Source organism: Melanerpes formicivorus, unplaced genomic scaffold, assembly GCF_026170545.1.
Source record: "Melanerpes formicivorus ecotype bairdi unplaced genomic scaffold, bMelFor1.0.p_v2 SCAF_353, whole genome shotgun sequence".
Lineage (NCBI taxonomy): Eukaryota > Metazoa > Chordata > Aves > Piciformes > Picidae > Melanerpes > Melanerpes formicivorus.
Window position 1 is genome coordinate 1 of NW_027142705.1, and position 207,426 is coordinate 207,426.

A 207,426-nucleotide genomic window follows, 5' to 3' on the forward strand; every position below is an offset into this window, starting at 1 on the left:
GGAGAAACGGCAGCCCCGGGGCTCGGCCGTGGGCCGAGGGACAGGCACAGACCCACCCCCGTGTTGGGAATGGCACAGGGAACGGTTCCCATACACCCCCCCCCACCCCGGTACCGGCACCGGGAACCGGAATCGGGAATGGGTAGCTGGCAATGGGGAAAACAACAACCCCGGGGCTCAGCCATGGTCCGGGGAATAGGCACCAGCCCCCCCCCCAATGCCCCCTCCCTTTGGGAATGGTACAGGGAATGGTTCTCATCCTCCCCCCCCGTTGCCGGGAGCTGTTCCCATTCCCCCGGTACCGGCGCCGTTTATGGGCGATGGGCGGTGAGAGAAGCCACAGCCCCGGGGCTCAGCGATGAGGCAGGGAATAGGCAGCCCCCGCTACTGGGAACGGTACAGGGCATCCTTCCCACCCCCACCCCCCCGGTACCGGGAACGGTTTGCATTCCTTCGGTACCGGGAATCGGGAATGGGCAATTGGAGAAATAACAGCGCCGGGGCTCGGTAGTGGCCCAGGGGCTAGTGGCGACCCCCCCCCCCCCCCAACACACCTTACTGCCGGGAATGGTACAGGGAATGATCCCAACCCCCCCGCCCCCGGCACCGGGAATGGCACAGGCGCCAGGAACCGGCAACGGCAACCGGGAGTGGGCAACGGGGAGAAACGACAGCCCCGGGGCTCAGCGGTGGGCCGGGGAATAGACCCCCCCCAACAGCATCCCGCTGCCGGGAATGCTGCCGGAATGGCTGCCCCGGGACCGGGAATGGCACCGGGATGGATACTGTTAGCGGGAATGGTGTTGGGAATGGCTCCCCCGGTACCGGGAATGGCACCGGAATGACCCCAGCGGCACCAGGAGTGGCACCAGGGGTAGCCCCCGGGGCTGGGAATAGCCCCCTGGGAATGGGAATGGCACTGGCGACAGCCCCCGGGGCCAGGAGCGGCACCGGGAATGACAGCTGGTGGCTGGAATGGCCCCGGGAATGGCAACAGAAATGGCTCCCTGGTACCGGGAATGGCACCGGAATGCCCCCCCCCCCGTACCGGGAATGCCCCCGGGAATGGTGCCTCGCAATGGGAATGGCACCGGGCAGAGTAGTGGGAAAGGCGCTGGAATAGCCCCCGGTAACGGGAACGGCGCTGGGAACAGCCCCCGGGACCAGGAATAGTCCCTGGTAGTGGGAATGGCACCGAGAACGGTACCGGGAATGGCAACAGGAGCTGCTCCCGGTACCGGGAATGGCACTGGAGTGTGTCCGCTCCCCCCCACCCCCACCCCCCCGCCGTAAGCCGTAACGGGAATGGCCTCGGGTAGTGAGAACAGCTCCCGGGAGAAAGAATGGCACCGGGAATGGCACCGGGAATAGCACCCGGAATGGCACCGGGAATGGCACCGGGAATGGCGCCGGGAATGGCGGCGGGAATGGCGGCGGGAATGGCTCCCCGGTACCGGGAACAGCTCCCGGGAGAAAGAATGCACCGGGAATGGGAATGGCCCCGGGAAGAACACCGGGAACAGCCCCGTACAAAACCCCCCAGACACCCCCCGAGACACCCCCCCAGAGAGCTCCATGTGCCCCCCCCGGACCCCTCTGTATCGCAGCCCCACTGCAGGAGTTGTGTGGCCAGGGGTGCGGGGGGGGGAAGGCTGGGGGCGGTGTGGGGGTGCTGGGGGGGTGCCGTGGGTTGATTTGGGGGTGCTGGGGGGGTGCGGGGAGTGCTGGGGGGGTGCCGTGGGGTGTTTTGGGGGTGATGCCCAGCCGTGGGGGGGGTCCTCAGCGGCTGTGCCCACGCAGGGGGCAGTGTGTGGGGGAGGTGTTTGCAGCACTGGGTGGGAGCTGGGGATGTGACACCCTGGGGGGGTGGATTTGGGACCCCGAAATGCTTGACACCCCCCCCCCCAAATTACCTGACACTTATAGCCCCCCCACATCAGCTATGCCCTGGGCCAGGCCCGAGGCTGGGGGGCTGGGCGCCAGCACAGTCAAACTGGGGGGGCCCCGGGGTGTACTGGGTGCGTAGAATCCCCCGGGGTGAAGAGGGGGGGACACGAGGTGGGGGGGCACCGACCCCCCTTCACACCCCCCCCCCCCCCCATCCCTCCGTGCCTGGATCTGGCGGGTTGGGGGCCACAGCCTGTGGGGGGGGTGGTCTGGGGGTGTAGGGTTCTGGGGGGTGTTCCCTACATTCCCCCCCCCTCCAAATGCCATTTTGCCCCCCCCCAGGATGTGCTTTCCTGACCTACTGTGCCCGGGAGTCGGCCCTGAAGGCTCAGAGTGCCCTGCACGAGCAGAAAACCCTCCCGGGGGGTGAGTGGGGGGCACAGGGACCATCCCCCAAGGACACCTCCCCATTTAGGACCCCCCCCCGACCCCCCCAGACTGAGATTTTCCCCTCCCCGCCCCACCAGAATCCCCCACGCTGGGATTCCCCCCCCCTGCCCCCAGGCCGTCCCCAAGGCTTGGTTGGATCCAGGACGACACATTTTGGGGGGGCTGGGTTTCATCGGGGGGGGCACCCCCTTAATATTCTGCCCGGGGGGGTTATCACCACGGGCGCTAACTGGGGGGGCGGGGGGGGGGCACTAAGGAAGCGTTGCCAGCATCGGGCAGCAACCAAAGCCCAGGCTGGGGGGGGGGGGATATAGAAAATAAGGGGGGGGGGGGCGGAGTCTGAGTGCCCCCCCCCTTCAACTGGGGTGCTCAGGGGGGTCCCAGAAGCCAAATTTCCGCCCCCCCCCCCATCCTTGGGTTTTGTGGGATTGGGGGGGTGGGGTGGTGAAGCCTCGTGGGTTTGGGTTGGGGGGGTTGCAGGGTTGGGGGGGTAGGTTGGGGGTGGGGAGTGTTGCTGCTCCCCCCCCGCCCCGGGGCTGAGCGTGTCCGGCCCCCCCCCGTGCAGGGGGGGATTTGGCTTCGCCAGGATAATCCTGGGATTTGGGGACCGTAAATCCCGGGGGGGGATTTGCTGGGGGGGGGCAAGCACGGGAGGCGGGGGGGGGATTATGGGCGGCACCACCCCCACATCTGCCCCCCCGTCCCTCCCCCGTCCCTCCCGAGGGATCGCCTGGGATGGGGATGGGGTAAAGCAAGGGGGGAGAACAGTCGAGGGTATGGGGGGTGATGCAGGGGGGGTCCAGGGGTAATTTGGGGGGGGGAGGCTTGGGTGTTTTGTGTGACAACCCCCCCCACCCCCGTTGTGCCACTCCTCCCCCCCAGGCGGCGGCCGGGCTGATCCCAGGCCCGGGGGGGGGATTAGGGGGGGATTAGTGACCCCGGGGGGGGCATTTGCAGCACCATCTGGGGCTGGTGGTTGGGGAGCGGGGGGGCGGGGGGGGACACCTTCGCTTTCGCCGGGGGAAAGGAAGGGCCTGAGGTCACCTGGGGCTGAGCCCCCCCCGTTAAAATGACACCCCCCCCATTCTGACGCCCCCTCCCCGTCCCGGCGAGGTGGGGGAAGGGCTGGACCGTGGCAGACCGGGGGGGGGGGAACGCCCTCTTTCCCCCCCCTCCCCCATGCCTCTCTGCCCCCCGCCCCCAACCTTGGCCCAGCCTCACCCCAAGGGGAAGTGCTAAGGAAGGGTGTCGGGGGGGGGTTCTCTCTTTCCCTCCTTCCCCCCCCCGATTTCCATCACCCCAAGGAGGGAAAGCTGGGGGGGGGAAGGGCCTGGATCACTTCAGACCGGGGGGGGGGGGGGGGGGCAGAGGTGTCCTCTCTTTCCTCTTTCCTCTTTCCAAATCACCGCCCCCCCCCGATTTTCACGCCCCCTCCTCCCCCCCGCCCCCCCCATTGCCCCCTTCCCCCCCTTGGAATGAACGGGGGGGGGGCACGGGGGGGGAGGGGTGGATCAGACCTAGCAGGGGTGGGAGGGAGGGAGGGGGGTGGGGGGGGTCCCTCTTTTTTTACTGCCCCTCCCCAAAATCATCGCCGCCCCCCCCCATTTCCATCCACCCCTTTGAGCCCCCCCCCCCCCCATCCCCGTCATTGTTTATCGCGATCGCTGGTGACGTCAGCAGCGTTGCCTAGCAACGGGGCCGGTAAATTGGGGCTGAAGAGGCGTTGCCATGGAGCATCCTCTGCCGTTGCCATGGTTACGGGGGGCATCTGCGCCCTTCCCAGCCCCCCCCAGTGCTCTCTGGGGGTTCCTGGGATGGGGGGGGGGAGGCAGGGCTGGGTCCACCGCCCCCCCCTTCCCCCCCCATCTTAATTAATGCTGGTGGGGGGGGTGCAGGGCTCATTAAGAGCATCCTCGGGGGTCCCCTCCGGGCTGCGGCGCTGCGGTTGCCATGGGGACCGGGAGCATCTTTGGCGAGGGGGGAAGGCTGGGAGGGAGGGGGCTGTGTCCCCATGACCCCCTCCCTCCCTCCCTCCTTTTTGTCACCTCCCCCCCAGATGAACCGACCCATCCAGGTGAAGCCAGCGGACAGTGAGAGCCGAGGAGGTAGCAGCACCCAAAACTGTCCCCAGCCTGTCCCCCAGGGCCACCCCATGGCTGTCCCCACCCTCCCCCTTGCCCCCCCAAGGGTAGGGTGTCCCCAAGTCTGTCTCCATGTCCCCTCCCCTTGGCCCTATATTACAGGGGGGCAGGGGGTGTCCCAGCCCATCGTGATCTCCATATCCCACTCTGGGGGGTCCCAGCCCATCACAGTGTCCCCATGTCCCCCCACCCCGGTTCCCACTCACCCTGGTGCCCCCATGTCCCACTCTGGGCGATCTCAATCCATCAGTGTCCCCATGTCCCCATCCTGGTGGCTTCCTGGTGGCCTGGACACCATGTGGTCCCCATCCCTGGCTCCCAGCCCATCAGGGTCCCCATATCAGGAGGTCCCAACCCATCACAGTGTCCCCATGTCCCCACCCCTGGGTTTCCCACTCACCATGGTGCCTCCATGTCCTAGTGTGGGAGATCCCAACCCATCAGTGTCCCCATGTCCCCATCCTGGTGGCTTCCAGCCCATCCTGCTGTCCCTGTCTCTGTGTCCCAGCTCATCACACTGTCCCTGTCTCCCCATCCTGGTGGCTTCCAGCCCCTCATGGTGTCCCCACCCCACGCCGGCGCCCCTGGGTGGGGGCTTGGCCCCCAGCTGAGGTGTGTGGGGGTGTCCCCAGCGCAGTGTCCCCCTCTGTGCCCCCCAGAGGACCGCAAGCTCTTCGTGGGGATGCTGAGCAAGCAGCAGGCGGACGAGGACGTGCGCAAGATGTTTGAGCCCTTCGGGACCATCGATGAGTGCACCGTGCTGAGGGGGCCTGATGGCACCAGCAAAGGTTGGAGGGACACCAAGGGGTGGCCCAGAAGGGTCCCTGAGGGTCTCAGGGCAGGGTTCTGTGGGGCAGGAATGGGAATTGAGCGCCGGGGTGGTACCGAGAGAGGCTGCGGTGGGGCTGGAGAAGGTTCAAGGAGAACCACCATGGGCTGGGGAGGTGCTGCAGGGGTCAAGGAGGGGGTCAGGATGTTGTGGATGGGGAAGGTTGGGGTCGAGGTCCCCATGGGAGGGTCCCCTCCCATCCCCACCCTGACCCTGCTGTCCCCAGGCTGTGCCTTCGTCAAGTTCCAGAGCCACGCCGAGGCCCAGGCTGCCATCGCCGCCCTGCACGGGAGCCGCACGCTGCCGGTGAGCGCCGCGAGCGCCAGCACCCTCCTCACCGCCAGCCCCATCTTCCTCCTCACCATCACCAGCATCTACCCCACACCCTCCCACTACCCCCATGAGCACCTCCTCCATCATCATCTTCATTACCACCCCACAGCCCAACCATCATCTCCACCACCATCCCCATCCCAACCATCCCCATCCCAACCATCCTCATCCCCATCTCAACCATCCCCATCCCAACCATCCCCATCCCAACCCTCCCCATCCCAACCATCCTCATCCCCATCTCAACCATCCCCATCCCAACCATCCCCATCCCAACCATCCCCATCCCAACCCTCCCCATCCCCATCCCAACCATCCCCATCCCAACCATCCCCATCCCAACCATCCCCATCCCCATCCCAACCATCCCCATCCCAACCATCCTCATCCCAACCATCCCCATCCCCATCCCAACCATCCCCATCCCAACCATCCTCATCCCAACCATCCCCATCCCCATCCCAACCATCCCCATCCCAACCATCCCCATCCCAACCATCCTCATCCCCATCCCACCATCCCCATCCCAACCCTCCCCATCCAAACCATCCCCATCCCCATCCCAACCCTCCCCATCCCCATCCCAACCATCTCCATCCCAACCATCCCCATCCCCATCCCAACCATCCTCATCCCCATCCCAACCATCCTCATCCCCATCCCAACCATCCCCATCCCCATCCCCATCCCAACCATCCCCATCCCCATCCCAACCATCCTCATCCCCATCTCAACCATCCCCATCCCAACCATCCCCATCCCCATCCCACCATCCCCATCCCCATCCCAACCATCCCCATCCCCATCCCCCCCCTCCCCATCCCCATCCCCACCATCCCCATCCCAACCATCCCCATCCCCATCCCCATCCCCCCCTCCCCATCCCCATCCCCATCCCCATCCCCCCCCCCCCTCCCTCCCACCATCTCCACCCCTGCCCCGCCCCTCGCTCCCAGCCCATCTCCCTGTGCCGCTGCCCTGCAGGGAGCCTCCTCCAGCCTGGTGGTGAAGTTTGCCGACACGGAGAAGGAGCGAGGGCTGCGCCGCATGCAGCAGGTCGCCAGCCAGCTGGGCATGTTCAGCCCCATCCTGCAGTTCGGGGCCTACAGCGCCTACACCCAGGCGGTACGGGGGGCACGGGGGGCACCGGGGGCACCGTCAGGGGCCTGGCGGGGAGGGGTGAACCTCCCCTGGGGCAGCAGGAGGTTGGGAACCAGCTTGGCTTAGATGACAGGGGGGTGGGCACCAGCTTGGATGGTGGGCACTGGCAGATGACAGACCCCAGGAGATGTGGTCCAGGATGGGGATCTTGGGGTGCCAGGTGGTGGGAGGGTGCTGCACCCCCAGAGTCCCACTTGGTGCTGGGCAAAGGGAGAGGATGGAGCACCCCTGGCGCAGCACAGGGTCAGTGGGTGCAGGGTGGGATGCTCGGGGTGGCACTGGGAGGTGATGGGCACTGGGCTGCCAGTCCTGGGTCGATGGTGGCTCTCCGTGGCCCTGGGGCACCACGCAGGGGGTGGGAGCTGCCCTGGGAGGGGATGCTGGTGCCCGGTGCCCGGTGCCAGCCGCTGTCCCCACAGCTGATGCAGCAGCAGGCGGCCCTGGTGGCTGCCCACTCGGCCTACCTCAGCCCCATGGCCACCATGGCCGTCCAGATGCAGCACATGGGCACCGTCAACCCCAACGGCCTCATTGCCACCCCCCTGCCCCCCTCCTCAGGTAGGTGGCACCTGGCATGGGGACAATGAGGATGGGCACGGGAGGCTACCTGGGACTGGAGGACAGCAGGGATGGAGATGTGGTGGCACCGGGGATGGTGGCACCAGAGACAGGGTCACCCAGGGATGGGGATCTGCTGGCACCAGGGATAGTGGCATCATGGATGGGGACACCCAGGGGTGGGGTGACATCCTGGGTGGGGATATGGTGGCACCACAGATGGTGGCACCAGGGAGAGGAATATGCTGGTCCCAGGGCCGGGGATGTGGTGGTCCAAGGGGTGGTGGCATCAAGCATGCAGGGGTGGTGACACCAGGGGTGGTGACACCAGGGATGGTGGCACCACAGCTGGGGCAGTGCCATGGGGTGATGGTGGCTGAAGCCACAGAGCTGGCACCACCATTTCAACCCCCTGCAGCTGGTGCCAGGGCAGGGTGGCAGCACCTCGGGCGGGGGCTGTGACGCTGCTGGGTGGTGACAGGTCTGGAGGGCACACCCAGGGCTGGTGCCATCTGCTGAGGAGGTGCCACCACCTCGGGTTGTCTTCCTCAGGAACCAGCACTCCACCGGCCATGGCTGCCACCCCTGTGCCCACCATGGCTGCCCCCCTGAGCGTCAACGGCTACAGCCCGGTGCCAGCGCAGGCCGCGGGCCCCCCCGCCCCCCGACACCGTCTACACCGGGGGAGTCCCGCCGGTGCCCCCCTTCCCAGGTGCCCCCCCCGAATGCCACCTCCTTGATGCCCCTTGTGTCCCCCTTAATGCCCCTGGCACGCTTTAACCTCACCTCTGCCCCCAGCCCAGAGCCCTGCTGCCCCTGCGGACCCCCTGCAGCAAGCCTACGCCGGCATGCAGCACTACACAGGTGGGCACCGGGGGGAGGCACCGGGGGACATTGCTTGGTACTTGTGGGTACTAGGAGGGCACTGGTGGGCACTGGGAGTCACTAAAGAGAAGCTGGGGGAATTGTGTGGCACTGGGAGGGCAGCTGGTTGGCACTGCATGACACTGGTGGGTGCTGGGGGGACGCCGGATTGGCATTGGAGGGTGCTGGTGCATAGTGGCTGAGCAGCACTGGGTGCTGGGAGGGCAACCACTGGGCACTGCCTGTGGGTATGGGGAGGCGCTAGAGGGGCACTGAAGGGCACTGGTGGGTACTGGGCAGGCACTGGGTGAGGTGGGGGGGGTACCTGTGCCCACCCTGGTGCCAGGCTGACCCCATGGCCTCCTCCCCAGCCGCCTACCCGGCAGCCTACGGGCTGGTGAGCCCAGCCTTTGCCCCCCCGGGGCCTCTGCTCGCCCCCCCGCCCCCTCCACAGCAGCAGCAGCGTGAAGGTGAGACCCCCCCCCCCGGGGACTCCCCCTTCACCACCCCCCGGAATCCCCCCACCCCGGGACACCCCCTACCAAGAAGTCGTCTCCCCCCCTCCCCAGGACCCACTGCTCCCTTGGCTAAGGGACCCCCCCCCTGCCCCTCAGACAGCCCCACACGACCCTGGGGACACTCCTGGGACTTGCCCCCACCCAGGGACATCCTCCCACCTCGAGGAACCCCCCACCCTGAAACGTCCCCACCCAGGGGATCCCCCCCAGCACCTCCCCCCCCCCCCCATGCCCACAGACCCCCCTGCCCCCCCAGCCCTTGGTGCCGCCGCCCCGGCCGTGGCCGCGCTGACGCCGCTCCCTCCGCAGGCCCCGAGGGCTGTAACATCTTCATCTACCACCTGCCCCAGGAGTTCGCCGACACCGAGATCCTGCAGATGTTCCTCCCCTTCGGCAACGTCATCTCCGCCAAGGTCTTCGTGGACAGAGCCACGAACCAGAGCAAGTGCTTCGGTAGGGCCGGCTCGGGCAGCCCGGGCACGCCTGGGCACGCCTGGGCACAGCTGGGCACGCCTGGGCACACCTGGGCACACCTGGGCATGCCTGGGCACACCTGGGCACACCTGGGCACAGCTGGGCACGCCTGGGCACACCTGGGCACACCTGGGCATGCCTCAGGCACGCCTGGGCACGCCTGGGCACAGCTGGGCACAGCTGGGCACGCCTGGGCACACCTGGGCACAGCTGGGCACGCCTCAGGCACACCTGGGCACACCTGGGCACACCTGGGCACAGCTGGGCACGCCTGGGCACGCCTGGGCACGCCTCAGGCATGCCTGGGCACACCTGGGCACGCCTGGGCACGCCTGGGCACAGCTGGGCACACCTGGGCACACCTGGGCATGCCTGGGCACACCTGGGCACGCCTCAGGCACACCTGGGCACGCCTGGGCACACCTGGGCACGCCTGGGCATGCCTGGGCACGCCTGGGCACGCCTGGGCACGCCTGGGCACAGCTGGGCACGCCTGGGCATGCCTGGGCACACCTGGGCACGCCTGGGCAGCGGCCATGCTGGGGGCAGGGGGTGAGGAACGTGGCCATCCTGGGGACATCCTGGCTGGGGACACCGCGGGCAGGGCATGAGGCCAGCAGGGGCTCGATGGCTTCAGGAGAGCTCTTTGACCTCCCCAAAGCAGTTAAAGGCTGAAGCAGCCCCAAGGGGCCAGGGAGGAGCACAGGAGGGGTCAGCAGTGGCCGCAGGGGACAGAGGGCAGCAGTGCAGGACTCCTCCTGCAGCCCAAGAGGAGCCTCCTCCCCAGCCCCTTGGGCTCAGTGCTCTCTGCCCCCCAAGCCCTCTGCATGAGGCCAAAGCTGTGCAGGCAAAAGCACCCAGGGGCAGCTCAGGGCCCCAGCCCCAGCCCCTCCCTGGGGCTCTGAGCCAGGAGCTGCCAGGGCAGAAGGACAGAAAAGTTCTGCCCTTCCGAGGAGGGAAATGCAAAATGCTGCAGCCTGGGTTGGAAGTTTGAATTCTATTTACAGCTAGACACAGAAGGCCTTCAGGTGAGAGGAATCCACCTGGGCCTGCTGTGCCCAAACCTCCCAGAGCCTTCCAGAAACCTCCCCCTGCCTCAGCAGGTCCAAGGGCAGCCACACTGCTCCCCCCCCGCGCCCAGCCCAGGCCGGGGGAAGCCTCTGCCCTGCACTGCAGACACCAACCTGCAGGTCCCAGATGGAGCAGAGAGCTTGGGCTGTGGCCTTCTTAAATAGAGAGGGAGGGAAATGGGACAGGAGAAGAGCTGACAGCGTCCTGGGACAGCTGCTCGGCCTCCTGGGGCTCCTGAGCCTCTGAGGAACTCCTCACTGTGGCTGCACCAATTGACTCCTGGCTCCCCTGCACCTGCAACCCTCCCCCGGGGCAGATCAGAGCTCCCAGGAGGAGAGGGGAGAGAAGAGCAAGAGCTGGGCCTGCAGCCTGCTCATGGAGAGCAGAGTTATGGGATGGAAGAACACTTCCCAGTCCATCCCTGGACCTTCCTGGTCCTCCTCAGCTCTGTGGTTCTTAAAGGCATCCAGCCTCAAACCTTAACAGTACAGGCTGAGGGCACCATAGTGAGGGGTTGGAGACCCTGTGGGTAAAGGTTGAGGACACCATGGGTGGAAGCTGAGGTCAACATCATCATGGCCAGGAGATCTTGACCAGAAAGATCTTGGCCAGGGAAACTGTTGGTTAGAAGGTGAGGACACCTCATGGTCAAGCTGTGGTAGTCAAGGCCATCCTGACCATGGGGACATCCTGGCCAGTGACACCGTGGCTGGGGACAACATGGCCAGAGAAAGAGTACCCCATGGTCAAGGCCACTGTGGCCAGGGCATGGGGACATCGTGGACAGCAACAGCACAGCTGGGGACACCCTGATCGGGGACAGCATGGGCAGGGCATGGGGACACTGTCCAAGTCCTGGGGACATCCTGGCCAGGGACACCACAGTTAAGGCACAGGGATGTCATGGCGAGGGACTCCGTGACCAAGGACACCATGGCCAGAGACATCCCAAAAGAGGACATCGTGGACAGGTCACCTCAACCAGGGACACAGTGATCAGGAGCTGGGGACACCACAGGCAGGGCACCAAGAGTCAGGGGATGGGGAGCTCACGAGCAGGAGCACCGCAGCCAGGGCAAGAAGCCACCCAAGCCAAGTGCTGCGTGGCCGCCCTGCTCCACGGCAGCTCCCCCCTGGGGTCGAGGCCATCCCTGCCCCACTGCTGCCCCCATGGCCCTGAGGTCCCCTGGTGTCCCTCCAGGCTTCGTGAGCTTTGACAACCCGGCCAGCGCCCAGGCTGCCATCCAGGCCATGAACGGCTTCCAGATCGGGATGAAGAGGCTCAAGGTGCAGCTCAAGAGGCCCAAAGATGCCAACCGGCCCTACTGAGCCAGGTGAGACCCCCACGGGCCCCCACTTCTCCCCCCCTGCTCCCCCCAAGTGTTTCTCCACTTTCCTCCCATTTCCTCTCATTTCTCTCCCCTTTTTCCCCCTTTTCCCCCCAACTTATCCTCATTTCTCTCCTCCTGCCCAGGTCCAGAGGCTCTGGAGCAGCACCCATGGGTGCCCCTCACCCTGAAGAGCAACCCCCCCCCCCCAGCACTGCCCACAGAAGGGGGCTTGCTCTTGCTGGGGATGGGGGACACAGCCCCCCACATGCTCAGGAAGGATGGACACCCCCCCACCCCCCCCCAGCCCCAGGACTGATCTGGACCCCTCCCAGTCCATCCCAGTCCACACAGGGCTGGGTGGACACTGGGTGCCAGCAACACCCCCACCCCCCCAGCATGCGGGTCCAATCTGCCCTGGGGGGGTGGCACAATTACCCTCCCCCTCCAATCCCCCCAAAACTCCCCACAGGACCTGGACCCTGCCCCGCCCCCCCCCTCCCCCTGGAGCTTTTTTCTCACCAAACAGGACCAAAACCAGCTCCAAGCGGGGGGGGACACGCCGGGGCAGGACACGCTGGGGGGGGCGGGGCCCACACCTGTGGTTTGGGGCGGTCCCCATCCCCGCCCCCTCCCCTCCCCCCAATCCCCCCGGGTGGCCGCACCAGGGCGCAGCGGGACCCCTCCCACACTCACACTGCCACCCCGCTTCGCCCCCCCCGCCCTGCCCAGTGTCCCCCCACCCTCACCCACCGATACTGGCACCGGCACCGAGACCCCTCCCCCAACAGAGGAGCGGCTGGGACTGGGATGCTCCAGCACCGGGATGCTCCGGGACTGCGATGATCCAACCCTGGGAGGCTCCCACACGGGGATGCTCCAGCACTGGGAGGAGCTGGAACTGGGACGCTCCGGGACTGGGACGCCCCGGGACTGCTCCAGCAGGGGGATGCCCTGGCACCAGGACTGCTCCAGCAGGGGGATGCCCTGGCACCGGGATGCCCTGGCACCGGAATTTTCTGGCTACAGAATGCTTTGGCATTGGGATACTCTGGCACTGGGATCTTCTGGTTCCAGGATGATCCAGCACGGGCAGGCATCAATACTGGGATGCTCCAACACCAGGCTGCCCTGGCACTGGGATGCTCCAACACCAGGCTGCTCTGGCACTGGGATGCTCCAACACCACCAGGCTGCTCTGGCACTGGGATGTCCCAGGACTGGGATGCTCTGGCACCAGGACGCTCTGGCACTGAGATGTGCCAGTACCAGGATGCTCCAACACTGGGATCTTCTGGCTCCAGGATGCCCCAATGCTGGGATGCCCTGGCACTGGGATGCCCTGGCCATGGTGATGCTGGGTGCCAGGTGGACACAGAGTGGCCAAACCCAGGATCCAGCGGGCACCAACCAGCCAAACCTGGGAGATGGGCACAGCTGGCACCAGGAGCTGCCAGGATGGACACAGGGATGGAGATGGGAAGAGACCCACAGCTGCCAAACCTGGGGTGTGCCAGGCACCCACCAGCCAAAATGGTGCCCAGGCCGCTGCCATCCAGCCCCTCAGCCACCCCCAAACTGGGACTGCCCCCCCCCAGGGACCATGCCCCCCAGCACCCTGTAAATGGGGACTGTGCCCCTCAGCACCCCTTGGGACCCCCCCAGACAGGGCCAGTCCCCTCTCCTCCTCCAGCACCCCCCTGACTGGGCCCAGTGCCTCCCCCCGGTGCCCTCCCCCTGCCCCACGTTTACACCACCGCTCCCCGCTGTAAATAAAGGAGGTTGGGGGGCTGGGGGGGGTGGGGGGTGTCCCTCTTTCTTTTCTCCCCCTTTGGTGGGGGGGGGAGGGGGGAGTTTGGTACCTGCTGAGTTGATTTAAGGGGGTGGGATGGGGTGGGGGGCACAGGGCCGCTGGCGGGGGGGGGGCAGAGGCAGCCCCCCCGAGGCGCCGCTGCTTTATTTATTTGCTATTTATTGCAGTTCTTTTGGGGCAGTTTGGGGCTTTTTGGGGCTTTTTTGGGGCTTTCCTTTGGTTTTGGGATTTTTGTTGTTTTCTTTTTTTTTCTCTCTCTCAATAAAAGGTGAAAAAAAAAAAACCAGGCCCCAAACCAAGCCAAAGGGCAGCAGGGCCAGGGGGGGCCAGGGGGGGGCCAGGGGACGCCATGGGGACACCATGGGGAGGGGCAGCACAGCCAGGGACCCTGCTGTGGGCAAGGGCACCATGGACAGAGGGTTAGGACACCATGGCCAAGGCCACCATGGGCAGGGGGATGTCAGCCTGGGCAGGGGACACCACAGGCAGAGGGTCAAGGCCACTGTGGGGGACACCCCAGCTGGGGACACCATGGGCAAGGCTATCGTGGCCAGGGGAGGAGGACATCCTGGCCAGTGACACCATGGTCAACACCACCATGAGCAGGGCATGGGGACACCTCAGGCAGTGACACCATGGGTCAGGAACACCATGGCCAGGGGATGGAGAAGCCTCCAGGGCGACCTCAGAGCAACCTTCCAGGATCTGAAGGTGGTTCCAGGAGAGCTGGGCAGGGACTTGGGACAAAGCCTGGAGTGACAGGACAAGGGCTGATGGCTCCTGCCTGGGAGCAGCTGGACTGAGATGAGAGATGAGGAGAAGACTCTTCTCCAGGAGGGGGAGGAGGCTCTGGAACAGGTCTGGAGACACCCTGGAAGCTCCAAGCCAGGTTGGATGGGACCTGGAGCAGGCTGGAGCTGTCCCTTCCAGGTGGAACTGCCTGATCTTGAAGGTCCCTTCCAGCCTACCCAAGCCAAGCCAACTCAACCACTCCAAGCCACCTCAACCCAGCCCCATTCCATCACTCTGTGCTGGGGCAAACTGGTGATGAACCCAGACCCAACTGGGCAAGGGCCCAAGTGGCTGTGAGAAGACACCCATGGGTGGTCAGCACAGCAAAGCCAGGGGGCTGGCAGCTGGAGTTGTTAATTAATAACCTTTAGTTAAGGGCTTTAATTACAACAGAATTTAAAGTGTTAATTAAGGGGGTGAGGAGGGGGGGAGGGGAGGTGATGGCAGGAGATGACCAAGGGCTAAGTGGCTGCATCCCTCTGCTGTGACCTGACCATCTGGAAGATGTTCTGGAAGAGAAGAAGGGAGTTAGAGATTGTGGAGGTACCAGCTGGGGTTCATGGTGGCACCAGCTGGGGCTCAAAGGTGGCATCACCTGAGGTTTGTGGTGGCAGCAGCTGGGGTTCGTGGCAGGACCAGCTGCAGTTTATGGTTGCAGCAGTTGGGGTTCGTGGTGGCACCAGGGATGAGTTGGGGTCCACCTTGCTCCCAAACTGCACCAGCAGCCCTGACAGGGCCTAAGAAGGGGTCTTGGGATTTGGGGGTCCTGCCTGGCCCCCAGCCCCAGGGATGGTTCCTGGCCCCAGTCTGGACCTCACCAAGCTCCCAGCAAACCACCCCTGAGCCCACCAGTAACCAACACCAGGGTGGCTTGGGGGGGTGGCAGGGTGAGAAGCCAAGAAGGTGGCATCCAAACCACATCCTGTACCTCCTGGAGAGCTCCACCCAGGGCCTTCTGGCACTGATCCATGTCATATCCCAGCTCTGGTGTGTCCCAGCTCACTGGAATGAGCAGGAGAACCAGGGAGGATCTCCCAGTCTAGCTCCAAGGATTCCCAGTGCCACCTTCACCCAACTTGGCTGAAGAGGCCAAAGGTGCTCTGCAGGCTGAGCCCAGGGACTGGAGCTGGAGCTGAAAGCAGGGCAGGAAGGAGGCCAGGAGCAGCCCTGGCAGCTGCCTGGGTCCCTCAGGAGGCCCCAACCTCTGCCAGCTCCATCAGCACCTTCCCCTCCCTCCAGGAAAGGCCCAGAGACTGCAGGTGACCCAAATTAGGCTGCCAAGAGCCAGGGCAGGCTGAGCAGCAAAGGAGGACAAAACTACCTCCTCCTGTCCCCCCAGCTCTGGTGACTGTTCCCCCACTCTGGGACTCCTCCATCTCCCACTTCACCTACAAGGTTCAAGCCACCCTGATGTCCCTGAAGGGAGCTACAGCAATCCAGCCTCACCCTCTGAAGAGCCACATGCAGCTCAGGCTCTCCTGAGAGGGCACACAACAGGGCCACCATGTCCCCTTGATGCCAGTGCCAGGATCCCAAGGGTCCCCACAAAGACCTGGGCTTTGATTTCGTGGTGGACAGGAGATCAGCAGAACCTCAGAGCTGCTCTTCCTGTGCACATCTAGCACCAGCAGCCCTGCTTTGGGAGCTGCTCAGCAGCTTCCCAGCAAAGGGGAAAGCAGCAGCAAGAGGGGGACCAGCCAGAGAGCCTGGATCTGGTTTATGCTGGCCAGTCACATCCACCACCTACAGCCCAGCTCCTAGAGTCCAACCCTTTGGAATTCCATCAGGAGCTTGGCCCCCTGCTCCCAGCACCCCAGCATCCCTCAGCCAAGCTGCTGTTGAGCTCCAGCAGCCACCCTGGCTGCCAGAAGGCTCCAGTCCAGACCCACGGAGGTGCCTCCTGCAAGGCTCCAGCTCTTACCTCCTTCCTCCACTTGAGCTCGCAGAAGACCCGTTCGAAGCACTCGTGCATGTAGTTGAACTGCAACGAGAAGGTCACAACCTCGCTGCCGGCCACCGCCCCGCGGCTTCCCCGCGCCGCGAGCGCCACCTGGCGGCCACCAGGCGCAACCACACGGAGCGTCAGAGCTCCGTCAGGGCTCCCGAGGGGGAGCGGCTCGGGAAGCTCCTGCTGGGACACTTACGTAGGGGGTGAAGATTTTGACCCATCTTGGTTTCTTTTCCCCCCGCGTGTACTCGAAGCAGAAGGCCATGCCCTCCTCATCTGTGTCCCACCGCTGCATCTCCTCCCACTCGAAGGCGATCACCTGGTTCTGGAGGACAGGAGAAGTCAGGGATGGGCCCAGGAGAAGCCTGGGGAAGGTGGGAAGGAGGGAAAGGAGAAGCCACAGAAAAGGGGAATGGGGCTTGAGACAGGGATGGGTGTGCCTTGGAATGGGGATGGCACTGGGATGGGAGTGCCTGGGACGGGGATGTCACTGAGACCCCTTGGTATCGGGATGCCCCCGAAGGGTGGGTGCTCTGGAACGAGGCACACGACCTCCAGCCGCCTCCAGGGCCCCCAGCAAATCCCCTCGACCTTCAGCTACCCCCAGCAGACCTCCATCACCTCCAGCTGTCCCCAGGCCGCCCAGGCCCTCACCTCCAGCTGCCCCTCCTCGGTGCAGGCGTGGAGTTTAAAGTGCTTGATGCTGATGGCGGTGACGACGTGGCCCTTGCGCCGCGAGTCGCAGGAGCAGTGGGGGAAGATGATCTCGTTGTAGCCCTCGCACGTCCGCAGCATGTTCAGGTACTGCCACGGCAGAAGCAGGGGGGTAGGCCAAAGAGAAGACCACCCCCAGCACATCCCCCCCTCCCTCCCACAGCCAAGGGAGCCCCCATGGCTTCCTGCTGCCCACATCCCGCGCCCACAGCCCCTGGTGCTCAGCAGCCTCCCAGAGGGCTCTCAGGTGACCCCCGTGGGGTTCAGCCCGAGGCAGAGAAAGCAGCTTGGAGGACGACACCCCCCAAGAGATGTCGAGGTGAAGCAAGGAGGCCTTAAATTGCTGATCTTCAAGAGCAGTTGAGGTAGAGAAGATCTGAAGATTGCTGCTCTTCAGGAGCAACCAGCCCAGAAGAGAGGACCCCAAGGCTGCTGCTCTTCAAGGGCAGCCAAGAGGGAGAGGAGGACCCCAGGCTGCTACTCTTCTCTCCAGGATGAAGGTCCCTGAGCCAACAGCAAGCTCTGAGGGGGACCTGCATCCCTGGAAGTCCTCTGCTGGGAAGACAACCCCAAGAACTAAGAGCTCAAGGGGCAGAAGCTCCCATAAAGAGCAGGCCAGGACCTCCCTCCCTTGGCTAACCCAGCACCACCATCTTGGAGGTTGGAGAAGACCTTTGTCTCTCCATGACCAAAGGTGATGGGGACATGAGAAGGTTCCCCAAAGGGCTGGAGATGGCCACAGAACCTCAACTTTTCAACACCAGCAATACCCTAAAAGGTCTTGTGGTCAAGGGGTGTGAAGCCAAGGTCACACTGGTTCCAGCATGCCCGAGACAATGGAGAGGCCTTTGAAAAGGGACCTCTGAAGACCATCTAAGTCCAACCCCACTGCCATCAGCAGGGGCATCTTCAACTAGATGAGGTTGCTCAGAGCCCTATTCTGACTCTTTATAGCCCATAGGGTTGGAAGGGACCTCCCAGGACCATAGTACAGTAGAATTGGTTGGGTTGGAGGAGACCTCTAAGACCACTGAGCAAAGGGGACAGGGTGGACAACTCACCATGACCATCTTCCTCTGCTCACACAGCTTCTGTAGCTGGTAGGACTTCTCCTCTGCTTTGATGTAGCCTTTCTTGACATCATCAACAGCCTGAAGAAGGAAGGGAAAGGAACCCCAGGAGGTCAGACTGGAGAAGTCCTCCCCAAGTCCAAATGCTTTGTTGGCCCTGAGGTTGCTCTGAACAACCACCCAGAAGGTGGCCGAGGTCCAAACCCACAGCCCCAAATGCTGGCCAAGGTCCCCAGAGGGGCAGAAGGATGGAGAGGCTCAAATTGGTGGCTCTTCAAAGTCACCAGCTCCTGCTACCAGCCCCTGACTGCCCTGGGGAGCACCCAGATGCTTGGAGCATCCACATGGGACTTTGGCTGAATGCCCTCTGGCAGAAGAGGACAGATCTGGTCCCTTAAGGCCTGCTTTTGCCTCTGGGGACAGACAAGGACAGGGTGGCAGAAGCCACACTCCAGAGACACAGGCAGGGCCACCACCTTGGGGTGGGGCAGGAGAAGTCCATTCCCCATCTCCACTGGCAGCTGAGGGAAGCAAACCCAAGCCAAGTTCCCAAGAAGGGAACTTCCCACAGCAGTCATGGAATCAGAGAGCTGGCTGGCTTGGATCACCGAGTCCAACCTTCAACACAGCACCACCAGGGCCACCAAGCCACGTCCCCGAGAGCCACGTCCAGCACCTCCGAGACCACCCAGTCCAACCTTCAGCCCCAAACCACCATGGCCACCACACCATGGCCCACAGTCTCCACATCTCTTGAACACCTCTCTTGCTTCCCCACCACACCACACCACCACCAAGGCGTCCACCAGGGACTCGTGCTCCCAGAAGCCAGCCGAGCAGGTCTGCCGGCAGGCTGGGGGCCAGCAGAGCTCGGGGCCGGCCTGGGCAGGCCTGGCCCTGGGCAGGCCTGGCCCTGGGCAGCTGTGCCGCTCTGGGGGCAGGGAGAGCCGGGGCACACCTGGTGGAAGAAGTAGGCGACGGCCAGGTCGTTGTCGTTGAGCAGCACCTCCTCCTCGGTGGTGAAGAGCCACTTGCGCAGCGTCAGGCAGGTGCCCGGCACGGCCGAGGTGTAGTTCTGGACGTAGAGCTTGTGGGGGAACTCGTTGGGAGCCAGCTTGCGGACTGGGCAGGGCACAGGGGTGGGGCTGAGCCAGCGGCACCTGGCCCTGGGCACAGCCTGGGCTCTGCTCCGAGGCTGCCTCTAGCCCTGGGGCCTCCCTCCCTGTGCCCTCTGCTGTCACCTGGGACCCCTCCAGCGGTGGCCATGGAGCAGAGGTGGCTCCAGGTGGCTTTGGAATGACTCCAGAGATGGAGGCTCCACCACCTCTCTGGGCAGCCTGCTCCAGGCCTCCACCACCCTGCACTTCCAGAAGTTCCTCCTCACCTTCAGGTGGAGCTTCTGATGGTCCAGGTTGTGCCCATGGCCCTTGGCCTGGCACTGGGCACCACTGGTCCCATCCTCCTGCCCCTCACCCTTGCAGTATTGATCAGATCCCCCTCAGGCTGCTCCTCTCCAGGCTCCAAAGCCCCAAGCCCCTCAGCCTGGCCTCATCTCAGAGCAGCTCCAGGCCCTTCAGCACCTTCCAGCCCTTTGCTGTGCCCTCTCCAGCAGTTCCCTGCCCCTCCTGAACTGGGGAGCCCAGCACTGGCCCCAGCACTCCAGCTGGGGCCTCCTCACCAGTGCTGAGCAGAGGGGCAGCAGAGCCTCCCCTGCCTTGCTGGCCATACTCTTCTGAATGCCCCCAGGCTGCTGGTGGCATACTTGGCCCCCTGGGCCCTCCCTGGCTCATCTCCAGCTCTTGTCACCAACCCCTCCAGGTCTTTTCCCACGAGGCAGTTTCCAGTCCCTGCCCCAAGCCTGGGGCCTCCTTGGGGTTGTTGGGACCCAAGTGCAGGACCCAGCCCTTGGCCTGGTTGATCCTCATCTCAGTGACCTTGGTCCATGCATCCAGCTTGACCAGATCCCTCTGCAGAGCCTCCTGCCCTCCAGCAGACCAAGGTCCCACCAAATCTGGTGTCATCTGCAAAGTGCCTGAGGTTGCCCTCATCCAGACCACTACTGAAGCCCCCTCAGCCCAGGTGGCCCCCGGACTCACCAAAGGAGTGGTTCATCACCTCAAACAAGGCAAAGTAGTTGGCAGTGATGCTGTCCATCCCCACCTTGGCAGCCACAGCCTGAAGGACAACAGGAAAGCCTGCTGAGGAACCAGAGGCCAGCAGCATCCATCCCATCCTGAGGTGGGGTTGGCTTCAGACCTGGCATTCCCAAGTATTCCCTGAGCCCAGGGGATGGTCCCCATGGACAGCTTGTGGTTTCCTCTCTAGGTGCTGTCTTAAGCTCTGGATTTTAGGTGCCACCGTGGTTGGCACTTGGGTCACCTCTGCTTGGCAGGTCTCCAGTCCTAGCAGATGAGGGGAGCACACCTTCCCAGCAGTTTTCTCCAGCCCACCTCACCTCCCTCAGGAGGGGTGAGGGACACTCAATGGGCTGTGTCCCCACCATGGATCCCAGGGACCCACAGGATCCTGGTCTGAGGATTGGGACCTCCTGGGGCCAGCTCTTTCCAACCTTCTGCTTGCAGCAGCCACTGGAGTTCCCCTTCCAGTGGTGTTCCCCCACATCTCCTGACTCATTTCTCCACCTTCCTCCTGCACTGCTGGTTGAAATCCACTCTCTTTAGGCGTCCACCTGAAGCAATGAGCTTCTGGGAGAAGCCAAAGGTCACCTGGCTAGAGGACACCCCAAGAAGGCCACTGCCCACTGTCCAGCCACAGACTCCCGCAGTGGCTGCTGGCGGCTCCTGGATCCAGCAGCTTCACCACAGCCAGCCCAGGTGGTGCTCAGGGCCACCCACCAACCTCAAGATGCCACCAGGGACAGCCCAGTGATGACAGTGGAACAGGTCAGTGATGGCTGGAACAGGTTGCCCAGGGAAGCTGTGGATACCTCCTCCCTGGAGGTGTTCAAGGCCAGGCTGGCCTTGAGCAACCTGGGCTGGTAGAGATGTCCCTGCCCAAGGCAGGGGGCTGGAACTGGATGAGCTTCAAGGTCCCTTCCAACCCAACCCATTCTATGAATCTATGACACAAGGACATGGAGATCTCTGAACCCATGCCAGCCTGCAGCCAAACCTGCCAGAGGACCATGGCAGGTGGTGAGGGCAGAGATCTCCATGACCCTCATCTCCTAGCTACAGTGCTGTGGCCAGTCCTTGCCTGCACTTCAGAGGAGCAAGCTGGTGGCCACAGGGTCTTGGTTGACATCTTGAGTTGTGCTTCTCCTCCAGGCAAGGCCAAGGAACCCAGCAGCTCACCTGGTAGACCTGGTCTGTGGTGCTGTTCTTCTTGACCCTGACGGTCACGGTGCTGCTGTCCGGCAGCGCCACTCGGAGCTCCACGTCCGAGACGCCGTTGTAGTTCTGCAGGACAGGAGACAGAGGTCAGCAGTGTCCAGCTCACCTCTGAGGGTCTTCACTGTCTCACACCACTGGTCCAGAGGGCCGCTTTGAGGGACCAGTTGGCTCTGTAGGCTTCAAGGATCCCATTCTGGTCTCCACCAGAGAGGACTTAGAAGAGCAACCAAGCTGGAGAAGGAGCTCAACCACAAGACTTAGGAGGAACCTCTTCAGAAGAGGAGGTTGAGGTGAGACCTTCTGGTTCTCTACAACTCCATCACAGGAGGTTGGAGCAAGTTGGGGTTGGTCTCTTCTCACATGCAAGAAGAGGCCAAGAGGAAACAGCCTCAAGTTACACCAAGAGAGCTTCAGGCTGGGCATGAGGAACAATGGGATCAGAGAAAGGGCTCTCCAGGCCCTGGGACAGGCTGTCCATGGAGGTGGTGGAGCCACCACCCCTGGAGGTGTGGATCTGGTGCTGAGGGTTTAGTGGTGGTGCCTTAGCAGCAGCAGTAGGATTGTGAGCTCCAGGCAATCACAGTCCCACCACTGATGCCAAGGTCTTGAGGACCTCAAAGGTCTTGATGAGCTCCAACCTCAGACCAGGATGGGGCTGGGTTTTCCAGCAAGGAGTGAAAGCTCCAGGACATGACAACTTCAATCATCACTGGAGAAGAGGCAGCACTTGGAGGCCAAGCAAGACCCTGGGAGGAGCAGGTCACACAGATGAGAACCTTTCTGACCAGAAGGTCTCACACAGAGCTGCCACCAGCTCAGAGACCATCAGGAAAGGAAGCAGAAGGAGAGGGGTTGGTTGTTTGGTCTTTCTTGGCTTGGGCAAGGGTTGGAAAAGACCTCTGAGATCATCAAGTTCATGACTTGGTGGTGCTGTGGTGGACTTGGAAAGCAGGACAGGAGGCACTTTGGGACACAGTTTGGTGGCCATGGTGGGGTAGGGTTGGTGGTTGGCCTCAATGGTCTCAGAGTGATTTTCCAACTGAACCAGCTCTATGGTCCTACCAACCCACCACCAAACCACGGCCACACGTTGTTTGAACACCTCCACCACCTCCCTGTTCCAGTGCCTGACCACTCTCCCAGTGTCCACTCAACCTAAACCTCTCCTGGTGCAACTTGAGGCCATTTCCTCTCATCCATGAGGCCTCCACCAGCGAAGGTCCCAGCAGAACATCAGTCCCATCCCCACCTACCTCATCTGACTCCGACAGGAACTCCTGCATGATGTCACTCTCCCCAATGACACGGATGGAGCACACTGTGGGCACGGGGACAGCAGGTTAGGGGGTACAGGGCAAGGAGAAGACCTTCCATGCTCAGGTGGGACCCACAGGAGATGTGGAAACAATGAAGTGGCTCTTCTGGAGTGGTGGGAGACAAAGGGTGGGATCTCCAGCCTGGAGACACCTCCTCCACCAAGAGCTCTCCAGGTTATGTCCTGGCATGAGGACTGGCCCAGCCTGAATCCTCTGAGTCATCTCCTCAGTGTCCCACCAAGATATTCCCTGGCCCCAACAGATATTCAGGCCCCAACAGCAGGCTCATGCTAGGCTGTAAGTGGTCAAGAACTTCCCAAGCAGCACCTCCTCCTCCAAAGAGTCATCCCAGAGGACCTGAAACTGCCTGGGAGTTTAGGACAAGCTCAACAAATCATCTGGGCCCAAACTGCCTCAGGCTGCCTCTCAGGTTCTGGGACACCTGCAAGCTTCTGGGCCACCTTTGGAGTTCCAGGCTGCCCTTGGACCTCCAGGCTACCCACACTGCTCTGAGCCACCACTGGAGCCCTGAGTCATCTGCAAAGCTCTGAGCTACCCTTGGAGCTCTGGACCAGTGGTGGAGCTCTGGGCCCCCCCCCGCAGCTCTGGGCCCCCCCCCCTCCCCCGTCCCTACCTTTCTCCAGGTACTCCTCCAGGCCGCGGCGCCGCGAGTCCAGCTGCTGCTCGGAGAGGGAGAAGGGCCACTTGCCGGGCAGCCGCGGGAAGGTGAAGTTGGAGAACTCCCTCTTGAGGTTCTGGTGCAGGATGGAGAACTCGCGGTACCGCTTGGCGCACAGCTGCCGCCCGGCCATGTACACGTTGTACACCTGCGGGCAGCCCACAGCCTCACCGCCTGCCCGGCGCAGCCCTGCGCTGCCCCCCGAGCCCTGCACAGCCCCCCGAGCCCTGTGCCGCCCCCGAGCCCTGCACAGCCCCCCCCCAGCCCTGCACAGCCCCCCAGCCCTGCGCTGCCCCCCGAGCCCTGCACAGCCCCCCAGCCCTGCGCTGCCCCCCGAGCCCTGCTCTGCCCCCCCGAGCCCTGCACAGCACCCCCCAGCCCTGCGCCGCCCCCTGAGCCCTGCGCCGCCCCCCGAGCCCTGCGCCGCCCCCCCGAGCCCTGCACAGCCCCCCCCCAGCCCTGCACAGCCCCCCCCAGCCCTGCGCCGCCCCCCGAGCCCTGCGCCGCCCCCCGAGCCCTGCGCTGCCACCCCCAGCCCTGCGCTGCCCCCCCCCAGCCCTGCACAGCCCCCCGAGCCCTGCGCCCCCCCCCCCCAGCCCTGCACAGCCCCCCGAGCCCTGCACAGCCCCCCCCGAGCCCTGCGCTGCCTCCCCGAGCCCTGCGCTGCCCCCCCGAGCCCTGCGCTGCCCCCCGAGCCCTGCGCTGCCTCCCCGAGCCCTGCACAGCCCCCCGAGCCCTGCACAGCCCCCCCCCAGCCCTGCGCCGCCCCCCCCAGCCCTGCACAGCCCCCCAGCCCTGCGCCGCTCCCCCGAGCCCTGCGCCGCCCCCCCCCAGCCCTGCACAGCCCCCCAGCCCTGCGCTGCCTCCCCGAGCCCTGCGCTGCCCCCCGAGCCCTGCGCTGCCCCCCGAGCCCTGCGCTGCCTCCCCGAGCCCTGCACAGCCCCCCGAGCCCTGCGCCGCCCCCCCGAGCCCTGCACAGCCCCCCCGAGCCCTGCGCCGCCCCCCGAGCCCTGCGCCGCCCCCCCCAGCCCTGCACAGCCCCCCCGAGCCCTGCGCCGCCCCCCCCCAGCCCTGCACAGCCCCCCCCCGAGCCCTGCACAGCCCCCCCCGAGCCCTGCACAGCCCCCCCCAGCCCTGCACAGCCCCCCCCGAGCCCTGCGCTGCCCCCCGAGCCCTGCGCCGCCCCCCGAGCCCTGCGCCGCTCCCCCCGAGCCCTGCGCCGCCCCCCCCCAGCCCTGCACAGCCCCCCCCGAGCCCTGCACCGCCCCCCGAGCCCTGCGACCCCCGAGCCCTGCACAGCACCCCCCAAGCCCTGCACAGCCCCCCCGAGCCCTGTGCCGCCCCCCGAGCCCTGCGCTGCCCCCTGAGCCCTGCACAGCCTCCCCGAGCCCTGTGCCCCCCTGAGCCCTGCACAGCCCCCCCGAGCCCTGCGCTGCTCCCCCCGAGCCCTGCACCGCCCCCCCGAGCCCTGCACCGCCCCCCCCCCAGCCCTGCACAGCCCCCCCCGAGCCCTGCGCCGCCCTGAGCCCTGCACAGCCCCCCCGAGCCCTGTGCCCCCCTCAGCCCTGCACAGCCCCCCAGCCCTGCACAGCCCCCCCGGAGCCCTGCGCCGCCCCCCGAGCCCTGTGCCCCCCTGAGCCCTGCGCTGCCTCCCCGAGCCCTGCGCTGCCCCCCAGCCCTGCGCTGCCTCCTGCAGCCTGCAGCAGCAGGGTCAGCAGGAGCTGAAGGCAGCTTTCTGCTCCAAAAGGTGAGGCCAAAGGTCCCTTGGGGTGCAGCAGGGAGCGTGGTCAGAAGGGCAAGGGAGGTGCAGAGGAATGACCAGGCCCAGCAAGAGTAAAGGTGGACAGCACCAAAGCATGTCCACAGCCGGGGGGATCCATGCTGAGCACAAACCAAGCCCACCTCTCATCTACCCGGGCTCGTGTCCAGGTGGACTCTGACCCAGTCCCACACAACATCCTCCCCTCTAAGGTGGAGAGATGTGGGTGGGGTGGGTGGGTGGAGGGAGAATTGGTTGGATGGCAGCATCCAAAGGGTCAACAGCTTGATGTCCAGGTGGAGATGGGGGACGAGTGGTGGCCCTCAGGGGTCTGTTCAAACCGGCAGCGCACCCTGGGACACCCACAGCCACCCTCCCAGCTTGATACCAACCACAAACTTCTCTCCGTTCTGCTCCACGTGCTTGTAGGTGGGGATGGAGATGGGCACTGCCTGCTTCTCTGTGTAGTCGTAGAAGGACTGGCCCAGGGAGTCGTCACTGGGGTCCAGGTTGTCAGCCTCGTGAGGAGGCACCGACAGCACCGTCAGGATCAGCTCCTTCTCCCCAGCACGGATCAGATCCACCACCTGCTTGTGCGTTGCTCCTTCCACATTCACCCCATTCCTGTGGGACACAGAGGACAGGAGCCATCAGCAAGGTGGAGATGACTCCACAGAACCTTCATGCCAGGAGCCAGCCCAGAGGGCCCCCAGGAGCCCCTCCTCCAGCTTCAGCCTGCTCCCTGGAGGTGTTCCAGGCCAGGCTGGATGAGGCCTTGAGTGGCCTGCGCTGGTGGGAGGGGTCCCTGCCCGTGGCAGGGGGTTGGAGCTGAAAGATCTTTGAGGTCCTTTCTAACCCAAACCAGTCTAGGATGCTGGGAAAGGGCTTGGTGATGGGCACAGGGCTCTCAATCCCTACAGACAACACCCAACACCCCCCTGGTTTGGGGGAGGGTGGGAAGCAGGTTGGGCTCCACCTCACATGGAAAACCAGGCTCCCATCGATGAGGCCATAGACTCATGGAATTGGGTGGGGTGGAGAAGATCTCCAGGATCATCCAGTCCAACACCAACCCAACCCAACCCAACCATGGCCACCAAACCCTGGCCCCAGGTGCCATGGCCACAGGGTTCTACAACACCTCCAGAGATGGTGACTCCACCACCTCCCAGGGCAGCCTGGGCCAGGCCCTGACCACTCCTGCAGGACATAAATTGTTCCTCATGGCCGAGCTGAACCTCCCCTGGGGCAGCCTGAGGTCATCTCCTCTGCTCTTGTCCCTGCCCAACCCCCACCCTGGTTCCAGCCTCCTCTCAGGAGCTGTAGAGAACAAGGAGGTCTCCCTCAGCCTCCTCTCCTCCAGCCTCACCACCCCCAGCTCCTTCAGCTGCTCCTCCCCAGCCCTCTCCCCCAGACCCTTCCCCAGCTCTGTTGCCCTTCCTTGGCCCTGCTCCAGCCCTCAAAGTCCTTCTGGCCCTGAGGAGTCCAACCCTGACCCTGGGATTGCAGCTGTGGCCTCCCCAGTGCCCAGCCCAGGGGCACAATCCCTGCCCTGCTCTTGCTGCCCACACCACTGCTGCTCCAGGCCAGGCTGCTGGTGGCCTCCTTGACCACCTGGGCACCCCCTGGCTCATGTTTAGGTCATGCAGGGACAAGAGGTTATTTGGCTTTCCAGCACATCCAGAGCCAGCTGATGGAGAGAGGAGGGGACAAGAGACCCCACGGACCAGCTACCAGGTGGCTCCAAGTGACAGCCTCAGCAACCCCCTGAGGCCCCAGAGTGGACAGGACTCATCTCCCAGGCTCCTGCTCCAAGCTCCTCTGCCCCAGAGCAATTTGCTGGGACTTGGGATGCAAAGTGGACACCACCCTGGGAGACCCAGCCCTGGGCACTCGACACCACCCGAGCTCTGCAAAGCCCCTGAGCAGCCACCGATGCTCCTCCAGCCCAGACCCAGCCCAGGGAGCTCACCACAGCTCCAGAGCCTCCAGGGGCAGAGGAAGTGGGCAGCAGGGCTGGGAGGGTGGCAGCAGGGCCCCCTGTGCTCCTGGAGGACCTCCCCAGCACTGTGCTCTGGGTGGTGGAAGAGAAAACAGAACTATTGTAGGAGCTGGTGGGGTTGAGAAGCCTTGGGGCTACCCAGTGTCCTCCTGTGGAGATTTCAAGTCCAGAGCATTTCTGGGGCCTGATTTCTGCAGGGAGGTGAAGAAAAGCCACAAGAAGTCGATGGTGGAAGCAGGGTGAGAGCCAAGTTGGCAGCAGGACAAGAGGAGAGCTGAGCAAATTAAAAGCAGCCTCTCCCAGGAGATGAGAGGTGGCAGCCAGAGCAGGGGGAAGTCCTCATCCTTCCACCCAGAGAGAAGGAAGCTGAAGGTCCAGAGAGCCTCCAAGTGTTACCTGCAGGCCCTCCCCAGGGTTGTTTGGTGACAGAGTAAAGGTCAGGCTGGTTCAAACACCAGGGGCTGAACCCTGACCCTGCAGCCAGCCTTGGAATCACACAATGGGGCAGGGTTGGAAGGCACCTTCTGAGGTCACCATGCCCAAGCCCCCTGCTGCAGCAGGGCACCCAGGGCAGGTTGCCCAGGATGGCCTCCAGGTGGCTTTGGAATGACTCCAGAGATGGAGGCTCCACCACCTCTCTGGGCAGCCTGCTCCAGGCCTCCACCACCCTGCACTTCCAGAAGTTCCTCCTCACCTTCAGGTGGAGCTTCTGATGGTCCAGGTTGTGCCCATGGCCCTTGGCCTGGCACTGGGCACCACTGGTCCCATCCTCCTGCCCCTCACCCTTGCAGTATTGATCAGCATTGATCAGATCCCCCTCAGGCTGCTCCTCTCCAGGCTCCAAAGCCCCAAGCCCCTCAGCCTGGCCTCATCTCAGAGCAGCTCCAGGCCCTTCAGCACTTTCCAGCCCTTTGCTGTGCCCTCTCCAGCAGTTCCCTGCCCCTCCTGAACTGGGGAGCCCAGCACTGGCTGCAGCTCTCCAGCTGGGGCCTCACCACTGGACAACAGACTGAGCCCTACCTCTGAGCTCAAGCACAGCACTTAACAGATGTTCCCTCCCTGGAGGTGTTCAAGGCCAGGGTGGATGAGACCTGGAGCAGCCTAGGCTGGCAGAGATATCCCAGCCCATGGCAGAGGGCTTGGAACTGGATGATCTCCAAGGTCCTTTCCAAACCAACCCCACAGCAGACACCTTGCCCTGGGTCACCACGGGCTGCTCCCCTCCAGAGAGCTTCCAGGGGCAGAACTCACCTCCACCCCCAGAAAGGGCTCTTCTGCACAGAAGGGAAAATCAAAGCAGCAAGAATTTGGGTCAGGCAGAAACAAAGCCCAGAGCAGCTTCTCCTGCAGGGACACAGCTGGAGCTCCAGCCATGGGCTAGGCAGCAAAGATCTTCTCTGCTGGGCCAGGACAGATCTTCTCTGGTGGGTCCAGACACATGGATGATGTCCCTCAGAAGGCCTCCAACAAAGCATTCCTGCTGCTGCCAGCTGGCATTAAGGAGGAGCTGAACTGAACCAACTCAGCATGAAGAGCAAATCCCTAAGGAGCCAACCCCAAGATCCATCAGGAAAAGGAGGCTCCCAGAAAGCCTTCGAAGACTGAACTGATGTCCCCAGGCTCCATCAGAAGAGGAACATGCTAAGGAAATCAGAGCTGGATGGGCTGAGGCTCCAGGAAGCCCTCAGAGTTTCAAGAGCTGTCCCCAAGGTCCATGAGGAGAAGGGGAACAGACTACAAAAATCCCAGCTGGACAAACTGAGGCTGCAGAGAGCCCTCAGAGAGGTTCAACCCTCAGAGAGGTTCAACCCTCAGAGAGGTTCAACCCTCAGAGAGGTTCTACTGCTATGCCCAAAATCCATCAGGAGCAGGAGGAGGCTCCAGAAAGCCCTCAGAGATTCAGCTGATGTCCCCAGGATCCACCAGGAAAGGTGGAACAGGCTAAAAGAATCCCACCTGGGCTGAGGCCCAGGAAGCCCTCAAAGAAATTCCCCTGATGCCAGCCCCCAGAGGTTTAAAGGAGTTTTGGGGGGCAGAAGAGCTTCACCACAGCCAAAGTGTCCTCCTGGGAAGATGTTTTCAGGCTCCCATCACAACTCCTGAAGTCAAGAAACAGCTACAGCATAGCCCTGGACCACCCAGGGGAGAAGTCCAAGCCCCCAGTGCCATTCCCAGCTCTGCTGCCTCCTGCACCAGGCCACCAGCTGCAGAGTGCCCTCTCCTCACCCAACAAGGCAATGCCAGGCCAGCTCTCCTCCCTCCTCCAGCATCCCCTTGGCCTCCTCAGCAAGGTCTCAGCCCTCACACCTGGCCCTGGCCCACTCAAGAGTCAGTCTCCACATCTCCAAGCCTCCTTCTCCTCCTCACCAGGGGCCTCTCCAGGGGCCTCCTCCCTGTGGCCATCCCCTTCCACCAGTCCCATTCCAGACCCACGGATGTGGCTCCTACAGATCTGCTGCTGACAGACTCCAGCCCTGCACACACCACCCCCCAGCCCAGAGCCCTCAGGGAGGAAGGTGATGGCCCAAAAAGGGACCTTCAAGAGGAGAATGGAGACAGCCTACACCCTCCCTGCACAGAGGTCCCCAGGGATGAGAGACCCTTCAGAAGGGTCCCAACCCCCTCCACCATGAGGCCCCTAAAGGGCTCCCAGGGAGAGCAGCCTGACCCATTCCAGCCCAGGAAGGGCTGCCCCAAGCCCCCAGGGAGAGCAGGGCCAGGCCAGGCCCCCCCCCACTGGGGGTCCCCAAAGCACCTAAGCAGCTCCTCAAGGGGAGCCTGCCTGCTGGGGGGCAGCCACCCCCATGCAGCCCCCCAGCCCCCAGCTAGGGGATGCTGGCCAAGGCCCCCATTAGAGGCTCCAGGCAAGCCCCCATCTGGCCCCTCAGCCCCCAGAGAGGCTCAGGACTCCCCCACATAAGGGCAGCACAAACCCCTCTGGGGCTCAGCCCCACCAGGGCCCCCCCAGATCCCCACCAAGAGGCAGCTCCCCCCACGTCACCCCCTCAGGGCTCTGCTTGCTCAGGACCCCCCCAGAGTCCCCCCCCACCCCCACCCGGGAGCTCAGTCCCCTCAGGGCTCCCCTAAACCCCTCCACAGCCCCCCCTAGGGCTCCCCCAAATCCCTAGCAAGGGGCAGCAAACCCAAATCCCCTCCCCGGGGTACAGCCCCCTCAAGACCTCTAAAATCCTCCTGGGGGGCTCAGCGCCCTCAGATCTTCCCTAGCTTCCTCTTCAGCCCCCTCAGGTCTCCTCCAAACCCCACCACAGACCCCCCCAGGGCTCCCCAAATCCTCAGCAAGAGGTAGCAAATCCACATCCCCACCCCAGGGCATGCCCCCCCCCAAGACTTCCCCAAATCACCTCCAGATCTTCTACCCGGGGGCTCAGCCCCCTCAGGGCTCCTCCAAACCCCTCCACAACCCCCTCAAGGCTCTCCCGAACCCCCCAGCAAAAGGCAGCCTCCACCCCCCCGTTCTCGGAGCTCAACCCCCTCAAAAATCTCCACACTCTCCTTCCCGGCGGCTCGCCCCCCCCCAGCTCCCCCAGACCCCTTCCCGGGGCTCGGCCCCGCCGGGGCTGAGAGGAAGGCAGCCTGGGGGCGGGCTGCAGGCAGCCCCCCGAGAGCGGGCGGGGCGGGGCGGCGGCCCCCCCCGTACTCACACCTCCAAGATGCGATCCCCTTTGCGCACCCCGGCGCGGTCGGCGGCCCCGCCGCCCAGCACGGCGCTGACATGCTGCAGCGGGGCGTACAGCTCGCCGTTGATGCTCCGCAGCTGGCCACCTTCGCTCACTTGACCGCGGACGTTGAAGCCGTAACCGGACTCCGACTTGACGATACGAACGACGCGGGGCCCGCCCGGTCCAGCCGGGGCCCCCTCGCTCCCGCCGCCGCCGCTCCCGCCGCCGTTCCGCTGCGGCCCCGCCACCAGCGAGCGCGGCAGCGCTTCGCCCTCCTCGTCCGCCATCTTGGCGAGCAGCGCCCGGCCGCCCGTCACGCGACCGCCGCCTTCCAGGCCACCGTACGGCCTCCCCGCGCGCGGGGAACGACGGGAAGTGAAGTCCCGGCCCCGCGGCCGCCTCCGCCCCCTGGGCCATGCCGGGCAACGGAGTCCCGCGCTAGGCATGCTGGGAGGCGCGGCTGCTGCTGCCATAGCAACGCGAAGGGTGGGGGGGGGACACAGGGCTGTGCCTGGCGGTGCCTTGCGGTGACGTCACTGCGGAGACGTCATCAGGCACTGCAAGGCCGCAGGGGGCTGGGGGCTGCCACCGCTAGAGCTGGGGGGGGGGGGGGGGGGGCAGGCGGTCCCGAGGCCTCCCAGCCCTCAGGCCCAGGTGCTGTGCAGGCCTCCCAGCCGTGCCTGGGGCCCCACAGGGTCCAGAGCCCTCCCAGCCAGGCTCAAGGGGCTACAAGGCCTCTCCCTGAGGCTACAGCCCTCAGTGCCAGGCTCAGGGGGGTCACAGGCCTCATCCTAGTGTTCAGAGGGGCCACAGGCCCAACACACATCAGGCCCAGGGGGTCTTCAGGCTTCACAGCCCTGCCAGGGGCATCCACAACAGTCACAAACCGGACCCCAGGAGGTTCCACCTCAAGAGGAGGGAAAACTTCCTTGGTGTGAGGCTGCTGAAGCCCTGGAGCAGGCTGCCCAGAGGGGTTGTAGTCTCCTTCTCTAGGGACTTCCAAGACCTCGATGTGTTCCTGTGGGACCTGCCCTGGGTGACCCTGATATAGCCAGGGGGGTGGGGGGGAGATGATCTCCAGGGGTCCCTTCCACCTCCCCCCTTCTGTGCTCTCTGGCTGACACAAACAGCAAGGACCTCACCCAGGCACAGGACAGGCAAGAACCACTGAGCCCAGAGCAAGCTGGTTGGTATTTCCCAGTCCGAAGGTGGGACAGGCAGTCCTTCAGCTGCTCACCTGGGGAGGTGGCCAGCAGCACTCATGCCTTGTCACCACCTGCTTGGAAGACACCAATAATTTATTGCAATAAATAGGGGGTAACAAAACCAAACAGCCTCAGGGTCTGCAGGCTGCGAGTACCTTGGGTTCTCTTGGGACAAACACGGTGAGAACGTTGAGGTTTTGGGGCCACCTTGAGTCTTGGCCAAGTCTGGAGCAGCCAGGTAGGGGCTGGAGGTGGAGGCTCCCACCCTGGCAGTTTGGGGTCTGTGGCAGGAAGGGGGCTGCTTGCAGGAGGATTTCTTGCATTGGAGCCAGAGAGTGGAATCTTCGCTTGTTTCTGCAGGGCTTTTTGGGACCCAAACCCAAGCTTAAAGCCCAAGTCCGCGTTGGCAAAGTGCAAGGTGGAGGGGTGGGGGTGTGGGGCTCTGTTTGGCCTTCAAGAAGCAAAAGCTGCTCCTGCAGAGCAGCCCTGGCAAAACCAGGACCGAGCAGGCAAAAGCCAGCCTGGCCCTGCAGCCAGCCAGCCAACCACGGCGCCCACGCTGCTGCTGCCAGCCAGTGCCCACCTCCAAACTGGCATCCCTGGGAGGATCCACTGGGGGGACAGCAAGGTTGATGCTCTGCAAACCTCCTTCCTCTGCCAGGACAGCCCTGGCTCCGCCTGCTCCTCGGCTGCTGAGGTTCTTCAGGGCACAGCCTCTGCCGCTGGCTCCGGGGAGCAGAGAGGCCAGAGGATGGCAGCCAAGCAGGGAAATCCAGTCGAGGAGAGCAAGGGGAAGAGTCTTCAGCTGGGACCAGCGCTCACAGCTCAGGTTTCCACCACTCGGATGAGAGGCAGTGGCTTGGGTCCCAGAAGCCTCTTGCTGCGGGAGACAAAGGCTTTGCTCAGCCAAACTGGAGGGGGTCTGGGGGCAAATCGTGGGGGCAGTGCTGCTCCAGCCCCCCAGCAGCGATGGATCTTCCCCAAAAGCACCCCCAGGAGGGCCCTTGCTCCCCACTGCAGGAGCAGGGCACGGATTGTGCCCCTAGGCACTGGGGGGACCACAACTGGAATCCCGGGGCCAGGGTTGGGCTCCTCAGTGCCAGAAGTACACTGAGGGTTGTAGCAGGGCCAGAGAAGGGAAAGAGGGCTGGGGAAGGGTCTGGAAAAGAGGGCTGGGGAGGAGCAGCTGGGGGTGGGGAGGCTGGGGGAGAGGAGGCTGAGGAAGACCTCCTTGCTCTCTGCAGCTCCTGAGAGGAGGCTGGAGCCAGGGAGGGGCTGAGCTCTTCTGCCAGGGAAGAAGGGACAGGACAAGAGATGACCTCAGGCTGCCCCAGGATAGGTTCAGGTTGGCCATGAGCAACAATTTGTGTCCTGCAAGTGGTCAGGGCCTGGCCCAGGCTGCCCAGGGAGGTGGTGGAGTCCCCAGCCCTGGAGGTGCTCCAGAAAGCTGTGGCCATGGTCGGGTTGATGTTGGACTGGATGACCTTGGAGGTCTTCTCCAACCCAATCAATTCTATCATTCTCTGGTTGCTGGCCTGCACCCCACAGTGTCCCTGCTGAGCTGTGGGCCTGCAGAAGCAGGCCTGGGGGAGAGAGGCAGACTGGGGCTGTGCTCCCCACCTACCTGCTGACGTATTCCGACTTGGAGCGCGGCCGGGAGCTGAGGGCCCCGCGGCTGACCTGCTGCTCGATCAGGTGCTCGATGCGGTCGTGCATCTCCAGGTTCTGCAAGAGAGGCAGCCAGGGTTAGCAGCCAGGGACAGCAGCAGGAGCTGGGCCCAAGGAGCCCTCCAGGGGGAACTCTTTCATGGGGCTGCTCTTTCCTGAGGGAAATGAAATCCAGCCCCACAGAGACTCATGGAATCGCTTGGGTTGGAGAAGACCTCTAGGAGCATCCAGTCCAACATCAACCCAAGCCCACCATGGCCACAGGGTTCTTCAACACCTCCAGGGATGGGGACACTCCACCACCTCCCTGGGCAGCCTGGGCCAGTGCTTGACCACTTCTGCAGGACATAAATTGTTCCTCATGGCCAACCTGAACCTCCCCTGGGGCAGCCTGAGGCCATTTCCTCCTCTCCTGTCATAGATCACAGAGAAGGTGTTTGGAGACTGCTCACCAAAGGAGAGCTGGGATGGTGGGGTAAGACCCATGGGATGCCCACCCCAGAAACCCACCAGCATGTCCCACTGGATGTTCTTAAATTGCCCCAGGGGGGAGGTTCAGGTTGGCCATGAGGAACAATTCCTGCCCTGCAAGAGTGGTCAGGACTGGCCCAGGCTGCCCAGGCAGGCAGTCGAGTCCCCATCCCTGGAGGTGTTTCAGAGTCATTTGGATGAGGAGCTGTGGGCTGTGGTCTAACAGCTGTGTCCAGGGAGATGTTCCCTTCTGCTTGGACTTAATGACCTTAAGGACTTCTCCAACCAGGTGATTCTGTGCCTGGGCTCAGGGGGAGCTGTGCTCATAGACCCCATCCCCACAGAGTCAAGAGCAAAAGAGGTCCCTGAGGAAGGCAGACACCACTCCAAGGGCAGCTGCAGGCTCAGTTATTCTCCCAGAAAGAAGGTTTGAGACTGGTTCTCATCCCAGAAGCTGGAATGCAGAAAAAGACCTGGGGGTCTTGTTCAACAACATCTGGAGAGGAGCCAGGGGGTGCCCAGGTGGCCAAGGAGGGCAGCAGCAGCCTGGCCTGGAGCAGCCACAGAGTGGGCAGCAGGAGCAGGGCAGGGATTGTGCCCCTGGGCTGGGCACTGGGGAGGCCACAGCTGCAAGCCTGGGGCCAGGGTTGGGCTCCTCAGTGCCAGAAGGACCTTGAGGGCTGGAGCAGAGCCAGAAGAGGGCAATGAAGCTAGGGAAGGGTCTGGAGAAGAGGGCAGGGGAGGAGCAGCTGAGGGAGCTGGGGGTGGTGAGGCTGGAGGAGACCTCATTGGCCTCTGCAACTCTCTGAGAGGAAGCTGGAGCCAGGTGGGGGTTGGGCTCTTGTGCCAAGGAACAAGACAGGAGATGACCTCAAGCTGCCCCAGGGGAGGTTCAGGTTGGACACAGAAGAAACTTCATTGGAAAGGTTCTCAAAGCCTGGCCCAGGCTGCCCAGGGGGGTGGTGGAGTCCTCATCCCTGGAGGTGTGTCAGGGATGCAGAGATGTGCTGCTGAGGGCATGGCTTAGCCCCAGCCTTGGCTGAGGATGGGCTGGATGATCCCCAAGGTCTCCCTCAGCCAAAGCACTTCCATGGCTCCCCCAGGGCTCTGCTGCTCTCTGCCACCCACATGCTCAGCTCTGCCTTTGTAGGCCACAGGGGGTTGCTGCCAGAGGACTGCTCTTGCTGAGGTGATCTGGGACTCAGCTGGAGACCCAACCCCACCAAAAAGCCACCACAGCAGATCAGGGACCCAACAGAGTCCTTGGGGCTGCCCAGGGCACCTTCCCCTCTACTGAGGGGGTGGCACTGCCAGGGGAGAGCTCTGCTGGTGGCAGCTAGAGCAAAGCTCATTGCTGTGAGGGGATCAGCCATGACCTTCAGTCCTACACCAAGCCACCCACACCAGGAGGTCTCGAGGACAGGCTCAGAGCTTGGAGAAGACCCTGTGGCCATCCTGAGAGGACCCCACCTCAGCCTCCAGGTAGGCCACTCGCTCCTTGAGCTCCTGGATCATGGCATCCTTGGCCTGAATCACAGCTTTGGAGTTCTGGAGCTGGAAGAGAAAATTCAGAGAAGTTGAGGAGCTCCTTTCTGGCTCCTCCTGGACCGGCCAAGTGTCCGGGAAGGACAGCATCTTCTGCCTGGAACACCCAGAGCATGAGCTCCAACACCCCAATCAGGTGAAGCCTGCTCATTAAGCCTTAGGAGAAGGAGCCTCAGCTGCCAAAGTTGGAGACTGAACCCTTTCAGCCCACTCCTCCCCTGCTGCTTCCTTCTCCTGCTCAGCCCAAGGGCAGCTCACAGCAGAGCCCCTCAGGCTGTCACCTCAGGGTCACTGCTGGCTGCAGGACAGGGCCTGGGGCTGCCCTCAACAACTCCATCCCCAAACCTAACCCCCAAACCCAACCATTCCTCAGTGCCATGCAGCTGAGATGGCTTCTTTGTGGCCCTTGTCTCGTCCCTGCTCTCAGCATCCTCTTCCCAGCCCTGCCCTGCTCACCTGCTCGATCATCTGGCGGACCTTGCGCTGCTGGCTCTTCAGCATGTCATCCAGGTGGTGGATCTTCTCTCTCAGCATTGTCACCTCCTTCTCCAGCTGGGCTGACCTGGCAAAAGGACAGGAGAAGAATCCAGGAGTGTCCCAGAAAGGAAGCACCCAGCCAGCTCTGCCCAGAGCTCCATCAGTCAAGGTCTCCTCTGCAGGAGGTCTCCTGAGATGTTTTGACTAGACAAGGTAAGGAGAGGCAGAGACAAAACCTACTCAAAGACTGGCAACCACAGACTCCAGGGCCACAGGAACATCAGGAAGAATCAGGCCACAAACAAGGCCTTCCAGAAATGAGGCTAAGCCAGTTAGCCCCTGGAGCAGGAGACCTGCTGGGTGGAACCAGCCGAGAAGCGGAGCCTGCCCAGGAGCTGCCCCCAGCTCCCAGCCAGCAGTGGAGCCGAGAGAGCTGCCCAGCAGAAAAGGACCTGGGGGTGCTGGGTGCCAGCAGCTGAAGATGAGCCAGGGGGTGCCCAGATGGCCAAGAAGGCCACCAGCAGCCTGGCCTGGAGCAGCAGTGGTGTGGGCAGCAGGAACAGGGCAGGGATTGTGCCCCTGGGCTGGGCACTGGGGAGGCCACAGCTGCAATCCTGGGGCCAGGGTTGGGCTCCTCAGGGCCAGAAGGACCTTGAGGGCTGGAGCAGAGCCAGAGGAGGGCAAGGAAACTGGGGAAGTGTCTGGAGAAGAGGGCTGGGGAGTGGTCTGGGACTGCCACAGACTGCCCAGGAAGGTGGTGCAGTTCCCATTCCTGGAGCTGTGGTGGGGCCATGGTGCTGCTGGGTTGACGTTGGACTGGATGACCTTGGAGGTCTCTTCCAGGATGGTCTGATGCAGGGCAGCCCAGCTGTGGCTCTCTGGGAGCAGAGCAGCACTGCAGGAGCTGCCTGGGGATGAGTCAGCTGCTGGGAGCTGTTTTGCAAGGCAGAGCTGGAGCACACCCATGGCAGGAATGTTCCTGCCCCAGCCAGCTGCCAGCGGCGTGGGCTTGCTCCAGGACTTGGCAACCTCAGCTGTGGTGGCCCAAGAGCCTCACCTGTCCTGTTGGGCCAGCTTGTCACCTTCCACACTCCTCAGCCTCACCAGCTCTGCCTCTCCTTCTTTCATCTTCAGCAGCAGGCTCCTGTGCTCCTTGGCGTGGGGTGAAGAGGCTGAGTTACCACCAGCAGGACAAGTCACCACCCCTGGACCGTGGCCTCCACAGCCCAACCAACACCTCAGCAGCCTCCCCAGCAGCAGGATGGACATGGGAGAGGTGGATGGAGGAGGGCAGCTCCTGACACACAGTAGTGGCCACCCACTCCCTCACCCTCAGGATATATCCCTAGGATCAGGTGATGGGATGAGAGGAAATGGCCTCGAGCTGCCCCAGGGGAGGTTCTGGTTGGCCATGAGCAACAATTTGTGTCCTGCAAGAGTGGTCAGGGCCTGGCACAGGCTGCCCAGGGAGGTGGTGGAGTCATCAGCCCTGGAGGTGCTCAAGGAACCTGTGGCCATGGTGCTTGGGGCCAGGGTGGTGTTGGGTTGATGTTGGACTCAGATCTCCATCCCAAACAATTCTCTGATTCCACTCCCATGGACCCAGGCAGACACTGACAAGAGCAAGGCCAAGCCCTGCTCAAGGGAGGTTGGGGCTTACCTTGGAGGCTCCAGGTCCCACCTCAGGGGAAATTTGGGTCCCACCTGGGTGGGGATTGGGTCCCATCTCAGAGAGGTTTGAGCTCCACCTCGAAGTGGTTCAGTCCCACCTCAGAGGGGGCTTGGGTCCCACCTCAGAGGGGGCTTGGGTCCCACCTCAGAGGGGGCTTGGGTCCCACCTCAGAGGGGGCTTGGGTCCCACCTCAGAGGGGGCTTGGGTCCCACCTCAGAGGGGGCTTGGGTCCCACCTCAGAGGGGTTCTCTGATTATCTGACATGGGCAAGGCACCAACCCCCACCTCCTTCCCTGCTGCAGGAGCACAGCCCCACAGCTCCAGAGGGAATGTGCTGCAGGCTGGAGGCTGTGTGCATGCCCCCACGGGCAGCCAGCTGCCTGTCTAGACTGTCTGTTGGTCTGCAGGAGACCTGGAAGATCAAGCACGGCCCAACCAGCTCTGCTAGACCTGAGCCATGCAAGCCTGAAACCAGCAAAGGCCCCAGCAGCTGCAGGTTAAACCTGGTCAAGAGCTCAACCCCTCCCTGTGCTGGGTACCCAGCAGCTGGTCCAAGATTCACTGTGGGGTCCATGCAGAGCCCCCCCCAGACTCATCACCCCCACAGCAGAGCTGGCACCACGCTGCTGGGGTCAGCCCCACCAGGACTTCAGGGCTGGTACCTTCTCCATCCCTGCCAGGAGCCTCTGCAGCTCTTCCACCTGCACCTCCTTCTCCAGGATGTTCTTCTCTGCTCTCCTCAGGGCACAGCTCCTCTGCTCTGCTTCCTCCTGGTACTGGGCCACCGTCCTCTGCCAACGAGATGGAGATGCTGCAACCCCTGGCCCTCACCAGGACCCCCAAGCCATGGTGGTGCTGGAAGCCTCAGCAGGCTCCAAGCCCCCTGCTGCAGGCCAGGGGGGTCTCAGCCCAATGCACTTCAGACAGGAGCTGCCTGAGGAAGCTTCCCAGCTTCAAAGCACTTCAAAGGAGCCAGCAGCCATCAAAGCTGCTCCAGACACCTTTGCCGTGGGGCTTCTCTCAGGCCCCTTGCCCAGGGAGCTGTGGGAGCTGAGAGGACAAGGTGCCCATGTGGGTGCCCAGGGCAGCTGGGAGCAGGCTCAGGCACTGAGAATGTCTGGGCAGTGCCAACAGACCAACAGCTGCCCAGCACCCATCCCTGTCCTCTCCATCCAGGCTTCAAGCCCACACTTGGCACCAGGGCTGACCAGAGACCCCAGCATGCCCCCAAGCCACACTGACCCTCCCCAGCAGGACAGATGTCCTCAGGGCAGGCAGACATCTCCATGCTGCAGGAAGCTCAAACCCACTTCCCCAGTGGATGTCCCCCCCTGCCCCACCACGGGGAAGCCCTTGGGCTGGCAAGGACCTGTTTGGTCTGTGGGGCAGGATGTGAGCAGGATGTCACCAGTGCCACCAACACTGGGAGCTGTGGGTGACACAGGCAGGCTCAGCCCATCCAGGAGGTGAGCAGTCACTCCAGACACACCAAAGGGGACAGTGAATCAGCAGAGCCCAGGAAGGGAGGGGACTGAAGGTGGTGGTGGCTTCAGCAGCACCATTTGACAGCTCAGGAGACCACACAGTGGGTCCTGGGGCCTCCCTGTCCCTAGCAAACAGCCCCACAGAGGAGCTCTGAGGGACACCTCTGCCACCAAGCATGGCCACAGCAGCCAGCACTGGGCCTGGGACCATAGCCTTGGTCCCTGCTTGACTTGCTGGGAAATCTTGGGGTGGTCTGTGATGTCTGGAGGACACCTGTGAAGGTGGGGAGACACTGGAAGGGGTTGCCCAGAGAATTTGTGGCCACCTCAACTCTTTAAGACCAGGCTGGATGAGGCCTTGAGCAGCCTGGGCTGATGGGAGGTGTCCCTGCCCATGGCAGGGGGCTGGAACTGGATGAGTTTGAAGGTCCCTTCCAACCCAGCCCATTCCATGAATCTATGGTCCTGGGGGTGTCTCTGTGCCCCCTCCCAAACACCTCTGAGGTCAGAGAGGCCTAGCAGGGTCTGGGGTCACTGCCTTCCAACCCAGGTGGTTCACAGGGGTTTGAGCTGGGGGAGCCTGGGTGTCTTCAGACTCAACTGGGCACCAGCTGGCAGGGGGCTAGGTAGCTCTGGAATCCCTCAGAGCATTTTGATGCACACCAAGCTGGCTGCTCTGCCAGGAGAGGCCAAACAGCCCTGGGAACACAAACCATGGATTGACAGAGCCATGGGATGGGTTGGGTTGGAAGCTCAGCCAGCTCCAAGCCCCTGCCACAGGCAGGGACACCTCCCCCCAGCCCAGGTTGCTCAAGGCCTCATCCAGCCTGACCCTGAACACCTCCAGGGAGGAGGCAGCCACAGCCACCCTGGGCAGCCTGTGCCAGAGTCTCCTCACCCTCACTCTCAACAATTTCTTCCTCATCTCCAGGCTCAGTTTCCCCTCTCCCAGCTCAAAACCATTGTCCCTCAGCCTGGCACTCCCAGCCCTTGTCCAAAGTCCTTCCCCAGCTCTCCTGGAGCCCCTTCAGGCACTGGAAGCTGCTCTGAGGTGTCCCTGCAGCCTTCTCTCCAGCCTGAACAGCCCCAACCCTCCCAGCCTGTCTCCACAGGGGAGGTTCTGCAGCCACTGCTCATCTCAGTGGCCTCCTCTGGCCCCTGTCCAGCAGCTCCAGGTCCTTGCTGTGCTGAGGGCTCCAGAAGTGGCTGCAGTGCTGCAGGTGAGGTGTGAGCAGAGCAGAGGGGCAGAATCCCCTCCCTGCTCTCTCTGCAGCCCAGCTCAGGGCTGGCTCTGGGCTGCTGCTTGCTGTTGCTGCCTCCTGCTCAGTTTGTCACCAACCCTTGCAGCTTCCCAGGCTTCCAAAAAACCATCTAAACCCCAGCCAGATGCACCAACCCCAAGGCTCTCCCTGCAGCACTAGGGGCAGTGGGGTCACCTCAAAGGCTTTCTTCTCCAGCTGGTGCCTCTGCTCAGCCTCCTGCAGCCTGCTGAAGAGCCTCCTGGCCGTCCGGCGGATCTTCTCCACGTCCTCCCCCGAGCACTCTGCCTCCTCCTGCCCAGACACCACAGCAAGAGGGCAGGGTGAGCAGTCAGGAGGCTTCAAAGGAGCCTTCCAACCCCAACCCGGGCACCTCTGCTGACAACAGCCTTGGTAAGCACTGCTCAGCTGTCCGGAGCCACAGCTGCTGTCCCCACCCCCACGCCTGGCTGCGGCTCCCAGCCCTCCAGGCTCCTGCTGCCTTCTGAGCCCTGTCTGCAGGGTGCCTGCTTGGACAGCCTGAGACCCTGCAACCTCAGCCAGGCCCCCAGCCCAAAAGGCCAGCCCTGAGCCTCTGCCCCAGCAAGGGCAAAAAGCAAAGAGCTCCCAGTGGAAGTTTCCTGCCCCAAGCCTGCCATGTGCCAGGTGCAGATCCCAAGGCTCCCATTTGCACTGCCCCCACCCTGCCCACAGCCTGGGGGCTGAGCTGGAGCAGCCAGTGGGTGCCCAGCAGGTTGGATGTCAGCAGCTGGCATGAAGATGTCCAGCTGGAGCTGGTTGTTTTTCTCTCATGGCACCAACCCCTCTCTTCAGCTCCCTACCTGCTCCTCCCAGCAGTCCTCAGGCTGCCTCTCATGGTGCAGCCAGGTCCCATTCTGCCTCTCCAGTGTGCTCTGCATCAGGACAGAGGGACAGGGATGTGACACCAGCCAGCCCAGCCACATGCACCACTGTGGCCCCATGTAGAGAGCTGGCTCTGGGGTTCCACAGCAACTCAACCCCCACTGGAAGGAGCAAACAGCAGCATGTTTGGGCAGCCAGAGCCTTCCCTCCCTACCTCCTTGGGATGTGGGGCTTGGGGGCTCCACCTGCCAGGGGAGCTGAGGTGGCTTTTGGTCCCCACAAACACCTCCAGGATCATAGAATGCATCAGGTTGGAAGGGACCCTCCAAGGTCATCTTGTCCCCTAAGGACACCTCCAACTAGAGCAGGTTGGAGGCCACATCCAGTCTGGCCTTGGATGCCTCCAGGGGTGAGGCCTCCACCACAGCCCTGGGCAACCTGTTCCAGTGTCTCCCCTGCCTCATGGTGCAGAGCTGCTCCTGATGTCCAACCTAACTCTGCCCTGCTCCAGTTCCAAACCATTGCCTTTGTCCATCACCCCAAGCCCTTCTGAACAGCCCCTGTCCAGATTTCTTGAAGGCCCTTTCAGGCCCTTGTAGGCTTTCTGTAGCCCCCTTCAGGTCCTGGAAGGCTGCTCCAAGGTGTCTGCAGCCTGAATAGCCCCAACTCTCCCAGCCTGTCTCCACAGGGGAGGTTCTTCAGCCTCTGACCATCTTGGTGGCCTCCTCTAGACCTGCTCCAGCAGCTCCAGGTCCTCCTTCTGCCAGGGGTCACAGCACTGCAGGTGAGGTCTCACCAGGGCACAGGGGCAGAGTCCCCTCTGTCACCTCCTGGCCACACTGCTGTGGATGCAGCCCAGGATTTGCCTTCTGGGCTGCCAGTGCCCATTGCTGGCTCCTGCCCAGCTCCACCTAAGGCCTCTTCTAGCAGTGGCTGACCCTGAAGGTGACACCCCCTGAGCTGATGTCACCAAAGGCCCCAGCAAGGTTCCTGTTACCTGTGGCTGCTCTTCAGCTCCTTGCCTGTTCTCAAGTTCACCACTTAGGTCTTCTCTCAGCTTCTTCAGAGAACTTCTGGCCTGGCAAAGGGAGGCAATAGAGCTTCATCCCCATGGGCACTGCCCCTCAACCTCACCAGAAACCAAATGCTGCCAGGGTGCCAACTGTGGTGCCCTGCCAGCCTGAGCCTTGGGGTCATAGAACCATGGAATGGGTTGGAAGGGACTTCAAACATCATCCAGCTCCAACCCCCTGCCATGGGCAGGGACACCTCCCACCAGCCCAGGCTGTTCAGGGCTTCATCCAGCCTGCCCTGGAGCACCTCCAGGGACAAAGTGCCCTCAGCTTCTCTGGACAACCATTCCAAGGGTGCTCTTCCCTCACAGTGAAGATGTTCACAGATATTTGATTTCCAAACCATCTCAGCTACCCTATCCTCCAGCACCCTGCATCCTGCCCCTGCCCACTGCTCTGGGCACCTCCTGGTGTCTCACCAGAGCCTGCAGCCAAGCCCCAGCTGGTTCCCAGTTTAAAGCAGTGACTGGCAGAGACAGCAGATGCCACAAGGGCACCATTCTGAGCCCCCCCGACAGCTGCTCATTGTTTGCTGCAGGTCCTGCCCATGGCCAGCCCAGGATTGTCTCCTGCTCCCTGTGCTGGCTCAGTCTTCCCAGAGCCAGGGGCAGGTGGACAGTGAGGTGGAGGCCCCTGGGATGTGGTGGTGAGTGTGGGGCAGTGCAGTTGTCACAGTCCCCACATGCCAGCAGGGTGTGGTTGGAAGGCACCTTCTGAGGTCACCATGCCCCAGCCCCCTGCTGCAGCAGGGCACCCAGGGCAGGTTGCCCAGGATGGCCTCCAGGTGGCTTTGGAATGACTCCAGAGATGGAGGCTCCACCACCTCTCTGGGCAGCCTGCTCCAGGCCTCCACCACCCTTGGGGAGGGTGGACAATGAGGTGGAGAGGGCAACCTGGCCTCAAACACCTCCAGGGATGGTTCAAGATGGGGGAGAGGCTCTACCACAGGTCTGCCTGCCAGCAGCTCCATCCTCACCAGGCAGCTTCTCCCACACCATGGTGGAGAGGGAGAAGACCAGGAGGGACAAATGAACAAACCCCAAAAGTCAAGAACCTGGAGTGATCCCTGAGTGGGATCCAGCTGGATCCAGTCCTTCCTCAGGGCTTTCACACCAGGATGAGGACAGTCTGGTACCACCACCATGGCTTCCACATGCAGGATTAAATTGAGCTGCCTGGCTGGGTGCTGCTTCAGCTCCTCTGGCAGGGCCAATCCAGGGCCAAGCTGTGCTCAGCTCTGGCCACAAAAGCCCCTTTGGAACCAGGCTCCTGCTCCCTTCTGGGCTGGGGGAAGCTCTGGGAAAGCTCAGAGCAGAAGAGCTGAAGCCCCAGGATGGGGAAGGACCCCACAAGACCTGCAGCACTTTCTCCAGCTCTGGGTGAGCAGCACCCCTGGAGCTGCAGCCACGGCCACGCGGACAGGCTGGCTGTTTTGGGGTGAAAACCACTCAGTTTGGCACAACCCAAAGGGTGAGGTCAAAGATCTGGACCTGCCCTACCACATCTGCCCTTACTCCTCCCTAGGCCAGCACCCAGCATGGGAGCAAACCTAAACCCCAGGCTGGGTGAGGCCTTGAGCAAGCAAGTCTAGCTGAGAGGTTTCCCTGCCCATGGCAGGCAGCAGATGACCTCTAAGGTCCCTTCTGGCCTAGACCCTGATGGAACTCTTTTAGTTTTCCACTTTTGCCTCTCATTTTCCAAGGCCAGGCTGCCCAAGACCCCAACACCCACCCAGTGCCACACCATGCAGGCAGCTCTCCAGAGGATCATGCCCCCAGGAGCAGGGGGAAGGGTTAACCCAGTCGACTCTGGGAGGTGAGCCATGCCCAGGGAGCTGCCTCTGGAGAGGCTGTGGCAGGGCCTCACCCAGGCAGGCAGGGGACAGCCTTGGGGGAAAAGGCCCTCTGCACCTCCCTTCAAATTCAGCCAAGGGAGCAGAGCAATTAGTCAGGCTGAATTAATTGATGGCTCTTGATTAGACAACTGCCCTGGAAGGGCAAGTCAACAAACTGGAGAGTTTGGCTCTGCTGAGGCTGTCCCGGAGCAGAATCCCAGAATTCCCCAATCCCAGCAGGGTTGGGTGGGAAGGGAGCTCTGGAGCCCACCCAGTCCAAGCCCTGCTCCAGCAGAGCTCCCCCAGCAGCCTGCCCGGGGGGGGATTGGAAGCTCTCCGCACCAGGAGACTCCACAACCTCTCTGGGCAGCTGCCTCCAGCAACCTCACACCAAACAGCTTTCTCCTCCTGCTCAGCCGAAACCTCCTGGGGTCCACTCTGTGCCCCCCAGACCCACAGCGCCCCCCGCAGGCTGACCTACCTCCTGGATGTAGCGAACTTCACTCTTCAGCTGGCTGATGTGCTCCTCGTGGCTGATGCTGCCCTCAGCTCGAGCCTTCAGGTAAACCTGCCCAGGAGGGATGGTGGCAGCTCGTTAGGACCCCCCCTGCTTCCCCCAGCCCAGGAACACCAGGAGCGAACCAGCCCCACAGGGATCAGGACACCAAGCCCAACGCTTCCCACGGCACAAGCTCCCTTTGTGCTTAACCTGCCCAGGGCAGCCCCGGAGCCCAGGGCACCCAGGGCAGCCCCCTGCTCCCAGCTGGATTCTAACTGCTTCCCAAGACACAAACTCCCCCTTTGGGATTGCTTCCCTCATGTGACCCCCACCCCACAGAGCTACCACAGGGGTGGCTTCTTGCTGCATCCCTCCAGCACCAGGGCAGCCACCACAACCAGGAGCTCCATGGTGGTGCCACCTCTCCCCACCCTTTTTGCCATCCCCAGCACCACAGCAGATGGCTTTGACCAACACCACAGAGCCAGGAACCCAACCTTGATGATCTCCTCGTCACCATCGTTGGACTTGATGCACTCAGAGGCCAGGGAGTGACCATTGCTGGATCTGTTGGCCACCATGGCAAAGGCTTTTCCCACTGGCTGCAGGAGACAGAGACAGCAGAGCCCTCAGAGGTGGCAATGGGTGGCACTGGCCAGAATGGTTTGCCTGGCACCAGGCAACTTTGGCAGGGCAGGGTGGCACTGAGCGCGGCCTGTGAGCAGCAGCTGAGACTCCCTTCATGGAGCACAGTGCCCACCCCTGCTCCCAGTGCCCTGCTCCCTGTTAACCCAAACTCTTCTGTTTTCAGCCCAGAGTGGGGACCTCACCTTCTGCTTTGCCTGCTGGCACTGCTCCCCAGGCAGCTGGTTGGGCAGAGTCAGCCTCAGCACCTTCACGTTGTCCTACAACAGGAGATGGCTTTGAGCTGCAAGTTTAGGCTCCAGGAGAAGTCTCTTTACCTCTAGCCCTGGCATGAACCCAGAGCCAGGTTGGCACCAGGGAGAGGCCTGGGACAAGCCACCCTGCCCCCATGGGCTGGAGCTGCTGCCCACAAAGTGGGGCTGCAGTTACCAGCGGGTAGCAAAGTCTTCCTCAGCCCCACCAGGGCCTGCAGGAGCTGTGGCTGAGCCAGGGCTGGGGCAGACCAGGCTGGATTCCACACATGCCAACCTCTGCCAGGCCTCACAGCCCTCACTGGCTGTGGCAGGGCTGGGCACAGACGTGGTAGCAGCCCTAGAGAAGGGTGAAAGCAGCCACCCCCAGCTCACCCACCAGGGCCTGGCTGGATTCAGCCTTCTCCATGCCCTACTGTGACATCCACACACCCGACCCTGTTCTGCTCATCCTCAGTGGGCACAGCCCTGGCCAAGCCTTGCCCATTTGGGCAGCTCCCAGCATGACTGGCATTAGAGCTCACAGCCACAACCATTCATGGAGCTCCTCACCACTTAACTCTTCATCCAAAGCCTCCCTGCCAGAGCCACCCACCAGAGAGGTGCCAGATTTAGCCTTCTCCATGCCCTGCTGTGACATCCACACCCCAGCCCAGCTCTGCCCACCCTCTGTGGGCACAGCCCCAGTGCCACACACCAAAGAACCATTTCAGCCACATCCACCACCCTGCAGAATTCAACGAGCTTTGGAGATGCCCAGAAGGTACTGAGACCCCCAGAGCAGCATGTGGGCACCCAGAACACTCTGTGGGGTTGGCACTCTCCACCCACAGCTCCACACTGGCACCACGTGTACCCATGGCACAGCATAACCCCCCACACACACCCAGACAGACCTCACTGATGCCCAGGCAGCTGGCACTCATGGCTGCTCTTAAAGGTGACCCTGAAGGGGGGATGCACAGTATGCCACAGGGGCTGCTTGGCATGCCACAGCCACAGGGCAGCTCAGTGTGCCATAGGCCCTGCTGGGTGTGCCACGGCCACAGGGACTGCTTGGCATGCCACAGGAGCTGCTCAGCATGCCATGGGAGCTGTTCACTGTGCCACAGGAGCTGCTTGGCATGCCATGGACAGGGGTGCTGCCCACTGTGCCACAGGAGCTGCTTGGCATGCCATGGACAGGGGTGCTGCTCAGCATGCCACAGGAGCTGCTTGGCATGCCATGGACAGGGGTGCTGCTCAGTGTGCCACAGGAGCTGCTTGGCATGCCATGGACAGGGGTGCTGCTCAGTGTGCCACAGGAGCTGCTTGGCATGCCATGGACAGGGGTGCTGCTCAGTGTGCCACAGGAGCTGCTTGGCATGCCATGGACAGGGGTGCTGCTCAGTGTGCCACAGGAGCTGCTTGGCATGCCATGGACAGGGGTGCTGCTCAGTGTGCCACAGGAGCTGCTTGGCATGCCATGGACAGGGGTGCTGCTCACTGTGCCACAGGAGCTGCTTGGCATGCCATGGACAGGGGTGCTGCTCACTGTGCCACAGGAGCTGCTTGGCATGCCATGGACAGGGGTGCTGCTCACTGTGCCACAGGAGCTGCTTGGCATGCCATGGACAGGGGTGCTGCCCACTGTGCCACAGGAGCTGCTTGGCATGCCATGGACAGGGGTGCTGCTCAGTGTGCCACAGGAGCTGCTTGGCATGCCATGGACAGGGGTGCTGCTCAGCATGCCACAGGAGCTGCTTGGCATGCCATGGACAGGGGTGCTGCTCACTGTGCCACAGGAGCTGCTTGGCATGCCATGGACAGGGGTGCTGCTCAGCGTGCCACAGGAGCTGCTCACTGTGCCATGGGAGCCACTCGGTGTGCCACAGCCACAGGAGCTGCTCAGCGTGCCACAGGAGCTGCTTGGCATGCCATGGGAACTGCTCAGTGTGCCAGGGCCACAGGAGCTGCTCGCTGGGCCAGGGCCATGCTCAGGGCAGCAGCCCTCAGCTGGCAGCGCCGCGGAGCCAGGCTGGGTGCCTGCGCAGCGCCGGATGCCTGCCTTCCACCACACCCCAGCCACGTCAGCTTCCCAAAGCACTGCCAAGGCATTGCTGGCTCCCTTGGCACTTCCAGGTGCCCTCCTTGCCAGCCAAGCCCCAACAAGCCATCTGCTTGTTTCCAAAACACTGGCTGTGTGCTGCTCCACCGACTCCAGCTGCAGGGGAAACCGGGAGCCCTCCCCCAGCGCCGGGACGCCTGGCCCTGGCCCTTCTCTCCCCCACTCCGTGCCAGAAGAAACCTGGTCTGGGCATGGCTGGCACTCAGCAGTGCCAGATCTTTGCCTGCAGCTTCTCCTCCAGGGAAAGCTTTGCTTGGCCAGACCCAAGGAGTTAGGAAGTTCAGGGAGAAAAATGGGAGAAGGAGCAGCGTGGGGCACAAGAAGCACTCAGAGGGTGGTTGGGGTTGGAAGGGACCCCTGGAGGTCAGCCAGGCCAAGCCTGCTGCCAAGCAGGGGCACCCAGGGCAGGGCACCCAGGAACACATCTCGGGGGGTGGTTAGAAGCTCTCCACACCAGGAGACTCCACAACCTCCTGCCTGCTCCAGGCCTCCAGCACCCTCACACCAAACAAGTTTCTCCTCCTGCTGAGGTGGAACTTCCTGGGGTCCAGTTTGTGCCCCTTGCCCCTTAGCTTGGCCCTGGGGACCACTGAGCACAGCCTGGCCAGGGGGTAGAGGCCTTCTTGCCCCCTACCCCTCAGATATTTGCAAACACTGACCAGATCCCCTCTGGGGCTGCTCCTCTCCAGGCCAAACAGCCCCAGGGCTCTCAGCCCCAGGAAGGTGTCCACACGAAGCATGGCTCAGCACCATCCTGCTGCCCAAGCCAAAGGGGCCACAGAGCAAGGCCAGAGCTGGCAGCAGGGAGACAACATTGCAGCAGCAGGGCAGAAGCCTTGGCACCAGCTGGGTCCCTCCATGGGTCCATACTTGCAGCTTTGTTTACAAGCACCAGGATCAGAGAATCATGAAATGGGCTGGAAGGCAGCCTAAAGCTCACCCAGCCCCAACCCCCTGCCCTGGGCAGGGACCCCTCCCACCAGCCCAGGCTGCTCAAGGCCTCATCCAGCCTGGCCCTGAACACCTCCAGGGAGGGGGCAGCCACAGCCTCCCTGGGCAGCCTGTGCCAGGCTCTCCTCACCCTCACTCTAAAGAATTTCTTCTTCATCTCCAGTCTAAGGATCCCAGGATCTCACCATGGCCATCCCTGTCCCACCAAGCCTGGGTGAGGGTGGAAGGCAGCCAAGGAAAGCTCTCACCTAGGTTAGCTCCACAGTGGGGAGAGCCAAGAGCCAGCTCCTTCCCATCCCTGCCACCAAAACCAGCTGCAGCTGGCATGCAGGAGCTCTCACCCCAGGGACTGAAGATGGAAGAGGGGAGATGAGGAAGAAATTCTTTCCAATGAGGATGGGGGGAGCCTGGCACAGGCTGCCCAGGGAGGCTGTGGCTGCCATCTCCCTGGAGGTGTTGAAGGCCAGGCTAGATAAGGCCTTGAGCAACCTGGGCTGGTGGGAGGTGTCTGCCCATGGCAGGGGGTTAGGGCTGGCTGAGTTTTGAGGTCCCTTCCAACCCAACCCCTTCCTTGAATCTCCAAACCCCAGCAGACCCCACTCACAGCAGCTCCTGGCTCAAGCTGCTGCAGAGCCACCGGTGCCAACCGGCTGTGGCAGGAAGCAGGCAGCAGCCGGCGCCTCCCCCAGCCGGCATCAGCGCTACCAAACCTCAGGTCAAACCACCAGGAAACCACCCATGCAAATGGGAAAGCTCCACCATCGCCATCCTCTGTGCTGGGGAGGCAGAAGGATGGTGAGACACGAAGTGGACACTGGAGTGAGGTTCCCTGGACCACCATGGCTGAGAACCACAGTTTTGGGTGCAGCAAATCCTTCCTGGAGGCCGTGGCAGAAGCCAGGGGTGGGTGACAGTGAACCCCTCCCTGCCCAGATTGTCTGCAGCAGCCTCTGCAGCCAGTAGCTGGAGCAGAGGGGAGGACACCTTCAGCTCAGCTCCCAAGCCATGGGAGCTCTGCTGCTGCCAAAGTTTCATCACCGTCTGGTTTCCAGCTGAAGCAGCTCCCCAAACATAAAGCTGGAGCGATCCCAAGGCTGGCACATGCCAACCTCTTGCTCCATGGTGCCAAACTGGGCTGGGGCAGGAGTGAACTCACGAGGACCCCCCAACCCTGCTCCTTTCCCCCCTGACTGGTATTAAATCCATTCTGCTGATGCTCAGCTGCAGTTGGCAGCACCAAAGCAGAGGGGACAGTGGGTTTGGGGCCCCCTCTGTAGTTTTCCAGAGCAGGCAGAAGGGTTTGGCACTATGGGCAGAGCTCTGAAGATGATGAAACACCTGAAATTTGTCTCCTGCTTGGAAAAACCCACCTGGGGAGACACTGCTTCTGTAAGGCCCCAACCCTGCATCCCAAGGGCTGCTCCAGCCTGGTTTTCCTCGGCAATTAGCTGCATGGGGCAGGCTCAGCCGGGTTGTGCGCTGGCTGCAGCGTGGCACCAGCAGCTGGAGGCTTTTCGGCAGGGCAGCCATGCTCCCATCCAGTGCCCTGCGAAAAGGAGCTCCCAAAATCCCAGCAGCCCCTTTGGTCCAACCATTCAGCAAGAGCCAAGTCCTCAGGTGCCGCCCAGGATGAGCCTTTAGGGACACCAAGGCTGGTTTGAAATCTTTTGTTCTGTTTTGCATCTTCCAAGCCCAAAACCTCCACTGGGGACAGCGTGGCCGGAAGGGAAGATACCAACCCCGCTCCTGGGGAGCCGTGAAAATCCCAACCACATCCTGGGAGGAGGAGAGGTGGCACCAAGGACCCACAGCCGGCGATGCCAACACCGGCGTTGGGCAAGCACGGGGAGGGTGTCCCGTCTGTCCATCCGTCTCTGTCCCATCAGGACAGGCCCTGACCTGACCTAGAGGGTATCAGCGAGGATCAGCAGCAAACAGCTCTGGTGTCTGGGGCTCGCCGAGGCGCCTTATCGCCCTAAGAAGCTATTAGCCAAACCAGCCCAGCTCTGCCAGCGCTCCTTATAAGGCCGGGAAAGCCACAGGGAATTAGGAGTCTCTCAGAGGAGACTCAGAGCTGAGTCACCCAGTACGGCACCGGCCGGGCACAGAGGGGAAAGCAGCCGGGCACCGGCGCGGTTCTCCTGCCGCCGTTGGTGCCTTTGGGGGATCGCTTTGGTCACCAAGTTCTGAGCAGAGTTGAACCGGCGGCGCCGCCGCCGGCTGCTCCCCCTCGGCGGCGCGCAGGGCGCCCTGCCGGCAGGGCAGGGTCTGGGCTGCTGCCAGCCCCACCCAGGGCCTGTCCTCCCGGCGGTAGCCTGGCTGCTGTCGGCGGTGGGGAAAAGCCAAGGAGAAGGAAAGGAAGGACGCGAAGCCAAGGGAGGGAAGCGCCAAAAGAGATTCGTGCCAGCGGCTCCTGCCGCCGTAGCCCGGGGGCGCCACTCAAGGGGTGCAGACCCCCCAAAATCAGCCTATTTGGGGTGGCTCCACACGTGTGTGTGACCCTGTGCCCCCCGTAAGCACGATGGGTGATGGTGGGACCCCAGTGCCGATGCTGCGGCGTCCCTTCCTGTGCTCCACCATGCTTGCCCACATCAGGGGGGTTCACCAAGTCCCCACGCATCGGCCCAGCAAGAGTGGCAATGACGGGACAGCCACAGAACCAGCAATGGAGGGACCCCCAGGGCAGCCCCTCCCCATTCCCCTGAACCACTCCATGGCTGCCGGGCAAGCCTGGACCCAGTGGGGAAAATTTATGGCAGCGATCCCGGACAGGCACAGCCTCGCTCCACCCACGGGACCCCCCGCACCAAGTCCCACGGGGGACAACACCGGCAGAACGGGAAGCAGGGAAGGGGCGGCCCCGAGGGCCTAGTGTGCCCAGGGGGTTCGGGGACTCACCGGGCTCTCGCCGTGGGGCCGCACATCCAGAACCGCGCACCAGCCCTGCACACCGTTCATGGCCCCGCCGCGATTTACGGGGCCCTCCGCCGGCGCCGCCGACTTTATAGAGCCCCGCCCCCAGGCTCAAGCCACGCCTCCGGCATGCGAGCCACGCCCCTGGATCGCACCCCTACGCACAAAGCATGCCCCCCGCCCGCGGCCAGCCAATCAAGCCACGCCCCCAAACGGTCCGGTTACGCCCCCAGACACGCCTCCCGCTCCCGGATAGGCCCCGCCCGACTAACCACACGCCCAACCACGCAGCCACGCCCCTACCATTTTAACCACGCCCTCATGCTTTAACCACGCCCCGACCCCGTGGCCCTCGGCGCTCCGTGCCCGGGCAGTGTGAGCCGTGCCAGGGCCGTGCCAAGCCACAACAAGCCCTGCCGAGCCTCACCCCTACCTCTGCCAAACCAAGCCAGGGCCTGCCCAGCAGTGCTGAGCCCTGCCAAGCTGTGTCAAGCTGTGCCAAGCCGTGTCGTGGTGTCCCAAACCATGCCATGGTGTCCCAAACTGGAACATGATTTCCCAAACTAGGCCATGGTACCCCAAACCAAGCCAGGGCCTGCCCAGTAGTGCTGAGCTCTCCCAAGCTGTGCCAAACTGTGACATGGTGTCCCAAACTTGGCTGTGGTGCTCCCACCTTTGCCCTGTTGCCCTAAACCATGCTGTGGTGTCCCAAACCGTGCCATGGTGTTCCAAACTGGACCACAGTGCCCCTAATTGGGCTGCCGTGCCCCTAAACCATGCCATGGTGCTCCAGACTGGGCCATGATGCCACAAGCCATGCCTCGTCCTATCTTCCCCCATGTCTGGAGAATATTTGGCACCAGGGTGGGTGACAGGGCTGCCCTCTCCCAAAGCCATGGGGTCACTAGCTGCAAAGGTACAGCTGTGGCAGGTGCCACAACCCCTTCACCCCATGCCAGGGCATGGGGGCATTGCCAGGGTGAGTATCCCTGTGCTCCACTGGGTGGCTTGGGTGTGCCAACAGCCTCCTCGCTCCTGGGCAGGTGCTAATTGCCACATACCTGTGTGATGAGCTCAGCTGGCCTCAGCTCCACTACCAGCCCCAGCCCTGCCGGTGGGGCCACACTCCAGCCCTGTGCGGTCACCAGCGCCACACTCCAGCCCCAGGGTGGGGAGAGACAAGGCACGTTCCTGTCCTGGGGGGGGCTTGGGGAGCTTTGGCAGGCTGGAGAATGCTGCTCCCTCAGGGACTGGCAAATTTTGGTCATGCTCAACCAGCACCTTGGGCAGCCTATGGCCACTGAGCCCCCTACCAACCCGCGGGGGGTTGCTGTCACCTCACTGGGGACACTGAGGCAGAGGGTGGAGACTGTGGTTGACCTCAGCTCCGACACGCGTGGCCGGGAGGGTGAGGGCAGAACCGGTTCCACCAGCCTGGCTGAGCTGCAGCGAAGACACTGTGGGTGCAGGGCCAGGAGCTGGGCACGCTGAGCCTGGCACAGCCCTGGGTGGGGGTGACACAAAGATGTGGCCAGTACTGACCAGAGAGGGGACAGTGGTGTCCCTGGTGTCATCACCATGTCCATCCCCTCGTAGTGACCAGAGAGGGGACACTGTGTCCACTCCCGCTGGCTCCACCTGCTTAAACCTCACTGGGCAGCAGGACTTGGGCTGGCAGGGTCGCTGGGCACCATGCCAGCCCAGCTCTGGCTTGGCAGTGGAACCAACTCGGCCCCGCGGGAGGCCACAGAGGGGAACTGCCATCACCAGCTGCCAATCAGCACACCGGCACTAATTAGCACTTGGCAAGGCTCCCACCCTTGTTAATTAGTGATAACGAGGATTTATCTGCAGGCCAGATCCAGTGGAGCACGGCAGGAGCTGTGTTTTCCCATGCGTGGTGTCACCAAGCCAAACACACCACAGTCTGTGCCAGGCTGTGCCCAGGGCCACATGGTGAGGCACTGGTGTTAAAATGCTGGGGTTTATTGAAAACACCACTTGGGGACGGGGGCATAGAAAAATAAACCAGGCCCAGATGTCTGCACGAGAACCTGGTCCTCCAGGGATTGCAAGATCTCAGAGCCCAGGCTTGGGAGCCAGTCACTGATAGGGGCACTAGCAGCGGCCAGTGGCTACCCCCAGCAAACAGCCACGGTGCCAAGGCACCCTGAGACCCGTAAGGAAGAGAAGAGCTGAGAGGGTGCCCAGCTGGAGGTCCTCATCCCGCCGCTCCTGCAGCAGTTTCCTGCAGCTCGGTGCTGGGAGAAGAGTTTTTGCCTTCAGCCGCTGCGGTGGCTGCCGCCGGTCCCCTCTCGGCCGGCTCCGGGAATGCAGCTGGGCTCCGGGGTCGGGTGGGCAGGGGTCAGCAGGAACTGGTCTGCAGGTTGGCCTCGTTGAGCAGCGAGGTGATGGAGGAAGGGCCATAGGCACTGTCGAACTCTTCATCGTCCGAGCTGAGGGGGTCGTCCTGCAGCGAGGAATCGGTGGCCGAGCGTGTAGCTTTGCGCCTGGTGGGGGGCACAAGGGACAGGGCTGAGACCCTCCTCATCCAGCCTGGGCAGGGGCTGAAACACCACCTCCAGATCCAGCTTGGAGATCAGAGAGTCACAGAATGCATCAGGCTGGAAGGGAGCCCCCAGGGACATCCTGCCCAAACCCCCTGCAGGCAGCAGGGACACCTCCAGCCAGAGCAGGCTGCCCAGGGACACTGCAGGTCTGGCCTTGGATGTCTGCAGGGGTGAGGACTCCACCACAGCCCTGGGCAATCTGTTCCAGTGTCTCCCCTGCCTCATGGTGCAGAACTTCTCCTGATGATCAACCTAAATCTGCCCTGCTCCAGTTCCAAACCTTTGCCCCTTGTCCACCACCCCAAGCCCTTCTGAACAGTCCCTCCCCAGCTCTCCTGGAGCTCCTTCAGCTACTGGAGGGCTGCCCTAAGGTCAGCCTGGAGCCTTCTCTTCTCCAGCCTGAGCAGCCCCAACTCTCTCAGCCTGTCCCCACAGCAGAGGTTCTCCAGCCCTCTGCTCATCTTGGTGGCCTCCTCTGGACCCTCTCCATCAGGTCCAGGTCTCTCTTGTGTTGGTGGCTGGACCCAGTCCTGCAGGTGAGGTGCCCCCAGAGCAGAGGGGCAGGATCCCCCTCTCCATCTCTGGCCACACTGCTTTGGATGCAGCCCAGGCTGCCCTTGGCCTTCTGTGCTGCCAGTGCCCATTGTTGGCTCCTGTCAGCTTCTCACCCCCCAGCACCCCCAAGTCCTCCTCTGCAGGGCTGCTCTCAATCTCATCACCTCCAGCCTGGTTGTCCTGGGCCTTGTACCTCCTGAGATTCTCCTCAGCCTGTCCAGATCCCTCTGGGTGGATCCCACCCCTCACTTTTCTCAGCCTCACCATGCAGCTTGGTGCCACCTGCAAACCTGCTGAGAGTGCCTTAGTCTTGCTATGTCATTGCTGAAGATGTCGAACCAGCATGGACTCCCTGAGGGGCTGAGAACCTCCCCTGCAGCCCTGTGACCCCTACCAAGCCTCCTTCTCCAGCGCCTTGATGCGGTTCTGCAGCTGCTCGTTGAGTTCATGCTGCTCCTCCAGCTCCCTCTGTGCCTTCTTGCGGGCACCTTCCAGCCGCTCGATCTCCTCCTCTGCCTCATCCACTTGGCGCTTGAGGGCCTTCACCCGCAGGCTCAGCTGCAGGGACATGGAGCTGCTTCGGCTGCAGCCGACCTCCAAGGCCACCCAGTCCAACCAGCAACCCAGCACCACCACAGCCACCCAACCATGGCCCCACTATGGCCACAGGTTTCTTCAACACCTCCAGGCATGGGGACTCCACCAGCTCCCTGGGCAGCCTGTGCCAGTGCCCATGGGATTCGTTGAGCCACGCACCCTCAGGTGTGTCCCAATGCTGCTTGGGACCAAGGGCTGCCATCCACCACCTACCTGGTCCTTCTGGTCGCTGACATGCTGTCTCTCATCATCAATCTGGATGGTCAACTCTTTCACCTTCCTCTCCAGCTTGCGGTTGGAGGACAGCAGGACACTCTTCTCCCTAGGGTTAAGCAACAGGGTGGGGCTGGTATCCAGTGAGGGCAAAGGTCCCCCCTGAGGTGAGGGTCTCCATGGCTGGTACCTCTCCTCTGCCTGCAGCTTGTCCTGCAGCTCCTCCAGCCGTGCCTCCAGCTGGGGGATGTTGCTGCTGGGTTTGTGTAGCCCCTCAGAGCTGGCCAGGCGGTTCTTCAGCTCCTTATTCTATGGGGAGAGGACAGCCCAAAATCATGGGACCAGAGAAGGTCAGGGGTTGGAAGGAACATCTCCAACCCTCCAGAGCAGGGGCACCCAGGAACACATCCAGAGGAGATGGAAGCTCTCCACACCAGGAGACTCCACAACCTCTCTGGGCAGCCTGCTCCAGCACCCTCACAGCACAGAATTGTCTCCTCCTGCTCGGATGGAACCTCCTGGGGTGCAGTTTGTGCTCCTTGCCCCCTGTCCTATCACAGGGGACACCACTGAGCAGAGCCTGGCTGCTTCCTTCTTGCCCCCTACCCTTCAGCTATTTGCAGACATTGATCAGATCCCCTCTGGGGCTGCTTCTCTCCCAGACAAAGTCCCCCCAAGGTGTTTCCCCATCAGATGTTCCAGTCCCTCCAGCATCCTCATGGCCTCAGCTGGACACTCTCCAGCATGTCACTGTCCCATTTCAACTGGGACTGTCACTAGAATGGGGAAGGCTCCAAGCCTGGCTTATGTAAATGGCAGTAGTGAGTCAGGGCCCAGGAGGCCTTTCCCAAGGAGAAGACCTAACAAGCAGCTTCGTTATGTAACGGCAATTAACCATTCTGGCACTCAAGAGTCCAGGATGTGCCAGAGATCACTGGGTGCAGGAACTTCCACCAGCTACAGGACACCCAGCACCCTGAGACCTGTTCCAGTATCTCTCCAAAGTACCACCAAAGCCAGCTCCCTTCCCCACCCAAGCCCTGGCATCACCACCAGGCAGCAGGAGCCATGGTGGCCACCACGTCAGCAGTGGGAGCTCCGTGTTGTTCTTGGCAGCAGCACTTCCACCCAGGGAACAAGAACAGCTCCAGGAGCTCGGTTCCCATTGATCCATCTGGGAGTTGGCTAACACAGATTTGGAGCACAGGCCCGGACAGGGAGCTGTGGGGAAAGGGGGCATTCCCCGGGAATTCTGCCCCAGGGAGATGCCTGCTGGCTCCATGGGAGCAGGGGTGTGGCTTTGGGAGGATGGGCTGGACCACATCCAGAGCTGGGAGGAGGAGGAATGGGTTGGGTTGGAAGGGACCTTCAAGACCATCCAGTTCCAAGCCCCTGCCATAGGCAGGGACACCTCCCACCAGCCCAGGTTGCTCAAGGCCTCATCCAGCCTGGCCTTGAACACCTCCAGGGAGGGGACAGCCACAGCCTCCCTGGGCAACCTGTTCCTCAGAAGCTCCTGAAGGACCTGGTCCCTCTCTCCCAGGGATGGTCTAGAGAGGAGCAGAGCCACCCTGGGGGCACTTAGCCCCATACCCACACAGGATGAGGGCTGCAGCTGGACCCAGCCCCACCACAGCTGAGCCTCACCTGGCGCTCCAAGGAGGCTTTGTCACACTCCAGGTCCTGCCTGCTGGAGCGTTCCTGCAGCAGCTCTGCCCGCAGCTGGTCAATCTGGGGAGAAGGACGTGCTCCACCTTGGTTTACTGCTCAGAAACCAAGGCCACCACTGTGCCAGTGGCCCAGATTTCCTCCTGTGACAGGTGGGATGTGGTGCACCCCCCAGCCACACACACTGGTGCCACCAAACCCCCCCCACCAAGAGGGTTTTGGTTCCTCCCCAAACCGATTCCTGCTGCTCTGGTGAGCAGCCTGGAAACCAGGGGCTGCCGTTTTCCACTGGAGGGTTCAAACTGGACTGGGAGCTGTGGAGCCAGGAATGGGTTTGACCACCAAGGGAGCTAAACCAAAAGGGCCATGATTGGGTTGGCCAAGATAGCTGTATCACAAGGGGCCACACCTCCAGTGTGGGCACATCCCACACGAGGTCAGGGGGCATGTGTCCCATGAAGGGGCACAGCTGAGGTGGGGATGTCTCTCATGGAGACATCTCATGAGGGGACATATCTTAGGCAGGGACACATCCCACAAGGGGTCACATCTCAGGATGGGGCACAAGGGAGCGTGTCTCACGTGGGGATATGTCTCAGGAACAGACACATCTCAGGTGGGAGTGTCTCACATGGGGACATATCATAGGTGAGGACACATCTCAGGTGGGGCCACACCTCACCTTGGGACACCTTTCCCCGGTGGCTCTGCCCAGCGAGCGGCAGCAGTGCCAGTCCCGCCCGCGTGCCATGCTCCGGCTCCGCAGGTAATAAGCAGGTGGGTGCCATGGAAGCCCAAGGTGGTGCCCAAAGCCAACCTCACCCTCTCATTTGTTGGATCCTTGGGTTCATGCCCAGCTTCTTCAGCCATGGCTGGTGCCCCAACCAGCTTGGTCACCTTCAGTGTCAGGGGCTTCAACTCCATGACCTGAGAACTTCAGCTCTCCACCACCAACCACTCACCCTACCTGATCTCTGCTCCTGTTGACCCTCTCTGTCAGCAGCTCCACCGTGGTCCTCTCCTCATCCAGTTCCACCTCCAGGCGCTTGGCCTTGTCCTGTGAGGAGGTAGGAGCAGAGGGCTCAGCATGGAGCCTAGGGCTCACCGTGGGCAGGAGGTCACCAGCCAGCTGGGACCAGTGAGATGGGTACTGGGAGAAAGGGGAGGTTGAGCTTCACCAGGGCTTCCAGGCCAGCAAAGCCCAACCGGCCCAGGGGGCTCCAGCATGGCCCAGGAGGCAGCGGCTGGGGGAAGGCAGCGGCTGGGGGGAGGCAGCGGCTGGGGGGGAAGCAGCGGCTGGGGGGGAAGCAGGGGCTGGGGGGGAAGCAGGGCCTGGGGGGGAAGCAGCGGCTGGGGGGAGGCAGCGGCTGGGGGGAGGCAGCGGCTGGGGGGAGGCAGCGGCTGGGGGGGAAGCAGCGGCTGGGGGGAGGCAGGCAGTGGCTGGGGGGAGGCAGCGGCTGGGGGAAGGCAGCGGCTGGGGGAAGGCAGCGGCTGGGGGAAGGCAGGCAGCGGCTGGGGGGAGGCAGGCAGCGGCTGGGGGGAGGCAGGCAGCGGCTGGGGGGAGGCAGGCAGCGGCTGGGAGCGAGAAGGTAGCGGCTGGGCCAGCTCTGCCCCTTGCTGTCAGCACCCAGCACTGCAGGGATAGAAGGAGAGGCTGTTGGGCTCCTCACCTCCATGGCCTTGAGGTGCCGTGAGCGATCGTCCTGGGAGCGCCTCTTGGTGTCCATCTCCTGCTGCAGGTTTTGCAGGCGCTGCAGCAGCAGCTCCTTGTCCAGCCGCATGCTCTCCTGCTCCTCCTGGCTCTCCTGCAGCACCTGCTTCAGCCTTGTCACCTGAGGCCACCAGGGAAGGTGTCCCCATGTCAGCTCTGCCTCATCATCAGAGGTGTCCCCGCCCCAGATGTGTCCCCCCCCGAGAAGTGTCCCTTCATGTGTCCCCTCATGTGTCCCCCCGAGATTTGTCTCCAGCCTCCCCATGGAAGCACAGAGGGGATGGCATTGGTCTCAACCCTGGGGACCAAACCTTTGTCCCCACCTCGTCCTGCAGCCGGACCATGCTGAACTGCATCTTCTCCACCTCTGCCCCTCGGTCCTTGGCTTGCTTCTGGGAGTCTGTTATCTCCTTCCGGGACTTCTCCTTAAACTCCTCCAGCTGTGCCTTCAGCTCTGCCAGCGAGCTGTGGGACTCCTCTGTCATCTGCTCCAGCTACAGCACCGAGGGGACAGCTCAGGAGCGAGGCACCCACCTGTACACCCTGTCCTGAGCACCCTGATGGGACTGGAAGTGGCAGAAGGTGCCCACAGAGGGGACGTTTCTGCTCTGTGGGTTCAGGAGCACCACAGTGAGGGGTGAGAGCTCTGCCAGAGCTCCCTGGGTGATCCCAGGAGCATCTTCCAGGAGCTGCTTAGGGAAGAGTAGAGCACAACATGGCCTGGGACACTGGGGGACATCCCCTGGAGACATGGTGTGGAGCCTCCTAGGACATCAGGAAGGATTGATCCCAAACAGCCCCTCAGGGAAACCAGATCCATGACCAAAGCCCCAGATGCCACCATAAACACAGTGAGGACATCTCAGAGTCCCCCATCACATGGCATGGAGAGCAGTTGCCATGGCACCTGGTGCCCATGGAAGCACAGCCACAGCTTCACAGACTGGGCTGGAGAGGACCCTCCAAGGCCATCTTCACCTCTAACTACATCAGGGCTGCCCAGGGCCCCATGGAGTCTGAACTGAAACATCTTCAGGGATGGGACCTTGATCACACTCCTGGGCAATGTGGGGGCACCCCAAGCTGAGCCTGGAGGCAGCCAAGGAGCCCAACCTCTTTGTTCAGCTTCTCGGTGGTGCGGTCCAGCAGCCGCTTCTGCTCCTCCAGCTCGCTCTTGGTGCGCCTCAGCTGCTCCTTCTGCCGCTGCTCCTCCTGGAAGGCTTCGCTCAGCTCCTGGTGGGCCTGGGTCAGCCGTGCCAGGCCCCGCTGGGCATCCTCCAGACGAGTCTCCAGGGACCTCTTGGCCATCAGCAGCTCCTGCTCCCGCTCTGAGGCTTCACCCAGGGACTCCTCCATCTGCCTGCGCTCTGTCTGCAGAGGTCACAGAGGCATAGACTTGTTTGGGTTGGAGAAGACCTCCAAGATCCTCAACCCAACCCCACCATGGCCACCAAACCAGGGCCCCATGTGCCATGGCCACAGGTTTCTTCAACACTTCCAGGGATGGGGACTCCACCACCTCCCTGGGCAGCCTGGGGCAGGCCCTGACCACTCCTGCAGGACATAAACTGTTCCTTATGGACAACCTGAACCTCCCCTGGGGGAACTTCAGACCACCTCTTCCTGTCCTGGCCCTTGTTCCTTGGCAGAAGAGCCCAACCCTCACCTGGCTCCAGCCTCCTCTCAGGGAGCTGTAGAGAACAAGGAGGTCTCCCTCAGCCTTCTGCAGACCAAACCCTCCCAGGTCCTTCAGCCGCTCCTCCCCAGCCCTCTTCTCCAGACCCTTCCCCAGCTTCGTTGCCCTTCTCTGCCCCTGCTCCAGCTCTCAAGGTCCTCCTGGCAGTGAGGAGCCCAATCCTGACTCCAGGAATCCAGCTGTGGCTTCCTCAGTGCCCAGGCCAGTGGGACAACCCCTGCCCTGCTCCTGCTGCCCACACTGTGCCTTTCCTGGCCACCTGGGCACCCCCTGGCTCAGTTCTGGCTGCTGGCACCCAGCACCCTCAGGGCCTTTGCCAGAGGGCAGTTCCCAGCCATTGCCCCCAGCCTGGAGCCTCCCTGGGGTTGTTGTGACTTAGGAGCAGGACCCAGCCCCTGGCCTTGTTGAAGCTCATCCCACTGACATCAAACATAGATCCAGCCTGGCCAGAGCCCTCTGCAGCAGCTCCACATCCCACCCAGTTTGGTGTCACCTGCAAACTGCCTGAGGGTGCCCCAATACCCTCACCCAGCCCATTGCTGAAGACATTGAAGATACCAGAGAGCTGGGCCTCTCCAGGCTCCATCCAGGGCGGGGGAACAGCTCAGGACCAAGCACAGCCCCAGTACCTCCAGTTTGGTGACCTTCTCCTTGAGCCGTGCCTGGGAGCCCTCCCAGTTCTCGCCCAGGCGCTCATACTCCTTCAGGTGGTTCTCCATGCTCAGGACCTTCCTCCTCAGGTCATCATTGTGCTCTTGCAGCTCCCTCAGGCTGGCCTCCAGCGTCCTCCTCGCCTGCTCCGCCGCCTCCCGCGTGCTCTCCAGGGAGGCCTTTGCCTGCAACGCAGCCACAGCATGGAGCGGACGCAGGCTCAGCTGCTGAGCCACGTGGGGACAACTTGGGCTTGCATCCCTTGGGATGACCCCATGGGAAGTGGATCCAGGACGTGGCTTTGCCACATCACCCCATGGCTGTGAGAGCTGGGGGTGATTGGGAAGGTGGAGCCCACAGCAGCCATTGCTCAGGGCTCAGGGCTGGCTGGGCACAAACCCACCCTGGGGCACCTACCTTGTTGGCCTCATCGCGCTCCTCCTGGAGCTGCTGCAGGTCCCTGCGGTACCGCTCCAGCTCCCCGTGCCTGCTGGAGGTCTCCTCCTCCATGGAGCCCTTCAGTGCCACCAGCTCCTGCTCCCGCCGCTGCAGCAGCTCCTCCTGCCTCTGCTTCTGCGCCGCCAGCTCCCCCTGCGCCTCCCGTGCCTGCTGCAGCTCCTGGGGTGGAGGAAATGAGGTTGCCTGGGACCCTCAGTGCGGGACGTGGTCTGCAGCACTGTGTGCACCTTGTCCCTTGTCACCACACCTTCCTGAGGGCCTCCAGCTCGCCAGGGTCCACGGTGCTGCTCCGGGCCTGCTCCACCTCCTCCCGGGCGGCTGCGAAACGTTCCCGCAGCTCCCGCAGCTCCTCCTCGAACTCCTCCCGCTCCAGCTTCACCTGCAGCAACCTGGAGATGGAGCAGGAAGGATGAGGCCACCCAAGCCCATCCCTGGTGTCCTTGGGTTCTGCATGCCCATTGCCAGCACAGCAGGAGAGCAGCACCCCCTTCACCATCACCTTCCTCTCCTCCTCGTGGCCAGGACAGGAGGAGGAGGACCAGCCCCATCCCATGAGTAGATGTGGAGCTTTGGGACGTGGTCATGGAGGTATTGGGTAAAAGGCTGGACTTATTCATAGCTTCTCCTGGCACTGGGCACCACTGGTCCCATCCTCCTGCCCCTCACCCTTGCAGTATTGATCAGCATTGATCAGATCCCACTCAGGCTGCTCCTCTCCAGGTTCCAAAGCACCAAGTCCCTCAGCCTGGCCTCATCTCAGAGCAGCTCCAGGCCCTTCAGCACCTTCCCAGCCCTTTGCTGTGCCCTCTCCAGCAAGTCCCTGTCCTTAAAACTGTCCCTCAAAACCAACCAAACCACACAAACCTCCCTAAAATAGCCTGCTCTGGACTGGGCAGACAGCTCTTCTGAGTCCCAAGACAAGATGTCCCAAGGAGGAAACTTCAGCTGGGTCTCCATCAGATGTCAACTGACTGCTGAGAAACTCTATCAGGATGCGCTTCACAGAATGGGTTGGGGTGGAAGGGACCTGAAAGCTCATCTACCTCCAACCCCCTGCCGTGGACATTGACACCTCCCACCAGCCCAGGTTGCTCTAGGCCTCATCCAGCCTGGCCTTGAACACCTCCAGGGAGGGGCAGTCACAACCTCCCTGGCAGCCTGTCCTCAGCCATGGCCCCAGCTCTTACTCCTGCTTGGTGCTGCGGAGCTCATCCTTGTTCTTCTGGAACATCTCCCTCCAGTGCCCGGTCTCCTCTGTGCTCTCCTCCAGCTCTCGCTGCAGGTTCCTCACCACGCTGCTGATCTTCTGCTTCTCTGACTCCAGGTTGGCCTGATCCTAGGTCAAAGTGTCGAGTGCTCAGCCACAGAGCATCCTTCTGGGATGTTCTCATGATGTTGAGCTCCTGCCTTGCTTCATGCCTCACCCTGAACCAACCCCAGGGAACCCATGCAGGGATCTGGGGAACCCCTAAACCTATGTGAACCAGCTCCACTCCCACCCCAGAATCCCCACCTTGGGCAGAGGGATGCTCCAGTGGGGCATCCTGTCCCTGGTAGGGCCCTGGAACATCTCTCTTATGAGTCAAGATTGAGGGACTTGGGTCTCTTTAGCCTGAGAAGATAAGAAGTCTAAGGATACTAAGAAGTCTTATGAGAAGAGTGAGGGGCACCTCATCAATGCTGATCAGTAATTCATGGGTAGGTGCCAGCAGGATAGGACCAGGCTGTGTTCAGTGGTGCCCAGTGACAGGACAAAGGGCAGTGGGCACAAATAGGATTATCAGAAACTCCACCTGAACATGATAAGGAACTTCTGGAACTGAAGGGTGGTGGAGTCTCTGGGGTCATTTCAAACACACCTGGATGTCTTCCTGTGTGACCTGCTCTAGGTGAGCCTGCCTTGGCAGAGGAGTTGGACTGGATGACCTCAGAAGGTCCCTTCCAACCCCTCCCATTCTGTGTGCCAAGTTTGGGGCAGGACATGAACCCCATTCCCAGCTCTGGAGGAACTCAAGGACACCAGCTGCAAGCCAAGATCCTTCCCACCCTCCAGCAGCCCTGTCCTTGGCCAGACCTGTGAGATGTCCTCCATGCTGCGCCGCAGCTGCTCCATGTCACTCTGGTACTGCTGCCTGACACGGTCCAGCTCCTTGTCATGGTTGGCCACCTCCTCCTTGAGGGCTCCCTTCAGCGCCGTCAGCTCCCGCTCCCGCAGCCGCAGCTGCTCCTCCTGACGCTGTTTGGAGCTCAGGGTCTCCTCCAGCTCCTCCCTGGTCTCCAGAAGCTCCTAGGTGAAGGGACAGCCTGGTTTGGTGGCGGTGGTGAAGTGACACCACGTGGGTGCTCACACCCTTGGTGTGACCATCACCAGACCTTGTAGAGGGCTTCATTGTCTGGGGCTGTGCTGGAGCCACGGCGCAGGCGGTTGAGCTCCTGGTGGGTGGCCAGCAGCTGCTCCTCGCAGTCACCCAGCCTGATCTCCACCTTCTCCTTGGATGTTCTCACCTCACTCAGCCTGGTGGGGAACACCCAAGACCCTGGACACCTCTGCAACACCCACTCATGAGCATCGGCGCTGGCGGGTGGCTTATCCACGCATGGCCAAGGGGATGGGGATAGTGGGGAGGGGGTGTGTGTGTGACAGCTTCCCCAGTCCTATTTGCATCTCCAAATGCCTCCCACCACTCTCCAGAAGCATGCCCACAGCAGGACAGGCAGATGTCCCCAGGCCTGGCAGGGACATGTTCCCTCTGATCAGCTCTTACTCCTGCAGGCTCCTCTGCAGCTCCTGGGTTTTCTTCTCCAGGGCCCCCCGCAGTCTCTGGCTCTCCTCTTCGGCTGCCCTCAGCTTCCTCGCCGACTCCCTGGGCAGCTCCAGCTTCTGGCGGAGCTGTGGGATAGGGGACACCAGTTATGTCCCCTCCTGGGGTCCCATCCCACCTCCAGAATCTCACCAGGAAGGACACCCACATCCCCAGCATCCCTGGACACCTCAGCAGGGTGTCAATAAGACCAGAAGATTTGGTCCCTCCAGGGCATCAAAGGGGCTCAGAGCAGGGACCCATCATGCTTCCTCCCCACCCCAGGATGTAAACTGTGACCTCCTGTGCCCCCAAGCCCCCCAACCTTATGCTTGGCTTCACCTTATTCTCCTCATCAAGCTTCTCCTGCAGCTCCTCCACCTTCCGGGCCAGGTCCCTGTGCTGGGGCTGGGAACAGGCTGTGTCCTTGGCAGGTGCCTGGAGAGACACTCCCCCCATCAGGGTTCACTTGATGAGTCTGGGGAGGTGCAACCCCCACTCCCCCCGGGGCCACAGCTTGGCCCCCAGACACCACCCAGCAGCCACCTTTGGCACACGGGGATGTGGAGCTGGGAAAGAGCCTCTGGGAAGGAGGCCCTGGGTGGAGGGGAGGTCGGGGAGGGGCTTCCCTCACGCAGGCAGGGAGCAGCAGCTCCCAACTTACCACCAGCTCCTGCAGCTTCTCCAGCAGACTGGCAGCCTTCCTCCGCAGGGAGAGTTCACTCTCACTGCTCCTGTGGGTGTTAGAGGTGGTGGTGGAGCACATTTGGGGACAAGGTGATGGCCAAACCTAAGCAGCAGGCACACCCCCAGCACTTCACTGCTCCCCAAATCCCAAGCACCAGCTGCCTATGAGGGTGGCCCCACTCCCAAGACACCCCACAGCATTCCAACCACAGCCACTGGGGCTTTGGGAAGAGGGCAGAAAGCCTTGGGGGCAGTCATGGGGCTTTGGAGGGCACTCTGGGGCAGTTGGGAGGGCTCACCCTTCCTTCAGGATGCTGTAGATGAGCTCCTTGGGATGCTCGGTGTTGCCGGGCTGGGTGACCTCCTGCTGGTCCTGCAGCAGGTCCGGGGTGGATTTGAGCTGTGTGAGGAACCAAAAAGCTCAGCTCCAGCAGGACATGGAGCCCTCCCCCCTGCTCCAGGGCACATCAGTGCCCACCATGGTGACCCCGGCAGGATCTGTCCCTGCTGGGTACCTGCAGCTCTGCCCTGGCTTTGCTCTGCACCTGCTTGGCCACAGGCTCCTCCACATGCTGACTCCTCGCCCCCACCTCAACCATCCCTCCAGTCCTGCTCGGCCGGCTCAGGCTACCAGTAGGCAGCGAGGGCTTGGTGCCAACACTGGTGGGCCCCAAGGGCTGGGGGCGAACGGTGCCACGCTGGTGCTGGGCAGCAGGCAGGTCGTGGTGGGAGACGCGGCCGTCCAGGCTCTGCGAGCGTTTCCTCTCCTCCGAGGGGATCCGGCCCCTCCTGGCCGCCCGCCCCCGCTGCTGGACCCTGCCGTCGAACTTGCTGATGAGAGAATCCACCGAGGACAGGGGTTTGGTGTCCACATCGCTGCCGCCACCGCCAGCACCCACCATGGTCTCAGTGTCCGAGGAGGGGTCCTTGGCCGTGGTCCTCAGGCCTGGCTGCGAGGCGATGTTCACCATGCTGCTGCTCTTGCTGCCGGCCAGGGACCGCTGCGGCCGGCCGCCGCCGACCCGGTGAGCGCCGCTGGCAAAGGGCAGGTCCGCGGCAGCGCCGAGCAGGTCCCCGTGGGACTGCGTCCTCCGCAGCTCCTCGCCCACCAGGACTTTGGGTTCATGGTGGGATGCTGGCAAGGCACCCCCGGCCTCCTCGTCCGAGGTGCTGTGGGCCGAGCCGTGCCGCGGCTGCCGGCCCGCGTAGGGGTTCTCCGGCAGGTCCGAGTCAGAGCTGACGGAGCCGGAGGGCCGGGATCCGGCGATGGGGGTCTGATAGGAACCCTCGCCCTTGATCTGCACCCCGAAGGACTCCCCACCCTTCTCGCCGCTGTTGAGGACCACGAATGGCTGCCCAGCGATGCCCTGCACCCTCACGGCCACCCCGTAGGAGCCGGGTTTGGTGCGCGCCTTGGGGGGCTTGCGGGGCTCCTGCAGGTCGTTGATGAAGCGGATCTGGACGCCGTAGTCCACCGGGTTCTGCTTCTCCGCCATCGCCGGCCACTCCATCCCCGGGGCTCCTGAGCGAACACAGAGGGGACAGAGTCATGCTGAGAGCAGAGGCAGAGCTCAGCGAGGGTCCGTCAGCCAGGACGGTGCCAGAGGACGCTCGGTGCCAGCGCTGCAGCGTCCCCAGGACAGGATGGGGACAAACTGGCTGTGCCGGCACCGGCTGCTCCTAAAGGGACACTGGGGAGGGCAGGGAGAGGGAACCCCCCCACCTCTATCCCCCCACTGCCACGAAGCATTGACCCCCTGACTCTCACCGTGTCTCCAGTCACTCGCCCTTGGTGGCAGGACCCCGGTGATGCCAGGGATGGGGGGGATGCAGAGATCCCTGCTGGGCACCGCTCCCGCTGCCTGCGGAACGCCGCAGCCTCGCTGCAGCCTCAGCTCCCGCTGTCCCCTCAGCATCAACCCCAGCGCCCGCTGTCCCCGCAGCCAGGGGCAGCCACCCGGGTCCCGTGGGGAGGGGACAGAAATGAGCAGTGACATATTGGGAACAGCGTGATGGAGCCCTCCCCCCTCGGTCCCGGGGCCAACCAGGGCGATGCCGGCCGGCGGAGATCGGTAGGATGCAAGAAGGGAGGGGAGGGGAGCTCCTCTATTGGCAGCCAGGGGGTTCAGCGATGAACACTCCCCAATCCCCAAGCACCCCCTGAGTCCCAGAACATCGCGTGTGTCCCCCACCCTGAGTACCGGGAGCTGCAGCAGCTCCTCTGCTGGAAATAAAAGGGATACCCGGAGCGACCCACCCACGTCCCTGGGAGGGGGCCCCAGAGGGTCCCCGGGATGCAGGGGGGTGGGGGTGGGGATGACTGCTCACAAAGGAAATCAAAAGCAACCCCCAAACCCCAGTTTTTCAGCTCGGGTCCAGACATTGCCCACCCCCAAAAGCTGCTCCAGCATGGAGTAGGGAGTGGGCAGGGATGGGGCATGGAGCAGAAGGATGCCCAGAGTGAAGGGTGTCCAGAGCAGGGGGCTCCCCTATGTCCTCATATCAACACCAAGATCCCATCTGCTCCCATGCCCACCCTGTGGAAGAAGCCAGAGCAGAACTCCCACTGCCGCAGGACCCAGGGAGAAGGAAGATGCCAGGTCAGGAGGTGGGAGCAGGTGCCACACAGATGCCACCAGGCAGTGCCCGGAAGGACGAGCAATTGGCTTGTCCTGGCTCTGCCAGCTCACCACCACCACCTGCTCCTGTTCCCTGGCCAAATCAGCAGGGACGGCTCTTGAGACTCCTCCACTTTGTCAGAGTCACCATGAAGCCTTTGGGTCCCCTGTGTCCCCCTCCCCAGAGCCAGCAGCCACAGGCAGGGGACCAATCTGGTGAAATCACCAGAGGAGCCCAGGAGAAGAGTCCACATCCCCTAAGCTCCTTCTCCCCACGCCACGTCCCACTAACGAGATCAGCAACAGACAGCAGCCTCCAGAGCAGCCCCCAGAGCAAATCCCATCAGTTCTGTTCCCCCAGGCACCCCAATGCCTCCCTGCCCCCCCACTCCGAGCCAGGGGGACAAGGGATCTGGGAGAAGCAGGATGGCCACCAACCTGCAGTGACCACCCGAGGAGAGGCCACCAGCTCCACCAGAGTGTGCCAGGGTGTCCAAAGTGCAGCTGCTGAGGAGACGGCGACTGGGTGGGGAGAGGGTTTGGTCCCTGCTGCTATCAGGGTGGGAACAATGAGCCCTGGGTGTGGCACCTGCCTTGGCAGCACCTTTAGAATGACAGAGGTGCCACAAGCATCCTCCCATGGTACTACCAGAGGGGCTGAGGCTTGCAGAGTGGAACACCAGCAAAAGACTCAGCGCTGCCTTGCCACCCACCCTGGCACGAGCAGGAAGCAGGTGGTGGAAAACCACAGGGGTTGGGAATGTCACTGGGTTCAAGCTCAGTTGGCACAGGAAAGGACTGGGAAGAAGAGGATTTGCCCCTTCCACGGCCTTCACTCCTGGATTTGGGGAGTTCTGGTGGCCTGAGCTGGGTCTTTGGGGATCTGGGGGGAAGGGGGAGGTGGTAAACCACAGGAATTGGGAATGTCTCTGGGTTCAAGCTCAGCTGGCATAGGAAGCAACTGGGAAGAGGAGGATTTGCTCCTTCACTCCAGTGGCCTGAGCTGGGTGTTTGGAGAGCTGGGAGGAAGCAGGTGAGCCAGGTCTGCTGGTCATGTCCCAGGAATGCTCCCTGCTCCTGGAAAGGCTCCAGCCTGGAGCCGGGTCACATTCCTGTGCGTGGGAGCAACACCCAGCCCCAGGCTGGAAACACAGCCCCGGGAGGGGATTTCACTGGAAACCACAGGGAAGGAGGCTAGAAGCAGGAGGGACGGAGGAGCTGGGCTAAAAATAGGCTGGATCCTGTGCCCAGGGTGTGCCTCAGCCTCCAGCACACCTTCACCCAGCCCCGGGCTGGGCTGGCAGTGCCACAGGCACTGAGCAGCAGGGGTCCTGTGCGCTGCCAAGGTGAGGGCAGAGCGGGCAGGAGCTGGCAGGTGGCAGAGTAGCAGGAGAAAGCTCTTGCTGGTGCCCACAGACCTCCGGCACCACGCTGCCGGCCATGGGCTGTGGCGGGCAGCCAGCTCCGCTCGGCCGCACCGCGGCACAATGAGACCTTTGTGCCGCCGACCGTAACCCAGAAAGCTGTTTTGCAACGTGCGGGTGGTGCTGGGAGAGGCTCTGATGCCACGCAGGGCTCGGAGTGCCCCAACTTGCCCTGGCATCCTGCTCCCACCAAAAACACCCCGGTGGATGCCAGGGTGGGCTGGCTCTGCTCCATTGTGGTCAGCTTGGGTCATCCGACCACAGGCAGCCACACGCTGGGACCCCCACGGAGGAGCTGGCACCTTTCTGCCAAACCCAGAGCCCATCTCTGAGCCACCCCGGCCGAATCAGATCACAGGGACCAAAAGCTGCCAGATTATCCCCAAACTCTTAATGGCCAGCAGGGATGCATAGACCTCAAATGTATCAATTTTTCGGGCTCCTCGCAGGGGTTTTGGGCTCTTCCCACCACGGGTTTCCCCAAAGTTCTGCCCCACCTGCTTGCTCAACCCCGCTGGGGGGCACAGTGCGGGGATGACTCTGGGCGCAGGCAGCACACGCCGTGCCCGTGCCCCGGCACCACCGCCGACCGGCTATTCCGGCTCTCCCGCAAACACCGGAACCTGAAACCGGGATGGATCGGCGGCCGAAAACGTGAGCCGCCCTCTGCCCGCCCCGTCGGAGCAACCCGAAACCGGGGCACCTGCGTCACGCACCGGGAACGGGCACCGGCACCGCGCCAGGGGCTGCTAGGGGCATGTCCGTGCCCCGCTCTGGCGGCGGCGATGGAGTCGATGATCTTCAAAGCGGCCTTCCCACCCCGACCATTCTGGGTTTCCTGGTCGGGGATGAGGGTCACCCACCCCCACAGGTGATGTTCCCTAGGGCTCCTCTGGCAGCAGATAAGGACCAAATTCCACATCGCAGCCCAGAGCCCTCCAGTTAATCATCAACTAGGGACTGGAAAATCTTGTTCTCTGCCTCGCCCAGGGCTGGGTTCGGAAACCAAAACCTCGTTGTCCTCTCCTGCGTGTCCCTGTGCCCCCTGTCCTGTGTCCCTGTGCCCCCTGTCCTGTGTCCCTGGGCACCCTGTTCGGTGGTGCCACTGAACTGCCACCACGGTGCCCTGAGACCAGCAGCATGGCACAGGCCATGCTGTGAGGTGTTTACCACAGCACCAACCAGATCAGTTACTGGTTTCCAGCCATGTCACACCCCTAGAACCAGACGGGTTTGAATGCACATGCCCCCAGGGATGGATTTTTCCTGGGGGACACCAGCAGGGAGTGAGGAGAAACCCCAGGGGCATAATGTGCATCTGTGGGAGCCAACAGGTCTCCAGTGCCACAGGGTTGGGATGGTTTCACTCCCAACTGGGGGCCCTGTCAGCCCCTCACCGTCATTGCCATCCCCAGGGCAGCCTGGGCAGCACCAACACAAGAATCATCACATTAACCCCCTGAGGACCACAAAACCTCTGCCCCTGGGGCAGGGAGGTGATGCCACAACAGCTCTCACCCCCCAGAAAAGATGCTGAGAAGGGAATGCTGCAAGTGCCATGGCCATGGCCTGGAGGACGAGGGGTTTTGGTGGCAAATGAGGGGCTCTGCCAATAACCAAGGGGCTCCCTTGGCACATGAGGGGCTCCTAGGACCAGCATGGAAACCCAACTCGACTCCAAACCAGCTCAACTGGTCAGAGTGGTGGGAGAGCAAAGCCAGCCCAAAGCAAGTGAAAGAAAAGCTGCCAGCAGTGGAGAGAGGACAGGACAGCACAGGGCAACTGGAGCCAGTGCTGGCTGAGCTGGAGGAGACCACCAAGACTCAGGACAGGGGCTGGGGGGCTGACACCCAAGCACTAGATTTTTTTCTTTCTTATTTAAACAGGCAGCTAAAAATACAGCCCTGGAGCCCAGCAAAGTAGGGCAGCTCCTCACATTAAAGTTTCAGGAGGTGCTGCGTTACAGAGCAGCCTGGCCTGGCCCAGCACAGCCTGAGAGTCACCGGATCACCCAGGGTGGAGAACAGACCTTCAGGAGATCCTCAAGTCCAACCCTAAAGCCAGCATTCCTTCTCTCTCTTGAGGCTGGAACTTGCCCTGCTGCAGCTCCTGGCTCCAGGGATGTGGGCAGGGGTTGATTAGCTCCACACTAATGAGGAGAAGTGGAGCTGTGCCTACAGGAGACCCTACAGAGGCATGCTGGAGGGTCCTTGTATGGGAACGTTCCTCACAGGACAAAAGCACCAGCAAAGACAACTTCCCGAGGGAACAGCAGATCCCCTGTAGAAGGGACAGTTCCCACACAGGGTGGGTAAAGGCAGCTCCTGTAGGGGCTACAGGGGCTAGGACAGCTCCTGTAGGGGCTACAGGGGATGGCAGGTCCTTGCTGCAGGAGAGCTGGTAGACAATCCAGGTCCCTCACTGGAAAAGCAGCCTGGAGGTCCCCTTGATCAGGTCACATGTGTGGAAAAGACTCCCTGTGAGGGCTGGCCAAGAACAATAATCCCCATGGAGTCAGCCCCTATAGGATCTTCTACAGGGTAATGAAATGAGAGTCCCTGCAGGCCCAGCACCTATAGGTTGCACCACAGGACCCTGTCACAGCCCAGGAAGGACAGACCCTATGGCCCCAGCTCCTATAGGCTCTGCCACAGGGCAGGGCACGCTCCAGGAAGGACACCACCTATAGACCCTGCCCCTGTGGGCTTGGCCATGGGGAAGGACACATGCCAAGGACAGCACCATGGCACCAGCCCCTATATGTGCTGCTATAGGGCAGGACACCCCCATGGTACAGCAGCCCCCTTGCTCCCTATCCTTATAGGCACTGCTATAGGGCAAGACGCCCCCCTGAGACAGCAGCCCCCTTGCTCCCTGTCCTTATAGGCACTGCTATAGGGCAAGACGCCCCCCTGAGACAGCAGCCCCCTTGCTCCCTGTCCTTATAGGCACTGCTATAGGGCAAGACGCCCCCCTGAGACAGCAGCCCCCTTGCTCCCTGTCCTTATAGGCACTGCTATAGGGCAAGACGCCCCCCTGAGACAGCAGCCCCCTTTTTGCCGGTCCCTGTAGGCACTCACCACCGCTGTCGCCGCCGGCTCCGCTCCCGCCGCTGCCCACCGCAACCTGTTACCTTCGCTCAGGCGCCGGCCCCCGGTGCTGCCCATTGGGCATCGCCGCACCGAGCCCCGCCTAAAGGCGGAGACAGAGCAGCTCTTCCCCGCCCCCTCGCCGCGCCCCGGCGTAGCGGCTCTGCTAATCACGTGACGCACTTGGTGCCGCCCGCAGCGCGCCGCCATGTTGGGGAGGGAGATGCGTTCTCCTCTCCGGAACCTCCACGGCTCAGGCCCTGCCATCTAGTCGGTGGGCCGCTTCGGCCCTTGATCCTTCAGGGACAGAGAGGGCGAGGGCTCTGGCCCTGGGGGCTGATCTGTAGCTCACGCAGGAGAATTTCGCCACACACGAGATGGCGTCCAAACCCCCCCTCCTACTCTGCGCTGGGCACGCCCAAGATAGCGCCGTCGGCTACGGTGGCCGAGAGCGGCCGTGCTTCCTTTGCGCCTGCGCAGCGCGGGCTACACCGTGACTAAGATGGAGGTTGAAGGAACGCGGGCGCCGCCGCCGTTCTGGGCCGGGGGCCCGGCCCCGGGGCAAACGTACATCCCTAGAGGGCCTGGCCCTGCCGCCGGCCACCTGCCCTTCACCCGAACGCTGTGAGTGCGGCAGGGGCTGAGGGGAGCGGGTAGGGGGCCTGGGGATGGCGGTAACCCTGGGAGTGGGGGGTCGCTGGGGATGGGAGGCTGGGGGAGGGGGAAGGGGGGAGGCTGGGGGAGGGGGGGAGGGGGGCGGCTGATTCCTACTGGGATTAGGAAGGGGATGGAGCACCGGGAGCGAGGGGCGCTCGGAATGGTAACGGTGGGGATGGGGCACGGGGGTTGGTGGCACTGGGAGGAAGAAGGGATGGGGATGGGGGACTGGAAGGGGAGGGCTTGGGGTAGAAGAGAGCAGAGGGGTCCTGGGCTGGGGATCAGTGGAAGATGAATGTGTGGAGCTGGGGCTGGGGGAAGAGCAGGGGGCGTCTGGGGACTGAGGAGCTGCGGGAGGCTGATGTTTGGGTCTGCAGGAGCCCGATGGTGACTGGCACCTCGGTGCTGGGGGTGAAGTTCAGCGGGGGGGTGATGATCGCCGCGGACATGATGGGCTCCTACGGCTCCCTCGCCCGCTTCCGAGGCATCTCCAGGCTGCTGAAGGTCAACGACACCACCATGCTGGGGGCCTCTGGGGACTATGCTGACTTCCAGTACCTGAAGCAGATCATTGATCAGATGGTGTAAGTTCTGCTGGCCCCTGGGCTGCCAGGGCCACAGCCAGAAGCAGCTTGGGCAAGCCCGGCCCCTGCCCCGTGGGCTGCTGCCAGTCCTCGGAGAGCTGAAGTGTGGTGAACCAGGGCTGCTGAGCAGGGCAGGGTGGGGCTGGAGACCCCCTTGGCCTCTGGCAGGTCCTTTAGAGAGTCAGGGAATTGGTTGGGGTGGAGAAGACTTTCAAGGGCATCAAGTCCAACGTCAACCCAGCACCACTGTGGCTACCACCTCCCTGGGCAGCCTGGGGCAGGCCTTGACCACTCTTGCAGGAAAGAAATTGTTCCTTATGGCCAACCTGAACCTTGCTGGGGCAACTTAAGGTCATCTCCTCTTGTCTTGTACCTACCCAACCCCGCCTTGGCTCCAGCCTCCTCTCAGGGAGCTGTAGAGAACAAGGAGGTCTCCCTCAGCCTTCTCCAGACCAAACCCTCCCAGCTCCCTCAGCTGCTCCTCCCCAGCCCTCTTCTCCAGACCCTTCCCCAGCTTCGTTGCCCTTCTCTGCCCCTGCTCCAGCTCTCAAGGTCCTCCTGGCAGTGAGGAGCCCAATCCTGACTCCAGGAATCCAGCTGTGGCTTCCTCAGTGCCCAGGCCAGTGGGACAACCCCTGCCCTGCTCCTGCTGCCCACACTGTGCCTTCTTGGCCACCTGGGCACCCCCTGGCTCAGCTCTGGCTGCTGGCACCCAGCACCCCCAGGGCCTTTGCCAGAGGGCAGTTCCCAGCCATTGCCCCCAGCCTGGAGCCTCCCTGGGGTTGCTGTGACCCAAAGGCAGGACCCAGCCCTTGGCCTTGTTGAAGCTCATCCCATTGACCTCAGCCAGGGATCCAGGTGGGCCAGGTCCTTCTGCAGAGCCTCCAGCAGATCACCATCCCACCCAGCTTGGTGTCATCTGCAACCTGCCTGATGGAAGCCAGTTTGCAGTCTGCTCCCAGTGTCCTTTCCACCATCTCAGTTCTGGTTCCTCTCTGTGACTTCCCCTCAGGATGTCCTCTCCTGGGCTCCTCTTTGAGAGCAGCCCCTGGGGACTTGCTGGGGGGGGGCAGCTCCTGCTCCTTGCTCCAGCTGCTTCCCAACTTGGTCTTGGGTGAAATTTCTTCCTCTGTCAGGATCGATGAGGAGCTGCTGGGTGATGGCCACAGCTACAGCCCCAAAGCCATCCACTCCTGGCTGACCAGGGTCATGTACAACAGGAGGTCCAAGATCAACCCTCTGTGGAACACTGTGGTCATCGCTGGCTGCTACGGCGGCGAGAGGTGAGGCAGGAGCAGCCACTTGGTGCTTCTGATGTGGCCTGGTGGGCTTCAGAGGGCTGGCAGGGGGCTTCTCCAAGCCATGTCCCTCTTGGCCATGCAGCCACCACACTCACAGCTGTGTCCCATCAGCTTCCTAGGCTACGTGGACATGCTCGGAGTGGCCTATGAAGCCCCAACGCTGGCGACAGGCTACGGCGCCTACCTGGCTCAGGTGGGCACCTTCAGCAGCTGCAAGAGCTCCAGGGGTGGGCACTGGGCTGTGGAGCAATTAGACTTCATTGTGTGGCTTTTCTTCTCCCCCTCACCAGCCAATGATGAGAGAAGTCTTGGAAAAGAAACCCAACCTGAGCAAGGAGGAGGCTCGGGACTTGATAGAGCGCTGCATGAGGATCCTGTACTACAGAGACGCTCGCTCCTTCAACAGGGTGAGAGGGGCACCTGGGCTGGCACCTGGGCTGGCACCTGGGCTCAGTGGTGGGGCCACTTCTGCTTAACATTCTCCTCAATGTTCTGGGTGAGGGCATTGAAAGCACCCTTAGGCAGGTTGCAGGTGGCACCAAACTGGGTGGGATGTGGAGCTGCTGGAGGCTCTGCAGAGGGCCCTGGCCAGGCTGAAACCATGGCAGAGGGCTGGGTCCTGCCCTTGGGTCACAACAACCCCGGGGAGGCTCCAGGCTGTGGGCAGTGGCTGGAAACTGCTCATTAGGAAAAGACCTGAGGATGCTGGGTGCCAGCAGCCAGAGCTGAGCCAGGGGGTGCCAAGGTGGCCACCAGCAGCCTGGTGTGGGCAGCAGGAGCAGGGCAGGGATTGTGCCCCTGGGCTGGGCACTGGGGAGGCCACAGCTGCAAGCCTGGGCTCAGGGTTGGGCTCCTCAGGGCCAGAAGGACCTTGAGGGCTGGAGCAGAGCCAGGGAAGAGCAACAGAGTTGGGGAAGGGTCTGAAGAGGGCTGGGGAGAAGCAGCTGAGGGACCTCTCAACTTGCCCAGCAAGGACAAATTGAGGTGGTGCTGAAGGCCAAAACCTGCTTTGAGGACATTTGTCCTTCCTGGAGCTTCCAGAGGGCTTAGTTCATCTCTGGGTATGAAGGTGCTGAACATCTCCTTGGAGACCTTGAGCAACCTGGGCTGGTGGGAGGTGTCCCTGCCCATGGCACAGGGCAGAACTGGGTGATCTTGAAGGTCTCTTCCAACCCAGCCCATTCCATGACTCCCAGCCCTGTCCCTTACTGGAGCTCTTCCAACCTTCTCCCCTCAGTATGAGGTTGCCATCGCCACGGAGAAGGGTGTGGAGGTGGAAGGACCCCTGACCTTGGAAGCCAACTGGGACATTGCTCACCTTGTCAGGTACCACCACAGGGTCCTCAGGCTTTGGGCTGGGAGCTGCTACCCTGGAGATGTCTCCATGGCACACAGTGAAGGGGTGACCAAGGCTGGGTGGTGTCCCTGCCACCTGCTTCAGCAGGAGCCTCCTTGACCTCAGACTGTCCCTGCGCCAGGACCTGCTCCACCGTCACAGGTCTGGAGGTGGTGGTGCAAGGTCCTCCAAGAAGGGGACAGTGTTTGGGGAGGGGTCCCAAAGAAGGGGGCAGGGTTTGGTGTTGACCATGTCCTGGTTGTGGTCCTCCTGACCTTGTCCCATCCCTTCTTGCAGTGGCTTTGAGTGACCTCCAAGAGCTGCTCCAGGCTGCTGTGTCCATGTCCCTTTTGCTCCTGATGCTCCCCACCTTCTTTTGGGGTACACATTAAAGCTGTTCCCCCAGCTCTGTCTTTGTCCTGTGCTTGGGGTGGGGTCTGGGGCATGCTCTGGGAGCCCTGACTTCAGGTCTTCTGCTGGAGGTCACCACCAGCCAGGACCCCCAGGTTGTGGCAGCAGGAAAGGCAGCAAAAATACCCCCAGGAAGAGATCCAGTGGGGGTCTGAGGCCATGCTGAAGGACCCCAAGAGGAAACCTGTGGGGTTCTCAGGCCAAGCTGAGGGCCTCCAAGAAGACATCTGTGTAGGGTTGACCCCAAGAGGGGACATGGGATGTTCTCAGGACATGGTAAAGGACCCCAAAAGTGGGCACCTATGGAGTTCTCAGACCGTGCTGAGGCAGCCCAAGAAGGAAGGTGTAGGGCTGACCCCAGGAGATCCATGGGGGTAAAAAACCCCAAGAAGGGACTCCAAGAAGGGACCCATGGGGCTGACCCCAAGAGGTCAGCCCCAGGATTCCCAGGCCCAGCTGAAGCCCCTCAAGAGGTCCCCCCCAGGGTTCCCAGGCCAAGCTGAAGCACCATAAGGCCCCTGGTGGCCGCAGCGCCCCCCGCAGGCAGCAGCAGGGAGGCCCCATGGGGAGCTGGAGCTGCAGAAGAAAAAGAGCCCAGGTTTTACAAATCCATTTCCCTGGCTTTATTCAACTTTTCACATCTGTACATTTGCAAATGAACCATTTACAGGGCTGCACAGGCTGCCTCCTGCTCTCCTTGGCTCACCCACCAGGAGAAGGTTGGACCACAAGAACCTTTTGATGGCCACCAGAAAGGTGCAGGTGCCTCTGGGGCCATTCCCAGCAGAGCTACAATTAAAGCAAGCCCTCAAAACATGCAAATTGGTAGGAAAATCAGAAAACAAATCCAAGCTGGCAGTGAAAAAGAAAACCCCAAAGGTCTTGGGTTTGGTGCATGTCACAGTTTTGTCTCCTTCCAGCTGGTGGCTGACTCTAAGCAAAGCAGTGGCTGATACCCCCAGCAGGGGTTCCTGGTCAAACCAGATCTTGATCAAGCCAGGCTTGACCTCCCTCTTCCACCACAGCCCCTCTCTCTCAGGAGCTCTTTGGAGCAAGGCAGGTGCCCAGCAGAGGAGGCACCACCACCCACGGTGACACCAAGAGGTTCAGGTTGCCACCGAGGCTGAGGTAACCACCCTGCTGTGGTGACCCTGAGAGCCTCAGGGACCCACCAAGAGGCTGAGGTCACCACTGCACCCCAGCTACCTGGGGGAAGATCGAGCCAGGCCTGAACCTCCCTCTTCCACTCTCAGTAACTCTTTGGAGCAAGGTGGGTGCCCAACAGAGGAGGAACCACCCAGCTGTGGTGACACCGAGAGGTTCAGGTCACCACCGCACCTTGGTGACACCAAAAGGTTCAGGTCACCACCACCCCCAACTCCCTGACCACGGAACTCAGATCCAACTCCCAAGTTCAGGGTTGTGGCTCCCAAAAAAATGATGCTGGCATGGAACAGGCAAAAGGTTTTTATGTTTTCTGCTTGTTTTCACCCCAAATTCACAAGCAAAACAGTAATTCTGCTCTAAAAGAACAAACCAAAAACCTGAACCAAAAAAAGCCCAAACCAAACCCCAACCAAAACCAAACCCCAAACAAAACCAAACCCCAACCAAAACCAAACCCCAAACAACCCCTCCCCAAAAAAAACAGGGGAGAAAAAGCCCCCAAACGTGACCCCAATCAAACCCAACCAAAACCCCAACCTGCCCCCAAACCCCCACCCTGCCCATGAAAAAAAACAAGAAACAAAAAAGACCCCAAACACAACAAACAAAAACCCAACCCCACCCAGCCCAGCCCCAACCCAACCCCAGCCCAGCCCCAACCCCAACTCAGCCCAGCCCCAACCCCAATCCTAAAGGCCCCAACCCCAAAATCTCCAAACCTAAAACCCCTAAGCCAAAGAAACACCAAACAAAAACCAAACCAGAACCCCCAACCCAACCCTAAATCAAACCAACCCTGACCAAAACAAAACCCCAAACCCCCAACCCCAAGCACCTGGCTCAGCCACAGCCATCCAAGCACTAACCCCACATCCATCAGCCCCTGAGCCTCCAACCTCTGTCTGCAAACACCGAAAAACCCAACCCCTGCCAAAACAACTCCCCCCCGACCCCCCTCCTCCACCTTCAGCCCCCCCCCAGAGGTTCCAAATTGGTTCATTCTCTACTTTCCTGCCTTTTCCTTTTTGCCTCTCTCCCCCAGCCCTCCCCTGGACAAACGGAGAATTCCCGACAGTTCCGCACGATACAAACAGGACCCCCCCGGAGCCTCCCCCGGAGCCTCCCCCCTGTCTATGATACAAGTGAGGGAAAGAAAAACAAAACAACCCAAAACTCAAAAAAAAAAAAACTTTCACCCACGGAATAGCTTCAGCAAAATACCAACCACAGGGAGGAGCTTTTGTCTTTTTCCCCTCCTTTGAAACCCCAAATGAAAAGCACAATAACCGAGGGGGGGAGGGGGGGGGGAGGTTGGTTGGTTTTGAGTTGACTTTTTTCTTGTCTACAGGTTTTGCCTAAAACCCACAAAAATCCACAGGGAGCTCAGGAGGGGTTTGGCAGGGGGAGGGGGCCCAGGATGGGTTGGTTAAAAACAAATGAACCTTTTGTTTTTGGGTTGGATCTTGGCTTGGTCACATTTCCATCAGATCCAAGTCGGCGTCTTCGAAGCCGTAGAAGGATTCGGTTTCACTCTCCCCCTCGAAGAGCTGTTGGAGGACCTCAGGGTCTGTAGATTCTTCAGCTTGGGTCCTCCTCTCCTGGCCTTCCAGCAGCTCTTGTGGTGGTTCCTTGTTGAGTTTGAGCTGTTCCTCCAAGGAGGAGATGAGCTCCTCCTGCATGTCGGCGTTGCGGGTGGGGGAGTTGGCAGTGCCATCCGGGCCGGGCAGCACGCTGGCTACCAAGAAGGATTGTTGGACCAGTTCAGGAGAGTCCCTGATGATCTCCAGAACCTCTGCCAACCAGCACAAAACCAGCTGGAGGAGGATGTCCGAGTCGTAGGCAGAGTCCACCATCATCTCCTTGGCTTGCTCCTTCCACTTTTTGTGCAGGAAGTTCTTCACAGTCCTTTTGATGCAGACATCCAGGGGCTGGATCTTGGAGCTGCAGCCCGCGGGCACCACGGCTGGCAGGGTGCTGGAGGAGCTCAGCAGGGCCAGGACCTCCTCAGAGAGGTGGGACCTGTGGCAGTCCAGCACCAGCATGGCCTTGCTGTTGTGGCACCGAGTGTGCTTCCTCCACACCCTCGACGCCCACATCTCCATCACGTCGTCGTCACCGTAGCTGCCCTCCTTGGCTTCCAAGATGATGGACTCGGGCACGCTGGAGGGCTGCTGGAGCTGCCCCCTGTAGACCACCAGGGCTGGCAGGACGCTGCCATCAGCCAGGATGGTGAGGAGCACTTCGCACCAGGGCTCCCCGGTGCCCACCGTCTGCAGGGCGTTCTCCTTGCGGTCGTCGCTGCTCAGCACCTCCATGTCCAGGAAGAAGGAGACCTCGTCCATGGCGGCGATCATGGCCAGGGGGAGGTCCTGGGTGTGGATCTGGCGCTGGACGAACTCCAGGAAGCAGCTGGCACTGTCCTCCATCTCCTTGGGCAGGGGGTGAGCCACTGCCCGCCGCGTGTGCGTGCTCAGGTGGTGCCGCAGCATGAACCTCACTGCCCACTCGTAGGAGATCTTGAAGCCACCTTCCAGGGACCTCCCCAGCTTGGTGGCCTTCTGGAAGAGAGTCTCCTCATTGACTGGCAGCTGCTGCTCCCTCTGAGTCAGGACCCACTCTGCCAGCTTCTCCTCAGCCTCCAAGCTCAGGTACTTGCCCTCTGACAGGGAGGCCAAGTTGTCCTCTTGGAAGGCCTGGAAGCGTCGCAGCCAACGCCTGATCCTCCTCTGAGGGTTCCTGAAGTGCTCCGCAGCCTGCTCCGTGCTGCAGCAGAGGGCAAAGAGGACAACTCGTAGCTTCTTGACTGACAGCTGCTCCTTCCTGCTGCCAGCCTCTGGCAGCTCCTTGCTGGGCTGCTCCTCCTCTTGAGCCTCGATGTTCAAACACTCCTCTTCTTCTTCTTCCTCCTCCTCTTCCTCCTCCTCTTCTTCTTCCTCCTCTTCCTGGCAGACCAGGGGTCTGCTGTAGGCTTCTGGTGCCAGCTGGGGCTCCAGCTCCTCTTGTGTGGGTGGCACAGGCTTGCATTTCACAGTAGCAGCTTTACTTGGGGAGTAGGTGGGACAAGGGGTCCTCAAGCTTTTGTCCTGGGGCTGAAGGTGCCTGGATGGGAGAGAAGATAGCAATGCTTTAACCCCAGAGACACCAAACTTGCTGAGGGAGGGCAAAGGAGACCGAGACAAGCTCAGCCCCACCCAAAGGGACAGGCGATGGCAGGTAGGAGTTTAGCGAAGGTTTACCTGGAATGTGACATCCAAGAAGGCCCTGGTGAGGAAAACAAAACACATCTGAGGCTCAGCAAGCAAAGACTGAGGGCAAACAAACACAGCTCCTCATCATGGAGAGGAGCAGAAGTGGCCCTCTGCCACGCCACAGCATCTCCACGTGCTGCAGGAGCAGCAGAGACCAGGCTGGATGAGGCTTTGAGTAACCTGGGCTGGTGGGAGGTGTCCCTGTCCATGGCAGGGCGTTGGAACTGGATGTCTTCAAGATCACTTCCAATCCAACCCGTTCCATTAATCCACTCCAGCCCCAGGCTCCTCCCAGCACCAAGCACCACCACTGCCAGGCACAGACTCCTGCACAGGGCAGAGCCAGGCTCATCAGCCATCCTTACATGGCAGAGCTCCACTTGGAAGAGCACAAGGACTTCAGGGAGGAGAGCTCAAAGCATCCCAGCATGGGGAGATGAGAAGAGACCTCTGGAGCTCATCTCCTGCACCCCTGTGCTCCAGCAGGGCACCCACAGCTGTGCCCAGCAGCACAGTGCCCGGGGGGCGTGGAAGCTCTCCACACCAGGAGACTCCACAGCCTCTCTGGGCAGCCTGCTCCAGGCCTCCAGCAGCCTCACACCAAACAACTTTCTCCTCCTGCTCAGATGGAACCTCCTGGGCTCTACTTTGTACCCCTTGCCCTGGCCCTGGGCATCACTCAGTAGATGCCAGCTTCTTGCCCCTCATAGCCCCCACAGCTCTTGCTGAGCATTCAGCAGATGCCCTCTGGGGCTGCCCTCCTCCAGCCTCAGGCCTCTTAGCCTTTGCTCCTCACAGAACGGCTCTAGGCTGCTCAGCAGCTTCCCAGCCTCCACTGGACTCCCTCCCTCCAGTAGCTCCCAGGCCCTCTCCAACTGGGGAGCCCAGCCCTGGCCCCAGCACTCCAGAGGTGTCCTCAGCAGGGCAGAGCAGAGGGGCAGCAGAACTTCCCTTGCCCTGCTGCCCACACTGCTGACTGCCCCCAGCAGAGCCGTGGGGCCTTCTAGGGCACCTTGCTGGCTCTTGGTGAACCTGCTGTCCCCAAGCTCTCACTACTGTGCTAATTCAGCTCCTTTCAGGCTCTATTCAAAGCCCAGCAGCAGCTGCTGGGGGCCTCCCGGTGTCACCAAGGCACAAAGATGTCTCCTGGGAACACAGGAGCTGGCTGAAGCCTTCGGCGGCTTTGTCTCTCCGCGGGAAGATCTCCTGAGGGTTTCCAGCCACACAGCTGAGCTCAGAGCTTAGCTCCAAATTTCCATAACAATGAAGACTCGTTCAAGGCCTTTCAGAAGGTTCCTGAGGCTACAACTCAGGCCTCAGCCCCAAGCTGAACAAAGCCCTGCTTGCCCCTGCAGCCTAGGAACTGCTCTGTGAAGTCCTAAAGGAGGTCAGTGCAGCTCTGCTGCTCCACCTCCAGCTCTCACCTCGGAAAATGATGTTGCTGAACTCGTGGGATGGGTTGAAGACCAAATGTTCAGCCATGGAGTCACCCTCAGACGTGACAAAGAGACAAGAGGAACAGGAGAGCTTCACACCACTGCAAGGTGGAGAGGAGAAGAGGTGAGTTGAGGAGCAGTGGCAAGTATGAGAAGATCCACAAGAGATAAAACCTGACCCCTCCGGTGCTATGGGCAGTGTCCCCAGCTCCTAAGGTTCTCTCCCACTGGGAGGCAAACGGAGGCTCAGCACATTGCCCTTAGTTTGACAAACTGCCCTTAATTAACCCATTTCCCACATTCAAGATCATGGAATCCTGGAATGGGTTGGGTTGGAGGGGACCTTGAAGATCATTCAGTTCCAACCCCCAGCCATGGGTGGGGACACATCCCACCAGCCCAGGCTGCTCAAGGCCTCATCCAGCCTGGCCATGAACACCTCCCTGGGCAACCTGTTCCAGTATCTCCCCACCCTCACTCTCAATCTCCCCTCTCCCAGCTCAAAGCCATACCCCCTTGTCCCATCACTCCAAGCCCTTGTCTCAGGTCCCTCCCCAGGTCTCTTGGAGCCCCTTCAGGCTGCTCTAAGGTCTCCCTGGTGCCTTCTCTTCTCCAGCCTGACCAATCTTATCTCCCTCAGCCTCCCAGCAGAGCTCCTATCACTACAAGTGATTAAAAGTTCCAAATCAACAGAGATCTTCAGCAGCTCCTGAAGGAGCAGAGCTGGAAGACCAGAGAGTGGCTGCTCTTCGGGTTCCCTGAGGACTGCAGGGAGCTGAGAAGTTTCCCCTTACCAGGCAGTGTAGTTTTTAAACAGAGCCAAGTACTTGGGACTCTTCCGAGGGACGTGGTTGCTGCAAGGCACAGGAAGTTGGTTACAACAAACAAACACAATCACTGGTTTGCACATTTCAAGAGGAATACAACTCAGAAAACCCAGACAGGCCCCAGCTGGGTATTTTCTCTGCCAGGGCATGAAATCTGTCTCTAAACAACTCCCCCAACCCCTGTGCCTCCTCTGCCCCCCGGGCTGTGCCTCCTCTGCCCCCCTGGGCTGTGCCTCCTCTGCCCCCCGGGCTGTGCCTCCTCTGCCCCCCGGGCTGTGCCTCCTCTGCCCCCCTGGGCTGTGCCTCTCCATGGAGCTCCACAGACCACAATCATAATTTTTTATTTTTTTATCTTCCTCTTAATGGTTTTTAAGTTATTCAAACTTCAGATTTTTGCATTAAATGCTTGGAGCAGTGAAAACAAACATCAGAGCTGGCTGCAGCAGTTGGCAGGGCAGGGGGCATCTTTGGAAGGCCACCACCCTGTCTGTGGTGCTCACAGAACTGCTCAGGTTGGAAGGGACCTCTGGAGATCATCTGCACAACCCTCTCAACCAGCCCAGGTTGCTCAAGGCCTCATCCAGCCTGGCCTTGAACACCTCCAGGGAGGAGGCAGCCACAGCCTCCCTGGGCAGCCTGTGCCAGGGTCTCCCCAGGCTGGTACTGAAGAACTTCTTCCTCAGCTCCACTCTAACCCTGCCCTCCCCCAGCTCCAAACCATTCATCCTTGTCCTGTCTCAGACACCCTCATGAGAAGTCCCTCTGCAGCCTTCCTGAAGGAGTCCTTCAGCTACTGTAGGCAGCTCTAAGGTACTTTTGCAGCCTTTGGTGATGAGGAAGACATCCAACATCTTTGCAGACCCCTGGAACGATCTGGGACCCCCTGAGAGCCCTTTTGTACAGCACTGGAGAACACTGACATTGATGGGCACAGAGTCATAGAGTGGTTGGGGTTGGAAAGGACCTCTGGAGATCATCCAGCCCAACCTACAGGATCACCCAGGGGAGGTCATACAGGAACACATCCAGATGGATTTTGAAGGTCTCCAGAAAAGGAGACTCCACAACCTCTCTGGGCAGCCTGGTCCAGGCCTCCAACAGCCTCACACCAAGCAACTTTCTCCTCAAGCTGAGGTGGAACCTCCTGGGCTTCAGCTTTTACCTGTTGTTCCTTGTCCTACCACTGGGCACCACTGAACAGAACCTGGCCCCTTCCTCTTGCCTCCCCACCCCTTAGATATTTACAGACATTGATCAGGTCCCCTCTCAGCCCTCTCTTCTCCAGCCATGTTCCAGTCCCTTCGTCACCCTTGTAGCCTCTACTGGACTCTTTCCAGCAGTTCCTCATCCCTCTGGAGCTGGGGACCCCAACACTGACCCCAGCACTCCAGCTGTGGCCTCACTAGGGCAGAGAGAGGAAAAAGAACCTCCCTTGCCCTGCTGACCACACTTTTCCTGATGCCCCCTGGGACAACATTGTTCCTCTTGACCATGAGGTCACCCTGCTGTCCCATGATCCTCCATGGCTGAAGAAGACAGCCAGCACCTCCAAGACCCACTGGGGTGAGCTGGGACTCCCTGGCACCCCTTTTCAGAGCACTGAAGGCCACTGGTGGTGGTGTGAGCGTGGAGAGGACACCTACTTGATCATGTGGTTGGCGTAGGCCCGGGAGCAGCAGGTGCTGTAGCGACACAGCGAGCAGTGCACGTAGGTGGGGAAGTGGTTGGGGAAGTCTGGGATCTCGAAGCTGCACTCCAGGCAGGTCTGTCTGCCCAAGGCGCTCCTGCAGGCAGGGGACAGGCTCTGGTTAGGGGCTGAGGAGCAAACAGCAGGACAGGGGAGGATGGGATGGGATGGAAAGTCTGAAAATCAAAGAGCTTGACCAGGTTGGAAAAGATGCTGAAGGCCATCGGGTCCTAGCAGCAGCCCAACGCTGCCAAGGCCTTGACTAACCCATGGCCCCCAGCACCACGTCTGCAGAACTCCTCAACACCTCCACCCCCACCCTGAGCAGCCTGGGCCATTGCCTGACCACCCTTGCAGGGTACAAATTGTTCCTCATGGCCAACCTGAACCTCCCTTGGGGCAATTTCAGGCTATTTCCTCTCCTTTAATCACCTGAGCCTAGAGAGAAGAGGCCAACCCCCACCTGGCTCCAGCCTCCTCTCAGGGAGCTGCAGACAGCAATGAGGTCTCCCTCAGCCTCCTCTTCTCCAGACCAAACACCCCCAGCTCCCTCAGCTGGCCCCTCCCCAGCCCTCTTCTCCAGACCCTTCCCCAGCTCTGTTGCCCTGCTCTAGCTCTTAAAGTCCTTCTGGCCCTGAGGAGCCCAACCCTGAGCCCAGGATTGCAGCTGTGGGCTCCCCACTGCCCAGCTCAGGGGCACAATCCCTGCCCGGCTCCTGCTGCCCACACTGTGGCTGCTCCAGGCCAGGCTGCTGTGCTCAAACCAGTCTCATAGAATTGGTTTGGTTGGAGAAGACCTCCAGGGTCATCGAGTCCACCATGGCCACCAAACCATGGCCCCAGGTTTCTGGAACACCTCCAGGGGTGGGAACTCCACCACCAACCTGGGCAGCCTGGGCCAGTGCCTGACCACTCTTGCAGGACACAAATTGTTCCTCATGGACAACCTGAACCTCCCCTGGGGCAGCCTGAGGCTGCCTCTTATCTTGCGCCTTGGCTCCCTTTGGCGTCTCCATGCCAGGCTCAGCACTCCCCAGCTGTGCACTCAGGAAGATGCAGTTGAAAAGTGGAAGAATCAGTCAAATAAAACACAAACCCCTCAAGTTTGGGGCCCAGGGAGCAGACAAGGGGTGGGCAGAAAGCTCTTGGGCTGCTGCTGTTCCGCTGCTTGCAAAGCTCCTCTGTCAGTCTATCTCACAGGGCTTTCCCAGAATGCCTTAATCTGGGACTTATGGGAACAAGGCTCTCCTGGCATAAAGTTTACTTGGCATCTGGTAGACAAGAGGTGCCCAGTGCCCAGGATGGGTTCCCCAACCCTGTGCCACCCCCCCAAAATGTGAGATTCAGCCAAAGGTTCTGACATTTTCTTGACAGCTCTCTTCTGGATGTTCCTCTGCATAGGAGGGTACATGAAGATGGGCTGAGGGTCAGCAGAAGATGCCAGCAGGTTGGAGTCATGCCCAGCACCCTGTGGCATGTCATTTGAAGATATTGGCACTGTCCTGGGTTGTCCTCTGGATGCCCTGATTGTAACCTGCAGGGAACAGACACACAGAGGGCAGAAGGGACCCAGCCACACTTGGGCTCTTCTCAGACTCTGAGAGGAGAACCAACAGGACACAATTTGTCCCACCCAGGGCAGCAGCAACATAGAGGACACCTGAGCTGAGCCCCAGAGGTGCCTGTTTGGGACCTCTGAAGATCAAGTCCATCCCCTCTGCCAAAGCAGGACCACCTAAAGCAGGTCACACAGGGACACGTCCAGGTGGGCCTTGGAAGCCTCCAGAGGTGAAGACTCCACAACCTCTCTGGGCAGCCTGCTCCAGGGCCCTGCCACCCTTAAAGTCCTGATGTTCCTCCTCATGTTTAGATGGAACTTCCAACGTTCAAGCTGATGCCCATCACCCCTTGTCCTGTCCCAGGGGACCACTGAGAAGAGCCTGGCCCCTTTCACCTGCTCTTGTGACCTCTGAGGTGACAACCAAGCACCCATGGACAGAAGCCAGCCTGGTTCCTGTGATGCAGATGGATCACAGCATGGTTTGGGTCAGAAGGGACCTTTCAAGGTCATCCAGGGCAACCCCCTGTGGGGCTTTTTATATCTTTTTCAGGCTAATATTGGGATTTTAAGAACTCTCCCAGGAGAAGGGGGTCAAGCAGCTCCATGGCCAGGAGCAGGCAGGCTTTGGATGTGCTTCCTTGAATGAGCCTGCAACCAGGCTTGGGGAGCTGCTAACCAAACTTGCAGGGCCCACTTGTGGGCAACAAAGCAGAAGCTGCAAGGCAGTGGGGCTGTGTCTGGAGCAGATGAGATGCAGCCAGGTGCTGGTTTGGGATGGAAAGTCAGGATCTGCAGTTTCAGAGATTGCATCAGGTTGGAAGAGACCCTCCAAGGGCATCTTGTGCAACACCTCTGCACTCAGCAGGGACATCTCCAATTAGATCAAGCTGGCCAGGGCTGTATCAGGTCTGACCTTGAAAGTCTCCAGGGGTGGGGCCTCAACCACATCCCTGAGCAACCTCTCCCAGTGTCTCCCCACCCTCACTGTGCAGAGCTTCTCCTGATGTCCACCCTGATCCAGCTTCAAACCACTGCCCCTCATCCTCACACATCACTTGACAGGCACAGGCCACCTGCTGAGGAGCTGGGGCTGGTGGCACTGCCGTGTCCCTGGGGCTCCTCACCTTGGTGCCAGGTTTCAGCCCTTCCAGCTGTTTGGGCTTGCGGAAGGTTTTGTGGTGCTGCAGCTTGTGCTCGATTTTGTCCTTGGCAAAGAGGAACTGCAGCCTGCACTTGTTGCAGTGGTAGACACTCTTCTTCTAAAGCAAGGGCAGATGGCATGGGAGAGGAACAAAAGTCACAACACAGCAAGGGCTTGGGGGTGAGAGGTCCCCAATAAAAGTGCAAACCTCCCTTCTGCCCTCTGCCAGCAAAGGGCAGCTCCACTTCCTTCCTCCCTGAGCCCCTCCTCCCCAGGAACCCCAGAATGGTTTGGGCTGGCAGGGAGCTCCAAGTCCCTGCAGCTCCACCCCCCAGTACCTGGTGCCTCATGAAGTGCTGCTGGAAGGCATTGCCGTTCTTGAAGACCTTGAGGCAGTAGGGGCAGAGCAGGTGCCGAGTGTCCTCGTGGATCAGCCGGAAGTGGTTGTCCACCTCGGCGTAGAGCGAGGAGCGGTACTGGCAGACCTGCAGCAGGCAACAGCAGGCAGGGGAATGACACAGAAGGCCACTTCACTGCAACCCTGAGGTCTCAACAGCAACACCCAGGCGTCCAAATTACTTCTCAGTGTAGTTGAAGAACCTCAGAATCATGGAATTGGTTGGATGAGAGAAAACCTCCAAGGTCATCCAGTCCAGCATCAGCCCAACACCACCAGGGCCCCAGGTGCCATGGCCACAGGGTTCTTCAACACCTCCAGGGATGGGAACTCCACCACCTCCCTGGGCAGCCTGGGCCAGGCCCTGACCACTCCTGCAGGATGCAAATTGTTCCTCATGGCCAACCTGAACCTCCTGTGGGGCAACTTGAGGTCATCTCCTCTGCTCCTGTCCCTTGTTCCTTGGCAGAAGAGCCCAACCCCCACCTGGCTCCAGCCTCCTCTCAGAGAGTTGTAGAGGCCAATAAGGTCTCCCCTTGGCCTCCTCTTCTCCAGCCTCACCACCCCTAGCTCCCTCAGCTGCTCCTCCCCAGCCCTGTTCTCCAGACCCTTCCTCAGTTGTCCACAGGCCCTGTGAGGACATTAAAAGCTGGGCTCTGAAGGCCACTGGGACCAAGTCAATGTCCTGAGCCAGCTTCAGAGTGCTGAGAAGCCATAGCAAACATCCAAGAGCTGCTGGAATTCTCCAGGTCTACACCTGGAACAGAACTGGCATGGGCTCCACAGCCCCACTGCCTGGGCCAGGTGTGGTTTGGATCACTACAAGTCAGAGGCTTTGGTGGCAAGTTCCAGAGCTCCTCCTCTTCTCCAGAACTTGTTGATCATTCTGGGTACCTGGCACACGTAGGGCATCTCCCCAGGCTTGTGGGTGTCCTTCATGTGCTGCAGGAACATGGGCTCGCTCTCAAAGGCCCACTCACAGATCTTGCACTTTGCTGCAGGAGAGAAGGACAGCAGGTGACAGCTGGGGGACCAAAGCCCTCCGAGACAACTTCCACTGCTAACATCTGTCACAGAGTCACAGAATGGGAGATGTTGGAAGGGACCTTCTGAGGTCATCCATTCCAAGCCCCTGGCCAAGGCAGGGTCACACAGGAACACATCCAGGTGGCTTTGGAATGACTCCAGAGATGGAGGCTCCACCACCTCTCTGGGCAGCCTGCTCCAGGCCTCCACCACCCTGCACTTCCAGAAGTTCCTCCTCACCTTCAGGTGGAGCTTCTGATGGTCCAGGTTGTGCCCATGGCCCTTGGCCTGGCACTGGGCACCACTGGTCCCATCCTCCTGCCCCTCACCCTTGCAGTATTGATCAGCATTGATCAGATCCCCCTCAGGCTGCTCCTCTCCAGGCTCCAAAGCCCCAAGCCCCTCAGCCTGGCCTCATCTCAGAGCAGCTCCAGGCCCTTCAGCACCTTCCCAGCCCTTTGCTGTGCCCTCTCCAGCAAATCCCTGCCCTTAAAACTGTCCCTCAAAACCAACCAAACCTCCCTAAAATAGCCTGCTCTGGACTGGGCAGACAGCAAAATATCTTTTGAGTGGCTACAAGAGTCCCAAAGAGGAAACTTCAGCTGGGTCTCCATCAGATGTCAACTGGCTGCTGAGAAACTCTATCAGGATGCTCTTCACAGAATGGGTTGGGGTGGAAGGGATTTTCAAGATCAGTTCCAACCCCCTGCCATGGACAGGGACACCTCCCACCAGCCCAGGTTGCTCTAGGCCTCATCCAACCTGGCCTTGAGCACCTCCAGAGAAGAGGCTGCAGCCACAATCTCCCTGGGCAGCCTGTTCCAATGTCTCAGCACCCTCATTCCGGAGCGCTGCTTCTAAGATCCAGTCCAGCCCCAGATGCACTCCTAGAGGAGCAAACCCAACTCACTGGTGGACTCGTAGGGACTGTGGACATTCTCCAGGTGGCACTGGAGCTGGAAGGGAGTGGAGAACTGTCTGTAGCAGTGCTGGCAGATGGTGTGGACATCCACCTCTCCATTCTGCTGATCCAGCTCAACGTGGTGCTTCATGTGGTTCATGAATCTTGGGGGGGGTGAGGAGAAAGGGTACAAGAAGAAATCCAAACATCGTCAGAGGTGGGTTGGGTTGGAAGAGACCTTCAAGATCATTCAGCTCCAACCTCCCTGTCCTGGCCAGGAACACTTCCCAGCAGCCCAGGCTGCTCAAAGCCAAGGGACACTCAATCAATCCACCAACACCACACTCCTCAACTGCCTGCCAAGGGGCAAATATCCTCCTTTTCTGCTTCACTTCTGGTCCTCAGCTACACCATGGGAAAGCTTCAGGACCAAGGATGCTGGCTACAGCTCATTTTCCCTTCTGCAGATGACAACATTTCACAGACTGACATCATGGCTCAGGTTGGAAGCGCCTCAGAGATCATCTCCTCCAACCTCCCTGTCATGGGCAGAGACACCTCCCACCAGCCCAGGTGGCTCAAGGCCTCATCCAGCCTGGCCTGGAACACCTCCAGGGAGGAGGCAGCCACAGCCTCCCTGGGCAGCCTGTGCCAGAGTTTCCCTATCCTGATACTGAAGAACTTCTTCCTCAGCTCCACTCTAACCCTGCTCTGCTTCAGCTCCAAACCATTCATCCTTGCCCTGTCTCCAGACCCCCTGATGAAAAGTCCTTCTGCAGCCTTCCTGTAGGATCCCTTCAGGTACTGGCAGGCAGCTCTAAGGCCCCCCTGGAATCTTCTCTTCTCCAGGCTGGACACCCCCAGCTCTCTCAGGCTGTCCTTCCTCACAGCAGAGGTCTTCCAGCCCTTGGATCATCTTTGTGGCACCTGGCCTCATTCCACCAGCTCTGTGTCCTTCTGCCACGTTCCAGAGTCTCACCACCCTCACTCTCAAGAATTTCTTCCTCCTCTCCAGCCTCAACCTCCCCTCTTCCAGCTCAAAGCCACTGCCCCTTGTTCTGGCACTCCCAGCCCTTGCTGACCACTCCCATGACTCAGAGCATCCATTCCCTTACCTGATGTTGTTCTTTAGCCTCTTGGTGCAGTGTGGACACCTGAAGGATGTTGGGACCTTGGGGAAGTTGAGGAGCTGGTTGACTTTGCCACCATCTCTGCCATAGTAGAAGTCATCCACCAACATGATGAGCTTGCTTTGGGTTGAGTCAACCACATTCTCACTTGGCTCTGGAGCTTTAGCAGGTGGGGACAGGGCAGGCATAGGGGTGGAAGAAGGTGGAGAAGCCACAGATGAAGTTTTTTCTGGAGATGGAGGCTTGGCAGCTTGAAGACTCGTTTCAGATTCAGGAGATTTTCTTTTCCTGAGGAATTTCACCATCTCGGGGCAGCAGTACTGCAAGGGAAGCAAACCAGGACCCACCCCACCCATCAGAGAGCAGCCAGGAGCTTCTGCTCTTCAACACACCAAGAGCCACCACCACTACAGCTGAGGGACTCTAGGAGGCCTTGAGGAAGGAAGAACCCAGTCAATGTCCCTTGGGTTCCTGCTATCTAAGACTGGGAAATGAATTCATCCCCTGGCACCAACAGATTGTGAAGCTGAGGCCCTGCCACCTTCCTTGTTGTGGCCTTTCCTGGTCATGGGTCTTCCTTTCCACTCTTCTCTGCACTCCACAATCTGGAGATACTGTCTTCTGATCATCTGCTCTGCTGAGATGTCACATGTAGCACTGTGTCCTGCTCTGGGGCTCCCAGCACAAGGAGGACATGGAACTGCTCAAGGGGGTCCAGAAGAGGCCACCAAGATGAGCAGAGGGCTGGAGAACCTCTGCTGTGGGGACAGGCTGAGAGAGTTGGGGCTGCTCAGGCTGGAGAAGAGAAGGCTCCAGGCTGACCTTAGGGCAGCCCTCCAGTAGCTGAAGGAGCTCCAGGAGAGCTGGGGAGGGACTGTTCAGAAGGGCTTGGGGTGATGGACAAGGGGCAATGATTTGGAACTGGAGCAGGGCAGATTTAAGTTGGTCATCAGGAGAAGTTCTGCACCATGAGGCAGGGGAGACACTGGAACAGATTGCCCAGGGCTGTGGTGGAGGCCTCACCCCTACAGGCATCCAAGGCCAGACCTGCAGTGTCCCTGGGCAGCCTGCTCTGGCTGGAGGTGTCCCTGCTGCCTGCAGGGGGTTTGGGCAGGATGTCCCTGGGGCCCCCTTCTAACCCAATGCCATCTGTGAATCTCAGAAGGTTACCTGCACACCCTAGCAGGCTGCTGCTACACCTAGAGGGTTCCTTGCACACTGCAGGAGGTTACTTACACACATGTGTCCTCTTAAAGCTTCAGTGACTCGGAACTGAGCGTCGCACCTGGGGCAGACCTTCCTGCCCCCGTCCTGCAGCTCGAAGGTGGGGATAGGAGAGGAGCTGACTGCAAAGGAGAGAAGAGCAACAGGAGAAGCTTCCACCTCAGCTGCAAGCCTTCTGGACACCCTGAAATGCTTTAGATTCAGCAAATGCAGGGAATTTAGCTGCTAACTAGACTGGGAGAGGCAGAAGGATGCCAAGGGCTGCCAGGCTGTCTGGCCAAATGAACACCTCAGAGCCAGCAGAGGAATGGGAGTGTCTCATAATTAATAAGAAAAGGAAGCAAGGAATGGAAGGGAAGCAAGACATAGGAAAGGAAACAAGAGATGGAAAAGGAAGTAAGAATTGGGAAAGGAAATAAATAGAGAAGGAAATAAGAGAAAGAAAACGAAATAAGCAAAAGAGTTAGTCCCAGGCTTGGGAGAGAGAGAGAATGGCTGGCTGGATGATCCTCAAGGGCTTCTCCAACCAAAAGGATTCCATTTGCTTCCAGTGCCTGAAGGGGCTCCAGGAGAGCTGGGGAGGGACTTTGGGCAAGGACTGGGAGTGTCAGGCTGAGGGACAATGGCTTTGAGCTGGGAGAGGGGAGATTGAGACTGGAGATGAGGAAGAAATTCTGTACAGTGAGGGTGGGGAGAGACTGGAACAGGTTACCCAGGGAGGCTGTGGATGTCTCCTCCCTGCAGGTGTTCAAGGCCAGGCTGGATAAGGCCTTGAGCAAGCTGGGCTGGTGGGAGGGGTCCCTGCCCATGGCAGGGGCTTGGAGGTAGATGAGCTTTCAGGTCCCTTCCAACCCAACCCATTCCATGATCCCAGTAGTTCCATTCTGGAAAGTTTTACTCCAGAAACTCAACTTGGATCCTGCTCAGTAGCAATGCAGGAGGGGCTCTGCTGTCCTCACCTTTCAGCGATGACGACTCGGAGACACTGGACCTCTGGGCACCATGCACAGGGCTGTTGTTGGAGACCACCAGCGGGCCAGGGCTCTGTCCTAACGAAGGAAAGGTGTTGAGGGCATTCACCAGCCTAGAAACCTCCTTGCCAGCCTAGAAACCTCCTTGCCAGGCTGTGTCCTCACCAAGGAGTGGTGCTGAGGGCACTCACCAGCCTGGTAACCTCCCTGCCAGGCTCTGTCCTCACCAAGGAGTGGTGCTGAGGGCCTCCACCAGCCTGGTAACCTCCCTGCCAGGCTCTGTCCTCACCAAGGAATAGTGCTGAGGGCATTCACCATCTTGGGAACCTCCCTGCTGCTCTCTCCAGTCCCTCCAGGCCTCTTTCCAGTCCCCAAGTTCTCAACACCCACTGCCAAGGGCAGGGTTGACACAACAAGACTGAGAAGGAGCCACTCAAGAGCTGATCTGCTGCCTGAAGTCCACCCCCAGACAGATGGGCCTCATCTCCTGCTCTTCTGACCTTGAGGCTTCACCAAAGGTGGCTCAGCCATGGGTTGAGCATGTCTCTGATGATGAAAGGCTGAGAGACCTGAGGCTGTTTGGCCTGGAGAAGAGAAGGTTGAGAGGGAACCTTTACAAAGATCTGAGGCTGGCTGTCAGGAGGATGGAGCCAGGCTCTGTTCAGTGATAGGACAAGGGGCAAGGGACACAGACTGTAACCCAGGAGCTTCTACCTCAACATGAGAAGAAACTTCTTAGGTGTGAGGGTGCTGGAGTCCTGGAGCAGGCTGCCCAGAGAGGCTGTGGAGTCTCTTGCTCTGGAGAGCTTCAAAACCCCGCCTGGATGTGTTCCTGTGTGACTTGCCCTGGGTGATTCTACTCTGGCAGGGGGGTTGGGCTGAATGACCTCTGGAGGAGGTCCCTTCCAACCCCACCATTGTGTGGTTCTATCCCCCCCAGGCACACAAGGGCTGGCCAGACTGGGAAAATGAATTCCCCAAACCTTCCAAGGGAGGAGCTGAGCCCAGGGTGAGCTCAGCAGGACACTGATGGTCACAACAAGTGTTTGTGTTTCTCTATGCTCATGACCACTTCATGATAGAAGTAACCTGGCTCCTTGCTGTGGATGAAGAAATTTGGAGGGTTTGTTTCCCTTTTTTGTGTTCAGGAGGAATTTATTTTTCCCTCCTGAATTCAGCCACCACTCAACCCAACCAAAGGGAAGCACCAGGGTTAGTTTCTGCTTGGCTTCCCCAGCTGCTCATCTTGCAAAGAGAACAGAACCCAAAGGGTTAAGAAAAAGTCATCTTTGCAAGTTTGGAGGTGGGGAAGGCTTCTCATTGATGAATACTGATCTAATTGATGGCAGAGCCCCACATCTGAACTGCTTCCCAAAGCCAACTGGAGAGGATGCCAGGATCAGCCTGGAGGGGGTGCCAGAATCATCTTGATTTTTCCAGGTTGGGAAGGGAGATGAACAGCAAGTCAGTGAGAAGCAGCAAAACCCAAGAGCCCAGGAGCTGTGACTCAACCTCTCTGCCTGTAAGCAGCTCAGATCCAACCATTGACACCCTTGACCCCCTTCACTTCTCCATGGCAGGTCTCAGGTCTTACCTAATTTGGGGTTAGTAGCTTGAGTGGACTGCCCTGGCTGCTGCCCAGTTAAGTGTCCCAGCGCTGGTGGCTGCGTTGCAGTAGGAGTTGTGGAGGTGCTGGGAGTGGACTTACTCTGCTGTGGAGCCTGGGACTGTGGCACAGTGCTCCTGATGGTGAGCGTGGCCGGAATGACCGTGGTGAAAGTGTTGGCGGCAGGGCGGACAGGCACAGTGCTGCCTGCTCTCACCTGGGCCATGGGAGAGAAGACCTGGGGCACGCCGACGGCCGGCTTCACAAACTGGGTACCTGGGGCTTCAAAGACACAAAGGCACAGAGGTGAGGAGCCTGAGCCTCCTTAGGAAACAGCCTGCTGCTGAGCTCCCCACGCTGCCAGCAGCTTCAGAGAATGGCTTGGGATGGAAGGGACCCTGAAGACCACCCAGCTCCAACCCCCTGCCACGGGCAGGGACCCCTCCCACCAGCCCAGCTTGCTCAAGGCCTCATCCAGCCTGGCCCTGAACACCTCCAGGGAAGGGGCAGCCACAGCCTCCCTGGGCAACCTGTGCCAGGGTCTCCTCACCCTCACTCTGAAGAGTTTCTTCCTCATCTCCAGCCTCTATCTCCCCTCCCCCATCTCAAAGCCATTGTCCCTCAGCCTGGGACTCCCAGTCCTTGCCCAAAGTCCCTCCCCAGCTCTCCTGGAGCCCTTCAGGCACTGGAAGGAAATGGAATCCTTTTGGTTAGAGAAGCTCTTGAGGATCATCCAGTCCATCCATTCTCTCTCTCTGCCAAGCCTGGGACTAACTAACTATTCACAAATAGTTGATGAAGTTTAAAGATGAGACTTGCACCTCCCAAAGGCCTAGGGCACACACTAAATGGCTCCCCAGAAGCTTCCACAGCTCCTTCACCACCCTGCCCATGGCAGGGGGGTTGAAACTGCATGACTCCTAGATTCATAGAATGGGCTGGGTTGGAATGGACCTCAATGATCATCCAGTTCCAACCCCCCTGCCATGGGCAGGGACACCTCACACTAGGCACCTCCTGGAGCTCCTTCAGCTACTGGAGGGCTGCTCTAAGGTCTGCCTGAAGCCTTCTCTTCTCCAGCCTGCACAGCCCCAACTCTATCCCCATAGGGGAGGTTCTCCAGCCTCTGATCATCTTGGTGGCATCCTCTAGACCCTCTTCAACAGCTCCATGCCCTTCTTATGTGGGGGGGAAGGTTCCACCACCTTCATTTCATGTCTCAGACTAAGATTGATCATGGATGCAGAGTTCAGTGACTGCTGCCAGGTCGTGGAACTACAGTCACAACCATGGACAGAAGTCACCTCCTACAGCACTAACCCCCCTGCAGAGCTGCTGTGCTCTACACAGGGACTCAGGAGCACTTTTGCCCTGTTTCAGGCCTTACCTGGGACGAGGGTGATGGGTCTGACAGTTTGCCCCTGCTGCACGTTGAGAACAATCCCAACTTGGTTCATGGTGTTCTGCACCGGCCGCACGTTCCTCACAGGGAAGCCCTGCAGGCAAAGTCCCAGCACTGGTGACAGGCTGAGCAACTCCCCCATGGACCCCTCACACTGCCAGAGGATCCCTGAGGTTGGAAAAGACCTCTAAGAGCATCCAGTCCAACATCAACCCAACACCACCATGGCCACCAAACCATGGCCACAGGGTTCTTTGACACCTCCAGGGATGGGAACTCCACCACCTCCCTGGGCAGCCTGGGCCAGGCCCTGACCACTCCTGCAGGACACAAATTGCTCCTCATGGCCAACCTGAACTTCCTCTGGGGCAGCCTGAGGTCATCTCCTCTGCTCCTGTCCCTTGTTCCTTGGAAGAAGAGCCCAACCCCACATCTGGCTCCAACCTCCTCTCAGGGAGCTGCAGAGAGCAAGGAGGTTTCCCTCAGCCTCCTCTTCTCCAGCCTCACCACCCCCAGCTCCCTCAGCTGCTCCTCCCCTGCCCTCTTCTCCAGACCCTTCCCCAGCCCTTCTCTGGCCCCCCTCCAGCCCTCAAAGTCCTTCTGGCAGTGAGGAGCCCAACCCTGAGCCCAGGCTTGCAGCTGTGGCCTCCCCAGTGCCCAGTCCAGAGGCACAATCCCTGCCCTGCTCCTGCTGCCCACACAGAAATCTTCTCCCAGGGCTCTGCAAATGCTCAAAGCCAGAAGGCACTAAGAACATCCATCCCAGGAAGGCAGAGCACAGCAGTGGATCATCCAGCAGGTGGAATTCCCACAGGGAGCTGGATCCAGCTAAGCTGGGAGTGAAGCTCCACTGGTGAGGCCTCCAGTGAGACCCAGCATGAAGTCTCAGCAGAGCTGTGCTGGCTCTGGGGGTCTGGAATGCTGCCAACCTTCCCAAGGAAAATTCCACTGCTAGGGGACTGGGAACAGCCTCTGCTGCCAAATAAACTTCTGCTGAAGCCACACACATCCAAACTCCAACCCAAACAGGGTCCGGCTCAAGTCTAACAGCCCTGGAGCTATTCAAAACAGGAGGAGATGTGGAGCTCTGGGACATGTTCTGGTGGTGATGGAGGCATTGGGAAGAAGGTTGGATTTATTCATGGATTCATGGAATGGGTTGGGCTGGAAGGGATCATAATGATCATCCAGTTCCAACCCCCTGCTATGGGCAGGGACACCTCCCACTAGCTTAAGTTGCTCAAGGCCTCATCCAGCCTGGCCCTGCACACCTCCAGGGAGGGGGCAGCCACAGCCTCCCTGGGCAGCCTGTGCCAGGCTCTCCCCACCCCTGCTGCAGACTCGGTGGTCTCAGAGATCTTTTCCAATCTTCATGATTGAATTCACTCCACCACAGGACTCACTAAAGCAGAGGAGGGGAACTGGAGCACTCTCTGAGGTCTGCCCTGGGCTCACCTGGGTGGTGATGAAGATGGGCTGGCTGGCCACTGGCGAGCTGGTGACGTGGTTGGCGTTCTGCATGATCTGCACCGGGCGCAGCACTGGCTGGGTCACCATGGTGCCCAGCCCCGAGCTGGGGCTCTGGGTCAGGATCAGAGGCTGCCCACTCTGCTGAACCAGGGGGTTGCCAGCTGGAAGGGAAAGAGAAACACAGCCAAGAGTCACACTGGTGGGGTGGAAAGAGCTGCTGCTCCTCACAGCACCCTCAGCTGGCAGATCCAGGCTTCAGGAGCTGAAGGACTTCTCCAAAGTGAACTTGCAGAGACCTTGAGGCCTTCTGCATGTCCTGGCCAGGATTTTCCAAGCTGCCTAGGAAGCAGGCACTCAAATCCCTCAGCCTTGAGCCACCTCACAGAGGGCTCCTCCTGCTTTCTGAACAAAGCCAAGCATTCAAGGTGAGGCTCAACAGGGCTCTGGGCAGCCTGATCTGGTTGCCTGCTGACTGCAGAGGGGGTTGGCCTGGATGAGCTTAGGAGTTCCCTTCCAACCCAGTCCATTCACCTGCTGGAAGAACTTACACTGGACCCCCACCCCCCCTGATGCAAGGAGGTGACCAGAAGCTTGGAGGACCACCACCACCACTCCTGGCAGAAGGAGATTACCAGAAACAGAGCAACATTGACAGCATCCCAAGAGCACCCACAGAGCACCAGGAACATCAGAGTCTGCTGAGGGCTTTGACAGACCAGGAGCAGGAGATGAGAAGGATTTGGAGGTAACCTCAAGGTACCTTCAGCACCCTGGGACAGAAAGAGAGCTATGGGGACCAAACCTTCACAATGTGCCAGACAAACTTCAACAAAAGAAAGACAAAAGGAGACTGAGAGCACCCAGACCACACCAAAATCCTGACCTGGGGAAGACTAAAGCTAAGAAGGATCCTCCAGGGCTGGCTGCTGCAGTTTGCCCTCACTCCATGAGAGCATCAACAGCCAGATGCTGTCTCCTCCCCCTCAGATGGTCAGGGAAGAAGGCAGGAGACCAAAAACCCCTTGTCAGGAGTCAAGGCAATACCTGCACACCCCTGACTCTTCCACTCTGGGTGGTGGGAACATGATGGGAGCAAGCACCCAGGAGAGGGGTGGTCTGGCTCTTGAGGTTACTGCCTAGCACCTGGCAACCCCCTGAGCCCAGGAAGGGGTCCAAAAAAGGACTTCTTCCTCTGGTGACCACCACACCTTCATCTCCCCAGTGCCCACCACAGCTGCCTGTGATGTGGGGAATTGACAATGGCTGGAGGCCCTCAGCAGGGCAGTGGGGAGGACATGAGATAGGCAAAACCCCACGAGGGTTGAAGCTCAAGACAGTTTCATACACAGGAGGAGGCCAAGGCTGGATGAGGGCATCCTGGGCTAGTGGGAGCTGTCCCTGCCTATGGCAGGGTGCTGCAACTGGATGACCTTGAAAGCCTCCCCTCCAACCCCACCCATTCCATGCTTCTCTGATGAGGATTCCTAGGAAGCAGAGCTTCAGTGCAAGCAGTGGTTGGTCCAGAAGACAAGGTCCCAATAACAAACATCCCCCCCATGCCTCTGAGGTGGTTTGGGATTCTCCCTTTGGACAGCTGGGGCTGCCTCCAGGCCTGGTCCTATCTCAGGATCTTCCCACTCACAGCTGCCTCTGAGGCAGGGAGGGTGGTTTGGAAGCCTTGGTGCTGGGGAGCTCTGCTCAGCAGCAGCAAAACATGGGCTGGGATCAACACCTTCTGGTGTCTCCAGGCAGCACTGGGGGGGCCACTGGGGGCTTAACTGCAGTTGGGCTTCAGCTGCTTCCTCCCCTGGCCCATTCCTCCACACCAAGCTCAGCTCACCCCTGCCTGACTTTGTGCACTGCTGAACCCCTCCTGCAGTTCATGTCTCGAGGGCTTCCCCACTGGCAAAGGGAGGTGTGACACAGAACCCCCAACCCAGCATGGTGCGGGGGAAGGGAGCTCTGGAGCTCATCTCCTGCAACTTCCCTGCCCCAGCAGGGCTGCCCCCAGCTGTGCCCAGCAGCAGCACAGTGCCCAGGGGGGGTTGGAAGCTCTCCAGAGTCTCTCTGGGCTCAGCCTGCTCCAGGCCTCCAGCAGCCTCCCCCCAAGCAACTTCCTCCTCCTGCCCAGCTCCAACCTCCTGCCCTCCACTCTCTGCCCCTTGCACCCCTTTGCACTACTGAGCAGCTGCCAGCCCCAGCCCCTTGCCCCCCCCAGCCCCTGCAGCTCTTGCTCAGCACTCAGCAGCTGCCCTCTGGGGCTGCTCTCCTCCAGCCTCTCAGCCCCAGGCCTCTCAGCCTTTGCTCCTCCCAAAGGTGCTCCAGGCCCCTCAGCAGCTCCCAGCCCCCCCTGGACCCTCCCTAGCAGCTCCCAGGCCCTCTGCAACTGGGGGGAGCCCAGCCCTGGCCCCAGCCCTCCAGAGGTGTCCTCAGCAGGGCAGAGCAGAGGGGCAGCAGAACCTCCCCTGCCCTGCTGCCCACACTGCTGAATGCAGCCCAAAACAACAAGAGGAGACAGAGAACACTCAGGTGATTTCAGGGTTACCAAATGGTCCAACCTGAAGCTCCTGGTGCTGGAGGGTCTGGTTGTTGTACCCCACAGCAGACGTTTCCTCTGGAACTGAGAACATCCAGGAACGGAGCTGCTGGGTGCCAAACCCTTCTGACCCACTGCCAGCACAACTTCTTCCCGTGGAAGCTGCTGCTAGGTTGGCTGCTGCCTGCCTGGCACTCCTCAGAGGACAACATCCAAGTGCTCTCCTGAGGCTGACACCAGGCAGAAGGCCTTGGAAGATTCAGATCCAAGCCACACAACTGCTGGAAAAAAAGCCACCAGCTCCCAAAGAGCATCAATCATAGAGCTGGCTTCAAACTGAGGCAGAGGATGGAGGGGCTGAGATGTGAAGGTTGGCAGCCCACCTTGGATGTGTTACTTCTGGAGGTCCCATCCATTTCTTCTCATTCTATGATGCTCCAGAGATCATCAAACCAACACCCTGCCAGAGCAGGGTCACCCAGGGAAGGTCTCACAGGAACACATCCAGAGGGGTTTTGAAGGTCTCCAGAGAAGGAGACTCCACAACCTCCCTGGGCAGCCTGCTCCAAGCCTCCAGCACCCTCACACCAAGCAAGTTTCTCCTCAGGTTGAGGTGGAACCTTCTGGCTTCCAGGGACCAGGCTGTGTTCAGTGGTACCCAGTGCCAGGCCAAGGGGTGATGAGCACAAGCTGAAGTCCAGGAGGTTCCACAGGAACATGAGGAGGATTTTTTCACTGTGAGGGTGCTGGAGGCCTGGAGCAGGCTACCCAGAGAGGTTGTGGAGTCTTCTCTGGAGACTTTCAAAACCCATCTGGATGTGTTCCTGGGTGACATCCCATGGGTGCCCCTGCTCTGCAGGGGGCTTGGACTGGATAATCTCTGGAGGTCCTTTCCAATCCCAATCAATGAATGGGAAAAGCACCCAAAACTTCCCAGAGAGGGGAAACAACCCCCAAACCAGAGCCACCAAAAGCTTCCCCAGGAGAAGGGAGGCTCTGCTGGGCCTCTTTCAGCCCTGGTTCCTTAAGGGTTTTTGTTAATGGAAACCAAAAGGCAAGCTGCCAGCCCCAGCCTGCTGTGGGCTGCCTCCAGCCATGCCTCACCTCCCAACGCCACAGCTTCAACTGGGGCCTCAGCTACTGGGCCAGCAGGGACTGCAGGAGGTGACAGATGTCCTGGTGGCACTCTGCCACTCCAAACCCTTACTGGCATCAAGCCAAGAAGGATTCCCCTGCAAGTCCAAGTTGTGTCACAGGAGCTGGCAGGGACCTGCCAAGCGCTCAGGGCTGTGCTGTGGGCTGAAGGATTTTGGGTTGCTCCCAAACAAATCCTCTGCTGCAGCAGTGCCACCAAGAGGAGAACTGACTCCATCAGACACCCCAAAGTGCTCCAGAACTGTGCAAACCCACCAATGTTTCCATTTCCAATGCTAAACACTTCCTGGTTCCTCTTCCTCCCCATCCTGCTGGATCCAGAGCTTTGTTCCCTGCAGGTTTGGTTTTCATGTCTCAGGCTGCTGAGACCAGAAGGGAGGAGGCCCTGAGCAGCCTGGGCTGGTGGGAGGTGTCCCTGCCCATGGCAGGAGGGTTGGAACTGGGTGATCTTGAAGGTCCCTTCCAACGCAACCCATTCTATGATTCCAACATCCAGCTGCAGAGCTGGTTGGCAGCACACCTAAACTCCAGGAGGACTTCAAGAAGGTGTAGGAAGAGCCCTGGGGCTCACAGAGGTCACTGTGTGCAGCACTGAATGGGCTGGTTGGGAGACCTGGCTCCATCAAGTCTTCATCTCAAGGAGCTGATGGAGCCATTTCCAACAAGCTACTGCGAGACAGGAGGAAGAGAGAGAGTCACAGAACTAGGAACAAGGAGCACAAGCTGGAAGCCAGGAGTTTCCACCTCAACATGAGAAAACTCTTTGGTGTGAGGGTGCTGGAGCCCTGGAACAGGCTGCCCAGAGAAGCTGTGGAGTCTCCTTCCCTGGAGACCTCCCAAACCCATCTGGATGCATTCCTGTGTGTCCTGCCCTGGGTGACCTTGCTCTGGCATGGGGGTTGGACTGATCTCCAAGGGTTCCTTCCAACCCTACCATTCTGTGCTTCTATGATCCTTCAGAAGTCAGACATCCAAGGTGGGCTTCAACCCCTCCATCCTCTGCCTTAGTTTGAGGCCAGTTTTGCTGATGGATGCTCTTTGGGGGGCCTGGCATCCATGAGTTTTTTCCCCTGCCAGCACAAAGCATGAAGAGTCGGACCCCTCAAGCAAGAAGAAAGGCCACATGCTGGTGACCAGAGCACAGAGTCTGCTCCTCACACCCAGGGCTGAGGTCATTTTGCAACCCCAGCAGATAAGCAAACCACAAACCCAACCCACTCCCACTCTAAGGGAATTACCTGGAGCAGTTTTATCCACTGAGTTGTAATCCTCCACCACAGAATCCTCAATCACATCACTGATCTTCTGCCATGGTTCCAGCTCCTCCTCCTCACATTCCATGAAGAGGTCTGTGTCTGCCATCCTGCAGTGAGAAGAGAGGAGAATCCTTCAGTAGGGAAAAGCCACCTACAAACCTGGGGACTGGTTTGGTCTAACTCCATGGCAGTCAGTTCCTCCAGCCACAACCCCAGCAGCTGCTTTTATTTCCCACTATGCCAAAGCCAAAAGGAATGGAGTTGGATGATCCATGGCTTTTATTCCCCCTCCTTTACCAAGCTCTGCTTCCCTGGCAGATAAATCTGGGAAGCTGGTGCTGAAAAGCTTTGTTTTGGGCTCAAAATTGCAGTGATTTTTGTTTCTCCTGCAGCGAAGTGCTCAGCTCCCAACCAGAAGTCCCCAGCCCAAACTCCGAGCAAGGCTGGGACTGAGGGAAGGAGGAGCCCTGGGTTGGCTCTGCTGGGGGTTGTGACCATTCCAGGCTTGCTGCCAACACACAACAGATATGGAAGAGCAGGGGGTTAAAAAAGGGCCACCAAGGTGCCAGCAGCCTTGGGCCAGCCTCAGACAACCCCTGCAAGCAACCCCATGTGTGCCCAGAGCTCCTGCTGCTCCCCCTCACAGCAGGGAACCACCAGGCAGTTCTGAGCTAGCTCCAAGAGGAGCTGAGGGAAGGAAATTCCTGCAGCTGGATCTCTACTTCTTGTCTTTCAACTCAACCCAATGTTCCCAGGGTCTCCAGAGCACAGCATCCCAGAGCTCCCTTCCCACACAACCCATTACTGGCATAGCCACGAGCAAATTCACTGGAGAGAACCCAGGGGGTGCCCAGGTAGCCAAGATGACCACCAGCAGCCTGGCCTGGAGCAGCCACAGCATGGCCAGCAGGAGCAGGGCAGGGATTGGGCCCCTGGACTGGGCACTGGGAAGGCCATAGCTGGAATCCAGGGCTCAGGGTTGGGCTCCTCACTGCCAGAAGGATCTTGAGGGTTGGAGCAAGACCAGAGAAGGGCAATGAAGGGGAGGAGGGGTCTGAAGAAGAGGGCTGGGGAAGAGCAGCTGAGGGACCTGGGGGTGGTGAGGCTGGAGAAGGCTCCAGGGAGACCTTAGAGCAGCCTTGCAGTACCTGAAGAGGCTCCAGGAGAGCTGGGGAGGGACTTTGGACAAGGGCTGGGAGTGCCAGGACAAGAGACAATGGCTTTGAGCTGGGAGAGGGCAGATTGAGACTGGAGATGAGGAGGAAATTCTTTAGAGTGAGGGTGAGCAGAGCCTGGCACAGGCTGCCCAGGGAGGTTGTGGCTTCCCCTTCCCTGGAGGTGTTCAAGGCCAGGCTGGATGAGGCCTTGAGCAAGCTGGGCTGGTAGGAGGGGTCCCTGCCCGTGGCAGGGGGTTGGAACTGGATGAGCTTTAAGGTCCCTTCCACCTCAACCTGTTCCAGGATTCTCTGAGTCTTCCCCAACCTGATCCATCCTACAAGCTCACCTCCATTTCTGAGGGCAGTCAGGGTTATTATGGGAAACAAGGCAGCACAGCCCCTGGATTCACAGGATCTTAGGGGTTGGAAGGGACCTCTGGAAATCTTTTGAGTCCAAGCCTCCTGCCAGAGCAGGATCATATAATCAGGGTAGAGCAGCAAACTCCAGCCCTGGGAGGTGGTGGAGTCAGCACCCCTGGGAACTGCCAAGGGAAGCAGAAGGAATCCTGTCCCTCTGTACTGGAGACTGCCTTTTCTCACTGCTTCAAGTCCTCCTCAGCAGACTTTGACCCTGCAAAGCACTCTTGCAGAAACTCCAAGTGACCTTGTCTCCTACAGCTGTCCCCTGGGCACTCTTCTCTCGGCTGTTTAAACACAAGCACATTTCCACAGCTGTTTTCTGCTCACTCTCCAGTGATAAGAGCAGCCCAGGATGGGCTCAGGCTGGATCCACTGTAATTATCAGCAAAGGGCTATCTCAAGGCTCCTCACACAAGAGGGAGGCTGCCAGCTGGAGAAAACCTAAGAGCTAGGTCTGAAGAAGCTGGAGAGGTTAGAGCCAGCTGGGACATGAGAGCCCAGAGCAGGGCTGGAGGGAGGAAGACTTCATCCAACCCAAATCATTCCTTGCATTTATGAATCTGGGAAGCTTCAGATGGGTCAAAGGAAGCTGTGAGTGGCACCAGAAATCTTTGTATGGAAGAGCCCTTCAAGAGCAGCCAGGTTCAACCTTTGAATGAAGGCTTGAGCTTGAAGAACAAAGTATTCAAACTCAGAGACAACAAAAGAGAATCCCAGAGTGGGGCTGAAAGGGACCCTCCTGAGGTCAAGGAGTGGTGTGCCAGGCTGCCCAGGGCACCCATGACATGTCCAGGACAGCCCTGAGAGCGAGCAGATCTGCAAGGTGAGATGTGAAGGAACTGGGAGGGAGGTGAGGTGGATTCTAAGTCCTCCTAGGGACATTTGAGGCTCCATCTTCCCATGGTAGCTCCTAATAGAGGAACTAAACACATCCTACCAGGGACTTCTTCCAAGAGGGCCAATGGCATGATGGGGGGCATCAAGAAGTGTGGCCAAAGGGGCAAGGGAGGGTCTTCTCCTTCTCTACTCTGCCCTGGTGAGACCACAGTTGGAGTAACTGGGGACAGTTCTGAGCTCCCCACTTCAAGAGGGACAGGGAACTGCTGGAGAGAGTCTGACAGAGGCTGTGAGGATGCAGCACGTGATGGGGGAAAGCTGAGAGCCCGTGGGCTGTTTGGTCTGGAGAGGAGAAGGCTGAGAGGGAACCTGATCAATGGCTGCAAATACCTGGGGGTGCCAGGCTCTCAGTGGTGGTGCTGGGTGACAGGGGGAGGGGCAGTGAGCACAAACTGGAACCCAGGAGCTTCCACCTCAACGTGATGACAAACTTGTTTGGTGTGAGGGTGCTGGAGCAGCCTGCCCAGAGAGGTTGTGCAGTCTCCTTATTGCTGTCTACCTGAGGGGAGGTTGGAGCCAGGTGGGGGTTGGCCTCTCCTCCCAGGCACCCAGCACCAGAACAAGAGGACACAGTCTCAAGTTGTGCCAGGGGAGGTTTAGGCTGGAGGTTAGGAAGAAGTTCTTCACAGAAAGAGAGATTGGCCATTGGGATGTGCTGCCCAGGGAGGTGGTGGAGAGGAGCCTGGATGAGGCACTTGGTGGACAGCCCTGAGGTGTTTAAGGAGCCTGGATGAGGCACTTGGTGGACAGCCCTGAGGTGTTTAAGGAGCCTGGATGAGGCACTTGGTGGACAGCCCTGAGGTGTTTAAGGAGCCTGGATGAGGCACTTGGTGCCATGGTTGAGTTGCTTTGATCGTGTTGGGTGAGAGGTTGGACTTGATCACACCTGGTTAATTCTATTCTACTCTATTCCTTCTCTGGAGGCTTTCAAGGCCCATCTGGGTGTGCTCCTGTGTGGCCAGGCCAGGGTGCCCCTGCCCTGGCAGGGGGTTGGCCTGGGGATTTCTAGCTGATTTATGATGTCCCAGCACTCAGCCTCCACAGAAACATCCAGAAACAATAATAATAAAGAATAAAAATCAACAATAAAGCCCAAGGCTGGGAGGGTGGCAGGAGAAAGCTGCTCCTCCTGGGCAGTGCTGCCTGGACCCTTGTCACCCACCCTGGGCAACCAAAGCCTGCGGGGGGGGGGGGGGGGCAGAGAGAGGCGGGGGGGGGACACGAAGGGGGGGGGACACGAAAGGGGGGGGGACACGGGACACGGGGGGGGGTGACACGAGGGGGGGGTGACACGGGGGGGGGGGTGACACGGGGGGGGGGGGAAGGGGGAAGCAGGGGAGGGGTCTGTGTGTGCTCTAATTAACAACAGGGCTTGGAGATGTCTGCCCAGGGAGTCTCGAACACATCAGCAGGTGGTGAGGGGACAAGGCCACAACCCCTCCCCAGTCAATTATTCATCAGTTGCTAATTACTCCAAAGCTGCCCAGGCCTCTGCTGCCGAGGCTGCAGCTCCAGCCTGCTCCTGACACCAGCACCGGCAGAGCTCAGCTGCTGGCAGCCAGCGCAGAAAATGTCTGCTCTGCTCTCTCATCTCCCAGCTTGGTTTTGCCAGGCTTTGATCTGCAATATTTGGGTATCTGAGCAGCCTCTTTGCTCAATAAAGTGATTAAACTCTACTGCTAAACGAGCCACGGAGAGGGGAGAAGGGCAGGCAGAGGGGAGAAGGGCAGGCGGAGGGGAGAAGGGCAGGCGGAGGGGAGAAGGGCAGGCGGAGGGGACAAGGGCAGGCGGAGGGGACAAGGGCAGGCGGAGGGGACAAGGGCAGGCGGAGGGGACAAGGGGAGCCTGGCCCTGAACAGCTCCAGGTAGCCTCCCTGGGCAGCCTGCTCAGTGCTTCCCCACCCACACTGGAAACCACTCAGTGGCCACAGACCATGTCCCCAGAGTGCCACAGCCCCTTGTTCCCTCAGCACCTCCAGGGGTGGGACTCCACACCTCCATGCTCCTTGGAGATTCACCTCACATCAAACCCGGCACAACCCCAGCTCCAGCCCCTGCCCTGCTCACCAGACGATGTGGTTCACTCTTTACTGCCACAGCAGCCTGCTGATGCCTGCTGCTGGTCACACCTCTGAAAGAGGTGACCACCACAACCAGGGGACATCCCACCCTGCAGAGGTTTGAGAGGCTCCCCTGGCAGAAGAAGAGGAGAAACCTTTCTCTTTTCCAAAAGAACCTCAAACTCCTTTGGGATTTTGGCCAAAGCTTTGGCTCCCCACTCCCAAAGGGCTTCTTCAGCAGTGAACCACTGAGACCTCCTTAGGAAGAGGTCAATCCAAATCCTGCAGGCTGGTGCTGTGTCCTCAGGGGTGACCAAAGAGGGCAGAATGATAGAATTGTTTGCATTGGAGATGACCTCCAAGGTCATCCAGTCCAACACCAACCCAACCCCACCATGGCCACAGGGTTCTACAACACCTCCAGGGATGGTGACTCCACCACCTCCCTGGGCAGCCTGGGCCAGGCCCTGACCACTCCTGCAGGACACAAATTGTTCCTCGTGGCCAACCTGAACCTCCCCTGGGGCAATTGAGGTCATCTCCTCTGCTCTTGTCCCTTGTTCCTTGGCAGAAGAGCCCAACCCCCACCTGGCTCCAGCCTCCTCTCAGGGGCTGCAGAGGGCAAGGAGGTCTCACTCAGCCTCTTCTTCTCCAGCCTCACCACCCCCAGCTCCCTCAAATCCTCCTCCCCAGCCCTCTTCTCCAGACTCTTCCCCAACTCTGTGGCCCTTCTCTGGCTCTGCTCCAGCCCTCAAGATCCTTCTGGCAGTGAGGAGCCCAACTGTGACCCCAGGATTCCAGCTGTAGCCTGCCCAGCACAGGACAATCCCTGCCCTGCTCCTGCTGCCCACACTGTGGCTGCTCCAGGCCAGGCTGCTGGTGGTCATCTTGGCCACCTGGGCACCCCCTGGCTCCTCTCCAGCTGTTGTCAAGCAGGAATTTGGTCATGGCTATAGCAGCTTGGTTGCCCTTCTGAAGATCCCTGGCACACCTCAACAAACACAATCAGCACTCAGTCCAGCGCCTCCCTCCCAACTGAGGTGCAAACAAGATCTCAGCTGCCACACTGCAGGGTTCTGAGTCTGGATTTTCATGATCCAAGCAGAAGCAGCCTGGCAGTGCCTGAAGGGGCTCCAGGAGAGCTCGGGAGGGATTTGGACAAGGGCTGGGAGTGCCAGGACAAGGGACAAAGGCTTTGAGCTGGGAGAGGGCAGATTGAGACTGGAGGTGAGGAGGAAATTCTTTAGTGAGGGTGAGGAGAGCCTGGCACAGGCTGCCCAGGGAGGTTGTGGCTTCCCCTCCCTGGAGATGTTCAAGGCCAGGCTGGATGAGGCCTGGAGCAAGCTGGGCTGGTGGGAGGGGTCCCTGCCCAGGACAGGGGGTTGGAGCTGGGTGGTCTTGAATCACACAAGGGCAGGGGTTGGAAGGGACCTCCAGAGGTCATTCAGTCCAACCCCCCTGCCAGAGCAGGTCACATCCAGGTGGGGCCTGAAAGTCTCCAAAGAAGGAGACTCCACAACCTCTCTGGGCAACCTGTTTCAGGCCTCCAGTACCCACACCAAACAGGTCTCTCCTCATGTTGAGGTGGAAGCTCCTGGGTTCCAGCTTGTGCCCGCTGACACTTGTCCTGTCCCTGGCATCACTGAGCAGAGCCTGGCTCCATCCTCCCGACAGCCACCCTCACAGTTTTGTAGACATTGATCAAGTCTCAACCTTCTCTTCTCCAGACTAACCAAAGCCAGGTCTCTGTGTCTTGGAAGGTCCCTTCCAACTCAACACATTCCACAACTCTCTGCAAAGCAGGTCCTGAGACTTTTCTCCTCCCCCAGCCGTTGTGGACAGCAGGGTGAGGCGACAGCTGCAGGCTCACAGCAGCTGCAGGCTCACTGAAGGCATCTTTCAGAGATCTCTGCTTGAACATTCCCAGCTCTCCTCCCAGCCTGATGCTGTTCAGCATCCAGCAGACACCACAGAAGGTGTCTCCACACCCTCTTGACTCTAGAAAGGACTTGAAATAAACAACTCCTTCAGAGTCTCCCTCAAAACCCACTCGATGGGTTGTGCCTCCCTGCAGCTCCAGCAGCTTCCCTCCTTAAGGGCTTGTCATTCATTAATGAGTATCAATAGATTGGTGTTTGACAGGCCACTGCTGCTGGCCCAACTCTGCCTGCCAGGTGGACTCCTCAGCCTGGAGGCCACACTGGTAGGGCAGGGCTGAAGACCACAGGTGATGTGGTGAACTGTTGAGTTTGGGTTGGGGTTGTATGGAGGTGGAACAAAAAGAGGGCCACAAACTGTCAGCCCAGGACTTCCTCCTCCCTCCAACATGATGTAGAGGGATGAACGTGGCCCCCACCACCACCAGCCTGGGCTGGTGGGAGGTGTTCCTGCCCATGGTGGTTGGAGCTGGATGATCTTGATGGTCCCTTGCAACCTAAACCATTCCCTGAACCTGCTGCCCTTCAGCTGGAAAATGGGAGAAGACCCTCAGAAGAGCCCAGAGAAAATCAGAGAATCATGAAGGTTGGGAAAGACCTCTGAGGTCACCCAGCTCACCTCTGAGGTCACCCAGCCCACCTCTGAGGTCACCCAGCTCACCTCTGAGGTCACCCAGCCCACCTCTGAGGTCACCCAGCCCACCTCTGAGGTCACCCAGCCCACACTCCAATGTGCTACGTCTACTTGGGTTTTGAACATCTCCAGGGCTGGTGACTCCAGCACCTCCCTGGGCAACCTGCTCCTAGGTTTGTAGGATGGTTTGGGTGGAAGGGACCAGTTCCAACCTCCCTGCCATGGCAGAAGAAGTGCAGGAGGAAACCTTCAGCCTTGCTTGGGTCAAGTGAGGGAAGCTCTTAGAGCAGAGGACCCAGGAGCCTCCATTCCTGCCTCTCACTCCCAGTGCAGACCTGAGCTCCTTTCTCTGGAGGCCTCCAGATGAAGGTAACATCTACAGGGTGGGCACCACAGGACAGTCAGGTCACTGTGAATGCCAGCTCCCTAAGCCTGAGAGATGCCACCAAGCCTTCACAAAGCAAAAGCTAAAGCTTTATGCACATCTTCCAAAACCAATTTGCACCTTCACCTGGTTTTCCAACCCAAGAACCCAAGTGAAGGTGCACTGAGGACCCACCCAGGAGTCAACAGGTCCCATGGATCTCCTGTGAAGCCCTCATGGCCATGCTGACCATCAGTGCTGAAGGACAGAAGGAAAGCTGAGGACACAGAATCCTGGAATGGGTTGGGTTGCAAGGGACCTTCAAGATCATCCAGCTCCAACCCCCTGCCATGGGCAGGGACGCCTCCCACCAGCACAGGCTGCTCAAGGCCTCATCCAACTCAGCCTGGAACACCTCCAAGGAGGAGGCAGCCACAACCTCCCTGGGCAACCTGTTCCAGTGTCTCCCCAAGAATATATTGCTGATGTCCAGTGCACCCCTCAGGACAGAGGTTGATGGAGCAACCAACTCCTGCCTGAGCTGTTCCCCTGCATGGCCACTTCCCTCCACCACGTCCCCTCCAGGGACCACACAGCCTCCTCACAGCTGTTCTCTTGTTGTCTCCCTTTCTTCCCATGCCTGAACAGAAAGAAACCAAACTGTGAGAGCCCAGAACCACAGAATAGTAGGGTGGGAAGTGACCTCTGGAGGTCATCTCCTGCAACTTCCTTGCTCCAGCAGGGCACCCCAAGCAGCTTGCCCACCAGCACAATGGCCAGGAGAGGCTGGAAGCTCTCCACACAAGAAGACTCCACAACCTCCCTGGGCAGCCTGCTCCAGGCCTCCAGCACCCTCACAGTGAGGAAGCTATCCCTCATGCTCCTGTGGAACCTCCTCTGCTCCAGCCTGCACCCATGGCCCCTTGTCCTATCCTGGACATCACTGAAACCCAAGAAGGTTCCACTCCATGCCAATGATTTCTACCACAAAGGCTCCTGAGGCAGGGACCGGCTGCAATCATAGAATGGTGTGGGTTGGAAGGGACCTCCAAAGGTCATCCAGATCCAGTCCAAGCCCCCTGCAGTTAGCAGGGACTCAACTAGATCAAGTTGCCCAGAGCCTTGAGTATCTCCAGAGATGGAACTTTCTTGCAGGCTCCTGTTGCAGTGTCCTTACTCCCTCCATGATGCAGAACTGCCCTGAGACAGGGGAAGGCTTCTTAGCAGTTTTTCATGCCCAGCATCACAGCAAGGAAGTCATCCAATGCTGGGTGATGTCTTCATCACCACCACCTCCAGGAGCAGCAGGGAGGTGGAAGGCAGGAGGTGAGCAGCTCCATCCTGCAGGCCAAGAGAAATCCTCCTGGGTGCTGGCTGATGTGGTTGTCTTGATTTGGTTGCCTTGTAAAGCCCTTCCAAAGGCACCTTTCCAAGGTTTTCTGGGAGGGCCACCACCAGCCACAGTCCTGGCTGTTTTCTTCAAGGCTTTGATGTGTGTGAGGCTCCCTAATTAAAATGTTACCATTAAACACCTGAGTGATTCTTATCTCCCTCAGAAGTCTGAGTGATGAAAACAAACCACTGCAGCTTGACTTTCAGGGCAGATTTTGGACTACCTTGAAGCTTCTAGAGGCCAAGAGTTTGTCTGGAGCTCAGGTTCTGCCTCAGGTCTTCAGCAAGGAAGCAGCACAGAGATTTCTGCTCGCCCCAGTATGAATAGTGGGACACTGGGACAGGAGGCCCAGGGATGTGGTTGGGACTCTGACCCTGCAGATGGTCAAAATTAGACTTGATGTGGCCCTGGGTAGTCTGATCTTTATGGCCAGTTCTGGTGTCCCCAGCAGGAGGAGGACACAGAGCTGGTGCAGTGAGGCCAGATGCCACAATGATAGAATAGAACAGAACAGACCAGGTTGGAAGAGACCTTCAAGATCATCGAGTCCAACCTATCAACCAATAAACCACCACCTAAACAACTAACCCATGGCACCAAGCACCCCATCAAGTCTCCTCCTGAACACCTCCAGTGATGGTGACTCCACCACCTCCCCAGGCAGCCCATTCCAATGGGCAATCACTCTCTGTGTAGAACTTCTTCCTCACCTCCAGCCTAAACCTCCCCTGGTGCAGCTTGAGACTGTGTCCTCTTGTTCTGGTGCTGGCTGCCTGGGAGAAGAGACCAACCTCTGTCTGGCTACAACCTCCCTTCAGGTAGTTGTAGGTCACCCCTGAGCCTCCTCTTCTCCAGGCTAAGCAACCCCAGCTCCCTCAGCCTCTCCTCACAGGGCTGTGCTCCAGACCCCTCACCAACTTCATTGCCCTTCTCTGGACTCGCTCCAGCAACTCAACCTCCTTCCTAAACTGAGTGGCCCAGAACTGGACACAGGACTCGAGGTGTGGCCTAACCAGTGCAGTGCACAGGGGCAGAATGACCTCCCTGCTCCTGCTGGCCACAGGTTGGCCAAGAGCTGGAGCAGCTCTGCCGTGAGCACAGGCTGAGGGAGCTGGGGGTGTCCAGCCTGGAGAAGAGAAGATTCCAGGGGGGCCTTATTGCTGCCTGCCAGTACCTGAAGGGATCCTACAGGAAGGCTGCAGAAGGACTTTTCATCAGGGGGTCTGGAGACAGGGCAAGGATGAATGGTTTGGAGCTGAAGCAGAGCAGGGTTAGAGTGGAGCTGAGGAAGAAGTTCTTCAGTACCAGGATAGGGAAACTCTGGCACAGGCTGCCCAGGGAGGCTGTGGCTGCCTCCTCCCTGGAGGTGTTCCAGGCCAGGCTGGATGAGGCCTTGAGCCACCTGGGCTGGTGGGAGGTGTCCTTGCCCATGACAGGGAGGTTGGAGGAGATGATCTCTGAGGCGCTTCCAACCTGAGCCATGATGTGAGTCTGTGATCTAGTCAGAAGTGTGCTGGTTGGACAAGTTGACCTGAGGGTCCCTTCTAACCTGATGCAAGCTCTGGTCTACTGACATCAAGAGAGACAGCTGGAGGTTCTCTGACACAGCCTGCAAGCAGCTGTGGGATTGTGCACATCCCAATATGAGACAAGGAGCAAGGGGCACAAACTGGAACTCGGGAGGCTCCAGCTGAGCAGGAGGAGAAAGTTGTTTGGTGTAAGGGTGCTGGAGGCCTGGAGCAGGCTGCCCAGAGAGGTTATGGAGTCTCCTTATCTGGAGACCAAAACCCACCTGGATGTGTTCCTGTGTGACCTGCACTGGCTGGTTCTGCTTTGGCTGGGGGGTGGGTTGGACTGGATGATCTCTGGAGGTCCCTTTCAGCCCCACCACTCTCTGCTTCTCTGAATATCCACAATACCAAATCCCCACCAAGACTCCCACAGCCAGCCAGAGCCTAAAGCAGCAACAGAGAGCAAGGATCCCAGAGCAGGCAGCCCCATGGGGTAGCCTTGGGGACACTACCCAAGTGTGAGATGTGCTTGCTGGAAGCCTGCAAGACAAAAATGGACAACTGCAGCAAGCTGAAGCTCTGAGGCAGCAGGGAGCAGCAGGGTGAGGATGATGTAAAATACTGCCTGAAAGAAGCAACAGATCCTGCCCCCAAATCCTCTACCCCCATCTCCTGTCCCAGCTGGTGTCCCAGTGACAGCTACACCTTGGGGGCAGCAAACATCTCCAGTTTAAGATCTGCAGGCAGAAAAATCAGCCTTGAGGGCACTCTGCACGGAGGCTTTCAGTGCTCCTTGCCTAGGAGAAACTCTCAAAGCCAGCTCCTAACCCACTGATGGGACAGGAGGGCAACCAAGGGGTCCCAGATGATGTCCTGTCCCTGTGAAGGGACCAACCAAGGGACTGCAGGTGACGTCCTGCCAGCGTGGGGGGACTGCCCAAGGCACCCCAGAGGATGTCCTGTCCCTCTGAGGGGCCTGGGCAGGCTCCGGGCCGGGGTCTGCGGGCCCGGCTGGATCCTCTGCTCCGAGGTGCCGGCGCTGCGGCCGCTCCTGTCACCGGGGATGCCACGGCAGGGAGAAGCAGGCAGCAGCCCCCAGCCCCTCAGCAGAGGGGGGGAGGCTGCCGAGCCCGGCTCCCCACGGCCGCAGGCGAGGCAATGGAGGCGGTGGGGGAGCCACGGGCTGTGGGGGGGAGGCTGTGGTGTGTCGCACCCCTCCGAAAGGCTGAGTCGAGATCCCCCCCCGCGTTACCCAGCGGCAGCCAGGCTGCTGCCCCGGCACAGCCCCGGCAGGACGCAGCCCGCGCTGCATTGTGGCGGCTAAGAAAGGCAGAGAAAAATAATCCCCGAGCCCAACATGGCCGCCCACCCAGCACCAGCCACGGCTAGGAGGAGGAGGGGGAGGTAAAGACGGCGAGGCTGCGGCCGCCCCCTCCCCGGGGATGATGGCGGCTGGGGGGGGGGCGCTGAGCGCCGGGGGGGGTTCTACAGAGCGAGATGGGGGGAGGCGGCGAGAAGCGGAGGGAGCCGGCGGAGCCGCTTCACCACCCCCCTCTGCCGTCCCCTCCCCACACACACACAGACGGCGGCCGCGGATCCCTCCGCTCCCCTCGCAGCGCAGCGGGGCCAGCATTCGGCCGCCCAGCGGGACCCGCCGCCGCGGCTCCTCCCCGGCCCCCGCCTCGGCAGCCCGGAGCCCTCCCTCCTTCTCACTCTCTCCCTCCTCCTCCTCCTCCTCCTCTTCCCCCCGCCGTCGCCGCCGCCACCGCTTTGTGTACGGAGCGCTCCGGCCTGGCCACCCTCCCACCCCCCTTTCCACAACCACCACCTCCCCTCCTCCTCTTTTCTTCTTCTTCTCCCCCAGACCCCGGCGGTTCGAACCGGTTCCAGCGGTCACCTACCGCCACCCGCACACGGCGGAGACTCCCCCACATCCCACCGCGGGTTTCCCCTACCCCCCCCTCCATCCCGATCCCCCATCCCCACATAACGGGTTCGCAGCGCCTCACCTTCCTCACCGCCGCCGCTTCTCCCGCTGCCTCAGCCGCGGCTGCTCGTCCTTAAAGGGGCCCCCACGCTCCGCCGCTCTCTGGGTGAGGCGACAGGCAGGGGAGGAGAAGGGCAGGTGGCATGAGCCCCCCCGGGACCCCCGAGCGTGATGCTGTGAGGAGAAGGAGGAGGAATGGTCTCTGTTTCTGCGAGCTCTCCGCACGTTCTCACGGGGGGCGGCTCCGTGCTTGGCGTGTGTCTTTTTTTCACCCCCCCCTTCTTCTCCTTCCCCCCCCCTCCCACCCCCCCTCTTCCCTCCCTCCCACCCCCCTCTTCCCTCCCTCCCCTCGACGTCCCCCTCACAGCAGAGGGGAGGAAAAAGAGCGCGCCTGGCGGGCTGATACACGCGCGGCGCCCGCCGGCGCAGGCACACCGCACATACATATACACACACACACACAAAAACGCGACCTGAGGCCGGCGGAGGGATACGGTGACGTCATTTCCTCCTGGGCCGCAGGGAAGCGCGGTGATAGGTGCGTGGCGCGGTGACGTCACTCGCAGGCCGGTGCTGCCGTGGCCCAGGCGCTGCCCGACTTCGGCTCCGCTACAAACGGCGCCGGGGCTTGGTCGGGGGCAGCTCTGCGGATCCTCGCCTGTCGCCCGTCCAGCGGTGGTTGCGCACCCCCCGGAGGAGATGCGGGGCCTCTGGGCTGCTCTCAGCCTTTAGGGGAAGCGGTGGGAGCTTGGAGGGGGTGTGGGGGGGAGCTGTGGCGGGGCCTGCTCGGGGCCTAGCGCTGCTTGAAAGCCCTGCAGCGCCTGCAGGCCCGGGCGCCATCTCCTCAGGTGGGGTCTGGGGGTGCAGCAGATCTCCAGGCAAGGTTGTGCCATCTCTTCTCAGGGCTGTCACACCTGCCTTCATGGCTGCTGGAGGGGAATGGAGCCTTCCTCACCGTGGCCAAGAGAGGAGGTGGCTAGCCAGAGCGTTGCCAGCCAAAAAATCACCCACCTGCAGCCTGCCTTCCCTTTGGCTTCAGTTGTATCTTGGGCATTTGCCACCTTTGGCAGCGTTGATTGCATCTTGCAGTCCCCAGGCACCATAGGTTGGCAGCGTGGTGAGGGCTCAATGCTACCATCTATAGGTGCAGTGATAATTAACCTCCTTGTTGTCATTGGGTCTTGGTGTCTCAGTGCGAGGTGGTTTAGGGGGTTCGCAGTGTTGACAAGAGTCAAGCCTGCAGCCTCTGCCCTGTAGCCTTTAGTTTTGGGGGAAGGTGAAGAGAAAGCTGCTGTGGTTAGAACCTGAATCCCATCAGCCACGAAACACAATGTGTCAGAGCCAGGGATGCTCAAATGCATCTTGCTGTCAATGTCTCAATCAGAAGATGATTTCAGTGAGGAAAGATACTTTGGAGGTCCAAATACTTTTAAAAGCATTTTTGATTCCTTATCTCTCTGCTTTATGTCTCTTCTGTGAGGCTTATCTCAAAAGCTGCTACAGGTTTCACCCCTCAGAGATGGCTCCAAAGGGAGAGAGGTGAACAATTAAAACTGCTCTAAAATTCCCCCTCCCAGCGTCCCTGGAGGTTTTCTGGCAGCCAGGACAGAGGTGGGTGGACATGGCCAGATTAGGAGGTGTCCCCTAAAGTGTGAGGGCTTTGCTTTAGGGGACACTTGAGCCTGGGAGATTGGACGTGGCACTTGGTGCCATGGTCTAGTCATGGGGTCTGTGTTGATAGGTTGGACTCGATGATCCCCGAGGTCCTTTCCAACCTAAGTGATACTGTGATACTGTGGATGCAACTTGAGGGATTTCAACAAAGTGTGACCAGCAGGATGAGGGAGGGGATTTTTCCATCTGCTCTTCTCTGCTCTGCTCAGACACCTGCAGCACTGCATCTAGTTCTGGGGCCTTCAGCACAAGAAGGACCTGGAGCTGCTGGAGGGGGTCCAGAGTAGGCCACCAAGATCATCAGAGGCGTTTGGGGACAGCCTGAGGAAGTTTGGGCTGTTCAGCTGGAGAAGAGAAGGCTCTAGGGAGACCTTAGAGCAGCCTTCCAGTACCTGAAGAGAAGACTCCAGGAGACCTGGGGAGGGCTTTTGACAAGGGCTAGGAGTGCCAGGCTGAGGGACAATGGCTTTGAGCTGGGAGAGGGGAGACAGCCTGGACACGAGGAAGAAATTGTTGAGAGTGAGGGTGAGGAGACCCTGGAACAGGTTGCCCAGGGAGGTTGTGGCTTCCCTCTCCCTGGAGGGAGGTTAAAGGCCAGACTGGATGAGGCCTTGAGCAAGCTGGGCTGGTAGGAGGTGTTTCTGCCCATGGCAGGGGGCTGGAGCTGGGCAATTCATAGATTCATAGAATGGGTTGGATTGGAAGGGACCTTGAAGATCATCCATTTGTAACTCCCTTACCGTGGGCAGTGAGGCACCCTCGGGCAGTTTGCAGATGACACCAAGCTGGGTGGGATGTGGAGCTGCTGCAGGGGGTTCTGCCAGGCTGGATCCATGACTGAAGTCAATGGGATGAGGTTCAACAAGGCCAAGGGCTGGGTGCTGCCCTGGAGGTTTCAGGCTGGAGCAATGTCTGGAAACTGTCTGGTGGGAAAAGACCTGGGGGTGGAGATGAGAACAGCTGGAGAGGAGCCAGGGGATGCCCAGGTGGTCGAGATGACCACCAGCAGCCTGGCCTGGAGCAGCCACAGTGTGGGCAGCAGGAGCAGGGCAGGGATTGTCCTGTGCTGGGCAGGCCACAGCTGGAATCCTGGGGTCACGGTTGGGCTCCTCACTGCCAAAAAGACTTTGAGGGCTGGAGCAGAGCCAGAGAAGGGCAATGAATCTGGGGAAGGGTCTGGAGAAGAGGGCTGGGGAGGAACAGCTGAGGGAGCTGGTGTGGAGAAGAGGCTGAGGGGGACCTCATTGTTCTCTTCAGCTCCCTGAGAGGAGGCTGGAGCCAAGTGGGGGTTGGGTAGGCACAGGACAAGAGATGACCTCGAGTTGCCCCTGGGGAGGTTCAGGTTGTTCATGAGGAACAATTTATGTCCTGCAGGAGTGATCAGGGCCTGCCCCAGGCTGCCCAAGGAGGTCGTAGAATTCCCATTCCTGGAGGTGTTGAAGAAACCTGTGGCCATGGCACATGGGGCCCTGGTTTGGTGGCCATGGTGGTGTTGGGTTGCTGGTTGGAGGCCTTCTCCTTCCCAACCAGTTCTATCATTCCATGCTCACTACAAACTCTGAATGCTGGTTGGGGTCACAGGGTCATGTTTAGGTAAAGCAACCTTAAACATCTGCTTTTGGAGGATACCAAACATTCAAGAGGACGCTGAAGCTCCTCCTGGTCCATCTCAGCTCCTGCAGGTGTTTCCTTTGTTCAGAAGAGCACAGCATGGAGCAGGAGCAGGGCTTCTGGCCTTAAAAAAAACCCTCACAACAAAACCACAAACCCACTAAACCCCGGCAAATTTGTCCTAATGGCTGCTGACAAGTCCTGAAGGGGTGACAGAGATGATCAGCAGCACGTGAGCTCATTGCTGTGAGGCTGCTGCTGAGGAAACCTCCCCAGGGGGAGGCCTTGCTAAAAATAGCACCAGAGGCCTCCAGGACTCTGGGATTTGGCCCAGGATCAAGATGCTGCTCTGCAGGAAGCTGTTGTGGCTGTAAGAATGTCTCTCTTTTAATCACTGTCTTTGTTTGCCTTGTCAACTCTCAGCCGAGGTTTCCCTTCCCAACATCTGGTTGTTGGCATTTGGTTGCTACCAGCCCTTCTGAGAAGGGTTTGTAGAACTAGGAGGGGAGGGGAGCGGAGGGGAGGGGAAGGGCTTTGAGCTGGGAGAGGGGAGATGGAGACTGGAGATGAGGAAGAAATTCTTAAGCATGAGGAGAGCCTGGCACAGGTTGCCCAGGGAGGTTGTGGCTGCCCCCTCCCTGGAAGTGTTCAAGGCCAGGCTGGATGAGGCCTTGAGCAAGCTGGGCTGGTGGGAGGTGTCCCTGCCCACGGACAGGGGATTGGAACTGGCTGAGCTTTGAGATCTCTTCCAACCCAACCCGTTCCATGAGGTACAGGTTTGGGCTCTCCTGGCTTGTCCAATTGCTGCAAACCTGAGAAAGTTACTTCAAAAACAACCAAATGTGTGTGGGGTGTCCAGAAGCTCTCCAGAAAGTTCAGGCTGCAACCTCACAGCAGAGAAGGGAATCCACTCAGGGTCAGAAGGGTCCTTACAATTCCCGAGGGGTTCCTATGGGGGCATCAGGGTTCTGGGGGGCTCGGGGGAGGACTAAATGGGATTGTGTGCCAAAAGGGAGGAGCTGGGAACTGGATTGGGAGGGTGGGCATGGATTTGGGGGACTCTGGGGAGCTCTGGTGGGGTACAGGCAGGGCAAAAATAGTTTGAGGGTGTCCAGAAGGGTCCTTACAATTCTGGAGGGGTTTGTATGGGGGTGTCAGGGGTTTTGGGGGGGGGAGGGGGGTCGTGAATGGAATTGTAGTGTGCCAAAAGGGATGAGCTGGGAACTGAGCAGGAGGGGGGGCATGGATTTGGGGGGCTCTGTAGGGCTCTGTGGGGGTCCAGGCAGACTAAAAAAGAATTTGGGGCATGCAGAAGGGCCCTTACAATTCCTTAGGGGTCCATATGGGGGTGTCAGGGTTTTGGGGGGGGCTACTGGAGGGGACTGAAACGGACTGAAGTGAGGAAAAAAGAATAGGCTGGGAACTGGGCTGGGGAGGGTGTCATGGATTTGGGGGGCTCTGGGGTGCAATGGGGGGGTCCAGGCAGGGTCAAAAGCATTTGAAGGTGTTCAGAAGGATCCTTACAATTCCCTAGGAGTTTGTATGGGTGTGTCAGGGTTTTGGGGGTCCATGGGGGGTTGTGAATGGGATTCTAACAGGGTGAAAGGGACAAGCTTGGAAGTGGACTGGGGGGGTGATGGATTTGGGGCGCTCTGGGGGGTGATTAGAATAGAATAGACCGGGTTGGAAGAAACCTTCAAGATCATCGAGTCCAACCTATCATCCAACACCACCTAATCAACTAACCCATGGCACCAAGCACCCCATCAAGTCTCCTGAACACCTCCAGTGATGGTGACTCCACCACTTCCCCAGGCAGCCCATTCCAATGGGCAATCACTCTCTGTGTAGAACTTCTTCCTAACATCCAACCTAAACCTCCCCTGGTGCAGCCTGAGACTGTGTCCTCTTGTTCTGGTGCTGGCTGCCTGGGAGAAGAGACCAACCTCTGTCTGTCTACAACCTCCCTTAAGGTAGTTGTAGAGAGCAGTAAGGTCACCCCTGAGCTTCCTCCTCTCCAGGCTAAGCAACCCCAGCTCCCTCAGCCTTTCCTCATAGGGCTGTGTTCTAAACCCCTCCCCAGCTTTGTTGCCCTTCTCTGGACACCTTCCAGCAACTCAACCTCCTTCCTAAACTGAGGGGCCCAGAACTGGACACAGGACTCGAGGTGTGGCCTAACCAGTGCAGTGTACAGGGGCAGAATGACCTCCCTGCTCCTGCTGGCCACACTGTTCCTGATGCAGGCCAGGATGCCATTGGCCCTCCTGGCTGCCTGGGCGCACTGCAGGCTCATGTTCAGCCTGCCATCGACCAGCACCCCCAGGTCCCTCTCTGCCTGGCTGCTCTCCAGCCGCTCTTACCCCAGCCTGTAGCACTGCATGGGGTTGTTGTGGCCGATGTGCAGCACCTGGCACTTGGATGTGTTCAATCTCATGCCCTTGGATTCTGCCCACCTGCCCAGCCTGTCCGGGTCCCTCTGCAGAACCTCTCTACCCTCCAGCAGATCAACTCTTGCCCCCAGCTTGGTGTCGTCTGCAAATTTACTGATGATGGACTCAATGCCCTCATCCAGATCATCAATAAAGATGTTAAAGAGGATGGGGCCCAGCACTGATCCCTGTGGGACTCCACTACTGACTGGCCACCAGCTGGATGTGGCACCATTCACCACCACTCTCTGGGCTCGGCCCTCCAGCCAGTTCCTAACCCAGCTCAGAGTGCTGCTGTCCAAGCCAGGGGCTGCCAGCTTGGCCAGGAGTTTGCTGCGGGGGACAGTGTCAAAGGCCTTGCTGAAGTCCAGGCAGACCACATCCACAGCCTGCCCCACATCCACCAGGCAGTCACCTGAACATAGAAGGAGATCAGGTTGGTCAGGCAGGACCTACCCTTCCTAAATCCATGCTGGCTAGGCCTGATCCCTTGGCCATCCTGTAAGTGCTGTGTGATTGCACTCAAGATGACTGTTCCATGATCTTGCCTGGCACTGAGGTCAGGCTGACAGGCCTAGAATTCCCTGGCTCATCCAACCGGCCCTTCATGTGGATGGGCACCACGTTGGCCAGCTTCCAGTTTTCTGGACCTCTCCAGTGAGCCAGGACTGCTAAAAAATGATGGATAGCAGCCCAGCCAGCTCCTCTGCCAGCTCTCTCAGCACCCTAGGATGGATCCCATCTGGTCCCATGGACTTGTGGGGATCCAAGCAACTGAGCAGATCACCAACTACCCCCTTCTGGAACAGAGGAAAGCTATGCTGCTCCCTGGCTCCTTCTGCCAGCTCTGCAGGCCAGCTGTCTGGAAGACATTCTGTCCTGCTAGTAAAAACTGTGGCAAAGAAGGTGTTAAGCACCTCTGCCTTTTCCTCATCCTTTGTTACAATGTTCCACTCTGTGTCCACCAAGGAGTGGAGGTTGTCCTTGCCCTTCCTCTTGCTATTAATGTATTTATAGAAGGTCTTTTTGTTGTCCTTCACAGCAGAGGCCAGGCTAAGCTCCAAATGTGCTTCTGCCACCCTAATTTTCTTCCTACACGACCTAGTAATATCCTTAAACATTCCGTGGGTTGCCTCCCCTTTCTTCCAAAGATGATACACCCCCTTTTCTCCCCTTAGTTCTTTTAGAAGTTCATTGCCCATCCAGGCTGTCTGCCCTGGCGGCTCATCTTCCGGCACATTGGCACAGCCTGTTCCTGCGCCTTCAACAGTTCCTCCTTGAAGCAGGTCCAGCTCTCCTGGATCCATTTGTTTTTAAGAGCTGTTTCCCAAGGAACCTTCTGAGTTAGTTCCTTGAGTAACCTGAAATCCACCCTCCGGAAATCCAGAGTGGAGGTCTTCTTGCTGCCCCTCTTATCTTGACCAAATACTGAAAATTCAATTACCTCGTGGTCATGGCCCCTAAACACCCTCCGACCACCACATCCCCACCAGCCCTTCCCTGTTGGTGAAGAGGAGGTCAAGCATAGCCTTGCCCCTGGTAGGCTCAGCAGCATCTCGGATAAGAAGCTGTCCTTCATGCATTCTAAGAACCTCCTAGACTGTCTCCTCTCTGCTGTGTTGAAATCCCAGCCGATGTCAGGCAGGTTGAAGTCGCCCGTGAGAACAAGGTCAGGCGATCTTGAGACAGCCTTAAGCTGCCTATTGAGGGACTCATCAACATCTTCTTCCAGGTTGGGTGGTCTATAACAGACTCCAACCAGGGTGTCTGCCCTGCTGATCTTCCCTCTAATTCTTACCCACAAGCACTCAGCCCGATCGTCCCTGATCTCCAGCTCAATGGCATCTAGTGCCTCCCTGATGTACAGGGCCACCCCTCCACCCCTTCTTCCTTGCCTGTCTCTCCTGAAGAGCCTGTAGCCGTCAATTGCAGCGCTCCAGTCATGTGAGTCGTCCCACCAGGTCTCTGTGATGGCAACTACATCATAACTTTCCTGCTGCAGCAAGGCTTCCAGCTCCTCTTGTTTGTTACCCATGCTTCGTGCATTAGTGTCCATGCCCTGCAGCCGGACTGCTGGTTTCACCTCGGACTCTAGCTCATCGCCCCCAGACTCTTGCCTGGGGGGACTGGTTTCAACCCCTTCCCCCTTCGATTGTGGGGTCCTGGCAGCATTAAAAGGTTTTGAGGGTGTGCAGAAGGATCCTTAGTACTCTGTAGGGTTTTTATGGGGGTGTCAGGATTTTGGGGGTAGTGATGGGGAGGCCTGAAGTGGATCATAGCTGGCCTGAAAGGAAAAGCTGGGAACTGGGCTGGGGGGTGTGTGTGGCATGGATTTGGGGGGCTCTGGGTGGGGATTGTGGGGTCCAGGCAGGGGTCTAAAGCATTTGAGGATGTCTGGAAGGGGCCTCACGATTTCTTAGGGGTTTGGATGGGGGTGTCAGGGTTTTGGGAGGGTCTCTGGGGGGGCCTGAATATGATCATAGAGGGGTAAAAAGGACGAGCTTGGAACTGGGCTCTGTGGGGTGATTTGGGGTTCCAGACAGGGTCAAAAGGGTTTGAGGGTGTGCGGAAGGGTCCTTACAATTCCTTCGGGATTCGTATGGGGGTGTCAGGGTTTTTGGGGGGCGATGGGGAGGAGTAATTTGGATCATAGTGTGCCAAGAGGGGATGAGCTGGGAAGTGGGTGGGGGTATGGGGGTGGGCATGGATGTGGGGGGGCTCTGGGGGTTCCAGGCAGGCTAAAAAGGGTTTGAGGGTGTCCAGAAGGGTCCTTACTATTCCTTAGGGGTTCGTATGGGGGTGTCAGGATTTTGGGGGGCGCCATGGGGGGTCGTGATACAAATTGTAATGTGCCAAAAGGGACGAACAGGGTACTGGGTAGGAGGGGAGTGGCATAGATTTGGGGGGCTCTGGGGTGTGATTTGGGGGCCAACTCAGGGCCAAAAGGGTTTGAGGGTGTGCAGAAGGGGCTCTACCATTTCAGAGGGCTTTGTATGGGGGGTGTCAGGGTTTTGGGGGGGGATGGGGTCCTGGGGGGTCCTGAAATGGATCAAAGCTGGCCTAAGAGGACGAGCTGGGAACTGGATAGGAGGGGAGGTATGGATTTGGGGGGCTCTGAGGGGTGATTGGGGGATCCAGGCAGGTTCAAAAATGATTTGAAGGTGTCAGGAAGAGTCCCTACGATTTTGGAGAGGTTCGTATGGGGGTGTCAGGATTTTGGGGGGGGGCATGGGGAGGCCTGAATGTGATCGTGGTGGGGTAAAGAGGATGGGCTGGGAACTGGGCTATGTATGGTGGAAGGAAGATTTTGGGGGCTCTGGGTGGGGATTGTTGGATGTAGGCAGGGTGAAAAGGGTTTGAGGGGTTCAGGAAGTGTCCTTAGTAGTCCATAGGGGTTCGTATGGGGGTGTCAGGATTTTGGGGGGAGTCTGGGGGAGCCCCCCCCTCCCCCCCCCCGCCCAGTTCCAATCCCATGTCTTTTAATCCGCTACGATCACATTCAGGCCCCCCCCCCCCAGGCTCCCCCCAAACCCCTGACACCCCCATATGAACCCCAAAGGAATTATAAGGACCCTTCCCGACACCCTCAAACCCTTTTGACCCTGCCTGAACCTCCCCAGAGCCCCCCCCAAGCCCCCAAATCCATGCCCCCCCCAGTTCCCAGCTCATCCTTTCAGGCCAGCTATGATCCACTTCAGGACCCCCCATAGCCCCCCCAAAACCCTGACACCCCCATACAAACCCCAAAGGAATTGTAAGGTCCCTTCTGCATACCCTCAAAGCCCTGTGACCCTGCAAGAACCCCCCAAGAACCCCCCAGATGCCCCCAAATTCATGCTCCCCCCCCGCCCCATTCCAATCCTGTCTCTTTTAATCTTCTATGATCTCACTCAGGCCCCCCCCAGAGATACCCCCCAAAACCTTGACACCCCCATAAAATGTCCTCCAAAATGCTAGAGACCCTTATGCAAACCCTCAAACCCTGTTGACACTGAGTGGACCCCGAAATCACACCCCAGAGGCCCCCAAAGCCATACCCAGCCCCCTGCCCATTTCCCAGCCTATTCTTTTTTACTCACTTCAATCAGTTTCAGGCCCCCACAGAATCCCCCCAAAACCCTGACACCCCCATACAAACCCCTATGGAATTGTAGGGACCCTTCTTCACGCCCTAAATCCCTTTAGAGCCTGCCTGGACCCCCCACAGTCCCCACCCAGAGCCCCCCAAATCTATGCAACCCCTCCCAGCCCAGTTCCCAGCTCATCCTTTTAGGCCATCTCTGATCCACTTCAGGACCCCCCAGGAACATCCCCAAAACCCAGACACCCCCATACGAACGCCTGTGGAATTGCAAGGACCCTTCTGCACACCCTCAAACCCTTTTCACCCTGCATGGACCCTCAAATCACCCCACAGTGCCCCTCAAAACTTTGCACCCCTCCCAGCCCAGTTCCCAGTCCTTTTTATTCCGCTACAATCTCATTCAGACCCCCCTAGAGACACCCCCAAAACCCTGACAGCCCCATACAAACCCCTAAGAAATTGTAAGTACCCTTCTGCACACCCTCAAACCCTATTGACGCTGCATGGACCCCCCAATCCCACCCAACATCCCTCCTGACCATTTCCCAGCTTGTCCTTTTAGACAAGCTATGCTCCACTTCAGGACCCCCCAGGACCCTCCCCCAAACCCTGACACCCCCATTTTAAAGCACATTTTAGAGCAACTTGTGTAAGTATCTTGAGCATTGCTGAGAGGTTGGTGCTTGTTACTGCAGAGAAAGAAGTGCTGGGTGTGTTGTGTTGCATCCTCTGTCCAGCTATACTCTAAACTCTCCCTGGACACTTGGAGACTCACGTTCCTGGAGAGAAAACTCAGCTGTCTTTCTGCTCTTTAAAAATCTAGAAAGTAGCTTTTGGGGTAGACTGTAGGGCACTGGAGCACCACGGTAGGCTTCATCGCTTCAAGAGGATCAAAGGGTGCACATGTCTGAGCGGCAGAGACAGCAGCATGGAACCTGCCCGCAACGTGCGGGGGGGTCCAACCAAAACAGGGTGTGAGACATGTGGCGCTGACCTCTGGCAGGTTCCCCACCGTGGGGCAGCCACCAGCTGGTGGCACAGGGGCCGGGGTAGCTGCAGCTGTTTGTGGGGAACCCTTCCCCTCCGCCCTCTGCTCTCCCCCCCCCCCCCCCCCACCCCGTTATTTCTCCAGCATATATCCCCTTTTGGGGGAGGGGGGATTTGTACACATTTAACTGTGAAAGGGATGAGCTGCTGCCTGTGCAGTTTCCTTTATTTTCTGCCTTTTTTAGGTGAATCAAAAGGAGTGGGGGGGATTCTGGGTGGTCTGGTTATGCCATGTGGTGCAGGGGGATGATGCAGCAGAGGAGCAGGTGAGCGAGGGAGGGGGGCACATCCTCAAAATGCTAAAATTCTCAGAGGGGATCACAAAATATTTACACATGGAAGTAGTGGTGTGAGGCAATACGGAGGAAATAATGACCCCCCCTGTATCTCCTCTCTTTTATAAAGACTTTAATAATAATAATCATCATCATCATCATCATCATCATCATCCTGCCTGACCAACCTGGTGGTCTTCTATGAGCAGGTGACAAAATTAATAGATGAGGGGCGAGCAACTGATGTGGTTTACCTGGACCTGAGCAAAGCCTTCGACACTGTCCCGCACCACATCCTGGTCTCCAAACTGGTGACACATGGGTGTGATGGGTGGACCACTAGATGGATAAGGAACTGGCTTGAAGGCCACACCCAAAGAGTGGCTGTCAATGGGTCCATGTCCCAGTGGAGGTCAGTGACAAGTGGAGTCCCTCAGGGATCAGTCCTGGGACCAGGCTTGTTCAACATCTTTGTGGGTGCCATGGACAGTGGCATTCAGTGCATCCTCAGCAAGTTTGCTGATGACACCAAGCTGTGTGGTGCAGCAGACAGGCTGGAGGGAAGGGAGGCCATCCAGAGGGACCTTGACAGGCTGGAGAGCTGGGCACAAGCCAACCTCAGGAGGTTCAACAAGAGCAAGTGCAGGGTCCTGCATCTGCGTTGAGGCAATCCCAGGCACAAATACAGGCTGGGCAGGGACTGGCTGGAAAGCAGCCCTGAGGAGAGAGACTTGGGGGTGCTGGGGGAGGAGAAGCTCACCAGGAGCTCTCAGTGTGCACTTGCAGCCCACAAAGCCAATCAGCTCCTGGGCTGCATCAGGAGAAGTGTGGCCAGCAGGGCAAGGGAGGTGATTCTCTCCCTCTACTCAGCTCTGGTGAGACCCCACCTGGAGTACTGTGTCCAGTTCTGGAGCCCCTATTACAAGAGGGATGTGGAGGTGCTGGAATGTGTCCAGAGAAGGGCCACGAGGATGATCAGAGGGCTGGAGCACCTCTCCTATGAGGACAGACTGAAGGAGTTGGGGCTGTTCAGTCTGGAGAAGAGAAGGCTCAGAGGTGACCTAATTGTGGCCTTCCAGTATCTGAAGGGGGCCTACAGGAAGGCTGGGGAGGGACTTCTCAGGCTCTCAGGCAGTGATAGGACTAGGGGGAATGGAATGAAGCTGGAGGTGGGGAGATTCAGGCTGGATGAGAGGAGAGCATTCTTCACCATGAGAGTGGTGAAGCCCTGGAATTGGTCGTCCAGGGAGGTGGTTGGGGCCCTGTCCCTGGAGGTGTTTAAGACCAGGCTGGATGAGGCTCTGGCCAGCCTGATCTAATGTGGGGTGTCCCTGCCCATGGCAGGGGGGTTGGAACTAGATGACCTTTGTGGTCCCTTCCAACCCTGACTGATACTATGATACCATGATACTATAAAATGTCCATGCGGAGTCTTCACTTTCTCTTTCTTCCCTCGCTGGTGCCTAGGTAAAATGGCTTGAGCTGCCTCCCTTGGGCCTGCCCAGTCCCAAGGCTGGATTAGGGGGGGGGAGAAGGAGCCCTGGGGGCGTTTGGGTGTATCCCCAGGTGGGGATGGGACGTTCGTGGGTATGTTCTAGGATCTCTCTCTCTTTGTAACGGTGCTTGTGGTTCTCTGTAGAACATTCATTGTTGTTTTTTATTGTTTTCCTATTTAAACTTTCCATCACTTCTGCAATCTGTTTGTCTGAGTTGTTATATCCGCCTGTGGTGGGGAGGGGATCTGCCCCAACCCATTACAAATGGAGTCACAGTGCCAGAGAGTCACAATGCCAGGGTGTCAAAGTGCCAGTGTCACAGTGCCAGTGTCACAGTGCAGTGTGTCACAGAACCAGAGTATCACAATGCCATAGTGTCACAGTGCCAGAGAGTCACAGTGACAGAGTGTCACAGACCCAGAGTGTCTCAGTTCCATGGAGTCACAGTGTCAGAGTGACAAAGGCAGAATGTCACAGTGCCAGAGTGTCACAGACCAGAGTATCTCATTGCAGTGTCAAAGTGCAAGAGTGTCACAGTGCCAGAGAGTCACAGTGCCAGAGAGTGACCAAGCCAGAGTGTCACAGTGCCACAGTTACAGTGTTAGAATGTCACAGTGACAGTGTCACAGTGCCAGAGAGTCACAGTGCCAGAGAGTGACAAAGCCAGAGTGTCACAGTGCCACAGTTACAGTGTCAGAATGTCACAGTGACAGTGTCACAGTGCCAGAGAGTCACAATGCCAGAGTGTCACAGTGCCAAATTGTCACAGTGTCAGGGTGTCACAATGCCAGAGTGTCTCAGTGCCAGAGTGTCACAATGCCAGAGTGTCACAGTGCCAGAGAGTCACAATGCCAGAGTGTAACAGAAGCAGAGTGTGTCATTGCAGAGTGTCACAGTGCCAGAGTGTCTCTCTCTTTTCCCTCTCTATTCTCTCTCTCTCACCTTCTGATCCATCCACTTTATTTATGTAATAAATAGTCTAGCTATTGATATTTTGGCCTCATTTGTGTCTCTAATTTCACAACATGGGAATATTCAAAAGAATTTGGCTCTCTTTCCCTCTCTGGACTGAGACATAGGTTTTACCCCAACAATGTTGCATGTAGTTTTGATTAATCTCGAAATCAAGAATTTTGCATCAGTATTGAAAAGCATGTATCTCAGCACAGGAAAGAGGTAGGCCAGAATTCAAATGCTCAGTTTCACTGCCTCCAGAAGTGAGATGATATGGAAAGTGAAATTTGGTGGTAGTTTTTCCCTTTAGGTTTTACCCCAACAATGTTTTCATTAGTTTCGATTAATCTTGAAATCAAGTATTTTGCATTCACTATTGAACACTGTGTATCTCAGCACAGGAAAGAGGTAGGGCAGAATTCAAATGCTCATTTTGACTGCCTCCATAAGCTAGATGATATGGAAAGTGAAATTTGGTGGTAGTCTTTTCCCTTTAGGTTTTACCCCAACAATGTTTTGCTTCTATTCGAATTGTCTCAGAAAAGTGCTGTTTGCAACTGCAGAGTACAGCTTGTATCTCAGCACAGGAGAGAGGTAGGGCAGAATTCAAATGCTCAGTTTGACTGCCTCCAGAAGTGAGATAATATGGAAAGTGAAGTTTGGTGGTAGTCTTTTCCCTTTAGGTTTTACCCCAACAATGTTTTCATTAGTTTGGATTAATCTCGAAATCAAGCATTTTGCATCTATATTGAACAGCATGTAACTCAGCATAGGAAAGAGGTAGGCCAGAATTCTAATGATCATTTTGACTGCCTCCAGAAGTTAGATCAGATGGAAAGTGAAATTTACTGGTAGTCTTTTCCTTTTAGGTTTTACCCCAACAAGGTTTTCATTAGTTTCAATTAATCTCGAAATCAAGCATTTTGCATCTCTATGGAACACCATGTATCTCAGCACAGGAAATATGTAGGGCAGAATTCTGATGATCATTTTGACTGTCTCTAGAAGTTAGATGATATGGAAAATGCAATTTGGGGCCAGACTTTTCCCTTTAGGTTTTACCCCAACAATGTTTTGTTTATATTCAAATTGTGTCAGAAACATGCTGTGTGCAACTGCAGAGTACAGCATGTATCTCAGCACAGGAAAGAAGTAGGCCAGAATTCAAATGCTCATTTTGACTGCCTCCAGAAGTGAGATGATATAGAAAGTGAAATTTGGTGGTAGTCTTTTCCCTTTAGGTTTTACCCAAATAATGTTTTCATTTTGGTCATTTTGGTTCGATAGCCGATCGGGACTGCTGCTTCAGGACCGCTACGCTTGAACTGTGAGTTTCTGCTCAGTATTTTTGCCTTTCTTTTGGGGTTTTGTTGATTGGGAGGACTCCTGGTAGGAGGGAGCCGGCAGGATCGTGCTCTCGCGAGCCTGCAAGGGAACAGCAGCCTGACATCAGCCTCGGAGGTTTAAATCCCACCCAGGCTGTGCGCATGGTGCCATTTTGGTTTGATAGCCGATCGGGACCGCTGCTTTGCGACCGCTACGCTTGAACTGTGAGTTTTCGTTCAAACGTTGCCCCATAGTTGTCACTCGGATGAAGTGTAGAAAAACAGCATCTACCCAGACAGAGTTGTTTCACCAGCATGCTGGAGTCCAGACTGCCAGCTGCAGAGAGTGCTTCAGCCTGGCACTTGGAATAGAGGGGGAGGGAGAGGACACCGGTGTCAGTTGTGACCAGGTGAACTTTCTCCTCAGCCTGGTGGCAGATCTGAAGGACAAAGTGGCCGAGCTGAAGGAGGAGGTATCTCGACTAAGGACAATAAGGGAAAGTGAAAGGGAGTTAGATTTGTGGGACAAGGCTCTGCAGATCTCCCCTGCTGAGGGAAGGGTCCCTGGAAACAGAGAGGGATGGATACAGGTCCCTGCCAGGGGTGGCAAGAGAAATCTACCCTGGCCCTCTCCTCCTCCTCCACTGCCCTTGTATAATAAGTATGAGGCCCTGCAGGCCAAGGATAGTGGGGATGAGAGGGCTGAGGAGCAGCCATCCAGAGGGGAGCCTAAGGCCAAGCGGTCCCCACCAGCTATAACGACCAGCTCCACAAAGAAAAGGAGAAGGTTTATAGTTGTTGGGGACTCTCTCCTGGGGGGTACTGAGGGACCCATATGTTGTCCCGACCCATCCCACAGGGAGGTCTGCTCCCTACCCGGGGCGTGGGTAAGGGACATTGCAGGGAGAATCCCTAAATTAATCCAGCCCACTGACTATTACCCTCTGCTGGTAATACAGGCTGGGAGTGATGAGATTGACAAGAAGGGCACCAGGGCGATTAAGAAGGAGTTCAGGGCCCTTGGACAATTGATTGATGGGGCAGGAGCTCAAGTGGTGTTCTGCTCAGTTCCATCAGTGGCAGGGGAGTACACTGAGAGGAATGGGAGAACCCACACCATCAACAATTGGCTCAGGGAATGGTGCCAGTGGCAGAACTTTGGTTTCTTCGATCATAATACAACTTTTACTGCACCCAACCTGATGGGTCCTGATGGGGTGCATTTATCTAGAAGGGGTAAGAGAGTTCTAGCACTAGAGTTGGCAGGGCTCACTAGGAGGGCTTTAAACTAGGTCTGAAAGGGGTGGGTGAGGATCTTGGTCCCTCTGCAGAGGAAAAAGTAGGCTACAAGGGAGGGTCAATTGAGAAGTTGGGAGCCCAGCTACAGTGCATGTACACCAATGCACGCAGCCTGGGCAATAAGCAGGAGGAGCTGGAGGTCCTGGTCCACCAGGGTGACTGATATAGTTGTCATCTCAGAAACTTGGTGGGACAACACGCATGTTTGGAGTGCTACACTGGGGGGATACAGGCTCGTTAGGAGAGACAGGCGAGGGAGAAGAGGAGGAGGAGTGGCTCTGTATACCAGGGAGTCACTTTCTGCCACAGAACTTAAGATGGAAGGTGAGGGACTTGAGAGCCTGTGGGTTAAAGGGAAAGGCCTAGCACCAAATTGCATTTGCCATCAGATCTAACTTCTGTAGGTGTCAAAATGAGTATTTGAATTCAACCATAACACTTTCCTCTGCTGAGATACATGCATTCATCTACAGCTGTACACAGCACTTCTGAGAAAATTCAAATAGAAGCAAAACATTCTTGGGGTAAAACCTAAAGGGAAAAGCCTAGCACCAAATTGCATTTGCCATCTGATCTAACTTCTGGAGACAGTCAAAATGATCCTGAGAATTCTTCCCTATCTCTTTCCTCTGGTGAGATACAGGGTGGTCCACCCTGCTGTAAAATGCTTGATTTCGAGAGTGATTGAAACTAAGGAAAACATTGTTGGGGTAAATCCTAAAGGGAAAGGCCTAGCACCAAATTGCATTTGCCATCTGATCTAACTTCTGGAGGCAGTCAAAATGAGTGTTTGAATTCAGCCCGAACACTTTCCTCTGCCGAGAAACATGCATTAATCTACAGCTGCATAGAGCACATCTGAGACAATTTGAATAGAAGCAAAACATTCTTGGGGTAAAACCTAAAGGCAAAAGCCTAGCACCAAATTGCATTTGCCATCTGATCTAACTTCTGGAGACAGTCAAAATGATCCTTCGAATTCTTCCCTAACTCTGTCCTGTGCTGAGATACAGGGTGGTCCACCCTGCTGTAAAATGCTTGATTTTGAGAGTGATTCAAAGAAAACATTGTTGGGGTAAAACCTAAAGGTAAAGGCCTAGAACCAAATTGCATTTGCCATCTTATCTAACTTCTGGAGGCAGTCAAAATGAGTATTTGAATTCAGCGCTAACACTTTCCTCTGCTGATATACATGCATTAATCTACAGCTGCATACAGCACTTCTGAGACAATTCAAATAGAAACAAAACATTATTGGGGTAAAATCTAAAGGGAAAAGCCTAGCACCAAATTGCATTTGCCATCTGATCTAACTTCTGGAGGCAGTCAAAATGATCCTTATAATTCTTCCCTACCTCTTTCCTCTGCTGAGATACTGTGTGCTCCACACTGCTGTAAAATGCTTGATTTCGAGAGTGAGCGAAACTAAGGAAAACATTGTTGGGGTAAAACGTAAAGGGAAAGGCCTAGCACCAAATTGCATTGGCCATCTGATCTAACTTCTGGAGGCAGTCAAAATGAGTATTTGAATTCTTCCCTAACACTTTCCTCTGATGAGATACAGGGTGGTCCACAATGCTGTAAAATGCTTGATTTCGAGAGTGAGTGAAACTAATGAAAACATTGTTGGGGTAAAACCTAAAGGGAAAGGCCTAGCACCAAATTCCATTGGCCATCTGATCTAACGTCTGGAGGCAGTCAAAATGAGTATTTGAATTCAGCCCTAACACTTTTCTCTGCTGAGGTACATGCATTAATCTACAGCTGCATACAGCACTTCTGAGACAATTTGAATAGAAGCAAAACATTCTAGGGGTAAAACCTAAAGGGAAAGGCCTAGCACCAAATTGCATTGGCCATCTGATCTAACTTCTGGAGGCAGTCAAAATGAGTATTTGAATTCTTCCCTACCTTATTCCTCTGCTGAGATACAGGGTGGTCCAAAATGCTGTAAAATGCTTGATTTCGAGAGTGATCAAAACTAATGAAAACATTCAATCACTCTCGAAATTAAGCATTTTAGAGAAGGGTGGACCACCCTGTATCTCAGCAGACTAATAAGGTAGCGCTGAATGCAAATAATCATTTTGACTGCCTCCAGAACTTAGATCAGATGACAAATGAAATTTTGTGCTAGGTCTTTCCCTTTAGGTTTTACCCCAACAATGTTTTCATTAGTTTCGATCACTCTCGAAATCATACATTTTACAGCAGGGTGGACCACCCTGTATCTCAGCAGAGGAAAGAGGTAGGGAATAATTCTCAGGATCATTTTGACTGTCTCCAGAAGTTAGATCAGATGGCCAATGCAATTTGGTGCTAGGCCTTTCCCTTTAGGTTTTACCACAACAATGTTTTGCTTCTGTTCAAAATCTCTCAGAAGTGCTGTATGCAGCTGTATATTAAAGCATGCATCTCAGCAGAGGAACGTGTTAGGGCTGAATTCAAATACACATTTTGACTGCCTCCAGAAGTTAGATCAGATGGCAAATGCAATTTGGTGCTAGGCCTTTCCCTTTAGGTTTTACCCCAACAATGTTTTCATTAGTTTTGATCACTCTCGAAATCGAGAATTTACAGCAGGGTGGACCACCCTGTATCTCATCAGAGGAAAGTGTTAGGGAAGAATTCTAAGGACCATTTTCACTGCCTCCAGAAGTTAGATCAGATGGCCAATGCAATTTGGTGCTAGGCCTTTCCCTTTAGGTTTTACCCCAAGAATGTTTTGGTTGTATGCAAATTCTCTAAGATGTGTTGTATGCAGCTGTAGATTAAAGCATGTATCTCAGCAGAGGAAAGTGTTAGGGCTGAATTCAAATACTCATTTTGACTGCCTCCAGAAGTTAGACCAGATGGCCAATGCAATTTGGTGCTAGGCCTTTCCCTTTAGGTTTTACCCCAACAATGTTTCCATTAGTTTCGATCACTCTCGAAATGAAGCATTTTACAACAGTGTGGACCACCCTGTATCTCAGCATGGGAAAGAGGTAGGGAAGAATTCAAATACTCATTTTGACTGTCTCCAGAAGTTAGATCAGATGGCCAATGCAATTTGGTGCTAGGCCTTTGCCATTAGGTTTTACCCAAAGAATGTTTTCATTGGTTTCAATCACTCTCGAAATCAAGCACTTTACAGCAGGGTGGTCCACCCTGTATCTCAGCAGAGGAATAAGGTAGGGAAGAATTCAAATACTCATTTTGACTGCCTCCAGAAGTTAGATCAGATGGCAAATGGTATTTGGTGCTAGGTCTTTCCCTTTAGGTTTTACCCCAACAATGTTTTCATTAGTTTCGGTGAATCTCAAAATCATGCATTTTACAGCATTGTGGACCACCCTGTATCTCAGCATGGGAAAGAGGTAGGGAAGAATTCAAATACTCATTTTGACTGCCTCCAGAAGTTAGATCAGATGGCCAATGCAATTTGGTGCTAGGCCTTTCCCTTTAGGTTTTACCCCAACAATGTTTTCATTAGTTTCGCTCACTCTCGAAATCAAGCATTTTACCGCAGGTTGGAGCAGCCTGTATCTCAGCACAGGAATAAGGTAGGGAAGAATTCAAATACTCATTTTGACTGCCTCCAGAAGTTAGATCAGATGGCAAATTGTATTTGGTGCTAGGTCTTTCCCTTTAGGTTTTACCCCAACAATGTTTTCATTAGTTTCGCTCACTCTCGAAATCAGGCATTTTACAGCAGGTTGGAGCAGCCTGTATCTCAGCACAGGAATAAGGTAGGGAAGAATTCTAAGGATCATTTTGACTGCCTCCAGAAGTTAGATCAGATGGCCAATGCAATTTGGTGCTAGGCCTTTCCCTTTAGGTTTTTCGCCAACAATGTTTTCTTTAGTTTCGCTCACTCTCGAAATCAAGCATTTTACAGCAGGTTGGAGCAGCCTGTATCTCAGCACAGGAATAAGGTAGGGAAGAATTCAAATACTCATTTTGACTGCCTCCAGAAGTTAGATCAGATGGCAAATTGGATTTGGTGCTAGGTCTTTCCCTTTAGGTTTTACCCCAACAATGTTTTCATTAGTTTCGCTCACTCTCGAAATCAAGCATTTTACAGCAGGTTGGAGCAGCCTGTATCTCAGCACAGGAATAAGGTAGGGAAGAATTCTAAGGATCATTTTGACTGCCTCCAGAAGTTAGATCAGATGGCCAATGCAATTTGGTGCTAGGCCTTTCCCTTTAGGTTTTACCCCAACAATGTTTTCATTAGTTTCGCTCACTCTCGAAATCAAGCATTTTACAGCAGGTTGGAGCAGCCTGTATCTCAGCACAGGAATAAGGTAGGGAAGAATTCAAATACTCATTTTGACTGCCTCCAGAAGTTAGATCAGATGGCCAATGCAATTTGGTGCTAGGCCTTTCCCTTTAGGTTTTACCCCAACAATGTTTTCATTAGTTTCGCTCACTCTCGAAATCAAGCATTTTACAGCAGGTTGGAGCAGCCTGTATCTCAGCATAGGAATAAGGTAGGGAAGAATTCAAATACTCATTTTGACTGCCTCCAGAAGTTAGATCAGATGGCAAATTGTATTTGGTGCTAGGTCTTTCCCTTTAGGTTTTACCCCAACAATGTTTTCATTAGTTTCGCTCACTCTCGAAATCAAGCATTTTACAGCAGGTTGGAGCAGCCTGTATCTCAGCACAGGAATAAGGTAGGGAAGAATTCTAAGGATCATTTTGACTGCCTCCAGAAGTTAGATCAGATGGCAAATTGTATTTGGTGCTAGACCTTTCCCTTTAGGTTTTACCCCAACAATGTTTTCATTAGTTTCGATCACCCTCGAAATCAAGCATTTTACAGCAGGTTGGAGCAGCCTGTATCTCAGCACAGGAATAAGGTAGGGAAGAATTCTAAGGATCATTTTGACTGCCTCCAGAAGTTAGATCAGATGGCAAATTGTATTTGGTGCTAGGTCTTTCCCTTTAGGTTTTACCCCAACAATGTTTTCATTAGTTTCGCTCACTCTCGAAATCAAGCATTTTACAGCAGGTTGGAGCAGCCTGTATCTCAGCACAGGAATAAGGTAGGGAAGAATTCAAATACTCATTTTGACTGCCTCCAGAAGTTAGATCAGATGGCAAATTGGATTTGGTGCTAGGTCTTTCCCTTTAGGTTTTACCCCAACAATGTTTTCATTAGTTTCGCTCACTCTCGAAATCAAGCATTTTACAGCAGGTTGGAGCAGCCTGTATCTCAGCACAGGAATAAGGTAGGGAAGAATTCAAATACTCATTTTGACTGCCTCCAGAAGTTAGATCAGATGGCAAATTGTATTTGGTGCTAGGTCTTTCCCTTTAGGTTTTACCCCAACAATGTTTTCATTAGTTTCGATCACCCTCGAAATCAAGCATTTTACAGCAGGTTGGAGCAGCCTGTATCTCAGCACAGGAATAAGGTAGGGAAGAATTCTAAGGATCATTTTGACTGCCTCCAGAAGTTAGATCAGATGGCAAATTGTATTTGGTGCTAGGTCTTTCCCTTTAGGTTTTACCCCAACAATGTTTTCATTAGTTTCGCTCACTCTCGAAATCAAGCATTTTACAGCAGGTTGGAGCAGCCTGTATCTCAGCACAGGAATAAGGTAGGGAAGAATTCAAATACTCATTTTGACTGCCTCCAGAAGTTAGATCAGATGGCAAATTGGATTTGGTGCTAGGTCTTTCCCTTTAGGTTTTACCCCAACAATGTTTTCATTAGTTTCGCTCACTCTCGAAATCAAGCATTTTACAGCAGGTTGGAGCAGCCTGTATCTCAGCACAGGAATAAGGTAGGGAAGAATTCTAAGGATCATTTTGACTGCCTCCAGAAGTTAGATCAGATGGCAAATTGTATTTGGTGCTAGACCTTTCCCTTTAGGTTTTACCTTAAGAATGTTTTGGTTGTATGCAAATTCTCTAAGATGTGTTGTATGCAGCTGTAGATTAAAGCATGTATCTCAGCAGAGGAAAGTGTTAGGGCTGAATTCAAATACTCATTTTGACTGCCTCCAGAAGTTAGACCAGATGGCCAATGCAATTTGGTGCTAGGCCTTTCCCTTTAGGTTTTACCCCAACAATGTTTCCATTAGTTTCGATCACTCTCGAAATGAAGCATTTTACAACAGTGTGGACCACCCTGTATCTCAGCATGGGAAAGAGGTAGGGAAGAATTCAAATACTCATTTTGACTGCCTCCAGAAGTTAGATCAGATGGCAAATGGTATTTGGTGCTAGGTCTTTCCCTTTAGGTTTTACCCCAATAATGTTTTCATTAGTTTCGGTGAATCTCAAAATCATGCATTTTACAGCATTGTGGACCACCCTGTATGTCAGCATGGGAAAGAGGTAGGGAAGAATTCAAATACTCATTTTGACTGCCTCCAGAAGTTAGATCAGATGGCCAATGCAATTTGGTGCTAGGCCTTTCCCTTTAGGTTTTACCCCAACAATGTTTTCATTAGTTTCGCTCACTCTCGAAATCAAGCATTTTACCGCAGGTTGGAGCAGCCTGTATCTCAGCACAGGAATAAGGTAGGGAAGAATTCAAATACTCATTTTGACTGCCTCCAGAAGTTAGATCAGATGGCAAATTGTATTTGGTGCTAGGTCTTTCCCTTTAGGTTTTACCCCAACAATGTTTTCATTAGTTTCGCTCACTCTCGAAATCAGGCATTTTACAGCAGGTTGGAGCAGCCTGTATCTCAGCACAGGAATAAGGTAGGGAAGAATTCTAAGGATCATTTTGACTGCCTCCAGAAGTTAGATCAGATGGCCAATGCAATTTGGTGCTAGGCCTTTCCCTTTAGGTTTTTCGCCAACAATGTTTTCTTTAGTTTCGCTCACTCTCGAAATCAAGCATTTTACAGCAGGTTGGAGCAGCCTGTATCTCAGCACAGGAATAAGGTAGGGAAGAATTCAAATACTCATTTTGACTGCCTCCAGAAGTTAGATCAGATGGCAAATTGGATTTGGTGCTAGGTCTTTCCCTTTAGGTTTTACCCCAACAATGTTTTCATTAGTTTCGCTCACTCTCGAAATCAAGCATTTTACAGCAGGTTGGAGCAGCCTGTATCTCAGCACAGGAATAAGGTAGGGAAGAATTCTAAGGATCATTTTGACTGCCTCCAGAAGTTAGATCAGATGGCCAATGCAATTTGGTGCTAGGCCTTTCCCTTTAGGTTTTACCCCAACAATGTTTTCATTAGTTTCGCTCACTCTCGAAATCAAGCATTTTACAGCAGGTTGGAGCAGCCTGTATCTCAGCACAGGAATAAGGTAGGGAAGAATTCAAATACTCATTTTGACTGCCTCCAGAAGTTAGATCAGATGGCCAATGCAATTTGGTGCTAGGCCTTTCCCTTTAGGTTTTACCCCAACAATGTTTTCATTAGTTTCGCTCACTCTCGAAATCAAGCATTTTACAGCAGGTTGGAGAAGCCTGTATCTCAGCATAGGAATAAGGTAGGGAAGAATTCAAATACTCATTTTGACTGCCTCCAGAAGTTAGATCAGATGGCAAATTGTATTTGGTGCTAGGTCTTTCCCTTTAGGTTTTACCCCAACAATGTTTTCATTAGTTTCGCTTACTCTCGAAATCAAGCATTTTACAGCAGGTTGGAGCAGCCTGTATCTCAGCACAGGAATAAGGTAGGGAAGAATTCTAAGGATCATTTTGACTGCCTCCAGAAGTTAGATCAGATGGCAAATTGTATTTGGTGCTAGACCTTTCCCTTTAGGTTTTACCCCAACAATGTTTTCATTAGTTTCGATCACCCTCGAAATCAAGCATTTTACAGCAGGTTGGAGCAGCCTGTATCTCAGCACAGGAATAAGGTAGGGAAGAATTCTAAGGATCATTTTGACTGCCTCCAGAAGTTAGATCAGATGGCAAATTGTATTTGGTGCTAGGTCTTTCCCTTTAGGTTTTACCCCAACAATGTTTTCATTAGTTTCGCTCACTCTCGAAATCAAGCATTTTACAGCAGGTTGGAGCAGCCTGTATCTCAGCACAGGAATAAGGTAGGGAAGAATTCAAATACTCATTTTGACTGCCTCCAGAAGTTAGATCAGATGGCAAATTGGATTTGGTGCTAGGTCTTTCCCTTTAGGTTTTACCCCAACAATGTTTTCATTAGTTTCGCTCACTCTCGAAATCAAGCATTTTACAGCAGGTTGGAGCAGCCTGTATCTCAGCACAGGAATAAGGTAGGGAAGAATTCAAATACTCATTTTGACTGCCTCCAGAAGTTAGATCAGATGGCAAATTGTATTTGGTGCTAGGTCTTTCCCTTTAGGTTTTACCCCAACAATGTTTTCATTAGTTTCGATCACCCTCGAAATCAAGCATTTTACAGCAGGTTGGAGCAGCCTGTATCTCAGCACAGGAATAAGGTAGGGAAGAATTCTAAGGATCATTTTGACTGCCTCCAGAAGTTAGATCAGATGGCAAATTGTATTTGGTGCTAGGTCTTTCCCTTTAGGTTTTACCCCAACAATGTTTTCATTAGTTTCGCTCACTCTCGAAATCAAGCATTTTACAGCAGGTTGGAGCAGCCTGTATCTCAGCACAGGAATAAGGTAGGGAAGAATTCAAATACTCATTTTGACTGCCTCCAGAAGTTAGATCAGATGGCAAATTGGATTTGGTGCTAGGTCTTTCCCTTTAGGTTTTACCCCAACAATGTTTTCATTAGTTTCGCTCACTCTCGAAATCAAGCATTTTACAGCAGGTTGGAGCAGCCTGTATCTCAGCACAGGAATAAGGTAGGGAAGAATTCTAAGGATCATTTTGACTGCCTCCAGAAGTTAGATCAGATGGCAAATTGTATTTGGTGCTAGGTCTTTCCCTTTAGGTTTTACCCCAACAATGTTTTCATTAGTTTCGCTCACTCTCGAAATCAAGCATTTTACAGCAGGTTGGAGCAGCCTGTATCTCAGCACAGGAATAAGGTAGGGAAGAATTCTAAGGATCATTTTGACTGCCTCCAGAAGTTAGATCAGATGGCAAATTGTATTTGGTGCTAGGTCTTTCCCTTTAGGTTTTACCCCAACAATGTTTTCATTAGTTTCGCTCACTCTCGAAATCAAGCATTTTACAGCAGGTTGGAGCAGCCTGTATCTCAGCACAGGAATAAGGTAGGGAAGAATTCTAAGGATCATTTTGACTGCCTCCAGAAGTTAGATCAGATGGCAAATTGGATTTGGTGCTAGGTCTTTCCCTTTAGGTTTTACCCCAACAATGTTTTCATTAGTTTCGCTCACTCTCGAAATCAAGCATTTTACAGCAGGTTGGAGCAGCCTGTATCTCAGCACAGGAATAAGGTAGGGAAGAATTCTAAGGATCATTTTGACTGCCTCCAGAAGTTAGATCAGATGGCAAATTGTATTTGGTGCCAGGTCTTTCCCTTTAGGTTTTACCCCAACAATGTTTTCATTAGTTTCGCTCACTCTCGAAATCAAGCATTTTACAGCAGGTTGGAGCAGCCTGTATCTCAGCACAGGAATAAGGTAGGGAAGAATTCTAAGGATCATTTTGACTGCCTCCAGAAGTTAGATCAGATGGCCAATGCAATTTGGTGCTAGGCCTTTCCCTTTAGGTTTTACCCCAACAATGTTTTCATTAGTTTCGCTCACTCTCGAAATCAAGCATTTTACAGCAGGTTGGAGCAGCCTGTATCTCAGCACAGGAATGAGGTAGATAAGAATTCAAATACTCATTTTGACTGCCTCCAGAAGTTAGATCAGATGGCAAACTGTATTTGGTGCTAGGTCTTTCCCTTTAGGTTTTACCCCAACAATGTTTTCATTAGTTTCGCTCACTCTCGAAATCAAGCATTTTATCGCAGTTTGGAGCAGCCTGTATCTCAGCACAGGAATAAGGTAGGGAAGAATTCAAATACTCATTTTGACTGCCTCCAGAAGTTAGATCAGATGGCAAATTGTATTTGGTGCTAGGTCTTTCCCTTTAGGTTTTACCCCAACAATGTTTTCATTAGTTTCGCTCACTCTCGAAATCAAGCATTTTACAGCAGGTTGGAGCAGCCTGTATCTCAGCACAGGAATAAGGTAGGGAAGAATTCTAAGGATCATTTTGACTGCCTCCAGAAGTTAGATCAGATGGCCAATGCAATTTGGTGCTAGGCCTTTCCCTTTAGGTTTTACCCCAACAATGTTTTCATTAGTTTCGCTCACTCTCAAAATCAAGCATTTTACAGCAGGTTGGAGCAGCCTGTATCTCAGCACAGGAATAAGGTAGGGAAGAATTCTAAGGATCATTTTGACTGCCTCCAGAAGTTAGATCAGATGGCAAATTGTATTTGGTGCTAGACCTTTCCCTTTAGGTTTTACCCCAAGAATGTTTTGGTTGTATGCAAATTCTCTAAGATGTGTTGTATGCAGCTGTAGATTAAAGCATGTATCTCAGCAGAGGAAAGTGTTAGGGCTGAATTCAAATACTCATTTTGACTGCCTCCAGAAGTTAGATCAGATGGCAAATTGTATTTGGTGCTAGGTCTTTCCCTTTAGGTTTTACCCCAACAATGTTTTCATTAGTTTCGCTCACTCTCGAAATCAAGCATTTTACAGCAGGTTGGAGCAGCCTGTATCTCAGCACAGGAATAAGGTAGGGAAGAATTCTAAGGATCATTTTGACTGCCTCCAGAAGTTAGATCAGATGGCAAATTGTATTTGGTGCTAGACCTTTCCCTTTAGGTTTTACCCCAACAATGTTTTCATTAGTTTCGCTCACTCTCGAAATCAAGCATTTTACAGCAGGTTGGAGCAGCCTGTATCTCAGCACAGGAATAAGGTAGGGAAGAATTCTAAGGATCATTTTGACTGCCTCCAGAAGTTAGATCAGATGGCAAATTGGATTTGGTGCTAGGTCTTTCCCTTTAGGTTTTACCCCAACAATGTTTTCATTAGTTTCGCTCACTCTCGAAATCAAGCATTTTACAGCAGGTTGGAGCAGCCTGTATCTCAGCACAGGAATAAGGTAGGGAAGAATTCAAATACTCATTTTGACTGCCTCCAGAAGTTAGATCAGATGGCAAATTGGATTTGGTGCTAGGTCTTTCCCTTTAGGTTTTACCCCAACAATGTTTTCATTAGTTTCGCTCACTCTCGAAATCAAGCATTTTACAGCAGGTTGGAGCAGCCTGTATCTCAGCACAGGAATAAGGTAGGGAAGAATTCAAATACTCATTTTGACTGCCTCCAGAAGTTAGATCAGATGGCAAATTGTATTTGGTGCTAGGTCTTTCCCTTTAGGTTTTACCCCAACAATGTTTTCATTAGTTTCGATCACCCTCGAAATCAAGCATTTTACAGCAGGTTGGAGCAGCCTGTATCTCAGCACAGGAATAAGGTAGGGAAGAATTCTAAGGATCATTTTGACTGCCTCCAGAAGTTAGATCAGATGGCAAATTGTATTTGGTGCTAGGTCTTTCCCTTTAGGTTTTACCCCAACAATGTTTTCATTAGTTTCGCTCACTCTCGAAATCAAGCATTTTACAGCAGGTTGGAGCAGCCTGTATCTCAGCACAGGAATAAGGTAGGGAAGAATTCAAATACTCATTTTGACTGCCTCCAGAAGTTAGATCAGATGGCAAATTGGATTTGGTGCTAGGTCTTTCCCTTTAGGTTTTACCCCAACAATGTTTTCATTAGTTTCGCTCACTCTCGAAATCAAGCATTTTACAGCAGGTTGGAGCAGCCTGTATCTCAGCACAGGAATAAGGTAGGGAAGAATTCTAAGGATCATTTTGACTGCCTCCAGAAGTTAGATCAGATGGCCAATGGAATTTGGTGCTAGGTCTTTCCCTTTAGGTTTTACCCCAACAATGTTTTCATTAGTTTCGCTCACTCTCGAAATCAAGCATTTTACAGCAGGTTGGAGCAGCCTGTATCTCAGCACAGGAATAAGGTAGGGAAGAATTCTAAGGATCATTTTGACTGCCTCCAGAAGTTAGATCAGATGGCAAATTGTATTTGGTGCTAGGTCTTTCCCTTTAGGTTTTACCCCAACAATGTTTTCATTAGTTTCGCTCACTCTCGAAATCAAGCATTTTACAGCAGGTTGGAGCAGCCTGTATCTCAGCACAGGAATAAGGTAGGGAAGAATTCTAAGGATCATTTTGACTGCCTCCAGAAGTTAGATCAGATGGCAAATGGGATTTGGTGCTAGGTCTTTCCCTTTAGGTTTTACCCCAACAATGTTTTCATTAGTTTCGCTCACTCTCGAAATCAAGCATTTTACAGCAGGTTGGAGCAGCCTGTATCTCAGCACAGGAATAAGGTAGGGAAGAATTCTAAGGATCATTTTGACTGCCTCCAGAAGTTAGATCAGATGGCAAATTGTATTTGGTGCTAGGTCTTTCCCTTTAGGTTTTACCCCAACAATGTTTTCATTAGTTTCGCTCACTCTCGAAATCAAGCATTTTACAGCAGGTTGGAGCAGCCTGTATCTCAGCACAGGAATAAGGTAGGGAAGAATTCTAAGGATCATTTTGACTGCCTCCAGAAGTTAGATCAGATGGCAAATTGTATTTGGTGCCAGGTCTTTCCCTTTAGGTTTTACCCCAACAATGTTTTCATTAGTTTCGCTCACTCTCGAAATCAAGCATTTTACAGCAGGTTGGAGCAGCCTGTATCTCAGCACAGGAATAAGGTAGGGAAGAATTCTAAGGATCATTTTGACTGCCTCCAGAAGTTAGATCAGATGGCCAATGCAATTTGGTGCTAGGCCTTTCCCTTTAGGTTTTACCCCAACAATGTTTTCATTAGTTTCGCTCACTCTCGAAATCAAGCATTTTACAGCAGGTTGGAGCAGCCTGTATCTCAGCACAGGAATGAGGTAGATAAGAATTCAAATACTCATTTTGACTGCCTCCAGAAGTTAGATCAGATGGCAAACTGTATTTGGTGCTAGGTCTTTCCCTTTAGGTTTTACCCCAACAATGTTTTCATTAGTTTCGCTCACTCTCGAAATCAAGCATTTTATCGCAGTTTGGAGCAGCCTGTATCTCAGCACAGGAATAAGGTAGGGAAGAATTCAAATACTCATTTTGACTGCCTCCAGAAGTTAGATCAGATGGCAAATTGTATTTGGTGCTAGGTCTTTCCCTTTAGGTTTTACCCCAACAATGTTTTCATTAGTTTCGCTCACTCTCGAAATCAAGCATTTTACAGCAGGTTGGAGCAGCCTGTATCTCAGCACAGGAATAAGGTAGGGAAGAATTCTAAGGATCATTTTGACTGCCTCCAGAAGTTAGATCAGATGGCCAATGCAATTTGGTGCTAGGCCTTTCCCTTTAGGTTTTACCCCAACAATGTTTTCATTAGTTTCGCTCACTCTCGAAATCAAGCATTTTACAGCAGGTTGGAGCAGCCTGTATCTCAGCACAGGAATAAGGTAGGGAAGAATTCTAAGGATCATTTTGACTGCCTCCAGAAGTTAGATCAGATGGCAAATTGTATTTGGTGCTAGACCTTTCCCTTTAGGTTTTACCCCAAGAATGTTTTGGTTGTATGCAAATTCTCTAAGATGTGTTGTATGCAGCTGTAGATTAAAGCATGTATCTCAGCAGAGGAAAGTGTTAGGGCTGAATTCAAATACTCATTTTGACTGCCTCCAGAAGTTAGACCAGATGGCCAATGCAATTTGGTGCTAGGCCTTTCCCTTTAGGTTTTACCCCAACAATGTTTCCATTAGTTTCGATCACTCTCGAAATGAAGCATTTTACAACAGTGTGGACCACCCTGTATCTCAGCATGGGAAAGAGGTAGGGAAGAATTCAAATACTCATTTTGACTGTCTCCAGAAGTTAGATCAGATGGCCAATGCAATTTGGTGCTAGGCCTTTGCCATTAGGTTTTACCCAAAGAATGTTTTCATTGGTTTCAATCACTCTCGAAATCAAGCACTTTACAGCAGGGTGGTCCACCCTGTATCTCAGCAGAGGAATAAGGTAGGGAAGAATTCAAATACTCATTTTGACTGCCTCCAGAAGTTAGATCAGATGGCAAATGGTATTTGGTGCTAGGTCTTTCCCTTTAGGTTTTACCCCAATAATGTTTTCATTAGTTTCGGTGAATCTCAAAATCATGCATTTTACAGCATTGTGGACCACCCTGTATCTCAGCATGGGAAAGAGGTAGGGAAGAATTCAAATACTCATTTTGACTGCCTCCAGAAGTTAGATCAGATGGCCAATGCAATTTGGTGCTAGGCCTTTCCCTTTAGGTTTTACCCCAACAATGTTTTCATTAGTTTCGCTCACTCTCGAAATCAAGCATTTTACCGCAGGTTGGAGCAGCCTGTATCTCAGCACAGGAATAAGGTAGGGAAGAATTCAAATACTCATTTTGACTGCCTCCAGAAGTTAGATCAGATGGCAAATTGTATTTGGTGCTAGGTCTTTCCCTTTAGGTTTTACCCCAACAATGTTTTCATTAGTTTCGCTCACTCTCGAAATCAGGCATTTTACAGCAGGTTGGAGCAGCCTGTATCTCAGCACAGGAATAAGGTAGGGAAGAATTCTAAGGATCATTTTGACTGCCTCCAGAAGTTAGATCAGATGGCCAATGCAATTTGGTGCTAGGCCTTTCCCTTTAGGTTTTTCGCCAACAATGTTTTCTTTAGTTTCGCTCACTCTCGAAATCAAGCATTTTACAGCAGGTTGGAGCAGCCTGTATCTCAGCACAGGAATAAGGTAGGGAAGAATTCAAATACTCATTTTGACTGCCTCCAGAAGTTAGATCAGATGGCAAATTGTATTTGGTGCTAGGTCTTTCCCTTTAGGTTTTACCCCAACAATGTTTTCATTAGTTTCGCTCACTCTCGAAATCAAGCATTTTACAGCAGGTTGGAGCAGCCTGTATCTCAGCACAGGAATAAGGTAGGGAAGAATTCTAAGGATCATTTTGACTGCCTCCAGAAGTTAGATCAGATGGCAAATTGTATTTGGTGCCAGGTCTTTCCCTTTAGGTTTTACCCCAACAATGTTTTCATTAGTTTCGCTCACTCTCGAAATCAAGCATTTTACAGCAGGTTGGAGCAGCCTGTATCTCAGCACAGGAATAAGGTAGGGAAGAATTCAAATACTCATTTTGACTGCCTCCAGAAGTTAGATCAGATGGCCAATGCAATTTGGTGCTAGGCCTTTCCCTTTAGGTTTTACCCCAACAATGTTTTCATTAGTTTCGCTCACTCTCGAAATCAAGCATTTTACAGCAGGTTGGAGAAGCCTGTATCTCAGCATAGGAATAAGGTAGGGAAGAATTCAAATACTCATTTTGACTGCCTCCAGAAGTTAGATCAGATGGCAAATTGTATTTGGTGCTAGGTCTTTCCCTTTAGGTTTTACCCCAACAATGTTTTCATTAGTTTCGCTCACTCTCGAAATCAAGCATTTTACAGCAGGTTGGAGCAGCCTGTATCTCAGCACAGGAATAAGGTAGGGAAGAATTCTAAGGATCATTTTGACTGCCTCCAGAAGTTAGATCAGATGGCAAATTGTATTTGGTGCTAGACCTTTCCCTTTAGGTTTTACCCCAACAATGTTTTCATTAGTTTCGATCACCCTCGAAATCAAGCATTTTACAGCAGGTTGGAGCAGCCTGTATCTCAGCACAGGAATAAGGTAGGGAAGAATTCTAAGGATCATTTTGACTGCCTCCAGAAGTTAGATCAGATGGCAAATTGTATTTGGTGCTAGGTCTTTCCCTTTAGGTTTTACCCCAACAATGTTTTCATTAGTTTCGCTCACTCTCGAAATCAAGCATTTTACAGCAGGTTGGAGCAGCCTGTATCTCAGCACAGGAATAAGGTAGGGAAGAATTCAAATACTCATTTTGACTGCCTCCAGAAGTTAGATCAGATGGCAAATTGGATTTGGTGCTAGGTCTTTCCCTTTAGGTTTTACCCCAACAATGTTTTCATTAGTTTCGCTCACTCTCGAAATCAAGCATTTTACAGCAGGTTGGAGCAGCCTGTATCTCAGCACAGGAATAAGGTAGGGAAGAATTCTAAGGATCATTTTGACTGCCTCCAGAAGTTAGATCAGATGGCAAATTGTATTTGGTGCTAGGTCTTTCCCTTTAGGTTTTACCCCAACAATGTTTTCATTAGTTTCGCTCACTCTCGAAATCAAGCATTTTACAGCAGGTTGGAGCAGCCTGTATCTCAGCACAGGAATGAGGTAGATAAGAATTCAAATACTCATTTTGACTGCCTCCAGAAGTTAGATCAGATGGCAAACTGTATTTGGTGCTAGGTCTTTCCCTTTAGGTTTTACCCCAACAATGTTTTCATTAGTTTCGCTCACTCTCGAAATCAAGCATTTTATCGCAGTTTGGAGCAGCCTGTATCTCAGCACAGGAATAAGGTAGGGAAGAATTCAAATACTCATTTTGACTGCCTCCAGAAGTTAGATCAGATGGCAAATTGTATTTGGTGCTAGGTCTTTCCCTTTAGGTTTTACCCCAACAATGTTTTCATTAGTTTCGCTCACTCTCGAAATCAAGCATTTTACAGCAGGTTGGAGCAGCCTGTATCTCAGCACAGGAATAAGGTAGGGAAGAATTCTAAGGATCATTTTGACTGCCTCCAGAAGTTAGATCAGATGGCCAATGCAATTTGGTGCTAGGCCTTTCCCTTTAGGTTTTACCCCAACAATGTTTTCATTAGTTTCGCTCACTCTCGAAATCAAGCATTTTACAGCAGGTTGGAGCAGCCTGTATCTCAGCACAGGAATAAGGTCGGGAAGAATTCTAAGGATCATTTTGACTGCCTCCAGAAGTTAGATCAGATGGCAAATTGTATTTGGTGCTAGACCTTTCCCTTTAGGTTTTACCCCAAGAATGTTTTGGTTGTATGCAAATTCTCTAAGATGTGTTGTATGCAGCTGTAGATTAAAGCATGTATCTCAGCAGAGGAAAGTGTTAGGGCTGAATTCAAATACTCATTTTGACTGCCTCCAGAAGTTAGACCAGATGGCCAATGCAATTTGGTGCTAGGCCTTTCCCTTTAGGTTTTACCCCAACAATGTTTCCATTAGTTTCGATCACTCTCGAAATGAAGCATTTTACAACAGTGTGGACCACCCTGTATCTCAGCATGGGAAAGAGGTAGGGAAGAATTCAAATACTCATTTTGACTGTCTCCAGAAGTTAGATCAGATGGCCAATGCAATTTGGTGCTAGGCCTTTGCCATTAGGTTTTACCCAAAGAATGTTTTCATTGGTTTCAATCACTCTCGAAATCAAGCACTTTACAGCAGGGTGGTCCACCCTGTATCTCAGCAGAGGAATAAGGTAGGGAAGAATTCAAATACTCATTTTGACTGCCTCCAGAAGTTAGATCAGATGGCAAATGGTATTTGGTGCTAGGTCTTTCCCTTTAGGTTTTACCCCAATAATGTTTTCATTAGTTTCGGTGAATCTCAAAATCATGCATTTTACAGCATTGTGGACCACCCTGTATCTCAGCATGGGAAAGAGGTAGGGAAGAATTCAAATACTCATTTTGACTGCCTCCAGAAGTTAGATCAGATGGCCAATGCAATTTGGTGCTAGGCCTTTCCCTTTAGGTTTTACCCCAACAATGTTTTCATTAGTTTCGCTCACTCTCGAAATCAAGCATTTTACCGCAGGTTGGAGCAGCCTGTATCTCAGCACAGGAATAAGGTAGGGAAGAATTCAAATACTCATTTTGACTGCCTCCAGAAGTTAGATCAGATGGCAAATTGTATTTGGTGCTAGGTCTTTCCCTTTAGGTTTTACCCCAACAATGTTTTCATTAGTTTCGCTCACTCTCGAAATCAGGCATTTTACAGCAGGTTGGAGCAGCCTGTATCTCAGCACAGGAATAAGGTAGGGAAGAATTCTAAGGATCATTTTGACTGCCTCCAGAAGTTAGATCAGATGGCCAATGCAATTTGGTGCTAGGCCTTTCCCTTTAGGTTTTTCGCCAACAATGTTTTCTTTAGTTTCGCTCACTCTCGAAATCAAGCATTTTACAGCAGGTTGGAGCAGCCTGTATCTCAGCACAGGAATAAGGTAGGGAAGAATTCAAATACTCATTTTGACTGCCTCCAGAAGTTAGATCAGATGGCAAATTGTATTTGGTGCTAGGTCTTTCCCTTTAGGTTTTACCCCAACAATGTTTTCATTAGTTTCGCTCACTCTCGAAATCAAGCATTTTACAGCAGGTTGGAGCAGCCTGTATCTCAGCACAGGAATAAGGTAGGGAAGAATTCTAAGGATCATTTTGACTGCCTCCAGAAGTTAGATCAGATGGCAAATTGTATTTGGTGCCAGGTCTTTCCCTTTAGGTTTTACCCCAACAATGTTTTCATTAGTTTCGCTCACTCTCGAAATCAAGCATTTTACAGCAGGTTGGAGCAGCCTGTATCTCAGCACAGGAATAAGGTAGGGAAGAATTCAAATACTCATTTTGACTGCCTCCAGAAGTTAGATCAGATGGCCAATGCAATTTGGTGCTAGGCCTTTCCCTTTAGGTTTTACCCCAACAATGTTTTCATTAGTTTCGCTCACTCTCGAAATCAAGCATTTTACAGCAGGTTGGAGAAGCCTGTATCTCAGCATAGGAATAAGGTAGGGAAGAATTCAAATACTCATTTTGACTGCCTCCAGAAGTTAGATCAGATGGCAAATTGTATTTGGTGCTAGGTCTTTCCCTTTAGGTTTTACCCCAACAATGTTTTCATTAGTTTCGCTCACTCTCGAAATCAAGCATTTTACAGCAGGTTGGAGCAGCCTGTATCTCAGCACAGGAATAAGGTAGGGAAGAATTCTAAGGATCATTTTGACTGCCTCCAGAAGTTAGATCAGATGGCAAATTGTATTTGGTGCTAGACCTTTCCCTTTAGGTTTTACCCCAACAATGTTTTCATTAGTTTCGATCACCCTCGAAATCAAGCATTTTACAGCAGGTTGGAGCAGCCTGTATCTCAGCACAGGAATAAGGTAGGGAAGAATTCTAAGGATCATTTTGACTGCCTCCAGAAGTTAGATCAGATGGCAAATTGTATTTGGTGCTAGGTCTTTCCCTTTAGGTTTTACCCCAACAATGTTTTCATTAGTTTCGCTCACTCTCGAAATCAAGCATTTTACAGCAGGTTGGAGCAGCCTGTATCTCAGCACAGGAATAAGGTAGGGAAGAATTCAAATACTCATTTTGACTGCCTCCAGAAGTTAGATCAGATGGCAAATTGGATTTGGTGCTAGGTCTTTCCCTTTAGGTTTTACCCCAACAATGTTTTCATTAGTTTCGCTCACTCTCGAAATCAAGCATTTTACAGCAGGTTGGAGCAGCCTGTATCTCAGCACAGGAATAAGGTAGGGAAGAATTCTAAGGATCATTTTGACTGCCTCCAGAAGTTAGATCAGATGGCAAATTGTATTTGGTGCTAGGTCTTTCCCTTTAGGTTTTACCCCAACAATGTTTTCATTAGTTTCGCTCACTCTCGAAATCAAGCATTTTACAGCAGGTTGGAGCAGCCTGTATCTCAGCACAGGAATAAGGTAGGGAAGAATTCAAATACTCATTTTGACTGCCTCCAGAAGTTAGATCAGATGGCAAATTGTATTTGGTGCTAGACCTTTCCCTTTAGGTTTTACCCCAACAATGTTTTCATTAGTTTCGATCACCCTCGAAATCAAGCATTTTACAGCAGGTTGGAGCAGCCTGTATCTCAGCACAGGAATAAGGTAGGGAAGAATTCAAATACTCATTTTGACTGCCTCCAGAAGTTAGATCAGATGGCAAATTGGATTTGGTGCTAGGTCTTTCCCTTTAGGTTTTACCCCAACAATGTTTTCATTAGTTTCGCTCACTCTCGAAATCAAGCATTTTACAGCAGGTTGGAGCAGCCTGTATCTCAGCACAGGAATAAGGTAGGGAAGAATTCTAAGGATCATTTTGACTGCCTCCAGAAGTTAGATCAGATGGCCAATGGAATTTGGTGCTAGGCCTTTCCCTTTAGGTTTTACCCCAACAATGTTTTCATTAGTTTCGCTCACTCTCGAAATCAAGCATTTTACAGCAGGTTGGAGCAGCCTGTATCTCAGCACAGGAATAAGGTAGGGAAGAATTCTAAGGATCATTTTGACTGCCTCCAGAAGTTAGATCAGATGGCAAATTGTATTTGGTGCTAGGTCTTTCCCTTTAGGTTTTACCCCAACAATGTTTTCATTAGTTTCGCTCACTCTCGAAATCAAGCATTTTACCGCAGGTTGGAGCAGCCTGTATCTCAGCACAGGAATAAGGTAGGGAAGAATTCAAATACTCATTTTGACTGCCTCCAGAAGTTAGATCAGATGGCAAATTGTATTTGGTGCTAGGTCTTTCCCTTTAGGTTTTACCCCAACAATGTTTTCATTAGTTTCGCTCACTCTCGAAATCAGGCATTTTACAGCAGGTTGGAGCAGCCTGTATCTCAGCACAGGAATAAGGTAGGGAAGAATTCTAAGGATCATTTTGACTGCCTCCAGAAGTTAGATCAGATGGCCAATGCAATTTGGTGCTAGGCCTTTCCCTTTAGGTTTTTCGCCAACAATGTTTTCTTTAGTTTCGCTCACTCTCGAAATCAAGCATTTTACAGCAGGTTGGAGCAGCCTGTATCTCAGCACAGGAATAAGGTAGGGAAGAATTCAAATACTCATTTTGACTGCCTCCAGAAGTTAGATCAGATGGCAAATTGTATTTGGTGCTAGGTCTTTCCCTTTAGGTTTTACCCCAACAATGTTTTCATTAGTTTCGCTCACTCTCGAAATCAAGCATTTTACAGCAGGTTGGAGCAGCCTGTATCTCAGCACAGGAATAAGGTAGGGAAGAATTCTAAGGATCATTTTGACTGCCTCCAGAAGTTAGATCAGATGGCAAATTGTATTTGGTGCCAGGTCTTTCCCTTTAGGTTTTACCCCAACAATGTTTTCATTAGTTTCGCTCACTCTCGAAATCAAGCATTTTACAGCAGGTTGGAGCAGCCTGTATCTCAGCACAGGAATAAGGTAGGGAAGAATTCAAATACTCATTTTGACTGCCTCCAGAAGTTAGATCAGATGGCCAATGCAATTTGGTGCTAGGCCTTTCCCTTTAGGTTTTACCCCAACAATGTTTTCATTAGTTTCGCTCACTCTCGAAATCAAGCATTTTACAGCAGGTTGGAGAAGCCTGTATCTCAGCATAGGAATAAGGTAGGGAAGAATTCAAATACTCATTTTGACTGCCTCCAGAAGTTAGATCAGATGGCAAATTGTATTTGGTGCTAGGTCTTTCCCTTTAGGTTTTACCCCAACAATGTTTTCATTAGTTTCGCTCACTCTCGAAATCAAGCATTTTACAGCAGGTTGGAGCAGCCTGTATCTCAGCACAGGAATAAGGTAGGGAAGAATTCTAAGGATCATTTTGACTGCCTCCAGAAGTTAGATCAGATGGCAAATTGTATTTGGTGCTAGACCTTTCCCTTTAGGTTTTACCCCAACAATGTTTTCATTAGTTTCGATCACCCTCGAAATCAAGCATTTTACAGCAGGTTGGAGCAGCCTGTATCTCAGCACAGGAATAAGGTAGGGAAGAATTCTAAGGATCATTTTGACTGCCTCCAGAAGTTAGATCAGATGGCAAATTGTATTTGGTGCTAGGTCTTTCCCTTTAGGTTTTACCCCAACAATGTTTTCATTAGTTTCGCTCACTCTCGAAATCAAGCATTTTACAGCAGGTTGGAGCAGCCTGTATCTCAGCACAGGAATAAGGTAGGGAAGAATTCAAATACTCATTTTGACTGCCTCCAGAAGTTAGATCAGATGGCAAATTGGATTTGGTGCTAGGTCTTTCCCTTTAGGTTTTACCCCAACAATGTTTTCATTAGTTTCGCTCACTCTCGAAATCAAGCATTTTACAGCAGGTTGGAGCAGCCTGTATCTCAGCACAGGAATAAGGTAGGGAAGAATTCTAAGGATCATTTTGACTGCCTCCAGAAGTTAGATCAGATGGCAAATTGTATTTGGTGCTAGGTCTTTCCCTTTAGGTTTTACCCCAACAATGTTTTCATTAGTTTCGCTCACTCTCGAAATCAAGCATTTTACAGCAGGTTGGAGCAGCCTGTATCTCAGCACAGGAATAAGGTAGGGAAGAATTCAAATACTCATTTTGACTGCCTCCAGAAGTTAGATCAGATGGCAAATTGTATTTGGTGCTAGACCTTTCCCTTTAGGTTTTACCCCAACAATGTTTTCATTAGTTTCGATCACCCTCGAAATCAAGCATTTTACAGCAGGTTGGAGCAGCCTGTATCTCAGCACAGGAATAAGGTAGGGAAGAATTCAAATACTCATTTTGACTGCCTCCAGAAGTTAGATCAGATGGCAAATTGGATTTGGTGCTAGGTCTTTCCCTTTAGGTTTTACCCCAACAATGTTTTCATTAGTTTCGCTCACTCTCGAAATCAAGCATTTTACAGCAGGTTGGAGCAGCCTGTATCTCAGCACAGGAATAAGGTAGGGAAGAATTCTAAGGATCATTTTGACTGCCTCCAGAAGTTAGATCAGATGGCCAATGGAATTTGGTGCTAGGTCTTTCCCTTTAGGTTTTACCCCAACAATGTTTTCATTAGTTTCGCTCACTCTCGAAATCAAGCATTTTACAGCAGGTTGGAGCAGCCTGTATCTCAGCACAGGAATAAGGTAGGGAAGAATTCTAAGGATCATTTTGACTGCCTCCAGAAGTTAGATCAGATGGCAAATTGTATTTGGTGCTAGGTCTTTCCCTTTAGGTTTTACCCCAACAATGTTTTCATTAGTTTCGCTCACTCTCGAAATCAAGCATTTTACAGCAGGTTGGAGCAGCCTGTATCTCAGCACAGGAATAAGGTAGGGAAGAATTCTAAGGATCATTTTGACTGCCTCCAGAAGTTAGATCAGATGGCAAATTGTATTTGGTGCTAGGTCTTTCCCTTTAGGTTTTACCCCAACAATGTTTTCATTAGTTTCGCTCACTCTCGAAATCAAGCATTTTACAGCAGGTTGGAGCAGCCTGTATCTCAGCACAGGAATAAGGTAGGGAAGAATTCTAAGGATCATTTTGACTGCCTCCAGAAGTTAGATCAGATGGCAAATTGTATTTGGTGCCAGGTCTTTCCCTTTAGGTTTTACCCCAACAATGTTTTCATTAGTTTCGCTCACTCTCGAAATCAAGCATTTTACAGCAGGTTGGAGCAGCCTGTATCTCAGCACAGGAATAAGGTAGGGAAGAATTCTAAGGATCATTTTGACTGCCTCCAGAAGTTAGATCAGATGGCCAATGCAATTTGGTGCTAGGCCTTTCCCTTTAGGTTTTACCCCAACAATGTTTTCATTAGTTTCGCTCACTCTCGAAATCAAGCATTTTACAGCAGGTTGGAGCAGCCTGTATCTCGGCACAGGAATGAGGTAGATAAGAATTCAAATACTCATTTTGACTGCCTCCAGAAGTTAGATCAGATGGCAAACTGTATTTGGTGCTAGGTCTTTCCCTTTAGGTTTTACCCCAACAATGTTTTCATTAGTTTCGCTCACTCTCGAAATCAAGCATTTTATCGCAGTTTGGAGCAGCCTGTATCTCAGCACAGGAATAAGGTAGGGAAGAATTCAAATACTCATTTTGACTGCCTCCAGAAGTTAGATCAGATGGCAAATTGTATTTGGTGCTAGGTCTTTCCCTTTAGGTTTTACCCCAACAATGTTTTCATTAGTTTCGCTCACTCTCGAAATCAAGCATTTTACAGCAGGTTGGAGCAGCCTGTATCTCAGCACAGGAATAAGGTAGGGAAGAATTCTAAGGATCATTTTGACTGCCTCCAGAAGTTAGATCAGATGGCCAATGCAATTTGGTGCTAGGCCTTTCCCTTTAGGTTTTACCCCAACAATGTTTTCATTAGTTTCGCTCACTCTCGAAATCAAGCATTTTACAGCAGGTTGGAGCAGCCTGTATCTCAGCACAGGAATGAGGTAGGGAAGAATTCAAATACTCATTTTGACTGCCTCCAGAAGTTAGATCAGATGGCAAACTGTATTTGGTGCTAGGTCTTTCCCTTTAGGTTTTACCCCAACAATGTTTTCATTAGTTTCGCTCACTCTCGAAATCAAGCATTTTATCGCAGTTTGGAGCAGCCTGTATCTCAGCACAGGAATAAGGTAGGGAAGAATTCAAATACTCATTTTGACTGCCTCCAGAAGTTAGATCAGATGGCCAATGGAATTTGGTGCTAGGCCTTTCCCTTTAGGTTTTACCCCAACAATGTTTTCATTAGTTTCGCTCACTCTCGAAATCAAGCATTTTACAGCAGGTTGGAGCAGCCTGTATCTCAGCACAGGAATAAGGTAGGGAAGAATTCTAAGGATCATTTTGACTGCCTCCAGAAGTTAGATCAGATGGCCAATGGAATTTGGTGCTAGGTCTTTCCCTTTAGGTTTTACCCCAACAATGTTTTCATTAGTTTCGCTCACTCTCGAAATCAAGCATTTTACAGCAGGTTGGAGCAGCCTGTATCTCAGCACAGGAATAAGGTAGGGAAGAATTCTAAGGATCATTTTGACTGCCTCCAGAAGTTAGATCAGATGGCAAATGGTATTTGGTGCTAGGCCTTTCCCTTTAGGTTTTACCCCAATAATGTTTTCATTAGTTTCGGTGAACCTCAAAATCATGCATTTTACAGCATTGTGGACCACCCTGTATCTCAGCATGGGAAAGAGGTAGGGAAGAATTCAAATACTGATTTTGACTGCCTACAGAAGTTAGATCAGATGGCCAATGCAATTTGGTGCTAGGCCTTTCCCTTTAGGTTTTACCCCAACAATGTTTTCATTAGTTTCGCTCACTCTCGAAATCAAGCATTTTACAGCAGGTTGGAGCAGCCTGTATCTCAGCACAGGAATAAGGTAGGGAAGAATTCAAATACTCATTTTGACTGCCTCCAGAAGTTAGATCAGATGGCAAATTGTATTTGGTGCTAGGTCTTTCCCTTTAGGTTTTACCCCAACAATGTTTTCATTAGTTTCGCTCACTCTCGAAATCAAGCATTTTACAGCAGGTTGGAGCAGCCTGTATCTCAGCACAGGAATAAGGTAGGGAAGAATTCTAATTATCATTTTCACTGCCTCCAGAAGTTAGATCAGATGGCCAATGCAATTTGGTGCTAGGCCTTTCCCTTTAGGTTTTACCCCAACAATGTTTTCATTAGTTTCGCTCACTCTCGAAATCAAGCATTTTACAGCAGGTTGGAGCAGCCTGTATCTCAGCACAGGAATAAGGTAGGGAAGAATTCTAAGGATCATTTTGACTGCCTCCAGAAGTTAGATCAGATGGCCAATGCAATTTGGTGCTAGGCCTTTCCCTTTAGGTTTTTCGCCAACAATGTTTTCTTTAGTTTCGCTCACTCTCGAAATCAAGCATTTTACAGCAGGTTGGAGCAGCCTGTATCTCAGCACAGGAATAAGGTAGGGAAGAATTCTAAGGATCATTTTGACTGCCTCCAGAAGTTAGATCAGATAGCCAATGCAATTTGGTGCTAGGCCTTTCCCTTTAGGTTTTACCCCAACAATGTTTTCATTAGTTTCGCTCACTCTCGAAATCAAGCATTTTACAGCAGGTTGGAGCAGCCTGTATCTCAGCACAGGAATGAGGTAGGGAAGAATTCAAATACTCATTTTGACTGCCTCCAGAAGTTAGATCAGATGGCAAACTGTATTTGGTGCTAGGTCTTTCCCTTTAGGTTTTACCCCAACAATGTTTTCATTAGTTTCGCTCACTCTCGAAATCAAGCATTTTATCGCAGTTTGGAGCAGCCTGTATCTCAGCACAGGAATAAGGTAGGGAAGAATTCAAATACTCATTTTGACTGCCTCCAGAAGTTAGATCAGATGGCAAATTGTATTTGGTGCTAGGTCTTTCCCTTTAGGTTTTACCCCAACAATGTTTTCATTAGTTTCGCTCACTCTCGAAATCAAGCATTTTACAGCAGGTTGGAGCAGCCTGTATCTCAGCACAGGAATAAGGTAGGGAAGAATTCTAAGGATCATTTTGACTGCCTCCAGAAGTTAGATCAGATGGCAAATTGTATTTGGTGCTAGGTCTTTCCCTTTAGGTTTTACCCCAACAATGTTTTCATTAGTTTCGATCACCCTCGAAATCAAGCATTTTACAGCAGGTTGGAGCAGCCTGTATCTCAGCACAGGAATAAGGTAGGGAAGAATTCAAATACTCATTTTGACTGCCTCCAGAAGTTAGATCAGATGGCCAATGGAATTTGGTGCTAGGCCTTTCCCTTTAGGTTTTACCCCAACAATGTTTTCATTAGTTTCGCTCACTCGCGAAATCAAGCATTTTACAGCAGGTTGGAGCACCCTGTATCTCAGCACAGGAATAAGGTAGGGAAGAATTCTAAGGATCATTTTGACTGCCTCCAGAAGGTAGATCAGATGGCAAATTGTATTTGGTGCTAGGTCTTTCCCTTTAGGTTTTATCCCAACAATGTTTTCATTAGTTTCGCTCACTCTCGAAATCAAGCATTTTACAGCAGGTTGGAGCAGCCTGTATCTCAGCACAGGAATAAGGTAGGGAAGAATTCTAAGGATCATTTTGACTGCCTCCAGAAGTTAGATCAGATGGCAAATTGTATTTGGTGCTAGGTCTTTCCCTTTAGGTTTTACCCCAACAATGTTTTCATTAGTTTCGCTCACTCTCGAAATCAAGCATTTTACAGCAGGTTGGAGCAGCCTGTATCTCAGCACAGGAATAAGGTAGGGAAGAATTCTAAGGATCATTTTGACTGCCTCCAGAAGTTAGATCAGATGGCAAATTGGATTTGGTGCTAGGTCTTTCCCTTTAGGTTTTACCCCAACAATGTTTTCATTAGTTTCGCTCACTCTCGAAATCAAGCATTTTACAGCAGGTTGGAGCAGCCTGTATCTCAGCACAGGAATAAGGTAGGGAAGAATTCAAATACTCATTTTGACTGCCTCCAGAAGTTAGATCAGATGGCCAATGCAATTTGGTGCTAGGCCTTTCCCTTTAGGTTTTACCCCAACAATGTTTTCATTAGTTTCGCTCACTCTCGAAATCAAGCATTTTACAGCAGGTTGGAGCAGCCTGTATCTCAGCACAGGAATAAGGTAGGGAAGAATTCTAAGGATCATTTTGACTGCCTCCAGAAGTTAGATCAGATGGCAAATTGTATTTGGTGCTAGGTCTTTCCCTTTAGGTTTTACCCCAACAATGTTTTCATTAGTTTCACTCACTCTCGAAATCAAGCATTTTACAGCAGGTTGGAACAGCCTGTATCTCAGCATAGGAATAAGGTAGGGAAGAATTCAAATACTCATTTTGACTTCCTCCAGAAGTTAGATCAGATGGCCAATGCAATTTGGTGCTAGGCCTTTCCCTTTAGGTTTTACCCCAACAATGTTTTCATTAGTTTCGCTCACTCTCGAAATCAAGCATTTTACAGCAGGTTGGAGCAGCCTGTATCTCAGCACAGGAATAAGGTAGGGAAGAATTCTAAGGATCATTTTGACTGCCTCCAGAAGTTAGATCAGATGGCAAATTGTATTTGGTGCTAGGTCTTTCCCTTTAGGTTTTACCCCAACAATGTTTTCATTAGTTTCACTCACTCTCGAAATCAAGCATTTTACAGCAGGTTGGAACAGCCTGTATCTCAGCACAGGAATAAGGTAGGGAAGAATTCAAATACTCATTTTGACTGCCTCCAGAAGTTAGATCAGATGGCCAATGCAATTTGGTGCTAGGCCTTTCCCTTTAGGTTTTACCCCAACAATGTTTTCATTAGTTTCGCTCACTCTCGAAATCAAGCATTTTACAGCAGGTTGGAGCAGCCTGTATCTCAGCACAGGAATAAGGTAGGGAAGAATTCTAAGGATCATTTTGACTGCCTCCAGAAGTTAGATCAGATGGCCAATGGAATTTGGTGCTAGGCCTTTCCCTTTAGGTTTTACCCCAACAATGCTTTCATTAGTTTCGCTTACTTTCGAAATCAAGCATTTTACAGCAGGTTGGAGCAGCCTGTATCTCAGCACAGGAATAAGGTAGGGAAGAATTCTAAGGATCATTTTGACTGCCTCCAGAAGTTAGATCAGATGGCCAATGCAATTTGGTGCCAGGCCTTTCCCTTTAGGTTTTACCCCAACAATGTTTTCATTAGTTTCGCTCACTCTCGAAATCAAGCATTTTACAGCAGGTTGGAGCAGCCTGTATCTCAGCACAGGAATAAGGTAGGGAAGAATTCTAAGGATCATTTTGACTGCCTCCAGAAGTTAGATCAGATGGCAAATTGTATTTGGTGCTAGGTCTTTCCCTTTAGGTTTTACCCCAACAATGTTTTCATTAGTTTCCATCACCCTCGAAATCAAGCATTTTACAGCAGGTTGGAGCAGCCTGTATCTCAGCACAGGAATAAGGTAGGGAAGAATTCAAATACTCATTTTGACTGCCTCCAGAAGTTAGATCAGATGGCCAATGCAATTTGGTGCTAGGCCTTTCCCTTTAGGTTTTACCCCAACAATGTTTTCATTAGTTTCGCTCACTCTCGAAATCAAGCATTTTACAGCAGGTTGGAGCAGCCTGTATCTCAGCACAGGAATAAGGTAGGGAAGAATTCTAAGGATCATTTTGACTGCCTCCAGAAGTTAGATCAGATGGCAAATTGTATTTGGTGCCAGGTCTTTCCTTTAGGTTTTACCCCAACAATGTTTTCATTAGTTTCGCTCACTCTCGAAATCAAGCATTTTACAGCAGGTTGGAGCAGCCTGTATCTCAGCACAGGAATAAGGTAGGGAAGAATTCTAAGGATCATTTTGACTGCCTCCAGAAGTTAGATCAGATGGCCAATGCAATTTGGTGCTAGGCCTTTCCCTTTAGGTTTTACCCCAACAATGTTTTCATTAGTTTCGCTCACTCTCGAAATCAAGCATTTTATCGCAGTTTGGAGCAGCCTGTATCTCAGCACAGGAATAAGGTAGGGAAGAATTCAAATACTCATTTTGACTGCCTCCAGAAGTTAGATCAGATGGCAAATTGTATTTGGTGCTAGGTCTTTCCCTTTAGGTTTTACCCCAACAATGTTTTCATTAGTTTCGCTCACTCTCGAAATCAAGCATTTTACAGCAGGTTGGAGCAGCCTGTATCTCAGCACAGGAATAAGGTAGGGAAGAATTCAAATACTCATTTTGACTGCCTCCAGAAGTTAGATCAGATGGCCAATGGAATTTGGTGCTAGGCCTTTCCCTTTAGGTTTTACCCCAACAATGTTTTCATTAGTTTCGCTCACTCTCGAAATCAAGCATTTTACAGCAGGTTGGAGCAGCCTGTATCTCAGCACAGGAATAAGGTAGGGAAGAATTCTAAGGATCATTTTGACTGCCTCCAGAAGGTAGATCAGATGGCAAATTGTATTTGGTGCTAGGTCTTTCCCTTTAGGTTTTACCCCAACAATGTTTTCATTAGTTTCGCTCACTCTCGAAATCAAGCATTTTACAGCAGGTTGGAGCAGCCTGTATCTCAGCACAGGAATAAGATAGGGAAGAATTCTAAGGATCATTTTGACTGCCTCCAGAAGGTAGATCAGATGGCAAATTGTATTTGGTGCTAGGTCTTTCCCTTTAGGTTTTATCCCAACAATGTTTTCATTAGTTTCGCTCACTCTCGAAATCAAGCATTTTACAGCAGGTTGGAGCAGCCTGTATCTCAGCACAGGAATAAGGTAGGGAAGAATTCAAATACTCATTTTGACTGCCTCCAGAAGTTAGATCAGATGGCCAATGCAATTTGGTGCTAGGCCTTTCCCTTTAGGTTTTACCCCAACAATGTTTTCATTAGTTTCGCTCACTCTCGAAATCAAGCATTTTACAGCAGGTTGGAGCAGCCTGTATCTCAGCACAGGAATAAGGTAGGGAAGAATTCTAAGGATCATTTTGACTGCCTCCAGAAGTTAGATCAGATGGCAAATTATATTTGGTGCCAGGTCTTTCCTTTAGGTTTTACCCCAACAATGTTTTCATTAGTTTCGCTCACTCTCGAAATCAAGCATTTTACAGCAGGTTGGAGCAGCCTGTATCTCAGCACAGGAATAAGGTAGGGAAGAATTCTAAGGATCATTTTGACTGCCTCCAGAAGTTAGATCAGATGGCCAATGCAATTTGGTGCTAGGCCTTTCCCTTTAGGTTTTACCCCAACAATGTTTTCATTAGTTTCGCTCACTCTCGAAATCAAGCATTTTACAGCAGGTTGGAGCAGCCTGTATCTCAGCACAGGAATAAGGTAGGGAAGAATTCAAATACTCATTTTGACTGCCTCCAGAAGTTAGATCAGATGGCCAATGCAATTTGGTGCTAGGCCTTTCCCTTTAGGTTTTACCCCAACAATGTTTTCATTAGTTTCGCTCACTCTCGAAATCAAGCATTTTACAGCAGGTTGGAGCAGCCTGTATCTCAGCACAGGAATAAGGTAGGGAAGAATTCTAAGGATCATTTTGACTGCCTCCAGAAGTTAGATCAGATGGCCAATGCAATTTGGTGCTAGGCCTTTCCCTTTAGGTTTTACCCCAACAATGTTTTCATTAGTTTTGATCACTCTCGAAATCAAGCATTTTACAGCAGGTTGGAGCAGCCTGTATCTCAGCACAGGAATAAGGTAGGGAGGAATTCTAAGGATCATTTTGACTGCCTCCAGAAGTTAGATCAGATGGCCAATGGAATTTGGTGCTAGGTCTTTCCCTTTAGGTTTTACCCCAACAATGTTTTCATTAGTTTCGCTCACTCTCGAAATCAAGCATTTTACAGCAGGTTGGAGCAGCCTGTATCTCAGCACAGGAATAAGGTAGGGAAGAATTCTAAGGATCATTTTGACTGCCTCCAGAAGTTAGATCAGATGGCCAATGCAATTTGGTGCTAGGCCTTTCCCTTTAGGTTTTACCCCAACAATGTTTTCATTAGTTTCGATCACTCTCGAAATCAAGCATTTTACAGCAGGTTGGAGCAGCCTGTATCTCAGCACAGGAATACGGTAAGGAAGATTTCTAAGGATCATTTTGACTGCCTCCAGAAGTTAGATCAGATGGCCAGTGGAATTTGGTGCTAGGCCTTTCCCTTTAGGTTTTACCCCAACCATGTTTTCATTAGTTTCGCTCACTCTCGAAATCATGCATTTTACAGCAGGTTGGAGCAGCCTGTATCTCAGCACAGGAATAAGGTAGGGAAGAATTCAAATACTCATTTTGACTGCCTCCAGAAGTTAGATCAGATGGCCAATGCAATTTGGTGCTAGGCCTTTCCCTTTAGGTTTTACCCCAACAATGTTTTCATTAGTTTCGCTCACTCTCGAAATCAAGCATTTTACAGCAGGTTGGAGCAGCCTGTATCTCAGCACAGGAATAAGGTAGGGAAGAATTCTAAGGATCATTTTGATTGCCTCCAAAAGTTAGATCAGATGGCCAATGCAATTTGGTGCTAGGCCTTTCCCTTTAGATTTTACCCCAACAATGTTTTCATTAGTTTCGCTCACTCTCGAAATCAAGCATTTTACAGCAGGTTGGAGCAGCCTGTATCTCAGCACAGGAATAAGGTAGGGAAGAATTCAAATACTCATTTTGACTGCCTCCAGAAGTTAGATCAGATGGCAAATTGGATTTGGTGCTAGGTCTTTCCCTTTAGGTTTTACCCCAACAATGTTTTCATTAGTTTCGCTCACTCTCGAAATCAAGCATTTTACAGCAGGTTGGAGCAGCCTGTATCTCAGCACAGGAATAAGGTAGGGAAGAATTCTAAGGATCATTTTGACTGCCTCCAGAAGTTAGATCAGATGGCCAATGCAATTTGGTGCTAGGCCTTTCCCTTTAGGTTTTACCCCAACAATGTTTTCATTAGTTTCGCTCACTCTCGAAATCAAGCATTTTACAGCAGGTTGGAGCAGCCTGTATCTCAGCACAGGAATAAGGTAGGGAAGAATTCTAAGGATCATTTTGACTGCCTCCAGAAGTTAGATCAGATGGCAAATTGTATTTGGTGCTAGGTCTTTTCCTTTAGGTTTTATCCCAACAATGTTTTCATTAGTTTCGCTCACTCTCGAAATCAAGCATTTTACAGCAGGTTGGAGCAGCCTGTATCTCAGCACAGGAATAAGGTAGGGAAGAATTCTAAGGATCATTTTGACTGCCTCCAGAAGGTAGATCAGATGGCAAATTGTATTTGGTGCTAGGGCTTTCCCTTTAGGTTTTACCCCAACAATGTTTTCATTAGTTTCGCTCACTCTCGAAATCAAGCATTTTACAGCAGGTTGGAGCAGCCTGTATCTCAGCACAGGAATAAGGTAGGGAAGAATTCAAATACTCATTTTGACTGCCTCCAGAAGTTAGATCAGATGGCCAATGCAATTTGGTGCTAGGCCTTTCCCTTTAGGTTTTACCCCAACAATGTTTTCATTAGTTTCGCTCACTCTCGAAATCAAGCATTTTACAGCAGGTTGGAGCAGCCTGTATCTCAGCACAGGAATAAGGTAGGGAAGAATTCTAAGGATCATTTTGACTGCCTCCAGAAGTTAGATCAGATGGCCAATGCAATTTGGTGCTAGGCCTATCCCTTTAGGTTTTACCCCAACAATGTTTTCATTAGTTTCGCTCACTCTCGAAATCAAGCATTTTACAGCAGGTTGGAGCAGCCTGTATCTCAGCACAGGAATGAGGTAGGGAAGAATTCAAATACTCATTTTGACTGCCTCCAGAAGTTAGATCAGATGGCCAATGCAATTTGGTGCTAGGCCTTTCCCTTTAGGTTTTACCCCAACAATGTTTTCATTAGTTTCGCTCACTCTCGAAATCAAGCATTTTACAGCAGGTTGGAGCAGCCTGTATCTCAGCACAGGAATAAGGTAGGGAAGAATTCAAATACTCATTTTGACTGCCTCCAGAAGTTAGATCAGATGGCCAATGCAATTTGGTGCTAGGCCTTTCCCTTTAGGTTTTACCCCAACAATGTTTTCATTAGTTTCGCTCACTCTCGAAATCAAGCATTTTACAGCAGGTTGGAGCAGCCTGTATCTCAGCACAGGAATAAGGTAGGGAAGAATTCTAAGGATCATTTTGACTGCCTCCAGAAGGTAGATCAGATGGCAAATTGTATTTGGTGCTAGGTCTTTCCCTTTAGGTTTTACCCCAACAATGTTTTCATAGTTTCGCTCACTCTCGAAATCAAGCATTTTACAGCAGGTTGGAGCAGCCTGTATCTCAGCACAGGAATAAGGTAGGGAAGAATTCTAAGGATCATTTTGACTGCCTCCAGAAGTTAGATCAGATGGCAAATTGGATTTGGTGCTAGGTCTTTCCCTTTAGGTTTTACCCCAACAATGTTTTCATTAGTTTCGCTCACTCTCGAAATCAAGCATTTTACAGCAGGTTGGAGCAGCCTGTATCTCAGCACAGGAATAAGGTAGGGAAGAATTCAAATACTCATTTTGACTGCCTCCAGAAGTTAGATCAGATGGCCAATGCAATTTGGTGCTAGGCCTTTCCCTTTAGGTTTTACCCCAACAATGTTTTCATTAGTTTCGCTCACTCTCGAAATCAAGCATTTTACAGCAGGTTGGAGCAGCCTGTATCTCAGCACAGGAATAAGGTAGGGAAGAATTCTAAGGATCATTTTGACTGCCTCCAGAAGTTAGATCAGATGGCCAATGCAATTTGGTGCTAGGCCTTTCCCTTTAGGTTTTACCCCAACAATGTTTTCATTAGTTTCGCTCACTCTCGAAATCAAGCATTTTACAGCAGGTTGGAGCAGCCTGTATCTCAGCACAGGAATGAGGTAGGGAAGAATTCAAATACTCATTTTGACTGCCTCCAGAAGTTAGATCAGATGGCCAATGCAATTTGGTGCTAGGCCTTTCCCTTTAGGTTTTACCCCAACAATGTTTTCATTAGTTTCGCTCACTCTCAAAATCAAGCATTTTACAGCAGGTTGGAGCAGCCTGTATCTCAGCACAGGAATAAGGTAGGGAAGAATTCTAAGGATCATTTTGACTGCCTCCAGAAGTTAGATCAGATGGCAAATTATATTTGGTGCCAGGTCTTTCCTTTAGGTTTTACCCCAACAATGTTTTCATTAGTTTCGCTCACTCTCGAAATCAAGCATTTTACAGCAGGTTGGAGCAGCCTGTATCTCAGCACAGGAATAAGGTAGGGAAGAATTCAAATACTCATTTTGACTGCCTCCAGAAGTTAGATCAGATGGCCAATGCAATTTGGTGCTAGGCCTTTCCCTTTAGGTTTTACCCCAACAATGTTTTCATTAGTTTCGCTCACTCTCGAAATCAAGCATTTTACAGCAGGTTGGAGCAGCCTGTATCTCAGCACAGGAATAAGGTAGGGAAGAATTCTAAGGATCATTTTGACTGCCTCCAGAAGTTAGATCAGATGGCCAATGCAATTTGGTGCTAGGCCTTTCCCTTTAGGTTTTACCCCAACAATGTTTTCATTAGTTTTGATCACTCTCGAAATCAAGCATTTTACAGCAGGTTGGAGCAGCCTGTATCTCAGCACAGGAATAAGGTAGGGAGGAATTCTAAGGATCATTTTGACTGCCTCCAGAAGTTAGATCAGATGGCCAATGGAATTTGGTGCTAGGTCTTTCCCTTTAGGTTTTACCCCAACAATGTTTTCATTAGTTTCGCTCACTCTCGAAATCAAGCATTTTACAGCAGGTTGGAGCAGCCTGTATCTCAGCACAGGAATAAGGTAGGGAAGAATTCTAAGGATCATTTTGACTGCCTCCAGAAGTTAGATCAGATGGCCAATGCAATTTGGTGCTAGGCCTTTCCCTTTAGGTTTTACCCCAACAATGTTTTCATTAGTTTCGATCACTCTCGAAATCAAGCATTTTACAGCAGGTTGGAGCAGCCTGTATCTCAGCACAGGAATACGGTAGGGAAGATTTCTAAGGATCATTTTGACTGCCTCCAGAAGTTAGATCAGATGGCCAGTGGAATTTGGTGCTAGGCCTTTCCCTTTAGGTTTTACCCCAACCATGTTTTCATTAGTTTCGCTCACTCTCGAAATCATGCATTTTACAGCAGGTTGGAGCAGCCTGTATCTCAGCACAGGAATAAGGTAGGGAAGAATTCAAATACTCATTTTGACTGCCTCCAGAAGTTAGATCAGATGGCCAATGCAATTTGGTGCTAGGCCTTTCCCTTTAGGTTTTACCCCAACAATGTTTTCATTAGTTTCGCTCACTCTCGAAATCAAGCATTTTACAGCAGGTTGGAGCAGCCTGTATCTCAGCACAGGAATAAGGTAGGGAAGAATTCTAAGGATCATTTTGACTGCCTCCAGAAGTTAGATCAGATGGCCAATGCAATTTGGTGCTAGGCCTTTCCCTTTAGATTTTACCCCAACAATGTTTTCATTAGTTTCGCTCACTCTCGAAATCAAGCATTTTACAGCAGGTTGGAGCAGCCTGTATCTCAGCACAGGAATAAGGTAGGGAAGAATTCAAATACTCATTTTGACTGCCTCCAGAAGTTAGATCAGATGGCAAATTGGATTTGGTGCTAGGTCTTTCCCTTTAGGTTTTACCCCAACAATGTTTTCATTAGTTTCGCTCACTCTCGAAATCAAGCATTTTACAGCAGGTTGGAGCAGCCTGTATCTCAGCACAGGAATAAGGTAGGGAAGAATTCTAAGGATCATTTTGACTGCCTCCAGAAGTTAGATCAGATGGCAAATTGGATTTGGTGCTAGGTCTTTCCCTTTAGGTTTTACCCCAACAATGTTTTCATTAGTTTCGCTCACTCTCGAAATCAAGCATTTTACAGCAGGTTGGAGCAGCCTGTATCTCAGCACAGGAATAAGGTAGGGAAGAATTCTAAGGATCATTTTGACTGCCTCCAGAAGTTAGATCAGATGGCAAATTGTATTTGGTGCTAGGTCTTTTCCTTTAGGTTTTATCCCAACAATGTTTTCATTAGTTTCGCTCACTCTAGAAATCAAGCATTTTACAGCAGGTTGGAGCAGCCTGTATCTCAGCACAGGAATAAGGTAGGGAAGAATTCTAAGGATCATTTTGACTGCCTCCAGAAGGTAGATCAGATGGCAAATTGTATTTGGTGCTAGGTCTTTCCCTTTAGGTTTTACCCCAACAATGTTTTCATTAGTTTCGCTCACTCTCGAAATCAAGCATTTTACAGCAGGTTGGAGCAGCCTGTATCTCAGCACAGGAATAAGGTAGGGAAGAATTCAAATACTCATTTTGACTGCCTCCAGAAGTTAGATCAGATGGCCAATGCAATTTGGTGCTAGGCCTTTCCCTTTAGGTTTTACCCCAACAATGTTTTCATTAGTTTCGCTCACTCTCGAAATCAAGCATTTTACAGCAGGTTGGAGCAGCCTGTATCTCAGCACAGGAATAAGGTAGGGAAGAATTCTAAGGATCATTTTGACTGCCTCCAGAAGTTAGATCAGATGGCCAATGCAATTTGGTGCTAGGCCTTTCCCTTTAGGTTTTACCCCAACAATGTTTTCATTAGTTTCGCTCACTCTCGAAATCAAGCATTTTACAGCAGGTTGGAGCAGCCTGTATCTCAGCACAGGAATGAGGTAGGGAAGAATTCAAATACTCATTTTGACTGCCTCCAGAAGTTAGATCAGATGGCCAATGCAATTTGGTGCTAGGCCTTTCCCTTTAGGTTTTACCCCAACAATGTTTTCATTAGTTTCGCTCACTCTCGAAATCAAGCATTTTACAGCAGGTTGGAGCAGCCTGTATCTCAGCACAGGAATAAGGTAGGGAAGAATTCAAATACTCATTTTGACTGCCTCCAGAAGTTAGATCAGATGGCCAATGCAATTTGGTGCTAGGCCTTTCCCTTTAGGTTTTACCCCAACAATGTTTTCATTAGTTTCGCTCACTCTCGAAATCAAGCATTTTACAGCAGGTTGGAGCAGCCTGTATCTCAGCACAGGAATAAGGTAGGGAAGAATTCTAAGGATCATTTTGACTGCCTCCAGAAGTTAGATCAGATGGCCAATGGAATTTGGTGCTAGGCCTTTCCCTTTAGGTTTTACCCCAACAATGTTTTCATTAGTTTCGATCACTCTCGAAATCAAGCATTTTACAGCAGGTTGGAGCAGCCTGTATCTCAGCACAGGAATAAGGTAGGGAAGAATTCTAAGGATCATTTTGACTGCCTCCAGAAGGTAGATCAGATGGCAAATTGTATTTGGTGCTAGGTCTTTCCCTTTAGGTTTTACCCCAACAATGTTTTCATAGTTTCGCTCACTCTCGAAATCAAGCATTTTACAGCAGGTTGGAGCAGCCTGTATCTCAGCACAGGAATAAGGTAGGGAAGAATTCTAAGGATCATTTTGACTGCCTCCAGAAGGTAGATCAGATGGCAAATTGTATTTGGTGCTAGGTCTTTCCCTTTAGGTTTTACCCCAACAATGTTTTCATTAGTTTCGCTCACTCTCGAAATCAAGCATTTTACAGCAGGTTGGAGCAGCCTGTATCTCAGCACAGGAATAAGGTAGGGAAGAATTCAAATACTCATTTTGACTGCCTCCAGAAGTTAGATCAGATGGCCAATGCAATTTGGTGCTAGGCCTTTCCCTTTAGGTTTTACCCCAGCAATGTTTTGATTAGTTTCGCTCACTCTCGAAATCAAGCATTTTACAGCAGGTTGGAGCAGCCTGTATCTCAGCACAGGAATAAGGTAGGGAAGAATTCTAAGGATCATTTTGACTGCCTCCAGAAGTTAGATCAGATGGCCAATGCAATTTGGTGCTAGGCCTTTCCCTTTAGGTTTTACCCCAACAATGTTTTCATTAGTTTCGCTCACTCTCGAAATCAAGCATTTTACAGCAGGTTGGAGCAGCCTGTATCTCAGCACAGGAATGAGGTAGGGAAGAATTCAAATACTCATTTTGACTGCCTCCAGAAGTTAGATCAGATGGCCAATGCAATTTGGTGCTAGGCCTTTCCCTTTAGGTTTTACCCCAACAATGTTTTCATTAGTTTCGCTCACTCTCGAAATCAAGCATTTTACAGCAGGTTGGAGCAGCCTGTATCTCAGCACAGGAATAAGGTAGGGAAGAATTCAAATACTCATTTTGACTGCCTCCAGAAGTTAGATCAGATGGCCAATGCAATTTGGTGCTAGGCCTTTCCCTTTAGGTTTTACCCCAACAATGTTTTCATTAGTTTCGCTCACTCTCGAAATCAAGCATTTTACAGCAGGTTGGAGCAGCCTGTATCTCAGCACAGGAATAAGGTAGGGAAGAATTCTAAGGATCATTTTGACTGCCTCCAGAAGTTAGATCAGATGGCCAATGCAATTTGGTGCTGGGCCTTTCCCTTTAGGTTTTACCCCAACAATGTTTTCATTAGTTTCGCTCACTCTCGAAATCAAGCATTTTACAGCAGGTTGGAGCAGCCTGTATCTCAGCACAGGAATAAGGTAGGGAAGAATTCTAAGGATCATTTTGACTGCCTCCAGAAGGTAGATCAGATGGCAAATTGTATTTGGTGCTAGGTCTTTCCCTTTAGGTTTTACCCCAACAATGTTTTCATAGTTTCGCTCACTCTCGAAATCAAGCATTTTACAGCAGGTTGGAGCAGCCTGTATCTCAGCACAGGAATAAGGTAGGGAAGAATTCTAAGGATCATTTTGACTGCCTCCAGAAGTTAGATCAGATGGCCAGTGGAATTTGGTGCTAGGCCTTTCCCTTTAGGTTTTACCCCAAGCATGTTTTCATTAGTTTCGCTCACTCTCGAAATCAAGCATTTTACAGCAGGTTGGAGCAGCCTGTATCTCAGCACAGGAATAAGGTAGGGAAGAATTCAAATACTCATTTTGACTGCCTCCAGAAGTTAGATCAGATGGCCAATGCAATTTGGTGCTAGGCCTTTCCCTTTAGGTTTTACCCCAACAATGTTTTCATTAGTTTCGCTCACTCTCGAAATCAAGCATTTTACAGCAGGTTGGAGCAGCCTGTATCTCAGCACAGGAATAAGGTAGGGAAGAATTCAAATACTCATTTTGACTGCCTCCAGAAGTTAGATCAGATGGCAAATTGGATTTGGTGCTAGGTCTTTCCCTTTAGGTTTTACCCCAACAATGTTTTCATTAGTTTCGCTCACTCTCGAAATCAAGCATTTTACAGCAGGTTGGAGCAGCCTGTATCTCAGCACAGGAATAAGGTAGGGAAGAATTCTAAGGATCATTTTGACTGCCTCCAGAAGTTAGATCAGATGGCCAATGGAATTTGGTGCTAGGTCTTTCCCTTTAGGTTTTACCCCAACAATGTTTTCATTAGTTTCGCTCACTCTCGAAATCAAGCATTTTACAGCAGGTTGGAGCAGCCTGTATCTCAGCACAGGAATAAGGTAGGGAAGAATTCTAAGGATCATTTTGACTGCCTCCAGAAGTTAGATCAGATGGCCAGTGCAATTTGGTGCTAGGCCTTTCCCTTTAGGTTTTACCCCAACAATGTTTTCATTAGTTTCGATCACTCTCGAAATCAAGCATTTTACAGCAGGTTGGAGCAGCCTGTATCTCAGCACAGGAATACGGTAGGGAAGAATTCTAAGGATCATTTTGACTGCCTCCAGAAGTTAGATCTGATGGCCAATGGAATTTGGTGCTAGGCCTTTCCCTTTAGGTTTTACCCCAACAATGTTTTCATTAGTTTCGCTCACTCTCGAAATCAAGCATTTTACAGCAGGTTGGAGCAGCCTGTATCTCAGCACAGGAATAAGGTAGGGAAGAATTCAAATACTCATTTTGACTGCCTCCAGAAGTTAGATCAGATGGCCAATGCAATTTGGTGCTAGGCCTTTCCCTTTAGGTTTTACCCCAACAATGTTTTCATTAGTTTCGCTCACTCTCGAAATCAAGCATTTTACAGCAGGTTGGAGCAGCCTGTATCTCAGCACAGGAATAAGGTAGGGAAGAATTCTAAGGATCATTTTGACTGCCTCCAGAAGTTAGATCAGATGGCAAACTGTATTTGGTGCTAGGTCTTTCCCTTTAGGTTTTACCCCAACAATGTTTTCATTAGTTTCGCTCACTCTCGAAATCAAGCATTTTATCGCAGTTTGGAGCAGCCTGTATCTCAGCACAGGAATAAGGTAGGGAAGAATTCAAATACTCATTTTGACTGCCTCCAGAAGTTAGATCAGATGGCAAATTGTATTTGGTGCAAGGTCTTTCCCTTTAGGTTTTACCCCAACAATGTTTTCATTAGTTTCGCTCACTCTCGAAATCAAGCATTTTACAGCAGGTTGGAGCAGCCTGTATCTCAGCACAGGAATAAGGTAGGGAAGAATTCTAAGGATCATTTTGACTGCCTCCAGAAGTTAGATCAGATGGCAAATTGTATTTGGTGCTAGACCTTTCCCTTTAGGTTTTACCCCAACAATGTTTTCATTAGTTTTGATCACTCTCGAAATCAAGCATTTTACAGCAGGTTGGAGCAGCCTGTATCTCAGCACAGGAATAAGGTAGGGAAGAATTCAAATACTCATTTTGACTGCCTCCAGAAGTTAGATCAGATGGCAAATTGTATTTGGTGCCAGGTCTTTCCCTTTAGGTTTTACCCCAACAATGTTTTCATTAGTTTTGATCTCTCTCGAAATCAAGCATTTTACAGCAGGTTGGAGCAGCCTGTATCTCAGCACAGGAATAAGGTAGGGAAGAATTCTAAGGATCATTTTGACTGCCTCCAGAAGTTAGATCAGATGGCCAGTGGAATTTGGTGCTAGGCCTTTCCCTTTAGGTTTTACCCCAACCATGTTTTCATTAGTTTCGCTCACTCTCGAAATCAAGCATTTTACAGCAGGTTGGAGCAGCCTGTATCTCAGCACAGGAATAAGGTAGGGAAGAATTCAAATACTCATTTTGACTGCCTCCAGAAGTTAGATCAGATGGCCAATGCAATTTGGTGCTAGGCCTTTCCCTTTAGGTTTTACCCCAACAATGTTTTCATTAGTTTTGATCACTCTCGAAATCAAGCATTTTACAGCAGGTTGGAGCACCCTGTATCTCAGCACAGGAATAAGGTAGGGAAGAATTCAAATACTCATTTTGACTGCCTCCAGAAGTTAGATCAGATGGCCAATGCAATTTGGTGCTAGGCCTTTCCCTTTAGGTTTTACCCCAACAATGTTTTCATTAGTTTCGCTCACTCTCGAAATCAAGCATTTTACAGCAGGTTGGAGCAGCCTGTATCTCAGCACAGGAATAAGGTAGGGAAGAATTCTAAGGATCATTTTGACTGCCTCCAGAAGTTAGATCAGATGGCCAATGGAATTTGGTGCTAGGTCTTTCCCTTTAGGTTTTACCCCAACAATGTTTTCATTAGTTTCGCTCACTCTCGAAATCAAGCATTTTACAGCAGGTTGGAGCAGCCTGTATCTCAGCACAGGAATAAGGTAGGGAAGAATTCAAATACTCATTTTTGACTGCCTCCAGAAGTTAGATCAGATGGCCAATGCAATTTGGTGCTAGGCCTTTCCCTTTAGGTTTTACCCCAACAATGTTTTCATTAGTTTCGCTCACTCTCGAAATCAAGCATTTTACAGCAGGTTGGAGCAGCCTGTATCTCAGCACAGGAATAAGGTAGGGAAGAATTCTAAGGATCATTTTGACTGCCTCCAGAAGTTAGATCTGATGGCAAATTGTATTTGGTGCTAGGCCTTTCCCTTTAGGTTTTACCCCAACAATGTTTTCATTAGTTTCGCTCACTCTCGAAATCAAGCATTTTACAGCAGGTTGGAGCAGCCTGTATCTCAGCACAGGAATAAGGTAGGGAAGAATTCAAATACTCATTTTGACTGCCTCCAGAAGTTAGATCAGATGGCCAATGCAATTTGGTGCTAGGCCTTTCCCTTTAGGTTTTACCCCAACAATGTTTTCATTAGTTTCGCTCACTCTCGAAATCAAGCATTTTACAGCAGGTTGGAGCAGCCTGTATCTCAGCACAGGAATAAGGTAGGGAAGAATTCAAATACTCATTTTGACTGCCTCCAGAAGTTAGATCAGATGGCCAATGCAATTTGGTGCTAGGCCTTTCCCTTTAGGTTTTACCCCAACAATGTTTTCATTAGTTTCGCTCACTCTCGAAATCAAGCATTTTACAGCAGGTTGGAGCAGCCTGTATCTCAGCACAGGAATAAGGTAGGGAAGAATTCTAAGGATCATTTTGACTGCCTCCAGAAGTTAGATCAGATGGCAAATTGTATTTGGTGCCAGGTCTTTCCCTTTAGGTTTTACCCCAACAATGTTTTCATTAGTTTTGATCACTCTCGAAATCAAGCATTTTACAGCAGGTTGGAGCAGCCTGTATCTCAGCACAGGAATAAGGTAGGGAAGAATTCTAAGGATCATTTTGACTGCCTCCAGAAGTTAGATCAGATGGCAAATTGTATTTGGTGCTAGGTCTTTCCCTTTAGGTTTTACCCCAACAATGTTTTCATTAGTTTCGCTCACTCTCGAAATCAAGCATTTTACAGCAGGTTGGAGCAGCCTGTATCTCAGCACAGGAATAAGGTAGGGAAGAATTCTAAGGATCATTTTGACTGCCTCCAGAAGTTAGATCAGATGGCCAGTGCAATTTGGTGCTAGGCCTTTCCCTTTAGGTTTTACCCCAACAATGTTTTCATTAGTTTCGATCACTCTCGAAATCAAGCATTTTACAGCAGGTTGGAGCAGCCTGTATCTCAGCTCAGGAATACGGTAGGGAAGAATTCTAAGGATCATTTTGACTGCCTCCAGAAGTTAGATCAGATGGCCAGTGGAATTTGGTGCTAGGTCTTTCCCTTTAGGTTTTACCCCAACAATGTTTTCATTAGTTTCGCTCACTCTCGAAATCAAGCATTTTAGAGCAGGTTGGAGCAGCCTGTATCTCAGCACAGGAATAAGGTAGGGAAGAATTCAAATACTCATTTTGACTGCCTCCAGAAGTTAGATCAGATGGCCAATGCAATTTGGTGCTAGGCCTTTCCCTTTAGGTTTTACCCCAACAATGTTTTCATTAGTTTCGCTCACTCTCGAAATCAAGCATTTTACAGCAGGTTGGAGCAGCCTGTATCTCAGCACAGGAATAAGGTAGGGAAGAATTCTAAGGATCATTTTGACTGCCTCCAGAAGTTAGATCAGATGGCAAACTGTATTTGGTGCTAGGTCTTTCCCTTTAGGTTTTACCCCAACAATGTTTTCATTAGTTTCGCTCACTCTCGAAATCAAGCATTTTATCGCAGTTTGGAGCAGCCTGTATCTCAGCACAGGAATAAGGTAGGGAAGAATTCAAATACTCATTTTGACTGCCTCCAGAAGTTAGATCAGATGGCAAATTGTATTTGGTGCAAGGTCTTTCCCTTTAGGTTTTACCCCAACAATGTTTTCATTAGTTTCGCTCACTCTCGAAATCAAGCATTTTACAGCAGGTTGGAGCAGCCTGTATCTCAGCACAGGAATAAGGTAGGGAAGAATTCTAAGGATCATTTTGACTGCCTCCAGAAGTTAGATCAGATGGCAAATTGTATTTGGTGCTAGACCTTTCCCTTTAGGTTTTACCCCAACAATGTTTTCATTAGTTTTGATCACTCTCGAAATCAAGCATTTTACAGCAGGTTGGAGCAGCCTGTATCTCAGCACAGGAATAAGGTAGGGAAGAATTCAAATACTCATTTTGACTGCCTCCAGAAGTTAGATCAGATGGCAAATTGTATTTGGTGCCAGGTCTTTCCCTTTAGGTTTTACCCCAACAATGTTTTCATTAGTTTTGATCTCTCTCGAAATCAAGCATTTTACAGCAGGTTGGAGCAGCCTGTATCTCAGCACAGGAATAAGGTAGGGAAGAATTCTAAGGATCATTTTGACTGCCTCCAGAAGTTAGATCAGATGGCCAGTGGAATTTGGTGCTAGGCCTTTCCCTTTAGGTTTTACCCCAACAATGTTTTCATTAGTTTCGCTCACTCTCGAAATCAAGCATTTTACAGCAGGTTGGAGCAGCCTGTATCTCAGCACAGGAATAAGGTAGGGAAGAATTCAAATACTCATTTTGACTGCCTCCAGAAGTTAGATCAGATGGCCAATGCAATTTGGTGCTAGGCCTTTCCCTTTAGGTTTTACCCCAACAATGTTTTCATTAGTTTCGCTCACTCTCGAAATCAAGCATTTTACAGCAGGTTGGAGCAGCCTGTATCTCAGCACAGGAATAAGGTAGGGAAGAATTCAAATACTCATTTTGACTGCCTCCAGAAGTTAGATCAGATGGCCAATGCAATTTGGTGCTAGGCCTTTCCCTTTAGGTTTTACCCCAACAATGTTTTCATTAGTTTCGCTCACTCTCGAAATCAAGCATTTTACAGCAGGTTGGAGCAGCCTGTATCTCAGCACAGGAATAAGGTAAGGAAGAATTCAAATACTCATTTTGACTGCCTCCAGAAGTTAGATCAGATGGCCAATGCAATTTGGTGCTAGGCCTTTCCCTTTAGGTTTTACCCCAACAATGTTTTCATTAGTTTCGCTCACTCTCGAAATCAAGCATTTTACAGCAGGTTGGAGCAGCCTGTATCTCAGCACAGGAATAAGGTAGGGAAGAATTCTAAGGATCATTTTGACTGCCTCCAGAAGTTAGATCAGATGGCAAATTGTATTTGGTGCCAGGTCTTTCCCTTTAGGTTTTACCCCAACAATGTTTTCATTAGTTTTGATCACTCTCGAAATCAAGCATTTTACAGCAGGTTGGAGCAGCCTGTATCTCAGCACAGGAATAAGGTAGGGAAGAATTCTAAGGATCATTTTGACTGCCTCCAGAAGTTAGATCAGATGGCAAATTGTATTTGGTGCTAGGTCTTTCCCTTTAGGTTTTACCCCAACAATGTTTTCATTAGTTTCGCTCACTCTCGAAATCAAGCATTTTACAGCAGGTTGGAGCAGCCTGTATCTCAGCACAGGAATAAGGTAGGGAAGAATTCTAAGGATCATTTTGACTGCCTCCAGAAGTTAGATCAGATGGCCAGTGCAATTTGGTGCTAGGCCTTTCCCTTTAGGTTTTACCCCAACAATGTTTTCATTAGTTTCGATCACTCTCGAAATCAAGCATTTTACAGCAGGTTGGAGCAGCCTGTATCTCAGCACAGGAATACGGTAGGGAAGAATTCTAAGGATCATTTTGACTGCCTCCAGAAGTTAGATCAGATGGCCAGTGGAATTTGGTGCTAGGTCTTTCCCTTTAGGTTTTACCCCAACAATGTTTTCATTAGTTTCGCTCACTCTCGAAATCAAGCATTTTACAGCAGGTTGGAGCAGCCTGTATCTCAGCACAGGAATAAGGTAGGGAAGAATTCAAATACTCATTTTGACTGCCTCCAGAAGTTAGATCAGATGGCCAATGCAATTTGGTGCTAGGCCTTTCCCTTTAGGTTTTACCCCAACAATGTTTTCATTAGTTTCGCTCACTCTCGAAATCAAGCATTTTACAGCAGGTTGGAGCAGCCTGTATCTCAGCACAGGAATAAGGTAGGGAAGAATTCTAAGGATCATTTTGACTGCCTCCAGAAGTTAGATCAGATGGCAAATTGTATTTGGTGCTAGACCTTTCCCTTTAGGTTTTACCCCAACAATGTTTTCATTAGTTTTGATCACTCTCGAAATCAAGCATTTTACAGCAGGTTGGAGCAGCCTGTATCTCAGCACAGGAATAAGGTAGGGAAGAATTCAAATACTCATTTTGACTGCCTCCAGAAGTTAGATCAGATGGCAAATTGTATTTGGTGCCAGGTCTTTCCCTTTAGGTTTTACCCCAACAATGTTTTCATTAGTTTTGATCTCTCTCGAAATCAAGCATTTTACAGCAGGTTGGAGCAGCCTGTATCTCAGCACAGGAATAAGGTAGGGAAGAATTCTAAGGATCATTTTGACTGCCTCCAGAAGTTAGATCGGATGGCCAGTGGAATTTGGTGCTAGGCCTTTCCCTTTAGGTTTTACCCCAACCATGTTTTCATTAGTTTCGCTCACTCTCGAAATCAAGCATTTTACAGCAGGTTGGAGCAGCCTGTATCTCAGCACAGGAATAAGGTAGGGAAGAATTCAAATACTCATTTTGACTGCCTCCAGAAGTTAGATCAGATGGCCAATGCAATTTGGTGCTAGGCCTTTCCCTTTAGGTTTTACCCCAACCATGTTTTCATTAGTTTCGCTCACTCTCGAAATCAAGCATTTTACAGCAGGTTGGAGCAGCCTGTATCTCAGCACAGGAATAAGGTAGGGAAGAATTCAAATACTCATTTTGACTGCCTCCAGAAGTTAGATCAGATGGCCAATGCAATTTGGTGCTAGGCCTTTCCCTTTAGGTTTTACCCCAACAATGTTTTCATTAGTTTCGCTCACTCTCGAAATCAAGCATTTTACAGCAGGTTGGAGCAGCCTGTATCTCAGCACAGGAATAAGGTAGGGAAGAATTCAAATACTCATTTTGACTGCCTCCAGAAGTTAGATCAGATGGCCAATGCAATTTGGTGCTAGGCCTTTCCCTTTAGGTTTTACCCCAACAATGTTTTCATTAGTTTCGCTCACTCTCGAAATCAAGCATTTTACAGCAGGTTGGAGCAGCCTGTATCTCAGCACAGGAATAAGGTAGGGAAGAATTCAAATACTCATTTTGACTGCCTCCAGAAGTTAGATCAGATGGCCAATGCAATTTGGTGCTAGGCCTTTCCCTTTAGGTTTTACCCCAACAATGTTTTCATTAGTTTCGCTCACTCTCGAAATCAAGCATTTTACAGCAGGTTGGAGCAGCCTGTATCTCAGCACAGGAATAAGGTAGGGAAGAATTCTAAGGATCATTTTGACTGCCTCCAGAAGTTAGATCAGATGGCAAATTGTATTTGGTGCCAGGTCTTTCCCTTTAGGTTTTACCCCAACAATGTTTTCATTAGTTTTGATCACTCTCGAAATCAAGCATTTTACAGCAGGTTGGAGCAGCCTGTATCTCAGCACAGGAATAAGGTAGGGAAGAATTCTAAGGATCATTTTGACTGCCTCCAGAAGTTAGATCAGATGGCAAATTGGATTTGGTGCTAGGTCTTTCCCTTTAGGTTTTACCCCAACAATGTTTTCATTAGTTTCGCTCACTCTCGAAATCAAGCATTTTACAGCAGGTTGGAGCAGCCTGTATCTCAGCACAGGAATAAGGTAGGGAAGAATTCTAAGGATCATTTTGACTGCCTCCAGAAGTTAGATCAGATGGCCAGTGCAATTTGGTGCTAGGCCTTTCCCTTTAGGTTTTACCCCAACAATGTTTTCATTAGTTTCGATCACTCTCGAAATCAAGCATTTTACAGCAGGTTGGAGCAGCCTGTATCTCAGCACAGGAATACGGTAGGGAAGAATTCTAAGGATCATTTTGACTGCCTCCAGAAGTTAGATCAGATGGCCAGTGGAATTTGGTGCTAGGTCTTTCCCTTTAGGTTTTACCCCAACAATGTTTTCATTAGTTTCGCTCACTCTCGAAATCAAGCATTTTACAGCAGGTTGGAGCAGCCTGTATCTCAGCACAGGAATAAGGTAGGGAAGAATTCAAATACTCATTTTGACTGCCTCCAGAAGTTAGATCAGATGGCCAATGCAATTTGGTGCTAGGCCTTTCCCTTTAGGTTTTACCCCAACAATGTTTTCATTAGTTTCGCTCACTCTCGAAATCAAGCATTTTACAGCAGGTTGGAGCAGCCTGTATCTCAGCACAGGAATAAGGTAGGGAAGAATTCAAATACTCATTTTGACTGCCTCCAGAAGTTAGATCAGATGGCCAATGCAATTTGGTGCTAGGCCTTTCCCTTTAGGTTTTACCCCAACAATGTTTTCATTAGTTTCGCTCACTCTCGAAATCAAGCATTTTACAGCAGGTTGGAGCAGCCTGTATCTCAGCACAGGAATAAGGTAGGGAAGAATTCAAATACTCATTTTGACTGCCTCCAGAAGTTAGATCAGATGGCAAATTGTATTTGGTGCCAGGTCTTTCCCTTTAGGTTTTACCCCAACAATGTTTTCATTAGTTTTGATCTCTCTCGAAATCAAGCATTTTACAGCAGGTTGGAGCAGCCTGTATCTCAGCACAGGAATAAGGTAGGGAAGAATTCTAAGGATCATTTTGACTGCCTCCAGAAGTTAGATCAGATGGCCAGTGGAATTTGGTGCTAGGCCTTTCCCTTTAGGTTTTACCCCAACCATGTTTTCATTAGTTTCGCTCACTCTCGAAATCAAGCATTTTACAGCAGGTTGGAGCAGCCTGTATCTCAGCACAGGAATAAGGTAGGGAAGAATTCAAATACTCATTTTGACTGCCTCCAGAAGTTAGATCAGATGGCCAATGCAATTTGGTGCTAGGCCTTTCCCTTTAGGTTTTACCCCAACAATGTTTTCATTAGTTTTGATCACTCTCGAAATCAAGCATTTTACAGCAGGTTGGAGCACCCTGTATCTCAGCACAGGAATAAGGTAGGGAAGAATTCAAATACTCATTTTGACTGCCTCCAGAAGTTAGATCAGATGGCCAATGCAATTTGGTGCTAGGCCTTTCCCTTTAGGTTTTACCCCAACAATGTTTTCATTAGTTTCGCTCACTCTCGAAATCAAGCATTTTACAGCAGGTTGGAGCAGCCTGTATCTCAGCACAGGAATAAGGTAGGGAAGAATTCTAAGGATCATTTTGACTGCCTCCAGAAGTTAGATCAGATGGCCAATGGAATTTGGTGCTAGGTCTTTCCCTTTAGGTTTTACCCCAACAATGTTTTCATTAGTTTCGCTCACTCTCGAAATCAAGCATTTTACAGCAGGTTGGAGCAGCCTGTATCTCAGCACAGGAATAAGGTAGGGAAGAATTCAAATACTCATTTTTGACTGCCTCCAGAAGTTAGATCAGATGGCCAATGCAATTTGGTGCTAGGCCTTTCCCTTTAGGTTTTACCCCAACAATGTTTTCATTAGTTTCGCTCACTCTCGAAATCAAGCATTTTACAGCAGGTTGGAGCAGCCTGTATCTCAGCACAGGAATAAGGTAGGGAAGAATTCTAAGGATCATTTTGACTGCCTCCAGAAGTTAGATCTGATGGCAAATTGTATTTGGTGCTAGGCCTTTCCCTTTAGGTTTTACCCCAACAATGTTTTCATTAGTTTCGCTCACTCTCGAAATCAAGCATTTTACAGCAGGTTGGAGCAGCCTGTATCTCAGCACAGGAATAAGGTAGGGAAGAATTCAAATACTCATTTTGACTGCCTCCAGAAGTTAGATCAGATGGCCAATGCAATTTGGTGCTAGGCCTTTCCCTTTAGGTTTTACCCCAACAATGTTTTCATTAGTTTCGCTCACTCTCGAAATCAAGCATTTTACAGCAGGTTGGAGCAGCCTGTATCTCAGCACAGGAATAAGGTAGGGAAGAATTCAAATACTCATTTTGACTGCCTCCAGAAGTTAGATCAGATGGCCAATGCAATTTGGTGCTAGGCCTTTCCCTTTAGGTTTTACCCCAACAATGTTTTCATTAGTTTCGCTCACTCTCGAAATCAAGCATTTTACAGCAGGTTGGAGCAGCCTGTATCTCAGCACAGGAATAAGGTAGGGAAGAATTCTAAGGATCATTTTGACTGCCTCCAGAAGTTAGATCAGATGGCAAATTGTATTTGGTGCCAGGTCTTTCCCTTTAGGTTTTACCCCAACAATGTTTTCATTAGTTTTGATCACTCTCGAAATCAAGCATTTTACAGCAGGTTGGAGCAGCCTGTATCTCAGCACAGGAATAAGGTAGGGAAGAATTCTAAGGATCATTTTGACTGCCTCCAGAAGTTAGATCAGATGGCAAATTGTATTTGGTGCCAGGTCTTTCCCTTTAGGTTTTACCCCAACAATGTTTTCATTAGTTTCGCTCACTCTCGAAATCAAGCATTTTACAGCAGGTTGGAGCAGCCTGTATCTCAGCACAGGAATAAGGTAGGGAAGAATTCTAAGGATCATTTTGACTGCCTCCAGAAGTTAGATCAGATGGCCAGTGCAATTTGGTGCTAGGCCTTTCCCTTTAGGTTTTACCCCAACAATGTTTTCATTAGTTTCGATCACTCTCGAAATCAAGCATTTTACAGCAGGTTGGAGCAGCCTGTATCTCAGCTCAGGAATACGGTAGGGAAGAATTCTAAGGATCATTTTGACTGCCTCCAGAAGTTAGATCAGATGGCCAGTGGAATTTGGTGCTAGGTCTTTCCCTTTAGGTTTTACCCCAACAATGTTTTCATTAGTTTCGCTCACTCTCGAAATCAAGCATTTTAGAGCAGGTTGGAGCAGCCTGTATCTCAGCACAGGAATAAGGTAGGGAAGAATTCAAATACTCATTTTGACTGCCTCCAGAAGTTAGATCAGATGGCCAATGCAATTTGGTGCTAGGCCTTTCCCTTTAGGTTTTACCCCAACAATGTTTTCATTAGTTTCGCTCACTCTCGAAATCAAGCATTTTACAGCAGGTTGGAGCAGCCTGTATCTCAGCACAGGAATAAGGTAGGGAAGAATTCTAAGGATCATTTTGACTGCCTCCAGAAGTTAGATCAGATGGCAAACTGTATTTGGTGCTAGGTCTTTCCCTTTAGGTTTTACCCCAACAATGTTTTCATTAGTTTCGCTCACTCTCGAAATCAAGCATTTTATCGCAGTTTGGAGCAGCCTGTATCTCAGCACAGGAATAAGGTAGGGAAGAATTCAAATACTCATTTTGACTGCCTCCAGAAGTTAGATCAGATGGCAAATTGTATTTGGTGCAAGGTCTTTCCCTTTAGGTTTTACCCCAACAATGTTTTCATTAGTTTCGCTCACTCTCGAAATCAAGCATTTTACAGCAGGTTGGAGCAGCCTGTATCTCAGCACAGGAATAAGGTAGGGAAGAATTCTAAGGATCATTTTGACTGCCTCCAGAAGTTAGATCAGATGGCAAATTGTATTTGGTGCTAGACCTTTCCCTTTAGGTTTTACCCCAACAATGTTTTCATTAGTTTTGATCACTCTCGAAATCAAGCATTTTACAGCAGGTTGGAGCAGCCTGTATCTCAGCACAGGAATAAGGTAGGGAAGAATTCTAAGGATCATTTTGACTGCCTCCAGAAGTTAGATCAGATGGCAAATTGTATTTGGTGCCAGGTCTTTCCCTTTAGGTTTTACCCCAACAATGTTTTCATTAGTTTTGATCTCTCTCGAAATCAAGCATTTTACAGCAGGTTGGAGCAGCCTGTATCTCAGCACAGGAATAAGGTAGGGAAGAATTCTAAGGATCATTTTGACTGCCTCCAGAAGTTAGATCAGATGGCCAGTGGAATTTGGTGCTAGGCCTTTCCCTTTAGGTTTTACCCCAACCATGTTTTCATTAGTTTCGCTCACTCTCGAAATCAAGCATTTTACAGCAGGTTGGAGCAGCCTGTATCTCAGCACAGGAATAAGGTAGGGAAGAATTCAAATACTCATTTTGACTGCCTCCAGAAGTTAGATCAGATGGCCAATGCAATTTGGTGCTAGGCCTTTCCCTTTAGGTTTTACCCCAACAATGTTTTCATTAGTTTCGCTCACTCTCGAAATCAAGCATTTTACAGCAGGTTGGAGCAGCCTGTATCTCAGCACAGGAATAAGGTAGGGAAGAATTCAAATACTCATTTTGACTGCCTCCAGAAGTTAGATCAGATGGCCAATGCAATTTGGTGCTAGGCCTTTCCCTTTAGGTTTTACCCCAACAATGTTTTCATTAGTTTCGCTCACTCTCGAAATCAAGCATTTTACAGCAGGTTGGAGCAGCCTGTATCTCAGCACAGGAATAAGGTAGGGAAGAATTCTAAGGATCATTTTGACTGCCTCCAGAAGTTAGATCAGATGGCAAATTGTATTTGGTGCCAGGTCTTTCCCTTTAGGTTTTACCCCAACAATGTTTTCATTAGTTTTGATCACTCTCGAAATCAAGCATTTTACAGCAGGTTGGAGCAGCCTGTATCTCAGCACAGGAATAAGGTAGGGAAGAATTCTAAGGATCATTTTGACTGCCTCCAGAAGTTAGATCAGATGGCAAATTGTATTTGGTGCTAGGTCTTTCCCTTTAGGTTTTACCCCAACAATGTTTTCATTAGTTTCGCTCACTCTCGAAATCAAGCATTTTACAGCAGGTTGGAGCAGCCTGTATCTCAGCACAGGAATAAGGTAGGGAAGAATTCTAAGGATCATTTTGACTGCCTCCAGAAGTTAGATCAGATGGCCAGTGCAATTTGGTGCTAGGCCTTTCCCTTTAGGTTTTACCCCAACAATGTTTTCATTAGTTTCGATCACTCTCGAAATCAAGCATTTTACAGCAGGTTGGAGCAGCCTGTATCTCAGCACAGGAATACGGTAGGGAAGAATTCTAAGGATCATTTTGACTGCCTCCAGAAGTTAGATCAGATGGCCAGTGGAATTTGGTGCTAGGTCTTTCCCTTTAGGTTTTACCCCAACAATGTTTTCATTAGTTTCGCTCACTCTCGAAATCAAGCATTTTACAGCAGGTTGGAGCAGCCTGTATCTCAGCACAGGAATAAGGTAGGGAAGAATTCAAATACTCATTTTGACTGCCTCCAGAAGTTAGATCAGATGGCCAATGCAATTTGGTGCTAGGCCTTTCCCTTTAGGTTTTACCCCAACAATGTTTTCATTAGTTTCGCTCACTCTCGAAATCAAGCATTTTACAGCAGGTTGGAGCAGCCTGTATCTCAGCACAGGAATAAGGTAGGGAAGAATTCTAAGGATCATTTTGACTGCCTCCAGAAGTTAGATCAGATGGCAAATTGTATTTGGTGCTAGACCTTTCCCTTTAGGTTTTACCCCAACAATGTTTTCATTAGTTTTGATCACTCTCGAAATCAAGCATTTTACAGCAGGTTGGAGCAGCCTGTATCTCAGCACAGGAATAAGGTAGGGAAGAATTCAAATACTCATTTTGACTGCCTCCAGAAGTTAGATCAGATGGCAAATTGTATTTGGTGCCAGGTCTTTCCCTTTAGGTTTTACCCCAACAATGTTTTCATTAGTTTTGATCTCTCTCGAAATCAAGCATTTTACAGCAGGTTGGAGCAGCCTGTATCTCAGCACAGGAATAAGGTAGGGAAGAATTCTAAGGATCATTTTGACTGCCTCCAGAAGTTAGATCGGATGGCCAGTGGAATTTGGTGCTAGGCCTTTCCCTTTAGGTTTTACCCCAACCATGTTTTCATTAGTTTCGCTCACTCTCGAAATCAAGCATTTTACAGCAGGTTGGAGCAGCCTGTATCTCAGCACAGGAATAAGGTAGGGAAGAATTCAAATACTCATTTTGACTGCCTCCAGAAGTTAGATCAGATGGCCAATGCAATTTGGTGCTAGGCCTTTCCCTTTAGGTTTTACCCCAACCATGTTTTCATTAGTTTCGCTCACTCTCGAAATCAAGCATTTTACAGCAGGTTGGAGCAGCCTGTATCTCAGCACAGGAATAAGGTAGGGAAGAATTCAAATACTCATTTTGACTGCCTCCAGAAGTTAGATCAGATGGCCAATGCAATTTGGTGCTAGGCCTTTCCCTTTAGGTTTTACCCCAACAATGTTTTCATTAGTTTCGCTCACTCTCGAAATCAAGCATTTTACAGCAGGTTGGAGCAGCCTGTATCTCAGCACAGGAATAAGGTAGGGAAGAATTCAAATACTCATTTTGACTGCCTCCAGAAGTTAGATCAGATGGCCAATGCAATTTGGTGCTAGGCCTTTCCCTTTAGGTTTTACCCCAACAATGTTTTCATTAGTTTCGCTCACTCTCGAAATCAAGCATTTTACAGCAGGTTGGAGCAGCCTGTATCTCAGCACAGGAATAAGGTAGGGAAGAATTCAAATACTCATTTTGACTGCCTCCAGAAGTTAGATCAGATGGCCAATGCAATTTGGTGCTAGGCCTTTCCCTTTAGGTTTTACCCCAACAATGTTTTCATTAGTTTCGCTCACTCTCGAAATCAAGCATTTTACAGCAGGTTGGAGCAGCCTGTATCTCAGCACAGGAATAAGGTAGGGAAGAATTCTAAGGATCATTTTGACTGCCTCCAGAAGTTAGATCAGATGGCAAATTGTATTTGGTGCCAGGTCTTTCCCTTTAGGTTTTACCCCAACAATGTTTTCATTAGTTTTGATCACTCTCGAAATCAAGCATTTTACAGCAGGTTGGAGCAGCCTGTATCTCAGCACAGGAATAAGGTAGGGAAGAATTCTAAGGATCATTTTGACTGCCTCCAGAAGTTAGATCAGATGGCAAATTGGATTTGGTGCTAGGTCTTTCCCTTTAGGTTTTACCCCAACAATGTTTTCATTAGTTTCGCTCACTCTCGAAATCAAGCATTTTACAGCAGGTTGGAGCAGCCTGTATCTCAGCACAGGAATAAGGTAGGGAAGAATTCTAAGGATCATTTTGACTGCCTCCAGAAGTTAGATCAGATGGCCAGTGCAATTTGGTGCTAGGCCATTCCCTTTAGGTTTTACCCCAACAATGTTTTCATTAGTTTCGATCACTCTCGAAATCAAGCATTTTACAGCAGGTTGGAGCAGCCTGTATCTCAGCACAGGAATACGGTAGGGAAGAATTCTAAGGATCATTTTGACTGCCTCCAGAAGTTAGATCAGATGGCCAGTGGAATTTGGTGCTAGGTCTTTCCCTTTAGGTTTTACCCCAACAATGTTTTCATTAGTTTCGCTCACTCTCGAAATCAAGCATTTTACAGCAGGTTGGAGCAGCCTGTATCTCAGCACAGGAATAAGGTAGGGAAGAATTCAAATACTCATTTTGACTGCCTCCAGAAGTTAGATCAGATGGCCAATGCAATTTGGTGCTAGGCCTTTCCCTTTAGGTTTTACCCCAACAATGTTTTCATTAGTTTCGCTCACTCTCGAAATCAAGCATTTTACAGCAGGTTGGAGCAGCCTGTATCTCAGCACAGGAATAAGGTAGGGAAGAATTCTAAGGATCATTTTGACTGCCTCCAGAAGTTAGATCAGATGGCAAATTGTATTTGGTGCTAGACCTTTCCCTTTAGGTTTTACCCCAACAATGTTTTCATTAGTTTTGATCACTCTCGAAATCAAGCATTTTACAGCAGGTTGGAGCAGCCTGTATCTCAGCACAGGAATAAGGTAGGGAAGAATTCAAATACTCATTTTGACTGCCTCCAGAAGTTAGATCAGATGGCAAATTGTATTTGGTGCCAGGTCTTTCCCTTTAGGTTTTACCCCAACAATGTTTTCATTAGTTTTGATCTCTCTCGAAATCAAGCATTTTACAGCAGGTTGGAGCAGCCTGTATCTCAGCACAGGAATAAGGTAGGGAAGAATTCTAAGGATCATTTTGACTGCCTCCAGAAGTTAGATCAGATGGCCAGTGGAATTTGGTGCTAGGCCTTTCCCTTTAGGTTTTACCCCAACCATGTTTTCATTAGTTTCGCTCACTCTCGAAATCAAGCATTTTACAGCAGGTTGGAGCAGCCTGTATCTCAGCACAGGAATAAGGTAGGGAAGAATTCAAATACTCATTTTGACTGCCTCCAGAAGTTAGATCAGATGGCCAATGCAATTTGGTGCTAGGCCTTTCCCTTTAGGTTTTACCCCAACAATGTTTTCATTAGTTTTGATCACTCTCGAAATCAAGCATTTTACAGCAGGTTGGAGCACCCTGTATCTCAGCACAAGAATAAGGTAGGGAAGAATTCAAATACTCATTTTGACTGCCTCCAGAAGTTAGATCAGATGGCCAATGCAATTTGGTGCTAGGCCTTTCCCTTTAGGTTTTACCCCAACAATGTTTTCATTAGTTTCGCTCACTCTCGAAATCAAGCATTTTACAGCAGGTTGGAGCAGCCTGTATCTCAGCACAGGAATAAGGTAGGGAAGAATTCTAAGGATCATTTTGACTGCCTCCAGAAGTTAGATCAGATGGCCAATAGAATTTGGTGCTAGGTCTTTCCCTTTAGGTTTTACCCCAACAATGTTTTCATTAGTTTCGCTCACTCTCGAAATCAAGCATTTTACAGCAGGTTGGAGCAGCCTGTATCTCAGCACAGGAATAAGGTAGGGAAGAATTCTAAGGATCATTTTGACTGCCTCCAGAAGTTAGATCAGATGGCCAATGGAATTTGGTGCTAGGTCTTTCCCTTTAGGTTTTACCCCAACAATGTTTTCATTAGTTTCGCTCACTCTCGAAATCAAGCATTTTACAGCAGGTTGGAGCAGCCTGTATCTCAGCACAGGAATAAGGTAGGGAAGAATTCAAATACTCATTTTGACTGCCTCCAGAAGTTAGATCAGATGGCCAATGCAATTTGGTGCTAGGCCTTTCCCTTTAGGTTTTACCCCAACAATGTTTTCATTAGTTTCGCTCACTCTCGAAATCAAGCATTTTACAGCAGGTTGGAGCAGCCTGTATCTCAGCACAGGAATAAGGTAGGGAAGAATTCTAAGGATCATTTTGACTGCCTCCAGAAGTTAGATCTGATGGCAAATTGTATTTGGTGCTAGGCCTTTCCCTTTAGGTTTTACCCCAACAATGTTTTCATTAGTTTCGCTCACTCTCGAAATCAAGCATTTTACAGCAGGTTGGAGCAGCCTGTATCTCAGCACAGGAATAAGGTAGGGAAGAATTCAAATACTCATTTTGACTGCCTCCAGAAGTTAGATCAGATGGCCAATGCAATTTGGTGCTAGGCCTTTCCCTTTAGGTTTTACCCCAACAATGTTTTCATTAGTTTCGCTCACTCTCGAAATCAAGCATTTTACAGCAGGTTGGAGCAGCCTGTATCTCAGCACAGGAATAAGGTAGGGAAGAATTCAAATACTCATTTTGACTGCCTCCAGAAGTTAGATCAGATGGCCAATGCAATTTGGTGCTAGGCCTTTCCCTTTAGGTTTTACCCCAACAATGTTTTCATTAGTTTCGCTCACTCTCGAAATCAAGCATTTTACAGCAGGTTGGAGCAGCCTGTATCTCAGCACAGGAATAAGGTAGGGAAGAATTCTAAGGATCATTTTGACTGCCTCCAGAAGTTAGATCAGATGGCCAATGCAGTTTGGTGCTAGGCCTTTCCCTTTAGGTTTTACCCCAACAATGTTTTCATTAGTTTTGATCACTCTCGAAATCAAGCATTTTACAGCAGGTTGGAGCAGCCTGTATCTCAGCACAGGAATAAGGTAGGGAAGAATTCTAAGGATCATTTTGACTGCCTCCAGAAGTTAGATCAGATGGCAAATTGTATTTGGTGCTAGGTCTTTCCCTTTAGGTTTTACCCCAACAATGTTTTCATTAGTTTCGCTCACTCTCGAAATCAAGCATTTTACAGCAGGTTGGAGCAGCCTGTATCTCAGCACAGGAATAAGGTAGGGAAGAATTCTAAGGATCATTTTGACTGCCTCCAGAAGTTAGATCAGATGGCCAGTGCAATTTGGTGCTAGGCCTTTCCCTTTAGGTTTTACCCCAACAATGTTTTCATTAGTTTCGCTCACTCTCGAAATCAAGCATTTTACAGCAGGTTGGAGCAGCCTGTATCTCAGCACAGGAATACGGTAGGGAAGAATTCTAAGGATCATTTTGACTGCCTCCAGAAGTTAGATCAGATGGCCAGTGGAATTTGGTGCTAGGTCTTTCCCTTTAGGTTTTACCCCAACAATGTTTTCATTAGTTTCGCTCACTCTCGAAATCAAGCATTTTACAGCAGGTTGGAGCAGCCTGTATCTCAGCACAGGAATAAGGTAGGGAAGAATTCAAATACTCATTTTGACTGCCTCCAGAAGTTAGATCAGATGGCCAATGCAATTTGGTGCTAGGCCTTTCCCTTTAGGTTTTACCCCAACAATGTTTTCATTAGTTTCGCTCACTCTCGAAATCAAGCATTTTACAGCAGGTTGGAGCAGCCTGTATCTCAGCACAGGAATAAGGTAGGGAAGAATTCAAATACTCATTTTGACTGCCTCCAGAAGTTAGATCAGATGGCCAATGCAATTTGGTGCTAGGCCTTTCCCTTTAGGTTTTACCCCAACAATGTTTTCATTAGTTTCGCTCACTCTCGAAATCAAGCATTTTACAGCAGGTTGGAGCAGCCTGTATCTCAGCACAGGAATAAGGTAGGGAAGAATTCTAAGGATCATTTTGACTGCCTCCAGAAGTTAGATCAGATGGCAAATTTTATTTGGTGCTAGGTCTTTCCCTTTAGGTTTTACCCCAACAATGTTTTCATTAGTTTTGCTCACTCTCGAAATCAAGCATTTTACAGCAGGTTGGAGCAGCCTGTATCTCAGCACAGGAATAAGGTAGGGAAGAATTCTAAGGATCATTTTGACTGCCTCCAGAAGTTAGATCAGATGGCCAATGGAATTTGGTGCTAGGTCTTTCCCTTTAGGTTTTACCCCAACAATGTTTTCATTAGTTTCGCTCACTCTCGAAATCAAGCATTTTACAGCAGGTTGGAGCAGCCTGTATCTCAGCACAGGAATAAGGTAGGGAAGAATTCAAATACTCATTTTGACTGCCTCCAGAAGTTAGATCAGATGGCCAATGCAATTTGGTGCTAGGCCTTTCCCTTTAGGTTTTACCCCAACAATGTTTTCATTAGTTTCGCTCACTCTCGAAATCAAGCATTTTACAGCAGGTTGGAGCAGCCTGTATCTCAGCACAGGAATAAGGTAGGGAAGAATTCTAAGGATCATTTTGACTGCCTCCAGAAGTTAGATCAGATGGCAAATTGTATTTGGTGCTAGGTCTTTCCCTTTAGGTTTTACCCCAACAATGTTTTCATTAGTTTCGATCACTCTCGAAATCAAGCATTTTACAGCAGGTTGGAGCAGCCTGTATCTCAGCACAGGAATAAGGTAGGGAAGAATTCTAAGGATCATTTTGACTGCCTCCAGAAGTTAGATCAGATGGCCAATGGAATTTGGTGCTAGGTCTTTCCCTTTAGGTTTTACCCCAACAATGTTTTCATTAGTTTCGCTCACTCTCGAAATCAAGCATTTTACAGCAGGTTGGAGCAGCCTGTATCTCAGCACAGGAATAAGGTAGGGAAGAATTCAAACACTCATTTTGACTGCCTCCAGAAGTTAGATCAGATGGCCAATACAATTTGGTGCTGGGCCTTTCCCTTTAGGTTTTACCCCAACAATGTTTTCATTAGTTTCGCTCACTCTCGAAATCAAGCATTTTACAGCAGGTTGGAGCAGCCTGTATCTCAGCACAGGAATAAGGTAGGGAAGAATTCTAAGGATCATTTTGACTGCCTCCAGAAGTTAGATCAGATGGCCAATGGAATTTGGTGCTAGGTCTTTCCCTTTAGGTTTTACCCCAACAATGTTTTCATTAGTTTCGCTCACTCTCGAAATCAAGCATTTTACAGCAGGTTGGAGCAGCCTGTATCTCAGCACAGGAATAAGGTAGGGAAGAATTCAAATACTCATTTTGACTGCCTCCAGAAGTTAGATCAGATGGCCAATGCAGTTTGGTGCTAGGCCTTTCCCTTTAGGTTTTACCCCAACAATGTTTTCATTAGTTTCGCTCACTCTCGAAATCAAGCATTTTACAGCAGGTTGGAGCAGCCTGTATCTCAGCACAGGAATAAGGTAGGGAAGAATTCTAAGGATCATTTTGACTGCCTCCAGAAGTTAGATCAGATGGCAAATTGTATTTGGTGCTAGGTCTTTCCCTTTAGGTTTTACCCCAACAATGTTTTCATTAGTTTCGATCACTCTCGAAATCAAGCATTTTACAGCAGGTTGGAGCAGCCTGTATCTCAGCACAGGAATAAGGTAGGGAAGAATTCTAAGGATCATTTTGACTGCCTCCAGAAGTTAGATCAGATGGCCAATGGAATTTGGTGCTAGGTCTTTCCCTTTAGGTTTTACCCCAACAATGTTTTCATTAGTTTCGCTCACTCTCGAAATCAAGCATTTTACAGCAGGTTGGAGCAGCCTGTATCTCAGCACAGGAATAAGGTAGGGAAGAATTCTAAGGATCATTTTGACTGCCTCCAGAAGTTAGATCAGATGGCCAATACAATTTGGTGCTAGGCCTTTCCCTTTAGGTTTTACCCCAACAATGTTTTCATTAGTTTCGCTCACTCTCGAAATCAAGCATTTTACAGCAGGTTGGAGCAGCCTGTATCTCAGCACAGGAATAAGGTAGGGAAGAATTCTAAGGATCATTTTGACTGCCTCCAGAAGTTAGATCAGATTGCCAATGGAATTTGGTGCTAGGTCTTTCCCTTTAGGTTTTACCCCAACAATGTTTTCATTAGTTTCGCTCACTCTCGAAATCAAGCATTTTACAGCAGGTTGGAGCAGCCTGTATCTCAGCACAGGAATAAGGTAGGGAAGAATTCAAATACTCATTTTGACTGCCTCCAGAAGTTAGATCAGATGGGCAATGCAATTTGGTGCTAGGCCTTCCCCTTTAGGTTTTACCCCAACAATGTTTTCATTAGTTTCGCTCACTCTCGAAATCAAGCATTTTACAGCAGGTTGGAGCAGCCTGTATCTCAGCACAGGAATAAGGTAGGGAAGAATTCTAAGGATCATTTTGACTGCCTCCAGAAGTTAGATCAGATGGCCAATGCAATTTGGTGCTAGGCCTTTCCCTTTAGGTTTTACCCCAACAATGTTTTCATTAGTTTCGCTCACTCTCGAAATCAAGCATTTTACAGCAGGTTGGAACAGCCTGTATCTCAGCACAGGAATAAGGTAGGGAAGAATTCAAATACTCATTTTGACTGCCTCCAGAAGTTAGATCAGATGGCAAATTGTATTTGGTGCTAGGTCTTTCCCTTTAGGTTTTACCCCAACAATGTTTTCATTAGTTTCGCTCACTCTCGAAATCAAGCATTTTACAGCAGGTTGGAGCAGCCTGTATCTCAGCACAGGAATAAGGTAGGGAAGAATTCTAAGGATCATTTTGACTGCCTCCAGAAGTTAGATCAGATGGCCAATGGAATTTGGTGCTAGGTCTTTCCCTTTAGGTTTTACCCCAACAATGTTTTCATTAGTTTCGCTCACTCTCGAAATCAAGCATTTTACAGCAGGTTGGAGCAGCCTGTATCTCAGCACAGGAATAAGGTAGGGAAGAATTCAAATACTCATTTTGACTGCCTCCAGAAGTTAGATCAGATGGCAAATTGTATTTGGTGCTAGGTCTTTCCCTTTAGGTTTTACCCCAACAATGTTTTCATTAGTTTTGATCTCTCTCGAAATCAAGCATTTTACAGCAGGTTGGAGCAGCCTGTATCTCAGCACAGGAATAAGGTAGGGAAGAATTCTAAGGATCATTTTGACTGCCTCCAGAAGTTAGATCAGATGGCAAATTGTATTTGGTGCTAGGTCTTTCCCTTTAGGTTTTACCCCAACCATGTTTTCATTAGTTTCGCTCACTCTCGAAATCAAGCATTTTACAGCAGGTTGGAGCAGCCTGTATCTCAGCACAGGAATAAGGTAGGGAAGAATTCTAAGGATCATTTTGACTGCCTCCAGAAGTTAGATCAGATGGCAAATTGTATTTGGTGCTAGGCCTTTCCCTTTAGGTTTTACCCCAACAATGTTTTCATTAGTTTCGCTCACTCTCGAAATCAAGCATTTTACAGCAGGTTGGAGCAGCCTGTATCTCAGCACAGGAATAAGGTAGGGAAGAATTCAAATACTCATTTTGACTGCCTCCAGAAGTTAGATCAGATGGCCAATGCAATTTGGTGCTAGGCCTTTCCCTTTAGGTTTTACCCCAACAATGTTTTCATTAGTTTCGCTCACTCTCGAAATCAAGCATTTTACAGCAGGTTGGAGCAGCCTGTATCTCAGCACAGGAATAAGGTAGGGAAGAATTCAAATACTCATTTTGACTGCCTCCAGAAGTTAGATCAGATGGCCAATGCAATTTGGTGCTTGGCCTTTCCCTTTAGGTTTTACCCCAACAATGTTTTCATTAGTTTTGATCACTCTCGAAATCAAGCATTTTACAGCAGGTTGGAGCACCCTGTATCTCAGCACAGGAATAAGGTAGGGAAGAATTCAAATACTCATTTTGACTGCCTCCAGAAGTTAGATCAGATGGCCAATGGAATTTGGTGCTAGGCCTTTCCCTTTAGGTTTTACCCCAACAATGTTTTCATTAGTTTCGCTCACTCTCGAAATCAAGCATTTTACAGCAGGTTGGAGCAGCCTGTATCTCAGCACAGGAATAAGGTAGGGAAGAATTCTAAGGATCATTTTGACTGCCTCCAGAAGTTAGATCAGATGGCAAATTGGATTTGGTGCTAGGTCTTTCCCTTTAGGTTTTACCCCAACAATGTTTTCATTAGTTTCGCTCACTCTCGAAATCAAGCATTTTACAGCAGGTTGGAGCAGCCTGTATCTCAGCACAGGAATAAGGTAGGGAAGAATTCTAAGGATCATTTTGACTGCCTCCAGAAGTTAGATCAGATGGCCAATGGAATTTGGTGCTAGGTCTTTCCCTTTAGGTTTTACCCCAACAATGTTTTCATTAGTTTTGCTCACTCTCGAAATGAAGCATTTTACAGCAGGTTGGAGCAGCCTGTATCTCAGCACAGGAATAAGGTAGGGAAGAATTCTAAGGATCATTTTGACTGCCTCCAGAAGTTAGATCAGATGGCCAATGGAATTTGGTGCTAGGTCTTTCCCTTTAGGTTTTACCCCAACAATGTTTTCATTAGTTTCGCTCACTCTCGAAATCAAGCATTTTACAGCAGGTTGGAGCAGCCTGTATCTCAGCACAGGAATAAGGTAGGGAAGAATTCAAATACTCATTTTGACTGCCTCCAGAAGTTAGATCAGATGGCCAATGGAATTTGGTGCTAGGCCTTTCCCTTTAGGTTTTACCCCAACAATGTTTTCATTAGTTTCGATCACTCTCGAAATCAAGCATTTTACAGCAGGTTGGAGCAGCCTGTATCTCAGCACAGGAATAAGGTAGGGAAGAATTCTAAGGATCATTTTGACTGCCTCCAGAAGTTAGATCAGATGGCAAATTGGATTTGGTGCTAGGTCTTTCCCTTTAGGTTTTACCCCAACAATGTTTTCATTAGTTTCGCTCACTCTCGAAATCAAGCATTTTACAGCAGGTTGGAGCAGCCTGTATCTCAGCACAGGAATAAGGTAGGGAAGAATTCTAAGGATCATTTTGACTGCCTCCAGAAGTTAGATCAGATGGCAAATTGGATTTGGTGCTAGGTCTTTCCCTTTAGGTTTTACCCCAACAATGTTTTCATTAGTTTCGCTCACTCTCGAAATCAAGCATTTTACAGCAGGTTGGAGCAGCCTGTATCTCAGCACAGGAATAAGGTAGGGAAGAATTCAAATACTCATTTTGACTGCCTCCAGAAGTTAGATCAGATGGCCAATGCAATTTGGTGCTAGGCCTTTCCCTTTAGGTTTTACCCCAACAATGTTTTCATTAGTTTCGCTCACTCTCGAAATCAAGCATTTTACAGCAGGTTGGAGCAGCCTGTATCTCAGCACAGGAATAAGGTAGGGAAGAATTCAAATACTCATTTTGACTGCCTCCAGAAGTTAGATCAGATGGCCAATGCAATTTGGTGCTAGGCCTTTCCCTTTAGGTTTTACCCCAACAATGTTTTCATTAGTTTCGCTCACTCTCGAAATCAAGCATTTTACAGCAGGTTGGAGCAGCCTGTATCTCAGCACAGGAATAAGGTAGGGAAGAATTCTAAGGATCATTTTGACTGCCTCCAGAAGTTAGATCAGATGGCAAATTGTATTTGGTGCTAGGTCTTTCCCTTTAGGTTTTACCCCAACAATGTTTTCATTAGTTTTGCTCACTCTCGAAATCAAGCATTTTACAGCAGGTTGGAGCAGCCTGTATCTCAGCACAGGAATAAGGTAGGGAAGAATTCTAAGGATCATTTTGACTGCCTCCAGAAGTTAGATCAGATGGCCAATGGAATTTGGTGCTAGGTCTTTCCCTTTAGGTTTTACCCCAACAATGTTTTCATTAGTTTCGCTCACTCTCGAAATCAAGCATTTTACAGCAGGTTGGAGCAGCCTGTATCTCAGCACAGGAATAAGGTAGGGAAGAATTCAAATACTCATTTTGACTGCCTCCAGAAGTTAGATCAGATGGCCAATGCAATTTGGTGCTAGGCCTTTCCCTTTAGGTTTTACCCCAACAATGTTTTCATTAGTTTCGCTCACTCTCGAAATCAAGCATTTTACAGCAGGTTGGAGCAGCCTGTATCTCAGCACAGGAATAAGGTAGGGAAGAATTCTAAGGATCATTTTGACTGCCTCCAGAAGTTAGATCAGATGGCAAATTGGATTTGGTGCTAGGTCTTTCCCTTTAGGTTTTACCCCAACAATGTTTTCATTAGTTTCGCTCACTCTCGAAATCAAGCATTTTACAGCAGGTTGGAGCAGCCTGTATCTCAGCACAGGAATAAGGTAGGGAAGAATTCTAAGGATCATTTTGACTGCCTCCAGAAGTTAGATCAGATGGCCAATGGAATTTGGTGCTAGGTCTTTCCCTTTAGGTTTTACCCCAACAATGTTTTCATTAGTTTCGCTCACTCTCGAAATCAAGCATTTTACAGCAGGTTGGAGCAGCCTGTATCTCAGCACAGGAATAAGGTAGGGAAGAATTCAAATACTCATTTTGACTGCCTCCAGAAGTTAGATCAGATGGCCAATACAATTTGGTGCTAGGCCTTTCCCTTTAGGTTTTACCCCAACAATGTTTTCATTAGTATCGCTCACTCTCGAAATCAAGCATTTTACAGCAGGTTGGAGCAGCCTGTATCTCAGCACAGGAATAAGGTAGGGAAGAATTCAAATACTCATTTTGACTGCCTCCAGAAGTTAGATCAGATGGCAAATTGTATTTGGTGCCAGGTCTTTCCCTTTAGGTTTTACCCCAACAATGTTTTCATTAGTTTTGATCTCTCTCGAAATCAAGCATTTTACAGCAGGTTGGAGCAGCCTGTATCTCAGCACAGGAATAAGGTAGGGAAGAATTCTAAGGATCATTTTGACTGCCTCCAGAAGTTAGATCAGATGGCCAGTGGAATTTGGTGCTAGGCCTTTCCCTTTAGGTTTTACCCCAACCATGTTTTCATTAGTTTCGCTCACTCTCGAAATCAAGCATTTTACAGCAGGTTGGAGCAGCCTGTATGTCAGCACAGGAATAAGGTAGGGAAGAATTCTAAGGATCATTTTGACTGCCTCCAGAAGTTAGATCAGATGGCAAATTGTATTTGGTGCTAGGCCTTTCCCTTTAGGTTTTACCCCAACAATGTTTTCATTAGTTTCGCTCACTCTCGAAATCAAGCATTTTACAGCAGGTTGGAGCAGCCTGTATCTCAGCACAGGAATAAGGTAGGGAAGAATTCTAAGGATCATTTTGACTGCCTCCAGAAGTTAGATCAGATGGCCAATGCAATTTGGTGCTAGGCCTTTCCCTTTAGGTTTTACCCCAACAATGTTTTCATTAGTTTCGCTCACTCTCGAAATCAAGCATTTTACAGCAGGTTGGAGCAGCCTGTATCTCAGCACAGGAATAAGGTAGGGAAGAATTCAAATACTCATTTTGACTGCCTCCAGAAGTTAGATCAGATGGCCAATGCAATTTGGTGCTAGGCCTTTCCCTTTAGGTTTTACCCCAACAATGTTTTCATTAGTTTCGCTCACTCTCGAAATCAAGCATTTTACAGCAGGTTGGAGCAGCCTGTATCTCAGCACAGGAATAAGGTAGGGAAGAATTCTAAGGATCATTTTGACTGCCTCCAGAAGTTAGATCAGATGGCAAATTGTATTTGGTTCTAGGTCTTTCCCTTTAGGTTTTACCCCAACAATGTTTTCATTAGTTTCGCTCACTCTCGAAATCAAGCATTTTACAGCAGGTTGGAGCAGCCTGTATCTCAGCACAGGAATAAGGTAGGGAAGAATTCTAAGGATCATTTTGACTGCCTCCAGAAGTTAGATCAGATGGCAAATTGGATTTGGTGCTAGGTCTTTCCCTTTAGGTTTTACCCCAACAATGTTTTCATTAGTTTCGCTCACTCTCGAAATCAAGCATTTTACAGCAGGTTGGAGCAGCCTGTATGTCAGCACAGGAATAAGGTAGGGAAGAATTCTAAGGATCATTTTGACTGCCTCCAGAAGTTAGATCAGATGGCAAATTGTATTTGGTGCTAGGCCTTTCCCTTTAGGTTTTACCCCAACAATGTTTTCATTAGTTTCGCTCACTCTCGAAATCAAGCATTTTACAGCAGGTTGGAGCAGCCTGTATCTCAGCACAGGAATAAGGTAGGGAAGAATTCAAATACTCATTTTGACTGCCTCCAGAAGTTAGATCAGATGGCCAATGCAATTTGGTGCTAGGCCTTTCCCTTTAGGTTTTACCCCAACAATGTTTTCATTAGTTTCGCTCACTCTCGAAATCAAGCATTTTACAGCAGGTTGGAGCAGCCTGTATCTCAGCACAGGAATAAGGTAGGGAAGAATTCAAATACTCATTTTGACTGCCTCCAGAAGTTAGATCAGATGGCCAATGCAATTTGGTGCTAGGCCTTTCCCTTTAGGTTTTACCCCAACAATGTTTTCATTAGTTTCGCTCACTCTCGAAATCAAGCATTTTACAGCAGGTTGGAGCAGCCTGTATCTCAGCACAGGAATAAGGTAGGGAAGAATTCTAAGGATCATTTTGACTGCCTCCAGAAGTTAGATCAGATGGCCAGTGGAATTTGGTGCTAGGCCTTTCCCTTTAGGTTTTACCCCAACAATGTTTTCATTAGTTTCGCTCACTCTCGAAATCAAGCATTTTACAGCAGGTTGGAGCAGCCTGTATCTCAGCACAGGAATAAGGTAGGGAAGAATTCTAAGGATCATTTTGACTGCCTCCAGAAGTTAGATCAGATGGCAAATTGGATTTGGTGCTAGGTCTTTCCCTTTAGGTTTTACCCCAACAATGTTTTCATTAGTTTCGCTCACTCTCGAAATCAAGCATTTTACAGCAGGTTGGAGCAGCCTGTATCTCAGCACAGGAATAAGGTAGGGAAGAATTCTAAGGATCATTTTGACTGCCTCCAGAAGTTAGATCAGATGGCAAATTGTATTTGGTGCTAGGCCTTTCCCTTTAGGTTTTACCCCAACAATGTTTTCATTAGTTTCGCTCACTCTCGAAATCAAGCATTTTACAGCAGGTTGGAGCAGCCTGTATCTCAGCACAGGAATAAGGTAGGGAAGAATTCAAATACTCATTTTGACTGCCTCCAGAAGTTAGATCAGATGGCCAATGCAATTTGGTGCTAGGCCTTTCCCTTTAGGTTTTACCCCAACAATGTTTTCATTAGTTTCGCTCACTCTCGAAATCAAGCATTTTACAGCAGGTTGGAGCAGCCTGTATCTCAGCACAGGAATAAGGTAGGGAAGAATTCAAATACTCATTTTGACTGCCTCCAGAAGTTAGATCAGATGGCCAATGCAATTTGGTGCTAGGCCTTTCCCTTTAGGTTTTACCCCAACAATGTTTTCATTAGTTTCGCTCACTCTCGAAATCAAGCATTTTACAGCAGGTTGGAGCAGCCTGTATCTCAGCACAGGAATAAGGTAGGGAAGAATTCTAAGGATCATTTTGACTGCCTCCAGAAGTTAGATCAGATGGCCAGTGGAATTTGGTGCTAGGCCTTTCCCTTTAGGTTTTACCCCAACAATGTTTTCATTAGTTTCGCTCACTCTCGAAATCAAGCATTTTACAGCAGGTTGGAGCAGCCTGTATCTCAGCACAGGAATAAGGTAGGGAAGAATTCTAAGGATCATTTTGACTGCCTCCAGAAGTTAGATCAGATGGCAAATTGGATTTGGTGCTAGGTCTTTCCCTTTAGGTTTTACCCCAACAATGTTTTCATTAGTTTCGCTCACTCTCGAAATCAAGCATTTTACAGCAGGTTGGAGCAGCCTGTATCTCAGCACAGGAATAAGGTAGGGAAGAATTCAAATACTCATTTTGACTGCCTCCAGAAGTTAGATCAGATGGCCAATGCAATTTGGTGCTAGGCCTTTCCCTTTAGGTTTTACCCCAACAATGTTTTCATTAGTTTCGCTCACTCTCGAAATCAAGCATTTTACAGCAGGTTGGAGCAGCCTGTATCTCAGCACAGGAATAAGGTAGGGAAGAATTCTAAGGATCATTTTGACTGCCTCCAGAAGTTAGATCAGATGGCCAATGGAATTTGGTGCTAGGTCTTTCCCTTTAGGTTTTACCCCAACAATGTTTTCATTAGTTTCGCTCACTCTCGAAATCAAGCATTTTACAGCAGGTTGGAGCAGCCTGTATCTCAGCACAGGAATAAGGTAGGGAAGAATTCTAAGGATCATTTTGACTGCCTCCAGAAGTTAGATCAGATGGCAAATTGGATTTGGTGCTAGGTCTTTCCCTTTAGGTTTTACCCCAACAATGTTTTCATTAGTTTCGCTCACTCTCGAAATCAAGCATTTTACAGCAGGTTGGAGCAGCCTGTATGTCAGCACAGGAATAAGGTAGGGAAGAATTCTAAGGATCATTTTGACTGCCTCCAGAAGTTAGATCAGATGGCAAATTGTATTTGGTGCTAGGCCTTTCCCTTTAGGTTTTACCCCAACAATGTTTTCATTAGTTTCGCTCACTCTCGAAATCAAGCATTTTACAGCAGGTTGGAGCAGCCTGTATCTCAGCACAGGAATAAGGTAGGGAAGAATTCAAATACTCATTTTGACTGCCTCCAGAAGTTAGATCAGATGGCCAATGCAATTTGGTGCTAGGCCTTTCCGTTTAGGTTTTACCCCAACAATGTTTTCATTAGTTTCGCTCACTCTCGAAATCAAGCATTTTACAGCAGGTTGGAGCAGCCTGTATCTCAGCACAGGAATAAGGTAGGGAAGAATTCAAATACTCATTTTGACTGCCTCCAGAAGTTAGATCAGATGGCCAATGCAATTTGGTGCTAGGCCTTTCCCTTTAGGTTTTACCCCAACAATGTTTTCATTAGTTTCGCTCACTCTCGAAATCAAGCATTTTACAGCAGGTTCGAGCAGCCTGTATCTCAGCACAGGAATAAGATAGGGAAGAATTCAAATTCTCATTTTGACTGCCTCCAGAAGTTAGATCAGATGGCAAATTGGATTTGGTGCTAGGTCTTTCCCTTTAGGTTTTACCCCAACAATGTTTTCATTAGTTTCGCTCACTCTCGAAATCAAGCATTTTACAGCAGGTTGGAGCAGCCTGTATCTCAGCACAGGAATAAGGTAGGGAAGAATTCTAAGGATCATTTTGACTGCCTCCAGAAGTTAGATCAGATGGCAAATTGTATTTGGTGCTAGGTCTTTCCCTTTAGGTTTTACCCCAACAATGTTTTCATTAGTTTCGCTCACTCTCGAAATCAAGCATTTTACAGCAGGTTGGAGCAGCCTGTATCTCAGCACAGGAATAAGGTAGGGAAGAATTCTAAGGATCATTTTGACTGCCTCCAGAAGGTAGATCAGATGGCAAATTGGATTTGGTGCTAGGTCTTTCCCTTTAGGTTTTACCCCAACAATGTTTTCATTAGTTTCGCTCACTCTCGAAATCAAGCATTTTACAGCAGGTTGGAGCAGCCTGTATCTCAGCACAGGAATAAGGTAGGGAAGAATTCTAAGGATCATTTTGACTGCCTCCAGAAGTTAGATCAGATGGCAAATTGGATTTGGTGCTAGGTCTTTCCCTTTAGGTTTTACCCCAACAATGTTTTCATTAGTTTCGCTCACTCTCGAAATCAAGCATTTTACAGCAGGTTGGAGCAGCCTGTATCTCAGCACAGGAATAAGGTAGGGAAGAATTCTAAGGATCATTTTGACTGCCTCCAGAAGTTAGATCAGATGGCAAATTGGATTTGGTGCTAGGTCTTTCCCTTTAGGTTTTACCCCAAGAATGTTTTCATTAGTTTCGCTCACTCTCGAAATCAAGCATTTTACAGCAGGTTGGAGCAGCCTGTATCTCAGCACAGGAATAAGGTAGGGAAGAATTCTAAGGATCATTTTGACTGCCTCCAGAAGTTAGATCAGATGGCAAATTGGATTTGGTGCTAGGTCTTTCCCTTTAGGTTTTACCCCAACAATGTTTTCATTAGTTTCGCTCACCCTCGAAATCAAGCATTTTACAGCAGGTTGGAGCAGCCTGTATCTCAGCACAGGAATAAGGTAGGGAAGAATTCAAATACTCATTTTGACTGCCTCCAGAAGTTAGATCAGATGGCAAATTGGATTTGGTGCTAGGTATTTCCCTTTAGGTTTTACCCCAACAATGTTTTCATTAGTTTCGCTCACTCTCGAAATCAAGCATTTTACAGCAGGTTGGAGCAGCCTGTATCTCAGCACAGGAATAAGGTAGGGAAGAATTCTAAGGATCATTTTGACTGCCTCCAGAAGTTAGATCAGATGGCAAATTGGATTTGGTGCTAGGTCTTTCCCTTTAGGTTTTACCCCAACAATGTTTTCATTAGTTTCGCTCACTCTCGAAATCAAGCATTTTACAGCAGGTTGGAGCAGCCTGTATCTCAGCACAGGAATAAGGTAGGGAAGAATTCTAAGGATCATTTTGACTGCCTCCAGAAGTTAGATCAGATGGCAAATTGGATTTGGTGCTAGGTCTTTCCCTTTAGGTTTTACCCCAACAATGTTTTCATTAGTTTCGCTCACTCTCGAAATCAAGCATTTTACAGCAGGTTGGAGCAGCCTGTATCTCAGCACAGGAATAAGGTAGGGAAGAATTCTAAGGATCATTTTGACTGCCTCCAGAAGTTAGATCAGATGGCAAATTGGATTTGGTGCTAGGTCTTTCCCTTTAGGTTTTACCCCAACAATGTTTTCATTAGTTTCGCTCACTCTCGAAATCAAGCATTTTACAGCAGGTTGGAGCAGCCTGTATCTCAGCACAGGAATAAGGTAGGGAAGAATTCTAAGGATCATTTTGACTGCCTCCAGAAGTTAGATCAGATGGCAAATTGGATTTGGTGCTAGGTCTTTCCCTTTAGGTTTTACCCCAACAATGTTTTCATTAGTTTCGCTCACCCTCGAAATCAAGCATTTTACAGCAGGTTGGAGCAGCCTGTATCTCAGCACAGGAATAAGGTAGGGAAGAATTCAAATACTCATTTTGACTGCCTCCAGAAGTTAGATCAGATGGCAAATTGGATTTGGTGCTAGGTCTTTCCCTTTAGGTTTTACCCCAACAATGTTTTCATTAGTTTCGCTCACTCTCGAAATCAAGCATTTTACAGCAGGTTGGAGCAGCCTGTATCTCAGCACAGGAATAAGGTAGGGAAGAATTCTAAGGATCATTTTGACTGCCTCCAGAAGTTAGATCAGATGGCAAATTGGATTTGGTGCTAGGTCTTTCCCTTTAGGTTTTACCCCAACAATGTTTTCATTAGTTTCGCTCACTCTCGAAATCAAGCATTTTACAGCAGGTTGGAGCAGCCTGTATCTCAGCACAGGAATAAGGTAGGGAAGAATTCTAAGGATCATTTTGACTGCCTCCAGAAGTTAGATCAGATGGCAAATTGGATTTGGTGCTAGGTCTTTCCCTTTAGGTTTTACCCCAACAATGTTTTCATTAGTTTCGCTCACTCTCGAAATCAAGCATTTTACAGCAGGTTGGAGCAGCCTGTATCTCAGCACAGGAATAAGGTAGGGAAGAATTCTAAGGATCATTTTGACTGCCTCCAGAAGTTAGATCAGATGGCAAATTGGATTTGGTGCTAGGTCTTTCCCTTTAGGTTTTACCCCAACAATGTTTTCATTAGTTTCGCTCACTCTCGAAATCAAGCATTTTACAGCAGGTTCGAGCAGCCTGTATCTCAGCACAGGAATAAGATAGGGAAGAATTCAAATACTCATTTTGACTGCCTCCAGAAGTTAGATCAGATGGCAAATTGGATTTGGTGCTAGGTCTTTCCCTTTAGGTTTTACCCCAACAATGTTTTCATTAGTTTCGCTCACTCTCGAAATCAAGCATTTTACAGCAGGTTGGAGCAGCCTGTATCTCAGCACAGGAATAAGGTAGGGAAGAATTCTAAGGATCATTTTGACTGCCTCCAGAAGTTAGATCAGATGGCAAATTGGATTTGGTGCTAGGTCTTTCCCTTTAGGTTTTACCCCAACAATGTTTTCATTAGTTTCGCTCACTCTCGAAATCAAGCATTTTACAGCAGGTTGGAGCAGCCTGTATCTCAGCACAGGAATAAGGTAGGGAAGAATTCAAATACTCATTTTGACTGCCTCCAGAAGTTAGATCAGATGGCAAATTGGATTTGGTGCTAGGTCTTTCCCTTTAGGTTTTACCCCAACAATGTTTTCATTAGTTTCGCTCACTCTCGAAATCAAGCATTTTACAGCAGGTTGGAGCAGCCTGTATCTCAGCACAGGAATAAGGTAGGGAAGAATTCTAAGGATCATTTTGACTGCCTCCAGAAGTTAGATCAGATGGCAAATTGGATTTGGTGCTAGGTCTTTCCCTTTAGGTTTTACCCCAACAATGTTTTCATTAGTTTCGCTCACTCTCGAAATCAAGCATTTTACAGCAGGTTGGAGCAGCCTGTATCTCAGCACAGGAATAAGGTAGGGAAGAATTCTAAGGATCATTTTGACTGCCTCCAGAAGTTAGATCAGATGGCAAATTGGATTTGGTGCTAGGTCTTTCCCTTTAGGTTTTACCCCAACAATGTTTTCATTAGTTTCGCTCACTCTCGAAATCAAGCATTTTACAGCAGGTTGGAGCAGCCTGTATCTCAGCACAGGAATAAGGTAGGGAAGAATTCTAAGGATCATTTTGACTGCCTCCAGAAGTTAGATCAGATGGCAAATTGGATTTGGTGCTAGGTCTTTCCCTTTAGGTTTTACCCCAACAATGTTTTCATTAGTTTCGCTCACCCTCGAAATCAAGCATTTTACAGCAGGTTGGAGCAGCCTGTATCTCAGCACAGGAATAAGGTAGGGAAGAATTCTAAGGATCATTTTGACTGCCTCCAGAAGTTAGATCAGATGGCAAATTGGATTTGGTGCTAGGTCTTTCCCTTTAGGTTTTACCCCAACAATGTTTTCATTAGTTTCGCTCACTCTCGAAATCAAGCATTTTACAGCAGGTTGGAGCAGCCTGTATCTCAGCACAGGAATAAGGTAGGGAAGAATTCTAAGGATCATTTTGACTGCCTCCAGAAGTTAGATCAGATGGCAAATTGGATTTGGTGCTAGGTCTTTCCCTTTAGGTTTTACCCCAACAATGTTTTCATTAGTTTCGCTCACTCTCGAAATCAAGCATTTTACAGCAGGTTGGAGCAGCCTGTATCTCAGCACAGGAATAAGGTAGGGAAGAATTCTAAGGATCATTTTGACTGCCTCCAGAAGTTAGATCAGATGGCAAATTGGATTTGGTGCTAGGTCTTTCCCTTTAGGTTTTACCCCAACAATGTTTTCATTAGTTTCGCTCACTCTCGAAATCAAGCATTTTACAGCAGGTTGGAGCAGCCTGTATCTCAGCACAGGAATAAGGTAGGGAAGAATTCTAAGGATCATTTTGACTGCCTCCAGAAGTTAGATCAGATGGCAAATTGGATTTGGTGCTAGGTCTTTCCCTTTAGGTTTTACCCCAACAATGTTTTCATTAGTTTCGCTCACTCTCGAAATCAAGCATTTTACAGCAGGTTGGAGCAGCCTGTATCTCAGCACAGGAATAAGGTAGGGAAGAATTCTAAGGATCATTTTGACTGCCTCCAGAAGTTAGATCAGATGGCAAATTGGATTTGGTGCTAGGTCTTTCCCTTTAGGTTTTACCCCAACAATGTTTTCATTAGTTTCGCTCACTCTCGAAATCAAGCATTTTACAGCAGGTTCGAGCAGCCTGTATCTCAGCACAGGAATAAGATAGGGAAGAATTCAAATACTCATTTTGACTGCCTCCAGAAGTTAGATCAGATGGCAAATTGGATTTGGTGCTAGGTCTTTCCCTTTAGGTTTTACCCCAACAATGTTTTCATTAGTTTCGCTCACTCTCGAAATCAAGCATTTTACAGCAGGTTGGAGCAGCCTGTATCTCAGCACAGGAATAAGGTAGGGAAGAATTCTAAGGATCATTTTGACTGCCTCCAGAAGTTAGATCAGATGGCAAATTGGATTTGGTGCTAGGTCTTTCCCTTTAGGTTTTACCCCAACAATGTTTTCATTAGTTTCGCTCACTCTCGAAATCAAGCATTTTACAGCAGGTTGGAGCAGCCTGTATCTCAGCACAGGAATAAGGTAGGGAAGAATTCAAATACTCATTTTGACTGCCTCCAGAAGTTAGATCAGATGGCAAATTGGATTTGGTGCTAGGTCTTTCCCTTTAGGTTTTACCCCAACAATGTTTTCATTAGTTTCGCTCACTCTCGAAATCAAGCATTTTACAGCAGGTTGGAGCAGCCTGTATCTCAGCACAGGAATAAGGTAGGGAAGAATTCTAAGGATCATTTTGACTGCCTCCAGAAGTTAGATCAGATGGCAAATTGGATTTGGTGCTAGGTCTTTCCCTTTAGGTTTTACCCCAACAATGTTTTCATTAGTTTCGCTCACTCTCGAAATCAAGCATTTTACAGCAGGTTGGAGCAGCCTGTATCTCAGCACAGGAATAAGGTAGGGAAGAATTCTAAGGATCATTTTGACTGCCTCCAGAAGTTAGATCAGATGGCAAATTGGATTTGGTGCTAGGTCTTTCCCTTTAGGTTTTACCCCAACAATGTTTTCATTAGTTTCGCTCACTCTCGAAATCAAGCATTTTACAGCAGGTTGGAGCAGCCTGTATCTCAGCACAGGAATAAGGTAGGGAAGAATTCTAAGGATCATTTTGACTGCCTCCAGAAGTTAGATCAGATGGCAAATTGGATTTGGTGCTAGGTCTTTCCCTTTAGGTTTTACCCCAACAATGTTTTCATTAGTTTCGCTCACTCTCGAAATCAAGCATTTTACAGCAGGTTGGAGCAGCCTGTATCTCAGCACAGGAATAAGGTAGGGAAGAATTCTAAGGATCATTTTGACTGCCTCCAGAAGTTAGATCAGATGGCAAATTGGATTTGGCTGCTAGGGTCTTTCCCTTTAGGTTATTACCCCAACAATGTTTTCATTAGTTTCGCTCACTCTCGAAATCAAGCATTTTACAGCAGGTTGGAGCAGCCTGTATCTCAGCACAGGAATAAGGTAGGGAAGAATTCTAAGGATCATTTTGACTGCCTCCAGAAGTTAGATCAGATGGCAAATTGGATTTGGTGCTAGGTCTTTCCCCTTTAGGTTTTACCCCCCAACAATGTTTTCATTAGTTTCGCTCACTCTCGAAATCAAGCATTTACAGCAGGTTGGAGCAGCCTGTATCTCAGCACAGGAATAAGGTAGGGAAGAATTCTAAGGATCATTTTGACTGCCTCCAGAAGTTAGATCAGATGGCAAATTGGATTTGGTGCTAGGTCTTTCCCTTAGGTTTTACCCCAACAATGTTTTCATTAGTTTCGCTCACCTCTCGAAATCAAGCATTTTACAGCAGGTTGGAGCAGCCTGTATCTCAGCACAGGAATAAGGTAGGGAAGAATTCTAAGGATCATTTTGACTGCCCTCCAGAAGTTAGATCAGATGGCAAATTGGATTTGGTGCTAGGTCTTTCCCCTTTAGGTTTTACCCCAAACAATGTTTTCATTAGTTTCGCTCACTCTCGAAATCAAGCATTTTACAGCAGGTTGGAGCAGCCTGTATCTCAGCACAGGAATAAGGTAGGGAAGAATTCTAAGGATCATTTTTGACTGCCTCCAGAAGTTAGATCAGATGGCAAATTGGGATTTGGTGGCTAGGTCTTTCCCTTTAGGTTTTTACCCCAACAATGTTTTTCATTAGTTTCGCTCACTCTCGAAATCAAGCATTTTACAGCAGGTTGGAGCAGCTGT

The 207,426-nt window shown here is 53.3% G+C and overlaps 6 protein-coding genes across 13 annotated transcripts; 2 read left to right on the forward strand and 4 right to left on the reverse strand.

Annotated features, from left to right (window-relative positions):
• The first annotated feature begins 2,233 nt into the window (after positions 1-2,233).
• On the forward strand, positions 2,234-13,722 carry LOC137459374 (CUGBP Elav-like family member 3). The gene is given in 13 exon segments (XM_068170368.1): positions 2,234-2,311; positions 4,393-4,442; positions 5,138-5,266; positions 5,534-5,613; positions 6,625-6,765; positions 7,221-7,359; positions 7,912-8,021; positions 8,023-8,071; positions 8,158-8,223; positions 8,595-8,693; positions 9,051-9,194; positions 11,488-11,620; positions 11,761-13,722. Coding segments are annotated over 11 exon segments (1,134 nt in total). The 5' UTR covers positions 2,234-2,311; position 4,393; the 3' UTR covers positions 11,616-11,620; positions 11,761-13,722.
• Positions 13,723-14,569: 847 nt separating this feature from the next.
• Positions 14,570-31,066, reverse strand: SNX27 (sorting nexin 27). 2 transcript variants are annotated; one of them, XR_010992273.1, is made up of 13 exons: positions 30,723-31,066; positions 25,451-25,682; positions 23,255-23,447; positions 22,558-22,622; positions 21,266-21,370; positions 20,048-20,126; positions 18,910-19,073; positions 17,943-18,032; positions 16,822-16,971; positions 16,364-16,492; positions 16,141-16,200; positions 15,148-15,221; positions 14,570-14,728 (listed from the first exon to the last, which is right to left on the reverse strand). XR_010992273.1 is itself a non-coding variant. In XM_068170357.1 (12 exons), exons 1-12 carry the CDS (start codon positions 31,025-31,027, stop codon positions 14,681-14,683), a joined length of 1,620 nt encoding a protein of 539 aa, XP_068026458.1. In that variant the 5' UTR covers positions 31,028-31,065; the 3' UTR covers positions 14,570-14,680. The 2 variants fall into 2 exon arrangements, 1 of the variants encoding a protein (XP_068026458.1); XM_068170357.1 differs by lacking the exon at positions 15,148-15,221 and having other exon boundaries at positions 30,723-31,065.
• A 951-nt stretch (positions 31,067-32,017) lies between these two features.
• On the reverse strand, positions 32,018-51,730 carry TUFT1 (tuftelin 1). 3 transcript variants are annotated; one of them, XM_068170365.1, is made up of 13 exons: positions 51,623-51,730; positions 45,601-45,675; positions 45,268-45,372; positions 44,753-44,839; positions 42,362-42,442; positions 41,343-41,414; positions 40,699-40,815; positions 38,441-38,569; positions 37,164-37,258; positions 36,086-36,191; positions 35,555-35,638; positions 33,570-33,670; positions 32,018-32,825 (listed from the first exon to the last, which is right to left on the reverse strand). In XM_068170365.1, the coding sequence occupies exons 1-13, from the start codon at positions 51,680-51,682 to the stop codon at positions 32,771-32,773; spliced, it is 1,167 nt and encodes a 388-aa protein (XP_068026466.1). In that variant the 5' UTR covers positions 51,683-51,730; the 3' UTR covers positions 32,018-32,770. The 3 variants fall into 3 exon arrangements, with proteins under 3 accessions (XP_068026466.1, XP_068026467.1, XP_068026468.1); XM_068170366.1 differs by lacking the exon at positions 45,601-45,675 and having other exon boundaries at positions 51,623-51,723; XM_068170367.1 differs by lacking the exons at positions 40,699-40,815; positions 41,343-41,414.
• Positions 51,731-53,567: 1,837 nt separating this feature from the next.
• Positions 53,568-72,426, reverse strand: CGN (cingulin). 3 transcript variants are annotated; one of them, XM_068170360.1, is made up of 21 exons: positions 72,368-72,426; positions 65,761-66,767; positions 65,545-65,645; positions 65,223-65,292; positions 64,901-64,996; positions 64,523-64,647; positions 64,131-64,272; positions 63,832-64,044; positions 62,945-63,093; positions 62,005-62,146; positions 61,716-61,916; positions 61,277-61,483; positions 60,065-60,322; positions 59,275-59,445; positions 58,911-59,072; positions 58,208-58,297; positions 57,220-57,303; positions 55,763-55,881; positions 55,573-55,681; positions 55,157-55,320; positions 53,568-54,147 (listed from the first exon to the last, which is right to left on the reverse strand). In XM_068170360.1, the coding sequence occupies exons 2-21, from the start codon at positions 66,754-66,756 to the stop codon at positions 54,003-54,005; spliced, it is 3,744 nt and encodes a 1,247-aa protein (XP_068026461.1). In that variant the 5' UTR covers positions 66,757-66,767; positions 72,368-72,426; the 3' UTR covers positions 53,568-54,002. The 3 variants fall into 3 exon arrangements, with proteins under 3 accessions (XP_068026461.1, XP_068026460.1, XP_068026459.1); XM_068170359.1 differs by lacking the exon at positions 72,368-72,426 and adding an exon at positions 67,014-67,468 and having other exon boundaries at positions 65,791-66,767; XM_068170358.1 differs by lacking the exon at positions 72,368-72,426 and adding an exon at positions 67,014-67,468.
• Positions 72,427-72,842: 416 nt separating this feature from the next.
• PSMB4 (proteasome 20S subunit beta 4) lies at positions 72,843-76,659 on the forward strand. The gene is made up of 7 exons (XM_068170364.1): positions 72,843-73,000; positions 73,411-73,617; positions 74,754-74,900; positions 75,030-75,111; positions 75,209-75,325; positions 76,156-76,244; positions 76,552-76,659. Exons 1-7 carry the CDS (start codon positions 72,879-72,881, stop codon positions 76,562-76,564), a joined length of 777 nt encoding a protein of 258 aa, XP_068026465.1. The 5' UTR covers positions 72,843-72,878; the 3' UTR covers positions 76,565-76,659.
• Positions 76,660-78,789: 2,130 nt separating this feature from the next.
• On the reverse strand, positions 78,790-115,453 carry POGZ (pogo transposable element derived with ZNF domain). Of its 3 annotated transcripts, none has more exons than XM_068170363.1 (18): positions 115,189-115,453; positions 102,789-102,913; positions 97,845-98,020; positions 96,375-96,483; positions 95,090-95,269; positions 93,370-93,459; positions 92,423-92,532; positions 91,172-91,506; positions 90,066-90,220; positions 89,024-89,124; positions 88,071-88,217; positions 87,716-87,850; positions 86,392-86,564; positions 84,987-85,127; positions 83,311-83,370; positions 82,505-82,617; positions 81,069-81,093; positions 78,790-80,931 (listed from the first exon to the last, which is right to left on the reverse strand). In XM_068170363.1, the coding sequence occupies exons 2-18, from the start codon at positions 102,910-102,912 to the stop codon at positions 79,305-79,307; spliced, it is 3,801 nt and encodes a 1,266-aa protein (XP_068026464.1). In that variant the 5' UTR covers position 102,913; positions 115,189-115,453; the 3' UTR covers positions 78,790-79,304. The 3 variants fall into 3 exon arrangements, with proteins under 3 accessions (XP_068026464.1, XP_068026463.1, XP_068026462.1); XM_068170362.1 differs by having other exon boundaries at positions 87,716-87,847; positions 94,976-95,269; XM_068170361.1 differs by having other exon boundaries at positions 94,976-95,269.
• Positions 115,454-207,426: the final 91,973 nt, after the last annotated feature.

Bases quoted from the DNA above. Each gene is read 5' to 3' on its own strand.
- PSMB4 (XM_068170364.1), top strand. From the start codon at position 72,879: ATGGAGGTTGAAGGAACGCGGGCGCCGCCGCCGTTCTGGGCCGGGGGC. The intron at 73,001-73,410 runs GTGAGTGCGGCA...TTGGGTCTGCAG, and splicing joins CTGCCCTTCACCCGAACGCT to GAGCCCGATGGTGACTGGCA. The intron at 74,901-75,029 runs GTGAGGCAGGAG...GTGTCCCATCAG, and splicing joins GGCTGCTACGGCGGCGAGAG to CTTCCTAGGCTACGTGGACA.
- POGZ (XM_068170361.1), bottom strand. From the start codon at position 102,912: ATGGCAGACACAGACCTCTTCATGGAATGTGAGGAGGAGGAGCTGGAA. The intron at 95,270-96,374 runs GTAAGGCCTGAA...GTGTCTTTGAAG, and splicing joins ACCCATCACCCTCGTCCCAG to CCCCAGGTACCCAGTTTGTG. The intron at 90,221-91,171 runs GTAAGGGAATGG...ACCCCCCCCAAG, and splicing joins AGGCTAAAGAACAACATCAG to ATTCATGAACCACATGAAGC.
- CGN (XM_068170358.1), bottom strand. From the start codon at position 67,242: ATGTCACTGCTCATTTCTGTCCCCTCCCCACGGGACCCGGGTGGCTGC. The intron at 66,768-67,013 runs GTGAGAGTCAGG...GTGTTCGCTCAG, and splicing joins GGCGAGTGACTGGAGACACG to GAGCCCCGGGGATGGAGTGG. The intron at 64,273-64,522 runs GTAAGAGCTGAT...GTTCCCCACCAG, and splicing joins CTGCAGAGGAGCCTGCAGGA to GCTGAGTGAGGTGAGAACAT.
- TUFT1 (XM_068170365.1), bottom strand. From the start codon at position 51,682: ATGAACGGTGTGCAGGGCTGGTGCGCGGTTCTGGATGTGCGGCCCCAC. The intron at 44,840-45,267 runs GTTGGGTTCCTG...CCTCCTGGGCAG, and splicing joins GTGACGAGGAGATCATCAAG to GTTTACCTGAAGGCTCGAGC. The intron at 40,816-41,342 runs GTAGGGAGCTGA...GTGTCTGGGCAG, and splicing joins AGGACTGCTGGGAGGAGCAG to GAGGAGGCAGAGTGCTCGGG.
- SNX27 (XM_068170357.1), bottom strand. From the start codon at position 31,027: ATGGCGGACGAGGAGGGCGAAGCGCTGCCGCGCTCGCTGGTGGCGGGG. The intron at 21,371-22,557 runs GTAGGTGGGGAT...CCTGTCCTGCAG, and splicing joins TCCTGTCGGAGTCAGATGAG to AACTACAACGGCGTCTCGGA. The intron at 18,033-18,909 runs GTGTGCCCCGGC...TTCCTTCTTCAG, and splicing joins TCGCCTACTTCTTCCACCAG to GCTGTTGATGATGTCAAGAA.